The 279,874-nt window shown below is 45.3% G+C and overlaps 11 protein-coding genes and 1 long non-coding RNA gene across 22 annotated transcripts; 6 read left to right on the forward strand and 6 right to left on the reverse strand.

Moving 5' to 3' along the window:
• Positions 1 to 14,941: 14,941 nt before the first annotated feature.
• LOC108919979 (leucine-rich repeat-containing protein 58-like) lies at positions 14,942 to 20,991 on the reverse strand. 2 transcript variants are annotated; one of them, XM_018728424.2, is made up of 5 exons: positions 20,333 to 20,991; positions 16,459 to 16,587; positions 15,885 to 16,162; positions 15,605 to 15,794; positions 14,942 to 15,512 (listed from the first exon to the last, which is right to left on the reverse strand). In XM_018728424.2, the coding sequence occupies exons 1-5, from the start codon at positions 20,785 to 20,787 to the stop codon at positions 15,488 to 15,490; spliced, it is 1,077 nt and encodes a 358-aa protein (XP_018583940.2). In that variant the 5' UTR covers positions 20,788 to 20,991; the 3' UTR covers positions 14,942 to 15,487. The 2 variants fall into 2 exon arrangements, with proteins under 2 accessions (XP_018583940.2, XP_018583941.2); XM_018728425.2 differs by having other exon boundaries at positions 14,942 to 15,794.
• A 1,150-nt stretch (positions 20,992 to 22,141) lies between these two features.
• On the reverse strand, positions 22,142 to 48,943 carry LOC108920067 (follistatin-related protein 1-like). The gene is made up of 11 exons (XM_018728543.2): positions 48,799 to 48,943; positions 48,564 to 48,620; positions 31,992 to 32,096; positions 30,912 to 31,041; positions 29,875 to 29,907; positions 29,113 to 29,243; positions 26,697 to 26,815; positions 25,498 to 25,610; positions 25,022 to 25,132; positions 24,603 to 24,703; positions 22,142 to 24,348 (listed from the first exon to the last, which is right to left on the reverse strand). Exons 2-11 carry the CDS (start codon positions 48,618 to 48,620, stop codon positions 24,307 to 24,309), a joined length of 942 nt encoding a protein of 313 aa, XP_018584059.1. The 5' UTR covers positions 48,799 to 48,943; the 3' UTR covers positions 22,142 to 24,306.
• A 14,100-nt stretch (positions 48,944 to 63,043) lies between these two features.
• On the reverse strand, positions 63,044 to 64,240 carry LOC108920013 (gap junction alpha-8 protein-like). Of its 3 annotated transcripts, none has more exons than XM_029257983.1 (2): positions 63,245 to 64,240; positions 63,044 to 63,202 (listed from the first exon to the last, which is right to left on the reverse strand). In XM_029257983.1, exons 1-2 carry the CDS (start codon positions 64,238 to 64,240, stop codon positions 63,044 to 63,046), a joined length of 1,155 nt encoding a protein of 384 aa, XP_029113816.1. The 3 variants fall into 3 exon arrangements, with proteins under 3 accessions (XP_029113816.1, XP_018583972.1, XP_018583971.1); XM_018728456.1 differs by having other exon boundaries at positions 63,044 to 63,172; positions 63,239 to 64,240; XM_018728455.1 differs by having other exon boundaries at positions 63,044 to 64,240.
• A 13,917-nt stretch (positions 64,241 to 78,157) lies between these two features.
• Positions 78,158 to 86,788, forward strand: LOC108920012 (gap junction alpha-5 protein-like). The gene is made up of 2 exons (XM_018728454.2): positions 78,158 to 78,363; positions 85,113 to 86,788. The coding sequence occupies exon 2, from the start codon at positions 85,141 to 85,143 to the stop codon at positions 86,251 to 86,253; it is 1,113 nt and encodes a 370-aa protein (XP_018583970.1). The 5' UTR covers positions 78,158 to 78,363; positions 85,113 to 85,140; the 3' UTR covers positions 86,254 to 86,788.
• Positions 86,789 to 90,972: 4,184 nt separating this feature from the next.
• Positions 90,973 to 95,763, forward strand: LOC108920053 (lysophosphatidic acid phosphatase type 6-like). Of its 2 annotated transcripts, none has more exons than XM_018728510.1 (11): positions 90,973 to 91,040; positions 91,639 to 91,858; positions 92,403 to 92,531; positions 92,739 to 92,869; positions 93,086 to 93,165; positions 93,289 to 93,376; positions 93,459 to 93,591; positions 93,754 to 93,854; positions 94,051 to 94,143; positions 94,432 to 94,597; positions 94,902 to 95,763. In XM_018728510.1, exons 2-11 carry the CDS (start codon positions 91,646 to 91,648, stop codon positions 95,010 to 95,012), a joined length of 1,245 nt encoding a protein of 414 aa, XP_018584026.1. In that variant the 5' UTR covers positions 90,973 to 91,040; positions 91,639 to 91,645; the 3' UTR covers positions 95,013 to 95,763. The 2 variants fall into 2 exon arrangements, with proteins under 2 accessions (XP_018584026.1, XP_018584027.1); XM_018728511.1 differs by lacking the exon at positions 90,973 to 91,040 and adding an exon at positions 91,049 to 91,124 and having other exon boundaries at positions 94,902 to 95,154.
• A 1,670-nt stretch (positions 95,764 to 97,433) lies between these two features.
• Positions 97,434 to 192,497, reverse strand: LOC108920052 (B-cell CLL/lymphoma 9 protein-like). Of its 3 annotated transcripts, none has more exons than XM_018728508.2 (11): positions 192,305 to 192,497; positions 140,550 to 140,755; positions 128,516 to 128,596; positions 117,521 to 117,846; positions 114,027 to 114,361; positions 110,406 to 110,516; positions 109,799 to 109,985; positions 107,453 to 107,552; positions 102,332 to 104,621; positions 100,224 to 100,508; positions 97,434 to 99,986 (listed from the first exon to the last, which is right to left on the reverse strand). In XM_018728508.2, the coding sequence occupies exons 4-11, from the start codon at positions 117,790 to 117,792 to the stop codon at positions 98,893 to 98,895; spliced, it is 4,674 nt and encodes a 1,557-aa protein (XP_018584024.2). In that variant the 5' UTR covers positions 117,793 to 117,846; positions 128,516 to 128,596; positions 140,550 to 140,755; positions 192,305 to 192,497; the 3' UTR covers positions 97,434 to 98,892. The 3 variants fall into 3 exon arrangements, with proteins under 3 accessions (XP_018584024.2, XP_018584025.2, XP_018584022.2); XM_018728509.2 differs by lacking the exon at positions 192,305 to 192,497 and adding an exon at positions 143,195 to 143,231; XM_018728506.2 differs by lacking the exon at positions 192,305 to 192,497 and adding an exon at positions 142,621 to 142,969.
• On the forward strand, positions 142,998 to 149,838 carry LOC108920054 (uncharacterized). The gene is made up of 3 exons (XR_001964971.2): positions 142,998 to 143,183; positions 144,692 to 148,659; positions 149,473 to 149,838. It is a non-coding gene; the product is annotated as an uncharacterized LOC108920054 (long non-coding RNA).
• Positions 192,498 to 202,168: 9,671 nt separating the features above from the next.
• Positions 202,169 to 206,125, reverse strand: LOC108920047 (cystatin-like). Of its 2 annotated transcripts, XM_018728503.2 has the most exons (4): positions 206,043 to 206,125; positions 204,953 to 205,232; positions 203,866 to 203,979; positions 202,169 to 202,393 (listed from the first exon to the last, which is right to left on the reverse strand). In XM_018728503.2, the coding sequence occupies exons 2-4, from the start codon at positions 205,184 to 205,186 to the stop codon at positions 202,286 to 202,288; spliced, it is 456 nt and encodes a 151-aa protein (XP_018584019.1). In that variant the 5' UTR covers positions 205,187 to 205,232; positions 206,043 to 206,125; the 3' UTR covers positions 202,169 to 202,285. The 2 variants fall into 2 exon arrangements, with proteins under 2 accessions (XP_018584019.1, XP_018584018.1); XM_018728502.2 differs by lacking the exon at positions 206,043 to 206,125 and having other exon boundaries at positions 204,953 to 205,271.
• Positions 206,126 to 207,962: 1,837 nt separating this feature from the next.
• On the forward strand, positions 207,963 to 245,725 carry LOC108920073 (intersectin-1-like). Of its 4 annotated transcripts, XM_018728560.2 has the most exons (40): positions 207,963 to 208,116; positions 218,826 to 218,889; positions 220,248 to 220,349; positions 221,869 to 221,932; positions 222,499 to 222,659; positions 222,881 to 223,078; positions 223,419 to 223,497; positions 223,960 to 224,069; positions 224,419 to 224,482; positions 224,674 to 224,811; positions 224,996 to 225,108; positions 225,364 to 225,626; positions 225,802 to 225,951; positions 227,625 to 227,765; positions 229,355 to 229,442; positions 230,008 to 230,147; positions 230,293 to 230,405; positions 230,584 to 230,792; positions 230,928 to 231,049; positions 232,392 to 232,406; positions 233,204 to 233,502; positions 233,866 to 234,025; positions 234,196 to 234,401; positions 234,806 to 234,888; positions 234,975 to 235,141; positions 235,739 to 235,784; positions 235,959 to 236,080; positions 236,191 to 236,314; positions 236,567 to 236,758; positions 241,458 to 241,579; positions 242,033 to 242,139; positions 242,513 to 242,696; positions 242,792 to 242,890; positions 242,998 to 243,165; positions 243,511 to 243,723; positions 243,992 to 244,113; positions 244,223 to 244,305; positions 244,472 to 244,555; positions 244,692 to 244,865; positions 244,963 to 245,725. In XM_018728560.2, the coding sequence occupies exons 2-40, from the start codon at positions 218,862 to 218,864 to the stop codon at positions 245,109 to 245,111; spliced, it is 5,202 nt and encodes a 1,733-aa protein (XP_018584076.1). In that variant the 5' UTR covers positions 207,963 to 208,116; positions 218,826 to 218,861; the 3' UTR covers positions 245,112 to 245,725. The 4 variants fall into 4 exon arrangements, with proteins under 4 accessions (XP_018584076.1, XP_018584077.1, XP_018584074.2 ...); XM_018728561.2 differs by lacking the exon at positions 232,392 to 232,406; XM_018728558.2 differs by lacking the exons at positions 207,963 to 208,116; positions 218,826 to 218,889 and adding an exon at positions 219,931 to 219,994 and having other exon boundaries at positions 220,089 to 220,349.
• Positions 245,726 to 248,574: 2,849 nt separating this feature from the next.
• atp5po (ATP synthase peripheral stalk subunit OSCP) lies at positions 248,575 to 251,006 on the reverse strand. Its single transcript, XM_018728477.2, has 7 exons — positions 250,938 to 251,006; positions 250,553 to 250,603; positions 249,967 to 250,077; positions 249,624 to 249,753; positions 249,365 to 249,477; positions 249,132 to 249,218; positions 248,575 to 248,813 (listed from the first exon to the last, which is right to left on the reverse strand). The coding sequence occupies exons 1-7, from the start codon at positions 250,998 to 251,000 to the stop codon at positions 248,703 to 248,705; spliced, it is 666 nt and encodes a 221-aa protein (XP_018583993.1). The 5' UTR covers positions 251,001 to 251,006; the 3' UTR covers positions 248,575 to 248,702.
• Positions 251,007 to 253,886: 2,880 nt separating this feature from the next.
• LOC108920003 (sodium/myo-inositol cotransporter-like) lies at positions 253,887 to 256,010 on the forward strand. The gene has a single exon (XM_029258083.1). The coding sequence runs from the start codon at positions 253,887 to 253,889 to the stop codon at positions 256,008 to 256,010; it is 2,124 nt and encodes a 707-aa protein (XP_029113916.1).
• A 12,756-nt stretch (positions 256,011 to 268,766) lies between these two features.
• casq2 (calsequestrin 2) lies at positions 268,767 to 277,398 on the forward strand. Its single transcript, XM_018728396.2, has 12 exons — positions 268,767 to 268,876; positions 268,987 to 269,275; positions 272,065 to 272,149; positions 273,408 to 273,508; positions 274,014 to 274,125; positions 274,973 to 275,046; positions 275,239 to 275,369; positions 275,660 to 275,705; positions 275,819 to 275,873; positions 275,997 to 276,097; positions 276,290 to 276,364; positions 276,515 to 277,398. The coding sequence occupies exons 2-12, from the start codon at positions 269,036 to 269,038 to the stop codon at positions 276,737 to 276,739; spliced, it is 1,245 nt and encodes a 414-aa protein (XP_018583912.1). The 5' UTR covers positions 268,767 to 268,876; positions 268,987 to 269,035; the 3' UTR covers positions 276,740 to 277,398.
• The last annotated feature ends 2,476 nt before the right edge of the window (positions 277,399 to 279,874 follow it).

A 279,874-nucleotide genomic window follows, 5' to 3' on the forward strand; every position in this document is an offset into this window, starting at 1 on the left:
TGCTTTGGAGAAAAGCCTCAGCAAAATGAGAAAATTAAAAATGTAAATGTAAGTGCAACTGACTCATGAACAGTTTTCATCAGCGTAAAGTGGTGAAAACTGTTTCTGAGTCAGTGCACCTACATTTACGCACAGCAAGCATTATGAAATATAGAGAATGAAGCCAATATCATAGTTATGTGACCAGAAAACACCTCTTCTCCTGGTACGTGGTATGTAAAACAGTTTAGTTAGTATAAGAAAACGTAAACATGTATGTAGTAATTTTATGTCACAATTCAGTAAACTACCTTGGCTTTTTAGTTCTGACAAATGTGTAATTTCACCATTTAAGAAAAGATTACAGTATCACCCAGTAGTGATGTCTTCCATACATGACCATTTAAGTATGATTACAGGTTTTACATTCTCTTTCATTCCAGACAAAACAAATGATTAAAAATATGGATCTTAATTCTCTGAAGTAGAAACCTGAAAAGCAACAGATTGCACAAAAACAAACAGAAAATATTTTTAACAAGATTTCCCAGAGGACACAGGCAAAAAGCTTGTCTTAGACCAAATCTGGAGATCATTTCGTGTTTTCTTTGGCTTAATGATTCCATTTTAAACACAGTTTTGTGTGTACAGGATACGGCACAAGATCTACGCAGCATGTGCTGATGCGCTGTGCCAAGCTGGGTGGCATTTCTTTTCAGATGCAAAATTTATTTCCATTCTCACTGGGCTCGCAAAATTTAATTTCGCTTGCAACGCACACAAGAAATTTTAATTTTCGCAAGCCTGTGTATAATTAACACATCTTCCACAATTAGATGACAATTAAAAATGTAATTACGACCGAGGAATGCGGCTATCGCTGTGAGAATTCAATCTCGGAGAACCGACTGTTGGAAAAACAGTTTCTCTTCATTATTTTGTGCCACAGGTTCTAATCATACGTCTCACTTTAACAGCTTCCTATCTACAGGGCCAGATGAACATGTTATTTCCTCTCTGCAAATGGGCCTTTCTTTTGAGTTGTCATTTGCCTTGCGCACCGGGACACGTCGCTGATCGTCACGGAGCGCGAACACAGGCCGCCCAGGCGCCCTGAGAAAAACAAGAACCACTTCAGGCTTGTCATTTTGGGACATCTTTTAAATGAGTAATATACATTCATAAAGCCTTATTACGCACCCTGCTATTCAGTAAGCGCCACAGCAGCGGTGCGACGGGCACTTATTCACACAAACACCATAAAACGGATCTGGCGATGTATAACACACATGCGATGGTACTTTGCTCCTGCTGAAAATTTTTGCACGACTCCTGCTAAACCAGCGTCTGCTTTTCCTGAGGGAAGCTCGTATGAGGCCCACGATGAGTGTCATATCCTGCAAATTACGGCGGAAGGGTCAGTGGAAAGGTCATGCGGCAAACAGCGACAAGTTTTCAGAGAGGACCACGCAGGACTGGACTTCACAACGGGGGGACACGATGCAGGTATAGAGCACCAGGGCAACTGTCTCAAACAAAGATGTGTATGCTTGTTCTTCTCAACATTGTAATACCGAAACAAGCAACTGCTTTCAGTCCAAACTGAATGATTTTGGCAAAATATGACAGCTTATAGGATTTTTTCCTTGTGTTTTTCTTTTTTTTTTTTTTTTTTACCTGAATCTGGGCCTTAATTGTGAGAGACAATTATACATAATAATAGATAATTACAGATTACAGTTACGGACAGCTGTAGAATTGCAGCAATTCAAAAAGCAGATTTTAACAGCACATAAGTGTAGGTAAAATAAATCAACATAGCTTCGGGCTTGCTCGGATCTCAATTACGCTTAATTCCATTTCAAAGGGCAAGCGAAAGACAAACAGCAAGCACGTTCGGAGTCAAACGCGAGTGCGAAGAAAACACGACTTCTGCATTCGCGCTCTCGTCAGCGTGGAGTTGCGTTACTGCTGCGGGTGGAGTTTTACGGAATTTTGTGGCGTTTTCAGTGGTAATTATTAGGTGTGTCTGTTTTCCCTTCTTTACAATCCTCAGAGACTCATCCTACTTCCTTGCATGTCCATGGCTGCAGGCGGGAAAGAATTAACGCTATGCTCTCAAAGATAGACCTAAAACACTGAAAAAAAGTCTAAAGGAAGAAAAGATGTTGAGGCAACAGCACTTTTTTGAAATGGAGCCCCTTGTCCACTGAGGACAGCAACCCTGACTTTCGTAGTCAGCCGGCCTCAGTTCCCACAGACACACATAAACATACACGTAACTGCTACAAAAGCAGCTCCATGAGACTCGACTCCTCTCTTTTCCCTTTTTAAATTCTTCTCTCTTGCAAAACGAAGCGCGAAGGGACAAGGCGGCGGTCGGTGTCCAGAGGATCACGCTGACACATTCCTCCCCGGAGAATAATCCCTTTAACAATGTACCCTAAACCCATCTGATGCGAGAACGCAACTTATTGCTTTACCCCCTTCTGTTCATGAAGTATTAAAGTGTTACAGATGAATGCAGCCTTTCTCAGCGATAGGGTTTCACTAGCAGCACTTCAGTTACACTCGCATATCATCTATCTATAAGCTGCTTTATAGCGTTTGCAATTTTTTTTTACTTCATGATCATGTCTTAGTTTATATATAAATAATATGTGCCCTAATAGATGTTATAAGAAGTGCGTTGTGGCTGTTTAGAATCTTGAAAATAACTTTTTACACATGTATATTACATTAGACACACAATTTTGTCCTGTATACGTAATAATAAAAAGCCAGGTGCAGAGACAATAAAACAGTGTAAGAACAGAACTGCCCTTGTCAGTCATGTTAGACCTGCGTTAACTTTTAATGCTGCACTATCATATATATGTATAATTTATGATTAGGTAAGAGCTCCGACTTAATTTGTGAGGCTGTTCACAAGTATTGCTAAAACACTGCAAAATATTGTTTTTTTTTTTTTTTACTTTCTAAACGTGCTGCTTCCGCAGGCATCCCGACTGTCAGCGTCAGGCGCCCGAGCGAGTGTCAGTAAAGAAGAGAACGAAGCTGGAAGCTGAGCGGAAACTAGTAGCGTTTCCCAGGGTGAAACACGCGTGGGGAGCAGTTCGTTTTTAGTCTAAGGTCAGCGGAGGAGCGCAGTCGCCTACCTGTCCGCCCTCGCGCTCCCGCTCGCGCTTCCCGCGCTGGGACGGAGCCCTCGGTCCTCCCGCTCGCTCAGCTCGCGCCTCTCACTCCGCGGCCGCCGCATTCTGCCCCGGGGATGCAGCCGGGCTGCGCGTGCACGCGCGAGGCATCGTCAGCTGCGACTTCGAGCTGCACGTGCGCGTGCGAAACGCGGCAAGAGGCGCGAGAGCCCGACTGCGCCCCAGTGTAGAGCTGAGGGGGCCGGCTGGGGCGGGGGGTGTTGAGGTGGAGCGAGAGAACAACGGAAAACGCAGCGGGTTCACACCGCAAACACACGCTCCGCTCCGCTCCTGTAACACCTGTAACAACAAAGGTGTCCACGCAAAAGAAAACTGTGGAAAAAAAACGCGGCAGCGCCGAAAATAAGCGTTTCCGTGTCTGACGAATGATGAGCACGCAAACTAAGGGCGCCGCTCTCAGAAACACCTGATAAAACCAGAAGATATGTATTATATCATAACAAGACGGGTATCACCTGGCAACTTGCACTAACTTAGCGCGTTTGTGACACAATCCGAGTGCGGTGTGTTGAGAGTGAAGGGAGAGAGAGCTGCAGTCCAGCCAGGTGTGTGGCTCCATCCAGGTGCGACCAGAGCTGAGCTTCATCCATCCATCTCCTGTCCCACCAGGGGAGCTCCACGTAGCTGCAGGCCACCAGTCCGCCGACCACATCTCTTCATGGTTTCCCTTCGGCTCTGCTGTTCATCTTTCACCTGCTGCTCGCGTTTACATTTTGTTCACAGTGTAAATCGCCCGCCGAGTGTCGCTCTGCACAGCTACAATTTAATTGACGCCGTGGACCTGTTCAGCAGCGCACAGGGAATGTTTTCAACACACACCTTAACGTAGCTGCAAACTGAGTAACCGAACTAAGCCAAACACACACACACACACTGTCTGAACTGCTTGTCCCAGATGGGGTCACAGGGAACCGGAGCCAACCTGGCAACACAGGGCATAAGGCCGGAGGGGGAGGGGACACACCCAGGACGGGACGCCAGTCTGTCGCAAGGTACCCCAAGCGGGACTCAAACCCCAAACCCACCAGACAGCAGGACTGTGGTCCAACCCACTGCACCACTGCACCCCCCCCCCCAAAGCCGAACAAATGGGCAGAATCCTGCGGACCGGCGCGGCCTTGTGTGTTATGCAAGCAGTTGTGGCTTTGTATGTGACAGGGCGACAAACACGGCGAGGGCGTAACCTTCTGCACAATAACATGACAGCGAAACATCACCGTCAGCTGTCAGTGGAAACACAAATACATCATGTATTTTTCAAAGCTGCGCCACGGTGGACGTGACAGCGGCGGAAACAGTTTTCCGTATTTTCTGAGGGTGTTGGCTCTTCATATGCATATCTGTCGACGAGAATCTTGAAAAATATCCCAACATCTACCCAAACAGTCATGCCTTCACAGCCTACCCATCAGCTGTCAAACCTATGAGACTTTTATCATCCATCCTGGTAGTAAATTCAAGAGATTTACGGTCGTTTTAGGATACATCGTTGCTTTATTTCTTGTTTGGGCTTGTGGTCTGTCCGAGGCAGAACGAGAGATTAGCATGTCAGGAATTAAGGGAAATCAGAAATGAAATTTAACGATAACTTTTAAATGTGTTTGTGTCAAGGTATAACAACATTTTTATTTTTTGACTTTTATGTGGATCATTGCCTTATTACTGCCATTTACATTTCCTGGCAATGTCTGTATAAAAGAATGTGGTTCCAGCCCTCTTAATCTGCTGCCATGGTTGTGTGATCCAAAATTTATATTCTAGCCTTGTTAATATGGTTGAACATGTGATAGTGGAGGAAGATATATTTGAAACAATTCATGGAAAAGGAGTCAAACCTTGAAGTATCTAAATCACAAACACAGAATAATGTAAACAGAGTGTAAAAGTTCAGTACCATTCATCAATATTGTAGTATTTCAAAGGGTGCGGGGTGATGCACAGTTCTGCAGCATCCGTCCCAGGATGCTTTGCAAAAGGGTAAAAAAAGTAGTGTTTATTGTTCTATTGATTGGTTAATTTACTTTGCAGTGTCTTGCGCCTCTTTCCTTTTGTTAGTGTGAGATGTTCATTTTACTGCATTTTATGATTGTGTTACTGTGTTACCCATCCAGGTGAAGTGTTTGGGCACTGGAGACTTTGCATTTCATGTATTTATATGCAAAAACTAAGTTTTGTGCTACATATTTGAACATCAGGAACTCTCAGAACAGAATGTAACAGATACAGAAGCTCTAACGATGGTAATTTAAAAGATTAACTCCTATCTGAAGTTCAGGTGAATCACAATTTTCTTCTTTTTTCAATATGACATAGAATATGAATGGCATGCATGGAGAACTGCAGTGTAAAAGGAACTATTCCGAAGTCAAATGCTTGATAGTAGAGATTGATAGTTACTTAACAGAACAATTGCTAAAAATGCAAAACAACATTTGAGACAATTTCCACATAACTGAGTCAGCACTTCAGTGACTGAGTCACCCAAAAGGAACACGAAGCTGCTACTTCTAGCAGGGCAATCTTTTACAAGTTAAGGCTAATGAGGAAAAAATCCATAACCTGAAATTAACAGAGCACATGACCCTGAAATACTAAAAAAAGTAATATTATTCTGTTGTCTCATCAGTGCATTTTATATATATTTTTTTAAAATTGGGCAGCTTTATGTTTGGCAAAACCAGTGGATTCTTTTAATTCACCTTGTCTGTGGCCAGCGGTCAAACATAATGGCGCACCTGCAAACGTATGAACACACATCTTATGAGTGTAACTGCAGCACAAAGCCATTGGAGACAATGAGGAGCATCCCATGATTGAAACACCTTTTCCTCAGGATAAGTGGACAGCACCTCTGCACACACAGTTTAACAGATTCAGAAGGAACTACATTAACACCGCACTGCATATGTCACATTCCGTGACCTTGCCGATTACGAGATCGTATCATCATTGAGTCTCTGAAGAGAAATTTCAGCCACTTTCATCCCTAAATAACTGGAGGCGTTCCTTCTTGATGAATGGTCCAATATCTCACTACAGGCCAAGACTTGATTGATTGCTTCCTAAGAATGTCTGAAGATGTTCAGAAATCAAATGGTGGCCGTGCTCCTTATTTGTGATTTCACGCTCATGCTATGTTTCCCATAATTCCCCCACCACTTGTTTGTCTATGGACCAGTAGATGTCAGTGTTTGCTGATGGCATTAACCAGTAACTCGGACAAAGAGAAGAGGTCTTTTTGCTGGTCAGTGTTCACTGAGTCACAGACATGCAAAGTCACTGTGATGTCAGCTTAAGGAAGCACTTGTGGGACTCTTCTTCAGACTTTAATCCAATGTGAATGAATATAAAGTTTCCCTAGAATTAATGTTTTATTGCTGTAGACGCACCCAGATCTGTTAGTCCAGTGACATCTGCATATCCGTGGAACAAAATTAAATTGGTATATTCTTCCTCAGTGCAACTGACAGTTACAGCTATTGCATGGTAACTGGGATCAAGCTTACATGGAAGCAGATGTAATTCATCCAGACTCTAGTTTCAAAGGAATAAATATTTCAGAAGGGAGCAAAATATTTAAGTATTTACAATGACAGAGCAAGACATGCATTTCAGTTCACCGGCCAAAATGCTTAGGGGTTTCATTATATGCGTAACCATCGGGATAATGTCAGCGTTACAGCAGCAAAGACCATTGAAAGAAGGGTTCATCTCAAGAAATACATGACCCACAATCTTATAAGCACTTTTACCTCTGATGGAGAAGAATGTCTTAACTTAGAGGTATTTTAAATATTACCTTGGCTTTGGAAAGTACAAGGAGGAATTTTACTAGACAAAGACAAAAACTTGATGTGATGGATCCTTCTGATGTCTTCATCAAGCTACAACACTGGATGGCAAACCATTCTCTAAGGTCTGTTGCTGCAATGAAAATGTACAGTCGTGGCCATAAACATTGACACCCTTGTACATTTTGCAAATATAAGGTGATATTGACCAATGTATTCGGCCCTCTAATTCTTTATTTCCTTGTTAATACTACAGAACCTTAGTTTTTTTACTCAGAACTTAAGAATGACAGAGACAGCAGTGACGAAATGACTGACACCCCTCCTTCAGTATTGGGGTCATATTTGAAAGGCGTCTTCCTTCGCCCAGCTGCTGTTGCGAGACCTCTCTGCAGGACTTCAGTGGGATTTAAATCTGGACTCATTCCTTGTCACTTCAGAACCATCTGAAACATCACTGAATTTTCATGTCATTACATCGTAAGGAACATGTTCGCTTCTCTGAAGGCTTCATTTTATTTTCTGTAAACACAGAGATGATGTGCTTTACCAAAAAGCTCTAATTTATCCTCGTCTGTCCACAGGACTGCTTCCCAGAAGGATTTTGCTATTGTTCTGACAATTGCAGGCACCTGCAACTCACCGTAGATGACTTCAGTTCCAATGTAAAGGAGTATCAACTGCTGGAAATAAAATCATTTATAACTATAGTACTTGTACAAGGTGTCAGTATCATTGTCTGGGCCATTTTAGGATTTCCTGTGGAACAAGCCAAGATTTCATAAGTTATTCATTTCCTTTTTTGTTGTGTTCCACTGAAAACCAAAAAACTACACATGTAGATAAGATTTTTTAATTTCAACAGTTCTCTCAAAGAAATTCTGCACTATTTGAAAAAGGTCAAAAGGTGCCAATATTTCTGGTTAGGCTCCGGTTCCCCGTGACCCCGTACGGGACAAGCGGTTCTGAAAATGTGTGTGTGTGTGTGTATTTCTGGTTATTAAAGCTACCTGACTTTAAGTCATAGTTCGCAACCCCTACTATTACAATGACTCCGCTCTATGACAACGTTTTCAAGTTCATCGCTCAATCAGTCATTCGTACCAGTACGAAAGACATTTGGGTAGATTAGTGTGGATTGTGTTATTCTTGAGTGACCTTTCCACATTTCTGGTGCAAATTATTGCTGAAATAAAACAGTGCAGTGAACTGTTGAATCCAGATAAAGTGACTCAGCTTTATCACTGAGTCCGCTGAGCATCACTCAGAGGGACATTGCATGACTGCACTTCCATCACCATGAAGAAACTGCACACTCACCAAAGACAGCAGGACTTGGACCCGTCGAGGTGTTGGACACAATGTCCACAAACCTGATCACCTTTCCTGTTATCTAATCCAAAGAGACTCATTGATGACTAAAATTAAGATATAACCTGTCAACTATTACGTGCCATTAAAGTTTACAGTCATTGTTACTTGCAGGCAGATAGCAATACATGCTGAAAATATGTGCAGAAATTTCTTGACTAATGTAGGCCAAAATTAAAAACCACTCCTATTCTAGGTTTCACCATGTGCTATTTTAAATATTGTAAAATAATATATTCTGAGCAGCTATGTATGTTTGTCCTGATCTGGAGTCCTCTCCAGAGTGTTTCCAGTCTTGCAGCACATGCTTCACGGAACTGGCTCCAGACGCCCACAACCCCGTACCGGAAAAGCAGTCTCTGAAAAGTGATGGATGAATTACAATATGGGGGCGCAAGGGCACAGTGGGTTGGACCGGGTCCTGCTCTCCGGTGGGTCTGGGGTTCGAGTCCCGCTTGGGGTGCCTTGCGATGGACTGGCGTCCCGTCTTGGGTGTGTCCCCTCCCTCTCTAGCCTTACGCCCTGTGTTGCCAGGTTAGGCTCCGTGACCCCGTATGGGACAAGCGGTTTCAGATGATGTGTGTGTGGATTACAATATTTCCTAGGTTCATTTCAGCACATTTTTATTTTACCGCTTCTAGGGTACGTACTTGTGAAAATGAGAAATTCTAGTCAAGTTTTGGTGCGTGTTCAATATAAGGAGAACTGACCATATGCCATAAGTCTGGGGAGGGGAAACTCAATGCTGGAGTCCACCAGTGGGGCAGTGGGCAGAGTAGTGGTTGGGAAAAGGGTCCCTGGTTCAAGTTCCATTCTGACCCCTACTGGAGATTCACTAAGCAGTGCACTTCCCATGAATTGCTCCCTGGTGGTAACTTCTAATCTGCTGAGCATAAAAGTGTCAGCAAAGTAATAAATAATAAAAAAAAATCTGCAGTAGAAAGAGTGAAAGCCCTGATACCTAGCTGAGGTCTGCATTCAAAATGCCAGCACAGCGCTAAGCACCGCTGTTCAATGAATGCCATGACTCTCAAGAGAAGCTGCTGACATCACAGGCAGAAGGAAGCGTCACACCCCATGCCCAGGCTGGTGCCAGTCTGGCAAGTCCCAACAACGCTCTTGGAGACGCTGACCGGAGTTACACAGAGCAATAAGGGTGCGATAAGTGAGCCCTCGGCATACTGAGAACACGCCACCCTGGGGTGGCTTTTAGGGGTCAGAGAGGCCATCTAGGATAAAGTCTCCATTGTTTGGCTGCCCTTAACCTTCGCTCTTCCATCTTACGGCTGTGAAGACGATCTGGTTGCCTTTCTTCGCTTATCTTTTCACGCATGCATTCTAGTTGGCATAGATTATAATTTACTGCTTTGTACTACGTTCCGCGTGATGTGACATGATGTAGAAGTTACGGTTATGAATTTATACTCTTTATCAACTGAGAGAGAGCGTACTGTAATAGAGATAAACTATTTCCCGGTTTTGACTTCAGACTTCGGACATAATTGTTTGTAGTGACTTGAATAACAAAAATGAATAATCATTTAAAAGAAAAAAAATGTAGAATTAATACTATCACTTATATAGAAAAAAAGTGATAGATTTCTAATTTTTTCGCTCCAGCAGAAGATGTAACTTGTATTAAATATCCAGTAGCCGATTAATCTCAACAGTGGGTAAAGTGGTCAAAACAGTACTCTGTAAAAGTACTGTTACTTTAAAAATTTACACAAGTAAAAATCCAAAAACAGGACACCTGGTAGTGTAGTAGTTACAGGTTCTGCCATTGGACCCAAAGGTTGTAGGTTTAAATCCCCCCTCCAGCTATATGCCTGCAACACGTTCCAAAAAAGTTTGGGACAGGGGTGGTTTAAGACTAATGATGATATGACCAGTTGAAATGACAAGGTGATGTTAAACAGATGAGGCAGTCGTGTTGCAGTATAAAAGGAGCCTCCAAAAAAGGTCTAGTCCTTCAAGAGCAAGGATGGGTCCAGACTCGCTAATTTGCCAACAGATGTGTTTGTGAATAATCCGGCACTTTGAGAACAACGTTCCCCAAAGAAAAATCGGTAGGATTTTGGGCATTTCACCCTCTACAGTGCACGATATATTGAAAAGATTCAAGGAAGCTGGTTGAATCTCAGTGCGTAAAAGACAAGGCCAAAAACCACTTCTGAATGTGCGTGATCTCCAATCCCTCAGACGTCGCCGTCTTAAAAACCGTCATGTGTCTGTAATGGATGTCAGGACATGGGTTTGGGAATACTGCGGTAAACCTTGGTCAGTCAACCATTCGCTGATGCACGTTAAGGCTTCACTATGCAAAAGAGAAGCCAAACATCAACACTTGTCAGAACCGCTGCTGACTTCTCTGGGCTTGATCTCATCTGAGATGGACGGTAGCTCAGCGGAGTCGTGTTTTGTGGTCCGACGAGTCAACATTTCAATAGCTCTTGGAAAAAACAGCCGTCACGTTCTCTGAGCCAAAGAGGAGAAGGTCCAGCCAAGCTGTTATCAGGGTCAGGTCCAAAAGCCAGCGTCAGTCGTAGTATGGGGGTGCGTCAGCGCCCATGGCATGGGTACCTGGCACATCTGTGAGGGCACCATTAATGTAGAAAGATATGTACAAATTTTGGAGCAACATATGCTGCCATCCAGACGCTGTCTTTTCCAGGGACGTCCCTGCATTTTCCAGCAGGACGACGCCAAACCCCATTGTGCCCGGATTACAAGCGCATGGCTGCCTAAGCGGAGAGTGTGGGTACTACGCTGGCCTGCCTGCACTCCTCACCTGTCTCCCATTGAGAACGTTTGGCGCATTTGAAGCGCAAAATACGGCAACGAATGGCAATTGCGCAGCTGAAGCCATTCATAAAGGATAAAAGGGGGAAAATTCCACTTGCGAAACTTAACCAACTAGTGTCTTCAGAGCCTAAATGCTTAATAAGTGTCATTAAAAGACATGGTGATGTCGCATAGTAGTAAAAACTCGACCGTCACAACTCTTGTGGAACGTGTTGCCGACATTGGTTTCAGAATAAACGTATGACTTCAAAAACACAATGCAGTTGATTAGGTAAAACATAAAATACCTTGTCCTTGTACTGTTTTACCTAATCAACTGCATTGTGTATCTTCCATACTGTCCCAACCTTTTGAAATTGTGGTTGGACGCTGGGACTGAAATCCTTCGGCATATGAAGGTGGCAAAAAACACACCTTCAGTTATGGTGGATGTGTGTCCAGTGCAATGGTTAGGGGGGGGAGAATCAGACTGCTGGTTCCACTGGGAGGTGGTACTGTGGTGTACAGAACAAGAGCTTTACTATAAAACTAGGAAAATGTGTTCACAGTACCTAACATTACATTTAACGCCAAATTATAATAAATGCCAAATAAGTCAAGAAAAAAAAAATACTACTCAGAGGAAACATTACAGGAGACCATTTTTTTCGAGCACGGCCCTATTTGCAGTCTTTTTAACGGAAATAGTCACCAGAGTGAAATAAAATTAACATCCAAAAAAACAACTTGTGTGTACTGTAGTTGCTCGGCAATACCGCCTAATTTACATTACAGTTAGCATATTACTAACTGTATATTAAATTCACACATTAGTAAATACTACCTAACATGCCTTTGTAAACTTTATTAAGGTCAGTTGTAAAATTTCATGTGTAATCACAGCTCTCCAGTAGCAGTTACAAGCAGACTAAAATACGTCAAAGTTTGTGCTTTGTGCTTTCAGAGTGGATGCTCTTCATTCCACCAGCTCGCTCCTAAAATTTCATTATTTTTCATTCACTCTTACCTCCCTTCCAAGAGCCGCGCTGCTTCCCTGACTTCCCGAACACTCAAAGGGTACAACAGGAGCAACAAACACCTCTACACTCTGACAGCAGCTCCAGTCCTCCCTGGTCACTTCTTTTTCAGTCTTTGCGTAATAATGACAGAACGCTTGAATCTCCCTGTGACTCTGAGAATGAAAGATATTTATTCCCTCTTCAACAATTTAAAGCTCCTATTCCAGTACAAAACATTAAATACTCAACATGCTGTGTACATTATTTTTTGAGCCTTGGTTTATTTTATTTAGTTTATATTCCAGGAATATCCCCAGTACCTGCTGTACTGGGTGCTCCAGACACAACTCATCATTTGTTCCATTTACGTTTATGATTTCATAACTCATGAAGTTCCTCTCCTTCCTCACCGTCATAGACTGTATGTTCTGTTCATATACCTGGGAGCAGGACAACTCTGAGAACTGCAGCATCGACAGCCACGCTCGCTGACCCAGATTTCTACCCCTGAACTCGAATTAAAGTCTCTTCTTGACTCTAACAGATTTTGTCACTGTCTATAAGAGACCTGTGTACCAAATGTCACCTTGCTGTCCATCAACGACCTCTTCCCCGCAGCCGAGCTTCTCAGCCGCTTTGTGCTCGTCAGATTGCTAAACCTTGCAGAAAAGGAGAATTCAGTGGGCACACAGTATAGTACATTCAGCAGACCTGGAGAAAGTTCCACTCCATGACAGTGGGAAGTGCGATTGAGGCCCAGAAAGCTCAGCAGAGGCGAAAAGCACGAAACAAAGGTCAATCAAGCCATGAGCAAACAAAAAAAGTCTGTCCTCAAACCCTATCAAGGAGCTCGGCACCCTGCTCAGGCGGCTGAAAAGGAGAGCGAGGAGGAGGAGAAACGGATTTTGCCAGCGTGGTCTGGAGAAACTGCGCGCTAAATAGAGGACTCTCAATATCGTTAAACAAAACGAGCGACTCAAAAGACAAGTACAGAGGAATACACGGGCCCTTTTGTTTCGAGATGGAAAAAGAGGTGCTTTGTATTCAGCTTGCATGATGTCATCACATTCAAATGCAAATGTGAGGGTTTTTGCAAAGGGGCTACAGACTCGCTGTCCCACTCCGAGAAAATTAACACTGCAATCTTACATTACAGTTCTGTCCAAGTTATTTTTTCATTTAGCGGACACACTTCTCCAAAGCAAATTACAATGATAATGTTGCAAACTACACTTTTTTTTTTTTTTTTTTAAACACTTACTACCTTTACTCATATAGCTTCTGCTTTTCTCTAAAGTGACTTACAATTATTTACCCATTTATACAGCTGGGTAATTTTACTGTTGCAATTTAGGGTAAGTACCTTGCACAGGGGTACTATAGCCAGAAGTGAGATTTGAACCTGTAACTTTTGAGTCCAAAGGCAGCAGTTCTAACCACTACACCACCAGCATTAATTCAGTGTAGGTACCTTGATCTGGAATGCTACAGACGGAGCAGTGGAAAACAGGATACTATTTATTTCTATAATATTTCAAAGCGTGAAAGCTTTGTCTGAGCCCCTAGACATTGTTCAGACAGGGACTCGTGAACCCAATAGATACAAACAGCTGGCTGCAGGTTAGTGGAAGAATGAGATACGGATTCTGGGCTATTCTTCACTATTGACAAGTTGATGTACACGTACCAGTAAGTGCTCCACAGCCCCAAGTGTACAATTACAGCAATAAAATATTTGGTTGACTCTGTACGTACACAGAGCTTCAGCTACTTACACAGCCTGGGAGTCATTAACTTCACTGTAATTATCAGTATTATTAATTTACCACCCCACTTGACACAGTTAAGCAGTCAGTTAAACAGAGACGTGGCAAATATAGAAGTAATACAAGATAAGCCAGATAACAGCAGGGATTGTGAACGTGAAAAGTTAATTTGCTCTGCGACTTTCTGAATCAAAGGTCCTTGTTAATCACAAATATACAGAAACAACAAACCGAGCCTGAGGGGGTGAACTCTGCTGCCCGCAATCTTTTATTGTGATTCAATAGTCTTTGTTAAACAATTACAACACAGCAGTTGTATCCCAGCTGGAAACATTCACCTTATGAGGTTCCACACACCCTGTGAAAATCACATCATAGAAATAAAAGTGCCGAACTCAGTCAACCACTTTTCAGGATATGCTCTGAAGAAAATGTCCTTCAAATATAAATGCCCTAATGCATATCCATCAACTCGCATCATCAGCCTCTAAAGCAATTTGAAGTATATTGTCAGGAAAAACTGATATAGCGGATCTCAAAAAGGGGGGCTACACTAAACGGAATATCCTGAACATCGGAAAAATGAAAATATTATGTAGAAAATACTGAACACTTGCCTAGTGTTCAAGTATTTCATAAAGGCACTTTAACAGGATAGTATTGTGCAATAACACCTAACAGCAGGCACTGTAACAGAACCAAGAAACAGTTCATTAGTCCAAAAATATCTGTGGTTGTCTACATTTTTCTGCAGTTGTTGCAAAGTACCAGTTAAAAAAAAAAAAAAAAAACCCACCTGAAAACATCTGATTCTAACTTGCTTACAGACACGCAACAACTGACTGGTGATGCAGATGTCGAGAAAAGCAAAAAACTGGACACAGGACATCAGCCTGGATTCATGACCTTTGTACTGTAGGCTTTAGACAAACAGGCCAGTTAAACAGTTACCTGCTTCACTCAGTGGGACAATCATTGTGGGCTGAGGAAAACAATTAAAATTTAAATTAAAAAAAAATTTATTCAAGCATGTAATGCAATAAAAAGGACTTCCACTCCTAAGAAATGCTCAAGGAATTCTTATACTAGCTTGCACTTAATGTATGAGAATATTTCAAATACTATTAATATACCTATTACAGTCATTTTGTTTTCTGGTGCAATATTTTCACATTATGAAGGTGAATTTTTAATCTAACATATTACAAAACCATCAATGCAGCATAACAACTCATATACAGTTCACTCTGGGCTTTACAAAGACTGTGATTATATTGATATGTATGTAAATCTGCTTAACTGTTTTAAAATGAGTTAAACAATGGCGACAAACACAAAATAAAGGCAATAATTACAGTGTGACTAACAGTGCACCCAAAATGGCAAGTGCTTCAAAGACTCTGTATCTTCGGTGTGCTTTTCGGTGTACTGGGGGTCCACAAAATCCCTCCCTGACATTGCTGCAAACATGACACTGGCTTTTCAGGCTGGTTTTCTATAGCTCCTTCAAAGACTGAAGAAAACAAACTTCTTTATGAAGACAGACACCCTCCCATTTCCCATCATTCAGGTGCTTCAGTAAGGGGGCTGTAAATTAGCACAGTACATCACTATTAGTAAACAGCTGGGCTAATAAACTAGAAGTTCATTCTTGCAGCAGTGAATCCTCTTCCTCCTACCCCAGCAACACTCTCTGCAACCTGTCTGCAGGCACGCTGCTCTCGTCCTCCGAGTCCACGTCACTCTGTGGAGCGGAGCTGCAGGGGGATGAGCACTCGGGAGAGCACAGGTAATGCATGAGAGGCAGCCGGTACTTTCCACAGAAGTCCACAAACTTGATGTGTCGCACACATGAGTCAAAATACACCCCTGTAAAGAAAGCACAGGAGACAAACACTAAAGCACACGAGGAAAGGAAGAAAACAGGAACACACACATAAACATACATTTCCTCTTCACCTGCACACTTGGGGTTTGGGCACTTGCTTGCCATATCCAGGTAGTTCACGAGATGTGAAGGGACATCCTGGGGTGAGTAGGGCAGGTTTCGCGATTTGATGGAACGCCCAGCAAGTTCCAGTAGGGAAGGTGGGTCGTATGTCATGTCCCTGACGAAGCGCACAACCAGCGGGTTGCCACGGAGACTGAGCTCCTGAAGGTGCACTAGGCTGAGGATCTCGCGAGGAAGGTAAGTGAGAAGGTTGTTGTGCAGACTCAGAGAGCGCAGAGAGTGAAGCCTGGAAAGGAAGACAGACAGGAGGAGACCCCAAATGAGGCAAAACTTTTAGCTTGGAAATGAAAATCTAGCAGAAGAGCATGTCACTACTATAAAGAGACACAAAACTTGACCTGAAAAGCAGAATTACAGTTGAAATACAATAGCAACATGTGGATGTTCTATAACAGGTGAAATAATTTAAAAAAGATAAAAATATATTAAAAAAAAAAAAAAAACAAAAATGTGTAACAAAAACACTAACAAAGAAAACTTAAGACTTTACTGTACAGGTGCACTGAGGAACAGGGAAATCACCTGGTGAGCTGTGGTGGGACACTTTGAATGCGGTTGTCACACAAACCCAGGTAGCTGAGATGAGGCAAGTTGGCCAACTCAGGAGGGATGAAGGAGATGAGGTTCCCCCCGAGATAGAGTAACTCCAGACTGCAAGGGACAAGAAAAAAGAAAACACACCACTGATTAGCATCACCAGAAAACAGGAGCAATCACATGTGATAAACCTTAAGAGGATGGAATGGAAACTCAGGTCCAGAGTCATTAGGTGAAATATTAGGGTTGTAGCAGTAACGCACTTCCCTCTGAGAATAACTCATAAAAATGGTCAGAACTGCATATTAACAGAGAGAGGCAGCCTACAGGTATTTTGTTCCAAGGGGTAAGTACCAAGGACCACACAAACATCCATCCATCCATCCATCGAACCTCAACAGCTGCCTCTCCTAAGCAGGACTGCAGTGAGCCTACTGCATTAACTACCTGGATATGGATGTTGATCACTGAACAAAGGCTGGGGGGGTACACCTGGGATGGCACACTATTCCACTGTAGTGTAGCCACGTGCAGTGTCACACACTGATTCACACAGTACAGGCAAGTAAGCATCACCAATTCACCTGAACTGCATGTCTTTGGGAGGAAACCAGAGCACCTGGTGAAAACTCCACACAGGCTAGCTAGACCACTGTGTCGACTGCGTAAACAGCCAACATGAAAATTAAAACGATGAAATTCTGCAGTCCAGACAACAATCCAGAAAGAGCTAATGAGACACGTTGAATTGCTCTACTAAGAACAAGTCAGATGTACGAACAGGCAAATACATCTAAGTAGCTTAGTGTATAAACCTCACATTGTAAGTGACTCAGAAAAAAAGGATCCGCTAAATTAAGAAATAAAAGGGACTATTTTGTTCTGGCTTGAAAAACTGTACTCTCACGCAATTTCTACAGTGTGTTTTACAGGAAACAACCTTGCTGTTCCCTGCCCACATTGCTCTCATCCTCTAAGCGACCAAGAATCTTTTTAAGGAAAACAGAAGACTGACTATCAGAGATCTGACATACACAGTAACCTGTCACAAAAGAGCCCAGCCCTGTATGCTGCCCTCAAAGTGCTTGTTGAACCATGATTTATTGTAGTGTTTCAAGCCTGCAAACTCACAGAAAACCAGAAAAAAGATAAAGAGTGCCAATAACAGTGGGGGGAAAAAAATGGCGTGAGAGGAACTGGACCCCCCCCAGAGCCCGCATGGTTCTCAATGAGACAGACACCATTTTGTGTCCCTACTTCTAGGATTTCCAGCACGCTCCTTTATGCCTGTTCAGTGGCTCTTTCTCGCTGCAAACTGCTCCCGTTTGGAGCAGACAACTGCAGGCTGGGTAAGCGGCACGGCCAATGCGGGCAGTGGGCCGACAGTAATGCGATCGCACTTTGTGATACTTCTGTAGGGAGACACTCGCACGTTATGGTGATTCCACAAAGACATGAGAAGCTCCAGCACAAGAACCCCCAGTTACATTCGTGCCACAGCGGCACACACTCGTCTCTGCAACATTTCTTAGTCCCGAGCGACAAAGCATGCAGAGATCCGCTTATCTTCCCTTATCTTCCCACATAATCAATGAGCTTCTGTGCATTTGCTCATTAGTCCTCTGGCGATGCAACTCTCACAATGCAATTTACACACAGTATGATTCGTGTGCTCTGGCGGCTGGGTAAATGTGTGTATTGGACTGATTCAGACCTTCCCGGATGACAGATAAATTGGTTGTAAACGTGACACTAATATGGGGCGGCAGTATTGTAGTGGTTAGAGCTGCAGCGCCACAGTGGAAGGATCCAGATTCAAATCGACACCCATGCTGCAGTACCCTTGATCAAGGTACTTACTCTGAAGTGATACTGTAAAAACCGACCCTGCTACATAATTGTAAGTAGCTTAACACTGTGCTTTGGACAAAAGTGCCAGCTAAAAGAATGAATGAATAAATAAATATTCCTCACTTTACACATAACGCAACACGGGAGTGAGATTGAAACACAGAAAGCACAAAGGGCTGTAATTAACAAAGAGGGCTCCAGTCCCTCGGTGGGCCTGGGACCGGCTGCCAGGGTGAAACACTCCCCCATTCAACAGCATGCCTATAGAGAGAGGGGCGAGGGGGATCCCTGGCAAAGAAGAAAGACCGCACAAAAGGACTGTTTGGTGCAGCCAGGCACCAGGGTGAGAATGCTCAAATAAAAGGCCTCAGAAGCCATCAGCAGAAAGGGAGCGCTTTCACAAAGAACATGGCGATTTTAAACCTTGAGATCCAGTTCAGTTTTGTTCCTGCGCCTGCTGAGCGCAACACTGAAGTGGATCCTCCTTTCTCGGCACCGAGTGAATCGACGCCTTTACTTACAGCAATGGCAAGCTTTGTTGAAATGGGCGTAAACATAATGACAGAAAGAATGCATTTGGGGGGGGATGTGCAGAGTGAGAGAGGCAGAAAACAGCCCTTGTGACATTAACAGAAACCCAGGTCACTCAGATACATGGAGCTGACCAAGGCCTCGTTGCTGATAGAAAACAGCAACTGCACAAGTTGAAAGTTCTGCACGTCGTGTGTTGGACTTATCTCTCCTTAACAGTATGGGTGGGAGAGAAACACACCTGCAAGGTCAAAGAAACTTGGAACAATGAGGCGACGAGCTGTAGTTTTTACAGCCTTCCAGAGAGATGTATCCTGCTGCAAGTTAGTGGGTCACTGTGACACATTTGGGCTCAGCAAGATAAGCTCTCTGGTCACGATGACCTCCTGTCTACAGCTGGGAACAGCAGTCCGGAGTCACCTTAACCAGGGATGTCTGCGGTGACACTCAGAGACATGGTCTAACCCACAGGCTCTGGTTTACAGACAATAACATAAGGGCAGTGCCATCTCTCAGAGCAAACTGCTAAAGAGCTGACTGGGAAACCTGGTTCACAGTTTATCGAGCTCACAGCGGGCTGTCGGGTTGGCCGCGCTGCACACCGTTCTCCGAGCTGGCTGACGGACAGACGGCAAACTTCTCAACTTCAGCCGGGCATCTAAATGGAAAACTAGGCTAAATGGGAATGGTTTAGAGAACAACACAGAACACATGTTTTATCATTTAAAAAAAATGACAACAAAAATGATAGAGCAGGCCTACAATAGCCTATCCCTCCCAAAGCTTGTAATGCCAAATACTCGATTTCCAGCTGCACCCCCAAGCCCAGTAACTCGCAATCTTAAGCTACTTAGCTATTTACCCATTTATACAGCTAGGTAATTTTACTGGAGCAACTTAAGTCCCTTAAGGTAAGTACCTTGTTCAAGGGTACTACAGCTGGAAGTGGGATTAGAACCTGTTACCTTTGGTCCCAAAAGGCAGCAGCCCTACCGGTACACGTGTGACCATCATCATGCACGTTCTAGAATGACAGCCTAGTAGTGACTTTGTGCCAACAGTTAGTATTACTCTGTCTAGTATAGTAAAGTAAAGTAAAGGGGTCTGTCCACGTCAGCCAGGTACAGAGATCCCAGGCAGGTCCGTCCCTCCCTCCTTTGCTGCCCACGCGGGAGTCACCTTTACCCCCCTCAGAAACGTCGCAGGGCCCCTGGGCCGCAGAGAGACGCGAAAATATCTGAAGAGGGGGACACATTTCACATCAAAAGTCACACGAAACAAAATGCGCACACACGCGACACGCATATTATTATTTTCACCATCATAACTTCGGGATTTTGCCTCATATTAGTGTCACTGACTGGGCTTCCCCGAAGGCGGCAACCGTTTTACAGCGGCGCACGTGAGCGTCGCGCGGCGGGAAGCGGCGGGCAGGGACGTCGCCGCCGGTCGCGGGCTGAGGCGCGCGCTGCTCTACCTGGTCAAGTTCTCTATTTCTGCGGGAATGGCCCTGAGCCTGTTGCCGCCCACAGACAGCGAGCGCAGCCTCCGCAGCTTCAGGCACTGAGGGGGCAGCTCCTCGAAGCGGTTCCCGCTGAGATTCAGCACCTCCAGCTGCAGGCAGCCGAAGTCCTTGGGCAGCGACTGCGCGTCCAGCCGGTTGTTCTTCGCAATGAGCGTCTTCAGCTTCGTCAAGCGCGTGACGTCTTCGCAGATGAGCTCGAGCCCATTGCTGCTGACGTCGAGGACCTGCAGGTTGGCGAAGAGGCAGAGCGCGTCGGGCAGCACCGCGAGGCGGTTCGAAGCGAGGTACAGGCGCGTGGTCTCCCGCCTGCGCTCCTCGCTCACACCGTCCATGTCGACGCTGTCGAGGTCGAGGCGCGACAGGTCTAGAACGCTGTCGCCTTGCTCGAGGCTCTGGAAGACGTCCATTTTTTCAGCGCACACAACAGCCCTACAATTTTACAGCAGCGAAACGCGCTGAAATCGTTTACAATTTATTGCAGTTTTACCAACACGTATCACTGCAGCATCGAGTCGAGAGTATACGACAACTTACAATTTAGTGTCAGGAAGTAATCCGCTGCTTTGCTTAAAAAAAAAAAAAAAAAAAAAATTTAAACATACATTGTGTGTTATGCTTTTATATATATTTTCTTTTATTATTTTTTTAAAAATCCTAACTTTTGATTCCTGCAGTTTCGTAAATAAAACTACCGGAACCTGTGTAAGAACCACGAACGTCCGCCTTCTCGGCACATATTTATTTATAATTCACGTTCCGGGGCGAGACCGCGGCGACGCCCCGCCCCAAATGCGCGTTAACCCAGTCCTTTCCGGTAGTCCGAACAGAGTTGCATTGTACTAAAATGATAGACAGAGTTCGTCCTGTACAGCGCTGGAAGAGGGTCCAAAGTCCGCAGACGATGAATATAAGTCGCGTGACATTATGCATGGGGTATAGCTGTTTCACGCGTGTTGAAACAGCAGCGGCACCCTTTGCCTACATCGGCCTTCGTTGTAAGCACATTATGCAACCCTGATCCCGAGTTGCATACAGAGAACAAAGGCTTGGCGGTTGTGCGCGAGCACATCGCTACAAACGCTGCCAGACTCGAGCGGAAGACTTTCGTACACAACAGTGACAAATGTGAGCACCAATTAAATTATCACCATTTAATTGCAGCAGTATTGTTGCACGTGCTGTGATTTGTAGGAATCAAATCTACTCATTCAGCTGATGCCTTTCCCCAAAGCAACTTACATGTTAAAGCTATTTAAAATTTTTTACCCATTTCTACAGTTGAGTTGGGTAATTTTATTGGAGCAATTTTAAGGTAAGTACCTTGCTTAAGGGTACTACACCCAGAGATGAGATGTGAACCTGCAACCTTTGGGTAAAAAGGCAGCAGCAGCTCTAACCACTACGCTACCAGGTGAATTACAGTGAAGTATTGAAGCCTTGAGCTTCACTGTAACCATTTTTTTCTTCTGCAACATTTTGGATTAACATCTGCACCACAGTATACCTTAATATGAGAACAGGCTACATATCATATGCAGTTGCACACTGTGCAAACACTGATGCCAGCAAACAGGCAGACACAGCATGTGTCATGCTTGTACACGCGGTGCCACAGTTGTAGCCTCGCGTGATATAAAACAGGCACGCAAGAGCAGCTCTCCCTACGGATCCACCCGAATACCAAAACATGCACAAACATCTTATGCTTTATGATCAATTAAAAAGAAATGTGCGGTGATGTCATGGACTCTGAAAGGTTAATCCAGTAGTTGTAATTTTATTTATTGGCATATATACCTCAAGTAGTTGTAATAAAAAATAGCGAAGGAACAATAGTAAAGTCTTACAGGAATACAAAATCCTTTCGTATCTTCCACACATTACAATGAAAGACAATCGTACACACATATATACACAACCACACGCACGTTCGTGACAAAGTAACGTACTGAAAAAGGACAAATTTGCAAGATGTACTTGTGCTGTTTCTAACTGTTGTCAATCTTCACTGCTTGGTGAGGACACCATCACTGCTATCGACTGGACGGTTAGGATTTTAAGGCACTAATAACCACACAATACACAAGTTGTAAGCAAGATTACGGTAAAAAACTAAAAGCATATAATCATGCATCTAAGCTGCAGTACATACTTTACAGCGGTTCTATTCTTTAAGAGTGATGTTTTGAGAACAAAGGTATAAAGTAGTTGCTGGGTCCAGAGTATTGCTTTCCCTGGAGAAATTGTACATTATCACAGATCGTACAGCAAACTTTGGTTTCAACACTACTGCCTCACATGTGGTTATGTGCCACTCGTTCATAACATGAACACATGCTTTTCCGTTTCAGTTTTGCCCTCCTTTTATGAATAACGATAATAAAAAATGTTAGTTAAAACTGTGTCCTTAAAATACAAGAATTTGACACTTAAAATGCACTTCAAGTCCTGTGCCAGTGATATTCATTAAGCTACGTGTTTAGGGTTAAAACAAGCACCAAAACTTGACTGAATATATTACAAATAAAGCAAGTAGAAATCGCTGCCTTACTTTAGCAACTTTTTAAAGGTAAGCATTGTGGCATTTCTCACATTAAAACTGAATAGTGTGTTTGAACTATATGCATATACTGTAGGTGCACAAGACATTGGAAGAAAATGTCAAGTAGTGTTAGTAAAATTGCTAAATATATTCTTAGTTTCAACAATGAGTCCCTATATGTGTAAGTGAAGCAGCTGATTTAAATGTTACTCCTTTTAAAGTAAAATGTAACAATTTGCTATTAGAGAATAATCCTACTAAAGCATTAAACATAGCACCCTTACCAAATGTCATGTCTTTTTTTCTTTTTTTTTTCTTTTTCTACTAAAGAGATGTCTGTGGTTCTGCTTCCATTCTACTTTGGTCGTCTCTTTGCATTAAAACAATATTTCATATGAAATAAACCATAATGTGACTTTAAGAGTTACAGTATATAATACAGTTTAATAATATGATCTTTCTTCAGAATTTATTCTGTAGCAACAATAGAACTAATTGTAAAACTCTCCCTGGCCTCAACCTAGACATACCATAATTAGCCTTATTTACAGTAGATCTTATCAGACCGATATGCACGCATACTCATCTATGCATTAACATGATCCATGCATTATCAGACAACAAAAGTCAAAGAGTTTTATACTGACGCATATCAGCCCTTAAAGCCAATGGCAGAGGTGGATCTAAATTTTCAGTCATGGCTTGCAGTGTCATGCCTGGACACAGACTCGTTACTAATTACTAATCTCTCAATCAGAGATTAGTATTTATCTACCCCCCAGCCTTTACCTGATGTTATACAATCGCCAGGTGTTCAGTACTGCTATAAAAGAGGAAAAAACTATGTCAGTAATGTAAAAAATTGCCTCCCCAGCAGCTATGACCTAGATAAGCTGCTGTTATCTGGAGCATTTGCTGTGAATGGCAGCTACAAAATAAAATTTCATTTACCTACACTGCACAGAGATTAATTTATTTTAAAAGAAAAATTAGAGAGGAATACTGCAGAAAAGTCTTTCTACATTGCTAGTGCTTTTTTTCCTATTCAAACATTTTTTCAAGCTAATCTAATGGAAAATCCTCAGACTGCAATGTGATGACGAGTTCTCCCAAGGTATGCAATGACAATGCCAAAGAGGTTACAGCACTTCACACAGGAACATAAAATAAAAGTAACTACACATCTAACAAACTGCAACAGGAACATAATAGTATATATATTTCTGAGGAACTGTAGTATTTAACAATTATAAAAAAAATAAAGAAACAACAACAATGATGCATTTTTTTTGCAACAGTACAAGTATTCAAGCTTCAGCCTGATAGTTTGGTGAAGTGACTGGAGCGTTCTCGCTCTTTCTTCTCACGCTTTCATTTGTCTTCATTAAACCTCCTTTGTGCTTCCCTTCATCTTCTCAGCTGTCTCCTGCAACACGCCATGTGTCAAACATAAACTTGGGTGTCACTGACTTCTGCTCACTACATTACAGTCAAGGAAAAAAGAAAAACCTTTGTCTAAATGATACATTACACGAACCTGTATCGATATATCAAGACATGCTATATTCAGTTTGAAATGAATCAATTCTAACTTGTTGATATAATACATTGTTTTAAGAGTCCGGAGTTAATACTCTCTGGCTGGTCCCTTTACCACCACAGAGCCCCAGCAACCCTGACCTGGTGCTTATTGAGCTCAGCCACCCGCCGGCCCCACTCTTCCTCTGTCATCTCTTGGTCAAGTCCGTCATCTTCCTCCACACCTGCCTTTTTGTCTTTACCTGATGGCAGGCAAATGAAGGGAACATGATCATCCAGAGCATGATTTTATACCAACAGTCCCTTGGTGAGGCTCCTTACAAGCAGTAATTGGGCTAAACTGAGTCTTATTTAATGATCCTTCAAAGTCTTTCAGATAAATCTTGAGAACAGCGTCCATAAGAAAAGAGCAGCTGCAAAAGTTTTTCTTTTTTTTTTTTTCAAACAGAAAAAAAAAAAAAACAGTAAATAGACAACAGATGTTGATTGCATTGTGTCCAGACCCAGAATAGGTGTACCAAGAGATGGGAAAGGATGGGGTTTGACCCAGGAAGCCTCACCATTGCAGGTCATGGCGGTGCACACCCAGTTCCCGCAGGCACACACACAGCGGTTGCACTCCACCTGCGTCTCCGCGCCATCCTCGTAGGTCTCGTCCTCAAGGGCACACTCTGCGAGTAGTGGAGGGGAGCATTGAGGTTCTGTGGGTGCTGCCTACGATTTGAACTACAACCATCACTTTCTTTCTCAATCTGACATGTACTACAGTAAGTGCTCTTGCCTGGAATCCTGCTTAGCTGAGCACAGAGTTACCGTATGTCAAGGCAGCAAGAAGCAGAGCCATTTCTGTGCTACCCTCCTCGCTCTTCATTTTTGGGCTAGGTGTTTGTAAAGCTTGGAGCAAGGTCATTACCCAATTTCTTCAGATTCAATGAGCGAAACATTTACATGTGACTTGTTACATCCAGCTAAAGTGTACACTGTAGTCATGTAATCTGACTGTGTGTACACATGTGTGTCTCTTCTGAAAGCTCACTTTTCTCTGGGGGGCTGAAGCCTGGCTTGAGGCAGTTGAGGAACTCATCAAAGCTCAGCTTCCAGTCAGCATTCTCATCTGAGAGTTCAATCAAGGCATCCACGCACATGCTCCTGTAAGAACACAAAGGATAAACATATTGCAAGCTGTCTTGCTGTTCAAGGATGCAATGAAAGTCCAACAGACTTGAGTTTCTTAGTTAATGGATTTCACACACTCAATTCTGAATACTAAGTCCAGACTTGGGATGGTTCAGATTGTTGCAGGAACAAACAAGAATGCACTGGTAGACACAGAATTCACCAAATGACACTGACCTTTTATGACAAACTGATGAGAAGCATAAGAAATGTACACACAAGCAAATGCTGATCTCAGCCCTATCAGTGCCCACACTGACAGTCCATCTAGAGAGACAGCTTTTTGCTGATCCTTCCTCTATCATTGCCCACCTTCGCAATCCTTTCAGGGGATTGACAGTTTAATGCTGATCTATCCATAATCCAAAAGCACGCTCCTTGCCAGCTGAGCTGGTGCAGGGCAGAAATGCTACTGCAGCACTTCTTGTTACGACATCACCATGTTCTTTGGGCATGGGGTCAGTGGAGTCAGCAATCATCATTAAATAATAAAAACAAGCATATTTGGAAGAAAACATTGCTCTCGGTGTCGAGGCAGGTCTGTCTGCCTCTAACCCAGAGAAAGACACCTTCATTGCTCACAATATATGAACCATTATCTTCACAACACATCACTGCAGTGTCAGCAATTCCTGCACATTCATCCAGGTTAAAGGGAGCAAAGGATCATCTACAAAACAATTGTGCTGCAGCCTTAAGAAGATTACCTAACTTTTGAAATAAACTAAACTGGAAAAAAGTACAATTCCATGCTATGGGTGTAAGGTACAATAAGATGACCGGTCAGGTGTTCTGGAGGTGTTGTCTCACATAATGACTTCGGGAACCTTGTAAATGTCTCTTAATATTGTAAGTCGCTTTGGAGAAAAGCGTCAGCTAAATGAATAAATGTAAATGTAAATTACATAACGTATATCTTCATGGATTTATTATTATGCCGTCTCTATGGTAGTAAAAAGCATGTATAAAACTGGTAAAAAATACAAGTATTACTTTAAATTAACATGCCAAGAAAGGCTCTGCCACATGGACCACGCTGCTGGTTCTGAGCTGACCCACCTGAGAAGGCGGTTGTTCTCCTCATCAGCATAGGATGTAACATTGATGGCCGTTTCATTGTGCAGAATGAACTTCAGGAACTCGGAGGAGTCTAGCTTTGAGTCTCCATTGTCGAAGTTCTGTAAAAGGACCACAATCATACCAGTGAAACATACAATCATTTTCCATTGAAAATGATAAAATAGGTTCCTAATAGAGCCCCTACGCTAACATTTACATTAAATTTACATTTATTCATTTAGCAGACGCTTTTCTCCAAACCGATGTACATCTCCAAGAAAATACAATTTGTGCATTACATTAGGAGAAAGAGAGACATAGTAGCAAACGTGATTCTTAAGTAAACCTAGTTTGTTTCTTTCCACTTTATGCACCGATGTTCATCGCTCGAGTTGGTGCGCAAAACTCAGGATAGACTAATTCTGATCACCTTCCTAATTTTTTATCTTTTAAATTTATGTTAAGGCTCTATAGCAATACAGATGAAAGACTCGCAACAAATTCCTGGCATAAGAGATCTACCCTATGAAAATCAGCAACTTTCTGGATTGAACACGTTGTGCCTACATTGATATATTGGCCACGTTGTGCCATTAAGATATAAAAGGTCAAGTTGTTTAACTGACTGTTGATTTGGTATGGCCATTTCAAACTGTTTCCTACAGCTACAAAACTATGAATAGAAAAAATTGGGTTCTACTGAGTAGTCTATCATCGATTTTCTAGGATTATACGGCAGCATAATTGAATGCAGGATGACGACAAGCGCTGCTTTTCATTCCTGCCTACACAAGGCCTGGGGGTTGGCCAAGGCACTGAGCTTCTCCACGAAGAAGGACGAGTATCATTGTAAACTGTCCTAATGTTCAGTCGTAAAGGTTTAGCAAAAATCATTTGGTTCCAAGATATTTTCCCAAGGTTAGATAATGTGTTATTTATTAATAGACACAGGCCCCGAAGACCATCTTTCAGTATGCTGCAGAGAGGATCCTGAGGTCAGAAAAGCAATCAATAAAGAGCAACGTTTCAAACTGTCATTATGCGGCATAGGTGACACGCCTTCTGTGATATTTATGGATTATGTGTGTTCTAAACGATAGATGGCTGGAAGCCAGAAATAAGATCAAGTACTCTTAGTCAGATCTGATTGTAACCTTTACTTCTCATAAAATAGGATGCGTGGCTAGGATTCACGGAGGAATTCCCAGGCTGCTGCACTGGTCATCACTCTAGAGAGCCCTCCGCAGCCATTGCACCATTGAAATCAGAGCTGTTACATGGGGAGTCTGCAGCCAGAGAGCATGCTGGGAACCTATGGGGTAGTAATGCAGTACTGTACGCCACAAGCAGTGGAGCTGCGAGACCTTTTAGACCTCAGCCTTTGCTTGTGAATGAAGAAATCTCCCATTCCACGACTTTCTGTCATGTTCCAGGGCTCCTCTGTCAGGGAACACAATCAAAGTGCTCCGCGTGCCCAAATATTCCAGCCAAACATCCCATCCAGGCTCTTCCGCACAACCACTGCTTTTCTTTTAAGCAAGGAAATGCATTTATGACTTTCATATGGTAGCTCTTCTGGCTGACTGCTGACCTGAATATTTGATGTAGTTCCTCTTCAGCACACAAAGTGGGGGGGCTCTTCAGAGATGACTTCAAGCCATTAAGAGCAATTGTTGCTCCCTGAGACATGTCTGAGTCGGCCACTGCATTAATGTTTCAGCCCAGACATTCAGGTTAAAGGCTTTAGAGGAATACGGCACAAGCCACCATGACTGGCGACATTTAGTATAGGGAATGTCTGTAGCTATAGATTTGTAATTACACCTTCTGGCACATGGTCCCAGACCTGGTAAACTCATGTTGCCCCTGCAAAGACTCATATGATCTGAATACCCATCTGTGTTTTTTTTTTTTCAATTTATTGATTTAGCTCACACTCTTGTACAAAACGACTCACACTGTTAAGCTACTTACAATTATTTTCTCATTTACACGGCTGGGTAATTTCTGCTGCAGCAGTTCAGGGTAAGTATGTTGCACAAGGATACTACAGCATGACTGGAACCACGCTTCTCTCCAGACAGCTCCACTCCAAATGTTATTCTCATGCTTGACCACCACATTATACTCCCACCATGCCCCACGCACACCCTTTGAATCTCGTAGTGGTGCTCCAGTGTCCTTTTACCCAAAAGAATGAAGAAAAATACCACCTGATGCTATAAAGCTGCATGAGCATTTTGTTGGATCTCATGACCTCAGTGAATAAGTCTATTTGCTATTATTTGCTATAAGGTACCAAAATAACACCCACATAAAACACGCTCATCGCAATATAAACACTACTTTATAAGATGACCCTTGCTTTAAGCTGCCTCTTCTTTGCTCCAGTGGCACACATGTGCCTCACACCTACCTTGAAGTACTTGAGTAGGATTTCTGAGAAGTTGGAGCCCTTGGAGAACCAGCCGTCGGGGACCACCTCCGCCTGCAACCACTCAATGATGCGGCTGCGCAGCTCATTGCGGTCGGCCAGGTAGCACGCAACTGCATGGGAACACGCAGACGAAGGAAGCATCACACCAATATGACTACGTGCAGGAAAGCCTTTAAGGGGCAGGCCCTGTCAGTCAGGCACCTGATGCCTAATCGCTGACAGCATGCTGAGTCACGGTCCAGTCCGGTGTCTGCCGTTGCAGATCTGATGACACACCGATCCTCCTGCTTGAGCTGTGCACACTGCATCTCCTTCACTCAGACAGAAGAAGTGGTAAGAAGCACTAGAGATCCATAAGGTCCCTATAAGCCAGTCACAATATGCTTCACTACACATCACTGAATTCCGTTTCGTCCGTATCTTCTCGTATCGCACAGAACTTTATGTGAATGGTTCCGCTCTAATGCTAAGGATCCTGTTACAATTCAGATAATACCTGCTATACACAACAATATGTACTTGACAGGAAGTTGCTATTGTAACTGTCCAACAGGGAAAATGATGACAAACTCAGTTTTTTTCAGGTTGTGTTTGCAGGAAGGGGTCCTTCAGTAATGAAGTCCTGTGATTGAGTAGGTTCCTTATACTAAATTTCTGTACAACAAAATGTTCACGTGTATGAATTGGGTGAAATGTGTGTGTTGCTTTGGATGCGCAGTGCTTTCAACAGTGATAACTTACTTGGTGTGGCAACCGCTGGGTCAGCTTTTTTCTCTGGAACAGAGACAAGAAAAAAGGAAATGGTTTCACTTGTTTGCAAAGCAGCAGGTCAACGACAATGAATGAGCATTTCTCCGAGTGCGCCCTCTCTTTCACCAGACCGCAAAAATCCTAGAAACTCCTGTACCCCACTGAGGAAAAACAGAGGAACTTTGTGCTGATTCTTGGACTCTGGACACTGTTGAGCTGAAAGGCTGGCAATGCCACACGATGTTTATGGCTTCATCCTTCGAGGTCACTCACGGCTCCGATAGAGTGATGTAATATGAAGTGATGTAATATGAAGTGGGTATCTAGTGATAATGTGTATAAAAATGGCCTGATAAATGTCCTTCTCTGTTCCTGGCACAATATCGACATAAGTAAAACAGATTAAAACTCACATGTCTACAAAAAATTTAATTTAAAATGCAAAGGACTTAAAGCAAGTTACATGTTAGGAAATACGACAGCAAAGAACATGTTATTTCGTGTATAAGGACCACAAAAAAATGGACTGATCTGTAAAGATAATGCACTTTCAAATGCCCCTCGGACTGTTCACTTTAAATTCACAGAAAGCAATATGTAATCATAGTGTCATATGCATTCATGGGGAGTAGCATTAGTAGGAGCATAAGGAGAACAATAAAGCGAGCAACGGTCACGGTGTCAGTCAACAGTAGCGTAACAACGTTTGCGTTTGTTTATTGTTGTATTGAAATAACTGTTGAATAGCCGGACTTCACTGCAGAGCGGTGCAGGTTTGAGGTGGAACTTTTCCAGAAGCAAGAACAACCACTTACAAAATAGGCAGATAAGGTTTTGTACAATCAAAATTTGGCTTTCGCTGCTCTGATTGTGTCGGTCTTTGACTACCTCCTTCCTGCATCCACACGCTCCGATCATGAATACTGCACTCTGTACTTCTGCACCCTGCATTTCCTTCCCCTTGGTCCTGCCTCCCGCTCCCCCAGCTAGCGCGTACATGTATACGGCAGCCCAGGTGAGCCACCTACCTTTGCAGTGTCCGTCGTGGGCCACCTGCACCTTCAGGCCCGTGAGGCAGGCGTCACGGTGAAGCTCGCAGTGGTTGCGGTACGTTTTGCCGTTGCTGCCACACACGGAGCGTTTGTGGGGTTTGCATTGCTGGAGACACAGGGCATAGTAGCCACAGCGTCAAGTTCACATGCAATGACTGTCCTGCAGGAGGCAACAGGGCAGGCCTACCCACAGCTGGCACGTTGGACGTTCGTTTATTTCTTTCTTTTTCTCTTAGTGAGCCCATTAATTCCTGACGCTAATCTGCTTGAAATGATGCAGGGATTTACAAGCCGTTTTGATGGTTTGGATGCAGCTGGAGGGATATGGCACACCCCCCGGGGTAATCAGCTGTCCTCCTGCACCACATCACCCTCCTCCCTGACACCGCCTGAAAATGCCTCCACTGCTTCTGCATGCGCTCACACGTCTCTGAGTTGTGAGACACGAAAAATTATGTTTGTGTGTCTCTGTGGCGAGGTCTGTGGTTGGGTGTATATATCTAAGCGTGTGTTTTACGCGATATGTGTGTATGTAAGCGTGTATATATGTAAGAAAGCAATATTCTCCAAGACGGCGCCGCGAATGGCTGCCTCGGTGTGGTGCCCTCCAGTACTTTTGTTGTTTTCGTTTATTTGTCCTGTTTTTAGTCACTTTTTTCCGACTACGGACCACTCCGTCCACCAGAAAGACCAGCTATAATAACAGTTTTTTCCCTCAGGCCATCACTCTCATGAAAAGTTAACACTCCCCTACGATCTCCTGTCAGTGCAATAATATCCAACCACTTTTTCTAATTTACTTCTTATTTATTCCCAGTTTTTAGTATTTATACTACTATTTATACTCTCGTGTTTGTATACTCCGCAAATACGTTATTTATTTATTCTGCGTCAGCTGTTTGTTGTCTGTACATACTGGAAGCATCTAGAGCCACAGCAAATTCCTTGTGTGCATCAGCACACTTGGCCAATAAAAGTAATTCTGATCATTCTTCTAAATGTAAGGATGCGTGAGCTGCCGTGTAAATCTGTGTGTGCATTTGCACCGAGGCTCACCTCAATGCACAGACACGTGGGTTCCCCTTTCTCCGTCATGGCACACTCTCTGCCTGCTCCACAGAAGACATTGGCACACACCTGGGATTTGGTCTTCACCTCCTCCTGAGATGGAGAGGAGCGCTCGGACATCAGGAATATAACGAAATCTACAGTTGTTCGTAATGTCACTGATGCCTGTATCTCATGATTCTGACATCTTCAGAAATGAAGAATAACAACTGAACTATTAAATATAGACACTGTGGAAATGTTTTAGGAGAGATATTCCTTCTGTAAATTTATCCCTGGCATCAGATTTGGGGGAATTAAAGACTGGCTCATGCTGATCGAGACAAGGCTGTAATTAGTTTGTCCTTTGGCTCCATCTAGTGGTGAACTCAAAAAGAACTCAACTATCTTCCATCTTCCAAACACACACTATTTGCAGAGAAATACTGGCAGACATCAGGACTGCTCACATAACACCTCCCTATTAATGAGCAGTGTAATTAGACACAAGGCAAACATTCAATATTGTACAATACAAAAGACATATGTTAATACAGAAAGTGAACACAAGGTGGCGCTCTCATACTGTTTCCTTCACCGTTGACGCAACACAACATACTTTTACATACAACAAAAGCATGATACACACCAGTCAAAAAAATGGACTTCAGGAAATTTTTAACTAATATTGCTCTTGTTTCGGTTAATATGTGGACTCGCAAAGTTCTTCATGAAGTTTTTAGCTTGGTGCAGAAATGTGTCCTACGTGTGCCAATGGCCTGAGGCACAACTGCACACAGTACATAGGCTCTAACTCACACACACACACACACACACACACACACACACACACACACACACACACACACACACACACTTGGTCCCGATGTGCCACGCTCGGGCGTGAGGAGCATGCTGCTCTATTACTTCCAAATGTCATCACGAGACCCAAACCCCTGAGCGACCACAGGGGGCCACACGTGAGGCCTGTGACCCCTCTTGAGGTTTACGCCTTTGTCCAAGTGTGAGCATTCATGGGCGCCGCTGTTGTCTAACAAAGTGCTGACACACACTCGCACAAGCTGAGCCACACGCTTCCACAAAACGCACGGCAGACTTTAGAGACCGCATAGCCAGGGCTTTCTCTTTTACATCTCGCTACAGACTCACTAAGAGATGCTGTGAAAGGAGTTACACGGGGCCCCGACTAGTTGCGCTTTACCGCGGTGGCCCTCTTCAAAGCATGAGGCCAGAGGTCGGAACGTGGCCTTTTCACAACGGCGAACAACCATTCAAGTGCTGAGAAATTTTAGGATGTTAACACGCGCGATGAATTGCCGAACCGACCTCTCCACTGACATCACATTAAGAGGTGTTCTCCGTGAAAATTACTCTGAGTAAAAAGCACCAAGCTTCTTGTTTTCAGTGATTTCCAGGGAAGGACACACGGCGTTGCTCGAAATGGCAAAACACGCATCTCCGTGCGCTCTGTTAGGAATGCTGTAGAACAAGGTGACGTGACATGTCACCATGGAGACGATGTGTGTGGATTTTGGGAAGCAAAGACTCATACCTCAGTGAACGGGGGCTGCAGTCTCCCCCAGAATGGGACCTGCCCTTGGAATCACTCAACTCCCAACTCCAGTCATGCAGTAAGGAAACAGGAGCCTTCTGTAGCGTTTAAAATTTAACCAGTTCAAACCCAAAATAGGGGTCAACGTACGATGAGAGTGGAAATCCACTGATTTTGTGAAGGAGTGCATAACACAAACAAACATGGTCCTTTTCCCTGGGAGATGCAGGTAGGACAGATGTACAGAGACCTGGAGTCGACCCAAAAGGACTCGTGCTTTTTCCCTGTGTCCATCTGCAGGACGGCAAGCCCAGAGCAAATACGGCGGCAAAGGAGCACGGCTGCCAACATCCTAAATACGAGAACCTCAGGGAAATAAAGACATGTTGTCAGGATATTCAACAGATCTTTAGTGCGAAAAACCAAAGTACGGACAAAGTGTCAGGCCCCTCAGCGTCCCCGTAACATCACGTCGTGTGATAATGTGAACCCAGCGGTACAGCCATGTTTCATTCGCCTGACCGGCCCACTTCCTCTTCTGCGAGCCGCCCCCACCGCTGGCTCTGCGATGAAGTCAACGCTCCCGCAAACTGGGCTAATAGGAAACAGATGGGGGACGCATTCCAGTGAAATGAGCGAGGAGCGCAGAGAGGGGCCTGAGCACAAAGAGCAGGGTGGAGCAGCTTCACGAGGACCTCGCCGGGCTTGCTGCAAACACACCATGTCTGTCCTGCCCCTGATCCCGCTGGACCCTGCGTTCCACCGATCGTGCTCATGTGTTCAGGGTCACCGCTGCCTGCAGGTAGCAAGAGTCGGATCCAGCTCTCACAATCCCTGGGGAGTCTCCGCGAGCCGGCAGAATGGGGCTATTGTGTAAAGCAGGGCTGAAAAAGAACCGAGCCCTGTATTTAGAAGAAAGCAACGCCGGTTGTGTCGCTACATAGTAATCTTAACCAGGCACTAAAAGTACTATTTGAGAGAACAGTTTCCGGGATAAGCTCTGGACTACCGTGACCTTGAACTAGACAAGCGGTTGTTGATAATGGATGAATGATGAATGAATGAATACATTCATGTTTATGTTTTATATTCCGAACCTAAAATATTGATTCCTCAGTGAGAAAATCGGCTTTAGAGTTGTACCCCATAATTCTCCCAAGGACAAGCTATTTTGACATTTTGAGTCAGAGGCGATTTCTATCTTTACGACTGCCAAAGTACAGTAAAGATCTTCAAACTAGAGCCAAAAACTGGGCACTTGCAAGCTTAAAAATCTCTTTTCTGGCCAAAATGTTTCAGCAAATGAAGGTGAGGTGGTGTAGCGATGGGCTGGAGGACGAGAGCGCGTTCTTGCACCGATCGAGGAGGGAAGATGGGTGGAGAAGAGCGACCTCAATTTCTCGGGAGCTGCAGCTTCACTGGCCTACAAACAAGAAGTGGAAATGCCAACCAAATGATACACAGCTATGGTCACTTTTGCTATTTCTTCTTTCCTCTTGGCACATTTTACTTTACTGATTACAGTCCTAAGGATATGTTTACCCCCTGATGTTTGCTCCCTAGTTAACCTCCCCAATTCTGCAACCCTCTTTAGTGGAAAACACAGTTCAGAGAGATGTGTGCATGACCCAGAATGGCCCCCGAACCCGGAGCTCACATCGTGAGGGAGGACAGCAAAATTCAGCAGTAAAGGAACTCATCCTAACACATTTGACTGTGGTTTGTGGTGCTTTTTACCCCTGAAGACCGTCTGCACTCATCATTGTGGCCGTGAGAAGGTGTAACCTGCATGACCTCTGCACTGATCTTCCGAGAGCAGCGACAATGGCCTGCTGGGATACGGCCTGTTCTTCCGGCTGCTCTCCGAGCGGGAAATCGCACTGAATATTGGACCTTTGTTGAGCTGCAACCTGAAGTGCATTCCCAAACCCCAAGCCTTGACTAAATGTTCACTTCTGTGTCTTCAATTGCCCTTGAAAAGTATGAATAAAACTGTAAATGAGCTCAAGTTTTTCAGTCTGCCGAGCAATTAATTTTGGGTGGCTGCTCTGAGATGACTCAGCGCAGAGCACATTTCACTTCTGCTGTATCCTTCTCCATTTTCCAAAGCACATTCTCAGCCCATCAGCAAACAGACTCCACTGAACAGGACAGGAAGGATGGGACTGGGGAGACCTGTGTACACTTCATGAACAAAGACATTCCCGGGGTCGGACCCATCCAAGGTACTTACCAAGTACCAGTTTTATGATCTCAGTGGTGCTCAGCAAAGACACTCTGCTCTTTCTTACCTGAAAAAATGCAACAAAGACCTAACCATCTACTTAGGTCAGGCCAGCGTGATACAAGAGGAGGTGCTACTCGGGTAATGGAGTCAGCTGAACCCTTCTCTAACCTTCACAAACCTTCTCTTCTACAGGGTCTTTGCAGCAGGCAACAACTTGATATGTATCTGTTTGAGGGCCATTGGATTAGGAAGGCCAAACACTAAAGGTAAACAGGGCCTTGTGTAGATGTACGAAAAACAGTTATGAACTGAAGGAACATGACAAACGGGACCTTTTCCTGACGTGTGCAGGGCACTGCGGACAGCTGGGATGAAGATACCATGGTGAATTTCGATCCTATCTACTGTGCATAGGGCCTATATTTTCCAAAACAGAAAAAGAAAAAAAAACAAACATCTCAGCTGAGCTAACACAAAGAGCTCCTCGGAGAGCACATTCTGCACAATGTGCAGGCGCTCCTTCCTAATGTGTTGCATTACTGTTAATAGCATCCATTATCAGTGACTGCAAGCAGCCTGTAGCGGTTCTCCCAGCGTTACTCTCTTATTAAGGCAATATTGTTTTTTTATTTCTTGGTCTTAAGTCATGGTCTACAGAACACAACATCTTGCACTAAGTGTAAAACTCATCCTTTTCTATTAACGCACTGCATTCAGGCAACAGCAATCGCTGCAAAAATCCTCAAAGTGCGGTTTTACTCCAACCGATACACCCCGAGCGGTCGACTCCAGCGAGCTCACAGCATGCCTTGCAGCTCTGTCAGACCTGGGGCGTTTTATAAGACAACCTGACTCCTCAGGCACGGTCCCATGGGCCCTGTTTACACGACGGGAGATGTTTCCTTCCTGTTTCACAGAGGACAGGGAACCAGCAGGTTTGAGACGCAATTAGAGTGAAAGGCGGGAGAGCGGTTTCGATGCGTGATGCCAGCTTCTGATTGGTTCCGCAGACTGCCAGACCGGGCTGTGTGACAACAAACAGAAAACAAGGCCTCCGTCACTCACAGCGGTACAGCAAACACGCGTGTAGGGAAGGGGGCTGTTCTCTCTTGACGCAGCCAAGGCCGACATGTACGGCAGTCTGCTGGGTGGAGCACCGTGGGAATGTGTGTCCAGTTCCCGGTTGTGCCCCAGTCCACTTCTGGACAGATCTCACCCACATTGTACATTCAGCTCTCATCCTGTGCAAGTCCATGTCTGATATAGTAACCTGGTTCTTCCAAAGCAGGATGAAGTCAATCAAAGGGTCCCAAAAAGGCATTTAGTCCTCTATTGCTCTAACACGGTGTGTGCTGCTTGACACCCAGAGAAAGAGGCCTGACACTTTTTTTTAAATGCGAAAAGCTCTGCCTATTTTTCTCTCTGGCATTCTTAACAAGCCATCTATGATATGTGCTTAGGGGGAATTAGAGAAAGGCTCCCGTTTGAGCGTGTATGTTTGTGTACGTGTGTCTGTAGGGCTCTTGTGTTTAGGTGTGTCCATAAAAAATACGAAGTCATTCGGCAAAATGAGCAACTGAGGAGGCACTTTGTAACTGTCCTCGATTATTGCCGAGGGGAGTCCAAAAACACATTAACATGACAAACACTGGCTGTGAGCGAATGAGCGAAACTTATAATGTACCTGGCTTTGGCCAACAGAAATGTATCATCAGAATTAGAGAGGGAAGAAAATGGACCCAGTGCTAATTAGCTCTCGGGCTCAACATGCACACTGGCTTCATTCTAGCCTACAGTGTAAAAAGTCGGTAATTAATCTAAGCACCATGTACACACTTTACAAAAAGCTCCCGGTAACCCATCTATTTGTTTTCAGGCTAGTTTTACATTTGTTTCATTTATGTAAGTGTTTGTAAACTCTTCTAAATACTCAAGTTGCAACCTTTACCACTGAATTTGTGGATCTTTCTGTTTTCACACAGACCTTCCTGACATTTCCAAGGTGATGCTGAGCACAGATACGCTCAAACGATCAACACTACTTCACATATTAGTGCTTTCTTGACCACTGCAATCACACAAACTAATGTCAAATTACTAACTAGGAAAGAAAGGAACATAGTTTTCCTCCTGTTTCAGTACTTGTATATGTCCCATTTTTTGATGGAATCAAGTCTTGGGTTGTGTAAAGCCCAACACTACCCTGACCTACTCTATTGGGACTGCAGCCCATTCTGAGGACAGTGTGGTTGTGGGAATGTGGGTAAGGGAGGATGGGGGGTGGGGGATTTGTATTTATCAAACGCTGGGCCAAGGAGAAAGCATGGGGTCTGTTTGCGCCCTCGGAGAAGAATGCGGTGCCTGTCTAGACGGCCTCCTGCCCCTCGGTGTGCGAGTCTTTAGACACGTGAGCATTCTGGAACCTGGGGCCCGGGCCAGGGAGGCAAACACTGAGGCTCACAGTCTGGGTACAACAAGCAGACTCTGGAGCACCTCAGCACTGCACACATACAGCTCATCCATACAGCCTTCACCTTCCACAATAGGAAGAGCACGTATTTAACACACTCTCTCACACACACACACACACACGACTATCCACAAAACAGCAGTCACAAGAATAACACATTAGGCTGGACACAAGTATGACCACAGTATACCATGTCACACCATAAAGACTGTCCGCAAAGTGTTTCATTAAAAAACATGGACAAAAAGACACTGCTTTTTTGCACATTCTTCCCATCTGTGCTAATACTCAAACAGGGCCCACATTCCTGGGATTCCACTGCGGGACAGCCGACCGCTCAGGGATAATCGGCTCGGGGGCCGTGCTGTGTGGAGTGACGCCACTGGACACACACTGTAACCAAAATTCTAAGCACAGAACTTGCTCACTTGTCTCTGTCACACACATATGCCTTTAAACAAAACTCATGCATGCTAACATGCGCTTGCATGTCCTCACACGCAACTCGGCGAACTCAGACAGACTCGCATGCTGTCACACACTCAGACAGGCAAAGAGAAACAGACACACTGAAACAACACTGAACCAAAGCAGACAGAGACTGATGCCAGTCAACATGCCAGTGGTTCCCTGTGAACCCTTTGGTCAGGCATCAAGTGCCATCGAGCTACATGCTCCACTCCAGAGAACTCTGAGAACATCCCAAAAAAGCCGTCCGCGTTCACTGTGCGCATGACTCCACTCGCTTCTGAGGATAGAGGCTGCGAAAAAGAGTGAAGAGGAGGAATACGTGGATCCCAGTCTTGTTCAAAATATCACACTGCACAACCTTCCTGCTGCAGCACGATGACACACCAGGTGAAAGTCAGCGTTTCTCATCATTGCATGTTTTGTGCAAAAACCCTGCAATAACTGAAACACTGAGTTTAACTCCAGTGTTTTACATGCGAAATAAATGCAACCCCATAGTACTACATACCCAACAATGATTCGGTACATCATAATGATTGCAGAGCACAGATAAAAGCCCTGTTTGAAAGTAAAGAAGTACACAATGTGTAACTCCACAAGGCCCACAAATTACACACGGCCTCTCACACAAGATGCGAACAAAGCCATTCTTGTGCCCACAATGACCCACACAAGTCATTTCTGTGGCCGTATGTAAGGGCCTGTTACTGAAGAAGGCACCTCTACTCTTGTGTGCTGGAGATTAAAATCAATATGCCTGCGAAGCTCAAGATGCTGAAGCGGCAGAGTGAGGTGGTCGATACCGCCGTTGTCTGACGGATATTCGGGATGTGTGCCGTGAACTGTGAAACACGTCATTGACACCGACATGTCGCCAACGAAATTCAGAATGCAACTTTCAGTCCTAGAACCGCTCAGTGGCTGGCAGCCGGCGCTGCTGGCATCCCTGTGGAGGAAGACCAACACAGCGCACAGAGACGTAGCCTGCGGCCCAGGAGCTCCGTGGGACGTCCTCTGCTCTGTCTCTACTGCCTGTTCCCGTGACCCACGAGAGATCGCCCGCTGCCTGACGCACGTGTTATTGCGGAGGCCCACAAAGGCAAATGGACGCACTCAAGGTCAGCGCGAAGCTCTCAAAGGCAGCGGCACTAATGGAACTCTTACATCATTTCCACCGCGTTCTGTGGACTAAAAAAAAACCAGAGACACTACAGGCCTGAAACACGGATGTGAGCTAAATGGCTGTGATCGATCTCTCTCGGGTTTCTTCAGCATGATGTCATGACCATTAGTGCACTTGCGACCAACTCACACGCTGTAGGGTGGAACACTGGAAATTTTGGGCTCATTTATGCTTTTCCTACACAGGTGGGCTACTTTACACATTCCTGCTTTTAAAGAAGAAAAAACAGAATAATAAGACTTCTTCACTCTCCTCAAGGATGTTTCGCTCTACTGTTTTCATCTTATGTTCTTGAGATGGGGGATCTCCTCATGTCGCTTCCATATGAAAAAATGTACAGCAGAATGAAAATGAGCTCAGGTGCCCCCACTGCACATAACATTTCCTAATTAACAGTCAACCCTGTAACCAAAACTGCAAGAGGCAATAAGAACAATGTATTCTGTACGAGAGCACAAATGGAAATATGGGTATCGTTCGGCTGCAGAAGCTCTGAAAAACAGCTATTCAGAGTAGAAGTATGTTTACGTGTGTCAGGACGAAGGAGGGTTCAAAGAACGGCTTTTTAAAGCATCCTTTTTAAGCCCCTCCCACTCTAGAGGTCTTTTTGAGTCATTCACACACACACCAATCCCTCTGCAATTAATGATTCAGCAACAACCTGGCAGTTACTTCAAACGGCGTGCGAAATAGAGATACGCTTGAATGAATATCCGGCCTCGTGTTTTTCTCTCATTCTGTGTGTCATCTGCGAAGTGTTCGCAGCGTGCTTTCCATACTGCGCCACTCAATTGCTCCTAAAGTAATTCTTCAGAAGCCTTTCAAAGTGCTCAGCTTCCAGAGCGCTCTCTGAATGGGGCGACAAAGAGGCAGTGGAGCTCAAAGGGCCCAATTAACTGTATTTCAGGCTCTTGCTGGGAAGGGACACCAGGAATGTCTTCAAAGCGTGGTGGCCCTCACTCTACAGATGGGCTTCAGAGACATCACGGATGGCCCTCCTACACGTCAGACCCTGAGGCCTGAGGGGAGGAGAATGATCACACCCTGCCTCTCAAAAAGACAGGGGCACCAACTCTGCAGGTGGCTACTGGCAGACATCCCCTGCGCCCCTACCCCCCTTCCCCTGCACAGATTTCTAAACACACAGTGCGTTTAGAGAGAGAGAAGAGGCGAGTCCTGAAGAGAAAGGCACCATTAACAAAGGTCTGAACACATCTGCAAGCAGTTAAATGGCTACACAGATAAACACAGTGCTCCCACCCCTCTGGGCCCATATGCACAATGACACAATGATACACCCCACCCCCTTCCCCGAATACCTCGACTGCCCCACAATGACACACTCTTCCCAAGCAGTTCTTCCCTTGTGCACAGTATGGCCACCAGCTGCTGCTGCCCCTTGTGTACAGGGTGGCAGCTCTAAGTGGTGGAGTAAGAGATGCCCCCTTTGTGTGTAAACCATCTCTTCTTGTCTTGTTCACTCAACTGATTTCTTGTTTCTCTCTTCAGATATAGATGGTAAGAGACTGGAAAACCAGAACTGCAGCTAGGAGGGCTGTTGCTGTTGTACTGCAAACATGGTACTTAACCCAATGAACTTTGGTGCCCCAACATATATGTGGATAAAATGTGCAGCAGTGACCTGTAAGCCATTTGGGTAAGACTGTCTGCTAAACAACTAAATAATTCACTATGATGTGAACCTCTCTGCAAAGCAGAGGGAGGGGAGAGAACCAGCCATTTTATGTCAATGCCTGCCATGATCTCCATAGTCAGAGCTCTTGGGTAATGGCTGACCAGCACCGCAGAGGAATGCACGCTTACTCACAGGGCTGCAATCTCTGGCACAATTCTCTCGTTACAGTCTTGTGATGGGAAGAAACACACATACAAAAACAGCCCAAACACCCTTTCCTGTTGCTCCAGCTACTGATACTTCACTTGCAGAAGACAGAAGTTCTTCACTTCCCACCTCCCAACCGCTCCAGCAGATCCAGGATGAAATCTGCTCAACAGTCTGAAGTATGTAGGACTTCCACCGTCATCTGCTTACTGGTGTTACTTAATGTCAGTGATGACCAGTTTGTGACCAATGACACTTGACTGTCCCTTCTCTTCACAGTGTGCTCATCTATCATGCCCATAAGCTAGAGGAACTGGCCACCAATGTCCACCAGAAACAAAAAGCTATTGTCCATTTTCCACTGAAGACTATCTCACCTACAAACAACCTGCAAATGTCACCCTGCTTTAATACCTGCAAGACTTACTCTAAGGAGCATAAATATTGTTTACTACCTTCTACGTGTAGCACTTTTCTTTACCCTACAGTGGCACTGCCACAACCCTGCACAGTTTTTCTACTTCACCTCTTTATTGCACTGCATTTCACCTCCGGTCATTTTCACTTATTGTCCCTGGCTTTGACTATTAAGTGACAAAATGTAAAAGAAATTCAATATTAAGTTAAGATATTCCAGTTAAGAATAATCCTCCCTCCCACTGGGTCCCGGTTTCCTGAGTTAGCAAATTCACATTATATAACCGTTCTGATAATTAATTTCAGTCTTAAAATGCAAATTGCTTCCCTCATTCTACAGACAGCTCGCTTTGGCTGCATATACAGCTTAAAAACTCCTCTAGCTGTCTTCAGCTCTGCTCTAACAAAGGGAGAAGATTCATTACTCAGGGCATTCAATGTGATTAATCGCCTTCTGCCCTAAACTGGTCTGGCGCCTGGCACTGGGAACGAGCGCTATCGCCGTTTCTCACCAAGGCAGAATTAGACTAACCCCTCCACAGCTGAAGAAGGCTTCTGCCACATGAGCATGTGGTAGATGCAGTGTGACAGTGAGGTAGGCATGGAAAACGGCGACAAGCACAACTCATTCTTTAAATTAACTGGGACAGCTGGTAGCATAGTGGTTAGAGTGAGACAGCTGGTAGTGTAGTGGTTAAAGCTGCTGCCTCTGGACCCAAAGGTTGTATGTTTGAGCCCCACTTCTGGTTGTAGTAACTTTCAAGAAAGTACTTACCCTAAACTGCTCCAGTAAAATTACCCAGCTGTATGAATGGGCAAATAATTGTAAGCTTGTGATAATTGTATCCTTAACACTGTAAGATGCTTTGGGGAAAAAGTATCAGCTAAATGAATAAATGTGAATTAGGCCTCTGAGAAGTTAGTGCTGCTGTGTGGTGTGTTGTCCTGCTGTCACCAGAAGCTAGCTCTTGAGAACAATCACAGAGCATGAGGTCATAAAACACAGCAACAAAAAGCATGGTAAGTCTCTCAACATACCCACATAGACCCCCTCTGTGGAGTCAATGACCAGGGGTGGGTGTGACCAGCTGTGAACCCAACTATCTCAGGTGTTCAGCTCAGCTGCCTGTACTCAAAGTTGTCCAGCTGGCCTCTGTTAAAGCCCCTCATTGGCCCTCTGTTCCATCAGACTGAGCAGACACAGACAGCTGGCCTCCTGCCCTTTGTCATCTGACAGATTGGTTCCCTTTCATCCCAGGAAGTGGGGTCTGAACCTCTATGTGAAAGGCACATACACAAAACACAACTCTCACAAACTGCAGTGAGAATTAAAAAAGAAGTCATCCTAAGTAAACAGGCACAGAACAGCTGGTAGTGCAGTGCTTACAGCTGTTGCCTTTAGACCCACAGGTTCAATCCCACCTGCAAATGTAATATCCTTGAGCAAGGTACTGACCCTGAGTTGCTCCAGTAAAATTACCCAGCTATACAGAAGGATAAATGATTATAAACAGTTCAACATTGTCAGTTGCTTCACAAAAAACAACAGCTAAATGTAAGAACACATGAACTGAAGTGAATTTATTCAATAACTTTTCATTGCAATATGTTTGCTCCTCTGTTTTTGTCATAAAAGCATAAAAACTCATCTAAACTTCCCAGATGTAAGACTTTGGGCTGTGTGAGTCAACATCTCCCAACCATTAGCTGTGACAGCTGAAGGAGGCTGTGGCCTTTGAAGCCATCGTGATGGGAACAGCTGGCCCTTGTGTGTGCAGACATTTACCTTGTAATTTCACACTGAAGTGCTCCGTTAAAAAGGATCCCATCATCATCAAAACTCTGCACACCCAAACAGTTTGTGTGTCTCTCTTGTGACTCCAAAATGGAGGACGGGCGGCAGAGAGGCCCCTCTCCAACAGAGCTCGGCTATTTTTAGCACAGCTTCAGGAGCACAACACGCTACCTTTCAGTGAAGCGTGCTGCACAGAGCCAGAAGAGTTACAAGAATCATGTTAATGTAAGCATTAGATCATAGTTCGGAGCCCTGGGGGAAGGTGGGGGTACTGGCACTGGCTGCCCAGACTATGTGTGGGAACAGCACTGAAAAAACAACCACTTTGGCTCCTGTGACGCCACGTTGAGGCTGACCACATTAGGTTGACTGCATTTTGCGTTTAACAGCAGTGTTGTCTTCTTGTGACTGCTCCTGGCTGCAGGAGCGAAAAACAGCACCGCGTTTTTAATAGCACGAGATGCCGACTGGGTGGAGAAATTCCTTTGTACGTGAGGCAGCCGAGACAAAGGTCTGCCTCATGGAGAAAAAGAACAGGCAGAGCGCTTCCTGTTGCCTACTGCCTCACGTGGCCTCCATCTTTTCAACACAGGAGGTGCATGAACAAGGAGGGAGGAAACAAGTGCTGCAGGCTGTGATCTCTTCGGCCCCGGGGGTATTGACCCTCCGAGGAGCAGGCTGGTGACTCAAAAAGCACAGTTATTCTGAGAGCTGCTCCCACTGTGCCACTCAAAGAGAGATCCTTCTACAGCGAACATCTCAGATGGCACAGCTCTGTGACAAGTGCTTGAGTCTCTTGATGCATCTTCTCTCTCCACCTTTTTCTCAACATGCCTTTTCTTTTCTATAATATTCCCTTTATTTCTCATCTGTTTTTGGCTCCCTTTTTCTTCACCTTTCTTCCACTCTGCATCCATCTGCTTACTCTGTGGATTCTTTTTATGTCTTAATTGGTGTCACTTCGGTCAGTTCACTGACTTCTTTGTCTCCCCCTTTCTTCCCAGCATTCCAGAACATTCTGGGGCTCCGAGCTTCAAAGCTAATGAAAGCATAAATATTTTGTTGCATAAACTGAGACAGAGTGTACAAATACTGCATGATATTAGCATGTCTTGGATGTTCTGAGGGTTACTTGGCACTTCCCCAACAAGAGTCCCTAATTACAACAAGCATAAAAAAGAAAAACATATTACATGGCACAAAAACAAGATACTGAACGATCTTCAATGCCAAATGTTTTTCAGAGACTAACATAAGCACAAGTTCCACTAGACAGACATTTAATGAAAACGACAAGTCATAGGTAGGAGGTGGCTCCCCATGAACACGTCCTTCTATGGTCTAGCAACCATCTTATTAACTACTTGCAAATCTTCCCAGAATGGTATCAACTTCTCAAGGCTGTCAAACTCAAGTATGTTATCTGGTGATGTGGCACAGTTATCTTTGAATTGCAAGAGTTCTTTCTCTTTCAATATGGTGCACAGTGGTAGCAGTGTGGAGTTTTTAATAATTTATAATCTCCTGACAGCTACAGATTAAAAAGGCATCAGAATATGTCAATATAATCGCTCTAGACAAGGCTAGAGCAACACAAGTGCCTGTCATATGACAGGTCCAATTTACTCTCTGCCTTTCCACTTAAAGGTCTTCGTATGCTAAATTTGACCTTTTTTGGTTAATGGCAGTTTCTCCACAAACAGACTATGAATTATTTTACCATTTGCAACAGGTAATGGAAAATGTTGGTATTTGACATCCTAATTAATGTGCCTAATTGAGGTTATGGAATATATAACTGTTGCAATATGCTACGACTATTGTTTGAAGCTCATGGAGAACGAATCAGTCTTGTCCTAAAACCATGTGTGAAAATTTTGGACAAGAAATAATCAGAACAAAACCATGTAAAAACAAAATATGACTCAATGTTGATTAGTGCCGTGAACAACCACACGACTTTCATGCGTTCCTGCAGCCAGTCTGGTTTCATTTAGACCAAGTCACCCAGACAGAGCATCTCTTCTGCTGTGCATGTTCTTCAGCTACAGAAGGAAAAACTTTCAGTCATGAAGAAATCAGGGCAAATTTTAATGCTGAAAGCAAGTATTTGTTTTAGTGCTGAGAGAATGGTTTCTAGCACCCCAAAAGGAAGATGGGACTGAGTAACCAGTAAGTAACCAGTGGTAGGGCACCAGTGTAGGCAACTCCAAACCATCTCAGATGCATCCTACACATTACTTGCATTTACTAGAACACAAAGGCCTCTCAAGCATGAAACCTGCCATTGTGTGGTAGGCATGGACCTGCCAGAATTCCCCATTTCTAACAACACCCTGAACTGTTCAGCAGAAACTGGGTGTCTGTTTGCAACAAGCTGACCTTCAGATAGAGGTCCCAAGAGGAACGAGAAGTCAAGCAAATCTTCAGGAGTAACTGGCTCAGTCCAGACCCTGAAAAGATTCTGCTTATCCCTTGGGCATCTGTGACCCTCAACCCTTGCTTTTTTAATACATTCCTTGCTTTTGCATTAGTACATGTCTATAGAGCCTTGAGTCTCTTAGAGAGCTGCATCAAAGGAGCAACGGTTTTCTGCTCTGACCATGACACTGCTGAGCAGTGAAGTCAGAAATTACATTATTGCTGAGGAATATCACCTCTAGCCACACAGTTTTACAATGGCTTTTCAACTTTGAGAGGTACAGCCCTTACTTAGCTTGTGACTGCATTATCTGGTTTTACAATGAGCACATTGCATTGTCATTCTACACCTAATTCAAACAATGTAAGACAAGATGTTTAGTACTTTGCTGTGTTATAACACAATTTCACAACATGATTCTTCTAAAATCCATCAGTAACACGCTTTTTTCATTAGCTCACTGTGCTTTGATCTGGTGAACAGAAAAACCAAAGAAATGGATGTACTGCATGTGCCATAAAGTAATTCAACACCAATTTATGGCACTACATAGCCAAAATGACATCCACACAGAATGTCTCACTCCAGCAAATCAGAATACATTTTCTTTGTGCTAGGACATGCTGGAGTAGGACACCTGATACTATCAGCCACTGCTGTTGCTGGTCAGACAGCACATGGCTAAATGGGACTTACATTGTCATTCATTTCAGCTTTCCTGTGTTTTTTCTTAAGTTAATTCATAGGTATTTGACCTCAGCTCTTACAACCTGAATAATGCAAGGAACAAAGTAAGCCTGATTACCTTGGTTTAGGATATGAGACCACACAGCACAGCTACTCCCCAAAGCCATACCTTTAGCCCTACTGGTTTAATTGACTGGTCGAAATCTCTGACAGTGCATGGAAGAACATTATTCTTCATCTGAAACCAAACCCTCAGTATGCAAACAGGTGTTCAACAGCTGTTTGATTTAGTGAGAGAGCGACACGCACCCAGTGTAAGTTATTCAGTCATTGCAGAGCCCTGACAGCGTCTGACTGAATGAACATGTTTGTGGAATGGCCACCGTAATGTTACACCACTGCACGGTGACACAAACACACACACAGCAGCTGCATTTGCGCAGAGGTGTTGGGGACCTCCCGCGCACCCACCATGCCCCTCGATCTAACAAATGCCACTGCTGCAGGCAAATGTTTTTCCATCCCCCCTGGCTTTCACACCTAGAGTCACTGGGGTGGCCTCTGATCACCACACAACGAGTCCATTACCAGAATAAACAGTGTAAAGCAGCTGAGACTTTGAGCCTGTGATCAGTCTGCACTGGAGATGGTCCTGCCGTGTGTGTTTGTCTCTTTCTGTTTCCTCAAAGGAGCAGCCAGAGAACCACAGATGTTGAAGTGTGACTTGGCAGAGGGCTCAGAAATACCCTTACCAAGGTAGTGTGTACTCTTACCATGGTACTCTTAGCAAACAGGCACACTATTGAAACATGTTTTGCAACAGATTGTGAAATTCAGAAATGTTCCACTGAAAACCGTGAAATACATGCTACCGCGGTTCCGAAAATTCTTAAATGCGAAATGAACCGGGCGCATCTGTTGTGAACGCAACATTTTAAACCCAAACTGCTTCTTAAACCGCGCTTTAACATCTTTTGAAGCCGCCACGCTGTGCTACCCTGTGACTTCCAAGTTCGATCATAGACGCATTCATGAAAACTCATCCTTCAGTTATGTTACACCAGAGGTGACCTTCACTAGCCGTGCTGCTTTCCATTAAAACCTGAAACAAAGAAATGAAGCAGATTAGACGTGTACCCGTGTCCCTGTGGGGAGAAACACACGGGTATCTGAGCCTGAGGTGTGCACTTCCAGGGAAACATCTGTCCCTCTGCAGACTGCAGTCAGGCTCAGACACCAAGGGCTCAAAAGTTCTTTTTTAACCATACGTTCGTTTTGATTGGTGGATCCTCACGCTCCGTTCGCCTTTAAGACACCGCACGTACCAAGGGATGAGTGAAAAAAATCCAACACAAGTTAGCTAGGCTTTAAAATCATGACGACGTCCAGTTGGTACCGCGCTCATAAACCGGCGGTTGCGCACATTACGTTGGAAAATATCGTAACGCCACACACCGCAAACTTTGAGGTATAATAAAGTCATAAAAACGTACCTCTGCGTGACAGCAGGCGACCGCCAGGAGAAGAAACACGCAGATACTTCGCAACATCTACGAAGAAGAAGAAGAAGAAGAAGAAGAAGAAGAAGAATAAGAGACACACACGACTGAGGCTGAGCATCTGACACAACAGCAAATCCTCGTGCCGCGCTTCTTATAAGGTTACACTGCTTTGTTTTTGTGCTTTTTTGTAGCTGGGAAACACATTTCCCTTCGCTCGGGTTCTTACCGTGATCGAAGGCTCACTTGGGAGGAAGGAGAGGAGTGGAGAAGAGAGGAGAGGAGGAGCAGCAGATGTGTGAAAATGCGAGGCGCTCCGAGGAACCCGACTCTCCGTCTCCGTCTCTCCTCCTCGGCTGACGCGCTGACCAATGAGAAGCGGCCGAGCCGAGAGCTCGAGCGCGCCGAGGAGAACTTCTCGCACGAGCCGCCGCGTCTCGTCGAGCGTCTCTGCCGCGCTTCTCTGAACGAATGAATCCTCGTGCAGAGATAAGACGTCTCCTTGTTTATATGTAATTTTTTCTCTCCCGAAGAAGGAGAACAAAGAGATGCGAGAATGTTCAAGACAAGAGCGCACAGGAGCTATAGAAAGTGTGAGAGCTTCCTGACCTACAAAAATGTGTTGTACTGCTGTCTACTCTCAATCCAGGTCACAGCAAGAAGAGAAAAAAAAAAATCCCTGCTGCTTCTCTCCTGCGCTGCTGGAGAAGCCGGCCTTGATGGAAGCTGCTCCGCATGAAATCCTGGGCTGGGCGTTGTGTGAAAATATTTTGTGTACTAGTATGAAATGTTTAGTGTGTTTAGTTTGAAAGCCTGCTTTGCAAGTATTGATAGCACCCAAGTGGTGGTCCACCATGGCACGGAACAGCGCGGTGAGCTGGGCTCATTTCCTCACCGGACGTGACCCATGCAAAAATCTTTTAGTTTTCACCTGGGGGCACTAGCTGGTCTAGTGTGTTAAGGCCTTTGTCTTGTACTCTCAAGGTTATCTGTTGCAATCCCACTCCTGCTGTAGTACCCTTGACCAAGGTAATTACCCTGAATTGATACAGTACAAATACCTGGTGGTATAAATGGATTAAATCGTTATAAAATTGATTGACTATTGTAAGCCACCTTGGACAACGGTGTGAAATAGATAAAAATTAAAATGAAATCATATTGCGTAGCACTGAACAACCAGAATTTCATGTCACATAAATGAATTATGAATTCTTTTGGATTTCATATCATCTCATCATCAGGCTGCCATTTACTGTGTCAGTTTTTTTGTGAGATTTGTCTGAAACAGCTGGGCAGTTAAACACGTCATGGTAAGTACATTCGTAGTATAACAACCTTCAGAAACCTGTAGGAAGATCCTAGCTGTTCATACCGCTCAAAAATCCTGTCATTGTACCTGTCAATAGAGTATGTCTCCCACATGTCAGTGGAGACTCTCATCCATCATATGTCCTACCTCACTGTTTCTCAACCATAGGTTGTGTTCCAAAAGTGGGCTACATCTGATTTATATTTCGATCTCCAGACTTTGCTTGTGTTACTAAAATTTTGCTATTGTACAAATGGTTATATTTCTTTAAGGGGGCTGATGCCAAAGGACGAAGTATTTATTTGGGTCATGCATGGAAAATGGCTGAGCAACAGTGTCCTACCGTTTTTTATCATTATACCTTCCTGTGCAGAATTAACTGTTGCATATATCCTCATTGTCTACACGCAAAACAATGCCACATATCGATGAATTAAAAATGATAATGCAAAACAATACTGCTGTAAATAATGCAGTCTAGTGTTGATTAAACCATATTTACCCTGATTTGTAGTAATTAGTTTACAAGGGCTTTAATTACTTTGATTATGAAGTGATAGTTTTCTCAGTAGCAAATATGGCTTGTAATGTGGAGTTATGACAAAAGGCTCAGAAACTCAACTAGAGGATTGTGCCTCACAAGCAGCTGACCATCTCAGCCAGTTTCCACCAGTAGAAGGAATCAGTGGGATCTATAAACTTAATATTAAAGACAGATGAACTTCTCACACCCAAGGGTTATTAAAGAACATGAAGGTCTTTGATATCTCTTCAGACCTAATTTATCTATTTGATGTCTAAGGCATGTGTGTTCTGGTAAATCTCGACTTATGAATGTTTTTTTTTATCAGAGCATATAGCAGGGAGACGTGTTTCATTTTCCATCTTGCAAACTGAAAAGGTTGACCTTTTCATGCAGAGAGAATTTAAAAAATTTTTTTAACACAAGTGATCAGGTTTCTTTGTGCCTGGGTGTAAAATCAATAGTGAGCCCGAGGAGGTGACATCAGGCACTGAAGTACCTAGAACTCCCTTGGTGGGTAACAAAGACACCTTGTGTAGGTCACTTTATTATTTGGAGCATCTACTGATGTGATGACCTTCTGGGTACATTTTCTACTCTCAGTGCCCCATACTTGGGAAACTGTGCCTGAGATTCACAGGCCTAGTGACAAGGTTACATGTTACAGTACAAAAAGACACTCTGTAGTGTTTATAGCACTGAAATGGTAGGATTATATTTTGGAAGTGAGGAAACCTTTTTGTAGGTTTTCTTCTACCTCAAGGCCCATTCATGTCTCCATTTCAACTTTCACAGGATGTTGGAAAGCTCCAGGATTTTCTCTTTCTAATTTATGGCATCTATGTCCCATCCTTCAGATTAAAGGCAGGATTATCTTTGCATAAATATACTTGACTGATGTCAATTTGCTATCAAGATACCAGAAGAGTTGAGCTGAGGACTGATTTCCTATTCATGTAGCTTGCAGTTGTCTATCTTATTCTGTTTAAGTTGCAGTGAACATTTACTGTGTCAGTATGGCTGGTGTGAACATGCTGTCAGCATTTAAAGGCATGAAGTATTCATCAACTGATAATCCTTGCAGAGCTGCAATAAGGAACTGATTTTAAAATGATCTGCATGGAGAACAGTTAGCTATTAATAACAGTTGAGTGGAGTATCATTCACCTGCATTTTATCACCCAAAAAAATTTTTTTCTTCTAGTAAAAATTTTGATGTTTGGATCAAAATCTTCAAAGCTTTTCAAGTAAGCACTTAAAACCTTCAAACCTGCTTTTTGTTGACAGTCATTTGAGACAGTCAGAGAAATGGCAAATGGGCCAGTGAGGGTTGGTAATTTGATCTGTCTCTTCCACAGTGAAAGTAATCAGATTAAAGATATACACAAATTGCTTAAAATATGTCCTCACAAGAGCCCAGAGAGGGAATAATCTGTCCATATTGGAATGCATGCATGGCGAATTCTGCAAAAACCCTCAGAGACTGAAGATCCACAAGAATAAGATGAAATTCTTGCAGGTACAGCATGTATCACAAAGCTCACATATCAGTACTTTGGGCTAACTGGGAAGAATGACATTGACAAGAAGCTTCAGATTATGACAACCATTGCTGTCAAGCTTGGATACACCATAAACAACTCAGCATAGAGAAATAAAGGTTTATGGCAGGAATGGAGGGCATTACAGCAGCAGTTTATGGCAAAAAGTGAGGAGGAAGGAGTACCACTGGAAAGAAGAAACATCTCTGTGAAGAGCAGAGTGGCACAGAAGAAGGAGGAACGAGAGCTCCATAAAGTAGGCAACTTTTCTAGCAGATTCCTTGGGTCCACAAGATGGCTGCAGGAGGAGAAACGCAGTGGGCAGCTCTTCGACTCCAATAAGTAAATTGACAACTGCCTCCAAACTGCAGTGAAGCAGTGGACTGAGCAACAAAGCCCATTGGTTACTTTGGACAAGGAGGAACCTACTTGGAATGATGTATGAGGCATGGCTATGAATTTAAGGACTAGCTCAGTCTCAGGCCCAGATGGAGTCCCGAAAAGGTCTAGAATCATTGTCCAAAAATTCTGAATAGGCTCTGAACGATCCTGAAGGTGATCTGGAGGAAAGGCATAGTTGTTTGGCAGTGGGGGAATGTTGAAGGGTTGTGGATCCCTAAAGAAGAGAATTCAAACAGAATCAATCAATTCTCTCTGCTCAGTGTAGAGGGTAAGTTATTCTTTGGAATTTGCACTCAGTTTCCAACCTCATTCTTCCTCGAGAATGCATATATTGACATGTCATTAGAGAAAGACTGAATCCCAAGGGTACTAGGGTGCTTAGAGATACAGCTGTGGTGCTGCAGCTGATTAAACAGGGATGTGAGAACAACAAAAAATGTGACAGTTTTGAGAGTAGAGCTCACAAATATCCCTGACTCAGTGTCGAACGAGCTAGTAGAGATAGCATTATAATAGTACCATGGCCAGAGCAGATCATATGACTCGTTCTGGAGTACTACAGCGATTTCAGTATGAAGGTCATGTTGGGAGAAACAGCATCCAAGTGGAATAGGCTGGAGAAGGGGATATTTACAAACAGCCCTGTCTCTGTTGTACTGTTAGCTCCGGCCCTGAATGTACATGTGAAATTGAAAGAGCAAGAGTGTAGAGGTCCATGCACAGAATACAATACGCAAGTCAGGTATTAGGTAATGACTCGCCAGAGTCTTAATGGATGACTTGACAGTGACAACATCTGTCATCCCAGATGTAGATATATTTTTCAGGGCCTCAAATACCTCATCATTCCCATTATTTCCAAAGAGAGGGACTCTGGTGCACATTCTGAGCAATTTCACAAGAGCACTACATGAGGGCCGTTACTGCTGACACGAAGACCAAGTATTCAAGGCTATGGCAGGGTTTATCAGTGTGGGAGCAGCACACCATTGCACCCTCAGCCCAAAAAAGCATTTGTCAGGAAAGATGAAAGAGTAGAATTTGCACCAAGCTCCACTTTAGGGCTTCTAGGACAGCAAGAGCCTGCAGTTGATTACTGGCTTAGGAAGGTTACTTAAGTTTCCAGCCACCATCACATAGACAAGGTCAAAAATCATCCTGCTGGTTAAAATCTTTAAGCAAGTAATCTTGGGATGAACGTATCGAAGATAGTAATAAGAACGAAGTGGGAAGTATGAGACAAGGTATGAGCAACTGGTGGAACAATGCAAAGATCTGCAAGATGTGTGTTCATCAGAATAGGCTGGCTGTGGCTAGATGGCTGTAGATGAGAAATGTGAGTTGTGGGTTCAAGGCAGCGCTACTTGGACTTGGGCTGGAGCTTGGTTGACTGGGTGAGGGTGTCTGATGCTGTAAGGGTCAAAACATCCAGTGACCTCAGGCTACGTTGCTGATGATGCATCCGTGACCTCAGGCTACATTGCTGATGATGCATCTAGGTGCCTTGTAAGATTTGTGGTATAAAAAAGAGAAAATGCCAGTATAAAGATTAGAAAATACCTGTTACTCAAAGTGAAACAGACAATTTCTTTCTCTTTTCTACCATTCTTTTGCTGAAAAATTTGTTGTGCATGAGATTGTTTCTTCAAGCAAAAAATAAAGCGTTTTTATATTGTTGGTAAAACTTATGCTGTTCCTCAAACGCAAAGAAGGAGTAATTTTAGGAAGCATGATAATATCTTTGCTCATGCAGGATTATTTCAGCAGATTTTTGTTGCTGTCAGCATTTTTCTCCAAAGCATAATTGGATGCTCTGAATTATATTCAAATATGTGTTAATATCTGATTATATTTTCAGTTTTCACCATTTTTGCCATGTCAACATTTTTTAAATTAATGAGAAAAATAGTCAGGCAGCACGGTGGTGCAGCTAGTTGTGTTGCTGCCTTACAGCACCACAGCAGTGTGGGAGAATATAGTTTGAGCCCCACTCAGTCTATGTGGAATTTGCATATTCTTCCTGTATCTGGGTCGGTTGCTTTCCACAGCCCAAAGAAAGGCAGTTTAGGTGAACACACACACACACAGAGTCTGAAACTGCTTGCCCCAAGCAGGTTGCGGCAAACCGGAGCCTAACCTGGCAACACAGGGCACAAGGCTTGAGGGGGGGAGGGGACACACCCAGGATGGAACACCAGTCCATCGCAAGGCACCCCAAACAGGACTTGAACCCCAGACCCACCAAAGAGCAGGACCCGGTCAAACCCGCTGCACCACTGTGCCCCCCTTCAGGCGAATAGGTAACACTAAATTGAACGTAGTGTGTGAATGGGTGAGTGTGCGAACGTGAGACTACCCTAGGACGGACTAGCATATTCCATCCAGGGTGTATACCCCTCAGTCTTGGGCCCAGTGATTTTGGGATAGGTTTCCTTTCCCTGTAACCCTGCTCAGGAAGAGTCATTAATGAAAGTGGGTGGATTGGAAAATCAGTCTTAATTTCCATAATATGCTGCTCCAATGAAATAATATAATATGAAATAATATAATTAAGATTTATAAAATGTATTGCTCTTTTGCTTCCTTTATTTAGTGCCATAAACCTGAATGCAACTTCTTAATAAGAACACACACACACACACACACACACACACATTTTCAGAACCGCTTGTCCCATACGGGGTCACGGGGAACCGGAGCCTACCCGGCAACACAGGGCGTAAGGCCGGAGGGGGAAGGGGACACACCCAGGACGGGACGCCAGTCCGCCACAAGGCACCCCAAGCGGGACTTGAACCCCAGACCCACCGGACAGCAGGACTGTGGTCCAACCCACTGCGCCACCGCACCCCCTTAATAAGAACATTCCATTGTTATTTTCGTAATTGTACAGCACATACTGAGTTGATGTGTATAGATCTGAATATATACAGTGGAGTATATTGTGAGCTTGACTGTGAAATGTGTGGGTTAGAAATCTGAGTTTGCATTCTTTCTTGTGCGCTCTAGCCAAAAGCGCGGGAAGTGTTTTGGTCACGGTGTGAAGGATTAGCGCTCAAATCAGACTGACAGGTTATCACTTTCAATGATACATTTTCTATCAATACGACTCACTTTCCCTTGACTTTTTAATTAAACCGATTGTCCGTCCGACTGGCTGTCTGTCTCTTCGAATGACTTATTGTCCGACTAATTGATTGACAGTCTGTCTGGTGCAGTTTTCCTTGATGAGGACATTAATCCGTTCCACGCCGGCTGAAGTCCTCGCTCTTCTGTCCTCCCCGAAACGAGGAGGGCTGAAAAAGTAATTACATATCCCAGTGCCTCTGTGTCGCAGCGCAGCGCGAGAAAGAAAGGTTCTGCATGGAGTACGAGGGCCAACGCAGCAGGAAGACTTTGATGAGAGATGTTATTTTCCCGCTGCCTTGCGTCTTATTTTCTTCTGGTTACAAGGAGAGCCCCCGTACAAATAGCTTTAGTTAAATTTGCATAAGGCTGCCAGCCACCGCATGAGAAAAAGGCTGAGCAATCAAGCAGGAGGACGGCGCAGCCCTTTGGATTTACGCCCACCTTCATCGCAACGCCAGCTATTGCTTTTCAGGTGGATGATTACTTGCATGTAGGTGTCTTATGGCCCGGCGGTTATTGGGAAGTGCCAGCTGGGGTTCTAAAGAGGAAGAAGTGGACTGGTGCTGTGGACGTTCGCTGTGTTCTAACCTGCGGAGAAGCTCCCGTGACCGCGCCCTCCGTGTACGCGGGTGAAACCGGAGAGCTGGGGGAAGGGCACGGCGGAGAAATCTAAGGTGCGGAGGCAAAAATGCGGCAAAACTCCTCATTTTCCTCCCGAAAGATGGACAGCTGCACCGAGCGCTATCGCATTTTCGTACAAGGTTGCGTCGTACGTGGGCGCTGCCGTGCGTGTGGACGATATCCGAAAGGCGGCCTTCACTTGCGGTCGCTTGACCGCATTGTTTTATTTCCAGTTTGCACCGCGGTGTGTTTAATCGCTCGGTGCAGAAGTGACGCCTCAAGAGCCCCACGTGCGATTTGGACACATGAAAGCGATGTGCGCCTTCCTTTGATCTCTCAGCGATATATGCAGACTCTCGCTTCAGATGCTTTTCGAAGCCAGGGGTGCGCTCTGCCGCATCATTTCTCGTTCAGGCCTCTTTAATTATGCGTTCGTGCCGCCTGCTTTCCGATGAAGGCTGCCGCTGGAGGGGAGCAGCACGGAGCGCGACACACTGCCGGAGTGTGTAATGATCATGAGCTGCCAGCCAGGGCCACCTTGTCAAAGCTCACTCCGGTATGCGGTGGAGTGGTGTGGGTGAGCGATGGCATTTAGTCAACAGTTTGCCCGAGGCCAGAAACCATCCTGAGGGAACACGAGGGCCGCAGCCCTCGGCTCTGAACCGTTGGGTTGTTCCAACCCGTCTTCTCCTACCGTGTGCTAGCAGCAGAGCACTGAACCCCTGACCAGGAGAGTTTCATTGACGGAACAGAACCCCAGGAGCAACACCTCCGTCGGTGTGGCGGCGCAGCAAGTTGCGCTGCTGTCTCATAGAGGATGTGGGTTCGATTCCCCGCTCAGCGTGCGTGTGTAGAACTTGCACATTCTCACTGTGTCTGAGTAGGTTTCCTGCAGGTGCTCTGGTTTCCTCCCACAGTTCAAAGACATGCTGTTCAGGTGGATTGGTGACTCGATATCACCTGTAGTGTGCCAGTGACAGACGGAAACAGTGGTATGCAGATAAGTTACTCATTGCAAGTAGTGTATCTAGCAGTGTAAGTCACCTTGGTGAATAAGCTGTGGTGCATAGTGTTTATTGGCAGGCACCTTGGAGAAAAGCATCTGCTAAACGAATAAACATAAACAAAGGACAATACAGATTGTTATAAACTGTTAAATCATTTGTCTTACACCTATTCTTCATTTTACAGTTATACTCCTCAGATTTGTCTCCAACTTTCCACCATACCTGCTCCATGTTACCTGTATAGTGTGAGACTGCAGGGCCTGGGAGAACCCTGCCCTGCCATCTGTGTCGGTGCTCCTTGAAAAAACCTTGAAGACCACCTTGACTCACAGTACATTTGGTTTAATGAGTCCTTCCATGGAGAATACCGCAGTGAGATTGTTTCTTTTGCTGTAGTTTTACACATTACACCTATTTGTCAATTTACGGTAGCAGTCAAAAGTTTGATCACAACTGAGTTCCTTTTTTTCCCCCAAAAACCATTTCATTAACAAGTTTGAGCAGGAAATCTGCCAACATTTCTTCCCAGCTCTACTGCAGCAGTTGTGAAAGATGTAGGGCACTCTGAGGCGTCTTTCTGACACACACACACCATCTGAACCGCCTGTCTCATATGGGGTTGCAGGGAGCTGGATCCTAACCCAGCAGCACAGGGCATGAGGCTACAGGGGGAGGGGACACACCCAGGACAGGACACCAGTCCATTGCAAGGCACCCCAGGCGGGACTTGAACCCTAGACCCACCAGAGAGCAGGACCTGGTCCAACCCACTGTGCCACCGTGCCACTGCCCCCCTTTCTGACACCTGTGTCCACAAATATAGATATGTATGACATCTTTTGTATGCAAAGTGTTCGCACGCTGAGCTTTAAAAGCTAACGTGTGACAACATGGCTTCACTGTATGCATAGGGGTCTTTTGTTTTTCGTACACACAAGTGCGCCTTTGTAACATTTTCATGTATAAATACACACACACACACACACACACACACACATTTTCTGAACCGCTTGTCCCATACGGGGTCGCAGGGAACCAGAGCCTACCCGGCAACTCAGGGCGTAAGGCTGGAGGGGTAGGGGACACACCCAGGACGGGACGCCAGTCCGTCGCAAGGGACCCCAAACGGGACTCGAACCCCAGACCCACTGGAGAGCAGGAGCCGGTCCAACCCACTGCGCCACCGCGTCCCCCTTGTATAAATATAATGGGAAGATATAGGAAGATAATAATAAGATAAAAATAACACTCCTTTATGCTCTGATTGGTTTACACCTTAAAAGTCTGTTTGCTTATGGGCAAATGTAGCTGTTGGTTTTTCCACGGCGCTCAGAAAGAACATAGAATAGTACACATTACACAGGTCCACGGCATGAACTTATCAGCAGTCGGCAGCGAGCAGGGCGTTGCGGAGACAGCGTGATTTTAATTTTTAGCTGCAAATGTTCAGTCAGAGCTTGGTGTGTGAAGGAACTTAATATATGCTGTCTCCAAGTCATCTTCTGTTCCTCAAGGAATACAGCTGGACCGTATTGGCTGGTTCCCTGTTGTGTTAGAAATATGAAGAGCAGGTAAGACAGCCTGGACACTACATATAACTGCTCTTGTCTTTGTTTCCACGAGGCCCGCAGTACACAGAGAAAGACGGGGCACCGTTCATTGCTGCTTGTGAGAACTGAAGAGGTGGGACTTGTGCCGGAGCTTAATGGCTATGCCATGATTTAATTGTTATTTATGAATCATTTAAAAAGAAATAGCAGAGTAATAAATACATATTACGGCAAACCCAGAATACGGCGCCTAGCAAATGAAGAAAAACGTAAGCAGAACAATAAAGAGTCAGTAACATCCAAGGACCGTGGCGTGAAACCTACAGCAGCCGAGAACCTGCAGTGATAGCGTGACTCTGGGACGTATCGCCCTTTAGAGAGGATGTTGTACCGTGAGCTCGGGAGGTCACTCCCGTCTCTTGATTCCTAACCCCTAACTTTCCTCATCGCTGGTCATCGACGGGGGAGAAGCGCATGGAGGAGCAGAAGGACCGGAGCCCACAGCACAACCCGAGTAGTCCTCATGTAAGGAACACGTTTAACATGGATACGGCTTAAAAGCACGTGCCTCTGCAGTTTGTAGGCAGTGACCCCATCGAGCAGCTCTCCATCGTTTACCGAAAGCCTGCGTTTAGCTACTTTCGCCGTTGAAGTCAAAGACACGACAACAGCGCCCCCTGCTGGTGGGTGGTGATTAGTCACCGACAGGTTTCACTTCATCTGTGAAGGAAAATAGCGCACTGCTGAAATCTGTGTGAACACTGGGGTGCAAAGAATTCGCCAGCTGAGGGCAGCAGGTGGATACGGTCTACGTATCCAACGAGGCAGTGCGCTGTGCGTCTCAGAGGCCAAGCACAGGCCTCTAGCCATTGCGTTCTACTTTTACATTTACATGTATTCATTTAGCAGACTCTTTTCTCCAAAGCGCCGTAAATCTCATAGAAAATACAATGCGTGCATTACATTAGCAGGAAGAGAGACTGAGATGCAGACGCGTGATTCATAAGCACAGTTTAGTTTGTTTCTTTCCACCATGTGAATCAATGTTCGTCACACGAGAAGCTGCATAAAACTTTCTGAGCATATCAACAATTCATAATCACATTCCTAATAATCTGTATATTTTATATATATTTTTTAAACATTTCCATTACATTGCACAAGTAACTGTGTGAAGGTTTATCCGTTGTTCAATAGTTATGATGTCAAAGTTATAGAGCATGAACATTTTACACATTACATGAACTTAAGAGATCATGGGAGAAGCGAGTCTGGAAGAGGTGAGTTTTAAGACCCTTTTTGAATGCAGAGAGGGATTCAGCAGTTCTGAGTGAGAGGGGGAGGTCATCGCACCGCATTGGAACCAGAACTGAGAACCTTTGTGCTTATGCATCTATCTATCTATCTATCTATCTATCTATCTATCTATCTATCTATCTATCTATCTATCTGTATTGTTGCTCTCAAGCAAGGTGAGTGTGATGCAAAAAGAAGAGAGAGGTGTCAGACATTGACCACACTTGACCTTTTATTGGTAGCATGTACAGTTTCCAAAATCTGATACTTGCACACAACTATGAGCAATTAGGACTACAAGTTAGTAAAAATGTTTTGTTTTGTTCTAAGATTAAGAAAAAAATTTTTGCTCTGAGACAAAAACTTGAGGGAAAATAAGAAAAAAGAGTCTAGTGAGCTCTAACATAATGGAACTATTATGTATGACTGACAAAGCCTGAAATCACAAGTGGATTTTTTTTCATCTATATTGTGATTAAAAGTGTAACTTCTTAGTGTCCCACTCACTGATGCTTTGAAAGAGTACGAGGTTGTGAGGTGGCAGAGAGAAGGGAAGGCTCAAAGAGGCTCTTTTCAGGAACGGTCCACACCATTACTGTCAGGCCAGCAAGCCACTACAAATTAAATTGTGATGATCACAATAACCTTAAGGTTAACTATGGAAACTATTATTTGTTAATTTCATAAACTCTATATCGAGCATAAATATTTGCGTGTGTTTGAAAATACAAGTCGTTTTAAAACTTCATATATGCCATTGTATGCATATGCTGTGATTCAAAATAGGAAATATGTTATCTGCTGTGTACATATATTACACAAATGAGCTGCAGCAGTTCTTTTTTTAAAATTTTTCAAAAATATAAGCTATGTATTTGCATTTGGTTTTCAAATGTATTACTTAATCTGCTGTTAAGTGATACTTAAATTCATGCACACATTTAGCTATGAGACTTATTGTGCTTAGCACTGAGAAAATGTCGCACAGCCCTCGGATGCCCTTAGGTGGGGAGCAACAGCTCAGTGCTTAAAGTGGCGTTAAAAAAGTATGCATAAATATGCAGCTGGGCACACAATGGACTGTGAAAAATTCTCTTAAGCATCTGTAACAAAACAATCCATTCATGCGAATGTGCACAGTTCTTGTGTGATGGAGTTTGCAGTTTGCTTTATCAGAATAACTGTGATCACAAATATTTTTTCTCTAAAAATGATGGCTCTTAGGACATAGTTGGAGGTTTAAATACTGCCACTTTGTAAGCAGCTATAAGATTAAGAAGGCTATATATATATATATATATATATATATATATATATATATATATACTGAATATATATATTATATATATAATATATAATAATAATATATATTATATCTGGAACAAGTTTGCTTCCCTCACTGCCCTGGAAAAGATGCTTTGATGGAAAGGGGAGTGTGATGACGATGTGCACACCGTTGCCATTATTCACTAACAGGTGGAATTAAACACACATATAGACCATTTTAGAATGACGCTCACTCATGCGCCGCGCACACTTGCCATGATAACAGTGTTTGGAAATAGCATTTAAGGCTCCTCACATGTGCTGCTCTGAACAGCAAAGCATTTAACGGTGGTAATTAACATTAATTCTGACAGGGTAAAAAAATTGAACATGTCATATGATTGATATTTGCTTCATTGCAAATGTGTATGGAGCTCTTAATTTCTCACAAAGCACAGTGTAAGAGTTATTTGAAAAATGGAAGAACTGGTTCGGGCTGTGTTAAACATTTACATGCACTGTTTGTGGGTTTTATGCGTTTGTACCCTTATTGAGCCGAGGACATCTGGAAAACTGAAGAAAACTTAATTTATTCTGACTGAAAAGTGTAGATAATTTAATTTCATGTAATAGTTGTAATAGCATATTGGTGATGCATGGGAAGTACTTGCCTCTGATTCATTACAAGTTTGGTGTTGGACAAAAGCAGGCGGTCATGATAAAAAAAGCATTAATATTAAAACTGAATATTTTTCTTTGTTTATCTGCTTATATTTGATATACAATATTGTATATTGTTAACCAGTGTCAATATTTCTAATTATGATTTAAATCTATATGAACTTAAGAAGAGATCATAAAATCATTTTTTAGTTAAAAAAAGAACCCTTTCTCCTACATTTTTAAGGAAGCCCATTGCCTATAATTTAGGCATTTATTTCTTTTTAATTGTTATCACGTTGACAATACTTTATGCTGACTGGGTGCGATCTTCATTAACATGGTGGCTGTTTGTACAGGCCGAAAGAAAGGACTGACCTTACTGACGATCCTTTCCCGGATTACAAATTAAATTAGCCATGTAAAAAAAATAATAAAATAAATTTAAGATTACAGTATATATAAACAGAGTAACTATCAGTCTGACATAAGAAACAGTAACAGGGATGTTAAACAGTGGTCCTTTCGTGGCTTTTTTATTTAACTATGAGGAATGAATCCAGCATGAGCTCCTTCGTTTCACTGTACATACAGACGAATGAGAAACGTAGCGTTACTAATGCTGTTTACACACAGGGTTCATTTAAATCAAGAGTTAGTTGTCGTTTTATGACTAACTGTGGTGAAGTGAGTATGACATATATGCACACATTACTGTTACCCTGACCGTTAGCATTATCCCTTGCATATAAAACACCAGCGCCTTGCACACGTGACACTTTGCATGACGATTATGTTTAAAAATGTAAACATCAGTTGCCTCTGATAGCTTTTACTTAAACCACTTCTGATAGAAAAGATGTCATTGTAAAAAGAGCACAATACTTTTGCACTAAGCATTAACTGACCTCCTTTCGTTTTGACTCAAATGGCCACTAACCGTACTTGGGTTATGCGTTTCCTGTTTTTTTTTTTTTTTTTTTTGCCATTTAACTTGCTCAGTAAGTACATTATCAAAAATGTTTCTTCACAAAATAAAAGTTCTTCTTTGATTTCAAAGAATACAGTTTTTCCACACCGATTTCTTTCACGTAACCCTATGGTACCGGTATCGATTTTCGTGTTAATTAAGCTCTTCTATATTGCTAGTGTTTCCTTTTTTTGGACTCATACTGTCAAATCGTCTGACCTTGCCCTGCTGCTGGCTTTGCTCAGGCTGCTCAAGGGTCTAGTGTCCTCTATCGTCTCGGTCGCGTCTACCTCCGCTTCGGCCGAGGGCTCCTCGTCGTCATCTTCCTCATCTTCGTCTTCGTCTTCGTCTTCCTGCTCATCTTGCTCATCTTCTTCTTCCTCCTGCAGGACCTCAACCTCAGGCTCAGTGGTCTTAACGTAGGAGGGCAAGGTTTCATCGTACACTTTGGACTCCGTCTTTTCGACTTTCTCCTCAAAAGCTGGCAGTGGCGTGGGGAGCCTGCCCTCCTCCATGCCTACCTCTGTCAGGGGGAAAAAGTGAGACACAGGCTTGTCCTCCTCCAGCAGTTTGTAGCCCTTGGCTTTCTGGATGGCGGGGGCCATAATGGAAGGCAGGTTCTTCTCACAGACCAGCCCCTGTGCTTGCTGCTGGGGCCGCTTATGGAAGGCAAAGCGGATCTTCTTCAGGCCCAGGTAGCTGATCTCCACAAAGTTGAGGAAGAGGGAGACAAAGGCCACCGCCACCATGAAGATGATGAACACTGTTTTCTCAGTGGGACGTGAGACAAAGCAGTCCACAACGTTGGGGCATGGCCAGCGACCGCACCTGTACAGTGGCAAGATGCTGAAGCCGTAGAGGTAGTACTGACCAACCAAGAAGCCCACCTCAAAGAGGGTCTTAAAAATGATGTGGCAGATGTAGGTCCTCAGCAAGGTGCCCTCCAGACGAAATTTCTTGCTGCCCTTGGTGCTGGTCTCCTTGGTGGTCCGGACACTGCCTTGGTCGGGTGCGAGAGGCAACCGCTCCTCGTTCATCTCCTGCTGGCGGTTCGCCTCCGCCTCTTCTCGCTCCCTGCGCTTCTCCTCCATGTGAACATGGTGCACAGCATGGCCCACATACACCAGTGAGGGTGTGGAGACGAAGATGATCTGGAGCACCCAGAGTCTGATGTGAGAGATGGGGAACGCCTCATCGTAGCAGACATTCTCGCAACCCGGCTGCAGGGTGTTGCACACAAAATCCGACTGCTCGTCCCCCCATACGAACTCGGCTGCCGTCCCCAGGATTAAAATCCGAAAGATGAAGAGCACCGTCAGCCACACTCTCCCGATTACCGTTGAGTGTTCGTTGACTTCTTCTAAAATGTTTCCCAAGAAGCTCCAGTCACCCATGGTTGGCAGTTAGTTCTACAAGACAGTTGATGGGAACAGAAAACAGGGCGTTAGAAAGCAGTGAACCAAGCGCTGCAAGAGTTCCTGTCAGTCGCTGTCTTTATTGTTTTCATCTTTCTACATCGTTTGCCATGTAACAGCTACGCTGGAACACAGGACATCAAACTAGCAGGCGTATGAGTATTTTCCACAAAGTCCAGATAGGCTTTAGAGGTACAGCAGTACTGGTGGTAGCTACTCACTGAAAACCGGACTCAGAAGCGCGACACAACTCTGTCTGCTTTCCTCTTCGTTTTAAGTGAAAGCAACAGGATCACAGTGAAATGTGTTGCAAAACTCCCAACAGAAGACTGAACCGCGGTTTTAGAAAAAGCCGACAAACTCAGTGCCGAGCTCTGGTTAGAGCCCAATCTCAAACGATGCGATACAGATTACTGATATCGAATGGGCAACTTGCCACTGTGGAAGAGCTGCTGGAGTCGCGTCCCCCTCTCCTGGCACCCTGCAGTGCAAAGTGAACCTTTTCCCCTCCCTTTCCCACCTAAAGCCCCGTTCTTGTCGCACCACTGAGCACATGTGAATGGATCTAGTTTGATGGTTGGTTTTTGGTTTGCTGCGATATTTAAGCTGGGAGCCAGACAGTCTTTATTCACAGGGCATCGTATGGTGACGCAGGAGACAATGGGATCAACAAACACAAACAGGGTGCCCTGGGACCCGGCAGAGGAGGGACACCAGCAGGTACACTCTGAACGCTCAGGGCTCTTTGCTCTAGCGCCCTTCTAAGCTAAAAGGGATCGTGGCCTGTTTTTAACATTCAGAGTTATTATGCTTGCTGTTAATATGTCAGAGTTGTAATACAGTACATCTAGGGCCCTTCTTCTGTCTACCAACAAACCTAGGAGATGTTTAGTTTGGAGACAAATATTAGGAAACAATTTTCAAGTGGACTCAAACAAACATTTATCATATTTATTTCATGTTTCTAAAGTTCCCTTTGCCTAGATTGAAGCTATGGACTGGTGTAGGAATGTCATATGAAAATGTGAATGTAACACAAGTGCCACCTCTAAAAATATGTTTCGCACGCAACTTTTGCTTATTCAAAAGTGAAATCGAAACAAAGTTGGTAATTAGATTAATATTCAAAATGTCTTTAGAGTATCAGATGAACTTCTACTAATAGCACCATTTTTAATTCCAGACAAGAATTTCTAATGATCCCTGTCACACATTTTGATAGAAATTCTTAGTATAGGAAAAATGTATTTGGAATATTTGCTTATTTTTTTCAGTAATTCTGCAAATACTGTCAGAGAAAACAGGCTGTTCTGAAAACTTGAATGGCTAAAATAAATCAGTGGTGGACATCAGCCAAGATAAGCTCTGTTGTCTTGGGTCTTGTGACGAAGATGTCTTGTGAGATTTCCACAAGGAAAAAAAAGATAATCACAACATTAAATTACATAGAGGGAAACAAAAAAGAGGAAAATATTTTACAGGGAAAGTACTGTGCTAAATGTTGTCAGTATGAATTCAAAATCAATGTTGTGATAGTGGGGGTGTGGTGGCGCAGTGGGTTGGACCAGGTCCTACTCTCCAGTGGGTCTGGGGTTCGAGTCCCGCTTGGGGTGCCTTGCGGCGGACTGGCGTCCCGTCCTGGGTGTGTCCCCTTCCCCCTCCGGCCTTACGCCCTGTGTTGCCGGGTAGGCTCCGGGACCCCGTATGGGACAAGCGGTTCAGAAAATGTGTGTGTGTGTGTGTGTGTGTGTGTTGTGATAGTGAACTGAAATGCATGTTCCCAGACTACATTTACTCATTTAATTGACACTTTTAACCCAAAGTAACTTACAGTGTTAAGGTTACAGTTAAACACTTACAATTATTTACCTATTTATACAGCTGGGTAATTTTACTGGAGCAATGTAGGGTTAGTGCCTTGTTCATCGGTACTACAGCGGAAGGTGGGGATCAAACCTGCAACCTTTGGACCCAAAGGGAGCAGCTCCAACCACTACACTACTAACTGTCCCATGTCCCATGTCCCCTGTATGTCCACCATAATGACCAAAGGTGCTGCAATGGACTAGCATCCCTTTGAGGGTGTACCCCCTCCTAGTCCAAGGCTAGTGGTCCCACGTATAGGCTCTGGACCACTGCAACCCAGCCAAGGAGAAGCAGTTGACAAAATGAGTGAATGAGTGAGCGAGTGGCCGACCAAAGGAGAGCAGATAAATGGGTCCACATCAGCCTTGCACCCATTTCCCAGTGTCCTCCTTCTTCAAGATCTGATTGGCTGAGTGGCTTCTCAGCTCATTGGGTGACAGGCTGATCGGCCAATTGACTGATTAGCTCATGACTAAGTGCAAATGGAGAGCAGGTTGGCTTTCCTGTTACTTAAGAAAAAAATATCTGTATGTCAACTTATTGCTACTTAAATCACTTCAGTACATTCAGCCTATCATTGTTTGAGGTACTTTGATCTAGAATAATGTTATGACTGTAATCAGATGAAAAACTACAACTGGATAAAAGAACTGCTTCTCATTCAGCATTCCCTTCTCTTTTTATCCAAATCCGTGATATGTCTGTACATAATTTCTCTCTTGAAAGAAGAGGCAGAAATATTGTTCCTTGTTTGTAACTGGTTCTGGTGAAATGTTTGTGAGTATGTTTAATGTTTAACATTTTGTGTAGGAGATGATGTACACAAGGCACCGCTCTAAATCTGTGAGTCCTGCTATGGTACAGAATTTATACATATTAGGTACCCGAATAAAGCCTTTTTGATTCTGTGCTTCTTAATTCTGTCATGAACGACAAAAGCTATGCTCCTACTGAAAAAAACGAACGAGATCACTTCACCGGGACTCTAAGCGTTCTACTCAGAGGTTAATGTGTTGTGATCCGCAGGAGCAGTTTTTCATTGTGGTCCTGGCACCCGCTGCATATTCTGGTTATTACAGCTGACCCGTGAATTAAGTTGTTTTGATTAAGGTGTTCATTAACTAAATCGTACGATTCGTTTCGCGTTCTGTCTCGTGTTTGGGGATATCTGTTATTACGAAGGTACAAAAACACAGGGGCAAATACACCGGTGCTTGTATGATTGAGTTACGCACATTTGGTAAACGCGGTAATGTGGGACAGGTTTATTTGAACAAAGAAACTGTTTAGGTGCTCTCTAAACTGTTGATATACTGTTGAGGCACAACCGTTTTCACACGTGTGTGAAAAAAGCAGCTACATCAGAGCCTGCGGGCAATGCTTCATGCTCTGTGGACAGAATGTTTATTGAAAGCAACACAGAACAGTCGCTCTGCACAGCATCTTTCCCATGACCGTGTACGGTTCTGGATAAATGGAAGGGTCAACATGTCATGTTCTGCACTTGTAATATTTTTCATTCTGAATGAATTCTGAAGCATTGTTAGCTTGAACATTGAATAAACATTTCAAGACAAATCAAGACAAATCTTTGCAGGCACAAAAACTCAGTTATTGCCGTGAAATGCGGAAGAAATCTGAAACAATATGTTATTATTCATAGTTTCCTTTGAAATGCTGTGGTTTAATCCACTCTACTAAAACATAGCTGGATTAACCTCTTTTTTTGCAAACAAACAAATCATGTTAAAATTACATTAGAATGGTTATTACTTTTCTAAGATGTAACTATGATGTGTTAAAGGGAAGAATGTAATGAATATGAATCAGATCAGTTGAGACTCTAAATACAGTAATATACTATGTTCTGTTTGACCAGAGCAGGACAGACAATGTCACTTGCGGTGATCTGAAGATCTGGTACTTGTGTTCACTTGTCCCTCTGTGCCACCCATGGCTTACAGAGTTACCAAGCTTCAGAGTGACAGCTGGTCCCATTGTGAAGGCATTTCCACAGGAAATTTGGAAGCCTCTCAAGAGGCCTTCCTTGGGCAGCCATGAGAACAAATGATATTGTGAACTGGTGGGTGGTGCAGCCAAAGCACTGGGTGGGACTGAACTTAATGGACAAGCCCTCCAGCCCAGCCCCACACCAATTCAGGGTGATGAAGTCCTGCTGTCAAAGACTGACGGCACAATTGTGCACCCATGTTCTCGGCAGCTGGGTTGAGAACTGAGAGAGATAAGAAGTGAAAAGAGTTGATGAGGGGCAGTGCAGTGTCTTATTGGAACAGAGTTTTGGTTTAAGATTACGGCCATTTCTGGAGCTGATTTTATGCTCTGCTGAGTTTGATCTGAAAGGGGCCTTATCCCTAGTGTTAATTATGCTTTTTCAATTAAAGCTTTGTTTTTGTTTCTCCTTCTTTTCTCCTACTTCATCCTGCAGATGTGGCTTCCTCAGTCCCACAACTGGCCAAAGTATCCTTCACTCCAGTGACAGCAGTGGCTCAAGTTCATCACTTGTTGTGAGCAAATGAGATTTGGCAGAATGCTCACATTGAATAGTGATACTTACTTCACTGATAATCTTCATCAGAATCGGTAAAGTATATTTGCATATCTCCACTGGGAAACTGCAAGATTTCAGCTATAAGGGTAAAGTCCTGCTCCATTTCATAGTGTATTTTGTACATCATAATCTTTAATCCTCTTTTAATTGGTTACAAGGAAGTGTTACATTTGCAAAGCAAACATCGAGGTGTCAAGCCTTAAAGGGCCTGCCCGCATATATAGCGATTTTTATTGAAGGCGACACAGTTTTCTTTAAGAAGCCTGTAGAATATTGAGAGCGCCTTCATGATGCACGTTAATAGAGGGATTTTGTGTTAAAAACTTGTGAGTTTCGAACCTGCTGTTAAACCCATTTTTTCATTCAAAATTCTTTCTACTCTGAAGCAATGGAAACAGCTTGCGCGGTTCTGAGACGAGAATGCGGCGGTAAGAGTGAAAAATTGTACTGGGAAAGTCAGTGAAATGATTGTAGCAGCTAACATCACAGTACAGCTCAATCCGTTATTTCTAAATAGTATGGACAGCGTTCCGAAAATCCTCCCTCTTTCGGACAACGCGACACTGAAAAGTGGAAAAGGAGAACGGAGCTCGTGGACAGCCAATGATATCGGTGCAGAGCGCAGGACAATGGACTCCCTGCTGCAGGGGACTCTGGCGCCGCCCTTTCGTGGCGCTGCCTGTTGATGTAGCAGGCGGTACGGAGCTAAGCCGCATGCGGGCCCGTGAATGGCGCCGGGATTTCGTATAAAGACATGATGTCATAACGGAGAGCGCAAGGCCTATTGAGCCGGGGCGCTGAGGCGTGAGGCCAGATTGTACTGATGAAGCAGCCCTTGACCCACCACTAATCAGTGAGCCATCCCTCCAACAAAGTTATCTTGCACCAATCTGCCAGCATGCGTACAATGCCACACGCTTCCTGTTCTTGGGCAGATTTCGCTGACGTACAAAAAAGAAAGAAAGGGAAATACAAAATCCTAGTGAAAGTGGAGGGCTGCAAAGAGGGAAGAGCAGGCCGTGGCAGCAGGGGGAGATCCTCGCTCAGGTTGGGACAAGTGAGCCCTCTGGCGCTGCTTCGCCAAGGGAGCAGTGGGGACGCGGCTCATTCGGAGAGAGCAAACTGCAGCGTTGAACAGCTCTCCTCCAGTTTTTGCGCTAACGAACAGACACCATCGCGTTGCTGTGAAGCTTCGTGTGAACGAACCGCACTCCTAATGTTAAAGACGATCCAGACGCCATCTGATGCAAGAACAGAAAACGTGTCCGGTCACATTATGATCACTTGACGGGTCAGACATGGAAAATGTGAAGAAAAAATTCTGTTTCAATGCTGACATTCATACTAAGCTGTGACTTAATAAAAATGTTCTATGAGACACTGCTGTAAAATTTTAATTTTAGATGTTCCAGCTTTTTAATTTTCCTCCGGATTCAGAAAGAAATGGCCATTGTGCTATTGTAAACGAAGGAAGGTTGGGTCTAAAATCACTTTTTTTTAAGTTTTGTAACTACGCAAGAAAGTAAAGAGTGTGCTCTGGCAATACTGTCAATTAAATCATTTTTTAAGAACCTCCTTTACAAGAGTCTTTGAAAAAAATCCACACTTTCACCGTTATTCTTGCAGACCATCTTGCCCAGTTGAGCTGCGAAGAGTCACAGTCTGGTATGGTACAAAGTGATATTATACCGCGAGCTCACCATCATGAGCAGCTGGCTGGAAAAGGCAGAATAAAACATCCCTAACCAACCCTTCAGTAGCCCAGAAGCTCAAGGCACCACATGACTTTTCAGATTCTGGTCAAAGGCCAGGAGGATGAGCTCTTCACATCTTTATCAATGATGTGCCCTAAGAAATTATGGTCCCATGACCGCACAGCTCAGTAAAAGTGCCTGACCACAGCAACAAATTACTCCTTCTTCTTGGCAATAATTTGCTTGAGGATATGTGGCACATAGAAATTTTAAAAGGGAATGAAATATATGCCAGCAAAAATAAGATAAGAGAACATTGTCCGATGAGCTTGTTCAAAGTTCGTGCAGATAGTCATACATTTCAATTTGATGATGGTGTTACTGTTTTGTATGTATTACCAAGATTTGTTTCTTTTTTTACCAGGAAAATTCTGCAGGGAATAACAGAATTGTGTTTAGGATTTACACTTAAATTTTAATTTACTCATTTAGCAGACACTTTTCTCCAAACAGACTTCCAATGAACTCTATGTAGTGTTATGAGCCCACACACCTTATTCACCAAGGTGACTTACACTGCTAGATACCCTACTTACACTGGATCACTCGTCCATACACCCGTGGAACACACACACAATCTATGTCAGATTTATTGACTTTGGATGATGGTGGTGGGGGCTACCCTAGTGTTCCTTCCTCTTTCATATGGCCCAAGTAAATGACCTCACAAACATCACGGAAAGAGCACAGCATACCCATAACGTCCCCAAAATAACCCGTTCTATGGATAAGATTTTACTAGCTGACCAGCAATCCCAGATAAGATAAGATCACACCGCTGCAGGATGGCAAATCACAGTACGACCATTCAGCTTCCATAATTCCCTGTTTTCAGGAACAAATATTTGGGTTAATAGCATTGTTTTTTTTTTTTTGTCCACTACCTGTGTTTGTGTCTTAAGTTTCCCTTCCCTTGCTAAGCAACAATGCCCAGCCTAAGCTTGTGTATTTGTAAACTATTTGTTCCTGTCTTAAAATTTTTTAATTCCTGTTCCTCTTGCTTTCTGATGTCAGAAATCTTGTGTGAAACACCATGAATGAAAAATAATAAAACATGTTTCGTAATGTCTTGTTCTAATAAAACTGGTAGAACTACTGTGATCCCAACAATTTTGAGATTTTTATCTCATAAAATAAATGGTGGCAGGAATTATTTTTGTTTCTTTAGACCTCAATAAAAATTCATATGAAGTCTCATGTTCCTTTTGGTCATCTTTGGATTTCTAAAAACAGTTATGAAGCAGTTCTACTGCTGGCATGAGGAGCTTCTACTGACATTAAGCTCACAATAAAGTTTGTCTGAGATGTGTAATACAAATAAAATCAATGTATAACCCTTCAATAAACAGCTGTCAGTCACTATATAGCAATGTGAACTAATACATTCACATAATAATAACCCAGGGAGGTTGGGGTGAGAACGCAGCAGACAGAACTGATGTGAAATGTTTTTGCATTGTGAGCCAATTCACATGGATTCCATGGATATTTTCCCACTTTTGTTGTCTAGGTGACTTTCTAGATGGGGGGGGGGGGGCTGACCTGATCAGCGATTCGTGCCTTTGGCGACTCTTGGCAGACGTGTGGGACCTGCACAACCCAGTAGGTCCCAGCATGCCTGGAGTCAACCCCCTTCCAGGAAGTAGGCTGCGAGTAACTCTCCTTGGTTCCAGATCAGCGGTAAATCACAAACAGTGAAGTGAAGTGTAAGGTTCAGAGACATTGTTTCCTCCAATTGACTGAGAAACAGCACTTTCGTCTTCCATGTGCCGGTGCTAAGAAGACTTTGTGGCCAGAATGGAGAGTGGGGAGAGTATTTGACTTGAAGAGAAGAATAAAACTGGGCACAAGAAAGTGGGTGAGTCACGAAAGACCCATAAGCCCCGACCCTTCAAAAGTCCGCTTGCAAATATTTGCCCTCACGCAGGTTCTTTCCGTCCGGCAGCAACACAATGTTATCAGGGAATGGCGATGCGACGCCTGTTCCTGCAGTGTGTGCAGACGCCTGCCACCCGTGAGAGCGCCCTCTGAACTCTCATTTGTCCGGAGCCCGGGGCCTGACAGGCCAAAGATAGAGAAGTGCACAAGGGACACTTTGCCAGTCTTTCCCTTGCTCTGTGAGGTGTTGCTGTCACACGCTGATGTCATACTGCAAGACCTTGCCGTTAAAAATAAGACGTGCGAATATTGATTACGATTTTGCATTCGTGACAATCACCTGACGCACAGACACATCATTTCAACAGAGAAAGAACCCAACTTCTCATGCATATGCATGCATGCACGCGCACACACACACACACACACACACACACACACACACACACACACACACACGTGCGCTTGCACAGATGCACATATTATATAAGCAGGGTACTGACTGACTGAACTGAGACTGAACCGGAACTTGCATGAGTTATTGAAGACTGTGACTCAACCCATGATCTTAGATTTCACACAGCAAGCATACAGTATAATACTTTCTTTGAGAACAAAATCTTTGTTTGATCACATGAAAGATTTTGCTTCTGTGAAAATTAAGAAGTAGGCTCCTAAGTAAACAAAAGAAATTTGTTTCCAGAAGTTAATATATGTCTTTCTGTGTATGTATAGTCCATTACGCATAGTGTGGAAAAACAATGCACATAGAGCAGCAACACTCTCACCATTCTAACATTTCTACATTTATACACACACACACACACACACACACACTTTCAGAACCGCTTGTCCCATACGGGGTCGCGGGGAACCGGAGCCTACCCGGCAACACAGGGCGTAAGGCCAGAGGGGGAGGGGACACACCCAGGACGGGACACCAGTACATCGCAAGGTACCCCAAGCGGGACTCGAACCCCAGACCCACCGGAGAGCAGGACCCGGTCCAACCCACTGCGCCACCGCAGCTCCCCCTGGTTACATTTATACAGTAGTTAGTAAAGTATTATAATAATATACAGTAACACAAACTTGTTTAACAAGTAGGACTTAAATGTCAGAAAGTGGTAAAAACAACTTCAAACATTTCAGCAGAATAAACATCAGATTTTTTTCCAAGTTCCTCTGAAAGATGAGAATCTTCTGACCATAACATTCATAGGCCAAAGCAAACAGCAGATAACTATAGTATTATTTATGTAAACGATTTTTTTTAAAAACAGTGTAGTGGAGATGGATGTGGCCTGGTAACTTGAAGGTTGCTGGATTAGATCCCTGCTACTACTGGTGCATCCTGTGCAAGGAACTTACCACTGAATTACTCAGGTTCAAATAGCCAGCTGTGAAAACAGGTCAAATACACACACACACACATTTTCAGAACCGCTTGTCTCATACACGGTCACAGGGAACTGGAGCCTACCCAGTAACACAGGGCATAAGGCCGGAGGGGGAAGGGACACACCCAGGACAGGACGCCAGTCCACCACAAGGCACCCCAAGCAGGATTCAAACCCCAGACCACTGAAAAGCAGGACTGTGGTCCAACCCACTGCGTCACCGCACCCCCACGGGTCAAATACTCAGAGTAATATAAGGATATATAAGTATTTATAAAGATTTATAAATAATAAAATAATAATAAAATTTCAGTAGAGGAATGTATCATACACGTTTTTCTTTTGTATGTGTGTAATATATATGTATGTATGTAATTTATATATGTATGTATATATATATATATATATATATATATATATATATACTAGAATCATGGGTTTCGCACAAATTATACAACACGTTTACGTTTATTTATCTGCTACACACTTTTCTTCAAAACAGTGTACCGGAGCATCCCACAGCAGACAGAGGACTTAAATACATATACATCATTCCTGAAACATACAGTAGGTTATTTGTTCAATACTGGCATTGTCAAAGCACACAACCCCAGTGCTGTAGCTACCTACAGAAGTGACATATGAACAGCAAAACAGGAAGGTAAAAAGAGCAGGTGTTGAAGGATCAGCTGGCAAAGCTTTCAGGAGCTCAGAAGCGAAATGATTCCAAAGAGAGATCAGTTTTTGGAACCCTTCTTAATGGCCGGAAAAGGAAATAAATTGAGAATATATGATATATTCCCGTTTTTACCCTAAAAATAGAAAATAAACAGTATTTTTTGAGTGGTGAGTGACATTAGCATATTTCTCTGTAAAATAATTGGAATAATTTATTGGCTGTGGATTTACTAGTGATGCACTCCAGCTGATTTTTTTAAAACGTCAGTCATAATGGACACCTGAAATGATCTAGGAAAAAGACTGAGGGGGTTTCTGAATGACTACTATATACTGTAAGTAGAGAGTAAAACAATTACTCAGAAGGAGAAAATTACATTAGAGCTAACCCACAAGCCAGGATTTCAAGCTATAAATGTTTCAAAAATAGGCCACTGTAATCTGTATATGCAATCCACATGACTGAGTCTTTACTCATAAGGCGACTGAGGGGCCTTTAAAAAAGCAGATACTGTACAATTTAATGGAGTGAGCAGATCCGTGCTGTGAGAAAGGGTCAATTTGTCTGAAACTTCAGCATTGTTTTTGTTGTTGGATGGAAGATAAATAAAGACTTTTGCTGAGCTGAACTTTGGGTGCTGAAAGCTGACTTGCTTTATTCCATTGTTCGGGATAAAAACGTGTGACATGGTTACAAACTCCTTAACAAAACCGCTGGGAAGACATGAACAAAGAGAGAAGATGACTGTTTTTGTATCGCCCTCTCTAAAGGTCAAAGTGCTAATCGGACTGCTCTGTAAGTTGAAACAGCTGAAGAACATGTTTTTTCAGCATTATGGGGCAATCAGTAATAAAAACTAATTGCTAAAATTTATGGCCAGTATAGAGGGCCAAAAAATTGCTGCTTTGAGGAATAAGTGTCCTGTTAAGATCCAACGCATTAGTCTCAAGTCATACTATTAAATGCTCAAGATGATATAAATTAATATTTCTGAACATCTGCATTCTGTAAAAATCATTGCTTTCACATATTACAAGGCCACCGATTTTAATTACTGAGAGATACAGCTGGCTGCCTGGAACTTCTCCTGATCTCCCCTGTTCCCTGTGCTGGCTTCACTGGGAAGAACGCGGCTATAAAGGGAAGTTATTTAATCAAGATTCTCGTGACCGGGCTCGGAAAGAAGAGATAGGGAAGGCGTGAGGAGCTGGAAGCGGCCTGACGACAAGCAGGAGAGCCGTAGTCACGCGTCTCCTGGTTAGTTATGGAGCCCCCCTCACATTAAGTGCACTCAGCGAGCAACCAAGTGACGACTAGGACCTTACAACTCAAAGGTGTTGCACTGACAGATTTCATTGCGACAAATTCTGACATGTGAAGAACAAGGGTGCTTAGGCCACCATGACGAAAGGCTCTCGCTGTGTAGAGCGAGAAAGTGGAATGAGTTCATCACCTGAAATCGTCTGACGTCGAGGTGTGACAGTAACTAGCTCATCCTAATAGGAGCAAATCTAGCACTAAGCCCTGAGCTGGGTCATGTGGACAACATCTCAGCTGACACCGCTGCTTTGTTACGTGGGCTGTAGCTATGTTTCCTACTCTGCAAATGGTAGCCTTAAGATTTATCATGAGGTTTCCTTTTCGAGTCCCTTGTGGGGAGAGAGAGGACAGACTGGGAACAGCGAGAATGGCTTGTTGCAGACATACTCTCTCTCCCTCATTTTCCTTTCATCTGGTACTTCCAGGTAATCGTGTTCCAGTCATTTCTGGTTCGTGTCTGTCCAGACTTGCCTCTGACTTCTTTGTGCTTTTAACCCTGGCTACACTTTGAAACAAGCAATGAAGCACGTGAAAAACGTGCAGTTAGAATCATGAAAACTTGGCATTGGGGAGTTGATATATGCAAGTCAAGACACCATAATGGAACTAAAGACTACTTTTTACTCACTCACAACACCAGAGGACAATAAACACAGGCAAGTAGACTGTATTCCAGACACCAGTAAAGGATTACATGTGTGAGGAAAAGTTTTTTTTTGGGGTCATTGTCATGCTGCATGACCCAACTTGGAATTCATGCTCCCTCAATGATTACAAGCCATCTGGGTGCCAAGGCAGCAAAGCACCCCCATACTGTGAGGTTCCCACCACCATGTTTTCCAGTTCAGGGTATGGTGTGCAGTTTTTTGTTTCCTGCAAACAGAACTAATTTTTACCAAAAAGTTAAATTCTTGTCCCACTGTGAATACCCAGGTGATCTACCGCATATCTCAGATGGGCAACCATGTTTTCTGGGGAGAGATCATGAGTTTCCTGCATAGCAACTTTGCACAAAGACCACATCTGTTCAGCGTTTAGTATTTTACTTATTGCAGACTCATGGCCACACCATTACCAAGTGCAGTAGATTCCTATTGATCTTTAGATGTCTCGTCATGGTTCATTGTACAGCACACTCTGGCAGTGATCATTTTAGGATGTCCGTTCTTAGAATATTTAACTTCTTCCTTCTGTGCACTATCTCCCTAACTGTGGACTATGGAAAACCCAGGTCTTTGGAATTGCTTTTGTAGCACTTTCAGCTTTGTGAGTTCCTGGAGCTCTTCCACTGAAGTTCTCTGAAAGCCCTTTCAATCAGGACACGTTACTCTTTCACAGAAATGTGCTCTGAAGAGCACGGTCCTTATCTTGTATTGTCTTGCAGGTTAGGACACCTCAAACCCATGCCTGAATGTCATTTCATGCATTGGAAACACTGAGCTATCTACCATCTTTTCCAATAATTGTCTTTCTTAGAGATTCCCATATTTTTTCCTTTCTTGACTTTGAATGTTCAATAAAGACATGACAAGGTGCAGTTGTGCGTGTAATTCATTTAGTAAGACTGTCATGGGATATTATTATTATTAGATGATCATATCACATTTTAGAAGCCATTCATGCAGAAATTCAGATGCAAAGTTTTTCTTGCTAACAGAACTTTTGGGCTACTGGACCCGGTTAGCACCCATTACTTCATGCCTTCCAAAATATCAGCATGTCTGGAGACACAGTGAGAGAGACAGGCTACAGAGTTCATACCACTGCAGATCGTTTCTTCTCATACGTTAGTAGGCATTTCTTTACATTGGTCGGCCGTACACGTTCAAAATTATTTCATTTTCCAACAGGTACGTTGATACCAATCTGACAAATTCATAAATCGTTTCAGAAAATTGGTTAATACACTGGCTTCAGATTGAATACCAAAAAAAATAATTTGAAGGTCATCCTATATTTGCATAAATTCTCATTTTAAAGGTGTTTGCAACCAGAAAATACCGTTAATATTGAGAATGACCACAAATTCTTTACAGAATGGTACATCAGAGGTACTGTGGCAACCGTTTAAAATAGTTGTGTGCTGTGGGAATGTTGTCTGATTGGTGTCTAGATCATAGAACAAGGGTGGAGGGAGACAATTAAACCTGCAGTTAAAGGACAATTTCCATTGTTTTCTAATACAGTCTCACTTCCCTTTCTGTGAAGGATTTCTTCTCATCGAACCAGAGAGGGGTGCCAAACAAGGGGTGATGGGGGCTGGTTGAAATATGAGGGGATGCTGGTAAAAAGGGAAGGAGTGGAGGAGGAGGAGAACTACGAGAATGACAAGAGGGGCGGTGGGGGTTGTCAGAGGGCGTGGGATGGGGGGGAGGGAGAGAGGAAATGCTGTAGCAATGCCCGACATTTCTTACAATGCCCCCAGCATAAGATTGCATTTATATCCCTGCTAAGCTGACTGCTGCTCTAAATAACAGTAGGACTGTAGACAGCTGCCTCTGTTCGTCAGCTGCTGGTAACTTCCCCGCAACCACTCCTCCACCAGTGTGCCTTTCTGTACCACGGAGCTTTGCCTGGGCAATTTCTGAGGTGCCACATCCAGCAGCATCAGCGTTGTGTGAGCCGCTGCCCTCCAGGTAAATATGACAGTTCCTGTGGCGGAGAGTTGTCAGAGGGATTCAGCCTTGCCACTGGCACCAGTTTACCTTGCATAGCACTCCTTGTAAGGAGCTACAGATCAGTGAATTCTACCCGTATTGCTATAGAGCTGGAGGAGGGAGGTTCTCTCTCGCTCTACCTGTAGTGTGTGACAAAGGGGGTTCCTCCATCATTTACCTCTAGTGCATCAGTAGGGTGGAGAAGGGGTGGCTTCTCTAGGTTTTTCCAGGTTCATCTGCCACCAATGTGATGGTTACAGGAGGTTCCTCGGTCCTGGTGTTCTCAATAGAAGGTCTGAATCATCCTTTGTCGTGGGGTCGCAATCCATTAGAACCTTGCATGAAGGACTTTGGTATAAAACAAAAGTGGTTTTGTCATTTGAGCAAACGGTTAAAGCATGTTTTTAGTTGCTTTTGAAAGAGTGAGTGTTTAAGTGCATGAACAAGCAATAGGATCAAATGTTTTGGAGCAATACTATGGTCCTTTTGAATGAGTGCTTTAATCGATTCTCCAGAGTGGCTGTTGTGTGTGAATTTTTAGTGCCAAGTGAAGCATTTTAAGAGAATGTTTTGGCTCAGTGTTTTGCCAGTTTTCCGTACCTGAAATAAACTCTGGTGAAACCTTTCATTCAGATTTACTTGGGTGTCCCTGTGATTTAATACCTCAAGTCAGACAGATCCTCTGTTATTGAGTGCTACTCCCAGCTGGACAGCTCTGAACTGAATATGCTTCATAATGCAGTAGAATCAAGAAGTAAGAAATTCAATATTTCTCTTGATAAATAAAGGACTTTCAGTGATTTACTTTATCCATGACTGTTGACCATTAATGCAACAAGGGGGAAAAAATTCTTGTTTATATGCAAGTTTGGGCCCGTTGTTCTTTATAAGATTCCTTGGGGCTTAAAATGTGACCTGCAAAGGTCTTTGCTGTCAAATCATCAGTTCTTTTCAGGACTAAAACAATCCATTTTATATTGCCCACACCTCTTGTGCATCTTACAAAGACAGACTGCCAAAGTTAATCTTTAAAATTTGTCATCAGATATGCAGAAACATTTCAACCATGTTGCCACCGGATACTGTCTGGTTTGTGTGCTTAAATGGGGCTCGGCACTGAAAAGGACATAATACGATCACGTTGTGTCTGTTGTGTTAGGTCAACGCTCACACTGTGTCCCATGGGACTCAGGGAAATCCAAACTTCTGGGCATTTAACGCCAGTCAGCAGCATGTTAGTTACTGACCACACGGTTCACCTTGCTTCTGGGACACAAGACCCAGGTACCCATGGCAACTAAAGAGGGTGCCTGCTTTATTGCATTGGCCAAGTCAACGCATCTCTCCTGCGAACACTCATCCAAGTGTCCGCACTGTCTCAGCGCTTGGAACAAATGAGTGGGCTTTGTAAATATTTATGAAGTGAGCAACCCTTTGTGAGCATGCCACAGCGGGCAGAGCCACTTATGGTGCGGGCAGAACAATGCCCAGATTCAGGATCCTCGGAAGGAAGCCAGCCGTGGTACGTGGCGCAACGGGGACTGGGGCAGCAGGGCATAAAACAGTAGCAAACATTGCAATCTTGGATTGTCTTCAACATCCTACAAATGTTAAGTTGTTAGAGCTTCAAAGCTTCAGCCCGGAAAGTCACTCTTCCTGGGAGCAGGCCTATAGATTAGAGGGGAATTCAGCTTCACAGCTGAGATATCGCCCGGTACACACTGACTACTGACGGCGGGAAATGTCCAAAAATTTACTCCTCTGGGGGTAAGTTTACAGTTAGAAACACAAGTCAATCCTGCCCCCTGCTGTTGCGTCCTACTGCCCCAAAGCGGAGTAATTCCAGTGCGAAAGCCTCAGGTCCCACCTTCGCTGCAGGAAAACAGGAAAAACTCCTAGTAGTGAATTACTGATTTGTGCATTTCATTGTTCGCTTCCTGCCTCTGTTCTTGTGGGCTCGGCCAAACAGATTTTGGGACTGCCTGGTTTGCGCGCCGAAGTGCAGGCACGCTGCTTCGCTCGCCGTTACCGTGTGTTTCCTGGCGTCTTTCAGTGGACGCTGTTTGAGATCGGCGTGGTACACCCACAGCATTGTGTTCCTAATTGTCCCCTCATTCCAGCACAAACAGAAGGAGTGGGTATTCAGTGAGGCCCGTTTCCTCCGAGAGCACCAGGGGCCGCATTGCTATCGGGGGGAATTGTGTCAGGCACAATGGGGTTTCAGCCGCTACTAAGCTGTGCTTTTTCAGCACCCCCTTCACCTGGATCACGACCTCTTTGCTCGAACCTCACCCTGCAAGACCTCTTATGAGGGGTGTTCCCAATTAAGTGCTTTGTCACCAGGAAATGATATTGTTTCAGATGACTTCCTCGAGACAGAAAGGGGAAAAAAACAACAGCGTCCGAAACCCGGCGACCTTAAAATAGAACTATATTTCTATGCTTCCGTTCCTTCCGCATCTCAGCGAATTCGAGATACCGTTCCCACAAGTGGCAGCAGGCTCCACTGGAGGAGAAGTTTCCAGTGTCAAATCTGTATCAGATTCCACCAAGGCTGCTCAGACCGCCTAACAAGGCCTGGATGTGCTTAGACGTGAAAGATCTATACACTGACGGCCTTCGCCAAGACGCATGTTTAAAAGTTTCAATAGTTTAGTGCACAGAAATAAGGGCTCCCAAACTACAGGCTCAGCACAAGTTTTTCAAGGAAGAAGCAGCTGTACTGAAAACGTCTAAAACGAGGTTCGGTTACGATACATTCAAGATCTATTCATCTAAGAGGCAAATTAGTCTCCTAATATTTTTCTTATATCACATGAATTTTTTAGTAAATATAACAGATCTTGAAATTTGGTTATGACTTTGTGTAGGAAGGATGGTGTTTAATATGAAATGACTAACTCATAAGTAACCCTCGACACAAATTTATAACACGTTTCCTTCCACATATTCACAATAATAAAATTATCACATAAAACAGCTTGCTTACTTAAGCAAAGTACAGGACCGGGCACAGTGCAATATCAGGACGTTTCCCGTCCTTGTTTTTGCTGTGGCCATTTTTTTTCCCAGTCCTCAGCCGTTCTCCCCCCCCCTCCCCAAATCACCCTCATCCCATCTTCTCTGCCTGGAGCTCAAGAGCTTTCATCCCTTTCGTCCTGGCGACCGAGGGGGACTCAGACAGCAAGACCCTCAAGGTCAGATTCTTACCCAAGTCCGGAGGAAGAGCTTCAGAGCGTTGGTAGTTCATGGATTACAGCCTAAGTTCCATGCTGCTCCACAGTAAGGGGCGGTAAGTCAGATTCTCCTCATTATTTCACCTTTTCCACTTGATTCGGGGGTATAATACTCCATAACTTGTGTTGTTTTCAGTGTCGTACTGTGTCACAGTGAGAAAAGTTACCCGTGTTTTAAATCCGGATACAGCTTTGTATGTCTAAGTAACACAGAAATAAACGTTTTAGAAATTGCCAAGCCTTAGAGAAGGAGGAAATGTAATTATTTTTTCGCACCTACAAGAACAGTACGAACGCAAATCAGTTCATCTTGGTGCAAACGTACAGAAAACAGGCAACATTTACCTTTTCATTAATGTATTGATCTTTGAGTAACTACAATGAATCAAAGAATGAGTTTCCTGTAGCAAAACTTGCCTTGCTGTGAAAATGTGTTTTAACACCCCGTATAAATGGCGAACAACATGTGCCGTTTTCATCTACATAAGGGGAGCGAATGAACAAAACGGCACGGCTCCCAGTCCGGGTCTTGCTTCAATACAGGGCAACAAAGCGGCTTTGGTCAGGCTGGACAGCAAAGGCTTAATTTAGGGCTTAAATCGATTGGACTTCTGTCCCAGAGCGTGTAACTAAAGTAATCCACCTGGTAAAGGCCACAGTGCTACCGTGACGGGTGCAGCTGGGTTCAAGTGTTTCGCAGCCCTCCACTTCCAGGAACACTGAACGGCCCGAAACGCGCCGAGTCGAATTTACCGTGAAACCCATCGTCGTGGCTTTCCTGGGAGCGTGCCACTGCAGTGCCGGGGTGACGCGGGTGCAGATAAAGTACGACGAACAGCGGTGGTTTGCCAAGCAAAATATTCCCCAGCTGAACTCGGAAAAGGCGATGACAGAGAAACCGATACGAGTAAGAAGAGGCAAACCTTTGGGAGTCTTGAGCTAAGAGTATACCTCCGGTTCGCAGTTAAATGTGCATAAACTTTCAGTGATGAAGTGCTACGTGTGTTTGTCAGCATCATAAAAGTCAAAGCCAAACTGGCTGGAAAATAAGATAAACTTTATAAAGATAGAAAAAAGTATATAAAAGTGAACAATTTCAGCTAGGGCATGATCTAAACGCAGCCGCGGTCACCGTGCCTCAGGAATTGACTGCACATCTCGCGGATACTCGTCCATATTGGGAAAAAGTTTTATGCAGCTACTCGTGTGATGAACGTTGGTTCGTATGGTGGAAGCAACAAACTAACTGCACTTAAGTATCAGGCGTCTGCATCTAAGTCCCTCTTTCCGCTAATGTAAAGCGCACATTGTATTTTCTATGAGATGTACGTCGCTCTGGTGAAAAGTGTCTGCTAAATGAATACAAGTCAATATGAATCTCAAGACACACTTCACACAACTGAAGTCAGCCCAGTCTTGCTCCTCAGCAATGCAAAGATGACAAGCAACATGTATTTATTCCTTCGTATATAAACTTCCTCGGACCGACATCCGTTTTTCCCAGAGGTTTCGGAATATGTGCTGTGGGAAGAGTTTTCATTTCGGCCTGGACCTGGACGAGCGAGTTTGGACAGCCTCCGCTGGGAGAAGGCTCTATTTATACAGATACTTCACATGCCAGACGCTGGTCTCTGTGAGACGAACGAGACGATGTCACTCCATAAGGAACAGCTGAGCAGACCTGTGGGCTCACGTTTTTCCACAAAGGACAGCGGTTTTCAGGTCAAAGAATAAATATGTACATTAGTTTACAAATATGCAGTAGGATCCCAAGGAGGTAATTATTGTTTGCCTAATTATCGTATGACAGTTTTGTAGCATTCTCACTCTCTGTCATTGATAGCTTGTCCTTGTCAGGGTTGCGGCACCATGGAGGCCAGAATCACTGGGTGCTGGTCTAGAAGGGTACACCCTGGACAGGACAATGGTCCATCACAGGGTAGACACACACACACACACACACACTTTAGAGTTTCAGTAATTCACCAGAACTGCATATCTTTGGACTGTGGGAGGAAACCTGAGCACTTAGAAAAAACCCACACAGACAAGAGCGGAACATGCAAGCTGTGCACAGACGGAGCCAAATTCGAACCCAAGCCTGAACAGCCGAGGGGCGACGAGGCAGCGCTACCTGCTGCGCCAGCATGCTGCCCTACTGGGGAATTATTGTACCTGTGAAATAAAGAGCAGAAATGAAAATGCCTTTTGCTTGCCCCTCACTGTTGGGATATAACTGGAACATGGTGTGAGTAATAATGGTGATAGGTCCTTTACTGCTGAGCTGGTGTGAATTTTAAATAGAAAATGCTGCCAGTACGTGGTAAAGGGGGAGCACACGAGTCAAGAAGGATCTGAGACTGAGTAGATGTATAGGATGAACTTCAGGAAAAAATTAATAGTGGAAATCAAAGTGTACAGCTGTTAAAGTTTGCAGTTAAAAACCTCCACTGTAATATGCTGCTTGGATTATTTATTTGTTAATCTGACACCTTTGTCCAAAGAAGCCTTGTACAACATAAGGTGCTTACAAGGATATTGTCACGAACACAAAGCCAGGAGATAGACGGTAAGACCGAAGCGCGGGAACCGAAGCGCAAAAATGGGAATCGTGGTCGGGGACTGGCGTACGTCAAGCAACCGAGGAGCAAACGTTGTCCTCGGGGCAAATCCGAGTCCATCGCCGTAGGTCAGAGCTGTGGTTGAAACTGAGGGTGTCTGGAACTGAGGCAGGAAAGCAGGGCTGGGAAAAAGAGGGTGGAACGTAGGGCGAGTAGTTGAAGGAATCAAGGTTACGGGTTGCAAACGCCAAGTGGACGGTTGTTTCATAGAGAATCCGCAACTTGGTAGCAATGGTGTGGCTTCCTTTATACTCGCCCCTTGCTGATTCCTGCCAGGTGCGTTCGGCTGGGGCGTGGTCCCGGGCGTGACGGTTATGGCTACGAATGCTTGATGTGATGTACTCATGATAATGAGTACGTTATAATATCATCAGTACAAGACAATGTACTGATGTATTGTTCTCTGAGATTTGGAGAAAAGTGTCTGCTAAATGAATAAACGTAACTATAAATGTAAATCTTTGCATAAATCTGAAATTTTGTGATGCAACTGATACAAGATCCCTGAGGACTGGACTAAACAATCATTTAGCATAAGATAATTAAGGCAATTAAAAAAAACCCATTGGCAGTAAGGCTTTTCTACACAAGCTGGCGCCAAGAACACAGCGAGATATTATGGGATAAATCATGAGTAACTGGAAAGATGTTTAGACAGTTGTAAGATAGTAAGGGAAGAGAGGAGACAGGGAGAATGAGACATCCTGTCCCTTGTGCCTGTGCAGAGGAGGTAGAGAGAGGAGGCAGTGACAGGTCTGGGCCAGCAAACACATGTCAATTATAGGTAAATGAGTCATCCAGCATCACACTGAGCTTCTTCACGGAGTCATCAGTCTTTTCCTCTTCTCTCTTTTCTGCTAACTCTGCCCAGGAACCAAAAAAGGTTGCCGTAAGCTGTAATGGGTGACTGGAGTCTTCTGGGGAACTTCCTTGAAGAAGTACAGGAACACTCCACGTCTGTTGGCAAGGTCTGGTTGACTGTCCTCTTCATCTTCCGTATCCTGGTGCTGGGCACGGCAGCCGAATCCTCCTGGGGCGATGAGCAGTCCGACTTCATGTGCGACACGGAGCAGCCGGGTTGCACCAACGTGTGCTACGACTCGGCCTTCCCCATTGCCCACATCCGCTACTGGGTCCTGCAAATTGTGTTTGTTTCAACCCCCTCCCTCATCTACATGGGACACGCCATGCACACGGTGCGAATGGAGGAGAAACGGCAGCAAAGGGAGGAGGAGGAGGACCAGGGTGGGGGTCGGGGGGAGAAAGACTACCTGGAGCAAAAGGAGCCCGGCAAGGGTGAGGCTGCGGGGAAGGTTCGTCTCAGGGGGGCTCTGCTCAAGACATACGTGCTCAGCATTCTGATCCGCACAGTCATGGAGGTGACCTTCATCGTGGGACAGTACATGATCTATGGCATCTTCCTCAGAGCCCTATACCTGTGTGACACCAAACCCTGCCCCAACCCGGTCAACTGCTACATGTCCCGCCCCACCGAGAAGAACGTCTTCATTGGCTTCATGCTGGCAGTGGCAGGAATCTCACTCTTCCTCAGTATCCTGGAGCTGTACCACCTGGCCTGGAAGCAATCCAAGCGTTGCCTCAAAGCCTACGTTGAATCGCGTGCCCGGAAGAAGGCGCCCGCAGCCGTGGCAATCGCCGCAGAGCCCGACACCCCAAGCCACCCGTCACTTGCCTGCACCCCTCCTCCAGACTTCAACCAGTGCTTAGCCATGGCATCCCCCCACTCACACGGCCACCCCAGCTGCCCACCGTTCAACAACAGGATGGCCAATCAGCAGAACTCGGCCAACCTGGCCACCGAGCGCCATTGCAGCCGCGATAACCTGGAGGTGGAAGACTTCCTGCAGACTAGCTATTCACAGGCAGGCGAAGTCCCCAATGTCAGCACCCCTCCCCAGCTGCTCTCCGGGGCCTTCATGAAGGACAAACGCCGCCTCAGCAAGACCAGCAGCTCCAGCGGCCGGGTACGGCCTGACGATCTGGCAATATAGATCAGGGAGCCTAAGAGTGAGGCCTGGTGCTGGTTCTGGCTGTAAGAAAGAGTTGAAAAGACCTCTCTTCTGGGAGTGCAGGCCACATTTCACTAGAAGCAACGGGACTGTGAAAGGGTGTCGGATCCACGAGACAGCCGGACTACGTGGGCCCATCATCTAAGACTAATAAACATGACGGCTCCTCATAGAGGAAATGACTGGTCAGGTTTAACATTAGAAGAAATGATGAAATTAATGTTGTAGTTTTTTCATTACAGTGCAATACCCTGAAATCATATAATTCATGCCCAACACATTTCCTATCTGTTACAAAACCACCAAAATGGACCTTTAATCACTGATTCGGGAGACTTCAGTGGTGCTTTTTCAAGGCTTGAATTTTAAATCTCATTCAACAAAAACACATATATTAACAACTTGTGAGTATACACCCACCCCTCTTATAACAGGGTCCAGCACAAGAGAAACCAATACAACACCATATGAAAATACATTTACATTTATTTATTTAGCAGACACTTTTCTCCAAAGTTACTTCCAATGAACTCTATGTAGTGATATCAGCCCACACACCTTATTCACCAAGGTGACTTAAACTGCTAGGTACACTACTTACAATGGGTCACTCATCCACACATCAGTGGAACACACTCTCTCTGTCACTCACACACTAAAATATACAAACATTTATTATTTTGTACAGCATTTTTGTTATGTAGTCATTTTCCTTCAACAGCTATTTTATTCTGTATAACAGCATATATCAGGCACATGTATCAGACACTTTAGGACACAGATACACTTTATATTTCAAATCCAAAAGGTCTTTGTCTGTCAGCGGTTGAGTCTGGATATTTTCTGGCTAAATCTAGCGGATTAACATCTATTTTACGCTTGAAACAACGTCCACTAGTGTACAAGTTGCATTTCAGTGGTGCTGGTTGGACTCTTTTAACACAGGCACTAAATAGCGACAGATATCCTTCTCTATTCAACAAGTTTATTAACACAGTCATACTTCTTCCACAATAACACCAGTTCTATTCTTTGTGCTTCTAACACATTGTGAACCTCCACCAATCAAAAACATTGATTAAGGTAAATTTAAATCACTACTGCTTTAATTTTAATTTAATGAATTTAGTCGAAGCTTTTCTCCAAAGTGACTTTCATTGTTAAATTACTTACAGTTATTTACCCATTTATACAACAAGGTAATTTTCTGGGAGCAATTCAGGGTAAGTACACTTTGCTGTAGGGTATTACAGTGAGAATCAGATTCAAACCCAGGTCCTTTCAGCGCAAGGCTCTAACTACAGCACTACCTACTGCTGTGTAATACTAGCTTGTAGAGGTAAACTATAAACACGTAACTATTAACTCAATTATTAAATAACTGAAACAGCTTTAATAACACGACAACCCTCACAATGGGAATTCACCGAATGGCGTGATTTCTCAGATCAAATCAATCCCATTATGTGAATAATGGGTTAGTTTTTAACTCCAGCACTAACAAGTACAGTAACTGCGCTAGGCAGAGGCATCACCTTCTGAGATTCTGTTTTCCACACATTGACTTTGTCAACATAAAGGTTATGGACCAAAAAACAAAGGGTAGAATAAATTGCCTATAAACTAGGCTTACTGTTCATTGTTTAAGCACTTCCCACATTGGGTATACGCAGACTTCACTATGTATCCAATCATTTATTACTTCTTATTTTTACATTTATTTTGCGATTTTTGAAGGATAAGTATGTATTATAATTGTGTTGCATTTAAAGGAAGATTTTGTAATTTGATTACATTTTTTTGAATTCATTGATAATGCAAGAAATGTGGTTTACCTTTATATGCATGTGTACATGGAAAATATGGAGTTAGAGGATATTCATTTACTTATGAAGCTCAAGAAAAAGGATTTAAGCCTGACAAAATCAGTTTAAAAAAAAAAAAACAAAATATAATTACTTTTTATCTTGACACTGTTCCCTGTAGAAAATGTGCTGAGGACATGCCTCCAAAAAAAAAAAACTGTATTTTTGTTTTACAACTGAAGGGTTTCTAAATTTAAAAACATAAACATTATTTTACTGTTTTGTCTACTTGCATGAAATACAGTTAGTGAGGTTGTAATTTACACATGAATGTTATTTTCTCACACCGGTACCTTCATTGTTGTGCGCTCATATTGAAACAGAAATTGAACAAAGTATTATTAAAGTAAGACATTACACAATATTGATTTGTGGGGCAGGAGGTGGTGTAGTAGTTAAAGCTACGGCCTCTGGACTTCATAGGTTTGAATCCCACCTCCGGGTGAAGTGTCCTTCATCTGCATTGCTCCAGGACATTTCCCAACTGCATAAATGGGTAGATCATTGCAAGCTGCTTTGAGCAAAACCATCACCTAAATGAATACATGCACGGTAGATCCCATTGAGCTAAATTTTTCTGTTACAAAACATCAGAGAGCGATTAATGAAATGCGAACATGTGGAGCCTAGTAAATGAAAAATTTACTTGGATAATCTAATGACATGCTATAAACTATTTGTGTAAATTTTTTATTGCTTTTTTAATTATATTGCTTTAATTGTCTTATAAAATTGTTATTTTGTAACATTACATTCTTTATTGCATAGTCCAGTTTTACAAATACTTTTCTTTTTCACTACCTGGACTGTCTTTGTGTACCAATGCAGACAGTGATCCATAATGAAGGATTATTTCATTCGGACTACATACTACGGATCACAAGTGACCTTGTAAGAACTTCAGCACACTTTACACTGCTGCCTTTTTTCTAACACAGCCACATTCATCTTCCCTCTGAATACATTAAGAATTTTTGACATGTTACTGTGATATAAAAAAGTAATAAATTTGTACACTCATTTAACTGAGCAGATTCTTTGCTGTTTCCAAATGTTTCATGGATACTGCAACATCTACTCATCAAGTCACAGTGGACTTCATATAGACACAGTAAATCTGAGAAGAAATACTCATATTCACAACCAGACGATGGTAATAATGAGTTAGAATTATGGGAAACCTGCACCTTTCAGAGCAGTTTTTGACAGTAACTCCTTTTACCCCGGTACTGTATCCACCTTGCCCTGTACACCCTATACCTACCCATGACGTGTGTGCACTCATCTGTCTGCCAAGAGTCATCACTCACAGTGTACGTGAAGTTTGCTCATTACAGGGCAGCTGCTGCCTTTAGACCTAAAGGTTGCAGGTTCAAATCCCAACTACAGTACCCTTAAGCAAAGTGCTCCACTAAAATTACCCAGCAGTCTAAATGGGTAAATAATTGTAAGTTACTTTAGACATAAACATGAGTAAATGTATTCACACATTAGGAAAGAAACTTGCTTGCAAAGCAAACTGCAGTATCACCAGTAATGACACCTTGCTAACATTTATTCATTTAACAGACGCTTTTCTCCAAAGCAACTTCCAACAAACTCTATGTAGCGTTATCAGCCCACACACTGTATTCACTAAGGTGATTTACACTGCTAGATACACTACTTAGATTGGGTCACTCACCCATACATCAGTGGGCACAGCAAGTAGTGTTGCTGTCTCACGGCGCCTGGGTGGTGCGAGAGGACGTGGGTTTGATCCCCGCTCAGTCTGTGTGGAGTTTGCATGTTCTCCCCGTATCTGCGTGGGGTTCTTCTGGGTGCTCTGGTTTCCTTCCACAGTCCAAAGACATGCTGCTTAGGTTCACCCACAGTGTGTGAGTGACAGAGAGAAAGTGTGTTCCACTGATGTATGGATGAGTGACCATTGTAAGTAGCGTATCTAGCAGTGTAAGTCACCTTGGTGAATAAGGTGTGTGGGCTTGTAACACTACATAGAGTTCGTTGGAAGTTGCTTTGGAGAAAAGCGTCTGCTAAGTAAATAAATGTAAAGCAGACTGAGCAGGGATCAAACTCATGCCCTCTTGCACCACCCAGGTGCTATACTATGAGACAGCAGCGTGCTACTCACTGTGCCATCTATGGTAGTCCATTAGTAGGTACATTAAACATTTATTTAGCAGCCATAAACTAGTGATGTCAGCTGTTTTGGTGCGAATGCTGACTACTACTTCATGTTGATGTCCTCCATGTCCCAAAGGAAGCACTACCTAACTTGACACCTGTCCAGTGAGTTACACTGGCAGAGCAAAGCAGCTTCTTAGAATGATAGTAAAGTGGGCTTTCAGAGGAATCAAACATTAAGGCTGTCATCTTGATGTGAGAAGAAAGTATGAGAGTGGGCAGGATATCATCTAGTCATTAGACTCTAATTTAGAGCCCTTAGTAAAATGAGAAAAAAGGGCCCTTTAAAAATTGTTTACCATTTCAGTTACAGAGAACCTCAGTTCTATACAATCACAATGGGGTTCCTGTAACTCTACCAGATGAAAGGTAAAAAGCTGTGACCTCACTTACTAATTTAAATCAATAATTTAACTTTACTTTAAATGGAACTTTTAACAGTAATATTTCCGAGTACTTACAAGTTACAGCACTACCGTATTACGATAAGAATAAAAACCGGCTTGCGTAGAAAAAGCGGAAATGGAACTGAGCACTCCCAGCTTTCAAATATGCTTCTGGGAAATGTAGTTTTTAATGGAAATACGTTTGCGCTCATTGAACAAGCTGTAATTAGGGCATGCTTTCCGGTTCCTCGTAGGTTATACACTAAAGGACTACAAGTACCAGGAGCCGGTTTGCCTACGTCTCGTGCGGTGTCGCTGAATTCGGAGTTTCCGAGTAAGAAATATCTGCGAACGGTTCTGTAAGAACTAAATGACTAAAAATTAAAAGAGTCATTTTACCACGAATACTTAGAAATAAGTGAGTTCAGCTGCACGTGCCATAAGTTGTATCGAAGACTTAGCACTAGTAGTAGTCGGTTCGGCGCCAGAATAACAACAACAGTATTTATATCTGTAATATTAATATACGAGGTCCGTACGCCGGGACCTTCGCTTCGTAGCGGCGAAATACACTCAGCGTGACATAGCCTTTTTATTAAGTTATATTCGCTCAAGAGTCAGTCGTGGAAATAAGTTTAATTTAACGGACGGGACGGTCGACAGCGCAGAGTAGACTATGCAGATAATATAAAAAAAAATATGTTGACCGTGATAATGAATCAGCCGCATATATGTATCTGTATCTACTGAAGCAGTCACACTCCTTTAGTAATCTCTATTGTACCAGTTATACGTATTTTAATGATCCCCTTGCAGTAGCTGCTCTTCTTTAATTTCCTGTAAGTGTAATAGAGCCTCTCCTTGTGGACCAGCCAGGTGCCCCTTTGCACCCAAGTCTTTGTTGCCCTCACTGCGCTTCTGTGTCCCTCCAGGTGTCAGATGAGGCCCCTCTGGATCGGAGCCGGTGTCCTGGGCTCCATGGCGCTCAGCTCAGTGCTTTGGGCACAGAGGAGTAATAAAGCGGCGCAGACGCATCCCGATGGTCTCCGCGAAAGCCGAGGTCAGGACGTTCACTATGAACTCAAGCTGGTTCAAGTCCTCTTCCGGCACGGCGCCCGCACGCCGCTGAAGTCCATACCTGACGTGCTGGAGGTAGGCCGTAAGGTGTAAGATGATCCCTGCTAATTACAGCATACAGCATTTATAATATCTGAATGGATGCTGTTACGGTCAACGCTGCGGTCACCCAGAAAAATCATGTGCAGTATGGACAGCAGTGGAAAGAGTGGAGGAACAGTACGTTGGTAGTGAAGAACAGTGTACATTACAGAAGCAAACCCGTTCTGGATGAGTTGGAGAAGACGGATGCAGGAAGCATCACCCGAAGGGAGTTACAGCAGTTGGAGAGGAAAAAAAAAAACTTCTTTAATGGGGAATTGGCATAGGTCATGAGGAAGGGACGGGTCTTTCAGGTGATGTTGAGCAAGAAACGTTAGGTTAGGGTCAATGAAGAGATGAGAATTATGAAAGGCTCGTCCAAGGTTCTTCACAGTGGTTGAAGGTGAATGAGTGATGTTTCCAAGAGCAGTATTAATGGAAGTTCTGCAGAGGAAGAAGAATGTCAGATTTTGAATTTTTAAAATTTTGATGTGTTTAAAAATCTGCGATTGCTTCTGTTTTACTCCACCTCCAACAGGCACAGTGGGCCCCTAACCTTCTGAAAGCTCCAGTCCACACTCAAGTTGATTATGTCGTAACAGACTTGAGTGGAGGCCCTCAGCCACCAGCCCCGTTAGAGGACAAATACAGGGCCAAGATACTCAGTGTGAGTCTTGAGAATAAAAATATCTCACATAGCTGTGTAATATATGTTCATGAGAGGAAATGGAAATATGCTGCTGAAATAGGTCTGAGCTCGAAGACTTTGGTTTGCCGAGGTATATATGGTGATAGTAGTACTAAAAGTTGTTTTTCTGTGATTTATTTTTTTTTAAACTTCCATTCTTGACCTTTGATCTTCACTCTGTGCCAGGGAGGGACATTTTCTGGTCAGCTGACAACATTGGGCATGCAACAACTGTATGATCTGGGTGAGAGACTGAGGAAGACATACATTGAGGATTTCCCCTTTCTCACACCCTATTTCAGCCCTGCTGAGGTCCTGTGAGTACACTGCATGAAGTCATTCTAATGAGCGCACACAGAGTTTCTGTAGTCTTTCAATGAGTATTAAGGACATTCTCCAGGGCCTGGTCATCATTTACAATGTTTCATGCAAAAATCTGTGGTTTTTATAGAGGTTTGCTAAATTTGCTGTATCTGTGGAAGATGGGTTTTAGTGAAAAAATGCAGTATATGGTTCTTCTGCTTGTTATGCAGCGTCCGTTCCACCAACATTGTGAGGACAATAGAGTCTGCCAGATGTCTGGTGGCTGGACTGTTCCAGCAGAAACAGAAAGGTAAAACCCGCCTGTGCGCAGTAAAGGTTGTGATGTTAAGGGTTTGCGCCTGATGAAAAATGTGGCAACGCGCATGTTAATGTTAGTATTGACTCGTGCATCTTCCACCTCCCTTACTCTTAGACCCTGTGACCATCTTGACCACAGAGGCTGAAAATGAGATCCTGTACCCCAACTACGACAGCTGTCAACTGCTCAAATTGCTAGGCGGGTGAGTAACAGGTAAAGCTGTATCTGCTTGTCTGTAGTGCTCAGCTGCACTTGGTTCACTTTCCCTCTGTGTCTTTTCTCAGTCCTCGCTGGGCTGAGTCCTCGAAGCTCCCGGACATTGCTGCTGACCTCAGGAACATCCAGAGTGACCTGGGCATCACAGCGCACCAAAAGGTTGACTTTGTCGTCATACGGGATGACATGATCGCCAGAGAGGTGCCTTTTCCACGTTCAAAAATTCATGCAGTGTTTGTTGTTTTGTCTTGATTTGATGTGCATATTTGTGTTCATCTCTTCTCCTAACTCTCACTCTCTCAACTCTTTCAGTTTTCAGAGTTCATCTTTGTAACCACGCATCTTTCTCTGTGCTCCTTGCAGGTCCATGGCCTACCGAGTCCACCGGTGTTGGACAGGTGGAGAAGCACAGTGGAGCAGAGAGCTGTGGAGATGATGTATCACATCTATGAGCCAAGCAAGGCGTGAGTTGAAAGAGAGGGAGGGAAACCATGGCAATGTTGCATAGGGGCAGGAAGGGGCAAGGATAGGATGGAGAAGTAACCAGGCTTGAACTTACAGAGTGATGGAGGTCAAGAGCTGAGGAAAGGGTCTGCCAAAAAAAATTAAATGAAACTTCTTATTGAAAATATGTACGGTATTACCTTTTGTCAATTTCAGAAAAAGCCTTCAGCTCAGTGTTGGACCTCTTCTTCATGCACTGATTAGCAACATTGAGGATAAAATTCAGGGGATGCCATCGGCACGATCAAGGTGAGAATTAAGTTCATACACAGCAAAGTATGAGTCTGACTGCGAGTGGATCGATGCAGTTCCGAGCTACAGTCGAGGAAACGAGCGTTTAAAAAGGAGCTTGTCCACTAGGTGGCCATGTTGCACTCTTTTTGTTAAAATACAGAGACAATAACTCATGCTATTCACCAAATTTGTGAATTATGTCCCCAGGCTTGTCCTGTATCCTATCAGGTGGACATCTAGACCTTTATTTTATCCCTCCGCACTCGTAAGAGTAATGACCCGAAAGTGGGCCTGTTCTTTCAGGAAGCTGTTCCTCTACTCTGTCCACGACACAACTCTGATGCCTTGTCTGATGGCGCTGGGAATCTTTGACATGAAATGGCCACCCTTTGCTGCGGACATTACCCTGGAGCTCCATCAGCACCGCAAAACCAAGGAGGCCTTTGTCAAAGTTTCGTATGTTGGCAAGGTATGCCCTGGGATTCGATATGAGCTAGAAGCACATAAGACTGAAGGACTAATTTTTCAGAATTTCTAACCAGCTGATCTTTTTCTAATTATTATTCTTGTAATTATTACTGACAAAGTGATACTTTATCAGTTTTTTCCAATGTAATTAGTAGAACATTGAGACTTAATACCTTCTTTAAAAGTATTGTAACAGGTTCATTCTTGAACTTTAACTTTGTTAAAAATGTATCCTTACTCAGTATGCACCTGTAATACTGATACCGATTTTAATGTTACGAGTCTCCTTTGTCCTGTGTTTTAAGGACCAGCTGCTCCCAGGCTGCAGTGGTATCTACTGTCCTCTGGAGGAGTTCAAAAAGGTGATGTCTGCCTATGCAGTGAGCTTTGACCACTATAGGTCTCTCTGCAAATGAACAGCGGGTCTCAACCAGCCCTGACAACGGGGGAACACGTCCCCCTCGTGCTGTTTACACCGTCAGTAAATTTACAATATCTTTGTTGCGTATAATGTTTTACTTGGTTACTGTGATCCTAACCATGAAGGCTTTCTTGACAAGGACACTTTTCACCACATTGCGTGATAGCATTCACTGTAAATAGGGTGTTGTGCTTCCTGAACACAGCGGCATCAGTCTTCAGTGCAGCGCTGCGCGTTGCTGCACAACAGAGTCTGGCTCAATATTTACCCCACAGTCCCGGTGTGGAAATACCCAGTGATTGCATTGAAATGCTGTGTTTTTCTTGTAATTTTTAATTACTGGATTCCTGTGCAGCCCCGTATGATTGCCCTTTGGCAACATCTACAGTACTAGTCAAAGGTGTGAGCTGGACACTTTTTTCTTCCCCACATTGAAAAGCACAAGCAGGAAATGAGGCAACACGTCTTCTCGGCTTTTCTGCAGCAGTTTCCAGAGATGTGGGGCACTTGTGTGGTACTTCGCTTTCATTATTCTGTGCAGGTTGCCCAGATGTACACAGACTTTTGACTGGTACTGTGTAGGGGCTAGGTGAAAAGAAGTGGTTTCAAGAAGTACTGTCTATAAAGCAGCTTTAAGTGGGAGGTTAAACAAATGTCACCACTTGAAGCATCAGTTGTGAGCTACACTGTTTTTGTTAGTGTTGCATGTGTGCACCTGTAAACATAATATAAAGGTTTTGTTGGTTGACTGTGTTCAAAGAGAATTGTCCTACCTGCCTAAAATAGTTCATGCAGAGAGAAAAGTAAAGCTGAAGGTGCTCTGGCCAAGTTCTTCTGTACATACCCACCAGGTGTTCTATCCTCAGCCTTTTGGCTAGTGGTTCCAGGATAGGCTCCAGGTCACCATGACCCTGCTTAGGACAAGCAGTTATTGAAATTGGATGGATAGCCAGATCACATTTATCTAGACCACAAAGTAGCTACACAATTAAGGTCCAAATATGAAATGGACACCACAGTGTGATGGGAGGACACAGAAGTCACAATAACTGTACACTATAGGAATGTTGTTGAAAATGAACTTCCCTTCTCCTCTTATACAAAGTAGTACAGTTTTGCAGCAGTCATATAAGCAAGACTTCAAATGCTGGCAAACTACTTCTGGGGTCTTAAGTGCCTTTCATAGGGAAGGTTTACATTTAAAGAAAATATTTAAATAGTACGTTACTGTGAGTCACAGGAAGTCATCATACAGTGGAATCCTGAATTAACACAGTCAAAAATGTGACCAAAAGTTCATAAATAATCATCTGAAATAATTGCGTGACAGCCTGCCCATGTTAATATTTGGACGTACACTTTCTCGGTCAGGTCTGAAATAATGAACTTTAAAATACAAGCTTTCCTTTCATAGTAAATGCTCATATTACCTAAATTTAATTGAACCCTCAAATTCACATTATCAACTCACATGCGAAAAGTTGTACAAAAATTACAAGAATTGAAATTTCAATTGAAAATGGTGACATCCAAGAACCACACAAGCAGACCCCTTCCCCTGAGGGCTTGACTTGCAAGCATCCCTCAGAAAGCTTGTGACATTTATCAAAGTGTAAGTCTCTGCTCTATCATATTAATGAGCCCTGAAACAAAAGTGTAAAGTGCTATAAAAAAAAATGAGAAGACAAAGGAGGGCTTTTCCATCCATTATAACGAACCTCTTGTCCAGTGCAGGGTTCTGGTGGTCCAAGGCTTTTCCAGAGAGCACATGCCAATGCAGGATATACCCTGGGCAGGATGTTGCAGGGCAGTCACACACACACAGTAAGCGCAATTTACAGTCACCAATTCATGTCTTGATAGTGTGTTAGGAGCACCAAGAGAAAACCCCCACAAAAACAGGGAGAATGTGCAAACAAACTCACGTCAAAACCCTCAGGAGCTATGGGGCAATAGCACTACCTATTGTGTCACCATGGCACCCAAGGAAAGCCTTATAGTTCAGTTTAAAACTTGAAGTGACAAGACATAGCATTTTCTTGAAAGGTAGCATCTATTAATTCATTGCAAATAGCACTTCAGCAGAGAAGGGTTACGACTCTTGAGCGACCGCACTAGTAAAATGGCCACGTTTTGTTGCACTCTGATGCTGGAGTTGATTTTGAATTACATTGTGTTTAAAAGAAGGCAGGATATTTTTTGGTGGAAAAAGTGGGTGAACCGTTTGTAGTTCAGGAACATATGTGCTTTCCATTTAAATTACTGGTAATTGAAATTTCACTTGAACAAATTTTGCCTTAAAACAAATTTCCAAGAAGTTCCAAGCAAGAAATAATACATTGGAAGCCTGTAATCTGTTGCACCTGAAAAGTTCCACACTTAAACTGTAAACAAAGATTTAAAAAAAAAAAAAAAAAAAAAAAACACTGGGCTTGTTCAACCATGTTGAATTCCAAGGTAAAGAGCACTGAAATGATATATCTGCTAAGGAACACATAAGGCTGCAGTACACATTATAACAAACAATATATTTTATTTGTCTTCACCACCACAGCCCTCGGAAGTGGTTCTGTACCAAATTCAACGGAGTTACACATGACATGTTTACACTGCTGGGGGGGTCATTAAGAAATAACCTGTGTTCTGTTTTTTATTCCTTTTTATTTTTATTTATTACAAAAAAATCTGGATTAACCCCTCAGAAATCCAGAGCATATCTAGGATAGTCTTAAGTAACAATACACAGCAAAATAAAATAAAATAAAAATAAAAAAAGGAGTAGTAAAATTTGCTGTCACAACCAGGTATACTAAATGTTTGACCCAGGTGCCAGAGTCGACCACTAGTTTAGGACATGAGGCGTGTTTGATATCCCCTGACTCCCATCCTATCAAGAAAAGAAAGGTAGCTCAAGAATAGGAGAACACACTGCATATATCAGAAGATTACTGTTTCTACTTAGTCAATAGTGTTTTTCTCTACAATAAAAAAGAAAAGAACACTTTATAGTTAATCCATGTTTGTGCTTCTTTTATAATACTATTATCTGTATGAGGTCATAGTTTGGTTTGTTATACACTGGAGTTACAAAGGAAAATAAAAATTAAAAAATTAAAATTTCTCAGTCCCCCCATGGTAAACAGTACTGTTTTGGCAGGGGTTGCAGCGCATTTCTCCACTGTCACCCTTCCCCCCTAACGTAAAATGAAGACGGGGAAAAACCCTATACAAGTCACTGCTAAAATCCCTTTTACAATACAAGTACAGTACACAAATACAAAGAGCATTTTATTTCTGGAGGGAACAGATCTGATGAGACGTAAACATACAGCAAAAAACGGTGCAACTTGTGACAAAATGGCGAACCTTGGATTTTTTTGTCTTTTTACATTTTTTGTTTTTTTTGTTTTTCCACATTTTCTTGACAAGTCATTTTATTATCAGAAGAACAACTACAGACCTCTACTCCTGGAGTACTGTTTTCTTCAAGGTTTTTTCTTTTGAAAGTTTTTCACTTTATGTTTTCAATCCTAGAACAGTTTTGCACTAATTATAGAGACCAATCCCATACATTCTGGACTTCCCAAAACAAATGAAACCGAAAAGAAGAACCGCAAGTCGCTTTGCGTTCGCCCTCTCGGCACGTAAACTCCACGCCTCTGCCACGATGTGTCGCATGGCGAGCACTTCTTCACCACTGCACAGCGATGTTCCCTGTTCACCTGCAGGTCTGAGTGTGAAAGTGCTGCATGTTCCTCGTGGTCCCACTCCATGCGTGTGCTTGAAAGAGCCACTCCATTTGTGTGTCCTCTTCTTAGTATTCTTGTATTTAGTTTTTTGCATGTCTTTTATTGGTGTCCACTGTGTGTAGCAGCTTAGAACATCAGATTGCCTGGGTTTCCTGGCCCGGGGTTGAAGCCCATGCCCATGTCTGCTGCCATTCCACGAGGCCTCATTTGGGGTGGCATCATCATAGTCTGCTGGGGTCCGCCCATCCCATGTAGTGACATCATCATGTTAGGTGAGCCCACAGGCCCAGGGTGGTTGTACATAGGGCCTCTCTCCTTTCCCTGCGCCATCCCTGGGCCACCCATCATGCCCGGCTGTCCTGGCGATAGCATCCGGTGCTGGGGTCCAATCATGCCCTGGGGCATGAAGCCGGGCGGTCGCATGGGGTTGTGGCTCGGGTTTCCCATGGGCATGTCCTGAGGACCCATGTGTCCTGGTCCTGAAGGGCCCCCCATCCCACCCATAGGCAGGCCCATTCTGGGATTCCCCTCACCCATCATCCCTTGCATTTGTGGGAAGCCAGAGGGCCCTGAGGGATGCGGAGGCTTGGCCCCAGGGGCCTCGCCACGAGGGAAGTAGGACAAAGTCTGGCTAGGTTTCTCTGATGGGATGATCCGGGACAAATCGAATTCGGGGATCCCGGAGGCACCGGGCCGAATCACCTCATGTAGATCTGCATCGTTGAAGACGCCCGGCATGTTGCCAAAAGACTCCTGGCCTCCAGGGGCTGTGGGTTTACACATAGGGGGCTCCCCGCCAGGCCCATGAGGCAGGTTGCTGATCCGACCCAACGGCCCACCATCCCCCGGGAAGCCCATGCCCTGCGGGAAGCCTCCCTGGTGGCCAGGCCCATTGTGCGGGAAGGGGACCTGCTGAGGAGGGGACTGGCCAGGAGGGAAGCCCTGCTGCCGGTGGGGAAAGCCCATTCGCCCCTGAGGTATCATCTGGGAATTACCCATTCCGGGCTCCTGGGACCCTGGAGGCATCATAATGCCATGAGGCATCATCCCTGGCCCCATAGGCCCAGAGTGAGGAGGCATGTTGGGTGAGGGCATCTGACTGGGCATGCTGTGGGAGTGAGGCTGCGAGCCCATTGTGTTCATGCCCATGGGGCTAAGGGATGGCATGTGGCCTGAGGAGCTGGGTGCCATCATTCGAGGGTGGTGGTTCACTCCCATACCTGCACAGAGAAAAGTAGAAACAAGACGGTCCTCTACTGATCGGCCAGACAATCACAAGTGATGCTACCCTATCAGGATCGCCATCATATAGCCATGTGTCATTATTATATGCTTGTTAACAATGCTCTTGAGGGTAAATGGACTTAATTATAAAGGACGCATACAAAATGTGAAATTCATACATTGAAGGATGATGCGTTGTAAGTAGATGTGTGCCTGGTTTCTGTGATACATACTGGTCATACTGTTACTCATTGGGGGCAGGTTGGGTGAGCGTGCTGGTGGGGAGTCGTCATCTGAACTGGCCACCGTCTTGATGGCATCATGGTAGAGTGGCGTGGAGCTGGGCATGGCGAACTTGGACATACGCGACATCATGATAGACAGAGGGTTCTGTGACAAGGTGGGCTCAGGGGGGATCGAGTAGGGGCTGCCTGACGGAAGACTGCCCGGAAGACCCATGGAGCCAGGTGGGCCGGATGAGTTGCTGGAGGGAGGGGCTGAGGGGGGGCCGTTCCCACCTAGGAGGAAGACGACAGGCAATGAGCAAAAACACTCCCTTCCCTTTCCAACTGGACCACATGCTCTATCTGTGCACATTACACTCAGTTTATTGGTTATGTACTCATCTTACTGTATTGAGGAAAAAAGTTTTAAGATGAAAAAACCATTTTTGGTTTTATTACTCCTCATGTGACTGTAGTAACAGTCCTAAATGTATGAAAAGGCACATATAGTGGTTAATTTAGTGTATAATGGGTGATTGTGGTGAGCTCTATAGAGTGGATTTAGTTTTGCAAGTTGCATTGGATCAAGGTGTGAGAAAAAATGAGAACCACACGATACTCTCAGGAAAGACATCTGGAACAAATTAATGTAAATGTATACATTTAGTATGCGCTAGCTTCGCGTTACTGCTCAAATTTAAGGATGCAAACATTTTCCAGACAGTTTATTCTTAATTGCACTTTCTGTATTGTTACTTTCTAAAATTTTGCATTTCCACTGACAGCTACTTAATTTTTTATATTATGGTTTCATCCAGATTTTTTACAGAACACTACCTGTAAATTAATGGATATCTATATTATAAATCATTTCATTGTGTAAAGAAAGCTGAAAGTGGCCAGAAGCTGGCAAACACAGCAGAGCCTTATAGGATGAATCTCTGAACAATTGGGATTGGTTAGGAGGTTTGGGAAATGACAAATCTTTTTTGTATAATGTACTGAAACTCATTTAAAAAAAACATTTTTTGGAAGATTTAAATTTTTATAGAACTTAACCAACAGACATCTGTACTACTAAATTTCAAGTGATTTATTTTATTGTGAACATATTAAGTTAGACTTCTAGTCCAAATTATGTTCAGGAATTGCCGTACTTATTAATTTCTGAAGTGTGTGTGTGGTAAAGCAGGTGGCACAACGGTGCAGCAGACAGCACAGCCGTCTCTAGACTCCAGCTCAGTCTGTATGGTGATTCTATGGGTTTCTTCCAGGTGCTCTAGTTTCCTCCTAGAGTCCAAAGATGTGTGTTTCAGGAGAACTGGTGACTAAATTGCCTGCAGCATGTGTGTATGTGTGAGTGAATGAGTGTGTCTGATTGTCCTGGGATAGACTGGTGTCCTATGGAGTGTGTACCCTGAACTCCTCTCTGCTTCCAAGATAGACTCTGGACCACTGCAGCCCTACACTGGACAAGTGGTTATTGACAGTAGGGTGTACAAAGGTTAAGTACCCATCTGTGGAAGTGTTGACTGCATAACCACTGGGTGGAGCCACTTCCCCAGCAAGAGGAAAAATGAACACTAAATGAAAGTAGCATGTCTTGTTACATTAATTTATAATAGATGGTAGTGTCTCTCTCTGGGGAATAAAAAGAACATGAGCACAGAATGAATAAGTAATTGAGAACAAAAAAGAAAAGAAAATTCAAAGAGCTGACAGTCATTTAGACTGCAGGAATGTCACGATGTGCATGTGGGGCGGAAATGTCAGGAACATAATCTGTGACGTCATGTTCAACCAATTGCAACGCTGCTTCAGCAAAGCTGAATGGAGGCACCACTGGTGCTCGAAGCCTGAAGCATTTGACTGCTGCTGTTGTACATTTTATAACACCTTTTTCCTCACAGTTACTTCATGGTTATATATTCAGAATGAACGGCACTTTTTAATGCATTACCTACAATGTTTGAGATACGATTGAACGGCATAACAGCAACACAATTACCCTGAAAATAATTATGGTGAAGAGAGCAAAGAATTTATGTAGAATGGCAGCTGTTAATAAAATTAATAATGTGTGCACTCCTACTTCACATAGTGTGACATGGTGTTACCTGTCTCCACACTTCCCATCATGCTCGGCGAGGTCATGCTGAGGGAGGGCTTGTTATTCTGGGGAATGCCGGGACTCTGCATGGGGGGCTTCGGGGAGGATGTCCAGCCAGGAGAGGGAGCCGGGAGCGATGGGGATTTCAGGTGGACGGGTGAAGCGCCTGCCGAGCCCATCATGGGTGGGGACTTGATGGAAGCTGCAGCGGCAGCGGCTGCTGCCACCGACGGTCCCGAGAGCATGCCCGCCAACTGTGAAGGGGTCTGTGGGGACTTGAGGTTGCCTGAGGGAGAGCCCAGCATGGGCGACTGCACCTGTCGCAGCGTTGGCGACTTGAGGGGATTCACATTGGGCGAGTTCACAGGGCCCGCCTGGACACTCAGGTCTGAGGGTTTGCGTCCAATGTTCCTCTGGTTGGGGGATGGGCCTGAGCCCAGGGCAGCAGAGTTGGGGGGCTGGCTCGGGGGCATGTGGCTGAGCCGGGAGTTGGCACCAGCATTACCTCTTTGCTCGGGCCCAAAGGGCTGCTCACCACGGGGGCCTCTCATGTTCCCGGGCCCCTGAGGAGGCATGCCTGGGAAATGCCTCGCAGGCCCCATGTTGAAGTCCCCAGGCTGGGACTGGTCAGGGAAAGGGGGTCCCTGAAGTATTTTCTGCTGGGGCCCCATGCTGTCAGGTGGGGGACCCCCTCCACCTTGCCTCATTTTCATCATCTCCTCAGGACTCATATTCATCGGTGGTTCTCGCACCTTTGAGGGCATCATCTGCGGGTTGGGGCCCACACTGACATTGAGGTGCATATCTTTCATGTTCATGTTTCCAGGTCCCATAGCAAACTCCCCCATGTCCCGCCCAAGGCCTTTCACAAACTCCATCCTGGAGGAAGGGCTCATGGGTCCTTCTCCCGGCATTCTGGGGAACATAGCACCACCGCCATTGTTGTTGCCAGGATCCATGGGTCTTTGGTTTCCCATCATCCTATTCATGTCCATCACCATTCCTGGTGGCAAACCCATTTGCTGCTTGTCACCCATGCCCTGCTGGAACATGGCTTCTTGTACTGCTTGGGGGTTGGGGAACCTCTCTCCTCGCCCTCCCGGACCCCCAAAAACACCTTGACCAGGCAAGAATCCCCTACCGTCTCCCATCTTGGGCATGTCATCTGGCCAGTTCATGCCAGGCCGGGGAATGGGGTTGGGACCTCCATCCATGTCAGGGTTCATCATTCCTGGGAAGCCTGGCATCCTCTGCATATGGTGAGGGGGACCCATACCCCTAGGGCCCATGTTCATCTGGTCAGGGAAGGGCTCAGGTCCACCAGGTCCCCATACCTCCCCAGGGTTCATCTGGTAGGGAGGAGGAGGCCCGCGCATCATGCCCCGGGGCCCATGCTGGTGTAGCATCATGTCAGGCATGGGCCGATGCTGCATTTGCTCCTGTTTCCGCTTTTTCTCCTCATAGAACTCCTGTTGCAGCTTCAGCCAGGCCATCTGCTCTGGTGTCATGTGGTCCCCGTGTTCTGGCCCTGGGTGAGAATTCATGGGTGGACCGGGCGGAGGAGGGCCTAGCTCGTCTGGGGAGAAGGGCATGTCCCTGTGACCAGAGGGACCAAAGTTTGGACCCTCTGGCCGGGAACCAGAGCCTGGTTTCCCCAAGTTCTGAGACTGGGCCATCATAGCCTGCAGGGGGCCCTGGTCAGGTTTCTTGGCCATGCCCTCCATCATGCCCGAGTTGGGTGGGGGTGCAGTGGGGTTTGCTTGGCCCATGGAGGTCATGTCCTTGTCATCAGGGAAGAGCATACGCTGGATGTCGCGCAGTGTCTGGAGCGAGCGCTCTCGGTGCTCCAGCTGCTCTTGGGACAGGCCTTCAGGGTTGTCGCTCATGCTGGACATTATCTCGTTGGCCATCTGCTGGTGGTGCTGGGCCGTCAGCTTGGCATCAGTACCCTTGGACTGCTCCATGGAGGGAAAGCCAGGCTGGGGGCCTGGGGTGCAAGATGCCTGGCTACTTGGAGTGCCATCTTGGGGCGTGGCATTGTGGGGACTGCTGCTGGGAAGGCTCTTGGAGTCCATTCCCCCTGACATAGCGCCATCCTGAGGAAGGCTTCCCGGTTTAGCCCCCTGTGGTGGTTGCTGAGACGAAGGAGGCTGAGCTGGCTGCTGCTGGCTTTGGGGTGGGACTTTGGTGGCCAACTGATGGTTCTGCTCAGAGGGGTGAGATGACTGCTGCTGGGGGTTTCCTGTTGCCTGTTGCAGGGGCTTCTGCTCATTTCGGAGAGGTCCCATCTGATTGTTCTGCACACAGGAAGACAAATTTCAAGAAACAACAATACAATACCAGTAGGTCTTTCTCTGCAGTTAACTCCTAGTTACAGCACTCATATGGAAACTGCTCAGCAATAACCTAACATTTACCACCAAATGCATTTTCCTACCATGTGACAACACAATCATCTTACTGCTCTTTATTCTGCTTTGGACCGCCACAAATTCCCAGCCAAAGCACAATAACCCTCCATGCCTCTCTGATAAACGATAAGATGAAGGTTTGCGTTGCCTTATACTTCTCAGAAGCAACCTGTGTGCACTGTGAAACCAGTGAATAGTACTGATAGTGACACTTCAAGAAGCTACATACCCCAGCACCTGGAGAATCTGACATCAAGTATATTAATCGTCCTTGTTAATCTGCAGCTCCATTAAGAGAAACTGCATCATGGGATCACTTAGCATCAAACTCCTGGTGTATGTACTTAGTGCCTCGCGATAAAGAGCCATTACTGGGAAAAGCCAAAGTGCCGTGCGCTTTGCAACTCCTTCCACTTGCTCTGCATAAGAATGCTCATGTCATGGTAGGTCAGGGACGACAGGATGATGTGTGTCTGTCTATAAATGCATGTATGGATGGCAATTTAACCAGAACATCTCTGCAAAATAGCAATACACCTTACAGGGATGTCCTCTACTTGGTATAAATTTCTGTGGCCATTTATTATATATTTATGCATTAAAATGACAGACCAAGGTCACCCAAGGTCACAATAAAGGAGTCAGAATATCATGAGGATACCAATACATTATATCCACAATTAGAAAGTAAACAGAAGAGCAGAGAGCTTGCTAGAAAAAAAAAAAAAGTTTCATAACAGACGCCTTTCGGCAAAATGCCTTCACTGGCGTGGGTGTATATTGCGTCAGCTGTGAATATACGTAGTACACAAATCATGTGACATAAGGACATCATGTTACATGGGAGTAACAAAGATGGCGAACGACATGTCAGAACAATCAGTGCACAAATGTCAAAACATGTAAACAGTCTACAAAGAGTAAGCAGAAATATTAATATGTTCTCATACATATCTCTACAGGTACAGATGTAAGTAACTCCACATAGTCAAATCAAAAATCAGAATTACACCAAATACAATAATAAAAGCCGGGTCAGAAAAAAGAAACGTGGTGTGATAGGCTGGAATCACATCTGCAGCTATGTCTCTTTCTCCTAATGTAATGCTCAAATTGTATTTTCTATGAGATGTATGTTGCTTTGGAGAAAAGCGTGTGCTAGATGAATAAATGTAAATGCAAATATAAACAAAAATGCACAGATGTTAGAGGTTATTTAAAAATACTAAAATAAACAATATTGAAATATTGAAATAAACCAAACAATACAGGGAAAATAGTGACTGAATTAAAGACAGTAATTAAATTATCTAATTAAAGTAACAGGAAGCCATGTGAAGATGCATCTTCATTTAGTCTGTTTGGGGATGTTGTCCTTAAGGAGGAAGTATTTTGTAAATCTGCCTGTTAACTTATTTTAATAAATGTGTTACTTCCATCATTCAATGTTATCGTTAGTCCCATTAAAATTAAAAACCAGGTTTTGGTAAACTCTGTGTACTCTCACATTTTCTTCATAATTATGTGTATATTAGGAGGATTTAAGCACTCAGGCTTTTAATTTGATCTTTATATTAAGTTGAGTGCATCTCCAGATTATTTCAATATAAAATGTGTACTCTGCACTCATTCATTCCAGAAAATTGATAAAATTATTAATTCTACTATTTTTTTGGGGGGAAATTCCAAATTGTTCCAACTTCATCCCAAGTTTAACCCAAAATCACCACAACTGATGCCTAATTTAATTAGAGAAAACAGGGTAACATTAAAATGTCTTGCCGTTCCTGGAAAAAAATAAAAAAAATACCCTTCTTTTTAATCCATCGCCGCTGAAAAGCTTTTCTAAATTGTGCAAGTGTCCTCCAAAGTTTTTCACGCAGTTGTAGCAGTAAACTTAAGCCAGTATCTGAAAAGCTTCCCTGCTGTTCTGCTTGAGGTTTGTCTACATTTGTAACAGAGGTTAGGACAAAGAATTTTTGTTATTTTGTTCATTTTATGTTCAACTTTTTCCCCCATTTAGTTTATAAAAAATTCTAAATTTATTTCTTTTGACCCTCGCTGCTGCTGAATATGATTGTTAGGACCGCCCATACAGCACACATTCTTTTTTTTTTTTAAAAATCAAAATTTCATAAAGTCAACAAAGAATGAGAATGTTTGTAGACTGGCCTGCAGAAGATGAAGACATATCACATTTAAATGAAAGAAAAATAGAAAATTAAAGCAAAATTTTCAAATGTGGTTTCATTTTACTACGTCTGGCTGCAAGTCATAGCCTGGACTGGATGCAGCAAACTGTCGGAATGACAACCCGCACCAAGTAATTAACTAAGTGCTACCAAGGACCGGATACGCAAAGGATGGGATGTCGGGAGACTGAACAACAGACGATCGGTGTACATACTGATACAGCACGTGTGTGCAAGGCTACAATATTTAGCAGGGTGGTCATGCAGCCCTATTTTTGAAGAACCAAAACAGTGACCAGATATTCCAGAAATCATTCATAATACCATGCAGGACTTTTCTAGTGAAAGAAAGTTATGACACTTGAGTGAACCACATACAGTATTTGTAGAAGGTACAAATGTTGACCATAAAAAAAAACATTTCCTTGCCGAATATGTAGGAATAATCCATATATGTGCATATCTTTATCACAAACCATGTTTTCAAGTATGTGAAAGTATGAGAGATTGCTGGCCAGTTCTTACCACAGGAAGGTGGGACTTGTCACCCTTACTGCTGGAGATGTTCTTCATGTGGTAAGCAATGATGGTGTCGGCATGACCTGTGATGACTGCATCTGCAGCCCTGTGGAGAGGGGGGCCAGACAGAAGCGTGTGAGGAAGGGGGGCAGGGGCCAGACCGAGGGCCCCGGAGGAACCAGGGCAAGGCAAACAACACAGTAAATAAATCAAAAGCAGCAGGGGTGCCAGGGCTGCATAAAAAAGGCTTGATACAATCAATAGCAGCATAGATTGCCAGTCTGTTACTGGGGGGAAAAATTAAACATAAATTAAGGCCGTTACTCCTGGAGTAATTTTAACTCTAAATACACACATCACTAGGAGGACAATGAAAACAGGGCTTGAACCAACAAACAGTGCAGGATCACAGAACAGCACGAAAACAACACAGTAGCTTGAATTACGTTGAATAATTATACCTACCATACAACTTTAAAGTTATATTACTGTATAATAACTTTTAGAACCAGTCAAAGTTGTGAATGCAATTTGGCAATACTTGTATGGGATGAAGAGGACAGAACAGCGAAAGCAACGCAAAGCATGTGAGACCGGATGAATAGGTCTTCATTGTGTGGACCTTCATGGACCTTCAACCACATCATAAAGATAATCGAGAGAGTAATTAATGAGAGTGTCATAAATACCATTTGGCTTTGGGCTCAAAGCCAATAATTACTTTCACAGCAGAAAACAGTGACTAGGAAAGAGTGACTATGTCCTCCAAGAGAAAAGAACAGTGACGCACACATTATGTGAAGGCAGCAGCTGACAAACATCTCTGGATGCAACCCGTTTGTTCAGCACACAACAACCAAAGTCCCCTCAGTGGACTACAATGATCTTGTGTGTCACAAGAAAATTCATGCAAACTGTGGGACATATCCAGCAACTCAAATCCTCCATGCCCATACAGCGCCACCTCAGTCTGAAGCCCGATATAAACCATTTCACACATACAGAACAATGACATACACAGAGAACTTCATGTTTACCAGCTAAACGGTGACAAAATATTGATATTGCTCATCCCACAGGCTTTCAGTCTCTTCTTCCTGGGGGGTTGGGCTGCTGTTACATCAGACGGCTGAGATTGGTGCGTTTCTGCTTGTGTCTGTTTGTCAGTCACACTATTGTTTATGAGGTAAATGGCCCGCATTAATGAGCATACTTAATGTGTTATCGAAGCAAAGCCAGAAGAGAGAGAGAGCGGGAAACCATTACAATGACGACGAAGTAATCGCCAACCTGCCAGGAAAACCATCTGTCAAACAGATTAATATCCCTGTGCACATTTGGAATCCTGTGGGTATTTATTTTGACAGTTCACAAACAGCCTCTGAAATTGTGCGGAGAAACGGATGTAAAACAGTTGAATTGAGTGAGCACATTTCTTGCAAATGCTGGTGTACAAAACCATCTCTTCTCCTGCTACTCAAGACTAACCACAACCAAAGGTTTCCTACTGGAGACAATAGACCCAAACCAGGGCTGCTGGTGGTTCTCAAGGGCTCCTAGGGAAACCCTTTCTGATGGAGGGGGAACCTTAGGTCAGGGTCAGTTAACCCTTGTCCAGCGTAGTTGATGTATGCAGCGACATGATCCCATCATTGATATCTTGCCAAGTGACCATTAGATGTGATGTAAAAGGTTACAGTTTTGCTGCATCACACATTCGGAGAGCGCACCAGGCCCACAGAGAAATCACTGGGTGATCTTGGGGGAGAAGGCCTTCATTCTGGATAAAATCTGAAAATATCTTTATAACATGCACAATACAGTATGATACCACACTGGATAGCACAAGTGAGTTAGTTTTCACAAATGCTGGCTGCTATTCAGTGTGTCCTCATTTTTTCCTCATTTGGTCACAGACTTGGTAAAACCACTGATCTATTTTTCCCTTTTAGAAATGTGTAAAAGGGGATTACCCAAATCGTCGTCAGATCATGACAACCCAGGCAGCCTATTGGTCTCACATCTCATGTCAGCTTGGAGATGTGATAACATCTTACCACTTGCCCATCTGGCTACCTCCCACCGAACAGACAGAGACAAGTGAGCTTGATTGAAATAGTTTTAGCATCGTGGTCTTTTTTCCCCCCAAAAATACTAAACAAGGCTTTAAATAAGCTAGCCGAGTTTTCTACAGGTACAATTTTTCACCAGAACTGTACACCCCAGCAATAAAAATGGAGACCAGAATGGCAATACATGGCAGACAGTGTGAAAAAATCCCTTGCTGGAAAACCTGTGGTTTGTCTCATGTCCAGAATGAAGTTGCACACAACTCGCCCACAAGCTCCTTACTTGTTTGCCATTTCTGTAGTGAAGACATAAACAACTTTAGAAGAAGCCTTCTGGCCACCAGCTGGTTCAGAGGAGGTGCTCTGTGCCCCAGTGGCATTATGGGATGGTGTGGAAGAACGGCTGATCCCAGCGTTGGATGAGGGGAGTGAACTGGGGTCCTGGGGCTTGATGTCAGAGGAGTTGCAATCTGAGAGGACGAGACATTGTGCCACATTACATGCTGCAGTGCCAAGCACTTTTTCCATTCGTCAAGCCTACCTGACTACTTAATCAATAAAGGAGAAAAACACTTCATTATACACCAAAAATGTATTAAAACCCAAATAAGGTTTTGTCACACAGCTAAGCAGAGCAACAAAGAGTGTTCAATGCAGAGGGAAATTCTGTAGGCATCTACACCCCGTTCTCATCTCGACCAATTGGAATATTCTACTTGGTGCTAAAAGACACAACTACATCTGGGATGTAGGTCGCTTTGGACACAAGCCTCTGCTAAATGAATAAATGTAACTGTTACCAATCTTCCAAGTAAAATTTATGCACTAAACCTGGTAATAATGAAAAATTAAGCCATCTCCATTCAGTTCAAGTGGCTGGAAGGACTTACTAAAGAAGCCAGGATCGTCCTCATCGCTCTCTGCCCCAGAGCACCAGTCTGTTCCGCTGTAGGGCTGCCGCCGCTCAGCAACACACATCCGCTTCGCCCTGAGGCCAGAGTCTGGAAGAGAGGAAGGACATGTGGTAACTCTATATGTGGGAGGCAACGGCAAACCTAAGGATTATGTTTAGCAGCTTCACTTCAAACCAATGGGTAAGTGAAAAACACACTGTATATGAAAGTCTTTTGCTGGTAATTTTTGAATTTGGTCTAATCCCTGAGACAGGGCAGTGCTTCTCAGCAGAACGCATGTGATGCCATTTCACAGATTACACACAAAGGACAGGCCTGAAACCACCTGACACACACAGACACCTCATGCTCATACCTTTAGTCACATTACATGTCATTTGGGGTCACCATGTGCATAAAGGAAATTTTACAGTCAGCATCACATCCAGGTGTGAGACGGAAGTACAGTCGAGAGCCAACGTTGCCCACTAAAAAGAGGACCAGGGATCTGCAGCCCATGAATAAGACAAAGGCCTCATCGACTGAACCCGTAAGAGGGAGGATTTCCACAAGAGCCACATGGATCAACAGCAGCTTAATCACAGTAGGTGCAAACAGGCTTCACAGCCAAACCACACGGCAGCATCAGCCACACACGGTTGTTCATAGCATCTCTGTACACGTCAGAGTAGAGAACGAACACATGTAATGCTCCTGTAAGTAAACAACAAAGGACCGGTCCTCAGAGAAGTGCCCCCGCTCTCCAGCTTGTTGCGTCCCTCCGCCATCTCTGTGCACATATCAGCCCTCGTTCCCCATAGGTCAGTGTGCAATACTTACATAAAAAATTAAGAAATACCAATACAGGAATGTTCCGCATGGCACCCTCTGTGCCAAAAGTAACTGGGTACAGTCACTGAACTGGATTATTTTTTCGGTGTTCTGAGAGCAGTAGTGTCAAGATGTGTTGTGTTGACACGAACAGATGATTTTCACAGTGAAGCACTTTGCTGTGACACTCACTGCCAGCACAAGGAAAAGCATCAGACCCTGCAAGTGCAGCGCTAACAGCAACAGGCAGCAGTTGCCGTCCTGCAAAGACCCGGGAAGGTTTCCTGGGGGTGTATCGCTGAGCCAGCCCCCCCCAGCGTGAGTAAGACAGGAGGGGTCTTCCCCAGTGCTCTGCATGGTTAACCACATGGCACGCAGCAATTAAAGATTCTTTTAGTAATTAAAGAACCCTTGTGACCCCACCCCCCATCTCTGCTGCCTCCCCTTATCTCAAGAGTCAAGTGGGCTTTCCTTCCCCACCGACACAGCAAACAATCCCATCCGACAAGCCGCACATAGAAACCCTTGAAGCACCTCATCGCACGAGACCCCCTCCAGACACACAGCTGCGAGGGGGATCACAAGAACACAGGGCTCCATTGAGGAAATGCTGCCTCAACTGGCGAGGCTCCCTGGGGCGGGGGTGCCACTTGTCCCCATTCCTCTATCCAAGCCATATTACCATACAGCAGCCCATTGAAATGGGTTGTCGGCTTGGCATGTAAACAAACAAAACGACAAGCAAACTGACAGCAATGCGCACACAGACACGCGACCCCAGAGTGGCCCAAGCACACAGAGCCATCCTCCACACTCCTCACCTCCGTTAACACACCTACAGGCAATACACTGTGAGGATGGAAAGGAGGAAAAAGAAGAGAAGCACTTTGCTCAAAGACCAATGCAAAGACTCAGAGCAACCATTTGGAAGACACTTCTCAAAAAACAAACTGCAGCAAAGCAGTAAAATGCTACAATAAGTTACTTAAGCCTTCCAGAAAAAGGCAAAGACGCAGAACAGTGCACACCCTCTTGATGGGTACATCTACACAGTGACGTTTTATACATGTTTGCCGTCCAAAAGTTCCTGTAGGAGCACTGGGCCCTCTGCAAGAAACGGCAAGAAGTTGCTCAAAACCTTTTTGGGGGTTCCATGTAGTTTCTCGGATAATTCAAGTGTTGTGAATGATGATCACTAGTCCTGCATGAGGAAGAGGATCGCAGAGGAGGGCTACACCAAAACTCTTGGCCGAGGCACAGGTTATTCGCACAAGATGAGGTGTGCGTCATGCAGAATAGCACCTCAAATCTTGTGTGTGGGCAAAGTGTCACTAAGTTTGACACAGCAGGAATTTAACGCGTGTGTGAAATATACACCACAGAGAAGCCACAACGCTGTGGTGCAATGAGCCACAGCCTCGTGCTGCATTACTCCGGTTCCTTTAACGGGCCCATTTTAAGTTAACTTTAGTCTCACTGTCATCTTTATGTCTGGCCTATTGAGAAATAAAGAAAGTGTAACAGAGACCAAAGTGACTGTTAAAATCCACGTGTTAGACAATTCTGTTCGTGTGAGATCCAATCCTCTGGGGACGAAAGTCTTTCCTCTTCAATAAGCGCTCCGCTGAAGGGAATTGGGTCGACTGTGATTGAAGTTCACAGGCAGGCGACGCTCCGTGTCGGTGAAGGAGGGGCAAAGGAGTGCGTGTTTCCTTGCCGGGGAGAAGCATCAAGGCCTGGTGCTGGGCTTTGGGTGCAAACAGGGGACATCGGGCGGGCTCCAACACACGATACACACCGTTTTACTGTGTGTCACTGGCTCAAACACAGTGTTACACATTCAAACTACTCTGCACTCCAGCTCCTCCACCAAACAAGCATTAAGGAAATATTCTGTAATGTGCATGTAAATAAGGGGCAGCTGGGAGCATAAGTCGTTCGAGCTTATGCCTTTGAACTCAAAGGTCTCGGGTTCGAGCCTCACCTCCAGCTGTAGTACCCTTGAGCACGGTACTTACCTTAAAACTTGTTCCAGTAAAATTACCCAGCCGTATAAATGGATAAATAAATGTAAGTACCTTAACATTGTACATCGTTTTGGAGAAAAGCATCTTAACTGAATAAATGTAATTTTAGCTAGGTGAGATTAAAAGAGAACAATACACAAAGAGTTAAACCCTCTCAATACTCCTCTGTGAGCTAAATAAAGACTGAGCATGCCATCTTCCATGTAAAAAACATATGTGCTTCCAGCCGAAACACAGCAATTATACAATCGATATCTTCGGTGGAGTAAAAGAACAGAAACAGAAGCGCTTTGTCTGAACTGATGCTGAAACCCCTGCTGCCCCCTCACATCAGAATGCCCCCACCCACAGCACCTGTCTCCAGCAATCGAGAAACCACAAAAAGATGGCCTACCGTGACAGCGCGGCTCATTGCTGCAAAATCTCTCTCCCACAGAACCGAGGCATACAAGCGGACTCATGAAGAAGGCTAAATTTAAAAACTACCAGGTACAGTCTACTCCAGATGACCAATGACTGACAATACATTTTCACATTGCCATACTAAATATCTAATGACTGAGGCAAACCACTGTAGGACAACCACAGAGCTGACATGATCTAGAGATTAGTAATTTTAATAAAAACATCCATTATTTTTCATTGCTGGTCTATAAATGAATGTAGGCTGTACATTGTCAGCAATTAAAGATCTACTAACTGCATCATAAGTGATGTAATGCATTAACTGAAGGTAGTTTGAGAGATGGAAAGTCCTTACCTTTCTGCTCCATCTCATTGTTTGGCGTCCCTGTGTCCCGCTGCTCAAAGGATTCGACTGAGGTGCTCCGTTCCCTCTTGACCTTCCCCTTTGGCCCATTGCCCGAGGTCAGGCTCTGTCCATTTTTCAGGCCCAGGTTGCCCATGGCACCCTGTGGCCCCTTGGGGGGATGGCTGCCGCTTATTGTCTTTGGGTCACAGGGCGAGGGCTGTGACTGGCCACCAGTGCCTCCTTGCTTTCCCTGATTGGGCAGTTTGGAGTCCATTTGGGCTGCACTGGACGGAGACATTACAGGGGGAGACCGCACCATGGCCTCCTGCTTGGATTTTGGACTGCTGTTGGGAGAAGAATAGGGATGGATGTAAATCCTGAGACACCAGACATCAAGGTCTAAAGTCACACTGTGCTTCACGATACATAACATTAATGGTGTAGTGCTCAGAGCTGTCACCCTACAAATAGACCTGGTTTTGAATCCTACTCCTGTTGTAGTAGCATACCTTTGATCAATGTATTTACCCTGAATTCATACAACAAAAAGACCCTGCTATGTAAATGGGCAAATCACAATTAAGTTAACATTATAAGTGACTTTTGACAAAATTCTCAGCAAAATAAATGAATGCCAACCCAGTACAATAAAATTATAAAACATGCTTTGACTAATAAGTGCAGCTACTAATTCCTGGTTTTTCAAATATTTTAAGTTATTAATTTAAACCTTACTGGCAACTCGTAAACCTCATGGTCAATGTCCATGGTGGCATCAACTCATCTGAAAACTGGCTCAGCAGATGAACCTGCTATATGCAAGGTCTGAGTAACTCACAAAATCTCAGCCACCATTTTTAAACACATCTTGTTTAATATGTTGAAATGGGGGAGGGGGGTGTAACTCACTGATACATCCATAGAAGCTACTCATAGCAACTGTGCGACATGTGCAAACAAGAAGAAACACATGCAAGTGTGCATACTTTTGGTATTTATGAGGTCAACCAGCTCTACAGATATTTGAAGCACATGTAAAATATGACAAAGTATTATCCATTTGAGTTTCGTCTTGCAAGAGAATTCCTCATTGAGAAACCCATCACCCTTATTATACATGTACACACAAAAACATACATCTCACCCTAATGGCAGCTCTCTGCCCTTCCCTTCAGAGGGCATGCAGCAGCCCTCTCCAGTTCTTGTGGAGTCCACAGAAAAAGAGAGCTCCTTCAGAGAGAGGAGAAGAGGGACAAACCATGCACCAGCCAGACCTCTAGCACATAGTTCTGGAAAAAGCCACCACTGCTAGCAGCGCTGCTAACACCTTTCTCAATCAGCTGATGTTCCACTCCTTATGTTAACGGCTCAAATGCAACATATAGAGAGAGATGAATGAGTTACAGAGGTGTAGGGGGTGGGGAGAAAAACAAGATGGAGGAAAAAAAAGAATCGAAATTGCACTTGAGGGATGGTTACACGTAATGGTTTGGAAGGCTGCACTGCTCCAGGAGGGAAATACAGTTCAGCTTTGTGACCAACAGCCCCATATCTCAGAGCATCTCAAAGCATGGCAGCTGGGACAGAGGTATGGGGAGCTGAAACCTGTGAAACAAAACAACCAGGGTGCCAACATAAAGGCACTCTATCACTACTTCACTGCATGGTTGACACTTATCTAAAATGGGGTATTTAACCCCCTTAAATAGCTGGCATAGCCTGAGATGCACCCATGGACCTTATAATGAGTTTCATTTCATACCCATTCTTTGTCAGAAGGCATCTCTTAGCATTTACAAGACCTGAGCTTGGATTTCACTTGCTTCCTGGCAGCTAAGTGCCACAAGACCTTTTCGTTTATTCATTTAACAGACACGCACAATGAGGTAGGCGTGTCAATCTGAATGGACATAGTCAAACTCCATCCTGCCCTGTCACAATGTTTTTCCCTGTCTTTCAGAAAGGAGAAACAGCAGCTCCTGAAGGAAACCCTGCATCCCTGCATCTCCATCAGAAGGATACGACACTGTCTAAACAGCAGCTAATTCCCAAGGTTGGAAAAGCATAAACTGTTGCTTCATTATGTGAGAACTAAGTATTTGTTCAACAAACTGATCGATCGACCTGCAGACAGGAAGCATACCTGTGTATGATACGCAGCTTCCCGTTTCTATGACGACCACGTACACCAACAGAGATTAAGATCAAGCATGATTTCTTTGGCCAGTTGGGCAGAGAACACCATCTGGTGGCAGAAATACATTGGGCTGGGCTCTACAACTGAGGGGCAGATCTCAAAACCAATAAAAAGACTGTCAGACAGTCTGCATGTTGCTAAACTGTGGGGATGTTTCACACTCATTGCTTGGCTCTAGGCCAGATCTTAAAATGAAACTGATCCCCTGGCCAAATCATGCCACTTGTTCCACGATGTGGGCAGTTGTGCAGCTGTGCAGCCCTCTGCAGTTTTACAGTACGAACGGCACTGTCGAGCCTTAGGAAAAGTGCCGGCTGCGCACGTGAGTCACTCCAGCTGGATGCAGGGAGCAGGCCTGGTCCTATGCATACAAGCACGCAACACGTGCAGGCAGACGGGCTGAGGAAATGGGAGGGGCTGGAAGCTAGCACAGCCATGGACCCCCAACTGTGAGACTGGGTGTGCCTCTCTGCTGAGCCCAAACCCATGAGTCAGCAGGCGCACTGCTGGCAGAGCAGCTCCGGGACGGACCCCCTCGCTCCGCACCCAGGTCCCCTTCAAATGTCCTCGCTGAACTCACTGTGGAGAAACCAGGTCACCTTAACATGACCCAGATCACAAGTGCGGGGTGGTGTTCTAGGTTCAAGCTCAGTGAGCTCAGACACTTGCCGCTGCAACTATTTGGTTTTTGATTCTTTACATTCAACGAGGACCAACTTGTACAAGTCTCAACATTGAGACACACAAACAAACTATTTCTGCTGTCAGCAAGGACTTTCTGGCCTTGTCCCTACTGGCACGCTTGCTGCCAAATAAGGGCCCAAGGGAGATGCAGAAGATCAGCTCCAGTGACAGAGTGAGCTGCACAGTACCAGGCAGAATGCCCTGGTGGTCAGAACCACATCCAGGTTTGATACAAAAGCCTCATGTAACCCATTATCTAAGAGGGACCTGGGCTGATTTGAAGTTCTGAATTGTATGGCTCAACCTACACACTGACTGGTTTTGTGTCAAAATGTTTTTCTTTTTTTTTTTGTTTAACGTTTACTTACTTACGATTACTTCAAATTCCTTGCTGTTTGGGACAGAGAGTGAGCTGTTTACAGGCATACTGGACCCCCTCCCCGAGCCCTGAGTCATACAACCAACAGCCAGCATTCAGCTTCTTCCTTACTTGTGAAAACGTGAGAGGATGTCTGTTCTTATTCAAGAGGACCTACAGTCCATTGTCCTACCATCTGTTGCCAGTGGGTGGTGTGGTGGGAGTCTGGCTCTGGGGACAAGAGAGGAGGGAGGAGCTGCTCACCTCTGAGTGTTCGCTGAAGGGGAGTTCCTCACTTTGGGATTGCTGGAATGCATTGACGGAGATCCCAGGGAAGCAGAGGGCGGATTCAAGTGCTGGTGCGGGCTGGGCGTGGCCTTGGTGTGGGCAGGGGTAACACGGGGGTTCCTGGGGCCTGCGCTGCTACTGCTGCGGCTCTCCTTGGCCTCCTCTCGCTCCTTCTTGGCTCGCTCTTTCTTGGTAAAATGTGCTGCTGCTGCTGCTGCTGCTGCTCTCTCCTCTTGCAGTTCCAGCATTCTTTACTCGTGTGCCTGGTGTCTCCCCAGGAGCCCTCAATGCCCTCGGGCACACTGTAATGGGGGACAAAAACAGAGTTGGCCAAATGTAGCACCAACTTGTCAGTAGGTCACTGCTGGAACTAACTCTAACCCTAAGCTTTAAGCACCACTCTGTACAAACAAGACATCTTTGACAGGAACCCAGCACCACAAAAAGGAGAACGATAGCACTTCACTAGTCCTGTTGAGGGGTATGTAATCTTATCTTAAGGTTTATTTACACTCCTATAACATGCTGAAATAACATCAGCCTAAAGTCAAGTAAAATAGGGTTAAAGAAATTGTAAAGTTAAGGAACATAAGTCAAGCAGGTAAACTGTCTGGTTTCCCAAACTCTACATGGGAATGTGTTTGTCTACCCCCTGGTAATGATCCAAGGAACCGCTCAAAAAAGCTGCGCTGTCAGATTGCACTGTCAACCAAAAACTATTTCGGACAGATTCCAAAACACTCAAATGATGTAACAACTTCTGAGATTTCCCTCCAGCCAAAAAGGCTGAAAAGATGAGCAAGACAAATCAGAGTAAAACAAGTGTAAATCATTAGGTTCTCTTATACTTAAGATATTAGAAACTAATTTGCGAGACAATAATTCACTCATTAGAATGCAGGAGGACAAAAAAATACAGCCACATACCTATTTCACATCCATTTGAGGAATGTGTCACAAAATACATACAGATTATATATTTTACGCTTTTTAATTTTTTTTAACACGTCTCTTGCCACCCATACAAGCTATTTTTGTAAGTAGATTCAATCCCTTAATAGCTACAGTTATCACAAAACAAATGGTGACATCTGTAAGCATGTGCCCTAAGAGGGAGCAGTGTGCATCTACATGTAGAGATTTGGAGTAACGTCAGTGAAATAAGACCAGCTTCTTGAACACCCTCACAAAATGCTGCTCAGGGACCGACCCAGGTCAAGCTGTGGAGAGGAGGTCCCAGATGTTAGGACCTGATCTCTCCTGTCCCACCTCTCTCTGCGGACACACCAGGCAACACTTTTCTTCCTAACCGGACTACTCTGATCTGAGGAAGCCTATCATTCTCCCACTGGCAGCAACCTCTCCAGCACCACGGCACAAAGCAGGTTATGGACCGTTCATACAAAAACCATTCGTTTGGGAGGACCTGCTGAAATCTGCCAGCCACTAAGTATCATCAGTGAAATGTAGAGGCACTATAGAACAGCATGGCTCATCCATTCACATTTTCAGGGCTCTGTGCTCATTGGCTGCTCCTAGGCCTCATTATATTACCAGGCAGATGCACTTTGTGTGTGTACACATCAAGGGAAGGGCTCTGTGACATCACTGCACAGCAGTACCTCTACCTCATTGTAGATTTTGAGTAACTCCGTTTCACACAGTGTATTGTCTGCCTTGTTACTGAACCACACCCTCCGCTGCCTGTGTCTCATCCTGTTAAGCTGTATTTCACATACATTCTCTCATTCAACGTTACACTGAGCTCTTGTGGCTGTAGCAGCTCTCAGAGTTTTTAATGGACTCGTGGTCAAAATGAAAAATCATTTTAGAACTGATTCAATGTTGCTAAATTTATTTTTTGTACACCAAGCACAAAAATGCTTACAGTAAGGACTAATGACACAAGGCACCTTAAGCAAGTGTACGCACAAATGCACACGTACTGCATATCTGCTCCCAGTGACACCGGCTGGTGTCCTGCTCCATGATGCTGCTGTCAATCTTTCTCAACAGCCATGCTATTCCTGCTGTGACCCACCTCACCTGTGCACACATTGCTTGGGTGGCAAACACAGTATCTGAAAAACCATCGGGCAGACCTGAAATGGGCTGTTTTTTGGTGTACAGAAACAAAATTCATTGAGACAGTGGGTCTGGTTAACAAGCACCGCGAGCTCAGTGTCCTGGGACCATTTGTCCACAAAGAAACCAATTGGCAGGAGCTCACATCCTCACAAGGAACCCCAGAAATGACACAAGTACCACCAAATTTACACCCTGCCTGCATTTTCTTCTTTACTAATGATCACATGTGGATGCCACAGAGAAAGAAAAAAAAAAAAAAAACTGAAGAACACACCAATTGCCAACACCAATGTAGTAAAACAAGGGAACACTGATTAAATACTAAGAAAAGGTTTTTTGATGTCATTTATGTCTGAAATTCAGTCCCCTAATTGTGGAAGTGGATGTACAAGCAACAGAACCAATATGTAAAAATGTACACTTTGCCAAACAAATACTACAAATCACATTAAAATAGAGGGAAATGTCCTTGGATTTATGAAACATGACATTGAGAGAGCTTCTTCCCCCTTATCACCCATAATGCATCCCAGCCAAGTTCTCAGATTATGAGTATGAGGAGGGAAGGGTGCCATTATTTTCCAGTCACCGCCCGATACATAATACAGCATCTGAGTTGACTCTCCTCACCCAGGAGAAAGGCAGTCTTACCTCACCACTGGCAATACAAGGGCTGTTGCCATGGTAACAGCAGAGATGTCTGAATACCAGCAACTCAGAGCACAGCAGTCTGGTAGGCGCACGCACACATGCACACACACTTTCAGCTTTTTGTGTATAAATCTTAAACCATTTTAACAGTATGAGGTAAGGTGTGACTTTAAAAGATTTACAAACATAGCTAATGCATTTCCAAATTATCAAATGTTTTACAGTATTTATTTAGTAAAACACTATTCTACTGCTACTTTCAACAGAAATGTTTCATTGAGTATGTACCCAAGTCATCCAAGAAGAAGCAGTTGGAATTTATTTCAGTAAGTGGAAATATGTGCATTTTTTTGAAGATTGCAGAAGCATTTCTCTGCCAGAGGTGTGTACAAAAGTATTTATGTACAGGACTTCAAGAACATGGCAGGAATGTTTGTAACTTGTGGGTGCCATGATAATTATTCATCCTCTGTGGAAGATGTGCTCCACTGGAGAAGGTAATGGTCCTCACTGAGCAGACTCCCCCACCAGCTGAGGGTGCCTGTCAGCCACACCATGTGTGAGAGAGTGTGTGTGAGAGAGAGAGAGAGAGAGAGAGAGAGAGAGAGAGAGAGAGAGAGAGAGAGAGAGATTGTGCTCCGATGGAGGTAGAGACTGGGGCTATGTGGAAAACACACCAAGCACACCTTCCTAACACTGACTAACAATTTGCACTCTTATCACCATACCGTTACCGTTTTTACGCCTTCAGTTCCACCTACAGCCATGTACAAACACAAAAGGAAACAGCAGCTGGGCTTCTTAAGCAGAGAATCAAAAGACAATGCCTCCATCAGTGACTCCCCCTGACTGATGGATGGACATCACAACCACGACAATTCCATTAGAACTGATTCTTGGACTGGATGGGGCACAGCAGTTGAACATTTACACTGAAAACTGGAAAAGTTATTCCTGCACATGTCAAGCCCTTTTATGCATGTACTTCACAGAGTTAACAAATGTTTATTTCACCAGGTATAAAAATGTTGAATTCCATACTTTTCCCTCTCCTTTTCAGAATATTCTTACCTGTCACCCAGGACTATTCAAAACCCAGCTTGTTTTAACAACTGTCAGTTGTTAATGTAATTTACCTAAAGATGAACGTTACTGCATTAATTACTTTACTGAATAAGTGGTTCTACTGTATTCTCAACTTAAATGGAATAAAAGTGTGTAATGTTAAAATTAGATCAATCAACAGCACAAAGAAGACAGGGTGTAAGTTAGTTCATTGTTAGGACAATTTAATACTATATTGTACTCAAAAGTACCGTAACACTTAATACAGTGTTGTTTAAGACACAAGATAAATTAAGACAGTTCTTCATGCTGCAATACATAGTGAATATGAATCATAGCAGTTTGGTTACCCGAGACGTTTACATTTATTCATTTAACTGATGCTTTTACATTTACGTTCATTCATTGAGCAGATGCTTTTGTCCAAAGCAACTTCCAATGAACATTCACTTTAAATCACATGAAACTCATTTATTTTAATCCAAAGCAATTTACAAAGCTGCTTAGTTATTTACCCATTTAAAATCAAATTCAAATTTTATTTGTCACATACACAACCATACACAGTACGACACAGTGAAATACTTTATACAGCTGTCTGACGTAATCTAGAAAGACAAATAACAGGTACTAAAATCTAAAGAAAAAAACATATGCAATCTATTTATGCATATGTAAGACCAAAATATATAAATATCTAATTATAAAAATTTGTGCGGCATAAGATGATGTGCAAAATGGTGTGCAACAGTGCAATGTAATGTGCAAGATCGCGCAGGTAGTTCAGTTTGAGTTTGTATACGAAATGGAATAGCAGAGGTGGAGTGGTTCCTGGAGGTGACTGGTATTTAGTCCTAGGCGTTATACTGGTTGAGGGCCTGAACAGCCTGAGGGAAGAAGCTCCTCTTCATCCTCTCTGTATTGGCCTTTAGGGAGCGGAAACGCTTCCCTGACCACAACAGAGAGAAGAGTCTGTTGCTCTGAGGCTGAGGTCTTTTACTATTTTCCTATTTTATACATTTATACAGCTGGGTAATTTTACCGAAGCAATTTTTTACATTTACATTTATTCACTTAGCAGACACTTTTCTCCAAAGCAACTTCCAATGGATACAATGTAGTGTTATCAGCCCACATACCTTATTCACACCAAGGTGACTTACACTGCTAGATACACTACTTACAATGGCTCACTCATCTATATGTCAGTGAAACACACTTTTTTGGGCAAGTACTTTGCTCAAGGGTACTACACCTAGCGGTGTGATAACCTGCAACCCTTTGGTTCCTAAAGAACTAACCACTACACTACCAACTGCCCCCTTCCAAACCACCTTTGTCAATGGTGTTAAATGTATTGCCCAACTGGAGGTAGAAATGTTTCTGTATTGTAAATGAACAAAACCACTACATAGAAACAGCCCCCAGAAAACATTTGTCACTGAAATTGACTGTATTTCTGTGCCTTGGAATTCAATGACACTTTGAATGAAAGTTACAAAATTGTTGCAGTAAAACCTATACCATGCACACTTTTACATACCAGCACTAGTCCAAAGAAAGTATTTTATTTTGAGCTCCCCTAGTCCATATTCAAGTCTGTTCAGCTCCAAATTAACTGGAAACAGATTTTAATATCACAACACAATTAAAGAAGCACCAAGAGGTATGAATTGTAGGTCAAATGTTTTGACAATCCCACAAGCCTGGTTTCAGTAAAGTAGGATCCTTATTGCTGCTAAAGCAGAGAGATTATATACTAGAAATGTAATTAATGTGGTAATTATTCCACTCCCTTCCCCCATCCTTACCAACCAGTATGTGGCAAACACAATGAAGTGTGCTGTCCATCAGAGCACTTTTTACTGGTAAAGCCCAAGAGAAGCAGTAACACACAGGCAGGAAAGTGGATTCTGATTAATCACTGTAGACACTGCATAAACAAAGCCATAAATTCAAGTCATTCAGCGCCAATTAACAGGTTAGCAGGAGATAGGGTCAACAGCAGCACTGTTCTCCTACTCGTTAACTGACAGAGGCAGAGATAAACAGCCAAACACACACCACCCCCCCGATTTCATATAGGCGCGCGCGCGCACACACACACACACACACACACACACACACACACACACACACACACACAGTTTCCACTGCCTTATCCACCCCCCTCTGCCAGACCTCCAGTCTGTGGCCGCTAGCTAAAAAAAGGCCTGTCAATCAAGCAGGCTATTATGCAAATCCCATTTTGAAGCAAAGCAACAACTGATCAGTGAGAAACTCTTCCTCCATTTCTCCTCATTTCTCTCCCTCCCTCTCTGTCTGTCTGTCCCCCAACCCCATCCACCCCCACCCCGCTCAGTTGCCTGCAAGGACAAAGCCTCTCATGCACCACACACATGCAAAACTGCAGAGGATCACCGGATTAGGCAAGCTATCTAGGCGCTGCAGACTGACCAGCCACAGAGAGGACCTGTGAGCCACCTGCATGTAGACATATGCAGCTGGGATGGGCAAACAGGTGAGCAGCGCAAACTCCTGTCTGATAAAAGGTGGGTTTCACAGCAGCATGCAACCTCAGGAACAAAATCTGAAATGGGAGGCGGCAAAGAAAAGAGCAGAAAAAGCTCTGTAGCGTCAGTGTGTCTGTGTCACGGTAATACCTTTCGCCAGTTCCGGCAGGAATGGGCCTCTTCCACCAAGGGCTCTGACAGGCTAAGGCTTCTTCAATTTCAACATGAAGAGTTATGAAGCTGCAGCGCTGCAATGTGTGCAATCCGTGCAATCCTTGCATTCTGGATATTCTAGACTTTACGTTATGCTGTTCCAAGCTGAAAAAGTTACTCACACACTAACAACCGGTTAGAGAAAACCCTACTGTACCAGTTCCAGGTAAGCAATCACTGGGAAAAAGGTTGAGCTGCTCATGTTTAAAAAGGTGGTGATATAGCTGAGCTCTCTCACTTGCATGGCACCCCACTCCAAAAGATGCCCACCACAGCAAGACCCCTCACAAGGGTATCAGCAGATACCTGTCTGGCATCAAATACAGAAAGGCTTGAACATTTTTGTTAACCTATCAGAATTTTCTCCAAGTCATATTTTTACACGTTAAAACATATTTTTGCATATAAAGGGAAAAAATGACTTAAAATCTGATTCATGCATATCCTAGAACTAGATAACCAATTAAACAAGAGAACCCAATTAAACAAATGAGACAAAAAATTTTACTGAGGAAAAAAGATCCAATACTACATTTCTGTGTGTGGCAAAAGTATGTGAACCTTTGCTTTCAATAACTGGTATGACCGCCTCGTGCGGCAATAACTACAAGTAAATCTTTCCGGTAACTGTTCGTCAGTACCACATGTCGTCCTGGAGGAATTTCAGCCCCTTCCTCCTTACAAAACAACTTCAACTCAGGGATGTTGGTGGGCTTCCTCACATGAACAGCAACACAAAATTTCTATAGATTAAGATTAGGACTTTGACTCAGCCATTCCAAAACATTGACTCTCTTCTGCTTAAACCATTCTTTGGTAGATTGTCAGTTGGACCGTGTGTGTGTTTGGTAGACTTGGGTCCTTAGAGTTGTCTTTCTGCATGACCCGCTTTCTCTTGAGTTTCAGTTCATGGATGGATACCCTGACATTTTACTGTAGAATTTGCTTATGCAGTTCACACTTCATGGTTACATTTGCATTACATTTATCATTTAGCTTTGTCCAAAGTGACTCTCAATGAACTCTATGTAGTGTTATCAGCCCACACCTTATTCACCAAGGTGACTTACACTGCTAGATATACTACTTACAATGGGTCACTCATCCATACGTCACTCATACACTATGGGTCAACCTGAACAACATGTCTTTAGACTGCGGGAAAAAACTGGAACACCCGGAGGAAATCCACTCAGACACGGAGAGAACGGGCAAACTCCACACACACACACACACACACACACACACACACACACACACACACACACACACACACAAGCAGGGATTGAACCCACGTTCCAGGTGCTGTGAGACAGCAGTGCTACTCACTAGTTTCATCAATGATGGCAAGTCACCCTGGTCCACAGGCACCAAAGTAGGCCCAAACCATGATGCTGCCACCACCATGCTTTACAGATGGGATAAAAGTTATTATGCTGGAATGCAGCATTTGCCTTTCGCCAAACAACGCTTCTCATTCAAGTCAAAAATTTCTATTTTGGCCTCATCCATCCTCATCATCCACAGAACATTCTTCCAATGGCCTTCTGGCTTAACCATGTGGTCTTTGGCAAAGTGTAGGTGGGCAACAATTTTTTGAATAGTAATGGCTTTTTCCTTGCAACTCTGCCATGCACACCATTGTTGTTCCATGTTCTCCTGATGGTGAACCCATGACCACTGACATTAGCAAATACAAGAAAGGCCTTTAGATCCTTAGATGGTTACCCTGGGTTTCTTTGTGACCTTTTAGACCATTACACGCCTTGCTCTTGGTGAGATCTTTGTTGGTCAACCACTCCTGGGGAGGGTAACAATGGTGTTGAATTTCCTCCATTTGTACACAAACTGCCTGACAGTGGACTGGTACAGTCCAAATTCTTTAGAAATGGTTTTGTAACCGTTTCCAGCCTAGTGAACATTAACAACTCTGCAGTCCTGAGAAATCTTCTTTGTTCGAGTCATGACATTTCAAAGAACCCGTGTTATGATCAGACTTTAACAGTGAATTTTTTTTTTTTTTTTTTTTTTTTTAAGGCAGGGCCTCCCCTACTCACACCTGATTGTCATCCCATTTATTGAAACACCCGAGTAATGCCCCTTTCAAATGAACTGATAATCCTAGAGATTCACATACTTTTGCCACACACAAATAGGAAAAAATTGTATCATTTTCCAATTTTTTTTGTCCCATTTGTTTAATTAGGTTCTCTCTAGTTTTAGGACTTGCATGAAAATCTGATCATGTTTTCAGTCATATTTATGCAGTAATAAAGAAAATTCTAAAGGGTTCACAAACTTTCAAGCACCACTAATTGGGCTGAGTGCAGACTGCCATTTCATTCACAGGCCCTGCCCTGGTTTAAATCCACCAGTCAGTGAACTCAAACATCCACCGGCATTTTCAATTCCCATTCTGGATTCAATCAACATGAAACTACCTGCTGACAATGATCGGGTGGAGGGTCGGCAGAAGACATTCACTTCATTCAGTTCAGTACCCATGACAACACGACTACATGGACCACAGAGCCGAGATGATATGGATAACTTTATTTAGAACATTTAAAATGTGAAAATTAGAAAAGAATTCACATAACCTCATTTTGCCAAAACACATCAATTTAAACACAAACATACCACAAATCCACCCTTTTGTCTGTATTAAATGCTAACCCAGTCAATGGAAACATTAGTTCTAACAATTGTCTTGAAAAATTCTCCATATATGAACAATGAATGCGACTGCTTATCAGATCTGAAGACGACACTGTGATACATGTATGGCATAGAGGCACAGCAGGTAGTGCTTGTGTCTCATAGCTTCTGGTCTGTAGTTTCTGACATGGGTTTCAGCTGACTTGGGGAATCCAAACTCCCTTGAAGCATGTACATGTGACTGAATGAGTATGTGACTGCCCTACATTGGGCTAATGTCCCTTCCAGGGTATACGCTGCCTTACACCCTCAGATTCTGGAAAAGGCTCTGGACCATCGCATCCCTGAACTAGAACAGTAGTTTGCAAAAATGGGGAGAACACCATGTCTGTACACTGAGATTCAGGTTTTAGTTGGAACGCAGTTATAGAAGTGTTGGAAAGTAGGAACGGCTAATAGTGTAGTGGATAGAGTTGGTTCGCTGGGGTCTGAAGGTCCCCGGTTTAAATTCCACCTATTGGACCAAGATACTTTACCTATATTGCTCCAGTAAAAATTACCCAGCTGTATAAGCAAGTAAAGCAAAAAGTACATTCACATTCATTTGTTCAGCTGACACTTTTCTCCAAAGCAACTAACAACATTAAGGTACTTAGAATTATTTTACCCATTTATAAAGCTGGGTAATGTTACTGGAGCAATTTAGGGTAAGTACCTTGCTCAAGGGTACTACAGCCAAAGATGGGGATCAAACATGCAACCTTTGGGTCTAAAGGAAAGAGCTCTAGCCACCACGCTACCAGCTGTCCCCTAGTGTCAAAAGTGTTAGCTAATTGTGTAAACAAGTTGTTACGAACAAAATAAATGAAAGCAAAACTCCAGGTTTTAAGTCTAATGTCAGTATTGACAAAATGTTCAGTAAACCATGCAGCTGCAATGGAACATGTAAAATAATCAAGCCTCCCTCAAGAGCCTTGGCCCTTCTTTCTCTTCACTCTATACTTGTGTGCATGAACAAGTCTAGCCCTTTTGAAGCTCATCACCTCCATGACAATACCTGCACAGTGAGCTCATTGCCATCTCTTCCGAGATCCCCACCGATTAGAAGTTAAATATAGAGCCTTGACTCCATTGGATCGCATAGTTACAAACGTTTACACTTCTAAGGCAAACACACTCTTGAGAGAGATCCTTTTCCTCTTGAATTCCAGCCATTTCAAATATTTACTGTGAACTTTTCAACCATTCTGCATTCTCAAAAACATCCCTACTGTTTACATCTCTCTCCAGTAGAAAGTTGGGTTTCCGTTGCTCACTGCCAGTTTTCTCTGGAGTGGAGGAGACTGGTATTCATGGATGTTCGGAAATACCCGTTTCTTCAAGGTGTCCCTCAAACCCATTTTTACAGCGAACAGAAAACATATTCACTCTGCTCTCCAAACTCAAGCTACCTGCTCTGTTAATAGAATAAGCCCCAGAAAGTGCTACAGCAATTCTCACCTGACACTTTTGGTAAAACCAAAACACAAATACACTCATTCATGTGAATATAGAATTTTATAAAAATTAAAAAAATAAATTTGAAAATCACATTAAAAAACCACTGATCTGCATTTTTAAGTGATACAAATAGAGTACATTAAAACATTATCTCAGCCCGCAAGTTAACCAAAATCTAAAGTTAAAGCTAGACGATGATATATTCTATGTAGCAAAGAACACTGGTAGACCACCCTTGTCACCTCTTTGTCCCCAAAGCCCACTGCTCCTTGGCATCACTCACCATCTCCCTCTGCGTCACGATATAGCCGTTGCCATCTCTGCTTCTGCACTGCAACAGGATGCGTGAGTGAAGTCCTTGAACCTGCATGAGACAAGGAGACATCTCAGTCACACACCGGGTAGTGCTGGGTGGACACAACCTGTAAAACATGGCTGACCTCCATGTCCCACACCTTGGCTTTTCGGCCATTCGGGAATGGGGAAATTGTGATGAATGCAGTGAGTTAGAAAAGCTCTACTTATCACACAAACTTGTTTTACTCGGCAAAAAGGGCCAAAGATTGTTAAAGGACAAAGGAATGGTTCTTCTGCATAATAATGGTGAGGGACGCAACCTCACAGTCAAGCCCTTAAGCGGCATTAAATATCCTTAATGGTGTAAACATGCTGAATATGTGAAACCTACCAAAATGTTACAACAAATGACAAGAGCAGCTTCTTAGACCATAATGCAAAAAACACCACAAAAAGTTGAAGTTGAGATACAATGGAAAAAAGTGAAAACACCACATCCCAGTGTTGAAAATGGTGAAATTTAAATATTAAGTTTATACAATATGGAGGAAAAGTAGTTTTTCAACCAAATCAAACCACTATATGTCCACATCACATGAAGATTCCCTACTATAGTAATGTCACAAATAACCTCTCACATGATACTTGCATAACTAGCTGCAGGTGTAAGAGAAAGATTGGAAAAGATCTCCTCCACCCTGCACATTGGACTTCTAAATTTCATAAAATGTAGACACGTTCAAAGGCATTCATATATCATATCACACTATACATGGGTCTCTGCTGCAGACAATTTTGGGCTCATATTAAAAACCAAAATAAAACACGTCTACTCATGTTTATGCATATTGGTTAAAATGAAAGTGTTTTGCAAAACATGTGTATACTTAACTACAGCTCTGATTAATAGAACAAAAAGTAGTAACACACTCCTGTGCCCGAACCAAACCAAAAACCCTCCTCACAAAGAGAGTGATGCTCACACCTCTGTGGGATGAGCCTTTGGGAGAGAAACTACAGCATTATGGAGACTTCAGTGGCAAAGGTGACAATGTCAATCCAAGGACAAAGGCAAGGTAACCAATCTCAGTCAACAATGAGAACTTGACAACCTCATCAGGCAACTCATTTAATAAAGCATCTTCTTGTTACAGCCACATTATCCATTAAGATTATAAACAGGAGTGCAGCCTTTCATGTCCCGTGCCTGTGTGTTTTTTTTTTTTTTTTTTTAAAGAAAACTGCAAGGGTGAAGTATGTTTAAACTGTGACCTGATGCAACTAGACAGGAGAGGGATCCCCTGCATGAAGGAGGACTTCACTGGAAACTAAGCGAAAGGCAAGGCCAAGAATCCAACTCTCAGGCAAAGGCTTGCAATGGGCTGTAATATGGGAAGAAAGTGAAGAAAGTGTTTCCAACATGCTGTGCCTCAGATTGAAGCCATTTTAGGCATACTCCTTTGTCATTTTACTACCATGAAGAGTAGTCGCTGAACACAGTGGATGCCATGACATGGCTGCACATACCATTACCTATCACCTACAATATTTAACAGTTAGCAATGGACAATGCAGGATGAAAAACTCATTGGCTCTATTAATATGAACCCATCCAAATGAAGAAAAAAGGAGAAAGGAAACAGACTTCATGACATTTTCCACTGTCCAGGCGCTTCGCTCACTATAGGTCATGTGTCTTTCTACTTGTCTTGAACACATGTGTGGTTTCTAAATGGCAGCCTCACCATAAATACCAGCTTTGCGCAGCTCACAACATACAGTTTTGATGTGTCAAAGAGGTGCTCCTCCCCTAACCCTAAGCCAAAGAGCCAGTCAGTGAACACAGACTTGCAGACACTTCACGGTTTGTCATCATTTTTGATGTTGTTCCCTGGTCCAAATCATTCTGCAGCTCTGAAACATTAAAGCACCAACTATTAGGCCTCCTTGGTGTGCAGTGAGTTGTGGGCAGTTTTTTTTTTTTTTTTTTTAAACTGATATTAAAATGCTCTTTGTCAGACCTTATTTATAGGTGACACATATTAGTAATTTTTTTTTTTCAATTTACTATGACTCTTTTGAAGTTGCCTCTATGATTTACTTTAATTTCTCATTTTTTGTCCACCCCCTGTATTCGTGTATGTTATATTCCCTCTATAATACAATAGTGAACAGTCACTTCATAGCATATGCATTTTTTTAAGATGTGAAATCATTAACTTGATTCTGGAACAAGTAACCGCATTCTTCCACTGATTCAGTGTGAGCCTTTGCCTGTAGCTCAAGGAAATGTAAATTCCCACTGGCCATTCGTGGCACAGATTCACAAACCTTGATGGTCGGTTTTTCACCAGAAAAATAAAAGGTCCCAGAGCTCAAAAAAGAAACCTAAGCAGTACTTTGAGAGCTGTGAAACTCCACTTGTCCAGTTGTAGTCCTGGAGCTCCAAAGTGGAAAGTGAACAATTCACTATGCCTAGGTGAATAAGGGGGATGCAGCCCCTCTCAGCAGAATCTGAAACTTTAATTTCCCCTGTCACTTGGCTGCACATCTGCCTCTAGGAAAGCAATGCTATGGGATAGGAAGGAGCTAGTCACCTCTGAGGAATATATGAATCGCTGAAACGATCACACATTGCAAATCAACATAGCAGTTGCAGGTTCAGTAAACTGGACTGAAGCCAGACATCGAAAGGCCTGCTGTGACCCTGATTTATTCTTAAAGGGATATTATATATATGTATAAACCATATAAACCTGTCATTTCATAAGCAGGTAGTAGACTGCATTTGTTAACACAACCATTCTGAGGCTGTTCAGTTGTCTTTCAGTTTAATTTCAGTTGAAAAGCACATCACAGGACAGGAAGATCCTAAAGAGCACAAGAGGTGAAGTGGGAGTTGATACCACACCTGAACAACCATAAACCTCAATTTCACTCAAAACCACAGGCCTGACGCTTCCTGACTGGACCCTTGCTAACTGAGATCATCTCAAACTACGATTCTATGCAGTTCATATTTATCCAGCTGGAGCCTTTCGGGTGGAGCTCTCCACTGCCTGAGGGGACCTGCACTTCCAGTATGGTCACTGCCTGACCGGCAACACGAAATGCAATAATTCTCCATGTGATTAACTCTGAATTATTGAGATCGGCAATTTGTACCTCAAACCCTATTAAACACTTTCTTGGCCTGTCCTATACTGCAGTATTGCCCGTTTCCCCTCAGAGCAGTCAACTTCACAGGAACCGATCAGAAGAAGCACTGGCTAGCGTGGGAAAGTCGATAAAAGCATTCCTCGAGCAAAGGTGACAAAGCCAAACCATAGTTTGGCAGCAAAAGCAAGAAAAATTTTACACAAGCAACCCAAAGTTTAAGGCAGTCGATTTGGACCTCTATCTCTAGATAAAACATGGTACTGAAATGTTGTTATAAAAACACCACCATAACTCCGTAAGTCCATAAAAACAATAGAGCCAGTCTTTTATCCATATGCTTCAAAACAGGGGCAAAAAAAAAAAAAAAAAAATTAAAATGACATCTGTTGATTTGGTTCTTTAGACCAAAGGAACTTTTAAGGTTGATCCTTAAAATTAAGGAAGTTGGTGAATCTGTGCCATGAATGGCCAGTGGGAATCATGTTTTGCCAGAACCGATGACCATGGCAGCAGTCTAGCACTTCAGCTGAAGGGTAACTGTCAAAAAACTTCAACCGCCAAATCCAAGCCACAGACAAAACTCACGTACAGTGTCGCCATTCACTTCTTCAGCACTTTTGCAGTTAAAACAAACTCTGTGGGTTTCAGATGCTCCTTGCTGTGTCTCCTGTTGTTTCTGCTATCATCCTCAGAGGGCTCTCGCCAAGAATCCCAGCGCAACACAAACAGCTCCACACGCCACTATGCCCAAAGTGCTGATGATGGTGAGGGAATCCCAGTTGCACGATGCATTACAGGCAATACTCATAGAAGGTAGGGCAGTCAGCATGTTATGAAACTTGTAGGCTCCTATTCTTAGTTACTATGATAATGCTTAAGAACAAGCAGAGATAAAAAAAATATCCATTTTGACAAGGAACATACTGTGTATGGTCCTATTACTAGTCACGAGGTTTGAGTCACTTAGTAAATACTTCAGCAGAAGGCGGGTGCCATTTCCTTTCCCACATCTAAGATAGTGAGCAAGGGATCGTTGAATAACCAAGCATGAGCCTGGGGTTCCATTTCACTTGTTCACACTAGACATGTTCGCAACATTTCACACCTGCAAATGATTAGAAGTGTTTCACGGGAAGTCTCAAACATTTAATATTTTGGCAAGCAGAGTTCTTCCTCCATTAGTCCCTGTAAATAACAAGCTAAACAAACTGCTCATTCAAGAGGGAATTAACTACATCAACAGTAGCAACAGGGGTGCCTCGTAGTCCCTATATCCAGTGTGGCTCCATTAGTCTCATCATTGGCAGATTGGTCTAAAATTTGCAAAGCCCCCCCTACAGCTACATGAAGGGCCCAGTGGAAATCTGGGAACTCTGGTTGGGGAAAAGGTCCCGACGAACACCATAGCTTCATTTGTTGTTTGTCTCTCATCGAGCCGAACACAGTGCGAGGGTGCAAAGTGCGGGATGAGAGACTGGGCCTTCCATCAGGGAAGAAACCAGGAGCCATGGTGTCCACCTGCCCACTGCATGAAAGACTGCAGGCAGTTCTGTTTTACAACTGCATTCCTCAGTGTGTAGCAGCCTCCTATTTGTCCACATGGCTTTATGCAGTTTTTAATTTAATTTTTTTTTAACCAGACTACATGCGATCTCAGTGCAGCCATTGCTCACCCTGAACAGCGGAAGCAGAGGCGGTGCCAGATGCTTGTATTTGGAGAGGTGACGTCATGTCATACATACCGCTGTGAATCACCCTCGCATGGCCACACCTGGAGCCTAACAGAGAGCAGCCATCCTACAGTCTAACAAAAACTAGCTAATTTGGAATCACAAAGGATTTTTTTTTTTTCCCTTTTCAAATCTTCTTGATAATTCCCTCCTCACCTTTCACGATACATATCAGCAAATGGCGTCTGAGCCCTGCCGCTAGACCCGATTCTCCCTCCCGCTCACAGAAGAGCCATGAACGGCAGCCTTCCACTGCCAGGGTGCTGAAAGCTCCAGACAGACACACCATTTAAAAGTAAACCATTTAGTACTCTGGCAGGGCAGGTGGGCCACTCGCTTGTTCAAACACACAGGCAGGCTGGCCCTGGCGCCTCGCACCATCCTGGCACACATGTAGCACTTCAGAACATGCCAGCACAAGCTTAGTAGCACATGGAAAAGTGAGATCAGGCCATTGAAGGGAGGAAAATGAAAGTGGAATAAAGTGTCCATTCTGCAAAAAAAAGCCTTAACTGTATGAAATAAGAAAGCTGAGTGACTTTTAATCTCCACTGTAAAGGACAGGAATAACCACCTAGTGGACCACTACAAAAGACAGCAACACTTATCTGTAGCCTTATTAGCAGTGTTTTCTCTCTCCTCCTGCCTTCTGACTCTCCCTCCACACTTGTTTTTAACTTTGTCATTGTTAACATTAATAATAATGTTGTGTGTTGCATGTCTGTGCTTTCTGCTCATTCATCTTATGCCAAGTGCTCTGAAGTAACTTTACTGGGGAAAATGCTTTATAACACAAAATAAACTGAATTGAACGGAACTAGCCAGATCAACGACCAACAATCACCTATGAAATTCTCTCACTGGTATTGCTATTTTAATAAGTGCTGCAAGAAATCATTGCATCATGTAACAGCTACTTCCTACAGAAGTTTGGACAGATACCTCACAAGTGATGTTAGATTAAATATGTGCCGTTTGGACAGGTGCAGTCTTGCAAATGTGGAAGTAACGGCTTTACAGAAAAATTCCAGCATTCTTTAGTACGCTCCCAAGAAAAGGGATTATCTTGCGTTTCCTTTAAAATTAAACTTCCCTCAGCGCATGCTCGTGCTGAAACTCCAAATGAAAATGTTGCCTAATAACACCAGCTTACTATAAAAAGTAAATGGGACATGAGGTACAATTCCTGGTTATTTTAAAATTTTCACACATGGTTTTTTGGAACTATGGTGTAGCCTTACAGCGAGCATAAGAGCTACATTTCCAGTGATGGCCAGTGGGGAACTATCATGTGCACAGGCCTTTTTGCTGAAATGCTGCAAAGTGACATCTTGATTGTCAGTACATTTTACACACCTGCAAAGTACACAAAGTTTACTAATTGTGGTATGGGGGGGGGGGTGGGGAGTGTCAAACTGCATAGAAAAACTCACTGATCTCATACAGACTGGGGAGGCCATACTTTTTCTTTTATCCTTTATAAGGTGATGCTTCACCAGTGACAGCTGACAGGTCTAACTGAAAAGGAGTACAGAAAAATGAAAGCAAGATTTGGGCAAAAAGGCATCCCCATCCTGTTGCTGATACTGAGCAGCACAAGGCCAAGTCACAGCTAAGTGCTCTACCAGGGTCAAGATCACTGCTCATGCTTGCTACAGGAAGGTCTCTCGTCTTTGCTCTGGGGTTCATGAGTTAGTTCCTGTTCAATTGCACTGAGCCTGTTCCATCAACTCTACACACCAGTCCTGCATTTTCCATTCCTGTTTAAATTATTCCACGACTATCGTTTTGAGAATATATAAACCTCTGACACAAGAACATGATCCCAGAACAATTAAATTCCTTATACACTGTACAGTTTGTGCCATCTTAATATAAAGAGTACATACAGCACTTTCTCATATCAAGGTTAATTCATTTCATAAGATGACTGTGACAGGTCAATTGCCATTGAGCAGGGGTTGAATTTCCATTATTTCTCAGGGGGAGAAAAAAATAAAAAATACACCATCCCCCATGGGCCAACAAAAATTAAATACCACAAAAGTATTTTTATGAATGACAGAGGTAACACCAGCATATCTGATACTATTTGTCACAAAAATTATTTTTACCTTGTCCTTTAACGGTCAGTAATTGCTTGTTCAATGCTATATTGCAGAGTTCTTTACTCTATCCCACAGGCATATGGCTCAAGGCACAGTACAGCCTGGATGATGACATTTTGATGATTTGGCTCACAAATGTTTATATTATAAAATAATAAACATCAGAAGACCAATGCCTTCCACTCTGCAAAATATATGGACACTACACTATTAGAGGCATTCTGTAAAGTCACTAACATCTGTCTAACATTAGATCTTCATTTGATCACAAGAGGCTTTTTACAGCTTTTTATATTTAAGCTCATGTAAGGATATTGTTAAAACTGTAGGATTTAAATAACTAAGTTAAAAATTGTATGCTTTTAGTTTATCAATAGAAGTATCAAGGCGTAGCAAGCAGCATAGAAGCTGGAGCCTTGCAGTGGGAAAATAAAAAAAAACTGAATCCAACTCCAGATGTAACATCCTTGATCAAGGTACTTACCCAGGACTGATACTGTAAAAATTACATCGCTGTATGAATAAGTTATTCCAAATCACTAAGTTGCTTTAGAGAAAGTCATCAACTAAATGAATTAATAATAGTATTGAATCTTAAATTTCACTATGTAATGTAATTTTAGTTGTGAGAGGATGTAGGAAAAACACACGGTAGTTGGTTTTGTTACATAAATGTGACCGCATTAATGAAGACATTTATGTAGCTCAAAAATAGGAGTCAAACCACAACCATTCAAAAATACTACTTAACGGTAGCTGTAAATTATTTCAAGGTAACAGAGATTAACACACAACACTTAGCCAAAAAACAGCCAGACTGACACCATAGCCAGAAAAAACCTTTGGGTAAAAGGCATCAAGCTTGTATCTCTATCCTACAATACACGAAACAACCTGTTGTACAGAATAACCAACACGGAAACAAAATGACCACGTAACATGAAAAAATGCAACGACACTGAATAATACACGCATTGTATGAAAACATGGTATATATTACCATAAGCCTTCATAGTGGTTTTTCCACTGCACAGGACCCCATTGTATAAGGGCTGAGTATACCTCCTTGATTTGGTAGTTAGTCCTTGTGATTAATTTCCAGTCTGGTTAAGACAGACCTCATCCTTGCCTGTCTGGATCAGCCCAGATAAGGATTGTATAAAAGTACCTTAGTGCCAGTTACTGGGCTGAAGCATTCAACATACTGAAGCAGCACAGCTCTGATCCCAAAAAAGACCAATACAGTGCTGACCAAGAAGTAAAACAAAATTGTGTGGTACAGTCATGAAGTTCCAAGACTGGCCACTGTGAGACTGCTGTGGTTACCATCCATTAGCATACGTACGGTACGTATAATGGTATAACAACTCAGTCGTAACTACAGCTGCATATTAATTGTAACATGCATACGTAAACTTGATAATGAGGACTAATAACTTTGAATAATAAATGACAAAAACAATGGGTTGGTGTACTTTTAGAAGGCCATGCTCCCTATATACTAAGTAGAAAGTAGTGTAAGTTTTAAAAATATGGACTTGAAACTTGAGTGTTGTAGCTCAAGCAATGCTCCTGCTTAGTTGACTTGTGCGTTTTTACTATAGCAATACAACTACATAAAAATGTCTACATCGCTTAGCATAAAAGCATCAAACTAACAACATTCATAGTCTCTGAGGATAACGACAAAGGTCACCTGCTTTGTTGTTCTGTTCGAACTTCACGCCAATTCAATTAAAATGACCTTCCTGACCCAGGAATGACCAAGTGTAGTCTCAAAAGAAACTATGAGACAGAAGGCCTGTTTGACGATGATATTTACAGGACTTCCAGAAATCCAGCAGAGAAATTAGGTTTGAGCAAAACCAGGTCTGGGGTCACATGGAAAAGAGAAAGGGCAGCCTTTCAATTAAGGTTGAACTCATTTCAGATCATCTTACCCAACAACACTTTCCAAACAACCACTGAAAGAAAAGGAAAAAAAAACCTAACCCTAATTTGTTAATACAGAGAGAATCTGTAACTGATCACATTATAGTGCACACAATGGGCAATTATTTTATCTACCATTGCTCATTGAGGTGATCATAAACTATATTAGTGGCATAACAGGTCTTAAGTTACAATTAGGGGTATCCAATTTTATCCTCTCAACATTTTCCATGATTTCCATTCACCCAGCGTTGAGTCGACTTTCCGATCATAATGTTAAAAATTGTCGTCAATCACCCAATGACTTTGGTTCCAGCATTTTTATTAGTGTGCAACAATTTCTACTTGCATTGTCTAATTTGTAATTCTGGCATCTGTGTGTCGATTAATAACCATTGGCCATTGTCCAAAATCATGACAGCCAAGAGTCCCCTTTTAGAACAAGAAACATGGTAAAGCAAAGACTTCAAAGACCCACTTCCTTTTTTGTTGAAAAACCAGTACCATTCTATCTGTCTAGGGCAGCCTGTGGGGTTGAACTGAGCCACGTAAACACAAGATATCCCCATTCAGTGCAAGTTTGCCTCTGGCTGCTGAATGCTGCCCATCAGGGACTATTTCGGAGGAGGGGGAGACAAACTGTCAGTCAGGAGCAATGACTAAAAGTTAGAACACTAGGAACACCAGGAACACCCAGCAAGCATTTCCTGGGTATCTGCCCCCCCTCCAGGCTCTGTGGTTCTGCCCAACCACTTGCTGGTAATGAACGGTGAGGACATTGCTTGACAGATTCAGAGCAGTGCGAGGGCTGTCTGTCTGGCCAAACCCATGATGGTGATAGGGGTCAGCCCAGGGGACACTGTGCTGAACATCAAGAAATCCATTGAGAAGCTGCGGCCAGAGAAAAATTCTTCACACAAATGGATGTACTGGTAAAATCAAGTGGAAACATCACCTTAAAAAAAGACCATGACCCAACAGCCAAACTTCTTCTAGATACAAAAACACCTCTAATTTCATGCTCACGGCATTCCTAAAACCATCTGAGCCGTCAACAGCTGTGGTAAAGGCAAATCAGAAGAGGACAGCCGGATACCTTCAGAACACCTGTGGGTCCTATTGAAGTTCATAAGTTGTCCACCACGGAAGTGGACAGATTAATATTTGAGTAAAGGTTTTTTGTTTCTTATTTTAAGCAGTAACAACTGACAAACAATCATCTGTCATGTCATTTATTAGTCTGCTGTGCAATGTGACATTTCACTTCATTGTGCATTTAAAAAAAAAAAACGGGTGGTAAAATTTACAGGTCTAAATAACAGAAAACCACCAAAATGCAGGAAATTTGACATTAGTTCATTCTGTTTGGAACAAACTGTTTATAAAGCAGTCTCCAGAGGGCAACTTTTGCTAAATTAACAATGCTTAATTATTTCATTAAAAAAAACATACAGGGCATACTGCCAAGCAAACGAATCCACCATCACAACAGACTGCCTAACTCTCACACTAAAACATTAGTGGTTAGAGCAGCTGTCATGTAATCTAAAGGTGCTGGATGTAAATAACACTTTTGCTTGTTCAAGGCCCTCACCATGAATTGATAAAGTTAAGAACATCTGGGTAAAATCATTGTAAATTTGAGAATCTAGCAGTTTAAGCATCCTTGAGCAAAGATGTCAGCCCCATAACAGTTAATTGTACCTATTATTCCAGGGAATTCAGTGTCTACACATTAAAATAACTCTGTCATGGACGGTCCTAAGTCCAGCTGAGAAAGGAGGAGGGTTGAGCATGGGGCTAGCTACCCACACCATAAAAATCTTGCCAGCTACAGAAACACCAACAAGGAAACTCAATGACATCTCAGCTCTTAGGAACGCCTTGAGAACCCTTGTTGGCGGCCTATGCCCCAGGAGGAGTGAAAGGCATAAGAAGAACAAGACGACTCATTAAAATGGACAAAACAGCCTTCTGAGGTTTCATCAATAGGCAGTTTTTAACCAAATAAATGGTTAAAACTCTGTTGTGAGCTCACAAGAGCAAATAATCAATTTAAAGAGAGCAATGCACTAGTATGCCATCTTTCACAAACTTAACCTTTCCTTCTGGATCTCAGCATGAAGACATTTCACATTTTCTGATTTAAATTTTGGACTTGTTGATCTTAATATTGACCAGACTACACAAAAAGTGGCAGGTGGATACATCACCTAGCAGAAAAATGGATTTGAGGATAAAATGCTTTGAAACCTTTTAGATAACAGCTAACATAGTATTATAATTCGATTTCAGATGAGTGGTAGAGCTATTCCATGCGACACATTGGCAACATTTCAACTTTTGCACCAACAGCCGGAGTTCCAGTAGGAAGGCAACTTATGGAGGATACATTTGTGACCTAACAAAAGAAAACCATAAGCATTCAAACTACAGCTAGTAACACCAAACACAGCTTCTCACTGCATCCTGCACGCTGAGACTTGTTTGAACCATAACACTACCGCTTTTGAATGGACTCAACAAGAAAGCTTTAGATGTGAACACAGGCCACAGACTTTTTCTGTCACCCACTTGCACAAATATTGCTCAACATGTGTTTGAACAAATGAGAATTTCCACCAGTCTCACTTGCTGTCTGAGCAACACAAACACCACCTCTAATGTAACTGGAGGTTTAGATATCTCAAATCACATGGCAGACTCGTTGGCAAACCCTGACTCAGAAGTTAAACAGTACCACTAAACAAATTACTAGTTTTTGTACCAAAAAAAAATCTATAATTTAAATAAATCTACAACCAAGCTCATCCAGTCATTTTCATTAATTTTTATACGTGAATATCTACTTAATTTAACAACATTAATTACCCTGCCTACTGCTGCTTTTCTTCCTAGGATGAAAACCCAGTTTTTCCTGTCCTCAACCACGCAGCCACTCGATACAAAACCATGCCTACGATGATCAAGGGGACACCTCCAAGCCACCATCTTGAAAGTTACAAACAGCAACAGCTGCAGGATTTTAGCAGTTCTTATTTTCACTTAAGAGCTCCTGGTAACACAAAGGGAGTGAAGCATTAGCCGTTACCTTGAATGGCCAACAGGTCTCAGAGACCTGCGCCGCTCCTTGTGGGCCGAGCCTGCCCGCGATCCCCAGAGTGCAACCTCTGACCCTCTCCCCTGCAGACAAAGCAACTTTCTGTGAGTCGGCACCGATCTGTGCACTCCAGCAGCCAGCAATGCTGCAAAATCCCAGATTTCCTCAGGAGAGAGTCACTCTGCCCATTCGCTGACCTACAGCAACGGAAACAGAGAAGATGAGAAAAAGAAACAGGATTAGGAGGGGAAACTCACTGGAAAACTGTACAAATCATTATCACATCCAATATAATCACAATGAATATCAGTTGAGTCCAAGGTCTAGACGAGTTTTCAATTAATCCAACAGGACAAATGGACCCCATTAAAAAGGCAAAGGATTGTGGCTCTAGCAATTTATTTTGAAGCAACCGCCAACGTACGGAAAAAAGTGTTCCCAGGACACAGCTTGGTGTTTCAGGTCACGTTAGAAAGGTATACAAAACGGTAAGTTCCACACCTTGGAAGCAAAGTAATGTGAGAGCTTGGAACAGTACAACTAGGCAACACATTACTCAACAGAGCACATCCTCATTGAGTTTACATCACCGATTCAGACATTCTCAATGGTTCCGATGCACAGCCGTCACAAAAAACCTAGAAATAAAAAAGTCAAGCACAGGCCTCACTTTGCGCCACATCCCTGACACACTCATGCAGCAAACTCTGGGTTCTTTACTCTCTTCAGGGAAAATAATCTTATACATCAAGTACGTGCATTTTTCAGCACTTAACCTGGAATGCTGGACCTGTGTACAGCAACATCTTGCAACTGCAAGAAACCCACCCTGCTTTACACCATAATTACACTATAAATATTAACTGCACGTGTCCCTTCAGCACTGATGAAGGACAGCACAGAATGATTGCACAAAAGACTACACAACAAGAGAAATTAATCACAAAACTACATGGGGGGGACTGCCTTGTGTTGATGTGTATGAAGTTTTTCTAAGGATCCCTGAGAAGCGAAAACATATCTGCAGACACAAAGCCAAGGCACAGCTCCTCGCAGCTCGAATGGCCTCCATCTTCAATCAGTGGACTTCATCAAATGGGACTTTTGTGACGTTTCAGTGGCGTATTTAAGTTTTCAAAAGCCAGCCAAAACGTCTCATTTCATCACACACCATTGATTTCCACGCAAAAAAAATGGCTTTCACGCACCGGCTCCTGAGTTACAAGTAGGGTGTGTGTCCGCAAGCAACACACTCGATCGCTCCAAGTCAGCACCGTAGCTCGTTTAAAATTAAGCACAGAGTCAATTATGATCCTAAATGCGAGTTCAATAACATAATTTGTTATTCTCTTGGAAAGAGACCCGAGACCACAGTGTTATACACGCTGCGATCCTAACACTGTGCTGGATCACACTGAGACAGCGACGAGTGACAAATCAGTGCCTTCGCCACTCCATGCGTCCGTCCACGCCGGTGTCCCAGGAACCACAGAAGCAACACGAAGAGGAAAACTAAGTTGGTGAAACCAGAACCCCCCGTACACACACAGAGAGAGAGAGAGAGAGAGAGAGAGAGAGAGAGAGAGAGCTCCCGAAAACAAGCGGGTTTCGGTTTCGCGTGCGATCATCAGTGCGCTGCATTGATTTTACCCACGTGTGCAAACATTGCTCGAAGACGGCCAGGGGTCCGAGGAAGAAACAAACAAGAGAGACGCCAGCTGAGAGAGACATGGTCACACTGAGCGATCCGCTAATCCCCACGCTCTCCCCACACACACACACACCACGCAGAAGCGACAGAAAATCGCACGAGAAAAACTCGATTTTAAGCAACTGCGCTCTTCGCCAAACCGCAACCCGACTAAATGTCCCAGAGAACGATGATCGAAAACTTTTCATTCTTTTTCGATTCAAACAAATACGCGTTGCTATCCTGGTGTGTGTGTGTGTGTGGTAATGGCTCCCTTCCCAGGCCGTGCTCGCTCACTGCCGGGCGCCAGGCGTGGGACGGTGGGTGGCCTGGCTGGCTGGCAGTGAGCGAGGTTCGGGGTCTCGAACTCACCGGTCGGAGCGCGAGAGACGAAGCTGGGATCCGCAGGAGGAGCTCCTCCATTCCACGCCGAGCTCTTCTCACACACACACCGCCGGCCTCATCCTCTCTCTCTCTCTCTCTCTGTCTCTCTCTCTCTCTTTCGACACGACTTATTCCCACACACAAAACAACCCCACGGCACGGGCTTCGACGAGAGCGGATCCTTTTATTTCCCCCCCATAAGTTCACTTATTAGTCGCGAGCACATGTCGCTTTTATAATATCCATTCACTGGGAAGAAGAAAAGGGGAAACGCTCAAAGAAAATCTCGGCGCCCGCACAAAAATAAGCCAAGGTCTCCAAGACGTCTCAGACCACGGTAACTTTTTTCTTTCCCCTCTCTCTCTCTCTCTCTCTCTCTCTCTCAAAGAAGTTGTTCCTGTTTGGCCGAAGCCGGGGGGGAGGGGAGATGAGCAGCCGAGCTCCTCAGGCGCAGACAAAGGTTCCTCCGCGAGGAAGGGGAAGGGGCTCCACGGCGGAGGGAGCCGAACCGAGCCGATCCGAGTCGAGCTGCGCCCACCCCCCACCTTCAGGTAGTACTAACCGCGCGTCTCGAACCCGCAGCGCTGGCATCAAGTGCGCTCCCCTCGCGCGAGTCTGAAGAAACTTCACAGTTGGCAATTGTCGCGCGCTCGCCACCGAAAAAGTGCCCCCCAGCCGCGCGCGCCCTTCGCTCGACGTCGTTTGCACTCAGTTTACGGTTCTCCGCCCGCGTCTGATCGAGTGCTTAGCTGCACCGCACGTCGGTAACTATGTTTTAAGTAACATAGCCCGGTGTGGCGTGTCTTTATGTCCACGGAAATCGGGCTGTCTTCTCGCTAATGCCATCTCCACGGCTTTTTGTAGCGGCGCGCGCACATCGTGAGGTAGCTAGCTGTATTCCACAGGAGTCTTCGGTTTTTTTTTTCTCCCCCCCTTCTTCAGGGTGGAGAAAAGCGCCTCTAAACGCGTTTCATGCTTTCGGTGCGCACGTTCGCTAGAGCTGCAGCTACTTGGCTGTCGGGAGAAAGGAGGGGGCGGCTGAAAAGGAAGGAGAGGGAGTCGAGCACCGACCGCGAGAGGTGAGCAGCGACATTTTGCCTCCGCGCAGCCCACGCGCGAGACGCCGCCGCCGCTGCTGCTGCACGCGCGGCGCGCGCTCGCGCCGGACGGGTCGCCGACTCGCGCGGAACTCGCTCGGCTTTTCCGGCTCCGAAAGCGGCTCGAGCGGCTCGGTGCGGTTGTGCTGGAAACGATCGGCCGCACGGCCGTCTTGGCTTTCTCCCCCGCCCGGTCCCGGGAGTTGGTTCAGCCCTGAATTCTAAGTAGCGATTCTAGGTCAGGTCTGTGTGCCATTGAATACATTAAAGGCAGGAATCAATGCGAGGGAGCCCGTACTGTTGCTAAGTCTCGCGAGCCGACAGACAATAATTCTTCTCCCTCCCTCCCTGCGCCAGTCTTTTTTTTTTTTTCTGTTTACTTAAATGTTTTACAGAAATTGTTTGGCTACGTTTTGTTGTCCCGAACGTGTGGCTGTGCCGTTCTTCATTTCGTGACAGATTGTCAACAAACATGAACTAATACGTTAAAATACATTTAGAATCTTCAACATTTTATGCACCCACAGTGTAAATAATATCCCAAAAACAAAGCATAGAAGGCAGTGAGTGACCCGAGCGGCGTATTTTGTTCACAATTTTTAAACTTCCTTTTTTTTTTTAACAGAACCTATGTAAGTAGGTAGAAAACAGTGCCATCATGAGATTATCGTAACCCTTTACTTATCTAACTCCTTTGTTTGTCCAAGGTGGTTTAATCAATTTAAACTTATTAAACCATTTATACAGTAGGACATTCCTACAGGGTAAGTACCTTGATCAACAGTATTAAGTTATTACAGGCAAGCTTGTAATAATTGTAACCTGAACATTCATTGTAAGTCACTTTGGAGAAAGCATCAGCTAAATGAATAAATCATGTATTACCAAGACTGGGATTTGAACCCAGGACCTTCAGATTACTGGTGAACACCTGTAATAACTACAGCATCTGCTGCCCATAGGTTTGAAGAGCGCAATGGTGCATTCACGAAATCGCATTTGTGCACTGCGCAGTGGAAACGAGCGGGGAGATGAATGGCGCCAAGAAGAGCGCAGGGCTGTGTGTAGAAAGGGGTGACCAGCTGGAGGTGCTGCAGGGACCGCAGACTTGCAGGTGTGCCAACTCCCGCAGCTAAGAAGACATGTTAAAATGTTCCACTTAGGCTTTTAATTAATGAAGCCACTAAGTGAGTTGCCCACCAGAGTGGAAACACCCCTCCCCGTCCTTCCCGTGTGAGGACTGGGCAGCCCCGGTGTAGATGGAACCTCAAGAATTGCCCCAGGTCTTGGCCAAAGACAGGGCAGTTTCTCCAGGTCCTGAGCGTTACCTAAAGAGCAAAGCACTGCCTGATTTTTTTTTTTGGACTAACCTGCTGAGATTAATGCCCTCACCTGAAGTTCAGATCAGATGTTGCATACATAATTATTCTATGCAATGCTAGATCATTTAAGCACTTTTTGTGTGTCTGTGTTTTTGTTGTGGAAGTGAGTGCACAATACAGAAATGTCAGCAAGTAATTTTCTGCAATGGGAGAAAGTTTTGTGTGAACTTCACCTGTTAATTTACTCGTGTTACACATATGTTTCTGAATTAGACATGTACTGTACACTTAATGTCTTGGATGATTTCATTGGCTTTCAGGATTATGCACTTTCCTTTGAAGTGCTGTGGTAAATGGTGCACCCTCCTTGGTACCTCAGTGCGGTGAGTGCTACCATGAAGTCAGACCATGTCTCTCACATGCCCTCCAGCTTCTGATTCCTTCTCATGAAGCATTCTGTGTATGATCTCTATTAGCTGATCACTCTGTCCCCACCTCCACTGGTTACAAGGGTGCATACGTGAGTGTTATACAGAATGAGGGCTTTGCTGGAAAGGTAGGATGATGGGCTTATAATGTTGACACTTGATTTCTGCACAGATTCTCTGGTTGTGAGACCAGTTCACCCTCATGCGTTTCCTGTTGACCGTAGTTGAATCCATCTCAGTGGATTCGCCTTCATTTAGTACAGCAGAACACTGTATATTTTTTGCTCACATTTCAACCAGTAGTAGTGTTTGGGCATATAACACTTATAAAATATTAAAAAGGACCACTCAGTGAATTTTTGCTGTTGGTACTTAATATTGTATTTTCATGAGTTTGGAAGCTCCAAGTGTTCCCTTTCCATGGAGGTCTGCATGGAGGCCAGTGTCCATCATGCAGGGTACAGTCTGGATGCATCTACCCACAAGCAAGATGCACACTCACTCAGTCAATATGTTTCACAAATAAGAACTATACAAGGTCACGTTACCCTTGAAATTCAAGACACGTTAAGTGCAGAGGATCTGAGGAGATTCTGCTACATTTTTAGCTGAGGATTCCTGGCTTGTAAAACCCACAGTCTGTTTATTTGGTGTTTGTTTGAATAGTCCGGACATGGGAATTAATGGTTCATGTAATGAGGGGGAGGTTCCTATATCCTTGCATGAACTGCAAATTATTTCAAGCCATTGCAACAACATTCCACAGGGGAGGCAGGAAATGGAATAATCAAACAGGCACACAAACAAACCATGGCAAAAGTCACATCACACTGCAGGTAATTTCCGAAAGACCTGACGCTTTTTAAACCAGGCCTGATGGAGGACAGGAAACATACCTGAATAGGAGTGGCATTCCTTGTGATGACATTGTATGGATAATGTAGAATCTTTTTTTTTTTTTTTAGCTGAACTGTACTGCTTTCCTGTCATTGAGGAGACAGAAAATTGACTTACAGGTAGAACTCCACTTTAGAGAAGTATCGATGTAGAAAAGAATAAGGTGCCATGAAGGACAAGAAGCAAAACATTAGGGAATTTTTAATATACGCATCATATAACACACGGTAGGTGGAATATTAAATTATTAAAATGACCAGGTATTGCTATTTGTGAATAGACTAAAAATGAAAGGCAATGTGAGAATGTCTTTCGTCTTTGAGTAGACAGAATGTATGATGGGGGGCTGGGGGCAGTGTGTATTTCTGTCTGCCGTTTGCTTGGCTGCATACTAAACGTACGGGAGAAAGCTCAGGGGATTAATGCGTTTGTTTGCTATCTAATCCTTTCCCTGAACCCACACAACCACAATATACCCAAAAAGAGTTTGATAGAAGTGAAAAAATGAGAGAAGGATGGAAGAGAAAAACAACATTGACAATAAGTAAATGTTCCTTTCTACAGGAAACATCTTTTTTAACTGTTTTATTCACATTCATGCTGTGTTCTGATAGAAAAAGGGGGAGAAGAGACAACTTTTCTCTGGTAAGAAAGCACATTTCTGTACTGATGACAGCGATGTCACTTTTGCTCTGACATCCATGAGAGCATGATTTTAGATGTGCATCATTTAATTTCATACTTCATTTGCGGTATACGGCAACCATAGTAACCATGTCTTTGTGTATTTGAGTTTGTGTGCAAACAAAGACATTTGAAGTTGTATTTTGAGCCGTTTTATATTTCATTAAATACACAATACACTTAGTGCATTATGAAGCATTCTTTTTCCAGGACAGTTGTTTCCTGGTATTATAAACCTTGATATATAGTGACACCTGGTAGCAGAGAAATTTTAAAAAAAAAAAAAAAAAAAAAAACCCCAAACACTTCACAATTATGACAAGAATAATTTGTCTAACCTATAGCACTTTAAGACTTAGGCTAAAACTTGATTTGAGAAGTTTCTTGGAGAGCCTTGGATGAGGGAACAAAAGCATCGTAAGTAGATCCCAAAGGAAGTACACCTTAGTTCGGATGGGTAGAATGGACAGCTGCATAAGAATATTCCAAGAGAACATTCATACTCGAGATCTTTGCGAATGAATTGTGATGAAGGTCAGTCTTGGTCAGAAATCCACCCTCGTTTAAGACAGAATTTTAAGAACGATGCTGTATTTAACAAGCACTACGAACCATCTGTTACACTTGAGAGCAAAACTGGTACATATTAGCCCACATTCTGAAAGCGTGATACAGGTTTTGCCTCTAAGAAGATAAAAGGGCATCTCAGTAGTCATAGCACCCCTAGTATGGCTCTAAATAGGAGGTAAAGGAAACCAACACATGACCTCTTCTAATGTCTGTCACTCTAGGTTATATAACAGTCCAGTGTGGCTGCCATGTTAAGACCCTTAGGATTTACATGCTACTAGGCAGGAAGGGGGATCTTCTAAAGATGCAAGGAAAAGGGAGTGGCCAAAACCAGTGGGACTCACAGAAACCAGCAGACAATCTCTGGAATTTAAGGAATATTCAAAAGAGAACCCGCCACTGCAAAAGCAACAGCTTCCATCATCTGATTATTATCTAAACTATTCCTTGGTCAGCAGATGGCCTTATACACGGCAGCATACCCTACAGAGTGTATGATGTTTCACCTTAAACCTCTGGAATTCATCCATGCAGCTGTGTCCTCGCGGGTGAAGTGAAGATGAAGTACCCGGCATACCACAAGCCTTCCAACCAAAGATATCAGCCTGAGAGCACCCTGCTCAAATCTCAGCGCCGCATTCCGAAGATAATCGCGAATCGTTTTTATCCACGCAGAAGCGGGTTTACTGCATTTGCAGGGTGCCGCATCCGAGAGCCCCGGCACCATGGATGTTTCCTGATAATGCGCCAAATGCAGAAAAACTTATGCGATATCAACTTGTCCTGTAGTGTAAATCTTATTAATATGCGTGCCTGTGTTGGTTACCCCTGAAACCATTGCCACAGATGCATCTGGTTCACTGTGTCACAGGAGAACCCATTCCTGCCTCCTCTCTGACATCAGCTTTCTTCAGGAAACCACCAGCTCTTGGCCTTCTACAATATGTCTTGCCTTAACTGGCCAAACCTGGCAATGGGTCCCGAAGGATCTTTCCCTCACCCCCTTTCTCCTCTCTCAGCCCTGATCCAGTGAGTTTATGGTGTTGTAACAGTGTTGTCTTTAAAGCTCTGTTTTTTGGTTTTCCTTTCATGTTGTCGTTTATCATTTTTCTGCTCTGTTATGGAAATGTTAAGAAGGTCGTGTGTATCTCTGAACTGGACTCTGGACTCTTGCTACGGTGTTCCTGTAAGCGTGGCCTTAAACAGAAGGCCTTATGCAAAAAGGATATTAAATGTTTTGATACACATTGCAGTCAATTTTTCATTTCACATCATGCCTCATAATGCAGTTCTGTATAGAATTCAAACTCATTAGATCTCAACACTGGAGCAATACTGTGTATTTCATCTGGGGGAGAAAAACACATCTTGCTTCTTTAATTTGAACTCATTTACTTTACAGCTATATGCAGGAGGTGATGTCAGACACCAAGATTCAAAGCCAAGATGTGATACTGTACAAACACACAGAAGGATACTGCAATTTCTCTCTGAATTAATAAATATATGTATCTACATATTGACACTTTGCAGCACACTACTAATTTGATTTCATGAGCCATTCCACTCTTTTTAGTTTTTAAAACTCTTACAACCACAAAGTCTCTCAGTAGGTCTGTACAGATTTTTTTTTTTTTTTTTTTTTTTTTGGAAAAATGACAATCCTGCAGCAGAACTGAGTTCTGCCTCTGTTCAGATCATGTGATGGAACTTTGGATGCTTAGGAAGTGGCAATTCTTGGTGAATATGTGCTAAATAATAATAATAATGACAATGAAGAGTGTGAACTGTATTCACTTGACCAACCCCCTTCTTCACACTTTGTGCCGGCTTGTTTTACAGGAGAAGTGATGGTCTCTCCTGCTCTGTGCTGGAGCTGGAGCCCTCTCCAAGGCATCCCCCAATGACCACCTCCTACGGCTATTTGATTAACAAGTTCCCTCACCCACTGCTGACATTTTAACACCTCTGCACATGCTCTGTCAATGCTTTTGAGACCTGAGAGCCTTACAGGCAAGGCAGCTTGGGCCCAGGGGTGCAGCTGCTTGTGTCCTGCTTCAGATTGGAAACACAGCCCTATTTGGATTCCCATGCGATTCATTCAGTGCATTTTAGCGTGCAGCATTTTGTTCCTCTGCATGGACCGTTTGTTTGTGTTTTTTTGCTAAACATTGCCATCCTACATTTATTTATTTAGCTGACTCGTTTCCCCAAAGCAATTTACAATGTTAAGCTACCTACAATAATTTACCCATTTATACAGCAGGGTAATTTTACTGGAGCAGTTTAGGTTGGTACCTTTCTCAAAGGTACAATAGCTGGAGGTGGAATTTAAACCCGCATCCTTTGGGCCCAAAGGCAGTAGCAGCTTGAACCACTACACTACCCTAATACAATCTAAATCACACAAACAAAGGGAGGCTGAGAAACCAGACAATGTTACATACAGGAGAGAGTATGGAGATCTGGCATCTCGCATTGATGAGACACAGCGGTTGTCACCTTTGAGGTTTTTTTTTTCCTCTTATGAATATGTTCATGAATACACTCATACGTTCATACAAAATGGTCAATTCACACATGCACTTAAACCTAAGAGATGCTTTTGGAAGTCTACCCAGTAAATGCATTAACTTATGGATAATAGAATGCATGCATTCTAAGTTTTTAACTAGTCTCTGTGGTTACATGTGTGAGTCTACACACAAAATACACTTAAGCTTACTAAGCAAAGAGGGGCTGTTCATATGAGGAATACAGCTACATCTCCAGCTTTGGATATTAAATGCATCATAATAAAAGAATGTTCCATGAGTTCACGTTCCGCATCTTTGTTGCGTTTTTTGATACATTCTAATGTCATCAGAGTGGTCCTAAATGATGCTTCATCAATATTTTCATTTGAATTTTCCATGGAATCCAGGGCTGGGCTTGTAAAGCTTTGGCCCCTTCTTAAAGAAAGCCAAATGAAGGAAGGTCTGCGCATGCTCTTAGACCTCCTACCGGGAACCTTATACGACTGAGGCCAATATAGGACTGGTCATACACTCAAGCATTAGGTAGATAAAGCCGGAGTGCCAATTTAACAAATGATGTTATAGTAAGTATTGCACAAATGCTTTTATTACATGAAATGGAGTCTAATGATAAACTGGAATGTAAATCATTCTAATCTGAGAAAATCTGCACACAAAGACAAACACACAGACATGTACACATTTTGCACGTTGGCATGGAAACAGAGGATTAAATGCCAAAGCTGGGGGAAGGCGTAGACTGTAGCGCAGGAATTCTACCCTAGATGGGGGGGGGAGGAAATCCAGCACTTTCCTGTCACTTCCTGGAGATGACAAGAAAGGAGGAAGATGCAAGGAGCATGTAGCCCCTTGAGCTGACACCCACAAACATGCAAATCTGTGGCCTGTTCACCTGGATCCACCCATTCCAGCCAGCAGTATCATACTGCTGGAGCAGAGGATGGCGTGGCTTTCAGTGCTCCTTCCTTGAGTTCTTTGCAAAGCTTTGGAAGCATTTTGCTACTCTTGGCAGCAATTTCACAGTAAGGAATAATCTATTTCAAACAAGAGAGTAATTAAATTTCACTATGCTCATGATTCAGGAGTTGACACCAGAGACATTTTCCCTGTGTGGGAAGCGACCGCCCTGAAGAACCTCTCTCGGATTTTAAATGGGGTGGGAGCGATGGTCAGAGTGAGTACAACAGAAGCGAGAAAATGTGGAAACTTATTCCGTCTTGGATTCCAGAAGGGACGAGGAACACTAGATCAAATGTCAGCCCATTGCATGCTTATTATTCATTTACGTGATGCTTTTCTCTAACTTAAGTTAGGTATGGCACTTGATTCAAACCCAGGCGTATTAATGGCAAGGTATGAGCTGTAACTACTGTGTTACTTGCAAAGCATGGGCAAACAAACTTACTCATCCATATTTACTCAAAGGCCTTAGAAAAATAAGAGAATGCAGGCAGGGAAAAAACATGCAAACTCAGTATAAGTGATTGAGATGGGGAAATGAAATCCAAAACTCTCGAGATAGAGGGTAATGAGACTTTCACTTGAGAAACCATTTCAACTTCGTAGAGTTATGTATTTTCCAGCACCCTTGAAGGGCAGTCAGTCTTTGCTGGAGAGTAGCACAGCTTGTTTGCCCAATTACAAGGACCACACTTGCTCACCAGTGTTGATAACTGATGTCTTCATAGGTATGAAACCTACTTCTTCTGCCTTGCTTTGATTTGATTTGATTTGATTTGCTCTGTTCTGCTCTTCTCTTCTCACCTGCTGACGCATTACCAATCTGCACAAATTGCTCCAGGTGAGAGAAAATGCACCGCTAAACTCAAATAACATCAATTAACTTGTGATTAACAAGTGTTTTAATTCCAGCCAATTTAATCAAGCACCCACCTGTTCTTGTAATAATGTCAATTTACTCATTAATGGCTAATCACAGCACTGGAGAACAATCACAGAGAGAAGTGTTTGATTATTGTGTGCACAAAGTTGTTTTCTGTTGAGAAAACATGAGCATAACCATCTGACAAGTGGAAACATTGGTATATTGATATCTTACTAAAGCAAAATATTTTTAACATGCAATGAGGGTTATGTTTTGTGTTTCGTTGTCTGACAGGAGAAGCCACCGCAAACGATTTTTTTTCATTCTTTCAGGAAAATGTTCAATGTTTGGATGAGAGCTTTCAGCTGGGAGTAGATCCGGCCAGAGAGGAGAGACCACACTTGAATACAGCACGTAAACTTCACAAAAAAACTTCTCCTGTAAGGCCACCTTCTTGCCTTCGTTAATTTCGCCCCATTTGGTGCAGAACGCTGCCGAGCTCCGCGTAGCTGCAGTTTAAAGAAATGTAACTCCTTGCTGCAGATATCACTTTGCGGTCTTTCTTTGCGTTTTATTTTCCAGTTTTGGTTCGTTCTGAAACACAACGCTAAGCCATATTCTTTTCAGCCCCCTGCAAAAAAGGAGGCGGAGAAACTGGTTGAGATCGGCGCAAGTTATTCTGTCTATCGTATCACAGGAATATTGACTGTACAGCAACTATAAAGAGGTCTCGGTAAAGTACCACACGCACGTCTGACCTTTTTCCTTCAAAGTAAACCGGGGGGGAGGACATAGACAGAAGGGGTCAAGCTATCCCTTAGCATTATCAAAAAAAAAAATCTCAGCACATAGCAAGTTGGGAGAATACTGCAGGAGGGAGAAGCAAACAGGAGAAAAAGTGAGGGACCCTGTTACTGGCATGCAGATGCATTGAAGGGTGTACCTGGCTGCAGTAAGAACCAGGTAAACCTTTCGCTTGGATCCCTGGGAACCTGCCGCTGCTGTGACGTGGCTCCGCTGCCCTGCTGCCATAGCAGGAGGTGTCCCGCTGTGCAGACGAGGGGATCTACTGTGTCCTGCACCTCAGGAGGGGTTGAGGGGTTGGGGTTGGGGTTGGGGGGGTAACAGTGCAGATTCCCACAAAGGCTGGACTTCAGGAGAAAGAGTGTTGGGGAAAGTCAGCTTTAATAATAAGCGCAATGTAAGCCCTCAGTTCAACAATGCTGTTATCTAAAGAAACATACCACTCAATATTCCTACTGCTGAATTTTTTTACAAATATTTTTAAATCCACACACATCAGTTTACTTTTGGACCTGACGGTCCCAGGACAGCCATCCAGAGCAGTGTGAGCCCAGCTTTATCTTCACTGAATGACCTTTTCCTGGAGTGAGCTCAAACCTCCATGTGGCCTCTGCTACTCTCACCCTACTGGGAAAGAACACTGTACTATACCCTACAGGTTGGTATGAACTCAAGAAGACTGCCTTTCCCGTTCTGTCTTTCGCTCCTGCACACATGCACGCTCTGAAAAACACAAAAAATGCACACGTACACACTTCATGTAGTACCTCTAGGTCTGCAGAAGCAATGTGTGCAGCAAACACTAGGAAATATCTATCCGAAGAACTGTTTAGAAAAATATTCAGACTAACAGGACACATCTAGTGTGAAACCCACGCAGACACAGGCAGAACATGCGGACTCCGGGAGTTTGCATGTTCTCCCCGTGTCTGCGTGGGCTTCCTCTGGGTGCTCTGGTTTCCTCCCACAGTCCAAAGACATGCTGTTCAGGTTCCCCCATAGTGTGTAAGTGACAGAGAGAGTGTGTTCTACTGACGCAGGGATGAGTGACCCAGTGTAAGTAGTGTATCTAGCAGCGTAAGTCACCTTGGTGAATAAGGTGTGTGGGCTACTAACACTCCATAGTACCATTGTAAGTCGATTTGGAGAAAAGCGTCCGCTAAGTGAATAAATGTAAATGTAAAATGTAATTATGCATGAGCTCCAGAAGCGCTTCACACTCCTCTGCTTTGTCTCCTTATTTATTCGTATTCCCCTTTAATTGGCTAGTTGCTTGAGTGACACATGATACAACAGAAATGCACACATTTATATATTTATAAACCTGCCCCCTCCACGCCTGCCAAGTGGGAGCACCAACTGTCCACCTTTAGTGACATGTGTGGCCATCTGCAGCTGAGAGAACCCCAGTGGTTTAGCAAAGCGGGATGGGGGGGTGATGGACAGCTGCCTCTCGCAACTCTCGTCCCAGCTGTTGAAACCCATCCCCCGTCGCACACACGCACGCGCACACACACAAAACTGTCGAGGCAGGGCCTATTTCACACGCACATTTCACATGTTGAAACGTTTGTGTCCTGTGTAACGCCGTGTCTGCATGCACGGTCTGGAATGCTGCCATCGTTCATGAACGTAAACCGTACAAGTGCTATATCATGTCAAGCATGTGTTCACCAAAAATGAAGAAAAAAAAAATAAAATGACCAGATTAGGTGATTCTCAAGGACTTTTTTTTTTTTTTTAAGACATTTTTAAGACAAGCGCTGATATATTTTTCAGCAGAATCGGTTGGACTGTAGCAAATACGAGTTTTCAGAAGTCGAGGAGTTTTCCACACAGATGCTGGGAGAAGTATCATTTTCCGCTGAAACCGCACAACGCAGCCTTTCTTTAGCGGGTCACCTCCTGCTCTGACCTTCCCTCCCGCTGATCCGCACCTTCCCGGCCGCTATTGCCTCCCGCTTTCCGGGTAGCCCGCCTCCCTCTGGGCGACGGGCCGGTGCATCAGCCAACGTGACAGCATAAGCCCAGCGCCACCGTAAGGACGGCTCGGCCGGTCCCTTCGGTCCTTTCCTTGATGCGCAGAGACAAGTGAGACATGATGTCTAAAGCGCATCACATCTTCAGCGGTATTTATACAGTAAGAATCTCCTACGGTCCTGAGGAGCAGTGTGTGCGTGTGTGTGTGTGTGTGTGTGTGTGTGGCTTAGAGAAGGACGGAGGGAAAGCGTCTCTGAGACACGTTGCGCGCGGGGCGCGCTACGGTGGCTCGTGGTTGTCTTTGGCACCGACGACATGCTTGCGCTCCACGGGTGGGCGGATGGCTGTCTCGAAGCCTTTCGCTAAGTAGTATATGGTGTGGCGAGCTCCTTTAAGGAGCAGTCACGGCTAATCAGAGCGACTACAGGGCCGCCTCTCTGGAAACGGACCCGCGCAGGACGAGAGTGCGGCCGTGGCGGGGCGAGAGAGAGAGAGAGAGAAAGGGAGGGAAAAACAGGGGAAAAAGGAAAACCTATTTTTGTCACAGCAAGAAAATGGCAGCCACATAACAACAGAGAGCCATGGCGTGCGTCAGGCATACCCTGCCTGGTGTCTGGTTGACAGCGTAACCCCGGCTACACGAGCGTTCTCCTTTCTATCCGTGCTGCGTTCCGCCACCATGAGCAATAATATATTTCTGCGCTATGGCCAACAAGAATACTTTCTAGGATTTCGGTGCCATTTTCAAGCTGCGGCCGACCGCGAGGACGGGAGGGAAGGTGCCCGGTGCCGCTGCGGCTAAGGCGCCGACTCCCACGTGTAGCCGGGCCGCAGCTTTTCGACGAACAAAAGCGTAGCGAGAAAACCCGGAGGCACGGTAGCCTACGGGCCCGGCGAGTCGCTCCCCGTTGGACACGAGTGCAGCAGATTCCTTCCCTCCTGCGCTCACGTTTTAGGGAAATATTTTCCCACTGAGTTGTTTATACACTTTCGCTCCCTTTAGTGGAATCACATGAAAGTGCGATAAATATTAAAGAGCCTAAGCTCCCCCAAATCACACAATTTATATATTTTGTATTTTGAAGCATTGGGTATAGATTCCCTGAATACATACCACATAATTAATTTAATATTTATATCGCTCTAGATGGGTTATATATTTTTAATGTGCGACAAAATGTTGATACTACTTAATATCTTGTTTTATCAGAGCTGAATGTGTGGATTTACGAGGGAGCCGCCGCTCGCTATCCCAAACTGGAAGGATTGGGCAAGCGCCATTTTCGGCGCTCCTGGGCTTAGCGAAGCCGAGCGTAGGGAGAGGTGGGGCTCGAGACTCGACGACCGAAGAACTTTCGACGTCACAACTTTTGTACGTGTGTGCGTGTGTGTGTGTGTGTGTGGGGGGTGTCAGTGACGTGTAAAAGGAGGAAGCGCAGCATGTCAAAGCTGCAATACAGCGGCTGCTTAGGACATTTCCACGCTTTCTGCGTTTCACCTGATCCATGGTATGTCAAATGAAGGGAACCCTTAGTTTACGTCCCCTCCATTTTGTCTCATGGCAGCCAAGCAGCGTACACTCCAAAGGCAGGGGTAATCTTGATAAGCAGAGCTATTCAAAAGAGCGCCATTCAAGCCTGAGTCGCTAAGAGCAGCTTATCCCCCTGCTGGGAAGCACACGGTGGGGACCCCACCGGCTCCAGCTGCCGAGGGCTTCGCACGGCGGCTCCGGCGCTCTGCACGGGCCACCGTTTGGACCGGAAAGCTGAATGCAAATCGGAGCGATGCGAATCCAGTCCAGCTGTTGTGTCACAGAGCTCTCCAGCTCACGTCCCCAATGAAGAACACGCAGAAAAATCACTCGATATTTATATTGAAAAATGTACCGGAGCATCGCAAGCGCTTCTCTTCTGACATTCAAATGTGTCTTGCTACCATATTTCTTTTTTCCCTCCCTTTTCATGCATTTCAGCTCTTTCATTTTCCCACTGTAGTCAAAGCTAGATCTTATTTCCCCACTTTAAAGTATGGCACTCACACCAACACGGCTGCGTGCCATGCATGTGACCTCATTGTGCCCTATTGACCTTGCAATACAGCTGCAGGCAATACTGACTCAGAGTCCCAGCATGCTCTGCTTCCGCTTAGCCTAGGTTCGCATTTCTAGACAAAGGCACTCAGAGGGTCAAAGGTGAGCTTTAAAGAAAATGTCATTTTGGTAACTGAGATACCCTTAGTGAACTTTATGGAATTTGTGTCAACTGTTTTTTTTTTTTCTATTGTGTAAAAGAGAGTGTAGTGAGTTGGAAAACCTATCTTCCTCCTTAAGCAGTTGTATAACTTGCTTCGGAATTCAAATCAAATAAGCCGCACAACATAAAGTCTCCTTGCAAACAGGCCATCGCTGCAGACAATCAAATGAAGGAAATGCGAACGCCCAACAGGTTGACTAAGAGCAGCCTTGATTTTCACCTCATTGACGGAAACCTATGGACGCGCTCAGCCACCTCAGACACGTAGGGAATACACGCATGTGAAAGGAATGAAACGGCCCTCTGAGTCAATGCCTTTGGAAGCCCTGTAAAAAGTTTAATTGCTGGCAAATATTAAAGGGGGACTGGAGCCTCCAGCAGCAACGCATCAGCGGCCAGGATCCAGTCCCCCACCAGCCCGAGGTTGAACGCAACCCACAGTACCACCCCAACCCCCCTTCGCCCTCCTCACACCAGCGCACTCTCCGTGGCCCCCGGCCAGGCCCGGCTGGACCCTGTCCAATCACACCAGGAGGATCGGGACTGAGAAAGACAAGGACTCGCTCTCTGAATCCCTGCCAGCTCCTTCTCCTCCAAAAGACTTTTGAATATCAATGAGGTTTGTTTCCCCTCTTCTGGTGGAAAGGGTGGTGCAGATGTTAGTTTCTGCGTTTTTTTTGGGGGGGGGAGCGGGGGGTTAGGAACATAATTAGTAAATCTATATCTTCCTCCAGGACCTCTTCTGCCAGGCAAAGGGCTCTTGGCAGAATACTGCACACCTCTCCTCAGCCAAAGCTGCCTGAAATACACACAGACACACAAAACACAAATATATGCACACCAACAACACAGCCCTCTGGAAATCTGGAATGGCCTTTCAGTTTCTGTTAAGGCTTTTCTGACAAATGCGCTGTGAGAGGCTACCCTAGACATCCTGACTGTGAGAGGAACCAGCAGCTGTGTGTCACATACTCACTTGCTGGTGCATCTCGCACACTTGCGCGCGCGCACGCACCCGCACCCGGCCTCAGATGTGGGTTCAGGTGCAAGTCTCTTCCCCTAATTATAAAATAAAAACAAATTAATGGCAATAAAACTCATGTGGTACCTTTAATAGCCATTTTAGTTAAGGTGTGAGATAAGTGAGAGTAGCTGGTTACAGCTCCCATACAGGGCTGGTTTTGTTTCGTGTTTCGCCTGTGCGCTCTCGACAGTGTTGCGGTGAAGATCAGAGATGTTCACTTGTCTAGATATGCCGTGCTCCTTTTCAGGACAACTTGAATATGACTTTAACAGCAAACACTGGACATAGAGTAAAACTCCAGGGCAAATGAGAACCACGCGCACACACACACCATCTGAAACCGCTTGTCCCATACGGGGTCGCGGGGAGCCGGAGCCTACCCGGCAACACAGGGCGAAAGGCTGGAGGGGGAGGGGACGCACCCAGGACGGGACGCTAGTCCATCACAAGGCACCCCAAGCGGGACTCAAAGCCCAGACCCACCAGATAGCAGGACCCAGTCCAACCCACTGCACCTTCACACCCCAAATGAGAACCATTCCAAATGAAAAATCCAGTAGTGCGCCACAGACAAGCTGCATCACAAGCTGAGTCGGTAAAGCCTAGAGAAAATGCCCTTCTTATATAAGCGAGCTCTGAGTTTAATTATGATTGATCAAGGTTTCCATGTAGGGCAATGGCATTACAATGATTTGGACGGTATGTCCAGCTGAAGTATTAGGACTACACTAATCTGGCAGAGCTCAATGTGCCTGTATGACGATGCTATCGTGATGATGCCATCCTTGTACTCAAGGCAAAACTCAGATTAACTGCCTCAGCTGGGAACTAGGACCTTTAGCTCAGCGAACTAACGGTGTTTCCTATAGGAGCTGCGGATGTGCATTTCATCTTTGCTTTGGAGAAGGGTATAGGCAGATAGAGGATTCAAAATGATATAACTTTGTTCTGGGGAAAAAAAAAAAAAAACAGGGATAAATGCATTGAGACTCGAGTGTCAGGTCACGGACACTTGAGGACTTAAGTGAAGTATCATGAAATTTATGAAGGTTTCTGACAAATCTCCCAGGATTGCTTGGGTCCTCAGTCATCCAGAACCGCTTACGTGAGGCAAGAAATTGAAACTAAACAAACATCATCTTTAACAGATTTTCTAAGCATTTTTAACGGTTGCTGGAAAGTAGTTAGGTGGCCGTTTCTGTTGACAAACATCCTCCCTCTGTTCAAAGTGGCTTGGGAAGGAGGAGCGACGCAGACCGAAACACCACACCCCGCGCGAAGAGCGACGGTAGCCGTCAGGCTTTCCCCTACAGCACGACCCACGTTCTCACACACACGGAGGCGCGCGCACACAAAATGTACCTTCCGGCGCAGAACAAAATACCTTTCCCTGCCTCACGCACACATGGCAAGAGACACAGACAAGCGAAGATGTAGGAAGACAAGCGTGTGGACACGCACACACACAGAATCAAATATACAGAGAGACACACACACACACACACACACAGACTCACAGGCCACAGCAGTGTTTACTTCCAGATTGTGGCCCCCTCCCCCTGGGAGCCATTGCACATTCCTCCACCAGCCTCCCTGCATTCTTTCCCCGACTGCTCTCTCGCTCGCTGCTCTCGGCTCCCGACGGCAGAGTCAGCAACCAAAATGGAGCTATTGATTTGTAGCTAAAGAAAGACGGAGCAGGGCGAATCCGGGGTCTATATTTACGACGGCGCTCTGGTCCTTTCGCGCCGAGCTGCCCTTTGGCCCACTAGGAGCTGGGAGAAGGCCTTTATCCTGGCACAGACGGTTTCGCGTTCACCTTTCACCAGCACGTCTCCTCCGCGCTCTCCTCCTCTTTACCCTCCCTTCTCTGGCCTCTCTCCTGTCCTCCCTCCCAGTACGCAGAAAGGAAAACAGACAGTGAGCAAGAGCCAGCCGTTAGCTGCTCTGCTATCTTAATCCACAGGAGCCCAAATTAATATATGCCCGGCGGCAAGACAGAAAAAGAGAAAGAGAAAAATGAGGAAAAAAACAACTGGCAGGGAAACTCTTATTTGGAAAAGCAGCTGGAGCCCTCAAATGTGTTCTGTATGTGATTTCCTTCCATACAGTGGTAACAGCCAGGCATTTCATTACAAATTATTGCAGAATGAAATGGTAAACACGCAAACGCACAACTGAAAAGCACGTCTTCTTTCAAACCCATTGTTCAAAACACCCGAATTCCTCGGCTCGGTATCCGTTAGCGTAAGTATATTTTGAAAATGTTTGATTTTGCATTAATTTGTTGAGCTGATGCTTTTCTCCAAAGCCAGTCACAATTTCACAATTTTCTGCCCATTTACACAGCTGGGTAATATTACCGTAGTAATTTTCTTTAGGTTAAGCACCTTGGGCAAGAGCACTACAACTAGAGGTGGGGATCAAACCTGCGATCCTTGGGTCCAAAGGCTGCAGCTCCAAACACTACACCGCTCGCTGTCCCATCCACAGCAGCAATCGGTTTATCAATGACAATAAATCCAACATTTAATATTGCTGCTTAGCCACACTGGATTGTGTATCTTGCACGGAGCTGATATTCAATCAGTCTCCATGCGTCAAACAGAATATGGGCTGGCCGTACACCCCAACCTTTTAAAAAAAGTCTAAATTTCAATCTGACAGCATTAATTCCGGTCATGAAACTACTTCTTCTCCGTCCGTAAGCCAGCGTAGCAAGCCGTCCTCCTACCCAGAGCTCATGATACCTGAACAAATGTGAGGAGTTGACTTTTTCCAGCAGAGCATCTCAGAGTGATAAAGCAGCGGTAGTATGTACTAGAGACAAATCAAACAGACAATGTCTAACAGATTCCCTAGCTGTATAGTGCTCCTCTTATTATCACTGCATGTATCTGTGCGTCTCCTGTTACCTTTGCCTAACAAAGAATGAGCTTTTCACTGAAGTAAACACCCCAGCACAATGCAGCTAAGAACTACGCTGCGAAGCATGATGGAAAACACAAAGTACTGCTTTGTGAGAGTATATTTTCGAATTGTACATACCAACAATTTGTTTATAAGCAGTCCCAAATTCTTCTACGTTTCCCCCAACTTCCCGAACAGTAATAATTACGGCTGTTATCCTCCTAGAGCTCTGCCCACGCCATATTTTCATAATTGTTCTTCGGAAATAAATAAATTGCGGATCCGACATTGTTTCCAGCAGCGAGAGGGAGGAAGATGAGCCTTGGTATTAGTGCGCAGCAAACAACATCCACAGAACGCTGGTTCTGCTCTTGGAACATCGAATGTTGGACGTAGAGGGCATTCTTTGAACACTGGCCTCTTCTATGAATGGAAGGCTGCTTGTGTGGGATTGACTGTCGCCAAGCACAGCGAGCCATACGCTCTGTAGCAAAAGCACGAGGGCAACGTTGCCCGGTCCTGGAGTGAGATTCTGTGCTTGAACGTTGCTGAAACAGTGTGATTATGTAGAAAGCCTCTGCTACGGTTTACCAGTCACAGTCATCTCATTCATTGATTCTGCTATGTTAATATTGACTTACCTCAGCTATACAGGGAACCCTAGCCTTTACAGGGCAGATTCAGCCCTTCTTAGTTCATTATTTCACACTAATAACCGAGTGAGTACTTATCCTTCAGTCACTGAGTGGTCATTGCCTATCATGAGGCTTTACATTGTAATTATTGGTATTTCTGGGTTTCTTGGTTCATAACGTCAACATGATAGCAACACTTCAATACCTGAACAAGTACCATTGGAATGCATATATTAAGTTTGTTTCTTTATGATACATTGCCTTGGTGAAAACTAATTTTGGCATGTTAGATCTTACATAAAAAAGAGGTCATTGTGTAAAAATACATTTTAAAGTTCTGTTTTTATGTGCATACTCATTTACTAGCAAAAGCGCTGCAGGACAGAAAAGTGCCCATGAAGGGACCCCTGAGGGACCCCTGAGGGAAGAGGCTGAAAAACCAGCTTGGCAGCAGTTCAAATACCCGTAAAAAACATCACAATGGGTGGACCCACACAATCACAGGAAACCCTCATAGGAGAAAGAGACTGTACTCACAGACAGAGCATCGTGGTGGATCACTGTAATAAAAAGTAATATGATGTTATTCTACTAGCGCTTTTGTTGTCATGGCTCTTCCTGTTGTCAATGAATGTTTTCTTTCTTTGGGTGACTTATTGTCCACACCTTTCTGAGCTTAAGAAACAGAGCATCCTTCCCTAAGTGAGGGCTGAAGCAGGACAGCTGTCCACAAGTACATGCTTGTCTTTTAAAGCCAAAGATATGGTGTTGAGATCATGTGAAACAATGTTTTTTTCCCTAAAATTCCAGCACTTGTGGGTATTAAGAGTCCAACTTTTAAAGTTCTGTAATGCACATTTATTTATCTCATGCTTTTCCCCAAACCAACTTACAATGTTAAGCTACTTTACAATTATTCACCCTTTTGTACAGCTACAGTAGGTAATTTTACTGGGGCAATTTAAGGTAAGTATGTTGCCCAAGTGTACTACAGCTGGAGGTGGGATTCAAACCTGTGAATCTTCGGGTCTAATGGCAGCAGCTCTAACCACTACACCACCAGCTGCGCCTGCATTTTTACGTATTTACGCAATGTACCGAAAAATACGTTCTCTTCGCTTCGCGAAGTAATTACCGCAACACTAATATGAATTTGATAATAAAGGAAAGAAAGCAGGAGAAGGAAATAGAGTGAGGGACAGGAGATAGAATTAACAGAGAAAGCAATGCAAGAAGAAAATGCACTGTAAGCACTTTTGAGGCTTCCTTAATTACCGGCGACTGCCTCACCTCCTGAACCGCACATGACCAGAACAGGGCCAAGCTCCTTTTCCCTATCTCCTTCACTTTACTGTCTTTTCCTGGATTCTTCCCCACTTTTCTTGCAAGTACCGTAAATGAAATGTGGCTGAATCAAGGAGCACGCGGTCCTCAGTGGGCAACGCAACGAAAGTGGGTCTGGAGTCAGGGTCTTTTTTATGCTCCCTTCCCCAGGCCTCTGCTATGAACGGTGAACCCAGCGGTGTGACCGCATCCACTTCGATGAATCACAACGGTAAACATAAATTCTACGAAACTGCATTTGTGCTCTATTTGTGTGGTGATTATCCATTGCAAACAGCTCGAGTCTGTGCTTCGATGCAGTGGTGCAAGGGCAAAAATGTGTGCACCAGTTTAAGAATTTACCGGTAAGCATGGTACAACTACATCTATTTTTCAGAGTACGAGTTGCATATATCTAGAAAAAAAACTGAAATTTAAATCAAATTTCAACAGGATGTCCTGTATCCAAAGGGGGGTGCAGTGGCACAGTGGCACAGTGGGTTGGACTGGGTCCTGCTCTCTGGTGGGCCTGGGGTTCGAGTCCCACTTAGGCTTACAGCCTAACGCCCTGCGTTGCCGGGTTAGGCTCTGGCTCCCCGCCACCCCGTATGGGACAAGGGTGTGTCCGTCCGTGTCCTGTATCCAGCATATAAGTTTTGCTGCCAAATGCAACACAAAAAAGAATCCAAGTTATTACACTTATCTTTTTAAAATATTTGTAAATATCTACCAGTAATGAATAACGCCAACCCTAACCCTCAAAAAACGTGTTTTATTTTAGCGAAAACGGCATCCGTAACGTTAAAGAACAAAACCAATATGAGCAAGTTCAAACGACAGAAAATAAACTTGAATCTCCTATTTTGCAAATTCATTAAGCCTGTCAACTATATTATATCTATATCATACATAATTTACAAGACAGCATGCAAAAAAAGCGTAGGTTAGGACGAGGTCTTGAGCAGGCCAATCACACTAATGAGCACTAATCATTAGTGAATGAAAGTACAGTTAAACATTTCGCTAAAGTGGATATTAGCATATCACACAAAAGGGAGGTGAAAAGAATTCCAGCAATTAAATGGCTAATTATACATATAGTGTTTTCAATTATAACTTGAAAATGTGACGTAACGTAACGCAGCAGACTCAGAGCACCATTCTCTGTACGGCAAAGTTTTGTAGCTCTTCGCGCCGCTTTGGAAACTTTCGAACATCGACCGGAAAAAAAAAAAAAAGCAGCGCCTTACTACGAACAAAAAAGTACTTCTCATCTCCGAGCCAAGCTACGAAGTAGATGGCAATCGCTAATGAATCTCTTCCTTCCACAAACACCGGGCGTTTGTTTGTTTTAGCGCGCAATCCCCCGCAGACACCCCTCTTCACACAGTCCCACTCGGAGAAACTTAGTTAGTTTCACCAAAACCATAACATGTGCCTGCAAATATGTTAAAAATCACTTCGCTGCATTACTGTGCATGCATTCGCTCCCTCTCCTATCAACAGTCACGTATGGATCCATGTGATACCCACCCCCACCCCCATCCCCCTCCCCCATAAGCGAACCCAAGCAGTCTCGCTCACTGCAGTCAATTACACATCTCTCTCCTAGGATCACTTTCAGACAGCTGTCCACGGTTCCACAGGCTGGACGCAAGTTTCCCATCAGGCACTGCTCCCGTATAGTGTTACGCTCATCTACTTTGGTGCAGGCTCCTAAAACAAGCAGACGGTAGCGCTTATCCCTTTGTCTGTGACCGAAGAGAGGTGTACGTCTGACTGCGTGTTTAACTTTTCAAAAGTGAGAACTTGGAGACCGCAGACTGTCCCTGAAGATGGACCTGGAGCAAAATGACCAGTGTCCGTGAACCAGACATTAATGTGCTGCGCCGCTCTTCTGACTTATAATATTTCATGCATTGAGATTTTTCATACACGGACGGAAAGGCATCGTGGTCAACGAGAGCCAGACCTTGGCGGAGAAACACCATGTAAATTAGCTGAACGCGGCATCTACATAAGACATCCTAAAGATTCAGATAAGATTCTCCGGATTCCTCGGTGCCTGGACTTGATTTATCTGGTTTATGAAATTACTGCCACATCTGGCAGCAGACCCACACATTGCTCAAACTGTCTTGCCCTTTCCATGTAGGATTACATGTGCTAACAATGAGCCTTCTGTTCCTGAGACCAGCTCCACTGGTCAGAAGGAGCGGTTTGTGATCTTTTCAAGCTAAGTGCAAGTACAGAAAATGATAGAAAATGAGGGTGGCTTTTGCGTAACGGAGCACAACGTGGGTTTCTTTCTGTGCCACTTGTTAATGTCAGTTGTGATTCAGAGGGTAGGGAAGCGGCACGCTCGTTTGCGCAGTTGCGAGTTCCAGTTTCGGGGGGCGGGGGGGGGGGGAAAGAAAATCTCCACCTTTCAGCATTTCTGGAGTTCCTCTCACCCAGGCACACGACACCTCCCCGCCTACTTATTTCATCTCGGTTCCAGGATGCCAACACGCGGCTCACGGAAACCGCGTGGCAAGGCCCCTGTTGTGTCTAAGTGGAGGTTCTGATGGCAGGGGGGCCGCGCTCCGCTCTGCGGTTCACGCGGCAACGACGCGGCTTTTGCCAAGGGCGCTCTACAGGTCTGCTAAACTCCGCTGCTCCCACCACGTCGCGCTCGGTCCCGGGCCGGAAGAGGGACCTTCGGCTCACCCGCGCCGCGCTTTTCCGAACGCTTAGGTCCACCGAAGCCGAAGATGAACGCAAATGTGCTAGCTGCGCCGACTCGTTTCTGTGACATAGTGCGAAGTCAGATTTGCGGTCAAACTCTTTACCCGCGATTTTCGTGCCCACGTACTGGCAGAACTCCTAAAACGTTATCTCTGTCTCACCCCAGTCACTCCAACCTAAAACACCGGACACCGGGGTTTGGAATGCTCAGCAGTCATGAGTTAGAACGTGCCGCCACACACAGGAATCGGGATGTGCAGGAAGCGGAGTGTGTTTTTCCAGCCACGCGCAGGAAGTCGGATGCGCTTTTGTTAAATGTAGACAGAGGGACCGGCTACCAGGTTTGATATTCATACAAATGCCTATGCAGTGGTTTTCCTGGAAGCAGCTCTCTGATTTGCCAAAAAAATTGGTCTTAAGATGTGGCCACATGCCATCTGTGTTCCGCATACACGTTAGATGACAGATTCAAATCCTTTTTCTCATGCCTGCACCAAAAGCCCGCTGACACGCCGCACACCTGGCAACCGAGTCCTACAAGATGCGGGGCCAATCCAATAGCATAAAATATTTTACCAGGTGCGGGAGGGTGTGGTGGTGTGATGGGTTTGGCAGGGGCCCACCGCCTGGCGGATCTGGGGTTCGAGTCTTGCCTGGGGTGCCCTGCGACGGACCAGCATCCCGTCTGGGGAACGTCCCCTCCCCCCTCGGCCCCCTGCCCCGCGCTGCCAGGCTAGGCTCCGGCTGACCGAGACCCCCCCCTCGGGGCAAGCGGCTGCAGACATTGTGTGTGTGATTTTACCAGTTATATTCTTCCAACATTTACCTTTGCATAATGACTTTTACTGTCTCTGTGTATCAGTACATGTTGAGCCAAGAAGAGTTGGGGTGATACAGGGTCCCTCTCAGGGAAGCATGGTGTATGAAGGGTGGTACACCCCAAGATGCTAGATGTGCCTGTCACTGGACACTCAGTCATACGCACTTGCACACCTTAAGCACAGCCGTTTCAGCAAACCAGAGGGGAAAAAAGCTGGATCCAGAATCTAACCTTGTTAAAAGCCTGGGAGTAACAATCCGCTCAAGTCTCTGCTTCTCTCAACACATTAATGCCATAACCGAGTCCTGCAGATATGTCTTGTATAACATCTGCTGGATTCGACTTTACGTCACAACTTACTCTTGGCAGCTTCTGCTCCAGGCCGTGGTGATTTCCCACCTGGACTTCCGCAACTCCCTCCTGTCCAGACTTCCCGCCTCTGCAATTAAACCTCTCTAGATGATCCAGAATGCTGCAGCACAAGTTGTGTTTGATCTGCCAAAGCGTTCCTACTGATTTCCTCTCCTTGTCTCTTTCTGTTGGCTTCCCGTATCTGCAAGTTCCAGTCAAGTTCAAAGCTTTGGATTCAGCATACAAGACCCTCAATGGATCTGCCCTCAAAACCTGCAGGATCTGATCATTCGCTACACCCTGAACCAGACAACTATAATCCTCCGCTTCTGGCCACCGGGTGGGTCCACACAGAAGAGGTCCAAAATAAAAAGAGCTAAGGTTCTCTGTTTTGGGTCCAGTGCGGTGGAACGAGCTCCCTCTCTCACTCAGAACTGCTGAATGCCTCTCACCTTTCAAAAAAGTCTCAAAAACACACCTCTTTCGGACCCACTTCTCTCCTGCTCCATAAACTTTCAGTACATTAGCTGTTAAAGAAATGACTCCCCATCAGTTCTATACACAGCTGTTTCTATAATGTATGCTGCTTAAATGTGATATTGAACCGAGTGATTGTACTTTGTGAATCACATTCCTGCATCTCCATCTCTCTTTGTCTGTTGTGAAATGCACTTTGAGTTGTACGTCGCTTTGGAGAAATGCATCTGCTAGGTGAATAATGTAAATGTAACGTAAATCTAACCAACCAGCAGTAGTGGAACTTCATAGCAATAACAAATCTGCTGTGCCGCCTTGCTTCGCCATTTCTAATTTTGTGGATGCAGAATGAAAGAGACCAGCTCAGTAGGAGAAAACAATGGTTTGCCCTAGAGGGACAATGCTATTGAACCACTAAGAAATGTATTTAACCTGAGTAATTTCAATAAATACCCAGTTATTTAAATGGTGGAGAGTGGAATCCTATGCAAATTACACTGGATAAGGACTTGGTTCAAGCAGTATAGTCATCCGGTTATTTCATGTAATAACACCAGTTGTTTTACTGACTCTTCACTTGAACAAGTGACAGCACATCCTGCAAAGTGGGCTGCACGTATTTGCCTACAGCTCATTCTGCAAACTACGGTAAGTCCCGAATAAAAAGTATGCAGAGGAAAGGATGATACGTAACGAGAGTATCCGCTATGGAAGCTGCATCTGCACACAAACACCGGATCCACGCTCCTGAGCACTGTTAAATGGAAATTTTTTGCTGTGCACCACACAACCCGCTCTCAGGGGGCACAGAATATCAATGCACTCAGGCGAAATTACCATCATTGGGGCATCTATCACAAAGGCAGCAAATAATATGTAACTTTTTTGAATTCCTTTGGCGCTCCTCATTCCAGTTAGAGGGCGTACATGAAGTCATATGTTCCAGTTTACAACGCAAGTGCCCTACGTGCGGCAGTCACACAACCGGAATAAGTGATAATACAGCAATGACTGTAAATCTCTTAGCGCGTTGGAATTATAACTACTGCCTTTTGCAGTGGATTTCCAATATCACCTCCTGTCGATAGAGAATCACTCGCTCGAAGAGTGCGCGGCTCTTTCGGACACGGGGAGACGCAAAGATTCCCGTGCGGTGGCTGTGCTCCTTGCTTTAATTTTGCTTTTGTTTGTTCATCACGAGGACTCGGAAATAGGTCACACGGCTTGTGACAGTTCTCCCACATGACTCCCAGCTCGGATCCAGCCTGGCTCTCCCTCTCTCTCTCGCTCGCTCGCTCGCTCGCCCTCGCTCTCCACCCGATGGATACCCGTAGGATGAGACGGGCGCATCCGTATTCCAGAGACTCTCTACACATCCGTCTGCCTGCCCGCCAGCCACAGTCGCCCTGTTGCCATGGGAACCATAGGAGACAGGCTGCGGTCGTCTTCCTTCAGGTTTCTTTTTTGGCTCCAGTGCGAATTCACACACGCCGGGACACACGCATGTGTACACGCACATACACCCACACGCACACGTAGACAACACAGAGCAAGGGCAGAGGGGTTGGGTGGGAGTGGGAGTGGATGCCACTGCTACAGGTCTCCGGGCCAACGACGAACAAGCAAAAAAGGCAGACACAGATCCGGAAAATATAATTGGCGGTAAGTGGTTTTCTTCTGCTACCATCAAATCTGAGAAATACAGAGTTCCAGGTCATAGCCTCGCAACAACTGGCAGTCCCTGTTTCAGGGTATCCGTTAAAAAATGCATGATGTTACGCAAAAGCAAAGTCCGCCAGAAACGGACACGTATATTCAAGCAATGCCCTCTTTCACTGCCCCCTTCCCCTACGAGCATAGACACGGAGCATGCGTCTCCCCTACAGCTGACTTCTCGTGTTGGGGTCCTGCACCCTCATCCTCCTTAGATTCCTCTGGATGAGACAAAGTAATACTGCGAGGAAGCCTCGAACCTACTGTCTGCTAAAAATCCAGCAATGCCGCCAAAGCAGTTTGCGAGAAAGTAGCCCTCATTAGCAACGGAATGGGATACAGATAACATCCTAACTGTTACCATGTTCTACTTGCCAATCGAGCCTTTGGAAAAAAATCCCTCGGAGCTTTTCCCTTTTTGAGTCTGCATCCGCTACACTTTCGCAGCCCTTGAGCGGTAGGCATCAAACACGCATTGTTTGCTTTGCCACCACTGCCTTTCAAGAAACCCACATGTCATCTTCCACTTAGTCAGCAAACGTCTCCCTTGCGACTCCCTCTTTTCTCCCCACATCCCTCTTCCTCCTTCCTCAGCCCCACAGTTCCCTGCCTGTCCTCTCGCATCAACATTCAGTGGTTAAGGAAAGATGGAACTTGATATTTTTGGCAGGCGGTGGCTAATTGAGCAATTTAAGGAGAAGTTGCGCCGTCCTCGGGGCGGTCGGTACCTGTCTCGCGCTCAGCCTCAACACCCCCCTCAGAACGCAGCTTTGAAAGCCGCATCCCAATCCCACGCATGAGATAATTAGCCTCAATCTCCTTGCTCCTTCCCTCCATCTCTTTGCTCGTCCCTTAAAAACGGATGACAATGGAGGCTGGCACTCTAAATATAGGCAGCCCGTGCTTCATGCTTCCTTATTAGCATCATGATGTGATAATTTTCTCGAATTAAACTCTGGGCAAATTTGAGGAGAACACCTCCAATGTTTTGCCTAATCTTTGACTGTGTGTGAGGGGGCCCATCTAAGACATGTCTCACACCATACTCCCTTTCTCCTTTCTTCTTCTTTTTCTTCTTCTTCTTCTGCTTTTTCAAATCCATTTAGCAGGATAAGCATCACGAAACAGATGGGAGATTTTTTTTTTGCTCGTTTTCAATGGGGACCAGAGAGTGGATATAAAGACCTTGCTCTGCAGATGCCGGCGATGGAATACTAACTGCACACGCGAAGATTTTACCATGCGGTGTGGCGCTGGGCTGGAAATTAAGGGTGTTGGGGTGGGGTGGGGTTGGGGGGGGGGACTGCAGAGCCTGCCAGCAGCCGGAGTCCTGTTCACCTGATCTGGACCTTTAAGCTGTGCAAAAAAATCATCTCTTTTGTCAGAGTGGCCAGAGTGAGCTAACTGGAGGATTTTTTTCTGGAGGGAGAGAGGGGGTTTGTGTGTATGTGTGTGAGCGCAAGTGACACTGTGTGTGTGTGTGTGTGTGTGTGTGTGTGTGTGTGTGTGTGAAAATCACTGCTGGAAAGACTTGGCTGCTCAAATAGTTAGAGTGTTGTGTAATAGAAAGGGAGGGAACTAAATAAAAGAAAGCAGCTTAGTATAGCCAGACTGTGATTTGTGATAAACAACTGACAGCTACCAAAAATGGCTGAACGATGTTTTGTCTCCGTGCTTCTTCTACGTGTGTGTCTGCGCTTTCGGTAAAGCAATCAACGCAGACCCCCCCTGTCTCCTGCAGTGTCTCATTTTAGGCGCATGCATGAGATTATGAGGAAATACAAATCTCAGGACTTGGTTCTTAATAGAATTAAAATTCACATTCTAACATGGGAGCAGTAGAAACGCCATCACTGCGACTGCCCCCAACATCGCACCGTCGTTTGCCCGTTTTCTGCCATTAGAGGTCACAGAAGTCACCGAGAGCTGTATGATTTCAAGAATCCGGTTAGTTATTTTGAGTGTAACCACACTGGAACCCTAGCACATATGTACACCCTCTCTCTCTCTCTCTCTCTCTCTCTCTCTCTCTCTCTCTCTCTCTTTCTCTCTCTCACACACACACACACTCTGTCTCTCTCTCTCTCTCTAGGCACAGTGTTACATCTTTATCTCAGACAAAAATGTCCATCCCTTGAAGCTCCCAGTATGCATGCCTCCTTCCACTGCTGCAGTAACTTCCAGTAAGACTCGAGGACAGCAGCTGCAAAGCAGAGCTCGGAACCACGGCCACCAGAGTTGAGAGGCTCCAGCGCGGCCAGTCAGGGGTTAGGTGCCGTGGCCCCGCCCTCCTCCTGAGCAATAATTAACAGTCCATGTAAAACACACGATGCCTTGTTGTTTCACAAGGACAACCGCTGAGATGAAAAATGACGGTTCATTATCAGTTCAAAGGGACGCTCTCTGTAATGCTGCGAAAAATGGCGCTCGCATTCAAAGGACCGTTTCGGCTCTCGAGAGCCCCCATCCTTCCAGGCAGTAAAGGACGGAGAAAGGGCCATTCTTCACTGATGGCTTTGATAACATATCCTTTGAACATCCTTATAAACTGAACTTAAATTAAGTCAAAGTCCAGTAAAACGCTGCCCCTAAATAGTAACGGCTTCGGTCAAGAAATATTTGCGGGAGATGATCCATCTTGGTGGACTTCCACACGGAACCGCGTGTCTCCTGACCCAGCTTGGAGAGATAATTTCTCATAGTGTCTGATGACAGGTGGAGGCAGGGAGCTTTTTGCTCTGCTCACAGACAGAGAAATGTCTCCGCTGGAGCAAAGAGAGCCGCTCATTGTCTGGAGACGGCCTCTTCGCTCTCCCGCCTCCTTCAGCCGGCCTCCTGCCCGTTGCTTCAGAGAGCCGGGATGTGCCAAACCCGCCACCCCCACCCCCATCTCCCACACGCAGCCCTCCCTTAGACACTGACACGGGGCTGGGGTGGGCTGCTGGAACAAGGGCGCTGCGGGGGAAGGGGGTCAGAGTGTGGAGCTCAGCTGTATCAAACTAGCAATGCCCAGGTTTTTAAAAAATCTGCCCAGTTGTTTTCCGCTGTTGGGGTTAGCACACCGTAATCCTTTTGTCCCCTTTCCCATCTGTCTCATTCGCCACGGCGTCTCTCTCTTGCGTTCTCGGGAGACGCACCGCAGCGCGAACTATTTTGTCTGGGTCATTTCATACAAACAACACGAATTACGACTACTGGTGCGACTGCGATTTGAATAAAAAACACCATCGGCGTGAGATCCATCATAAGTTGCCGCGACGCTGAGTTACGTCACGCTGGCACTGCGGGAATGACGCAGACCAGCGCTTACCGGACCCTGCTGCATGATGAGTTCAAGGCATCGCCAGGCACAGCCAAAACACGAACCCTTTCTCCTTAGGCCAGTAGAAGTGTGTCTCCACCCCGACTCCAGCAAAGTGCTGCCCGTATGAAGAAATGCGCTGGCTAGTTGACCCCAGCACTTAAGGACTATGTTTCCAAATCATTGCTGTACTCTTGAGCTGAATCCTTTATCTGTACAGCCCTAGTAAAAATCCATATGAGTAAATGGTAACAGAATGGTTGCTGCTTCTATCAGTGTTCTAAATCATGAACATTATCAACTCCCAGGTCTTAATAGTTTTTTGCAATGGCTCGTGGAGGGCGTTATCTGCAAACCCTATAACCTCCTCCACCGAACTTTCCCCACACCCACCCGGCACGTCAAGGCGCTTCCCCTTCCCAGATTTCAATCTGCTGTGCCTGCGTGCCCCACCTCCAAAGAGGGTGGTGGGGGGGGGGTGGGTTAGAAGACAGAAGCACCCTTCATTCGAAAAAAGGCAACTGGGGCCAGTAGCAGAAACTTTAGCATCTGCATGTTCGAGTGTGTGAGTACGAGGGAGCCAAGGAGGAGGCAAATGGAAACAGCATTGGTGTGTGTGTGCGTGTGTCTCTGTATGTTTGTCTTGGAATTATTCTCTTGAGGGAAGGGACAAGGAGAGGCAGGGCAAGGGGAAAAGAGAGACAGAGAATATGAGGAGGGGTGCAGAGAAAAAGAAGATAAAGAGGAGAAGAGGACAAAGATAACATGGAAAGGTGGAGAAAGGGGAGGTAGAGGACAGAGAAAATGGAAAGAAAGAGGAGAGGGAGAAGAAGGGCAGAAGGCAGAGGGAAAGAGGAGGAGAGAAACAGAAAGGGAAGAGGGCGTGTGGCCGTACTTCTACAATGATGCACATTAACAGTCCTGTAGCACAGCTCACGAGGACCGTTACCACAATCGGAGGTACTGGGTGGGTTCGCTGGGTCCTCGTCTGGGCCTGAAGTTTTAAATATTTCTTCTTCTGTTATTAGGTATTGATGCGTATTCCTCATTGGTAACTAGGATAAGAAGCTTGTTAATGATGACAACAAATAGGAACCTTACCGAACCAAGGTTCTGAAACCAAGCTGTGAACTGAGTTTTGGAACACAGGTTCTAAAGACAGATTCTTTGGGATTGAAAGTAGGAGTCTTTGGACTCCCCCATATCCAAAGGCCCATGCGAAACACCAAAACCCACAGAGTGCAGTTCAAGTCAATGGTTTCAGTGAAAATGGATGAAACTCTCATCCCATCTGTACACAGCGATCAAGGGATATGTGATATCGGTATGAGCTGCAGAGTCGAAAGTCCCACAGGTGGCGTAGTGGTGAGAGCTGCTGCCTGGAACTCGAAGGGCCCGGGTTTGAATTCCACCCTTTCATAATATTGTAAATCACTTCATAGAAAAGCATACGCTAAATAAAAGTAAGAAAGGTGTGTAAAACTAATGACAATTGTAACATTACAGAGTAATATAGCATCAAATTTCAATTCAAGTACGCTGTGTGTTGTAGGATTAGCTGTCTTATTTACTAAATAACGTCAAGTCAATATTTGGTTCAAGTCCCACGCTGCCGTACAAAATCAGTGGACGTACGAACTTAGCTATCGCTTATTGAACCACGGGAAACTCGGACTGCATAGAGCATAAGGGAAATTTGCTGCCGAAAGTGTGGTCTGGATCAGACCGACGCTGCGAGTCGACCCTTAAAAGACACCTGCTCCTCCTTTGATACTTCAATGTCACACTCGCAGAACTGCTGGGCTTGTAAAGAGGCTGGCGCCCACGCGTTGCCATGCAAGAGTCTCAACGAAGGGCTCCGGAACACATGTTCAACCCCCACAATGCCTTTCTTCCACTCTGACATGCATTCATTTGATCAAAACAAACTGACATGCAAAAAAAAAAAAAAAAACCAGTCACACCTCCGCTCCGTCCGTTCCTTTTCACATCCATACCATAGTCTAACCTCGTTCACGCAGTTCCCTCCATTTGAGCCGAAAAGCAAGGTTAGACTTCTCTCCGTGAAGGACGGAAGAGGGGAGAAGACTTTTTTTTGTTGAAATGTTTTTGATAACCTTTTTTTTTGTTAACAAAAAGCCTATAAAACACATGTCCATTTTTGCTGTGGGAAATGTCAGGCCTCAACCTTTCCGACAGCATCATAATCTTACGTTTAATGGCAGGCAGGGGCCTAGGTGTGGGTAATGTAGGGTCGCACCAGGGATGGAAGGTGTTTTGTGGGATGTCTGAATCCTCCAAGCTGTGCCTGGCGAGTCGAGAATTATTTCTCTTTATGGTTTACGCATTTTGCTTCACAGGTGGACCATAATGACACTGAAGCATGTACGCTGCGGGGATATTGCTAGGCTTTTATGATCGGTAAAGAGAGCAGAACTATATCAATATTGTTTTTCCGCTGTTTTCTGCAGTACGTCCTTACCAAAATGCGATCAGCCCGGTTTTATTCTCCGGGTAACTAATCAGTGAGTGTCTTCTTCAGAATAAACAATTCTGAAGATCCTCCACAGGGATTATAGACCGCATGGCCATGAATCACAAGTGAAATATTTCACTCAAAGTTAAGACATCAGCCAGACCATCTGGGGCAAGCTAACCTGATAAACATATCGGCGAAAAGAGCCGTTTTCTCTGAAAGCGCTCTCTCGTAGGGAGGGTTTGCCCTGAGAACCGTAAGCGCACGTGCTCACGTGGAACAGGAAGCGTCCTCTGTGCCACGAAGAACATCGAGCGAGGGCTCTACGGCACGGCCGTGATCGTGTGCATCATGCGGTAGACGTCTGCCACGCAGCAATGTGACAGGAAGTAGGCAGCGAGTGGCCCGGCGATGTCTGGCCATACCTCTGCGCAGTTCCGATTGGAGGCGACTCGTTCAATCGAGCCGCGCGAGGTCTGAAGCCAGGACTGCTTATGTAACGTGCGTAAGCATTTTTAGCTCTGCTGGACCTGCCCGGCGTGCGTACGGGGCAGCGTAAGTTCTAAAGAGTCGCCGGTCCCTTCCTTCACAAAATCACGTCCATCGCGTACCATCGCGCACCTTTTCATTATGATTTCTGGAAAGCCGGGAGCAGCAGGAGGCGGCGGCCATCCATTTACACCGCATATTGACATGCAGATGGACTTCTCCCGAGGGCGGACGCGGTCTCGGACCGCAGGCGCACGCCCCGCGGCTCCGTAGGCCCGTACAGGCACGAGAGCGGAGAGCGTGCCTTCCTTGCAGATGCCAATGCGTGTCACGTCTGCATTCGGCGGAGGGGAGGGAGAGAGTGGCTCAGTGGCACCTGTGTTCCCAGTGCTCCCTGGAGGGGGCGTGAGGGGGGAACCGACACTGGAACAGTTGCACAGATGCTGGTCGGATCCACTAGGACGAGCAGCAACATCGCCAGGCTGCTGATTTCTCTCTCTCTCTCTCTCTCTCTCTCTCTCTCTCTTACGAACACACACACGGTGAGACGCGGACACGTATACCAACACGGTGACGGTAACGCACACCCTGTCACACAAAAGCCAATGCAGTCCATCCTACACCCAAGAACCATAGAACCAGTTTCATTCTGGTCTGGAAGTTGTGGCCACCTGCATATGACATGGGTTATGATCCTAATTAGGAACCAGAGGCAGTGGTTTATTATTATAGGGTACATATTTCATGTTTAATAGATGTCAGGATTGTCTAGAACCATCTACATACATTTACCTAGACTCACGTGTTGAGACTGCGGTTCTCAGTTTCATAGCCAAGGACCCCGCTTATGTTTGCGAACATAACTCTTGAGAACGGTTAGAGTGTGAGCACCTTACTTTTCTGCTTTCGGCAGAGCTTCATGACCAAAGTCAGTTGGTTCGGGGTTTGATCTCAACGGTCCTGGTCTCAGCTGGATATGGCCGCTGGGGCACCGGGCACCGTCCGCACACCCCCTTCATTGATCCGGCCCCGCCGTCTGCATACCCACTGTGATGCGTCCTCTCTGCAGGCGGTTTTTAGACACTGGGATTCAGAACATGCCACCGGGCATCACTGAATCTCGACCACAAAGACCCTAACTGGCTTTTATCTACATGCGATACCATTTGAAGGATCGCGACCGGCCGTAAGTTGTAGGTTTCATCGTACCTCGCTGGGTTTGTCAAGGTGTTTGTAAAACTAGCAGGAACTGCCGAGGCTGGATATGCAAAAAAACTAAAGTATAGCACCATGTGTTCGTGGCATTACGCAATAGTGTTTGTTATACAAAACCGTGGTTTAATTTCCTCAGAGTGGTATTTGAACAGCATCATCTAACTGTGCACAGCAGAGAGAGAACTATAAGGGCATATATCTTTTACATGACTGGGCAAATATTACCTTTAAAAGTCAGCTTGTCTCTATCTGACATCTCCCTCCCTCCTCCCTCCATACATGCAACAGACGCACGCAGACACACCCACACACAGACCCGGAACAGAGAATCTTTCAGGAATGACTCACATACATTCCTCATTAGGACAGAGATAACCGAGTGCACCAGTCAACCCCAAGTGTGCGTTCGAGAAGCATCCTTCTGCTGTTATCTCCCACCGGATAAATATGTGCATGCATAAGAGAAATTCTGGGGCAAAACGCATTCTGCTTAGCTGCTGCAAACACGTTTCGGAAATTAGGTTTGTGGTGGATTCATCAGATTTGCTACCTTAACGCTATGGAAGCGCAGTGAAAATATTTGCATACAAACTAAATTCAAACTCGCCCCTTTAAAGCTATGAGGTGCTCACGGAAATTGAATTAGTAGGAAATCTAATGTAACGGCACCGGAGGAGGCGCTCTGGAGCTCCCAGACTGCTCAGGGTTCGAGAACAATGCACGGTTTGTGGAACCTTCTCCTCCCTCGCTAATCCTTTTGCTTCTGGATCCCTCCGGACGATGGCCAAGCTGTTGCCTGCTGTCTCGGTCTCATCGCCATGCGCAGGATCAGGAGGAAACACAACTGTGGGCTTTCTCTTCACAGGTGGGATATTCAAGAGCTTTCCATCCGGCTTAGAGTAGGACTGAAGACCCGTCTCGAGACCGAATCGCCGACCTTCGGCACAAACGGTCTTTTTCAGCACCGCTGTTCTTCCCGGAAACTGGCTACAGGTTCCAAACATGAAAGAGGCCGGTTGGTGGTACAGGTGGCAGAAGAGGTGTTGAGAAATTAAGACTGTCGCTCAAGGGTCATGAGGCCCCGTGTCACTTGTAGCCATCACAGTCCTGCACAGCAATGTCCTTCACCCAATATTACGGAACAGTCTATGGACCGAATGATAGCAAAAACAAACATATTTGTCATAAAAAGTAATGGCAGAAAGTTCTTTCAAACGCCGTCTTTCCGTTTCGGTGTCTATGTTTGCATGGAGTTCAACAGAACGAAGGGATTCCGCGGTTAAAATATTTAACAATAGATCATCACATGTACATTTTACTCTTGCTTATTCATTTCGTGATCCAGTTTTTCCCACTTACTCCTTCTTTGCAGGTAGCTGGACATCCGTTGCACGTTCCAACGCATCGTACATAATCTCGCAATCGCGGAGTGTGTCGAGTGAACATTTTTAAATACGTACAGCAGGATGTCCTCACCTCGCTCCCGCTTTTGACTGCCCTCGAACACTGTGTGTGTGTTTCGGTGCAATGTGCCTTCTTTGACTGGACCGCCCGGGCAGACCCACCTGCAGACGGGCACTCCAGCGCACGAACGCCATGCTGGCGGTCGGCGCCGGCTGTGGGGGACCAGCTGTTTGCTGTCTGTTGTACTAACCGGGCCTGCAGAGGTAACACTGCCTCCGGTACCCGGTAGACCTCCCTGACCTTCAGCACCAGCCTTCCTACGGGCTCCAGATCGCAACTCTTCCTAAGAGATGCACTGCACTGTCCACCGTGCGGCCCATGTGTGCCGTTTTCTGGAGGTGGCATCATTCACAGCACCACACTTTCCCGCCCGGCACAGACCGGTAAGGCTCCACACACTGACGAAAAACCCCTGGTTAACCCTTCTCCTCCCAGAGCAAGTCAGGCTCAACCTATGCCAACTCCACTGGTGGAAGATGCTATTTCATATTGCACTGAAGGTAACTGTATTAGTACCAACATGACCAAACAGCTGGAGTTGCCTTTTTCTTTAAATGCTATTAACTTCTCTTAAAAAATACATTCGGTGTGTGATGAATGCCTGTAAATTGTCAGCAATGAGATGATTTGTCAAAATGGATAAGCGATCGCATCTCATAGGCGCAACTATCACTGCCTTGAAACAACTGAGTAAAGCAGATCTCACCATCAACAAGATGCTTCTGTACATCACTACTTTGCACATGTACAGTAAATGTGGAGCTTTGCAAAGAATATTGGGCATAGTTTGAAACAAACATACCGAATTGAGACAAATTTTAAGGAGACAAGGTATTTTGACTGGATGCCATTATAGTACATCTCAGGGTACAATACCACCTGGAAAATGAGAGTACAGAGAGACAGCAGGACGTCCGGTGTGAGATGCGAGTTCAGCAGGTGATACAGGAGTCCTTAGTCCGATCACACTGCGAGCCTAACTCATCCCAGATGCTGGGTTCAGTGCTAAGTGTTGATAGTCACGAAATCACATCACGTCATGCATAACAGCTCTCATCAGTTTTGCTGTATTTCTCTTTTCGTATCAGAACATGTCTTGCTTTTCGAGAAAATTCAATTAATTCTAAAAAAAAGAAAGAAAAAAAATGTGAATGACAAACCTTAAACAACAACCACGGCGCAACAGACATTTTCCTGGCATCTGGTTCAAGAACATCTCGACTGGTGTGAAACAATGTCATTTCAGTTCTCAGCGCATCCAAATTCAGTGTCGTTCAGATGAATAAAACACCTATTTCTGCGAAGAATGGTGCCTTTCATGGCGACAGTAAAGTACACGCAGTAGCCTTTCTGGTATGAGAGTACCCATGACTCTTAAATCGCAAACAAAGCACTGGTCTCGGTCAAAAATCTCAGCGTGTCCCTCAACGAATTCCTGACATTTCTAACATCGCTCGTCTTTGGCTCCTCGGCCGTCGCCGCGTACCAAGGCTCCTCGCTCACTGGAAATAAAACTCTGGTGCCGTACGCGCGCTGCCGAGCCAGGAGGCTTCAGTACAAAGAGTTTAATTTACAGCGCCGTGAATTATCGGCCTTCCCCCGCGTAATGAACGGGAGCGCAGCACCCCCGCACGCTGGCCTGTCCAAGAGGGATCAAGCTGACTATGAACCCGGCCTGCGTATCGCTCCTAGACTTCACATTCCATAGCTAACAGTATCACACACCAGGGTAAGTTTATTATGTAGTACGGCATACTGATTAAACTGGAGCAGCTCCAGGAGAGGGTGGGACCATGAGAATGAATGCGAGCGTTCTGCATTGCACGGACAGTGCGATCGCCCTGCCTCCCTTACGCACGAGCAAAGTCATTACGATGCCTCCCGAGGCATCCGTGGACCAATAAACAGCGGTGAAGCCAAACAGTCGGGGATTCATCACCGGGCCGGCCCCTCCCCTACCATCGCCCACCCCCTCTCCGTCGTCTTTCTCCTCCTGAGCAACGGGCACCGCCGATGACTCACCCCCTCTCTGTCATCGATACTCCGGCCGCAAAGCACAATCGACCCCCCGTCTTGCCAAAGAGGTGCGACGCCATGCTCGTTTGTCACCCGTGCACGTTGGGACCGTGTTGACAAGGCACACGATGTTCAGCCCAGTCCCCCCCGCGTGAAAGAAATGGCAGTAATAAGAATTAGGAATTATTACGTAAACGCCTCCTATGTTTCACCATTTCCGGGTCTTCGTGGCTACGGCCAGTAGCCTGCAGAATCGCGCAGTATTCACGATCGCCGATTCTCTCAGCCCCTCTCTCGCTCCTCGGCTCATCTTTTTGAAATCGTAACCGTACTAAATTTGCAGGGTAGCTCTACAATGAAGAAAAGAAAACAAACATGTAAGGAAGCCATAAAATATGGCAGAAAAATGGAAAACAGACTCCGGAGGAAGTTAAGTACTTACCCAGCATGCATATAAATCAGCCTGCTTTTTACCATGATGCTGTGACCGACCGAAAGGCTTCGGAAACGGAATACAAGCGTCGCGGTGCTATTTCGACTTTTTGTGAGCGCCTCTCTAAAATGTTTCTTCTGCAGGCGATTAAATGATCTTTTATTCAGCATATGTTTCTTGGAATTTTATAGTTTAAAAACGCACGTACACGATACCTTTCAGAATAACGCCGCGCGTATATTTATGAAAGGCAATAGACAAGAGACGTACGATTTTACGCGTGATTAAAAGAGCATTAGGTCCTCCGCAAGCTGTGTATAAAAGTGCTTACACATTCGTGACCTGCACACCGTGTGAAAGTGCTTACAACGTTGCTGAGGAAGCTGATTCCTCGCCCATGCTGAGTCCCTCTCGGTGAGGCGAAAGCGTAAATCTCCGCTGATACGAGCGGCGTGCCAGCGGCCGGGCCCAATGCGCTCGGCACGGCACGGAATCTGCGGCACGGGACGAAACCTACCGAACCGGAACCCTTCAAATGCTCAGGCTCATTCGAAGCAACGGTGGGCGATTTGAGTTGTCACAGGTAAGATGTAAAATGGCACTACTGGGTTGGCGGTACCTTTTTCCGTGGACACGCTCTATGTTTCCATGGTACCACTTTTGACAGGAAAGCTGGAAGCAAATCAAGCCGAGCTTTTCGCCGATCTCTTGCTTCCGGATCTGTGCGGAAGCCACCGCGCTGATACACACGCCATCTGAAACCACCTGTCCCGTGCGGGATTGCGGCAAACGGGAGCCTAACCCGGCAACAGAGGGCATAAGGCCGGAGGGGGAGGGGACGCACCCAGGACGGGACGCCGGTCCATCGCAAGGCACCCCAAGCGGGACTCGAACCCCAGACCCACCGGAGAGCGGGACCCGGCCAAACCCGCTGCACCACCACATCCCCCCACGCTCATAGAGAAGGGGAAAAATGTCAAAGCACCTTGCCTTTAGTTTCATAAACAAACCGCCACTTGCGCTTTGCAGGACGTTACCTGGCACAGCTATCGCGAGCAATGCAAAGGATCGTTACAACTGAATTTCTTATGAAGCCAGTGGGTTAAAAATTCCCCGTTTTTTTCAAGCGAACGCGACGCTGCGGCATATACGCACACATGAACCGCGTTAATAAAAGCATAACGCGGCCTCGGCGATCTTACCGCATACTCACGGAGCCTTGAGTAGAACAGGGACGTGACCGTGCCTCTGTCAGTCTGGCACAAAGTCGCTCTTTCTGTCACGACCTTAACGTTTCAGTGCCTTCTAAGAGCGTCGGCCAGAATGGATCCATTTACGGGAGAATCTCCAGACCGATTTCAGTTCCAGAATTTACGTCGTCCTTTATCGCTGCGGCGTTCCGGTGCCTGAAGACGTGCGGCCCGAGCAGAGAAGGAAAAAGTTCTACCGCCGCATTCACCGGTCCGACGAGCCGACTCGGAACGCGAAGCCAAAGCGCCCTTCCGGATCACGGCGATTCCCTCAGACGGAGCCCGCCCTCGGCGTTCACACGTTACCCAAAAACGAAAAAGAAAGACGACTCTTTTCTCGCCGCAAACACGCCGGCAAAGCTCACTCCGCGGCTCTTGGGCTCGCTGCCGCCGGGGAGGCAAGCGTCGACGGGGAGCGTGCTCGCTGCCTTGTGACGGTCTCGTCGGAAGGGTTCTGCCTCTCCGTCTCCCCGACGGGGCCGTTTCCTACGGACGGGAGCCGGACTTGGCGGAGCGCTCCGCGTGACGCTCGGGGTCTCCGCCTGGGATGGAGGACGGAGCCCACGCAGACTGGCTCTGCGCTTTGCTTTCCCGGAAAACCCCCTGCAAGAGGACCTGAAGTGGGCTTTCTACGATCTGTCACAAGGGCTACACGCTGACAGAGACGCACGTGTGCGACCGAGAACGACGGCGCATGGGTGACGCTGCTTCTCGCCATCCAAAGAAAACAGCAGAACGTCTCATTTAAAGGCCGCAATCCGAGTTAAAGGTTAACTTCAAAGCTCGGGCAGTCGACCCTTCGCGGAGCTCCCGGGGCGCACCGCTCCCAGGGCCATCTCCATCGCCGACCGGCAGGCCATAATGGACGGTGGGAGGACGCGACGGCCCAACCTACTGCAGCGGAGCAGCTTCCCGGCTCTCCCGGTCCGGTCGCGCTCTGCTGTACTGGGATCGCGGAGGCGCGAGGCGGCCGAGAACCCGGCTGGCGCGGCTCCCTCGCCGCGCGCCCATGGGCGGCGTGCGTCTGCGCTACGTGTTCCTGCGCGGAGGCGGCCGGGCGCGCAGCTGCAGACGCTCTCTCCTGCGTGCGGCCCCCCTCGGAGCGGGCGCAGCTGCAAGGGCTCTCTCCACCAGGCAGCGCCTCTGCGCGCAGGAGCTGGAGAAACCCGCAGTTCACCCGTCGTGGCCCGGGGCCCACGCTGCAGCCCCCCTTCACACACAGAAACACACACAAAAAGCATTCGTCTGATTGAAAGCAGCTCTGCACGTCGGACGAGCTGATCCTCAGAGAGAAAGACTTCCAGGCCCTGTGCATGTATACATGTATGTAGAGGTACGCACGTAGGTCTTGTATGTGTTTGCACACCGTGTGTGTGGAAGTGTACGTATATCGCTTTTTCAACCGGGTAGCTCATCATCTTTTCCCATTATAATTTTTATTCCTTTTTTTTATTATTTCATTCAGATCTCGTCGGTATTTTACCGTAATACTACAGCGTCTCCGTCGTACGAGGAAAGTAATTCAGCGGATATTTTTCACGAGGAAACCGTTTTGCTTCGCGTCGCGCAGAGAAACGGCGAAAGGGTCGCTTTCGCATCGAGGCGCTGCTAGTTTGGTGCTGTTGGAAAGCCTCGCGTCTCGGTTTCGGCTCGAAAACCAGATTCCGGAGACTTTGCACGAGGCCAGGGCTGCAGGCTGCTGATCTGGCCCCGATTCAGGGCGACGGCGCGGAGTTGCGATGGCCTGCGGCAGCAGTCGGCTGGCCGCTCTCCAGATACGACGAGCCCCAGGCCGGGGGCGCCGCTCCGCTCTGCCGGGGAGGCGTCTCGCCGAAGGAGGCGAGGGTAGACGCGTCCGTCCCGCAATAACGCGGCGGCTCCAACCCGAACATCAACATCCCGGCGTCGGTTAACTGCACTTGAACCCTTGGCCATCTGCTCTGGCACCAGGTTGGGGATGTCGGCGCCCGCTGACCGTAACGCGGCAGCCGTCTCGCATCCTGGAACGAGACGCAGAGTCCCCCGCGTCCATTTTCGTTTCATGTGGCATCTTTAGAAAGGCGATGCAGCCTGTAGCTCCATGGCAACGATCGCCCTCTCGCCGGCTCAGCCTGTTTATCCACTTAGCAGATAAGTGATCTCTCCCACAAACACTGCCTCTCCAAGTTAGAGCGGAATTACACACGCGGGCTTCTGCAGACACCCGCTGCAGCGGCAGAGCCGGCAACGGCAGCTCGATTATCTAGCGCTCTTCGCACGAGGGGAGGACGAGGACGACGGCCCGCACGCCCCCCGTCGAGCACCGACGGACGCGCCGTTGGCACCGCTACTCTCGCCGCTCAGCGGTAGTAACCGCGAGTTTAACCGCGCCCGACAGGACCGAGCGGCATCGTCGGGCCGAGGCGGAGGCGCGTTCTTCGAGCGGGACGTCCCGCCGCCGGGCCGGCCGGGGAACGACTCGCCTCTGGCGCCTTCCCTCTGACCACGCGACGGTCATCGCCAATTTAATTTTATCATCCGATTCGCGGCCATTTGTCACTCGGGTGGCTGTATGCGAACAGTTTTTGAAGAAAACTAAATTAAATTGAACGTCGGCACAGAACGGCTTACTGAGCACATCCTTCCTCCCCAGCAGTCTTCCGCATTGTCCCTCTCTTCCTCCTTTCCTTCTTCCCTTTCTTTCAGAGATCGAAGCGCTAATGACTTGCACAGATAAACGGAGAACATTCCGAAGCAGTTTGCGGCCATTCTTCTCGTCTCAGGCGAACGGCCGCGCAGAGGATCCGGGGATTTAGGACGGCCTCTTTTGCGCCTTTAGCAATAGTTATATCATAACATATATAATACTCTGTATGTGCGTTCGACCAGGATCGCTGTAGAGACCGTAACTAAAAATCCTCATTATACCTGAGCCTTTGGAGAAATTAAAAACGTGCTCATTAGCTATTACTTCCTCATTACATCGGAGCCTCGAAAGAAATAATTATGAGCGATTCAAGTCAACGCGCTGGATGTCGTATTCAAAAAAGAAAACTTCTCTTAACCGCCGCGCAGAGCTCACCCCCCCCCCCCCCCACCGCCGTTTCTCTCTCCATCTCCGACGCGACAAAAGAAAGGATCGGGGCCAAACTCCCGAAACGACTCCTATTCAGAACAACTGCACAAATTCCTCTCTCGTGAGTTCATGAATTTTCGCAGTTATTAGGTCATCTGTATTAACTGCCTTCCTGGCACCGCAATCTCTGAGAACGCATGCATGCGCACGCACGCACGCACACGCACACACACACACACACACACACACACACACACAGAGACATACGTACGCATATTTGCACGCACATTCGCTGTCCGGCAAGCAGCTAGTAAAAGCCTCTAGTAAATCCAGGGCTGTGTCAGAATTGACCAGGCTCACCGGGTTCTCTCAGGAATACTTCTGCGCTTTTCATACGACATTCAAAAATACACACTGGCACAAATATTCGTGCGAAATCATTTAGGCTTTTAGACACACTGCTTACGCGTATTTAAGTTATAATACAGCACATTTAAGACAACGGATATCAGTTACCTAAAGGTTTTATTTATTTTTCAATTAAAAACTCCGCTGTAGCTGCTCAGAGTGCATTTATAAGTTTTTTTCATAAGGATAGTATAGAAAAAAGTAGCAAAAAAAAACTGATCGATGAATGAATATTTACTTGTGTGGATGTTTCTGACCGAAGCTCTCCTTTAATTCGGACACCCTTGCCTGCTCTGTTCTTCAAATAAGAGAAATAAATTAATAGCAGATTTTACATGCCAATTATTTGAATATTTCTTTAGACCTCGCCCTCCGAAATGCTCGGAGGGACACGCAGGAGACGTTCAGACAGAGACCGAAGCGGAGGATGGAAGCGTCCTTCTTCGGTGCCCGTCATCCACCCGTTCGCGCTCGCCGCTGCGCAAACGCGATGTTCTGCAAAGAGGGCAAAATGCGGGATTCTCCGTTTGCAGCGTCTCTTGCACGTGCTCAGCCTATCCCCCGACGAAAGTCCAGCCGGGGGGAGGCGATGCCCGGCTCGCCCCGTATCTAGGCCACGGGAGTCTGCGGAAAAGGGCCGGCGTCGGTGTCACGGAGCATCTGCCGCATCCTCCTTCTGGGATGATCCTAAGAATAGGCCTGCTCCCCTCCTCCCTTCCCAAGTTCACGAGCTGTGCCCAAATCTTCTTCGGCAAGGGAGCTCCGAGGCCAGAGAACAGGCTGCCTCCTTAGCTAGCTGGCAACGGTCCATGCCACAACCTGGCGGCACGGCAGCCAAGCCCGCCTCTCGGCGCCGAATATTCGCGTCTCGCGGCGCTGGTGCGGAAAACACTTCTTAACGTTTGCATTTTTCACCATAATAAATGCATTCGAAACTTTTCAACTCATCGGCAGCCAAAAGTAAACCCAGAAGACACGTCCCCTCGATCTGCCGCGAGGGCCCGAAAGTGTCGAACGAGCTGAAACGGGGCCGCGCCGGGCGGTCCTGCCGTAGAAGCATCTGACCGTCGGCACCGAGTCCGCCTCCTGCCTACCGCAGCGGAGGAGCTGCCCGCACGGAGAAGGGATCGAGATGTCTCTTCCCGCCCGGATGCCGGCGCGGAGACCGAGAGCTGACGCGGTCTCGCGTCACCGCCGCTAAACGCCTGTCCCGCTCGAAGGTTCGGTTCTGGCTCGTGCGCGCACGCTTACGTCGGATCCTGAACCGCACCTTCGCGCTCGGCTCACGCAATGGGACATCTGGGCAACACGCTTGCGCTCCGTAAGGGCTGCGGGCGGTTCATAAAAAACCTTCGGCGTAAATTGCTCCGAACCAAAAAAACGGATCTGTAAATATTCGCCCTCGTTATGGAAAACGCGAGATGAAAAATGACCCGGGAGTAATTAAAATAAAGCCGTGGATTAGCAATTCTGTGAGAAGTGAGTATAATACTATAGTAACAGTAAGTACACATATGCGTATTTGTCACTAAATACTGGAAGCACCTTGAACCACAGCAAATTCCTTGTGTGCATCAGCGCACTTGGCCAAGAAAACTCACTCTGATTCTCAGGTACGCCAGTTGAACGTGCCATGTAAGGATGGTGGGTAAGTGGAATTCATGTATAGGGAGCTTCTTCTCAACTCTGGTGGAGAACATGGGAAACCAAAGGGTCCCCGAGCCTCTTCCCCAGTCACGCTAAAAGAGCTGAGTCAAGCTACACCAGCATCTCACCTGCACGTGTGATCGCACACGTTCAGACGCATCCAGACACGCTCACACCTAGATGTCGTAATGAGAGGCCCGCATCCTGGAGTGACAAAATCCACATTTTGAAGTCACACGTCGCCTGCCTGCTCTCGCAAATTCGCATCCTAGTGCCACCCTTCCACATTCTGCAGTCACCGAACAAGGATGCGCAGGCACGTGGCCGTGGGTACACATACACACACATGCGCGTACGCGCAGTTACACACGCATACGAAAAACAAAACGCTGCTTATAAAACATTTGGCATGATATGCAACGCGTCAATGTGCTTTCGATGCTGGAAACTTATGAGTTACTCAGAATATATAAGATCTTGCTCTTCCTTCGTTTGTCGACACTGGCTCGACATCACCGCGGTCCTGGCTGGATAACGGAAATGGACGGATGCGTCTTAGCTGCTAAATACGTTTGTTTTAAAACTTAGAAATTATTCCTCCCGAACAAATCAACTCTAAGACTGTTTTTTTCACTTAATGTCGACTTTATTATTTCAAGAGTAATATTTTATATTAGGGGGTGCGGTGGCGCAGTGGGTTGGACCGTGTCCTGCTCTCCGGTGGGTCTGGGGATCGAGTCCCGCTTGGGGTGCCTTGCAGTGGACTGGCGTCCCGTCCTGGGTGCGTCCCCTCCCCCTCCGGCCTTACGCCCTGAGTTGCCGGGTTAGGCTCCGGTTCCCCGCGACCCCGTCTGGGACAAGCGGTTCAGATGGTGCGTGCGTATTTTATTTTACAGAGCTAGGCGCGTACTGTTCTTTCTAAAGTGCTTATTAATTGCGAAAAAAAATGTATATTGTAACTTTTCCCTAAGGACAAATGTGCGGAAATGTGTTCTGGAATGTATATTGGAACGGTCTGGATAACACTGACAACAGGTATGTTTCAGAATTCTAAAAGTTTCCACATGGGTCATACATCCCTATCCTTTAGCACCGCTTAGACTACAATTACATATTTACCCAGAACTCTGTATCCATGCAACTTGTGATGACAAGTAACTCAAAGACCCACTGTGTGCGCGTGTGTGTGTGAGAGCTTTTCAGCTGCGAACAACGTAAATGGAAGTACGCAGACTTTCTGTCAAATCCAGCAAACATCCACATTTTCATAAAGGCTGCATAATTACTGCAGTGTTTTTTTTATAGGCTTGCTCGCCGCTGTGGAGCAACACTTCCCCCACATCACCTGTTCCAGGAAAGGACGCGGAATCTCAAGGTTACCCGTGTACCTCTTCAACGTATATACAGGAAAACGACACCTTCGCTGTGCGATCGACCCCTTTTTTCCCCCCGGGCGTCCGCTCCAGATGTTTCTGTTGTTTCTTGCCGTTTGCCGTCCTTTCCGTCCCCAACCCTTTTCATCGCACTCGTTCCGGAACCGAGAGAGGTCCTTCTAACCGGAGTCGCGCGAAACTATTCGTTTCTCCAGCTGCGTGCAGCAGGATATCAAAAGGAATCTCGATTATATTTTATAGATTTCCATTTCACCCGCGGGACCGTCTCAAGGCAGTCGTTTCAGGAGAGTAACTACATTAACGAACGTAAAGAATAAGCAGTTACCGGCGATAAATACACAAGCCAATGGGCCAGGAGAAGCGGTTTGCTTTACACACGCCTGGCAGTGTAGCCGAGAGCCGTGCGGTAGCGTCACGCACTGGAGCTTGTCAACCGCACCGCGTTCCTCTGCCGCCTGGGTTGCCGGTGTCTGCTGTCTTCTGCTACCGCTGGTCTTGAATACAAATGTGCTTTTTAACATGGGAGCCGGCACCCTCCTCCCCCCCCGCCCCCCCCGGCTCCCTTACCATTTCACAATGGTGAGCCCAATATGCTCCCTAAAATGAATTTCCAATTATTGCACAGCAGACGGCGGCTAGGCAAACACACCTCAGACACCTAACAGGGCTGAATAAGTTACTCGGCGAAGGGGTACAAAGAAAACGATTAGAATCCGGAGGAGAATTTAAGGTGGGAACCGGTGTTTTTGAGCAAGACACTGCGTGACCTTTAGCTCACTTTGCATATTAGGCAACGCCGTTGGCTGCAACGAGACGACGCGAGCGGGCGTTTTTATATCAGCGCGTTAACTCAGCTGTTGTTAAATGAAATGCGTCGTCAAGTGCTTTTCACATTTGCGAAGAAAGCCCTACTGTTACCGTAACGCTTGCATAATTTATGCGTTTGATATCTGATAACCGCAGAGGAGAAATCGGTTCGTAATTTCCGACGCTCTCCCGCGAATCCCTGTCCCGCTGCTCCAATCTCAGTTTTTCAAAACCGCGCTTCTCTCCATATTACACGCCGTTTGTTGTTTTCCCGCAATTACACCGCCGTCTTACATCTCGGAAATATTCGTAACAGGGCCTGTCCCCCCAGCACGACGACGTGCCTTTGTTCACTTCCGTTCGCACGACACCGTTCCTTTGCCTTTAAACGCCAAGGTGAGAAATCAGTTTGGAAGCTGCACTTAAATTGTGGGAGGAAGTCTATTTCTGTGCAGTATAAATAAAGAACACATTAACCGGTTTTTAAAAAGACACACGGGAGAATTCCCAGTGGCCTTTTCCCTTGGCAGTGTCAGTAAATTAATCAAATGGTACCGGGGAGGTTGCCGCTGGTATCTGGAGACACCCGGCGGAGCCGGCGATGGGCCTCCTCTCACTCCTCCTCCCGCAGCTCCCCTGCTCAAATATGTCTGCCACAGCCCCTTTCATCTCAAATTACAGAAGGGGAAAGCTAGGAATGTCAGCGCTCCGGCCTAGTGCAATCTAGCTTTTATGTTTAATGTTCCTCCTGCTTTATTGATAGACATCGGGCTCCCAAAGCTGGATCTGGGCAAAATGAACGCACGGCAACAACAAAAGTAAATAAAAAGAGAAGCTAATGACAGTTCTGCACTCTTTCGTGGTAGTTGCAAGCGAACGGAGCGATTCAGCGGTACAATTTAGGCTGCCGTTAATCAAGGCGCCACTTTAAACGCCGCGCTTTTCCGCGTTCGCCGCTCGATAAATGACGCGTTACGGGAGGTTACCCGTTTCGAAAACTCCGGTTTCATGCACAAGTGTCATGAAGAGAGCACGGCGGTGGGGGGAAAAAGGAAAAAAAAAAAAAATACTACGGTCACGGATAAAAAGAAATACCCACAATGTGTTTGTTAATGATCTTAATGTGAGCTTAATGGATGTGGTCTTCATCTTGGTTTTCAGAGCACCGCAGTCGACCGGCACCCTTGTTCTCTACGGTCCAAAACGTGCGTGTGGGAGACCGTTCTCTGACAAGGAGCAAATGGGAACCCACACGCGAGACAAGCGAGCGCCTCAACTCTCAAAGACACGCGAGCTGGACACGCTGGGAGGGACGTGCAACTGCGGATAACTTTTATTAGAGAGCCGCTGCCGCCCAGCCAAACTTTTACCACGAAATCAGCGCGATGCCGTGATTTCAGCTCACGGCCCCATGAAAGAGTTTAGCGCGCAGAGAAGCGACTCTGTGATGCCAGAGTGCAGCAGCTGGCCTTCTAAGCTCCGGGAAGGTCAAAGCAAAAGGACGGCGGCGTTCGTGTCTACGAAGTGTCCACGGAAGATTTTACCACAGTTTTGAAAATCATTAAGGACCAACGGGGAGGGCGGTGAACGTGACCGCCGTACCTGGCTTTGGCGTTTTGTGACATCACTGATCGAAGGTACGGTACAGCACATTATTACATTATAAGGGCACTGCTAGCGTGCATCTATGGCAACCTATAGAGCTCAACGAAAGGTAGGGAACACAGCCTCGCACCCTGGGTGTGATCACAGACCTTTCTCCCACAGCAGTCCCGTGCCCTGCCGCCCCAGCGGACCGCAGTGGACACACAGACATAAAGTTCCAAGAAAGAGAGAATTACACTTTTACGCCGTCATTAAACCATCAGTACTCTTCATAATTACGGAGCGGAGTGTTATGCATTCATCGGAAAATACTTTGATTTGATGACCACATGTGGCAATGCAGGGTGCAATAAATGCTTTGCGGCCCTCTAGGATCACACTTACAGGCTGAGCATGAACTGGGCAACCTTTAGATGACAAAAACATCATGTGGCCACACCACTGTTGATGTTCAGCCCCTGAAATCTGGGTTAAAAGGTTTCGATGGATATAAATAAATACCCATAAGTACCACATACCATACACACTCTAAATACTACACTTAGAACAAAACAGATTTAAAAACACTCAAGACACTTGAAACAGACATGTAACTTCTGACAGACGTAATTTCGGATATCTGATATCTTTTGCACACAGCAAGGTATGAAAATTGCCTTAGATGAAAATTTCAATGTCAAGTTTTATCGTTAGGGATGGGAATGTACCCACATGCAGCTAGGACCAGAGAAAGAAAGAACATCGCACATTTCACTTTACGACCAAAAATACAGGAGTACCTCGGAACAAACCATCATAGTTTTGCATTTATCTAGTCGTAAGAAATTCAAAATGTGATTTTTTTTTTTTTAAATCAGTCTTCATCACTTTCATCTTCCTCATAAGCATAGGAAGGCCAGAACAACTCCAAACACTGACTCTACATGAAACATCTTGAAACATATGAGTAAACACGATGAATGAAAAATATTGTATATTCACCGCAGTTCTTTAACTGTCTATGGAGTTATTTAGTTAACTTTCTGGCCATATTTTCAGTTATGAAATAACTACTAGTGGAAATACCTGTATACAACAAACAGCCCACGTTCAACCTCCGAAACAAGTCGGATCCAGCGGCGGCAAAATCTTCCGTACGAAATTTAGAAAGTCCCTTCATTTAGAGCCTGAATACAAGACCGCGGATGGGGAGAAGGCTCAGCAACACGGTGGAGATGCACTCAGTTCATGTATCTCTGGTTGCTCTCAGGAAAATGAGCTTGTTTTCCAATGACATGCACACAAGCCAAGACGTGGACAGACCCCCACCCCCTCGAGCAAAATGAATCCTTTCCTTGTCCAAATCATGAATACGCACAGTTTCGATCAGAAAAAGCAGAAATACAACAAGCACCCCCCACCTCCCCAACTCCCCCGCCCATCAGAAGCCCCGCTACTCCCCGCCGTGGCCATCCACCGGCCTACGGTTTGTAGAGAACGGGGGAGCTCTTCTAGCGTGGGGTGACAAGTCTTTCCAAATGCAGCCCCAACGTTTAGAGCGGTGCCCCTCGCATCACCGCCATACGAAGAGACACATGCACCTACAAGGAGAAGCCCGCTGCCAGCAGACAGGGAAGGATGTGGGGAAGGACCCACGAGAACGCCTCCCTTGGCCCCAGCAATGAAGCTGCCCAATTCCATCCTTCGGACCCCCAACAATGCAGCCAGCAATGACGAATCAGACCCTGGATTCTTACCTCGTGAGCCTCAGCCACGGCTGCTGCTGCCTCTGCCTTCCCTCCTGCTCTCCCTCTGCCTTTCACATGCACAGACAAAAAACATCTATGAGCTCATTTTTTTCATTTGTTTCTTTTTTTGTGTTTTTTCGCCTCCTTTTCCCTTTTCTTTTGTTCTGCTGGGGGGGTAAAAATGCACACATCCACACAAAGACCTTTTCCCTGCAATCCCTGGCCCCCTTTAGCATCAAGACACCAGGACAACATCAAAGCAACTTGGGGGGAACACTTCAGGGCCCTATTGTCTGCTCCGGTCTGATCTGTTTTTCTTGTGGCTCCCCCCTCCCAGGTCGCCTGCACTTGGTACGGCCCGGCATTCATGCCAAGTAGCTTTCACACATGGAAGGGAAGCATGTCTCAAGCAATTGCTGACAAGCCACAAACAAGACACCCCCCCTTCCCCGTTTTCTCTCTCCCTCCCCACTCCTCCTCTCACCACCCCACCCCACCCCAGCCCAGCCCAGCCCCCGACTCGCATCCCCACCTCTCCCCTCTCCTTCCGAATGCGAGACTCCCCAACTCTGACATGCAGCACAAATAGCTGGAGCTCGCGGGGGGTGCCGAGGGGCTGCCGTGGCCCCTGCTCAGGGGAAAACAACCAGCCCCCTCCCTGCTAGTGGGAAACACGGAGAGCGGCTCCACAGCTCCGGCGAGAAACAGAAAGGGACAGGCGGAGCGGCGGAAGCGAGCGAGCCGGCGAGAGAGCGAGACGCTGAGATTTGGGGTTGGGGGGCTCCGTCTCTCCTCCGCCCTTGCTTCTTGTAGGGTGTACACAGGGTGTACGTGGCTAGTAGGGGGAGGGAGTGGGGCTGCAAATGGGGTGGCGGGGGTGGTGGCTGGGGAACAATAAAACCAAACACTGCAAAGATGTTGAGGGTCCTGTGCGTAACGGGCTTCGAACCTTTGCAGCCGCTCGCTGCCGCTGTTGGTGCTCACGCAGCGTGTGCGAGTGTGTGCGTATGGAGGTTGGCTGCGCTCTGCAGTGGATCATCATCATTCATGGATAACAGGGCAATGGAGGTGTCAGGCATTCTACCCTGTGGGGGGCATACCGTGAGGCGCTTACGTTTCCTGGTTTTGGGTCCGAATCAGAAGACCTCGCGTGGGACTCGGACACGGCGGCGAGTCTGTCTTTTCTCGGGCGATCTCTTACGTCTTTCGGATGAAGCGTTTCCCCATTTCGGCCCCATTCGTGCCGCTCTGGTCGCACGGTTCCCTTCACGTGATAAAGTTCAACAAAAGGAAACATTGCGAACAACTCCACAAAGGCCAAATCTGAAAAGTGAAACATTAAATAGGTAAATAAAACTGACACATCGCCAGTTAGCACAAATTTTTGATAATGTGAAATAGTAATAATCCAGATTTAAATGAAGAGATGGGAGCTTTCTGTTGGGAGCTGTGCGAGTCTGGGCCTGGAGGAGAGAGGCGAGGGGTTCGAAGACTCTGCCGCTGAGGCTCCGCCAGTCAACGGCCCCAGTAGGGGACACATGTTTATTGGAGCGATTTTCCTTATTTCCAACCATGACGGCGCCAGGTGTCAAACAATAGCTCACCGCAACTCACTGTTCGCCAGCACCTTTCGAAGAAAATTATAGGAGAAAGGGTTTTTTTCTCTGTTTTTTTGCATGACAATCAGATGCAATATCAAGAAGCTACTTCTGCAGAAATGAATCACGAGAAAAGGGTCAGTCTTGCAATTCCATCTTGAATTACATGCCTGGAGAACACATGATGAAAGTAATCTGATTGTTCCACTTAAGGAAAAATGATAACATGGCAAAACGCTCAACCAACTTCTTGATCAGATATGGAAATCTGGAGAAGTGGAGAAGACGAATCCTAGTCAGTGATGCCGCCTGCCTGGTCCTACAGCACCTACTAGGTCCTACAATGTTCAGTCCCTCCCCCATGCCATGTAAACATTTCTTTGTGCTCCATCTCCTGACCTTAACACGACTTCATCCGTGTTTTAGGAAAACATTACAACGCGCTTGCGTTGTGTCGCGATATCCCTTCCGTCCAAGAGAACGTGCACGTGACCCTGAGTCAATGTGAAACACGGTAAAAGCGGCTCGTGACGCACGGCACACCGCCCGCTCTCCGTCACAAAGCCGTTTCTCGGGACAACGTGCGCTGGAACGGAGCGCAAGGGTTAAACTTTCAGACAGCGAGCTGATTAAAGACAGAGGTGGGCGAGGCGGGGGCGGGGCCGGGGGCGTGGCGGGGGGCGGGGCCTAATATGAGGCGGAGTTGTGGGCGGGGCCGCGAGTGGGGGCGGGATAATAGAAGGACGATCCATTGAGAATTGGACGCGGTTGCGCTGGCCGAGATTGAGCGGAACTACCGAGGGCCGTGGACGGGGGGGGAGGTGGGGGTCCTCCACTACGGCGTGGTCGATTCAGCCTCATCATACGCCGTACATAATGGCCTTAACGGTTACCTTAGCAGCAAAAGATCTATTTATAGTTCGCAAGGACACCCGGCCGAAGTACTACAAGTAGTTCCACTCACTCACTGCAGCCGGCAATCCTGCCTATTAGAATGACACGTCCAATTTAATTGTATTAATTAATACAGTTGTTGTTAAAGGTACCGCACGCCCGATAAACTTAACACCAGGCTGCAGAAATCCCCAAGCGTTTGAGTTTTAAACGCAGCGGCAGTCAATAATCATACTTCCTATATTAGTATGTAGCTCTTCTGAAAAGCCTGTGTGTGCGCGTGCGCCTACATCTGGAACGAGGACTTCATAAGATTAGTGGGTAAGGTTATGCGCAACATTTTAAAGTAATCTGTGTCGTAGGCTTTCTGAAAAAAAAATCAAAATATTTTACATGTGGTCCTAGGCGATGTTTGAATTTGATCCTCTTCTCTGAGATTTTTTTCAGCTGCCCCATAATAAACAATTTCAGCGTTAATATTCATTATCAGTATTCCTGATGTGTATGACTTCAGGTAATGTTCAACCCCACAGAGTACATGTGTGTAAAATGTGCACGCGCTTATTTTGCATTGTCCGGAACAAATTCTGAACACCACGTATTTGAATCAATTTACATGAAAAAAATTGAGGTCTTTTTTTTTTCCAATTAAGAAATCAATAAATAAATCAGCTTCCAGAGAGGATGCTCTTGTTGTACAGAGAGAAGGCACAAAAACTATGAGGTAGCACTCACACAGTGGGAGTAGTGCCTGTCCATCCGCCAAGCCTCCTTTGGGGACACTGTGTGGGGGTGGGGGTGGTGGGACCGGGGGGAGGAGAAGGGGGAGCAGAAGGCCGAGCAGCCGGACAGCTGAGACAGGCAGCGAGCCCCACTCTTCCCGGGATGAGAAGAATAGGGCCTGCTGCTGCCCAGACACCTATTCACAGTGTCCATTATGCAGCGCCTCCATTAACTGCAGCGCTGAAATACAATCTCCATCAAAAAGAAAGTCATTATTACTAGTCATCATCGACACAGGGAAGACAAAAAAGCAAGGTGACCGGGCATTATTTTCCAGGTACTCTGAGTCTGTGTCAGCAGGGTAAGTGATCATTTTTACTCCCACACCTAAGTACCTACCACTCCGCGTGAACTTTTCCATACGCACTCCAAAAACTTAACCTCTGCTAACCTGTTAAGAAATCTGAGCAAGTGCTGTTTATACACATTTAATGTAAGAAAAAAAATATTGAAATGACTGAATATTGAATGATAAGCTGAGTCTGATCAATTTTGCAAGTGCAATGTTTGTTACATTGTACCAGCCTCATGTAGCAAGTACATCTTAAGATGTTTCACGTCACGTATGATAGTAAAAATGTGCACATGTACAGTATTCTCATTTTCTTCCAAAGGCCACGTGTACTGTAAGATCTCTTTCTCGTCTGACAGAACAGAAAGTCGGGTCTCTCTCAACTCCCGGTGTCCTTTTTCGGAGAACATTATCATAGAACATTTCTTTCCAAATTCTTTCTCTCCAAAAAACCTGGTTTGAATTAAAGTCGCAACATGCATCCCATTTAGGTTTAGAAATTCAGCTCTGATTCAATTTCTAGCTAAATTCTCCATTTGTCTTTGACAGTGCTGAGGGTAATGGTCTGGAAGAAGGAACAGGCTGTTTGTGATCACGACAAGAAGTTTAAATCTGAATTTATTGTAAAGTGGGCTGAAAGCAAAAAAAAAATTAAGTTCTGTGTTAGTAAACCTCATTGAGCATCATTAGCACATAAGGAACATAACAAAGAACACCCTGGATTAATGTGTGACATGCAAAGAATTTAACTCTGCCATGGATGGTCTTAAGCCCGGCTGAGAAAGGAGGAGGGTTGGGCGTTGGGCTAGCTACCCCACACCATAAAAACCTTGCCAGCTACAGAAACGCCAACAAGGAAACTTCATGACATCTCAGCTCTTAGGAACACCTGGAGAATCCTTGTTGCCCCAGGAGGGGTGGAAGGCATAAGAAGAAGATGCAAAGAATTTTTTTAGAATTAGCTTTCCTAAAAGTTATGAATGACCTGAAACTGCCGTATCCTTGAGTTAACATTCTTAACCATGATATCCAATATTGTTGGCTCTCTTCTCCTCTTAGAATCATTTTACATACATAGAATGTACAATGAAATGAACTCACTCAAGACAACATTATTTATTTAAGACATTGACTATAATGGCAAACTTTTTTTCCTTTGATAGTGGATTTGGGAGAATAACAGCATGTTGTGTTTTACCTGATTTAGAGCCAGTTTTACATTTGGTTCAGAGGACATGTACCCACTGAGTTATCAACAGCATTGTCTTTGCAAGTACCGTAATGTGAGATTAACACACACACACACACACACACACACACACACACACACACACACACACACAATCCGCTTGTCCCAAGCCTAACCCGGCAACACAGGGTGTAAGGTTGGAGGGGGAGGGGACACACCCAGGACGGGACACCAGTCCATCACAAGGCACCCCAAGCAGGACTCGAACCCCAGACCCACCAGAGAGTGGGACCCGGCCAAGTCCGCTGCACCACCACGCCTCCTTCTGAGATTAACAGTCTTTATCAAAAAGTAAAAGTAGTGTGTATTGTCCCAAGGTGTTCAGGTACATTCCTGCCCATTAGCCAGCCCCCTACATGACTGCATGCACACATTCACGCTCGCACAGGAAATGTTTTGCATGGTTCGGCATGGGACTGTGACCGATCGTCGACATGGTTTGCATAGCCTTGCTGGTGGGAGCTGTGTTCCGTGCGCTCTGCTGTTGACATCAGCGTAAACATTTTGAAAGTTAATCTGGCCGTGGAATTATGTGCCATTCCTCGCCGGCTTTGTGACATTTACAGCTCAGACAGAAATAGAGTGAATTGGCAGGGAGGGGAAAAATGTGGCCCATTGTACTCTCATTATGGATTTCGAGAGCTGGGACAATCGCTTGCGAGACATTTTCTCCTGTCCTAATGCTTTGACGGGGCGGCCTCTGCATCGCGTGGCAATGGCAATGCTGACAAAGGAATGAGGAGCACCACTTCCCTCGCATTACATTTCTTACTCAAATAGATAACCAGTAGCGCCTCCATCGTGTAACACTCTGAATTATCTCCTCACAGCCATCGGGGGACTGTGATAAAATGGCCCACCTGAGAACTGTGCTACTAGGGGTGATAATAGCTGCCGAAAAGCCGGGCACCAATTGAGTCCATTCACAAGCCTGCTTTATCTTACCTTTGACAAACACATTTAAGGGAGTTCGTTTCATTATAAATGATTTTTTTTGCCCAGTAATCCATTACGCTGCAAACATACACATGCATTCAAATTCAACGTCCATGACAATGTCAAGAAAAGAAAGATACTTTTCATATGAATTATGATCTTTCCTGAACGCGTCCCATTAGTCAGTCAGAAGTCTGGAGAAGTTCACTCAGTCGCCTCATGCACATCCACCCCCGCACACAGAAAAATAAAGAGGCGGTGCAGCATCCAGTAGGAAATATCTCCTTTCGTGGCAGAGAGCAGAAGACGTCCACCGCATGCATGTTGATGCAGACCATTCCCCTGCGGCACATTAATCGCTCTGCCAGAAGGACCGAGAAAACGCTGTGCTGAACATCCCACGGAGAGAATCACCTCGCAGGAGCAGGTGTCTCACCGAAGGACACGTGTCACAGGGAGGACCACCTGGACAGGTGAAGTCAACCGGGGATCAAGTGACACGTTTCATTTGGGAAAAGCCAACCCATTTTTAGAACATGTTCATGGAGAATGGCTGCCTCTTCTACAGTGCAGAGAGGGTATGCAGTTTTACAGTATAATGTGCATTATAAAAATCAAATCGACCTGGAAATTTCAAAGTGACTTTTTTCAGTGTTCAGTCCTTTTTGTGATTTGAGTGCCACCTTGTGGCTATTTAAAGGAATTAATCGTAGTGTGTGTGTGTGTGTGTGTGTGTGTGTGTGTGTGTGTGTGTGTAAAAAAAGTAATTATTGGACAGTTGTTCAATGGAAATAACGATATGTATGATAAATGATAAAATTTATACATACAGATCAAGCACCATCACTGCAAGATAATAAAAGGGACAAAAAGTGCGCACAGCTGAACAGTGAAGAGGGGAAGTACCACATTCCTGGGTAAAATACCACAACAGTCCCCCACGGTTTCGAAGGAGCACTTTCGGGATTCGATAATAACGCTCAGTGATTGTGTTGTGTCTCGCGACGTGTGCGCGAGCCTGCTCCCCGCAGCAGGTGCGACTTGCGAGGAGCCTCGGCTTGCGATGTGGGACAGGTATGGAAATGAAAGCCTGAGATTCACTAATGTCGCGCTTATATATAATATGGAAAAAAAATCGCTCCTTAAAAGGAAAAAGATACATATTTTATAATATTTTAATTCTTTCAATATCGGGACGCACTTTTTTCTAGCGCACTGGTTGTTTGGGTCGGGTGATTCATATATTTCAATCATATTCTATTTTACAGGTGAGGCCGCTGAAGAAGGAGGTCCGCACAGCGGAGCAAAGTTTTGGTCTCTTTTATTATGTTTTATCTTTGTCTTATTTTATAAATAAAACTGATATTCTGAATAATAAATCCAGATTGTATGAATAAGGGGGTATATTTTTTATAAGCCGGCGTTGTAGCGCGTTTACGGTTTAGTTGCACCAGCCTGGGACCCCGTTATACAGGGTCTGTGTGAGTGTTACCTTTTCTTATGCATTTACATTTATTCGTTTAGCTGACGCTTTTCTCCAGAGCGATTTACGCTGTTCATCTAACTACAATTATTTTACCCATTTATAGCTGGGTAGTTACTGGAGCAGTAGTGTAAGTACCCGTGCCTGGGGATCAAACCTGCGACCTTCGGATCCGTCCAACTGTAACCATATTAGCTGCCCTCGCAAGTCTACAATTTTTACCTTATTTTACGAACGACGGACTTGCGAATTTTCGAAGATACGAGCATCGTCAAGTTAATAATATATTTCATGTTTATTGCCCTTTTTCACTCTTAAATACATTGCCTGCAGTTCCACTTCCCGGCGTTAGGGGGCAGAAGGACGAGATGTTCCCATAGAATAGAAGTTGTTGGCGGGAGCGCGGCGCGTCGTTTCTATGACGAGTTTGTTTGCGTGTTTTCTTAAATGTATTATTGTTGTATCCAGAATCCATACACACACGCACACACATTTTCAGGAACCGCTTGTCCCATACAGGGTCACGGGGAACCGGAGCCTACCCGGTAACACAGGGCGTCAGGCCGGAGGGGGAGGGGACACACCCAGGATGGGACGCCAGTCCATCGCAAGGCACGATGTGAACAAAAGGAGGCGCATTTCTCTTCTTACGTTATTTTGGCTGCAAACGTCAATAAAGCAGACGCTGGCAAACCCGTTTACGTGGTCAAACCGTCACTTTGTGCTGCTCACTTTGAGTTCGACGGTTTGCCGCGAGACGCGGTCGGTTTTACACAGAAAGTTTTTGATACGTCCTGCTCACGCGCTCCTCTATTTCTCTCCCCTCTCTACCCCCAGTGGGAGAACAAGGCACCGGTGTGTAACGCAGAACACGCTCTCAATAATGAATAAGAACTTCTGTGAAGTTGTGGAGATGAGTTATTTCCTCGCCGGGCATTTAAAATGAGACTTAGTGTCTCTCCATGTTAATAAAACTTAAGGCACTGAAATAAATGGGTGTCCTGTCCGGTGTTTTCGGTACTGTGTAGAAAACATGCGCTCGTGGTGATAATACCGTGGCGCGCAGCACCTTGGGTTTGGATGGCCTGAAGAAGGATGCAGAATCAGGTTCATCTCGAACGTTTATTCGTACACCGGCACACGGGGAAATAACGCTCTCGGTCCGAGGACCCCGTTTCCTCCAGGACCTGCGCTTCTAGCCAGCCTTCCCAGCCTGCTTAGCGCCCCCAGGCTCTCTTCTCTCTCTTCCTCGGTGTTCAGTTGCTCCCGAATCCAGCCTCTCATGGTCCTGCCCCATCCCACTACTGACACCAATGTGGCGCGTAGCGCCGTGGGTTTTGATGGAGCGAAGAAGGATGCGCAGGCAGCGTTCATCTTGAACGTTTAATTAGAACGCTCTCGGTCCGAGGACCCCGTTTCCTCCAGGACCTGCGCCTCAAACCAGCCTTCCCAGCCTGCTTGGCGCCCGCAGACTCTCTTCTCTTTCTCCCTCTGGCAGACGCAATCACCCCCTTATATTTCCCGTAAGCCACCAAAAGCCAACCAATTACAATAAACACATTTCCGGCTCAAACACAGTAACGCAGGTCGTTACAATACATTCTTATAGAGAATCTTCAATTCGTTACCTTCAGCTGATATTTTTCATAAAACCTAGTCTAGGCATAAATCAAGCAGTACTAAACTTTCATCGATTATGACATAGTGGGCAGACTTAGAAACAGTTCTGGATTGTAAACCGACCGCGTGGTCCCGGTCGTGTTCGTAAATTGAGGTACGAGTGTGGTAGCAGCTGGAACGGCACAGCGGAGTCTCTGCTTTGAGTTCCACACACAGTTCCGTCGGGAATGTGGCCCTGAACCTGCTGGCCTCCCATTGACGCAAAGAAACAGAAGCAACCACTCACACCGCTACCATTTCACTTAAGACCCGATTATACTGGATTATTTAACGCAAATAAGCTCTACCTTTAAGAATTCAGCAGAGTCTTTACGGAGGCCTTCTGCAGCTCTGTGGTCCAGAGCGAAAAGACCACGGGCTCTAAATGAGCGGTAATGGGGGAGACCGGCTGCCGTGCAGAAACCTGTCTTAAATATACAGGAAAGTATGAGCTCAAAGCACTGCAGGTGGCACCTTACAGGTCCGGGGTGATGGTTTGACACTTGACCTCATCGCTTTCGTTATGGATTCCCCATTTTCTCCCCCATTCAGATACATGTATTCATTTAGCTGACACTTTCCTCCAAAGCAACTTACAACATTACGATAGTCACAATTACTTACCTCTTTACACAGCTGGGTAATTGTTACTGGAATAATTGGTTAGGGTAAGTATTTTGCTGAGGGGTTCTACAGTTAGAGAGGAGGTTCAACCCTGCACCATTTGGATCCAAAGGCAGCAGCATTAACCACTACACTACCAGCTGTCTTTGGATATATGTATCTCAGGCAAACAGGAGACTTTAAGTTGCTCTTAGTGTGTGTGTCTGTGAGGGACTGTCGATACGTGCGAGTTCCCTGGTATGGACACACAGTCATAAGTGAAAATGGTAATGTATGAATTATTTAAAGATATTTCTATGGAGCAGTGGGCACTCTTTCGGTATTCACAAATCATTCTCCTCTTAATTTTTTCCCCACTTTTATTATAAAGCACCATGCTTTGCGCCGATACATTTTGGAGTAACAAAGGACTGAAATATTTCTCTTATTCCTCCAAATCCTCTTAGTAGCCCGTAAGGACAACCGTTATGCGTCACTGTGAATCACGTCCACTTTTGGCTGCAGGGGTGCAGGAGTTGCGGATCAAAGCTCGCTCATTCCTCCACGGAGCGCTGAGAACCGCAAACTGGCACCGAAACACCTGGCAGACAAAGAGGGCACAGACTTTCAGGGGAGACTCCAACTGAAGAGCACGAAGCTCAGTGTTCTAATATCTAGCTGATGCATTTGTGCAAAAAACTAACACCGTTAAGCTACTTACAACTATTTATACAGCTGGGTCATTTTACTGGAGCAGTTTAGAGTTAGTACCTTGCTCCAAAGTATTACAGCAGTAGATAAGATTTGAAACCTCTGGATCCAAAGGTAACAGCTCTAAACATCACACTATCAGCCACCCAGCCAAAAAATGCATGTCAGAAAAATGTGGATCATGAACCTAGATATTAGCGTGATCTCGCTAAAATAACATTACAGATAGAGCCAGAAGAGGCACTGAACACATTGTACAGTCACTAGACACTTAGAAGCTGAACAAAGTTCGCCAAGCAATCATATTTGTCTTTTAGAATGGACTTTATCAAAGGCTACAGTTTCCCAACACCCCTTCTGTTAATATAAAAAAACACCCAAAAAAAGAACTGGGCCATATTCTACAATAGATTAGAATAAAACATGTATATGGTTAAAATGTACTAATGTGGATGACCCTTTCGTGTCCCAAAAAGATTTCTAAAATATTAACTAATTGAGAGAGAATACACACAATTTATACCAAAACAGATATGAAATAATCCAACTGTTAGAGTGCAGTGTGTGTCACTGCCATGAATGGTCACAAAATGTAAAATCACAGTGATATGATCAATGCCATGTAATAACAACTATATCCATTCATTTAGCTGACACTTTTCTCCAAAGCAACTTACAATGTTAAGGTACATAAGTATTTACTCATTTATACAGCTGGGTAATTTTCACTGGATTTCAATTTCAGAGTACATTACTCAGCAGTACTAGAGCTGGAGATGAGGCTTAAACCCAAAACCTATAGGTACAGAGACAGCAACTCTAACCACTACGCTACCAGCCAATTATCTTAGGATGGGTGATGTGACTTGATGGTTTATGACTTTATACATTTGGTTGCTCTTTCCCCCTCCCAAATACTTACTCAGCTCCAAGTCTTTGTTCTTCTTGACAATTCATCGCTCATCTCAGATATGCTCATGTTTACTGCAGCTGCAACAGTGTGGCAAAAGGGACAGCTGGTAGCGTGAGTAGTGGTTAAAGCTGCTGCCTTTGGGCACAAAGGGTACAGGTTCAATCCTCTCCTGTAGCGGTAGTACCCTGGAGGGAAGTACTTACCCTAAATTGCTCCAGTGAAATTACCCAGTTGTATAAATGAGTAAATATTTATAAATATCTTGATGTTGTAAGTCACTTTGGAGAAAAGTTTGAATCAACAATGTGGATGAGACAAAACTTAAATACCGTACCCTCTCTTACACTCTTTAACCTCAGACAATGGTAAAACATATAAGTGATTGCTGCATGTCTTTAGTAGATGATATTGGACACAACGGAAGGTGCAGATGAGCAATAAAGTGTTACCTCATCATCAGGGGGCAAGAGCACCTGGCAAGAGTCCTTAGCCACCTGGTCCTGCTTCATGCACTGGGTTTTCCTCAGCTCCACACACATGTCATACCGGCCTCCACCGACGTTCTTGAGTTTGTGGATCAACAGTGACATACGTCTATTTAGTTATACTACATACAATATGCAGATACCTTTCTGACTGTTGGGCTGCTCAAAAAAATATTCCTGTTATTGAGTAGTATTTATCTGACACCTTTGTCCAAGGCACCTTGCAATGCTAGATACGCTGCACTGCACGAAACACCCTACAATCAATCCCCCATCTATGCTGTAAAGCAGTGTAACACACACTCTGTGATTCGGGTTTCAATGGAACGCAGGTCGATGTGTGTATACATGCATGTGTATTCGGAGTGAAAGAAGTTTTGTTTATTTGCCTCCCGAAAGAAAAGGAAAAAAAAAAAAAAAAACGTGCTGATGGCTTTCAAGGAACTCATAAACATAAGTGCAAAGTACAGTTTGAGTTCATTCTCTGCAACTTTAAACATTTCTGAAGCACTCTGTGATTATTTGCATTCAGGATGCACTTTAGCACAGCTTCACCTCCGTCAGCAACATCGAAACACACGCGAGCAAATTCTTCACAAGCAAGGACACTGAAAAGAAACCCATTACTCCCTGTTTACGCTTGTCATATCTTGTCACTCCTCAGATAAAAAAGCCAGACATCAAAATTAATTTGGAAAATGTATAGTAAATTCTTTGTGCTTTAAAGTACCACTTTTCTTCATTCAGCCTATTGCATTATGTTACATTTTACGGTACATCTGAACCCCTGGATTATGTTTATTTTATATATATATATACACACGTATACATGTATATACATATATATATATTTTTTTTAAGTAATGAGCAGGATTGGTCTTTAAGTGTATTTAGTTTATCAGAGAGAGCATCATTTTAAACAACTGCTTTTAATCCAGCATAAATCCCAAATGAGAAAAGCCATCACGTTTCTTATTCTGAAGTAACGCTCAAGACCGTGGTCCCCCAAAGCACTGTAACTGATGGTATATTTGATTAATGCAGGACTTACAGCCTTTCTGGCAGACGTGATCTTGGTGATGACATAGAGGTGTGGGTCCTTGTTGAAGTGGTTGAAGGTCCGGAGGGCGAAGGCGGCGCAGGCCTCCAGCTCGGGATCATCGCGGTTGGCGTCCTCCACGGCCCCCGGGGAAAGGGGAGCCGACGCCGACAGGGCGGCCAAGGAGACGAGGGCCCACAGGACCCGAAATGTGCTGCTCATATCTGCTGAGCGAGGAGATCCCATGCTGCCGTGTTGCTGAAGGGGACCTTTGAATGGTGGTGAGCGTCACCTGGTTATGTAAAACACACACGCTCATACACACGTAAACACGCAAGGCTTGGCACGCCAATGACCTCCCTCAGGTCTGTGTACTCAGCGCAAACTCCTAGGCCTGTGGCCCTTCTGATGGAAAAATGACCTCGTATTTGTTCCAAAAAAAAAAAAACCCTCCCATCCTCTGATAGCACAGGATATTTTTGTTTACCAATACACTGACGACTAACACACAGCCGCTTAGTCGCAGTCAGTTTAAGAGCAACACGCATACCAAATATGACACATGCTGTATTGCATAACTTTCCTTCAGAAGAACTCACTGGAATAATCTGAATTGTTGGACCCCCTGGTGGCTGTCAGGGAAAACATTCCACCCATATGTCTCTGGGTTTGCTTTCTGAACATTTTTTCTGATTTAAGTGACACATTGCTGCACACTGGTGAGCTAAAGTGACATGGTACATTTTGGTGTAATGCACCGTTGTATTATTTTCTGAGATGTACGTCACTATGGAGAAAAGTGTCTGCTAAATGAACACACACACACTTTGTCCCAAGCAGAGTCAGGGCTAGACAGAGCCTAACCCAGCAACACATGGCACAAGAGTAGAGGGGAGAGGACACACCCAGGACAGGATACCAGTCCATCTCCAGGAACCCCACATGGGACTTGAACCCCCCACCCACCAGACAGCAGGCCCCAGCCAAAACCCCCTGCACCACAGCTCCCCCGAATGAATAAATGTCAATGTGAATGTCCACAACTGAGCCAATTTGTCAATTGCTCTGAACAACAACATGCATACGGAAGCCAGATCCTTACTGCAGCCTTTGGGAGCTGGTCTGTTTTTCGCCTCTTCCGCGGTTGACGAGCTCTGTCAGCCTGTCAATATGAGCCAAGAACATTGTGTGCCCATGAAAGAACCGCTTTTCGCAGAAGGAAAAGGCAGATTCTTCACGTTCCCGTGTACACTGGTATTTCTGACTTCATCCTGATGGTGGTGCTCTCAGTTCAGAGCCCAGGCGCCAACGTTCGGCTGCAGACTGCACCTTCCCGCCGTGACACACGCGCTTCACATCTTGCATATAAGGTGATCCGAACCACCGCTTCGGCTGTGGCTCTACGCACCACCCTGTCCGTGTGCTGTTTTTCACCTGACCTTATACCCAAACCACTGATCCCTGAAGTGAGACGATGCTTTTAATTTCTATACAGCAATCTTGAAGCTTCTAGAGATTTTGAAGAAGTTGCTGTACTTCTGTAAAACAAGCAAACAAATGCACAGAGGAACATTATGGTACAGCAAGTAGTTCTATTGTTTTACAAGGCCTGGGCTATGTTATTGGGCATGGGATTGAATCCTGATTCAGTCTGTGTGGAGTTTGCATGTTCTCCCCGTGGTTTTCCCTGGTACTCTGGTTTACTTCCGCAGTCCAGTGACATGTGTTTTAAGTGAGGTGGTCACTCTAAACTGCTCTCAGTGTGTGACTGTGTACGACTGCCTTGTGATGAACTGGTGTCCTGTCCTGGGTGTACCATTTACCATGTACCATGTACCATTTACCATGTGCCGTGCCTCTTCTCCTGTGCTTCCAGCTTATGCTTTGGTCCACTGCACCCCGGCATTAGGACAAGCGTGGATGGATGAAGAAATAAAATATTTTAGTAGCGGACCAGTGTAGTCTATTTTTATAACAGCTAATATAGCAACCTTGAGAATATCGTAAGGACCTGATCAACAATAACTGGGTTCAAAAACCGACATACGCTACGGCTCAACAAAAGATGCAAATTTATAGCAAGTCAAAACGTTCAGCGGCAGTGTAATCCTTATCAGCGATGATGTGCTCTCAAAACTGTATGAAGTCATAATCATAATGACGCTTGAATTCCATATATTAGGTGATACACATAGACACTTGACTTGTGCATATATAATCGTATAATGTAAATACAATATATAAGGTATTAATTTTTTTTATAACTGTAGGAGTGTTTTCATGCTGAGAAAAAGATTTTTATGTACAGAAGACAGCAACTGTCATCCACATCATGTTTATTTAGCGTTTATTCATTGAGACTGTGTGGCCTCTAGTATTTGCAGCACTGACCAAACGATGTGTGAGAATAAATCATGTATAAATTGTCCAGACCACACGCAAAGTTTTTATGTTTTAATTCACACTTTTTTGAAAAATAAATTCTGAACTTCCATATTTTCTTCTTCCAATGATACCAGCGGCATCTGGCAAAACACAGCATTCAAAAAAAGCAGTCATATTTAGCGTCGTTTCGTAAAGGTCATAAAGTGTGAAATATTATAGGAGAGAACATTCCGCTTCGGCGTTATGCTACTAAACTGCTTTTACGATTACCGTTACCCCATTTATAACAAACACATTGCTCATGTCTTAAAATAGCCAGCTCTTTTAATATTCGGTTTTCATTTGCACATCGCCACGTCAATCTTCTTGTTTTGAACGGCAATTCGCTAATCACTATGACGTCGAACATAATTCGCAGCTGCGAATTCCTATTGGTTCCTGCGGTTGTCTTTCTGGCAGCACTGCGAAGGCGATTCGTGGGTCCATTAAAAACTGATCCCTACTCAGTTTTAATATTTACTGTACCCTGTGCAGGGCAGCGATTGGCGGGCGACAGCTGTTTCTAGACCGGTCTTAAGAACCCAGCAGAGGCTGTTAATAAGGAAGGTGTGTCTAAGTAACGCGTTGGAGATGCGCACATTGCGTAGCACTACGGCAGCTCGGCGAGCGGAGCGGAGTGAGAGAAAGAGGGTTAACGGGCATCACCTGGATGGATTTTCTCGTGGGGTGACCGGTCTTTTTCACTGCGCGCGGCCGAAACTGTCGGGCGATGAGCCACTAATCATTATGAGGTAAGATGGACGACACGTTGCGATCTGTGTGCGTGCGCGCGTGTGCGCGTGTGTGTGTAAGCGCGCTGCCTGGAGCCGGACTGCGCTGCGGTAATAATAACGCCGACGGTCAGGACTGTGTGTGTGTGGTCAGAGTGACCGGCTCGTCCGCAGCCCCCCCGCCCCACACACACGGAATATCATTCAGCACACCCCAGTAGTGTCCTGTTAGACTGTACTCTGCAGTCTGGTGGTTGCTGGTTTGAATCCCGGTCCTGCTTAGCACCCTTTTAATTATACTGTAAATGTGTGAATTGTAAAGCTGATCATAATAAGAGTGTAAATGATAAATCAGCTTGGAATAACCATAACTGCAAGTAACTATGAATTGTTATTCTCGATTATTATTATTATTATTATTCTTATTATTATTATTATTCTTATTATTTTTATTAATAACATTAACAATAAAAATAATACTTAAGAATATGACTTCTCTTTCCTTTTCTAATTCACATAGGGCCAGGGGACAAAGTGTCAGTATCAGAGGAGCATTAAAAGCCATTAAAATAATTTACAGTAAAGAGAATAACATGAGTACTGGCCATTAACAGTATTTTGTCATGCGGTGATATCTGTGTACACAATGGTATTTTGAGTGTGAAACTAAATAATGTGTGTGGATCGTACTCCCCCATCCCAGAATCCCCGTGGGTCTGCTGTCCTTGCTCACCGTGGGCTTTCCCTGCCCACATCCCCGTGACACACGCTGCGAAATTCTCTTTTGGAATTTTAAATCCTATAAATTCCTGTCCCGTGGCCTAAAATACTTCCTGAATCTTATTTGTTTAAACACAGGATAAATGTGACTGGACCATGTACAGGTCATACCCAGAATTCCCTTGCAGACATGAATGCGTGCAGGTGCATTGTGGGTAGTGTAAGGGATGCAGAGACGTAACCCCAGTAGATGTGTGGGTTGCAGATGGTGTGGTGGTGTGTTTGAGTCAGCATGGACCTATGGTGGTGCTGCACCTTTGCTATGGATCTTCCTTTCTTCTTCTTCTTCTTATTATTATTATTATTATTATTATTATTATTATTTTTTTTTTTTTTCTGATTTCTTTGTCAAAGGTGACTTACAATTTTCGAGAATTTTACAGTGATTTTCACAGTTTCACAGCCATTCATACAGCAGGGAGTTCTTGCGCTGCCATTCCGGAAGGGGTCCCTTCATCAAGGGTCCTACTGCGGGAGGGGGTTCCAGGTGAAGGTGGCGTTGTAATGTAGTGTCGTTCCCTTTCCCAGGCAGGTGATGGGCAGGTGCGCGCCGCTCCTCGTCCCTCGTCGGGCTGTCTGCGGGCGCGCCGCGTGAGCTCCCCGGCCCCGTCGTGCGGACTTGAGAAGAACCTCGCTGAGATCTCGGTACAAATAAGGGGCTCTTCAGCCCTGCGGTCAGTGCTCACTTTCCTACTGGACTGTGAGCGAGGTCTGCGAGAGATCCCTCCGCCGGTGACCGGTCCTTTGGGCCGCACCGTGCATTCCTGCAGGCGTCCGAGGAAGATGGTGAGGAAATGCGACCATGTCCGGACAGCGGGGGGCGTAGTGGCCGGAGCAGCCTTTCAGCCGAAGGGCCCTGGATAAATTCCCCCTCCTATTTTAGTGCCCCAAAGGGGGGTCACTCACTGGAATTCCTGCAGTAAGAATACCCTGCTGCATATATGGGTAAATCACTGTAAAGTATCGAAGATTGTAAATCACCTTGGATTGAGGTGTCAGCAGAATCGCTAGATATAAGGCGCTCTTTTGAGAAGCCCCCGGTTTTATGGCGGCGGATTTTTTTGCGCTCTGCGCTGCCGTGAAAGCGGGAGCAAATGCATTATGCATCACGTCAAACTGTTTGTACAAGGTCGACGCCATCGGAGCGGTGACGAGCGTGCGACGCGCACGCCCGGTCGCGGTGTCCCGCTCGGAAGGCTCCTCCTCCTCTTGTAGACGCGCTGATCCAGCAGGGAAGGAGCTCGCTGCTCACGGATGGCCGTCCCCTCAGTCCGCTGTTCTCCGCAGCGCCGTGATGCGAAATGCCGCCGAGCCTGTCGCATCCCGTAGGCTCCTGCCCCACGCGCCCCCCCGGCTACGCCCGGAGCAGGACCACCCAGTGACGGGGAAGAGCGGGGGCTGCAGGTCCTTTGTCCGGTCCCACAGTCCTGCGTGACACACCATCCCCCCGGTCACACAAGAGCATGATGGCGTCACCCTTTTGTGTCGAGGTGAAAGTAGGTGGGTGCCCCCGCTCCTGCGCGTGGGTTCGCGGCCCACACATCAGCACCCGCCATTGTTCACGGCGCTCCTTCTCGCCCCCCACGCGCACGACGAGACGCAGCGCTGCGCTTCGCCCCGGCTCACGCGCCCGAGGCACAGCCGACACGCGGCGGGTGAGCCCGTCGGGCAGGAGCGGCGTTCGTGCTTTCGTGACGCGCCGTTGCTCAGGAGGCTCGAACTGCACCGTGCTGGTGCGCGAACCCGCGTGTCTGCGTGCGCGTGCATAGGCGTATTTGTGCGCCTCTCAGGAGCGGGTCCAGTTGCGGCCGCCGGCCGTGCGCCGGGAGGCAACGCCGTGGGTCTGACATGAGGGGCCGCCTCTCGTCGGGTGTCTTAAAGCACCCATTGTTTGCCCTGTCGAGGCCCCTGTAATTACCCCCTCCCTTATTCCACCTCGGCTCTGAGTCAGGGTGGGTTTAATTGCTGTATAATTATGCTTTGAACACACACACCCAGTGTTGAGGCGTCATTGTCCCCAACGTGTGTGAGTGTGTATGCCTCTCATGGACATCCTCGGTTAACTACAGTGTCTTCTTTTTCACGTAGACTTTACACCAGAAACGTGGGAATGTCATCGATGACGTCTCTGCTGTGTAATCATTGGTTTGTAGGCTGGTTCTGAACCCTCCGCTGGTGTCGGCGCTGATCCACGTTTCCCCCTTGAGCAAGGGTACTACAGCTGGAGGTGGGACTCAAACCTCCACCATCTGGGTCCAAAGGTAGCAGCTGTCACCGTTATACCACCAGCTTCCCGCAAGTCCGTTCGCCTACTCGTACCTGAACCCGAACACCCTTCACGTTGGGCTGCGGTGGCGTTCCGTCGCCAGGTGCGTGAAGCTCTCCGACACGCCGATGGGTATGTGGGCTCTGCCTACGCTTGGCACGAGCAGTGACCTCGTGTTGCTCTCGGAGGTGTTCGGGTCCCTCGCGAGCAGTCCGGGTTACGTACGGTCAAATGAGAGGAGAACGGATCAGAGATCGTCCCGCACGTGACATTAAGATGACATTTCGCGAAGCCCTTCATTTCGTTTCCGTCGCCCTCTTCAGCTGCCGCCCAGGGGCCCTTCGTCGCGCTTCCTTTGCATTGGTTGCGGTCAGACGTGTGGGATGTGAAATCACACGAGTGTGTGTGAACTGCGTGCAGTGGACCGGTGTCCCGTCCATGGCGTACCCTGCCTTGCACCCTGTACTTGCAGCATAGGCTCTGGACCACCAGGACCCAGGACCCTGCACTGAACAAGCGGTTATTGAAGATGGATGGATGGATGGATGGATGTGGAAGCTGAAGACTGGGCCTTTTTTCCGCTCTTGAGACTCCACCCCATGTGTCGCATGCCGACCTCCAGCTCCACAGCTTTATTCACACTGCTGCGTCTGCGAGCACCGCTAATCCGTCGAAGGGATTTGAGCGCATGGGATGAACTGTCAGGCTGCGGGGCTCCTGTGACACGGCCTCCCAGCATGCTCGGCGCGCTGCTTTGAAGAGCATGCGATGCCTGCCGGGCTCCGCGGGGGAGGGGCTGCACGTATGAAGACGCGGCTCGGGGACAAAGGGGTCGCCGCCTCTCGCGGACCGACGAGATGCCGAGCCGAGGGGCGACGCGACACCCTTACGGTCTCTGTTAATGAAATCACACAGAGTTCGATGGTTTGCGAGGCAGGCGCCCCCTCCCCCCCCGACACAGTACGCGAGGCCCTCTCGTGACACACTTCCACCGAGGAGGTGTACACTAACCACAGTTACGACGAAAGAGGTCACACACACAACCGCCCCCCGCCTGTATAAAAGGGTGCAGTACATGTCACATTGAGGGGTTCTAATGGAAGGGTGGCACAGTGGCATAGAGGGGGCTCCTTTTCCGCCCACATAGTGGAGTCACACAGCATCTGCAGCACCGCCCTGCAGTCCATGACATCCTGGCTGAGGAGGACGAGGACGTCTCCGTGGTGCGATACTGGCCGGAGTCCTTCGCTTCCAGAATGTCCCATGACCCCCCCCCCATGTGTTCACTTAGCACTGTTTTCGTCTTTAGCAGAATACGCCTCCCTTTTCTACTGGAGAGTTGTGCGTGTTTGTGTGTGTGTGCACGAGCGCTCTCTCCCGCTTGCCGGTTTCATGCTAAAGGCACTCAGTGCGCGCCTGTAGGGTGTCCGTTCAGAGCCCAAAGCGGGTACTAAGACGCCCTCGGAGTCTCCCCCTGTGCGGTACCTGCAGGGGGCGCTGTCGTTCCCACTACATCCACCAAGTGTTGCGCTGTCCTCTTTCTAGAGCTCCGGTCCTGCAGTTGCGTTTCGCATCTTGCGTTGTGGAGAAAAGCAAAAGCCGGTTCTCACGGCTGCGCTGCGGATTCTTCCGGAAACGCCGGGTGCTCCAGTGCGCCACAGCGGCGCGTGGCAGGCTCCCTCTTCTCCCCTGTCTAATGCCTCCCAAGAGCTGCGATGTGACCGCTGGGCTCGTTTTTGAGCAGCGGGGGCTCTGCCGAGAGGGCATCCGCCGAGAGGCATTCAGGAGCCTCGCCTCTGGATGTTTCAGTCTGCAGTCGCTCCCCAGGCTCACTGGGAGTCGAACCTGCCCCGCACACCTCTGTAACAAGATCTTTCCCACCAGAACCGTGGATATTGTGGGCTCTGCGACTAACAACACCTGAGTCAAGTCAGAGTTGCTTTGTAGGCAACGAAAGACAAGCAGGGTACAGATATGGTGTATTTCAGTGTAAATCACCAGTTTGTGCCAAAGAGTGTTCTTCAGTTCAGCAGCAGGCGACGTGCCGTTTAAGGCTATCACCTTGTAATGTGAAGGTTCTCGGGTCAAATCCCCCTTCTGCTCTAGTACCCTCGCTGAAGGTACTCACCCTGCTGTGTAAGTGGGTGAATCACGGTAAATGACCGTCTCGCACAGTAAGTGGCTGTGTACAAAGGTGCCGGCTGGACAAAGGTTATTCCTAGCAGTGTTTCTCGACCGACCCCAGGTGCCCCGAGGACAGCACTTTTCTGTAGTTTATGGCCAATCTCTGCCGGGGAGGGAAGTGTTACTGTACGCCACTTATTTCCTCGTGGAGCAGAAGCTAATAACGCGGTTTTACCGGCGCTGTGCGGCACTGAGACGGACCCGGGCTGCTCGGGGTTTCCGCTCTCGCCCGGATGGTCTCCCTCGTACCCACAAATGCACGCGTGCTTGGCTGGAGAGCGAGGAGACGGGCGCGCAGCTGGTCGGGCGGCCGAACCCGTCCCGCTCACGGCGCCTCCGAGCCGTTTCGCCGACAAAGCGGGAACTGGTGCGTGAAATACGAGGGCAGAGCCATCTGCTGTTTTATTTTGCGAGCGGGACGTCGGGGAGCGCGAGGAGGGCGGAATGAGACGGATGTGATTTCAGCACTGGCCGGAGAGCAGAGGAGTAGAGGAGCTCCGAGCTCGGGTGGCACAGGACCCTCACGAGGGCCTTTTCCACTTGGGTTCCGCTTGGACTTATTTTTTTTTTTTTCTTTTTTTAATCTGACTCCCCGTCCGAGCCGCTCGCTTCGCAAGGAGAGCTGGAGAAACCTTCCGGCCTCGGCGCTCCAGGACCGTGTCGTGCGTGGAACCCACCCCGCGCCGACGTGCGGGTCGCCCCGGCTGGAGAAGTTTCGCGCCTGCGTCCTTCCAGGCGCGTGGTCCTCTCCGAGTTTCACGTACCTCCCGACCTCTGAGATGATTCTCCGTTCCAGCTGCCTTCCAGTTCTTCTCTTTCCTGAATGTAAAAGAGCCGCACGGCGCTCTCAGACCCGACGCCTCTCCTGCCCAGCCTGCTGCTCTACATATTAATGTGACTTTGCCCCCTCCTTCGCCCAGTTCGTCCCTTCACGTCTTTTTGACCTCGGCGCGTTTCTCCTCACCTTCTCAGCTAACAGTGTCTTCAGCAAAAAGTTAAGGTGAGCCTGTGGGCAGCTGGTAGCGTAGCGGTTAGTGCTGCTGCTTGTGGAGCTAGAGGTTTTGGGTTCAAGTCTTACTTCCGGCTGTGGTGTTCTCGAGCATTTACCCTCAATTACTCCATTAGAGTTACCTGGTTGTCTAAATGGGGGGTGCGGTGGGTTGGTCCAGGTCCTGCTCTTCGGTGGGTCTGGGGTTCGAGTCCTGCTTGGGGTGCCTTGCGATGGACTTGTGTCCCCTCCCCCTCCAGCCTTATGCCCTGAGTTGCTGGGTTAGGCTCCGGTTCCCCACGACCCTGTATGGGACAAGCGGTTCAGAAAAGTGTGTGTGGTTGTCTAAATGGGTCAGTAATTGTAAGTGATGTAAATGTTCATGTATCTCGAAAAAAGAGTTCTAGGAATCGTCGATTTTCGGACAAAGTTTCGTGCAGCTACTTGTGCCGCGAACATCGGTTCGCACGGTGAAGGAAGCTGCCTGTACTTAAGAATCATGCGTCCGCATTTATGTCTCTTCCCGCTAACGCGAAGCACACGTTGTATTTTCTATGAGATGTACGGCGCTTTGGAGAAAAGCTTCGGTTGCGTAAATAAACGTCGCGTAAGTGCGAGTTGCGCTCGTCCGACAGCCCGCTCTTAACCAAAGTGCCCGTTACGCATTTTAAAGTTAGGAAATAGAAATTCCATTTTTATATGTTGTGCTCAGTCCTCTGGAAAAACTGAAATAGAGTTTTTAATTTGTTTCGGCGCCCGTTTTTATCCGGCGGTCTTTATCGCCCTATCTAATGATGTCACACGATTTCTAGCTTCTAGCTAAGGTTCGCGCACGCCGACGAAGGCCCGCGGCCGGGATGCGTCCGGGCGTCGTACCGGTGTATAAGTTCCTCGGCGAAATCAACAGACGCACCTGTGGCTGCGAGTGCTGTCCTACGTACCGTATAGTCCGGTTCTTTTACACGTTTTAACAACGGCGGCCGTTCGGACACCAGTGCGGCAGGTGTGTTCGCGGAACAGTTCGTGTTCGATGCTCCACAAAAGCCTGTCTCTCAGCAGTTAGGGGCGGTGGAAGGCATAGCGGTTAAGGTCAGGGAGAATGCGAGCCTTCGGATCACAAGTCCCTGACCTTAACCGCCATGCCTTCCACCGACCCTAACCCTAACCCGTTAAAAGGGATGGGCATCGTTATTCCCCTGACCTTTGCTTGGTGCTTTTCCCCAAGGTGACTTACAGCGTTAGGTTTGATTGTTACCCCACTTTAAAGGATTCACCCGCTTATACAGCTGGGTAGTTTTTACCGCTGTGAATTGAGGTAAGTGATGCTGTCAGGGGTACGACAGCGGGAGCAGGGATTCAAAAGCGGGGCCTTAGATTGGGAGGCAGCAGCTGCGAGCGCACGGCGGCCCGGCGACGGCGTCCGCCTTCGAGCAGCGGCGCTCCCGCTCCAAGCCGCGCGTCGCTTCGGCGGTGCGGCGGTGCGGCGGTGCAGCGCTAAGAAGCCGGGTGCGTGTCGCCTGACGCGCGACCCATCGCAGAGGCGTGTTCGGCTGTTATTCGTATGTATTCCACAAAGGAGGCGGGGCCGAGGAGGGATTTCATCGGAGCCTCGGCGCCAACGGGCTGCTGACTGTCACCGCGATGGAGATGTTTGTGCGCACAGGGAAGGATGGCCCCCCCCCCCCCCCTCCCCCCAAGCCACGCGAATCAGCAGAGGAGATCCACGTCACCGTGACGTCCGTGGTCAGGATGGAGCCATGGTTAGAGGTCCTTAGAGTCATTTTTCTCTCCTCTGGAGCCTGTGTGCTTCGTTTGTCCGGGGGGGGGGTGGTCACACTGGGGGAGGGTGACATTTATAGCATTACAGGAGTCTGGGCCGCGTGTGAGCACACGGCGTTGAGCGTCACACCGGAAGATGTGTTTACGGAGAGGCGTGGGCATTGAGGCGTCCTGTCTCGATGGATGTTGGTCATCCCACTCCAGTATCAAATTGATTTTCCAGCATCTTTCTCCCACTTGAAATGCCGGGTTTAAAAAATACGAGTACGTGTCAATAACCCCCGGGCCGTGTTTTTACCGCTCTGCGCCACACCTGTGTTTGGGGGAGGGCTCATACAGCAACTGACCTCGTTCACGGGATTTGAACCCGGGACCTTCAGACTTCGAAGCGACTTAACGTGCTGGACCAGGAGACACTTATTCTGTTGCTAGGTTCATAGAGATCACGGTCTCCTGCGTCTGATAGTTTGTCGGATGGATTCTAATGGTTGAGTGGAGTTCACGGTTTCACAGTGCGTGTAAGTGTTTGAGGACACGTCTCGAGTGTCCCTTTCTGCGGTTGGCGGAGACAAATGCTCATTTGAATCCCGTAACATCTGCGGGGCATTCACTGGTGGACGTAGCGCAGGCTCAGTGAGGCGTAAAAGATATTGATATTAAGATATACAAAAGTGCACAAATCCTAGTCTCGGTTTGAAATATAACTTTAGCAGGCCTTCGATCTCGGCTCAGAACTAAGTTATGTGCAGACAGCACTTTGAGCTGGTTTTTTGTTTTACTGGTCAAATGGTTTGGTGCTCAGCATATCGTTTTACAATACTGTACACAGATTTTTTTGAGCTGTCATGTGTTTTATGGGGGAAACATGCAAGTACTCAAGATGTTATTTAGTAAGATAGTTTCTGAATATTATAATGTTAAAGGCTGCAGGATTTTGAGCACAGAAATCTGGATCTTTATTTCTACTCTGAAGTGTAGGTGAAGAGGTGCTTTAATGTTACGGGGCAGCCTTTCTAGTATCTGCGTATCTGCAATGAACTGTAAACTGAGAGTTGCTGTCATTTCATGGTGTAGCCCTTCTAGTTCCCATAGATCTTGGTTAAGTTGTTGTTGAACAGTTGCTGTGATGTCAGAGGACGGTCTTTCTAGTTCCTGCATATCTAGGCTGAGTTGTTGAAGAGTGCTTTCAGGGGGTGGTCTTTCTAGTTGCCGCTGATCTAGACTGAGTTGTTCTTCAAGGGTTGCTGCGATATTAGGGAGTAGCATTTCTAGTTCCCACGTATCTAGATTGTTCTTTAAGACGAGTTGCTGTGATTTCAGAAGTCAGCCTCCTTGGCTAGCTCTGCCTGGTCAGGTGCTGTCTCCACGAACACGTTCACCTTCCAAGGACATCCCCTGCAGCTTCCCGCCCTCTTGTTCACCACAACACCCTCAGTGTGTGTGATCTCGTGTAATTTTGGGTCTCGCCCAGGGATTCGTTTTTGTTCTCGCGCGGTTTTATCAGCATACGGTGAAGAGAGAGACCGCGCGAAATTCCCGCAGCATCTTATCTTTTAATTGTTTTTTTTTTTGCTTCCTCCGTCAGCCAATTTCCCCGCTTCTCTATCTCTCTCTCCATCATTCACACGCGCTGTGCCAAGCAGAACGGTGCCCTGTGTTCGGGCCCCAAAGTAAACCCTTTGTCCTGCGTTGGCTGCACAGTGTGGGGGTGGCATCATCTTCATCATCCTCAAATCCTTGTTATTTCAGAAATGATGACACATTATTATTATTATTATTATTATTATATTAACAACAACAATAATCTCTCTATTATCATTCATTTTTCCCAATACAGGGTCGTGGTAGGCTGCAGCATACCGAAGAAATACAGGGAATAATGCAGCGTATACCATGGGAATTGTTGTTGTTGTTGTTGTTGTTATTATTATTGCCATACACATTTTTTTTAAGAACCAAACCAGGCACGTACAGTATGTAGCCTTTGCTACTATGACCAGAGTTTTGTTTACGTGTGTATTTTTATCAGTCATAATGACTGCAATTTCAGTTTTATTAATCCTTTTTCATCTGTTAATTTTGCCATTTCATTTTTTAAATAAACCTGGTTACCGGTTCTCTTTCGTGTTGTTCGGATACTGGGGTTGAGTGCAAAATAAATGGGGGAGAATGAAGCTGTTTTTCCACACAGATGGCGTTTAAAAAAAGATTGAATAGGAATTGAAGTGTAAACCAAATCTCAAGTGAAAATGAGTTCTGAAGTCAAACTGTAGAGACAGGGGCAGAAAACAACTTCCATGTCCTAATTTCCATTCAGTTGTCGCTCTGATAACGATTTGAAAGGTCTTATTTGAAGCATATGGGAAAAAAAAATAATGTGTAAAGTTTAAATACGTCCATTTCAACGTGGATTAGAGCAGCTGCGGTATCGCACGTCCTCGCCGAAACGGACACATCGAGTAATACGAAGTCCGTCCGTCCTTTTCACGTTTGCAAAAAATGCTTTTATCTATGTTGCTTGAGTCTGACGTGCTGCGTCCGCCGAACGCGGCTCTCGTAATCGATGGGTTGGGGGCCGCCGGAAGGTCCTCATAATACGTTTAAAGGCAAATTGTGTTTTCTTTTTCTTCTTTGCGAAGGGTCATAATGTAAATGCAGACGAGCTTGACGGAGGCGCGCGTTCGAGAGGGAACGCGTCCGTTTCACCGTGTCCGTCTCTCCTTGTGCTTTCAGGAGCGTGGCGCCCGACTCCAGCTGACTGACCGCACCATGGCTCAGTTCCCCACGCCGTTCGGAGGTGAGCGCGCTCCGCCACTGCCTCTCCCTCTCCCTCTCCCATCCTGGTCCGCCTTCTTCCCCGCGGATGGACGGGTCTCTCGCGCGAAGCGGGATGCCAGCGGCGTGTCTCCGGCGAGAGGCGGCAGCGGGTTCACCTTTCGGATCGGCGGGGCTTCGGCGGGGCTACGACGAGGCTTCGACGTCACGCTTCGCATCCGTTTCCTCTCTCCCGCGTGTGAATATTAGTTCTCTTTGGATTATTTATAAATGGCGCGGTGTGAGGTTATCATCATGTTTCTCATCAGGCGTGTCAGGAGCATCCGTTCATTACTTTATAATTATTCAGTTAATTTAGGAGCGCGGGCTTGGCGTCGACATCTCTCGGAGCTCCGCTTCGTAGCCTTGTTCGCGTACATCATGTCTGCTGACGGCGTGGTAAGACGGTAAGAGTGTCGTAATAAACGTGCGCCGAACACGACGGGCCGCCGTGTTTCGTCCTAACGGTGTTTCCGCTCGTTCTCTTTATTCTGCCTGTTGAGAACGCCGGCGTTCTGCTTGCGTCCTTTGAAACGGTATGATCGTAATTTGAGCATCTTTCCGGGTCGAATCGCCGCCGTTCCGTTGCCCTCCCTGCTCAGACGGCCTCGTCGTTGCCCTTGACGTCGAGCTGCGTGCGGAGCCTTGCGCTCCGTCCGTGTCGCTTTTAGTGAAGGAGCCCGCCGATCTCCCGCGCGGTGTCCGGTCGTGCTCCTCGGTTACGCCGAAACCCGAGCCCCTCCGCTCTAACAAAGGGGGGGCCGACGCGGCTGCGCTCGCTCGCTCGCCCGCCCGCCTGCGGAAACAAACACCGCGCCGTCTCCGTGCTTTTCACGCTGAGCCCCCAGGAAGAGAAATGCTGACCGTCTGCTTGGACGTTTCCGTTAAACAAAAACAGGGAGCGACCTAACGTTCTCGGGCTGCGATGCGTTGGCCTTGAACGCGCCGGGCCTTCGGCTCCGTCGTCACGCGCGCGGTAAATGGCCGGGATTGTCGTCCGCATGGCGCACGATCGCGTGCTGTAAAGACGTGCGCGGAGGCGCGAGGCTGTCGTGCGCGGCGACGGACGAGCGGTGCGACCCGCGCAGGTAAGTGCGTGGAGCTCTCGGCCCTCTAGTTTGTGGGTGTTGCGTGGGCAAGAATGAAAATCTCATGAGAACTCTTTCGTTTGTTTTTATTCAGCCGATGTGAACGCCGTTCGAGCCGAAGAGCGACGCCAACGGATATGATGCGAGCATCTGTTTTAATACGGTCCTTGGAAGATGAGCGATTATTTATACGCTTTTCCTTGTTTTCCTTACACGTTCATTCCTTTTGCCCGTCTCTCACTCTCTGTGTCAGTGTCGGGGGGCCTGGACGCCTGGGTCATATCTGTGGACGAGCGAGCCAAACACGAGCAGCAGTTCCACAGCCTGACGCCCACTCTGGCCGGCTTCATCACAGGTCAGTGCGCGCCGGGGTCTCCGCGGCGAAGGGCGAAGCTCCGTCCCGCGTCGCGCTGCGGCGCTCTCGTTGGCTTCTTCGGAGAGAACGTTCCGCTCATCCGTCCCGGTCCGTCAAGCGCGTCCGTCGGCCTCCTCCCGCAGAGCCCCGAGAAGGACCGCGGTCCTCGTAGAGTCGGAGCCGTCGTACGGAACCTGTCAAAAGTTTAGCGCACCTGGGCGGTAGCTGCCGGGATCGCCGTCTGGAGGGTGAACGATCACGTGCTGCGATGCGAAGACGTAAGCGGAGCCACGAGGCTGCTGCGTGTGGGAATGAGCGGTGCGACGCGCGCGGGTACGCGTGCGGAGCTCTTGGGTCACGGCGACCGAGGTCGTCTTGTTAGCCGTTAGCGTGGCGGCACGCCGGTCCCCTTCGAAGGTTTGCTTCCGTTTTCGGCGTCGTCCGTCATCGCGGGAAGGCGAGGAATTGGTTTTCGCTTCCGATGCGTTTTCAATTCGCATCCCGGTTAACGGATGGTCAGCAAGTGGGTTTCGCCTTACGTCGATTGCGCGTCGTATTTACCGGCTGTCCTCTGCATCGTTTTACTACTTAAGCTGCAGGTCGATTCATTTCGCCAGAGGCACGTTGAACCCAGAAACGTTGCGTCCTCCTTGTTTGCAAGCGGATCGGAGCCGAAATGGCTCGTTTCTTAAACTTTAACATCCGCTCGATGCGCGGCTCTGACCCCGGGGCGAGTCGTGTTCCAGTTCGCACAGAGGCACCCTTTGTGCGCTAATGAAGTGGCCTCGGTGAAGACGGAGCGAAGAGACAGAAACCGAAGGAGTGCCCGCGGAGCAGAAAGGCCCTTTTGTGCTCACCGCGGGCCGCTCGCCGTCTCCTTGCGATGCGGACGGCCTGAAACGGCTGAGGACCGGCTGTAGCGTTTATGGGACCCGGGGCTGCGCGTCAGCTCGTGTCCCGGTGCCCGAGTGGGGGACCGCACGTCCCGTCTGAGGGTTTCGCGGGGCCGTTCGTACGGTTACGGAACGCTGCTGATTTGTTTTACATTCCATGCTGTGGCTGACATTCGTTTCCAGAGAGAGTTGCAGCATTCGATCCCTTTAGTATTCAAGAAAAATACAACATACCGCAGCGGTAGCGGGGAGTGGGACTTCAGGTTGCAAGAACATGACTTTGAGTGCTGCACCTAATCCATATATTGTTCTCAGTGAGCACAGCGGACGTGCGGTGGAGTTCGTTCGCAGCAGCAGGCTTTAGGAGGCCCTCTAAGCATGCGTCGGACTGTGGCGTCACAAACGCCCTCGAAACAAGCCCAGATGCCTTTTTACTGCGGCGCATTAATTTTTTAAAAAAAAACATTTGCGGGGAATTATGGCTTACAGCGGAGATCAGAACGTGGGCGAAGCAAGGGAGCACTCCTGCGACCCTTTCTTTCCAAGATGGTCCTGAGCAGCGTTCCTGGTGCATTCAGATGTTCTGTGTGTCCACCTCCAAATGACCTCGTTGACTCTGTCGCCAGGTGACCAGGCCAAGAACTTCTTCCTCCAGTCGGGTCTGCCCGCCCCCATCCTTGCACAGATATGGTAAGTGGTCCGTGGAAGACCCCCTTGAAGGGGGCTGCGTGCACGCGTGTCGGGTGATGCTAAGCGGGCGGGAAAGCCGGCCACGGTGCCGCGCCTTTCAGGTGTTCGGAGGATGAACTCGCACAGCAAGTGGGCTACGTCCTGGACAGAGAGTGTAGGGAGTTGTGGACGGTCAAGTTTTTGATGGCCTAAACTCCAATATCTCTTACTTATTGCTGTTCATTTAAAATTTGACTTTAAAATTTGCTAAAATACCCAATCTCCTTTAAAATTATACTCGATCTTAATGATCCAGACAACGTTTAGTGTAAAGCAAAATCATTTTATCGACAAATGTTATTTGACAAGATTACCTGGCAAGTGTATGTCTTTTGATTTTTAGGTGAAATAGAGGATGTTGCCATGAGTTTGAACCTGTGTTCGGCAGCGCTGCAGCCAGCTACTTATTTCAGCCTGGTTTTCATACCGTTTGAGATCTTCCTTCTCCCCTTTCCCTTTCTTCTCTTTCCTTGTGGTCGACTCCCCCTCCCCACGCCTCTTCCTTTCCCACCGCTGTGCCGGTGCAGGGCTTTGGCAGACCTGAACAATGACGGGAAGATGGACATCCACGAGTTTTCCATCGCCATGAAGCTGATTAAGCTGAAGCTGCAGGGTCACCCGCTTCCCCCCTCGCTACCCCCGGCCATGAAGCAGCCGCCCCTCCCCGTGCCTCCGGCTCCACCCTTCGGTGAGGCAGCTCGCCACCAAGACAGATGGCATGACTGGCAGGAAAGCCACGAGGGCCCTGAGCCAAAGGCTAAAAACTGGAATAATGAAATGGTATCACACTTATTTAGTACACAGTAGGCATTACCGTGCTTCCCGTGGACAGCACTGCTGCACCGTTCGTCTCAGACTTGCTGTAGCACCTGTGTCTTCAACAGCGCCTCCTTCTGGTCCTCTGTGCAGGCATGGTGGGTGTGGCTGGGATGCCGCCGCTCCCGGGCGCCCCCCCCGTTCCCTTGCCAGCCCTGCCGCCTCTGACAGGTATGGGCATATCGCCCCCTCTCGTTTCGTCCGTAGCCCCGTCGGCGCCCCCTCCGGTGCCCCCCCTGGCCAACGGAACGCCAGCCGTCATTCAGCCCCTGGCAGGCTTCTCGCACCCAGGTGCGACCCCTCTCGCATCCCGTTGCACACTGTGGGCTCACTCGCATTGTGTACCTTTCGCCGCTTAGCAACTCGTCTTCCTCGAGCAGTTTCAGATACCGGGTGTCCAACGAGGTGGATACTTTTAGTATTCCCAGTAAAATACTTATTGATTAAAGGTTACTAAATTACTAAAGTCTTTGCTTTTTCTCTGTGTTTACTGTAGTGTAACATGCAGAATTACAGTAAAGTAGAGCTGTAGTAGTACTATAATTAAGTGTCGCCGCCCTCCCCCTTCCCCTCGGCTTTGTGAATCGTGGCAGCGCTAAGTACAGTGCTCCTTTTGTTCTCCGTTTCTCAGCTACGGCGCTAAACAAAAGCTCCTCTTTCAACCGCTCCGGTGCCAAGCTGCAGAAGGGACAGTCCTTTGACGCGTCCAAGTGAGTGTGTGTCCCTTCTCCGCATCACAGAGGGAACCCGTTCGCTCACCGCGAAACGTAACCGCGGGCGGACGGGGCGCGCACTTGTTGCGTGTTATGGAGCGTATCCCGTGCCCTTCTCGATGGCTCCACAGGTTTCTTGTGTGTTACGTGGTGCTTTCTCCCTGAGCTCCTTCTAGTCCGTAGCGAAAGTGATGCCATTTCGGCTGCGGACTGTAGCAACTACGTTTGCGTACTGAGCAAGTGTAATTTCTGAGAATCTGCTCATAAAGTCAGTTCTCATATCATCTGCAAATCCCTTTTATGGATTCGAACCCGGGTCCTTTAGCTGCAGAGTGCAGAAGGATGTTGTTGTCTTTTGTGTAAATGGAAACCGAACACGATTCCTGTAGGTGCTACAGTTGCAGAAAGTGTGAATGCAGCTTGTATGTGTGTGTGTCCCCCCCCCCACTCCCACCGCAGCGCCCTGCCAGGCCCCTCTCCAGCAGACTGGGCTGTCCCCCAGTCCTCACGGCTCAAGTACCGGCAGCTCTTCAACAGTCACGACAAAATGATGAGCGGCTACCTCACAGGTACAGCCAGGGACAGAGCGAGCTCCGGAACATTCGGCTCCGCTCGCCATTTACCCTGTTCCGTGATGTTCGGTACCTTCCGTTCTGCAACAGTAAGGCCACCGCAGAGGGGTTCCTTGTATTGTCTTATTTACCAGTGGGCCTGCAGACGGTGTGTAAAACGAAAATGTTTGTTTGCATGAATCGTGTAAATGCTAAGTTTTAAGCACACGCTTGATAAACCGTAATAAATATATTGAAACTTCTCTTTGTGCTTAACGCAGTTATAATTACGGGACCGAGTGTTGTCAAAAAATTACTTGGTAGGCACCGCTGTCGGCATTACTGCGCATTTATTCCTGATCTTCAGGACCTCAAGCAAGAACCATTCTGATGCAGTCGAGTTTGCCGCAAGCCCAGCTCGCTTCAATTTGGTGAGATGTGGATCCTGCTGGATTACGGCACCTGCCATTTTTTGCGCGTGGCCCTTCCCTGATCTCTCCGATCACCCCGAACGCTGCAGCCGCGACCGCTCCTTCGCATTCTTAAACGTTGCTCCGCTATCCTGCTTTATGGACGGCAACACAAACAATAAACGCGTCGCGTTTCACACTCCTTCTCACAGGAACCTATCGGACATCGACCAGGACGGCAAGCTGACGGCGGAGGAGTTCATCCTGGCCATGCACCTGATCGACGTGGCCATGTCCGGTCTGCCGCTGCCCCCGGTCCTCCCGCCTGACTTCATCCCCCCAACCTTCAGGTGGGTTCAGGCGACCAGTGTCAAAATGTGTGGATTGTTGTGTGTTTCGGTTGTGCAGCTTTAATTATGTGCTGCGACAGTTGCATCCATCTATTAGTCCATCTGTCCATTTTTTTTTTCCCCCATTTACCTTGGTCAATTGCTCTTACTAGTTGGAGTTGGTTAGATTATGCGCTCTCTACAGGAGGCTGCGCTCAGGAAGCGGCATCTCGCTGCCTGGCCAACACGCAGTTGACCAGCGGCTGTCCGAGGAGCTGGAGGAGGAGGAGCAGCAGAGCGCAGAGAAGAAGCTGCCAGGTCAGGTTCATTATAGGGTCCATATGGCTTCAGCATTGATATGTGTTTGTTACACGAACTGTCTGCTTTCCCTCAGCTAATCTTAATGACTAAGTTCCAACATCCTGTCAAGCAAACCCCCTAATTCCCCCAAATAATTTTAGTACAGGGCAGTTCTGTTGTGTTTTTGCTAACCTGGAGAAGGTTGTCTGGATGCACGTATATAATACATATCTCATACAACACAAACTCACACTGTGCTTTCTGAACCCTCAGTGACCTTTGAGGACAAGAAACGGGAGAACTTTGAACGGGGGAACTTGGAGCTGGAGAAGCGGCGGCAAGCCCTGCAGGAGCAGCAGCGCAAGGAGCAGGAACGGCTGGCGGCTCTGGAGCGCCAGGAGCAGGAGAGGAAGGAGAGGGAGCGCCAGGAGCAGGAGCGGCGCAGGCAGCAGGAGCTGGAGAAGCAGCTGGAGAAGCAGCGCGAACTGGAGAGGCAGCGGGAGGAGGAGAGGCGCAAGGAGATCGAGAGAAGGGAGGTAAGAATGCGGGAGACGTGTCTGGGAGCAAGTAGGGGTGTGCTGGAGAGAAGGTCAAAGGGTGAGAACCGGATAGACCGAGCAGGCTTGGAGAGGCTTGAGGATGCGTACGAACAGGCTTTGGAGAAGCGTGACTGACGGACCCCCACCCCCCCATCCTGTCTCCTTGCCCCAGGCAGCCAAGCGCGAGCTGGAACGCCAGCGGCAGCTCGAGTGGGAAAGGAACCGCAGGCAGGAGCTGCTCACCCAGAGGAATCGTGAGCAGGAGCACATGGTGCTACTCAAGGCCAGGAAGAAGACCCTGGAGTTTGAGCTCGAGGCCCTGGTAAAAAAGATCAGCATGTTGTGTGGCCCTGACACACTTCTGTGTTTTAGACACTGTGCTGAGGTCTAGTTCATTTATATCAAGGAACTCATCATGTCAAAGGCTGAGTACTGATTGTGAGTAAGGTTACACTATGATGGCTGTGTATGTAGTAGCATGTACTAGTGCAGCTGGATTCTTGTAGAAAGTTCTGTGTTTGTGTAGGCGGTTGCAGGGGCAGTTCACATAAACAAATTTGTGTGGGTGGCAGTATGCATCTGCGTGTCCCTGAGTGTGTACAGGCCCACAGTTATTTAAGAAACGGATGCCACAAGATATTTGTGTTCATATTCATCTAATGTTTATGTTTATTCCTCTCAGGAGTCATAATAAACTAACTTTTTGCTCAAGTTGATAAAAGAAACTTTAGTTTCCAAAACAGTCTGCAAACATTACCCTGAAGTACAAGTTAAGGATTTTGCATCTGCTTATCGTTGTTGGTCTTTCCTCGCCTAACAAAAGCTCTTATTAATACTGGCATATATGAACGCGTGTTTTTTTTGTATCCTAACATTTGCATAATCGTGTATTAACTCATACTTACGAGGAATGCTTTAAGAAAACTGGAATTTCATTCCGAGATGCAACCCTTGGTGATACCCTACAAGGCAAGCTGTTCCCCCCACGTATTGCATGACTTCTCTCATGCATCTCACTTGTCTTATAGCTGTGTGCATACTTCACTCTTAAATCCTAAGATTTTAATCATTGTAATAAAAAGAGCTCTAAAGCAAAAAAAGTTCTGAAGTACAAGCTAAAGAAGGCAAACAGGCAAAGGAAAGCCTTACCGGTCAGTTAAAAACAGCAATAGCATTACGAAAGATTTTTTTGTGTATTATTTACCTTGTGTATCTTAGCGGAGAGATAGTATTGAGTGTTTTGAGCAATTACAGTAATTGCATAATGACAAATTAGATGTTGTTTTGCCAATAGTAATAATCATCTTTATACAGTGCATTTAAAAGCAGCTTCTGAGAGAGTTTTACAGTAAAGACACGTATTACCACTGAAAAGCAACTTGGAATAAATATCAGCATTTTAAAAATGACGAAAAAAGAAAAGCCTGCAAACTAAAAAGTAACTAAAAGTAAAAATTGCAGTAAAAGGAAGGATAATCCATCAGTTATCAATACCCTCTTGTCCAATGCAAGGTTGCACTGGTCTGGAGGCTGTTCTGGAAGTATAGCATGTAAGGCAGGGTGCACTCTGAATATGGTGGCAGTCCATCCATCACCGGGCCGTCATACACACTCGTTCATTCGCGCATACACACTCTTAAGGGCAATTTAGAGTGACCATTTTGCCTGAAACGCATACTTCTGCATTCTGGGAGGAAACTGGAGACACCTGAAGGAACATGTGGGCTTTAAGCCTGCATCTGAAGTTGTCCAAAATAGTTATTCGATCTCAATTCGTATGAGAATTCAACTTGTAAGCAGATTTCCAGAAGCTCATTGTACCCGTTATCGAGCGGAAGCCTATCATTGCTGGCAAACGTGATGTTTAGCTCCCTGCTGGACGCATTATGTCACATCACATTCTACAAACAACGGTTTTCCTTTCATTGAAAGAAAGCGAGCGGGAGGGGACGTGTGTTCGACATTTGCCCGTGATGTAATGTTCCTTCCTCTCAGAATGATAAGAAGAACCAGCTGGAAGGGAAGCTTCAGGATGTTCGGTTCCGTCTGTCAGCTCAGCGGCGCGAGATCGAGAGCACCAACAAAGCCCGAGAGCTGCGCATCGCTGAGATTACCCACCTCCAGCACCAGCTTCAGGTATTGTGTACACCAGTGCTCCCAGTATCCTCCCAAGGTCCCAAACGGTGTCCAGCGCTCTCTTCTCTGTTCAGAGTGATCACACGTACACGACAGCTGCAGGTTGTTGTGGTGCGGATGGCCCGATCACACGGAGGCAGAGATGTTTCTCCTTGTCACGCGCTCATAACTCCTTGTGATGGTGCTGTGCAGGACAGGCCGTGACGCGTGTGCTTCGGTACGCTGCGTACTGTGGAAGGCTTCATTTCTGAGATGGGCTGGAATTCCACTACTCCTCATTCTGTAGTGGTCCTCTCATCCTGACGTGTTCACACCCAGGGTTTGACGTTTACTTTTTGGCTCACCGGCCACTGCGGCCAGTGACTTTCAAAAGTCACTAGCCACTCAGCATTTTCACTAGCCAAAATGCCCCCCCCCCCCACCCCACACACAACATAAAAGCGGTAACTGGAGACTGTAACTGCATTTTTTGATCATTTATTTGAACAAAAATGAGTTTAGCTGGACACAACGTTTCAGTGTATCTTTTGTGTGTGTGTGTGTGTGTGTGTGTGTGTGTGTGTGGTGGGGGTCAGTGGGAAGAAACGAGGGAGAGAGAAACATGTCAAATGTCCTCCAGGCTCTCATTTAATGCTAATTTACGCTGCTCAGACCTCTCTTTTCATCTGCCTACATTCTGAGATTAGCTTATGATAGTATTACATATAAAATAAGTTGCCTTGCTTATCTTAAAATGTGTAAAATTAATGTAGTTACTAGCAGTCAGGCACAGGAATGTTAGTTTTCATTAATATTTCCTCGCACATCCGCAAGCAACGAGCGAAGGGTCTGCCGCGCTTCCCGATCGCGCGGACGTTTCGGAGAAGCAGCGTCATCTTTTGAAACTGTGGTGACTCCACTTCATCGTGACAAGCGCTTTCGCAGCAACACTGTCTTCTGACAACAAACCAGGCGTCGCCCTCCTACGAGTTTGGCTATACATGTGGCCGTTGGATTTTTCGCGATCCTTTATTGTCTCCAGTTTGAAATCGGTAGGTCCTGCAACAGAAGACATTTTCTGTAGTTGTCGGTACCGTGAGCGTGACAGTCCACGCAATAATATTACGTAATATTTTTGTTGGGATCATACTGTAGCCCATCTCCACTTTTCATTGAAAACCCTACTTTTCTTCGCCTCATTTCCATCTTGATCTACTGTCTTCTGTTTCTTTTTTTTTTTTTGCAACGCTGTCCGTTTGTTCACCTGATCTTTGCAGGCCCTTAATATGCCGCCACGTTTCAACTTTTCTTCCCTCCTTCTCTTGCTGGAGTCTGGTACCGAAGCATTCAGTAGTATGCGCGCGCACACTGTGCAGCAAGTGCCCATGGGAGTTGTATTATTTAGGATTACGTTGACTTGATTTGATCATCTAAGGAGAGTTTTGTGAACTACATTTTCACGCCACCAAAACATCCACCTGCCAAAGTGCGTAGTAGGGGTGATGGAGTTACCTGCCATCGCCGTTTTTCTACCCGCATTTGGCGGGTGGGCGGGTGTTAACGTCAAGCCCTGTTCACACCAGTGTGCCAACGTTGTTTTTATTCCGCAGGAGTCGCAGCAGTGGCTCGGGCGCCTCATCCCGGAAAAGCAGTGTCTTAGCGACCAGCTTAAACACATCCAGCAGAACAGCATTCATAGTGAGTGAGCCTGCTCACAGTCAGTATTGTCAATATGTCCAACACCGTAGAGCCTTGCGCTGAACTGTGCAGAGACGCTTTCACTTTGGTCATAATTATGGTCATGTTTGGCAAGATGCAGTCAGTGACTTGAACAGAGAAATGTTGACTTGTCATGCATTTTGACTTAAACTCACAAATGTGCTGAAGATATCATCTTATTGGGAATTTTTTAGCAGCATGTTGAGGCCCTGCATCAAGCAAAACATTAGACTTAAATTAAAGCCCCAGCTTACTGTTGTGAACTTGAAGTGGTCTTCTAGGACAGACCATAATGAAGAAAATATATTGGTTTTGTGTTTCGTGCTTTTTGAAATGTCCTTTGCTTGTACAGTGCTCTTTAGAGTTACAGGCCAGTGATGAACTGTTAAGCATATTAGAGTGTAATATTAGAAGCCTTCGGTGAACTATTAAACATATTATAGCGTGGTGTTGCTAGCCAGTACTGGCCAGCCCAACATTTTGTACTGTATTATTGAGGGATTGGTTGGGGTCTAACTCTTCTTCCTGGTTCTGTCCTTCCCAGGAGACTCTCTGATGTCTCTGCGGAAAGCACTGGAAGTGAAGGAACTGACCCGGAAGCAGTTGCGGGAGCAGATGGAAGCTTTAGAGAAGGAAACCCGGTCCAAATTGTTAGAGATTGATGCCTTCAACACCCAGCTGAAGGTAGATCTTGCCGGAAAAGACAGAGAGACTCTTTTGGAGGGAAAGCGGACCTGGAGCAGGCTGCCTGATGTAGAGTTATGACTTAACGTGCCGCAGGTATGCTCACAAGCTCAGCAAGTCTCCTGTGTCCCACAATGCCCTGCAGGAGCTGAGGGAGATGCACATCATGCAGCAGAGACAGAAACAGAAGGATGCAGGAACAGACATCCACAAGAAGACAGATCAGGAGGGGAAGGCGGTGGACCTTCAGCACAAAAGGTGAGATGATGTACCGGAATGGATCGAGATCGATGGCGGAACAAACTGCAGCTTTTTGCTAAGGTCTGTTAAAGTTCACGCAACAGAAACTCAACCTGTGTCCTTGACAGCCTTGTTGCTGTGCAGGTGATGTTTGTGCTAGAGTAAAAGCTGTGGTTTGTTCTCTTTTCCTGGCTAGGCTGAGCTCCATGGAAGACAGTGTAGGAGGCACATGGCGTGGTGATGGTAAGGAGGACCCTCCTACTGTGGCCCTGCAGCCGTGGATGACGCACGTCACTGAAGAGTATGGCCAGAGCAGGAAGGACATGCAGGACAAACTCAGCAAGCTGTTCATGCAGCAGCCTGAACCGGGGAAGCTGTCAACCCAGGGGCCCTGGACCGCAGGTGGTGAGTGTGGGTGTGGCTGAGGAGGCAGTGCTGTATCAGGTGGTTACCCAAGGATATCTCCTTTACGAGCTGTTAGTGTAATTTTTTTTTTTTTTCTCTCAGTATGATGTGGTGTCTTTGTGTTGTGTCCTGCAGAGAAGGTCCCGGTGACAGGGTTTAGTCAGGACAAGATGAAGGTGGTCTTCTACAGAGCGTTGTATCCCTTCGAAGCTCGCAGCCATGATGAGATCACCATCAAGCCTGGTGACATAGTCATGGTAAGGGCTAAGGTTCTAGGGTATGGCCCAAAATGGAATAACATCCCCCAGATGTTCAGAGTTCCTGACAGACAGCCTTCGTAATCGTTTCATTGGTGAAAGTCAAGAGTGTTGCAGGTGCTGAGCTGTTTACATTTATTCATTTGCATTTATTCATTTAGCAGATGCTTTTCTCCAAGGCGACATACATCTCATAGAAAATACGATGTGTCCGTTACATTAGGAGAAAGAGACATAGTTGCAGATGCGTGACTCTTAAGTAGTTAGTTTTCCTTCATCAAAATGCGCCGGTGTTCATCACACGAGTAGCTGCGTAAAACTTTAACAGAATATCCACGATTCCTGATGAGATTTTTTGTTTTTTTTTTTTTTTTTGGGAGATACATGTAAACATTTACATTATATTACAGGAGTAGCTATGTAAAGGCTTAGATAAGTTTTTAGATAAGTATTAATGATTATTTATGTGTAACGTTTCTCCAAAGCGATTCTCTAGGTGAGGTTTGTATATTATGCTCTTTACAATGATTTACCCATTTATACAGCTGGGTAATGTATATAGATGTAATTCGGGCTTAGTGTCTTGCTCAGGAGTACTAGAGCAGGAGCAGGTCGGATCGTGGTCAGGGCGGTTACCTTACAATCGAAGGGCTCGGGTTTGAGCCCCAGCCCCTGCCTTAGTGTAGAATACTGCAAAATGAATTTATAATGAATAAACAAAACGCAGCACAAGATGACTGTGCAGTTTAAATCAATAAGTAGCAGTGTGCAAAAGAGCCTGTTTCTGTGTGAGATACGCAGTGCTGTACGTCTCCTTGTGACAGCTCTGCTCTCACCGCGGTACATTAATGGGTTTGCAGGGAACAGGATGTTACTGGAGAGTAAACAGACAGAGACACTGTGCAGACCTTTGCCCCTCCTCCCGGAGTCTGTCTGCCTTTTGTCGCATCCAACTTTTCTCACCTAAATGAATTAGTTTGCAGCGAGCCTGGAAGGAGCACCGTTGCTCTGGTTGGAGCGGAACAACAAAAGCTAAATTTCCATGTGTTTGGACACTTGAAAAGGCTGAAGGCTGAGGCAGGCACTGAAGTGTGTCAGACAAACGCTTTTAAAGTGGAGGGTACAAGTGACAGCTGTTCTTATACATGGTCTTCTACTGTAGTTTTGCCAATGTGGGTAATTGGTTGATGAAAAGCAAGACGATGGTTCCTCGCCCGCGGTGGGGCAGGGTTCACGTGCTCAGTTCTTCCTCTTGCCTTAGAGCTGTTGACCGACACCAGCAGTGTCTGTGCTCAGAGTCTAACCTCTGCCTGTCTCCCGTCTCTCCTTTCCCTGCCTGGAGGTCAAAGGGGAGTGGGTAAGTGTGGGTCAGCATGCCTCTATCCCACAATCCCCTGGTCCTGTTCCATACACCTGCTTTTGGGGGATGATCACTGCATTTCAACCATCATTACCCCGTTCATTTATTTGTTACAATAAATGAATCTGGCGCCAAGTGAGCACCTGAGCCGAAAAATATCATTACCCCGCAGCGGTTTCCCCAAGCTGCGGACCTTTAATGGTCGTTTGCGACTTTGGGCTCTGTAAAGCATGTCGGAAGAAGGTCCCCTTCGGGGAAGCCGAAGCCGGCGTGCTCTGAGAGAGCCATTGTCTGATTCACCTCATCACAATGCTTGGCTTTTCTTGGGCCTGTGAATGTGCGCTGGGAGCCAGCGTGCCCTTCTGGGGACATTTTCCACACTTGGCTGTGATGGGGAAGACGCAGCTGCTTTGTGAAAGGGAGCCTTTGTAAGACGCAGACATCGCTGTCACCAAGCACACCCTGGGGAATGTGTCCCAGCACCCAGAAGTTAGAGCACAGCCTGCGATTTGTGACATGTACCATCTTAAGGGAAAGAGGGGGCAGAGAGGCACAGCAAGGATGGGCTGCAGATGAATTTCCAATGCATGTTTTTTATTTTTTATTTTTATTTAAATGTTAAAAGTCCATCTGTGTCCTTTGAACTAACAGTTAATTCAGGGGCAGTCACATCCCCGCTCTTCTCTCACCATAATTGTCTTCATAATTATTCATTGCTGTTCATCTTCTGGGTCAGTATTGGTTTTGTGTGACGTGGCATATGGGCTTGACCTTTGCTCTCCGGTGTCACCCAGGTGGACGAATCCCAGACGGGCGAGCCGGGCTGGCTCGGGGGTGAGCTGAAGGGGAAGACAGGCTGGTTCCCTGCGAACTATGCCGAGAAGATTCCTGAGACCGAGGTCCCCGCAAGCCTCCGTTCAGGGGCTGGCCTTGGTGCTCTCGCCAGCCTGAGCATCACACCTACCTCCCCCCCGACAGCCGCACAGCCCCTGCCAGCAGAGGTCACAGCCAGCCAGCTGCCAGCCACCACGGTCGCCATGCCTGGAGCCGCGACCATGTCCAACTTGGGCAAATGGGCTGACTTCAGCACCACGTAGGTGCCTCCTGGTGCACATCCCGACGCATCCCATTTTTAAACGCAGTTTGAGTTTGAAGCTTCATTTAATGACATTTTTTCCTTACTCGTTAATAACCAGCGATTTGATTTTGAAAGTTTTGATTAAATAATGGTGAGAATGAAAAAAGTATAACTGCATCCCAGGCCACAACAGAGAACTCACAAGAGAGTTAAGAACTCTTCAGAATGCAAATTAATGGTGATGCGCACTTATGCTCGTAAAGATTATGCACAACATTATAAAGCATTAGTACAGTATACAGGTTGCAATATGGGGCAGCAAGTAGCATGGTGGTTAGAGCCTACGCCTTGCAACTGGGTCTGCTGTTCTTTGCTCAGGTGGCCCTCTGACACGGTGGAGAAACCTGAGACGGATGGCTGGGACCCCTGGCCGACACAGCCGGCTCTGTCAGTCCCCAGCGCGGGTCAGCTGCGCCAGCGCTCTGCCTTTACCCCTGCCACCCTCACAGGGTCCTCACCATCGCCAGTCCTCGGACAGGTGCGTAGGTAGGGAAGAGAGGGAGGCAGGGATGTCGGTACGCCACACCTGAGCAGGGTATCGGAGATACTGCGTGATCCATTTACTGTGCTTCTGTGGTCCATTTACTGTTTCTGTCTCTTTCATTCGTCTTTGTTCCACTTTTGCCCTCACTGCCCTCTCTCTGGCAGGGGGAGAAGGTGGAGGGTCTCCAGGCGCAGGCTCTGTACCCGTGGCGGGCTAAGAAGGATAACCACCTGAACTTTAACAAGAACGAGGTGATCACAGTGCTGGAGCAGCAGGACATGTGGTGGTTTGGGGAGGTGCAGGGCCAGCGAGGCTGGTTCCCCAAGTCCTACGTGAAGCTCATCTCAGGGCCCACGCGCTCGTCCCTCAGGTCAGGACCACTCTGAGAATGAGGCATCTGACTGAACTGAGAACGCAGCTTCGTAGAAATAAAAATTTAAATGTGTGAAATTCAGAACGAAGGTGGTCCTCCACTCCTATTCTCTTCCTGTTCTGTCTGAGAATGTTTTACTGCCAACTAATGGCTGGATAGAGAAGTGCGGGTGGCAGATTTTTCGCGAATAAAACAGGGAAGAAAATTTAAAATAAAAATCAATAAATGAACTGAAAAATGTATCTTCAAAATTTGTAGATTGCTTGTAATGCAAGAAGCCAGTGTACTCAGATTCTTTACATGGTTATATATTTTACTGCGTAGAAATGGGCAGAACACAGTCTGAACAATCTATTTATATGTATTCTGTCAAATTTAAGCTGGAACACGTTTTCTCGCAGCATTGAATCAGGTTCATCTGAGAGTCCCCCCACTGTGAAGAGACCCACACCCTCTCCCAGCAAACCTCTGGAGACTGGAGAAGGTAAGAGAGGTCGAGGCGGAATCGGAGCCCCCATCTTGTCATGCAGAGCAGCCCTTTGACGGAGTATGTGTGCTTCCATATCGCAGAGTACATAGCGATGTACACGTACGAGAGCAGTGAGCAGGGGGACCTGACCTTCCAGCAGGGGGATGTCATAGTGGTGTTGAAGAAGGAGGGAGACTGGTGGACTGGGGCGGTAGGGGACAGGACCGGGGTCTTCCCATCCAACTACGTCAAGCCCAAGGATTCCGAGGTGAGCCTTTCGAAGTTGAACCGAGCCGCTGGAGCTTTGGAAAGGCATCCAGATTAATATTTTGTGATATTTTTGGCCACATTACACTAGGAGTATAACAACTTGTCGGGCGTTGGAGAGAATAAAACCTTTGGCAAAGTTAAGAGCAGAAGTACACAAATACTGGAGGGGGACACATTAAGGCTTGTTTCAGTAATGGGGGGGTCATGTCTCGCCCAACCCCCTTTGTTCTGCCTGCACATTACACAGAGCTTCATAAGTGTGATTTTAGGCTCACATGTTGTTTATAAAGCAATGCTTCATTTTGTTGATTTTTGATCCATTTTATACATTATACACTGATTTGTTAATGTTCTGTTGGAAAACTTTCAAGTGTTAGACAATAAACAAGCACATTTGGCATCAGACAGTCATCGCGTTTGCCTCTCCCTTTCTCGCTCTGTTAATAATTAGATAAACGTCCCGATTCCATCTCCTCTTTCTTCCGTGTACAGCTCTGTACTGCTGAGGACAGGTGTACGCACAGCTACAAACATCACTTTTCTCTTTCTCTTTCCCTTGCTCTCGTGTCTTTCCTCCATCCCTCCCTCCAATCAGGGTCTGGGGCCGGCTGGGAAGACAGGTAGTCTGGGGAAGAAGCCAGGTGAGCATCGGAGTCAGGGCTGGAGCGGCCTGTTCCTCTCTTGTCTAAACTTCCGGGTCGTCTAGATCCGCTCGACTCCGGGACGAAAGCTGTACTTTAGGGACTCTGTGATCATTGCCTGGCTCGAACCAAACCTTAGGTTCACTCAGTGCTCCCCTTGCCCTTCTGCTTCAGAGATTGCGCAGGTGATTGCCCCTTATATGGCCACAGGGCCAGAGCAGCTGACTTTGGCACCAGGACAACTCATTCTCATCAGGAAGAAGAACCCCGGGGGATGGTGGGAGGGAGAGTTACAGGTGGGTAGTTATTACCTTTTCATGAAGTTTAAAAAAAAAAAAAAATAAAAATTATGTGAGCTCGCAGTATGCTCGTGACTGCAACATGAACGATCATCTCTCCTCGCCAGGCCAGGGGAAAGAAGCGCCAGATTGGCTGGTTCCCTGCCAATTATGTGAAGCTGTTGAGTCCGGGTACGAGTAAAGCTACACCCACGGATCCCACACCACCAAAACTGAAGGGGCCCAGTGCAGGTATGAGGTTAAGGTGCCGAGAAGCTGGTGTCTGTGAGAGAAAGTTCTTGAATTCCACACTTAGATAGCACAAGATGAGTCTTGGATCTACTTAAGAAACGCCATGCTTGGGTTCTTAGACTTTGACGTTACATTTCATGATGTTTTTTTGACATATCCAGTTATTCTTGGTTTAAAGAGCGGAAGATAGATGTACAGGGTGGAGCAGAGACCTTGTGAGCCCTGAGTCCGTGTGTTGTTGGTCTGTGTCAGTCTGCCAGGTGATCAGCATGTACGACTACACCGCCCAAAATGACGACGAGCTGCCCTTCGCAAAGGGCCAGATTATCAATGTGCTGAGTAGGGAGGACCCCGACTGGTGGAAGGGCGAGCTCAACGGTTCTGTGGGCCTCTTCCCCTCCAACTACGTCAAGATGACCACAGACACGGACCCTAGCCAGCAGTGTGAGTGTCTGCCGCCGCAGCGCTGACTTTGATTTCACATGTCGGGGGGGGGGGGCGGCAGCATCTGATAATATGGAGAAACAGCTGACTCCTTAAAGGCCAGTGAAATGGTTTAAAATATGTCAAGGACACAGTTTTTTTTCTCTGCAAATTGTCAAAGACTTGTCTCTGACACTCGTGTAAATTAATGCTGTATCTCCAAGTGCAGCGATCCTTTCTGGTGCTCCCTCTCATCATAATCATTATTACTATTATTATTATTATTATTATTATTATTATTGTTGTTGTTATTATTGTTGATTGTTATTAGTAGTAGTGATTTAGCTGATGCTTTTGTCACAGGTGTCTTACTGAGATAGGTTAATACAAGGCCCTGTATTCTGACCGATGCTACCAGGAAAGGAAATAAGTGTGAGGCAGAAGTCTGCTGGAGACCACTAAACTACAATACAGGGCCACTGAAGCTGGTATTTCAAAATGGATTGCATTTCCCTAAAATTACGGGAGTGTAGTCTGATGTTTACCCTCCCGGTCACGCTGCCGTGTTTACGCACCCAGTTACTCTGGTCCTGAACACACACTTGTTTCCCCTTATTAGCGCGAGACATCTCTGCCACGTGTTTGCGGTGTGTCGTGTCGTGAACATGTCTGCGGTTCATTTGGTTTACTAGCTTGTTTACTTTCAAAGTTTGCTTTATTTCCTTTCTTGGTTTCATGCGTTTTATCGCTTATGTACTGTGTTCTCCTCCTCTTTCCAGGAATCATATGTTGCCCATTTCCCACTCAGCCTTGAAAGTCCTCAAAGAGACCCACTATCCCCTATACACTGCCCCGAAGGATGATGGGAGATGCAGCCCTTGATCATGTGACTCCTGCATGATTGGCAACTGGCCCTCTGGCTAAAAGGACACCTCTTATTTTTAAATCATAAATGCACGCAAAAATCAGTGATCATCCTCTTTAATCTGATGTTTTTTAATTGAGAGCTATTTTAACTTATTTTAAATGATAACAAATGAGTACTAATGAATGAACTGGATAGTGGGTCCTTTTGTGGCTTTCTGCACACTTAAGATTTTTAATCTCTCTCTCATGGTGGTGGTGTTAAGAGTGTTGCTCGGGAAGCAATCACCAGTTTACTTTCTGGAACGTGGACAGCAATGTGGACATGAGATCCCCGAGGCCTTTATTCGGATGTTAATCTCCATCTGATGTCGCCGTATCAGACTACCGGCCCCCCAGCCTCACCCCCGAACCCCAGCCCCTCTGTCCGCAGCCCCACAGAAAGACCCACTATCGAGCAGTAAATGCCGCATGCGATTAAACCGTTTTGCACATGAGAAATCGCGCCTGTAAACCTGTGCTTGTTTTGCAACCGATGTGTCATATGGGCAGCTGGTGAAAGTGAAGTCTTCGGGATGTCATGGGATCGCAGTTCTGTTGCAGACGGTCCCGCCCCCTCGACCTCAACCCCCACCCCCACCCCCACCATCCCCTGCCTGCCACTGTAACTCTGGCATCCGGACTCCCAGTACTGTACTGTACTGGAAACAGTTACATGAGCCCCGCGTTATTTCACCGTTATACCAAATGGTCTTTCGTTACAAATAGAGGGTGTTTGTATTCTTGCCAGGTAGGGTAAATATACTGTTTAGTGATTAGGTACAAATGTCAAACCAAATACTGTTCCACTACGGGGTAACATAACACATGTCACGAGTGCCCATCTCATCACTGTGTTCATTTGAGAGAGTTTAGAAAAGCTTATGTGCTGACAGATTGAGACTTTTTAACATTTCGGTTTTATTATTTTCACCGCAATTGTCATAATTATTATTATTATTATTATTTTTATTTGTTCTTTTACATCACTGCAGACACTTCTTTATATTCGGTGTCACTCTGGTGACCAAGACTATTTTTTTTATATTTGAATTAAATGGTATTGGATCATGGTTATTAATATTTGTGATATATGTAATGTTTCTTTTACCCTTGTGGAGATGAAACATTTGAGGAATATTGGGTGGCAAGTGCACGTTGTTGCACGTCAACCGGTGGCGAGTGAACTTTGAAGGTTCTTTGAAGACTGAGAATGTACTAAGCATTTAAGTAACTACGCTGGCTTTAATTGTTATGTTTTCCATCGGAAAAGTACTTTCTTTAAAACGGCTAAATGTGGGCAAAGCTAACGGCTGCATCGAGTTCTGCCCGCATCGTAGGCTGCACCTCCGGACAGATCGATCTGCGTTTCCGCTCCGCGGCACACACTGGCTCCTCGTCTTACGAACGTTCCAGTTCTGATGTTTTTTCCAAGACGCAAACTCTTTAGGGTTTATTTATTTATAACTGTATTGTCGTCTGTTGTACAATTCTATGTCTGATGATGTCTGTCTGTTTTGGAATGAAAATAACCTGGATTTCTGCACCCAGCTCACAGTTGCCAGTAAATCGCACTCACTCGGAATAGGAGTGTGGGACTGGGTTAACTGGCTTCCACAGTGTCTGCAGCTCCTGCCTGGTGTGCCTGATGGTCGGTGATCAATAACAAGGCAACCGGTGTTGCACGTATTTATGAGTAAATGGGTCAGAAATTGACATTAAATACAAATTTGTGGAGACAACGTGTTTTTATCCATCCATTCATCCAGCTTCAATTACCGCTCTTCACGATCAGGGTCGCGGTGACGCGGAGCCCATCCCTGAAGCAATGGGCACATGGCTGAGGGGGGTGCATCCTGGACTCCTGTCCATCACAGTCGCAGCGTAGCCATGCACACATGCAGTCACTCATCCATTCGGAGTCTAAGGGCAAAAAATTAGCGTCACAAATGCACCTGAACCGCATGTCTTTGGACTGCGGTAGAAAAGCGGAGCTCCCGGAGAAACTCCGCACGGACTGACGTTTTCGCGCACCACCCAGGTGCTGCAGGAGGCAGCGCTACTCGCTGCGCCACAACATGTTTTTAGTTTATCAAAAAAAAATATATATATATACGTATAAATTTTTTAAAATGTAAGAAAATATTTTAAAAGAAAAAGTATTTTTTATTTGTTATAGCTGTATCAGAGATTTTTACAGAATGTAAGCCATAAATCAATAGTGGGACATCAATATATAGGTTTTATTGATTGTGACAGTGGTGTAAGTGACTTTCTGTTTACGAACAAATCAAGTTATGAGGGGACTTTGGGTCCGAATTGTGTTAGTAAGGTGAAGAGCCAGTGTATTGTCTTTTTTAATACCCGAAATAGCATTCCTGTGGAAAATATATATTGCATATTACAAATGACATATCATTCTTAATTTGTTGTCATAGTAGTATTTAGTTTGTGTTTACCTAGAAAACTGACGCAAATCCTTGTATACAGCCCATGACTGAGTTTGCCATTTTTAAGTTCCCTACACTACTAGGGGTTTTGCCACTTCACTGGTTGACTTAACTGGTCAAGTCATTGAGAATGTCAGGTGATGTCTTTTAGACGTGCTCTTTGTACAGCAGGAATTGCAATCGGCAACTGAAATATGTACGCTACTGTACATTCAGAAACTGGTGTATCTGTTCTGTTCTCATGCACACAACAAATTGAACAGGAAGGAAATAAGAGCTTGCCTCTTCCATTTCTCTTGTTCATGGAAGCAGTTAAATAAAAGTGAATGTACAATATATAGTAAGGGGTGTGTGTATATATATACATATATACACACGCGCACACACACAAACTCGGTTTTAAGAGAATTGTAGCACACACTTGATTCTTTACCCAAAATGACCTGTATAAATGATCATTAAAAGGCCCAGTTGCAATGGTAGATTGAATATGTGTGTTTTTTCTTCGACTGGTGACACCCAAGCCTTGGTATCCATAGTGCCACTTTTGTGATAGAGGTGGTTCCAACAATACAGAGGGACGGAGCTACTTTCAGTTCTCCGTCGACCTTGGTCCTCATCATCTCTTCATCAGTGTGCTCCTGCAAATCCTCGATCAGCTGGGTGGATGGCCGTTTGCACCTACTGCCACCGTGTTCACTTCTTTTCTTTATCTCCAAGAACTAGCAAACACCATTTTCTTAGAAGGATTTTTCATTATTTACTATGCAGGCCAACTCTTTTTTTCAGAGTGTGGATGACACGATATGGAATAGATCCTAGTCAACCCTAGTGCTCTTGTTTCCTCACCTGCTTGGCTGGCAGGGCTTACCCACTGTGCCAAAGCTTGCATCGAAACCATCTCTGGCCTTTTCTTCGCCATGATGCAAGAACCCAAGTACAGACAGGCTGTCTGCTGCAGGTTTATTGTCTGATGTTTTTCAAATACTCTGCACTGGGTTTGGGATTGGTCCCAAATGAAAAATCTGACAGATGTGACCTTAGAAGAACCCTTTGCTCAAACTGAGATGGAACTGCAGTATGAATCTTGCCTGGAACATTTCTTTAGATTTGACTGTAAAGAAACTGGTACATAGACTGGACAACAAGCTGAGATTTTTATTTGGAAAACCATGCCTGAAACAGGAATGCAACTTCTTATGATAATGGCGAGAACACTTAATTTCATTTGGAACAATGCATGAATTCCAAACTCTGGTGGAATTACATTTTTAGTGTGAAAAGCTCAGATTGACAGTGTTACACAGATGGTGGTGATCGTATCAAAATGACAAAGGGACTCACCCAGGTCCTCATCCCATCTCCAGGGTGTGCCGACCTGCACCTCCTAGACATGTTGACCCCTACAGAGAGGAAACGACAGGGGTACATTCATGAGCTCATTGTCACTGAGGAGAACTACGTCAATGACCTGCAGCTCGTCACTGAGGTAGGTGATCACCAACCGAAGGTGGAGTGATCAAGAGCGTCAAGACATTTTACTGCAGAGTACCATGCTGCTTCAAAAGGTTAAAGTGGTCTTATTTTTGTGGTATTTTTGCCTTTCCTTCAGTATTCCATATCAGCTTGGTTCACGTTCTTGGTCATGCGCTCTATGGTTTCCTGTGTCTTACTGGGTGTCCTTGCATCTTGGAAGTGCATCATATTGTCCCAGTTTGTACTTTATTACAGGCTGCGAATCTCTCCTTGTCAATGACCACTAGACATCGTGCAAATTTCTCCAAGATGAATGGCAGCTCAGTGGCTGTGTAAAAGCATACCTCATATTGCAATGAATTTGTCTGTCGTGTTAGAGAAACGGTGATGTGGTTCTCCAAATGGCTTGTAGTCACTGTATTTTAAGCATTGGTTGGACTCTAACAAAATGTGTTTGTTTCCTCAGGTCTTCCAGAAGCCACTCCTGGAATCAGAAGTGCTCACTGAGAAGGAAGTGGCGATGATCTTTGTCAACTGGAAAGAGCTGATCATGTGCAACATCAAGCTGCTCAAGTACGGCCCACCATGCTCCCCAGTGGCCATGAAAATCCTACCTCTGTAGACCTGCTCTTGTTTACTGTGGATAATTTTAGCTATTATAAAAGTGTTTATCAAGGGAGGAAAGCCTTTAGCTGTATGATGACAATCCAATGACCATTACTACTTGAGTCAAGAAATAGGAAGTGGGAGGTGAAATTACTTTCTCAGAAGCTGTTCATTAAATTGTCACACCCTGATTATTTAGCAAGGTTTAGGTGTATGACTCTTACAGAGCAAGCCGTACTATATTTTTTTGACAAGATGCTTGGAATGAAGAGGACTAACGGGTGTCTCTCTCTTACTCTGTCTCCCTTCTGCTGTGTCTCTCGTGTCGTCCTTCTCCAAGAGCCCTGCGGGTGCGTAAGAAGATGTCAGGGGAGCGCATGCCTGTGAAGATGATCGGCGACATCCTGACTGCCCAGCTGCCCCACATGCAGCCTTACATCCGATTCTGCAGCTGCCAACTCAACGGCGCCACCCTCATTCAGCAGAAAACCGATGAGGTGCCTGACTTCAAGGAATTTGTCAAGGTAACGAAGGCCTGCTGAGTCGCTGTCTGACGGCATTGAGAACTGTAATGGAATACAGGACTGATGTCCAAACACCTCCTTGCTCTCTTTTTCAGAGGCTGGCTATGGACCCCCGATGCAAAGGAATGCCTCTGTCAAGCTTCCTGCTGAAGCCCATGCAGAGGGTTACCCGCTATCCCCTCATCATCAAGAACGTACGTGCAGCCTGCTGGTATTCGCTGAGAAACGCATGCATTCTTTCGCTACGCATGTGAGGTGGAATGTGGTAAATCTCTTTGCCTGTGCCTGTGGTCCCCGTTAGATAATGGAGAATACCCCTGAGAACCACCCGGACCACAGCCACCTGAAGCAGGCTATGGAGAAGGCTGAGGAGCTGTGCTCGCAGGTCAACGAGGGAGTAAGAGAGAAGGAGAACTCGGATCGCCTGGAGTGGATCCAGGGCCACGTGCAGTGTGAGGGCTTGTCCGAGGTACTCTCTTTCAGTAGTGTTGTTGTCATCGTTTTTCACTTTCTCATGTCCACCTCTACTTAGCCTTCTTAAGCAAACTTAGTTGGCACAATGACACCATTTAAAGTGGATGTCAGTGGACTTCAGGATATTCTCCAACAGATCCTCAGAGCTGATCAGATGTCAGTGTTCACCACTGACTGAGCACATTGTATGGGGAAAATGCAATGTGCTGTAATACTTCTAATAAAGGAATAAAGTAGGTTTTCGTGCCAGTACCTTGTGTTTGGTATTGATTCGTCTTATACTGATAAATCCCTGTAAGACCACAGTAATAGCTAATATACGTCCCTCTCTTTCGCAAAGCAACTGGTGTTCAACTCTGTGACCAACTGCCTGGGCCCACGGAAATTCCTCCACAGCGGCAAACTCTATAAGGCCAAGAGCAACAAGGAGCTCTATGGCTTCTTGTTCAATGACTTCCTGCTGCTCACTCAGATCATCAAGCCCCTGGGCTCTTCTGGCACCGACAAAGTCTTCAGCCCAAAATCACATCTGCAGTACAGGATGTACAAGACGGTGAGTAGGCTTGCAGAGACGTGGGGGAGGAAGTGGACAGCTGGTGGCGTGGGGGGTTCTCTCTGACGTTTGTTGTTGCGTGTGGTCCGTCTTGCGCTTTCCACGAAAATAGCTGTTCGAGTGGCCACGCTCGCCCGGTGCTGGTGATCTAATCTGTTCTTTTTTAACTATCTCTTCAGTTTGTCATTGATTTGGATAGAGTTTCACAAGCCAGATGGGTGTCTTTCAGGATTCGTACTGCATGATCAATTCTGTGTTTCCTCTGCAGCCGATTTTCCTCAATGAGGTGCTGGTGAAGTTACCCACAGATCCCTCTGGAGATGAACCCATTTTCCACATCTCCCATATCGACAGGGTGTACACACTCCGAGCAGAGAGCATCAATGAGAGGTGAGTACCACCGTACACAGTGGCATCCTCCAAACCAGACCTTTGTGCGGTAATTTAACAATAACTGCACTGCAAGAGTGCATCCTGCTGACGATTGACACTTTTGCAGGACAGCTTGGGTGCAGAAGATCAAGGCTGCCTCCGAACTTTACATTGAGACAGACAAGAAGAAAAGAGAGAAAGCATATCTGGGTAGACAAGCTCCTTCGTACTTTCAAGAAAGACAGAGAAACACATTTACCCCATTAAGCGAAGAAGAAATAACCTTTTTATTCACTGGTGCAAGTGCTTCCTCGTGGCGATGTGTTATACGGTTGGGGCAGGGAGATGTCTTTGACTCATGGGTGTCTGTCTCCAGTGCGATCACAGAGGGCAACAGGGATCGGGAGGCTCATGGTCAACATAGTCGAGGGCATTGAGCTGAAACCCTGCCGATCTCACGGTAAGAGAAGTCAAAGACTCATATTCTTCACGCACTGTATTTCTGTCCAGTGTCCCTCAGACCACAAGAGACAATGTACTGCTGAAGTTACATCGTTCTTCGCTGGTAAATTGCGGCGTGTAAATGCGTGTTTCAGGGAAGAGCAATCCATACTGCGAGGTGACCATGGGCTCCCAGTGCCACATCACTAAGACCCTGCAGGACACGCTGAACCCCAAGTGGAACTCCAACTGCCAGTTCTTCATCAAGGACCTGGAGCAAGATGTCCTGTGTGTGACCGTTTTTGAGAGGGACCAGTTCTCCCCCGACGGTCAGTACCTTCCGCCAAAGCATACGCTGTACCTTTGGTGCTGGGTATGCCGAATGAGTGTCCAAATGCCAATAAACAGCGCTTAATCCTTTTGCAGACTTCCTGGGCAGAACCGAAATCCGGCTGGCAGACATTAAGAAGGACCAGGGTTCGAAGGGCCCTATCACCAAACGGCTGCTCTTGCACGAAGTTCCAACTGGTGAGATTGTGGTGCGCCTGGACCTGCAGCTTTTCGATGAGTCCTAGATTGCGTTTCTCTATCCGTGCTGTGCAGCCCTCTGTTTCGGATCGCTGGGTGCCACATCCATACCGTGTTTATGTGTTTGCGTGGGGTAGGGGTGGGGATGTGCTTTTATGCTCCTTTTGAGTGATAGTATTGTTCTTTTTAATTTCCACATTGTGTCACAGTTTACTGTAACAAAATGCTTTAGATTTTAAAAAGTTCGACCATTTTTGGACACATCAAGATTTTCGTTTTTCAAGTACATTTTGGAACACCACCCTTTTCGTTACGTTAGACCTTCCATATAGTTAGTTATAGTATATGAGTTATCAGCATTGATGTGCTCATTATTTATTCAGGACTTAAATGTTTATTTAAAACTTACTAATGGGTGATTCATTTTGATAAACTACCCACAGATGTAGTATCAAAATATTGCCATCGAAATATTAGACTTAACGCGAGAGGTAATTGGTGGAAAGCAAATTAATGTAAAGGGAATTAATTGTATGTGCTACCAGTTGTAAATAGTCTTCAGAAAATGTTTCATAAAGTTAACAGAGGTTATTCATTGTCTTGATGCATGGCTTTAGGAAAAGGAAAAAAATAGATGTTACGCAAAATTGGCTTTTTTAATCGCTAGAAAACTTTTTAAAAATAAAAGAATTTTTTTGAAAATTAAACGTTGAGATGGTTTTGTACAGTACATATTTTGTGTTACGTAGGTAAACGGGTTTAAGCCCATGTTACAATTCACATGTAGTTAAATGTCAAAATAGCTGAATATGTAGCTATACTGAAAAATATTTGTTTTCAAACATTTTTCTCACTAAAGGAGAAAAGGAGGTTTGCAACTTGTTTTGAAAATGTTGCATAATAACTCGGTGCAGGAATACCGGCTTCAGGGCTCCTCGGATCTTACCTTTCTCTGTCAGCTCTCCATAAACACAGAGAGCCCATGACGCATTAATAAATTGTAATGTACTTATTTAATCAAGCCCTTACTTACTTGAGATAAAAACTCCATCGTGTTTAGCATCATAGTTAATTAATAATTCAGTCATTGATCACAGAGGCCTGGGACTCATATGCATCTGAATGACTGAACAGTGAATAATCACAGTATTTTTAGTATATTGGCCATAACCTTGCAAATACTGTATTGGTCAGAGTCCTGGATGTGAAATACGTGACTTTATGAGTTTTTCGTTTGTGTATGTTTGTTCATATGTATTGGAAGTCATGACTGAACTGTTGGACAACAAAGCGACTAAGAATTCTGCAAATGGTTAACATGGTATTGATTTAGGGGCATTCCTAAATCAATGCCCCTATTCCTATATTTCTACCCTTATGTTATATAAATATGTGTAGATATATTTTTTGTAGTTTTAATTTGTCAAAGAGCAAATTCAGTAAAAAGGTATACATTAGTATACAATAAAATATTTATTTCTAAATGACATTACTGATGTTTACTGGAGAGTTTACATTATGCTGAAATATTTTTGTGGAAAATTTAATTTAGGTTGGTTCTTTAATATGCATACGTTTTCTTATTTAGAATGAATGCAGCGGAGCCATTTGTCATTTCTTTTAATTTACCTGAATTAAATCTAGATTTTGCTGTGCTTCATTTGCAATAGTAGCCATAAAAGCAACTGTAAATGTTCACACAAAAGATGTTGAGGGACATGAGTTTGTTATTTTTGTATTTAGCAAAATTTTATATTTAAAAGAATATAAAACATTTTTATCTGGCACATAAGGTTTTGTTGAGAGGTTAAAGCAATGATAAAAATAGTTGAAATGAAATAAAACACCAGCTACGTGCTGATACTGAAGTCAGAATCTGCTGTATGTGATGTTAACACAATCTATTTTTGATTTTTATTTTGCTGATTAATTTTACTTTGTTGTGTTTCTAATTTAATATGTATACCTGTGAAATGGTGGGGAAAAAAGGACTTTTCTCAGATGTTTCACAGTCAGGTGCACGAGTCTGACATTTTGTCGACGAAGCCAGGTGTTCCTCAAAGGGATGAAGAAGCTATAGCTCCCGCTGTTCTCATCTTCCATGAGTGGGAAACAGAAGATGGGAGCAACTGGTACAGCTGCATCAAATCCAGTCTACATGGTGCAAACAGAAAAAGTGAGAAAGACAAGGGTCTGTACACATCACTGCATATAATCACTGCAGAAACGTGGTTTCTGAGCTCTGCGCAGTGCTGGACTTTGCGGTACGTGCCCCTTCTCCCTGTGAAGTCTATACGCATGACATCATTCCTCCATTGCTATCAAGTACCCTATCTTGGCGTAACTCCCAGCTAATGTTCTTTTAACTGTGATGGTATTTTAAATGTAGCAAAGAAAAGGTAGGGTGCTTTATCCATTCACCATTTTCCCAAGTCTCCAGTGCAGGTTGGGATGTTAATATTTTATGCCACCAGCCATAGTGGCTTTTGAATACATTTATTGGTGATCCTGATTTTTGTGGACAACTGTTACTTAGTAATGGTAGTAATACTGCAGCTGGAAATGGTGAGTGTTACAAGCTCTGAACTAGTAGTAAGTTCAGAGGCTGAGGTGGAATTTTGGTAACTATCCACCTGTGTTTGACACTCCGGTTACCTGCTATTGTGATTGATGGGTGTACATCTATTTGACTGGTGGCTGCTGTTAATTTCATTCCCTGGTGTTCAGAGACCACAGTAGCTAAAGTGAGTGTTGGTCAAACCCGGTACATTTGGCAGCACCACCACTGCATTTTGCGTATCTGAGTTCCCTGTTCCGGAAGCCCTTCGCTTTTACCATCTCAGCCAGGCAATGAACCGAGAGCTGTAAACCATCTCAAGCTGTACCTCCTTGTCTGTGCTCCTCAGAAGTCTTTCAGACTTCATATTAATCAGCTCTCGCTTTTACAGAAGGTTTTTGAGCAAATCCACTGCAGTTACAGTTTGACATAAATCAACAAATGTATATAATAGTAACATTTCACACTCTGAACTGAAAATCAGAATATGGTTATAAAGACAAACCTTTTCGGCTGGTGGCTAGGGGCCAGTGACAGTTAACACAGGGCGAGTACTAAAGAGGACCTTAGTCTGTGGAAGGAGCAAATAAATCAGCCAGATCATTTTATAGCAGCTTGTATCATTTCTAAGTTTTAGTTCTTATTTCCAATGCATTCCATCATCCTCTCCTCTTTATTCCTCTACTGAGTCTATAAAATCATGTCATATCTTTTGTCAGAAGCATAGTACTAAAGCCTCCTAAAGTTTGGATTTTCAGTACTGTAACATGTAGACTTATGGAGTGTACAATCTCATTAAAACAACCAGTTTCTGGAAGATGTTACTTGTCTGACTCATGTTGCACATTAACGTTTCAGACACAGCAGAGCCGTCTTCTGAACTCATTTCCCCACGGCAAAGGAAAAAACTACTTTTTGAACAACATTTAATAAATGTAAACCACACATGCATGTTCTGCCTTACATAATATTTATTATGAACACAAGAGACAGTGTTTTTCTTCATTATGCTGGTCAGGAGCCAGGCAGTGACAAACACATATATTCCCACTCTTTCATGCTTACACTGAGTCCACAGGATCTAAGTCTCCCTCATGATTTTGCTCAGCTTCTGGATCTTGGTCTTGGTGGACATATCCACATATTTGTCCCCAATGCTGACAATCATTCCACCCAAGATGGAGGGGTCAGACTGTGGAAAGAATACACCTGTAACCCATGGACTGACCATACTTCCAAATGAAATCTACATTAATGCCGACACTATTTCCTAGCAGCCTTCCAACCATCAGAACATTATTAGAAGGTTATTATACATTTGAAGCTCTGGAGAGGGGTCATCGTATCATGCCAAAGAGAACCGTAGAGTGTCTGGTGACATGTAGTAGCTCTGTACAGTGGCACATTCTGTCCTTTAAAATGTCCACCACACTTAGAACTATTAGAATAATTCTTCAAATTCTTCTTATTAATTAAACAGAATCAGAAGAGGATTGTAGCTTCTACGCACCTTGGTCTCCAGCTTCAGTGTCTCTCCCTTTTGCAGGAACCCATTAAGGGCTGTCTTCAGCTCTGTCAAGTTGGCCTCATCCAGTGGCTGAACAGTAACAGAGTGTTAGACATGTACAAAACATTTCATTGGAAAACTGTTCAAATAGATGTCTGTGCAGAAATGCTGACCCATGCAAAGCATGAGGAGTCTGAGCTCTGACAGACACAAACGCATGCCAGCACTCTCCCTACCTGGGCAGTGGTGACAGAACAGATGACCTCCCCGCGGTGGGCGCTCATCATCTTGCCAAAAGCAGCGATGACATCAGAGGTCAGGGTCAGGCGGCCATTGTCAGCCAGAACATCTGAAAGATACCCAGGCCAGCTGACACCAACGGCTAACAGCATTAAAAACTTGACATCCACTCACTGCACAAAGGGCAGCATTCGCAGCCAACCACTCTCTAAGAGCAGCACCGCCAAGAGGGCACCATGGCCCCCGTGGACTCACTGATGAGGTTAATGGTGATGGGGGAAAGCTTCTCCTTTGCGAGAGCATCGGTGAAGGTCTTCTGCTTGATGCTGCGCTTCACATGGGGGTTCAGCACAATGCTCGACAGCTTGGGGTCCTTGATCAGATTCTGCCAGAAGACAGAGGCTCGTCAGATCCGTTTGCCACAGGCACCTTTCCCTGGTGTATTTCACACTGCGTCGGACGTGCCGAGTAAAAGAGCTGTGCGTGGGCACTATTCAGAGACAGCGGTACACCATATCATTTTCGGAGACTGTCCCAAAAAGCCCGAGGAGAGGCAGTCTGGAGCAGAGTGCTGGTCAGGGGATGAGGGCTCACTCACATTGACACGGCCCAGCTCCTGCTCCACCTGATCCAGCTTCTTCTGCTTGCTGGCGGCTGAGAAGAGTGCCGTGGCGTAGCGGCCCTCCACGCCGTATACCTGGATGGGGGGCTGAGCACAGGGCACAGAGGGCAGACACAGCCACCGGTCACCTTGTTTCTACTATGACTCTTTCCAAAACTCTTCTACATTTACATTCGTCTGAGTGACTTCCACTGAACTCTATGTAGCGTTATGAGCCCACACACCTTATTCACCGCAGTGACTTGCGCTGCTAGATCATGCACTACTTACAATGGGTCACTCATCCATATATCAGTGGAACACACACACTGTCACTCACACACTATGCGGGAAGCAGAACAGCATGTCTTTGGACTGTGTGGAAGGAAACCGGAGCACCCGGAGCAAAGCCGCACAGATACGTCGAGAGAACATGCAAACTCCACACAGATTGAGTGGGGATCGAACCCCATGTCCTCTCGCACCACCGAGGCGCTGTGAGACAGCAGCATACAGCAGCAGGAGTACAGTGAGTAGTAGTAGAGAGTACGAGCCGGGGCCAGCACACACCGCTCACACTCACCTTCACTAGCTTGGCTGCGGGCCTCACCGCCGTCGTGCTCAGCTGACGAACCTGCGAAGAATACAGTTGAACGCGCTTTTTCTAAAACACAAGATGCCCCTTCGCTCACTCCCAAATCAACTCAAGCCGGGTTCACGATCCAAACACAAAACGCTGAGTTAAAGCCGGCTTAAGCCAGACAGGCCTCACTAACTCTCTGGATGGAACGAACATCTCTGAGAATGACACATGATCCGAGGATCGTCGTTTTGCAGGAAATGGTGACATGAAAGCGATTTAAAGAGGACTTCTTGTTACTACCTATATACTTAATCCAACACAAATTGAACCTAAAGTACCAAAAACAGTAAGGAAATGCCGGGAAAGAGTTTAATTAATGTCATACCTGCTGGCTTAACCGGACCGCAGCCATGATCTCCCGAAACTGTAGGTCAAACCTTCTGCGCATGAAAGGAAAACGCGTTGGGAAGAATGCAGAATTCTGGGTAATGTAGTTTTCTTAACAAGCTGACCGGGAGCGCTGGGAAAAGTAGTTTCGCAACTATTACCGTAAACGCACAAAGGAAAGAAATGATGGCTAAAGTAATTTTCTTTTTTACTGTAAGATTATGTTGGTGAACATTGTAGAAGGAATACCTTTACTTTAAAGTTTGTTCTTTATATTTTTATATCGTTTTAAATGAAAGTTTATTCTGTACTTGATTTAGTTTTTCTTATTGATTTAGTTTTTCTTGTATTATGATGGAAGTGTGTATTTATAATTCTTTCCCTTTGTCCTTTTTAGAGCTATTGTACCTTGCCACTGTCAGAAAAAAGAAAAAAAAAAAAAGTGCTATTAATGAAAATCGTTGGTTTATGACACTTGACTTTATGGCGCAATTTTATTGCGGGGATTCTTTTTCTCTTAAGACTTACAGAATGTTTGAACCATGGCATGTAAATTATGGTAAGAAGAAAAAAGAACGTGGAAATAAAACAGCTAAATTTTAAAATAATTATTTGCCTGTACATAATTAATTCTATAACCAATTATACATAGAATATCCTTACATCCTATCATTATAAGAAATTATCGTTAATGTTAGGATAAATTCGCAGTTAGTTTACAGAACGATAAGAATGCAATTTTTGTGAGACAGAATTATTAGCATATGATACTCTAACTTACTGTACGATAGAGGCAAGTGACATACATAACTGAATCACTAAGAAATGTAAAATAGGCTTTTTCTTTTTGCTTCACAATAACTACTTGGCTATAATAAAATATGCAGTTTTTCCTATTATAAACTGTACAGAAAACATTTAGCCTCCCAAAGAGTGTCCAAATGCGAAAGCTCCATTGTTTTATTTAAAAATATTTGAACCAACTGGAATAAGGGCATAAGTAATGCAATGGGTGTTCCAGTTATAACAGTAATGTTTGTTAAGTGTACGAAGTGTGTGTGGGGTGTATCGGCGCCGCTTTGCGCTCCGGACCGGGGATAAATAAATAGCGGACTGGAGGAGGCCTGGAATAAACCCGAAGGAGCGCTCAGTGGGAGGAGAAGGCAGGGCGTTACTGCTCTACGGCCCTCCAGGAGCTGGTTGTATTTTCCTATTTGCACGGTAAGTGACATCATGTCATGGATGGAGCAGCAAAAGTGAGTGTTTCCCGTGTACGAACGGATCTGATTTAAATTAAACTGTAGTTTGGAAGGCAGCTGAGTTAACTTAATTGTGTTTTGTAGTCTTTTGATGCGAGATGTGAAAAGTGTAAGTGATACACTGCAGTCTTTAGCAGGGCATGTCATGTGAAGTGACATTTAGGTGTATCCTGGATCATGTGACATTGGAGGCTCAGAGCTTCCATACCCATATTCAGTGTAGAAACTAGAAGTAGGAGTTTCTCCATGAAATGTATATTAAAAACTGAATTTAAAAAAAAAGACTACTATGTACTCTCAACTCTATATAACAGTCAGATACAGTTAAACTGAAGAAACTAAGGGAAACGTGAAAACACGATTCCACAATTTAAGATCTTTGCTTCATACTACATTTACATTTACATTTATTCACTTAGCGGACGCTTTTCTCCAAATCAACTTACAATGGTACTATGTAGTGTTAGTAGCCCACACACCTTATTCACCAAGGTGACTTACGCTGCTAGATACACTACTTACACTGGGTCACTCATGCATACGTTGGTGGAACACACTCTTTCTGTCTCTCACACACTAAACAAATGCTAAGTGAAAAGACTGTAGGCCTAAGGCTCCTTTTTCAAATGAATATAAAGTGGTATAACTGACCATCTTCAAAATACTCCTCAGTTCAGATGCGGAATCTCCCATAAAGGTGCAGCTCTTAGTTACTTTGTAATATATTCTGAGTTAACAACAGATTTAATATTAGGACCCCTGTTGTTCTTTCCGTTACCTGGGAGGGTATCTACTGTAAGTACAGTTACTTTGTCAATGCCCTTATTGGCATCCTACACACATACAGTATAAGCGTGTGTAGTGAAGAATTACCTTACCTGTATTTTAATGTTCATTTTAACTGGAGTTTGCATTTGAGAGCAAGAGAAACAGAAAAGCCTCCATTGAGCTTTGTGGACTTTTCTGGAAATGAATGTGAAAACAGCCAGAATGGGTTCAGTCTGCTAGGCAAAGCACTGAGTATTCCTCTTTGCTTTTAAATACTTTTTTACTTTTGTTAAATTAAACTAAACTGAATTAAATTAAATTACTTTCATACAGGGAAGTTCAGTGAGGGAAACATTTGTTTTCGCTCATTATCAGTGTGGAGTTTTGAGAGCTGTGTTACACGTGTCGCTAGAAAGCAAATAGTGTGATTAGTGGGGATGTCTGAGCATGAAAAGATTTAGTCACTTTTCAGTCTCTGATAATGTATACTTGCAAATCTGAGAATGAAATTTTGCATTTCTTTCCACAACAAACATATTCATAGCATTCTGTATAGAGAAGGACAGCTGTTTTGACGTGGTCTGGTTGCTATGGACACCCTGGGTCTCACTTAATTTTTGCCTTTGCTCTCTTTCAGGAATGTAATTCTAGGTATTATTACACCTGTCATTCCAGATTCCCTCCAAAAACAAGAATACAAGAAAGCACAGAAAAAATATTTGGATGGTGGACTTATGTCCGCAAACTGGGTTTGCGCTGGTGTTGCATTCTTGGCATGTTCATGAAGGCACCTAATGAAAGGATAGTTGCGCCAGCCTTGACTCACTACTTACATTTTTGAATTCATCCTGGAGATTTTGTGTATTTTTCTAAAGATTTTTCTTGCCTGAAAGTTTCTGTATTTCCAAATTAGTTGAGAAATGGCTCCAGTGTTGGCAGCAGCAGACATTTCCGTTGTGGCGCTGTATTTTTTGCTGGTCTTGTCCATCGGGTTATTTTCCATGTGGAAAGTCAGACACGGCACGGTCAGCGGGTACTTTCTTGCTGGACGTTCTATGACTTGGGTAGCTGTCGGGGCTTCTCTGTTCGTTAGCAACATCGGCAGCGAGCATTTCATTGGCTTGGCAGGGTCCGGGGCAGCGAGTGGGTACGCTGCAGGTGCCTATGAATTCAACGCGCTAGTGCTTCTGCAACTCTTGGGCTGGGTCTTTGTTCCAGTCTACATCCATTCACGGTTGTATACCATGCCAGAATATCTTTCAGTGCGCTATGGGGGCAAGCGACTCAAAGTGTACTTTGCTGTTCTCACCCTAGCGCTCTACATTTTTACCAAACTCTCGGTGGATCTGTATTCAGGTGCTCTCTTCATTCAGGAGTCACTGGGCTGGAACATCTACCTCTCCATGATCCTACTTATAAGCATGACAGCTCTGATGACAGTCACTGGGGGGTTGACGGCTGTCATCTACACGGACACCCTCCAGGCAGTCCTCATGATCGTTGGGTCTCTCTGCCTGAGCGTCTTCAGTGTTGTCAAAGTTGGAGGCCTGGAGGGTTTGCAGCAGAAGTACATGGAGGCTATTCCGAATGTCACCGAAATCCTGAGAACTAGCAACTTCACGTACACCAACACGTGCCGCATTCATCCCAAACCACAAGCGTTTAAGCTGCTGCGTGGCCCCTTAGACGAGGACATTCCCTGGCCTGGCTTCCTCCTGGGGCAGACTCCCGCCTCCATCTGGTACTGGTGTGCAGATCAAGTTATTGTGCAAAAGGTGTTAGCTGCCAAGAACATTGCCCATGCCAAGGGCGCTACTCTCATGGCAGGGGTCCTGAAGGTGCTGCCCATGTTTGCCATTGTAATCCCAGGCATGATTTCCCGAATCCTCTTCACAGATGAAATTGTCTGCATCAGCCCGGAACATTGCATGCAGGTGTGTGGTAGCCAGGCAGGCTGCTACAACGTCGCCTACCCACGGCTGGTCATGAGCGTCATGCCGACAGGCCTACGAGGACTGATGATGGCGGTTATGATCGCTGCCTTGATGAGTGACCTGGACTCCATCTTCAACAGTGCCAGCACCATCTTTACACTTGACATCTACAAATTGGTGAGGAAGCGGGCATCGCCCAGAGAACTGGTGATGGCTGGCCGGCTTTTTGTTGTCTTAATGGTGGCCTTCAGCGTAATGTGGGTCCCTCTTATTACTGAGATGCATGGGGGCCAGATGTACCCATACATTCAAGAAGTATCTGACTACCTCACCCCCTCCGTTGCTGCCCTTTTCCTGCTGGGGGTTTTCTGCACACGTTGTAATGAGGCTGGTGCTTTCTGGGGAGGGGTTACTGGCTCCATCTTGGGGATTATCCGCTTGATTCTTGTGTTCATCTACAGGGAACCGCCCTGCGATCAGCTAGATGACAGGCCTGCCTTCATGGTAAATGTTCATTTTATGTATGTGGCAGCGGTACTGTTCTGGAGTTCAGGGTTTATGGCCGTGGCGGTCAGCATCTGCAGCCCTCCACCAAGCAGGGACCAAATCCTCACCACCACCTTTTGGGGACTCTGTCATGGGGAGCAGCGGCTCATGAGAAATGCAAAGAAAGTCCAGAAAAATCTAGCTGTCTCCCATAAAAGCAATGGCAGCTACAGCAATGAACGATCCATGGATGTTCAGGAGGAAACGCGAAAAGATGGGCCCGATGCTGAGCTGCTTCCTTCTCCTTCCATTGGCCCTGTGGCCTCAAGCAAAGCGAAAGCTGCACCTGCAGAGCAATTTGAGAATGGAAACGCAGGCCGAGTTGATGAGCCCCGTGGAGAGGAGCACAGCCGCAGCGAGGAAACTCAAGCGTGCTGGAGGATGACGGAGTGGTTCTGCAGAAACAAGAAGTCAAAGGCAAACGGTCAAGCAAAGACGGTGCAGGAGGAGATCTTCACTGAGGAGATGTTATATGAACCTCCAAAAACCAAACTAGCCCTGTACCTCGGGCTACTCTTCGTATGCGCTCTGGCACTGTTCTTCTTTCTGTATTTCTCTTTGTAGCAGTTTGCAGCAGCTGTTTCTGGACCAGTGACAGGGTTGTGCCACTGTGCACTTCTTTTTTATAATAAACGAAATTTTACGAAACGCAACATAAAAAGCGTAATCATAAATGGGTACAACTGACTTCTGTAAAGACGATTTTAAAATGGAGAGCAGGTGTAGGTGAATAAAATCCAAAATTCAAACTTCCTATTCAAGAGTGTAGTTAAATAATGAGCAAGTAAATTGAATTCTAGGATAATGTTTAGACACTACAAATTTCAGCATATTAAGATATAATTTTTTTTTTTTTTTTTACGTTTTATGAGCTTTCACAGTTTCGATTTTTGTGCACATTTTTGTCTCTTTCTTCATTATAGGCTATAATAAGCTTTAGGTGTTGTGTGTTTGTACGTTCAAATACGGACCTTTAATTTTATTTCATTAAATATGTTCCCAGTAGAAATGTTGTGGAAAACAGGGTGCACCTTGTTGCAAATAAAAATGCTTTCGTCCAAACCATAAGTTTCCAGGGTGGTAAATGGAGTGCTGTGAATAAGTCATTACAGAGCCCGCCACTGTGGTGAATGTCTCAGGTACAACCAATATGTACTTATGCAGGACAACTGAGATGTGAAATGTGCATGTTTCTTTTTTCATGTTTTTATACACTTATCCATTTACACACCATATTTAAAGGAGAAAACACGCACAGTTTGAGTACACTTTATTTTTATGTCTGGGTCTACTGCGTTCTGGCAAAGCCTGTAAGAAAAACATTAGGAAATCCAGTTTGTCTCTAAAATGTATTATTTTCAACTTTTCTTTTGTTCAGGGGGTTAGAGGTAAGGATGAATTCTTTTTTCTGTGTTTTTTTCAAAATGGGTATTTTCCATGAGGTTCCCTATAAATAATAATTAAAAAACTAATAGTATGAAACTTTTTTCCTCTGGGCAATAGGAAACACTTAACGGAACTGTAGAAGCAATATTGCTTTGCTGTATGCTTCACTTAAATTTGTGTAATTTAACTTTTGGCTAAATATCAATGGAAGATGAAGTTATTTTAGAAACTCTTATTTTTGCACTGATAATGCCGTAGCGTTTATTGTCAGGCCTTTTCTAGTTTTTTTTTAATTTACTGGTCTTTACATATATTTTTGATTGAATCCATATGTTGGTAAAATTTATCCTAAGGACAGTTTTTAAACAGCAAAGGTTACTGCAAAGCATTGTCTTTTAGTGTGCTAATTAACAGTTTAAGTTCAGCATCACTTTGTGGTATTGAGATGGATCAATAAAAGTTACTTGTTGTTAGAGTGCACAGTTTACATAAGGTTCATTTGCTTATGTTCACCAGTGTTAGAAGGCAAATGTACCAAATGCCATCGCTTGTTTACATTTATTCACTTAGCAGACACTTTTGTCCAAAACAACTTACAACAGATACCATGTAGTATTATGAGCCCACACACCTTATTCACCAAGGTGACTACATTGCAAGATACACTACTTGGAAGGGGTTACTCATCCATGCATCAGTGAAACACACTCTTTCTGTCTCTCACACACTGAACAGCATCTCTTTGGAGTGTGGGAGGAAACCAGAGCACCCCGAGGAAACCCACACAGACACGGGGGGAACATGCAAACTCCACACAGACTGAGCGGGGATCAAACCCATGTTCACTCGCACCACCCAGGCGCTGTGAGACAGCAGCGCTACTGGCTGTGCCACCGGGCTGCAACCCCCATCTTTCAGTGACTGCTTATGAATGCAGTCACTGAAACGTTTTGGTTTGTAAACTTCAAACTGGAGTTAGAGGCTCACCAGTGGAATACTTAAAATTATTTAAAGTATAATTTCATGCAGTTCAAAGATGCTTACTGTGTTTTTTTTCAATAATCAAAGACAGCACTGAAAAGTATTTCTATTTCTGCTTCAGTATAAATAAATACAAGTGACAAGTGAAATTAAGGCCTGTAAGCTACACTTGTTGACAGTGGAAAATTTCTAAGATCACGCAACAGGAAATTTTTACTCATAATTTCAGTGGAAACCTCGAAAAGAACTAAAGAAAATCAATGGAACACAAAAAAGAATACCTGTTTTCAAGGACAGCTGTCAAGAGAGATTAAGAGTAATTAAAAAACAGCTCAGGATTGTTTCTTCCATTGCACCTTTGGGCCTCTGAGCTGGGTACATAATCTAAGCAGATTCAGTAAAATATCCAGCAATATGACACGCGTTTGTGGTTTAGGAAGAAACATGTGCTAAGGAAATAACTAATTCTCAGCAGCTCTTAAGATTAAATCTGCCAAAAACAGATTAATTGGCAAATATTTGTCAATGGAAATTCAAATTTTTGAATGATTTCTACAGCCATGTGTAAGAACTCTGAAATACTGTAACTTTGAGGCATCTTGCACACTAAAAGTGCTTTTTCACAAATAAGTGTCGGAGACACGTTGCCCGAAACCACTTGTCCTAAGTGGGGTTGCAGCGAACCGGAGCCTAACCCGGCAACACAGGGCGCAAGGCTGGAGGGGAAGGGGACACACCGTGGACGGGACGCCAGTCCATCGCAAGGCAACCCAAGTAGGACTCAAACCCCAACCCGCCAGAGAGTGGGCACAGGCCAAACCTGTTGCGTCACTCTGTCCCCCAAGTGTCAGATACTTCTATGCTACACTTCTATTTTCACCCTGATTCAGTATCTAGTATCCAACATCCACCACACTGGAGCCAGAACCAAAAACCTTGTTTTTGGACCTGTTGTGTGTGGGACCACCAAGCAGACAGAGGTAGAGGAACGTAGCATACTGGTTGGGGTGTAGCGAGTGATCGGATCCGTTGATGGTTCAGTAGGCCATAACCAGAGAATTGCATGTGATCAATGCAGGTATAAGAAATCAGTGCAGAGAGACAAGGAGGGGAGATATGTGGGAACGCGTCGGCAGGTCAAACTCGACTCATGTCTCATGCATCAGTGCTCTGTATCAGCTTTCTTGGTCACATTTAAAATCTTAATCCACGGCAGGGTAACAACCCGAGACCAATATATTATATCAATTCTTTTATATAACATTACATTTCTAATTATTTAGTGCTCTCTAGAGGCTTCAAAGAAATTTCTACTGATTTATACTGTGCTGTACTATACTTAAATTTATACTGTCATTTCAAAATGTTGATTCTGCAGTGCCACACAAAACCAGCTGATGGAAGTAGAGAACCAGAGCAGAACTCAGCTGCAAAAGCAATTAATAGCCATATTTACATTAATTTATTTAGCAGACACCTTTCTCCAAAGCAACGACACACACAAAATGTACAATTTAGCGTCACCCGTTCCCCTAAAATGCCCGTCTTTGGCGCGTAGCGGAATAACTGACAGCGTCGTGCTTACATTTACATTTATTCATTTAGCAGACACTTCTCTCCAACGCGACGTACATCGCGGAGAAATACAATTTGTTCATTACATCAGGAGAAAGAAAGACATAGTTGCAGACGTGTGATTCTTAGAGCTGCTACCCTTGAACCCAATGGCTGTTGGTTTGAATCCCACCTCCAGCCATGGTACCCTTGAGTGAGGCAGTTACCCTCAATTGTTCCAATGAAATTACCTGGAATTGCTGCATAAATGGGTAAACAGTTGTAGGTAACTTTGGAAAAAAATGAGCATCTGAAGGAAAGACACAGGGAGAACATGTGAACTCCACGAAGAATGAGTGTGGATTGAATCCATGATCAGCCTCACAGCCCAGGTGCACGGGAGTAATGATGATGAAAACACATCGGGACCACCACACCCCTGCAATGGACAATAGATGGGGGGTCATTTTTACATTATCCCTGTGTCGTGCAATGGCGACGAAACGGACACCGAGTGCAGAAATTGATGATGTTTATAGCTGTACTTCACTGTCTCTCCTCATGGTGGCGCCGGTGGTTCTCCGTTGGCCCGCCGGGTCCCTTATGCCTCCTTCTGCATTGAGGTGGTGATGAGAGCCCCAGCTGTTGTGTCACTTCTTATTTAGAGTGGGCCAGAGTGGCTACGGCAGCCAGCAGCTGACAGGCTGAGGGCACAGTTGCAGGACACACACGTGTAGTGCCTCTCTCTCTCTCTCTCTCTCCCTCTCACACACACACACACACACACACACACACACACACACACACGCTAGCGCGCTACCATATGCACACAGAAGCATACACTTAACAAAGACATGTTTTTACCCACAAAATGACTCTGGTTTTAACAGACTGACAGTCAAGACCACCTTTGATTTAATAAATGTCCCAACTGAGCAGTGCTGGAGCCATGAAGAGTGACAGGAACCTCCAGATTTCCACTGCCTCTTTCAAGAATTTCATATCAACTACTGATCACTTCATCTGGTGCCCTGCTGAGAATGTATCCTGCCTCACACCCCGTGATTCTGGAATACGCCCTGGGCCACCGCAGTTCTGCGTTGGATGAGGGTTTATTGATTACGGAGGGACAGATAGATGAAAACCTCATCTAGTTTTTTTTTGTGCTGCAGATATTTTTCTCCATGCACTCACTGCACACCCCCAGCAGGGCCATCACTTCTCTAAACCTTGATTTTGAACTTCTCGCAACTCCTCACTGTCTATAGATGGTGAGCTCCGGCTCTTTTACCTGCACGCGGACGTATGCTTGAGCGCGGCTGTCCGCACCCACAGTAACGAAGCGGCGCTTTGTCTGCGACACCAGGGCTACGGCCACACTGCGCAGAACTTGCACTGTTCGCTCATAACGGTTGCCAATCCAGCTCCCAGAAGCCCTGCACCTCTGCTCTCCTCCCCGAACTCCGCAATGCCCCCGAATCAAAGGCTCGGGTCAGAGAGCCCCGAGGTAAAAACAGGGTGTGTTTTTGTGCACGTCACGGTCCAGGTCTCTGGGCAATGAGGCAATGAGCACAAATGAGGTAATTTGCCAGGACTGGGAGGGATGAGTGTGTTCACTCTCCATCAGGGTATTCCCATAGTAACTAATAGCTGTGAACGGGGAAAGGAGGAGACACAACCAGAACCGTGGGCTACATGAAGCAAGACGACACCTGGAGTCTCAACACCCAACGTATCTTAACCGTGCAGCCTTTGCCACGGAGCACTGTCTGGGTCTTACTGTGCCAGGACAAGACTCCACTGGCGAAGCTGGCGGGGGGGGGGGGGGGGGGGGGGGGGGGGGGGGGCTAGAGTAAAGGAATAATGAGAGCAGTAAAAATAGCGGTGCAGCTGCTGCCCTGACTCTCCCCTCTTCTGGCCCTGAAACACTGCCTGCTGCAGCACACATGGGTCCCGCCGTGTGTCACTGGGTGGGGGGCAGGGTTGTGAAGAAGGACCTCGACGCACATCTTGGATGCTTGGCAAACGACCTGGTTTGACATGCAGGCTGGGTGGGGCCAGGCCGCAGCTGGGTGCCAGAGGGGTGCGCAGAGGGGGGGCAGCTGGACACCAGGACGCTCGCAGCGCCGAGGAGGCAAATAAACCAAGCAGAGAAAAGAGGCTGAGAGAAAGCGGAGAGGCCTGGAGATACTCAGAGACACTGGATGGTTACGGTCATTCGGGGCACTGGACCAACATCTCCACTCTCCGTATCACACCAGATATAAGAGGTTTAAACCTCCTTTACTTAAAGTCTATTCTCTTGGGGTATCTGCATTACTCTGATATATGTAGTGATGAGGACAGCCAGAAAAGCTGAAGGTTCCTGAAAGCGCTGATTTTTCAGGTCTGAGAACATCGCCGAAAGATAAGCAGTCACGGTACTACGGTAGCTCATTGAAGCAAAAGGTAAAATGAAAGAGCAATACACTGTAATGACTTGTGTTACTGAGGAGTGTCAAGTTTGACGAGAAAATGGGTTTATTGCAAATAGTTGAGAATTGTGGGAAAATGTGAAATGGTTGTTCAACCGCTGTGGGGAATCGCAGGGAGCGTAAGGGGTTCAGTGTCTGTCGGCCAGTTGATGGTGGAGAAAAGCCTGCCAGGTGCTATGTAGGTTGGCTGGAGGTTGAAGTCCTTGAGGAAAAGAGGTCTTTGGCTAGAGAGCATTAATTTTTTTTTGCGTTTATGCCGACACCTCTTGCTGTGTTCCAATAAACATTTGTAACGAATGGTGTTTATCCGTTCTTCTTGGCCCTTTCTGAACGCAACGTGCAGTTGGCTACAAAACTTAAAGCCATGAGCTGAAAATGGAAGGGTGGTGCAGCAGGTAGTGCTGCTCACTCGCAGCATCTGGGCTCTCAGGGTGTGGCTTCAAATTCAGCTCAGTGTGTGTGGCTTCTCCCCACTACAAAGATGTGTGTTTCAGGTGAACTGGTGACTCGAAATTACTTTTAGTGTGTGTATGTGTGTGTGTAATTGCCCTGCCATGGAGTGGTGTCCCAACCAGGATTGACCATGCTTCTGGGAAAGGCTCTAAAAAAGATTTTAATTTTAAACGTCCACTTTAAGGTAATTTTTATACTTAGTTATGTGATTTTTCTCAGTTGATTCCAGGCTCTGCACTACTGTCATGCTGCATTGGACAAGTTTTTATAGGTAATACAGTACTGTGCAAAAGTTTTAGGCACTTGGTTGGAGAAAAAAGCTGTTAAGTGAGAATGCTTCCAGAAACAATGGTTTATTTTTAAGGTTCATTCTTCTTTTTTCTCGGGTTTGGTTGGGAGTGTTTTGTTTTCTTCATCACTATTGCCAGCTATCTGACTATATTGTTAATTCTTTGTGGTATAACTGTATTGTGTAATTATTTTCAGACCTGGTTCAGCACCCTGTGTCACTTCTGGCCAGAAGAGAGCTCTATAAAAGTAAATTAATTTGAATGGAATATGGAAAACATACTGATGATAAGGTAAACTTTTCCCAAATATGGACATTTATTAACCCAGCTCCAGGCTGTCTGTATGGAAACCATATGTCAGGCTCCTACTGAGAAGAAGAAATCCAGAATTTTCTCTCACTAAAGTGTACCCAGGCCTGAGATGAGGATGGAACAGGGGTGGTGCTGTCAGCTGACTGGACCTGCGGGAGTGACCCCCAGTGTCCTGCTGCACCGTCAGCCGGAGGGAGTCATCTGTTCTCTGACATCAGGGTCAGGAACGATGTCTCATGCCTCATCTGGCTGCAAGACCCCCCCCCAACACACCCTACTCCATCACACTGGCTCAGGTGTGAGGATGTGGCTTTAAGAACAGTTCTGCTTTCACACGCCTTCAGGATATGACAATCACAAGCCACACGCACCTGCTCCCGCTGTCCAGCCTGGAGCGGCACAAAGGACATTTGACAAAAAAAAAAATCGAACCCAAGCAGTGCGTAGTATTTGCCTACTTAATGGAAAAGTTGCAAACAGTGGTCCAGTTTACAGAGAACTTTCAAAATAACCAAGCATCATTTACAACGTTGGCTGAATTTGTCCTTAACTGAAGTTCTTTTCCCAGTAATGATCTTTCATATAGCCGACACCTTCCCAAAGTCACCCGCAATATTATGTTTATACGTGAAGATACTTAAAATGGTTTAGCCATTTTTTATACGTACCTTAGGGAAGGGTACTACAGCAGAAAGGTGGATTCGAACCCGGGTCCAGCGATATCAAGGGGACCACTCTAACCACTACCTTCTGTCCCTAATAATGAATTATAGAATATAGTTATAATTAAGTGGAACCAAAACTGACACGTAACACATTCTTACAGCATTAGGAAAAAGCATGTAAAATGTAAAGCACAATTTTAATGATGATCTCATATTGAACATTTAGTACACAGTCAGGGCCATTTACAATACCTAAAAAATGCCTTTTAAATCTATCTGAAGTTCTTGCATAAACTTCACGTCGGCTTTAATCCTGACAAAACGTGCCGGTATCCTCAATATAAACATCCCATAGCATTTAGTTGGTAAAGCTTTAACTATTATTTTTAGTCGCACTTTGAGCCCGTTGAAAGACTTTAAAAGCACTTTTTTGAGGCTTCTATGCGGGAGTAGAAAGGGAGTTCGTGTTCACCAGTACTGCAACATTCAGCAGCACTTAAAACTGTGTATTTTGTGCATTTCAGTTAAGGCTGTTTATTTAATAACGCTCCTCAAACAAACGCAGAATACACTGTGGGACACAGGACCGGCACTAAAACCCGCAGCTTACAAATAATCCGATGAGCCTGTCTCGCATACTCCATATTATCACCTTATGAAATATGGCTAAACCGCCTAGAGTGAAAAATATGGTGGTTAATAAAATTCCCGTTGAAAGTAACTACATAATACAGCTCTAAATTTCATATAACTGACGCTGACTCCTGTTCTAGAAAGAGACACCAACACAACTTAGTAGCAATACACAGTTATAGACTAAATGAGGTGGTGCTCTTTGTGTGCCTTTATTTTAACCCATGTCACGTCAAGTCTGTGACGGACTTTCATTCCCATCCTATCTATCTGCTGTGGCATGTGCTAAACTTATACGAGAGCACGAAAGAAATGCTCCACCAGCGGCGTATCTGAAAACAACGCTAAACAAAGTGTAATTTGTAAAGTAGTTCCTCAATACCCCAGCTGTCATTCTGGATATTACACTATTGAAAGTGTCCTGCTGTCCACAGTATGTTGTAGGAAAATTCGGGCAGTAAGTTAAACAACAACCAAACCATGTATGGCAGCATGACGTGCCGGTATGATAGAAGATGTATTTGTGGTTTTAAAAGACGAGAACAAGACAGCGGCACACTTGAAAGCATGGTTCCGTTTACGCTGTCGCATGTTACTTCAGACAATATGTAAGAACCAAAAATTAAAACGGCTGCCAGACTGTGTCTACCAGTGTGTTGTAGTATGTCACACTGGAATAAGTATGAATACATGAATTGACAAGAACAAGACAGGTGTAGTGAGACTTGAAATCATTCATGCATTTGACGCTGGATGAAATTCAACAGGAGAAAGACAACATTCAGCTGCTGTATCGGAGCATCTATCTCAAAACACCAGCCAAGCATATAGTGTTACTAAATATGGCATTTTAAACCTTCCCTTTAAACAGCGGGTTCTGTTTGGATGGAAAATCCTGTCCTTCTTTATAACATTTTTGGCAGCAAAGCTTGTTTAAATTAGGCTCAGTGCAATACAAGTCAAACAGTGAAGAGGGAGGTGTGTGTTCACAGTGTCACCCAGCAGAGGGAGTCAAAGCAGACCGCTAGTGAGCTCACCTGAACACACACTCTTCCTCTGCAGAACTGCCCATGCTTAGAACTGTGTGGGATTCAGTAGAGGGTAGCATGGTGGCTCAGCAGGTAGCACTGGTGCCTCACAGGTACTGGGTTGCGCATCTGAACCTGGCTTGTGTGTTCCCTCTGTGTTTGCATGGATTTCCTCCTGGTGCTCTCGTTTCCTCCCACACACCGAACACACGTGTTTCAGGTGAACTGTTAGCTCTAAGTTGGGCATGTATGTACCTTGTAAATCACCTTGGATAAGGGTGTCAGCTAAATACCATTCAACAATCTTTGTACGCGGCTTTGGAGAAAAGCATCCGCTAGCTGAGTAGGTATAACAGTATGGACAGGTTGAGTAAGAACAGCCTGGAGACATACTGTACAGGCCGCAACCGAAAAGAAATGCAGATCTTTAAACTATATGGGACAGTTAACTAAATTTTGCAGCTTGGGTTTTTACCAGCACACTTTAAAAATGTAATTTTCCGACATCAAAATTGCTGTGGTAATTAGTGTCTCCTTCAAGAAGCTGTAGAAGAGTTATACAAAGATTTGCAATCAGTTCACACTAACTGACAAAACAAGTGACAAAACGTGTTTTCTGGCTGGTGCTCTGCAGCAGCAGGACTGGCGTGGTATAGAACCTGGAGAGACGATATAACAGGTGCCTTCAGCCACACAGTGTTCCCCATCCGTCAGCTTGACTAAGAGACGCAACACAACAGGTGCCAATTGTTATGAGTACAGTGGAGGACTTAGTTTCTGCCGAGTGCAAATCTCGTGTGTGCATTGACATGGAAACCCTGATAGAAAAGCCACCTCACCTGGGCTGTCATTCTCCTAGAATGAAAGATGCCTTCCTTCAGCCACAGTGGTGAACATACCGAGAAGACCCGAAGGACCTTTCTCCATCCAGACAGAGAGCTTGTGATGCTATGGCACCATATCGAGTTATAAGTCTGCGCGACGCAACACAATCCTTGCAGCATGAAATCTCGGGACGTAATCCATGTCATATTAAAAGAATGGGGGGTGGGGGGTCAAGCCTCATCCATTACCTGAGATGAGAGCTGGTACTGTGTGTCCAAAGAAGGTCAGTGGCTCTGGGCACCCTCACAGCTTTGTCATACACCGTGTACGTTGCTGAGGGCTGATAAGACACAAGCCTCAACGCCAACTGCCCATTTGCTTCAGTATACTACAGTTTTACCAAAATAAAACATGATATTCTCCAGCTTTTGCCACAACCAATAATATGCTTAATTAGAGCATTTAGAATGTGAACCACTGTTTAAGAATATTTGCATTTTTAAGATAAAATACAGTTTGCCAAATGTTATATAATGCAAATATTCTAGAAGCTTCTGGAAGTATTTCTAGAGGACAAAAAAAGCTGTTGATTCCAGAGCATGCTAACAAACTAAAGACAAGAAAAATGAACACATTTCTTTCCTGAATGGGTTGCTGAACTGGAGGAGGTGTTTTTAGAGGACAGATTAGTGCTCAGAGGAGCCCCGTGCGATTTCAGATGTATACCCTTGGGTATGGCCGAGGCTCCCTCTCTGTGCTGACATTGTTACAGAGAGCACCACGGGCTCTGGTTACCGGTCTCGGCCATACCAAATTCAACACCTCAAATACAAAGAGATAAAAATAAGCAGCGGCACTTCCAGCATTTCCTTATTTGTAGTTCTTACTGAATGAAATGCATCCTGGGTCAGCACTCGTTAGAGGTAGGGCTGCAGTGATTTCTTATGCGACACAGAATGTATACAGTTTTATGTTAAAAATACACACCTGGCTATTACAGGAATGGGTGCTGAAGGGAGGGGGATGAGTTGCTCACATTGTGACACCAGAGTAATATAGGACACCTACAGTGAAATTCAGTATGGTAAAAACACTACAAGTCGTAATAGCAATTGTCCAGTGGAAAGCATGCAAAAATACAGTCAGGTTCAATTTCATGGTGTTCTGTGCTTCACAAAGCAAATTTCTCACGGTATACAAGAATAAAAACAAAATATATTTTTAAAGCTCGTCGAATTGTTCCCTAGCAACCCGTCAGCACAGACTGCAGCTGTCGGATTGCTCATCTGCGCTGTAAGAAGAGGTGCTCCATGGGTCAGAGGTCGGAGGTCGGACTGTCGGGTCAGTACGTGTGGAATATAACAGGTCTGCGACTGCTCTACTTTCACATACCAATTAAGGGACTAATTACACTCCCTCCCATTGGAAAATCTATTTGCAGTATCTGCTCTCAGCTCTTTAGATTTTTTATTTTAGTAAAAAAAAATGTCATTCACACTGACAGTTGTGCAAAGTTATATCAGTTGTGTGTGGAATCACACACACACTGTAAATTTTGTATTTTTCACCATATGGGCAGATGATGCCAGATTTAATTTTTTAACTGTCAGTTGGCTGATGTATGTCTAAATCGGTTAGCTGTGAACTATTGACTGTGCGGACTGGGTGTGGGTCTGTTGGCTGAGTGGTAGGGCTTAGGGTTAGGTAATATTGTGCATGTGTTTACTGTAGGATGTGGAAATCTTTATTATGCATGAAGCACAGTGTGTAGACCTGCCCCTGTGTGATACACAGAGGTCTGGGCGAGCTGGCCATATGCCTGAGTTATGCTGAAATGTCCAGGGGTTCTGGTTACACAATGAGGTCAATTTTCCATCCCACAATGAATCATGACGTCGTCCACATTAATATGTAGAGCCCCAGTGATCCAGTCTTCAATTATCTGTCTTTCCACGTTACCTGACCGTAGGTGTATTTTGTCTCGTCGAATCTGCTCGGCTCAGAACTAGGTGAAGCATCAAGCAGTGATGTTGACCCCATCTACAAACATTGTACTCCAGATGGGGGCTTGTTTCATGGGTTTTTGTATTAACACTGGATTTATTTTGTTTTGCTTTGGGTTTTACATTGACAACTCTGATATAATGGTTACTGCTAAGTGTTGAAAATTAATGATATTTTTTAGAGCTTTTTATTTCATTACTGACCCTACCTAACAATCTATTTTCAAATGTAGCTCATATTACATATGGCTCGGTATTATCTGGCCCACAGCTGTTGATGTTTAAGACAGATAATAGAGACTCTACTGCACTATGAGAAGCTTCTACAACGTGGAGAACTTTGACAAGCTTCAACTTTGAAGCTTGATTCTGCCTTGGTATCTCCAGTCAATAGCTTGGACTAAAAATGTTGATACCGACACAAGAAGGGGTTTTTTCAGTACTTTTGCATTCTGCCTAGGAACATGTAAAACGGTTCCGGTCAATTTAAACCATTCCCGACTCTCAGGCTGCGGCACTTAGAAAGCAGGTTCATCACGTCCACGCACCAACAGAGTCTGATTGTGTTCCTATCTGGCCTCTTTTTCTCTCGCTCCTGGTTTATTTATAGAGCAGAAACAACTGGCCTCCTAAAAATGGTTTTGAAATGGCAGGGGATCTGGGCACTGCTATGTAAGGTATCCAGCACTGAAGCGCCCTCATCCCAATCCCAGCTCCTGCCCGTTCTGTCTTTCCCTTTGTCTTGTGCAGAGACGAGGAGAGCGTGCGGGAGTGGGAGAGGCTACCTGGGTTTCTGGGCCAGGCAGGGGAGTTGGGATAAAGAGCGGTGAGGAACTCCAGCTCAGAGGGTTGCAGCTTATCCTACCTTTGTCTGTCTTCATTTTGGTCGTGTCCCTTTTCTCCTGTCTGGCCACATCCACTGTCCATCTGTTCCAGCGTTTCATTTCCTTCCACCTCTTCTTGGGTGCTGACCTCCAAAGGAGCCATGAAGGCCTTGCATCTCCTTCTTCTCCTGCCCTGTGCCTACCTGGCCTCCCTTTGCAGCGCTGAGGGGGGCCTGGAGTTCCCCAGCTTTGACGGCAAGGACCGGGTGATCGACATCAGTGAGAAGAACTACAAGAAGGCGCTGAAAAAATACGACATGCTGTGCCTGCTCTACCACGAGCCTCTCGGCACAGACAAGGAGCTCCAGAAACAGCACCAAATGAACGAGCTTGTTCTGGAGGTAAGGGAGGCTGTGCAGTAGGAACAACAGGTGCGTGGCACCTTAGGAAATGCCATTAGCGTAGTACCCGAAAGCATGGTACTTACCCTGAATTACTCCTGTAAAGTACCATGCTGAATAAATGGGTGAAGCTTGTTCACTGCTTCAGATAAAAAGGGTCAGCTTTTATTATTGATAGTTGGAAATAACTGCAGTTTTGTGAAGTCCTGCTGTTACCGCTGCTCTGTTATTTTATTGTGTAATACCTGCGATAACTTTGCTGATATTTGCCGAAGGAAATCGATTACAAAGTATTCAGCTGCTTAATTGGTTTGTATTTCTAATATCTTTTTTAGCGCTTTGAAAATATTCTTTCTGAAGGAGACTTTAAATATAAGGTTTTACCACAGCAATGTGACAGTGCTTTTTTTACGGAATAGTTTAAAATACTGATATCCATAAAAAGAGCTTTTAAGATTCTCATGTCTGGCAGGAGGTTTTATTGAGCGTGAAGTTCCCCTTTCCTGTGTTTTGGATTCCATGTCATGAGTTAAGTGCTCATCATTGTCAGCAGTAGAGCTTAAAAGGTTTCCAACACACAAATTTCCAAAGGCATGGTCATTTTAAAAAAATCAGGATCTAGTGTAAATGCACAAAGCACGTATAATGAATGAATTATTCAGATGCTTTTTGTCTGGCCTGCCCTTTGTATTTATACCACTTATCCTACCGGAGGCTTTTAAGTTAGACGTTCTGTGTGATGTATTTCATGTACAGCACTGTGAGGTGTGTAACTGTATTGCATGTAGACAGAGATGTACAGCACGGAAAAGCAATTTTTAAATTAAAACACATACCATATCAACTGTTTGTCACTTACAGAATGCAAAGACTGGCTTACAAGCGGACAATTGTAGCTACAGACCTTCTTTGCTATCAATTTGAGAATGCATTTTACAATTTATTAATAGAGTTATAGCCTTGGGGGCATGATGGTGCGGTGGGTTGGACCGGGTCCTGATCTCCGCTAGGTCTGGGGTTCAAGTCCTTCTTGGGGTGCCTTGCGACGGACTGGCATCCCATCCTGGGTGCGTCCCCCCCTGAGTTGCCGGGTTAGGCTCCGGCTCCCCGCGACCCCGTATGGGACAAGCGGTTTCAGAAGCTGTGTTATATAGCCTCTACATAAATAAAACATTTTCATGTATTAATTTATTTAATTAGACATTGTTTTTTGGCAAAGCTACTCACACGTCACAGTAAAACCGAAGAAGTAAAGTTTTATTTACACTATGGCCTGGTGCTCTCTGCTGTGATACCACCAGAAGTACAGCAGCCTCCACACTGACATGGAGGCAAGTGGTTTTCCTATGGTGTGCTTACCACAGTAAACATTTTTTGGTATTCGCTACACAGTGTAGACTTTTTTTTTGTAGCTGTCAACTGCAAATCCTTTGTCTGGTTTGGGTTTCACTTCTATTTAAAGACTGAAAGGTTTGTATGCTGGGTATCTGTGCAAACGTGGGAGATGCGTTGAACACGGAAATGTAATAAATTTTCTCAGATAATTTTTCAAATCCGTGAAGGCGCTGTGCCACGTAAAACACTTTGAAATCCCACTCATGATGCCAAGACACTGTAGTGCAACAGTCATATGCAAAACAACAGGCAGGTTGAGTTTACAATATCAGTGCATATTTTTTTATGATTATTTTCATTAACTAAATAATACCTCTTTAATTCGTCGCAGTATATTATTACCATACAACAGACTATTAATTTGTTAACCTGACACATTATGAATTTGTAGTGTTGTTTAAATATTTGATCATTTAAAACAGAAGTCGGTCTTGGGATCCGTATAAAATTTCCAACACTTTCTTTTACTTTTACTTTTAAGTATCTCTGGAGAACAATCAGGCCAAGTTGTCCTTCTCATTATGGGAGTGCTGAGCTATTGGATTAGTTATCCAGTCTGATCGTCTTACATGCGGCTTTCCACACCAGACCACGTGCACTGCCATTTACTGACAGACCGATGACTTTTTTGTCTGAGATGTGGAGATGCAAGCAATGCTTTTAAGTTTCCCAAGAAGTGTAAGTAGAGTATTTTGAGTCTTGACGAGATCCTCTCCTTTGCTGCACCTTTGTTGTTCAGCCCGATGATGACCTGTCATTTAGAGAAAGGTTACACACGTTCGATATAGAAACCAACTCTTTCTCCTTGCCTTTTCTCCAGTTTCATCACATATGACTGACAGATGATCTCTTTATTCTTAGCCATATTACTTGCAATAATCTGTCATGGCCTGGTGGCCCGGCCAGCTTCTTCTAGTGTGATATCACTTGGGAATTCCACTTGGGCTCCATTTACAGTGCAGATCACTTTTAGACAGTTATACAACAGGCCCCATTTACTTCACAGCTAACTAATTCCTGAAATTGTCTCCTAATTAACCCATAACCCATTATGTTCCACTATTAGCACTCTCTATTTCTCCATTCCCTATGAAACCATAAAGACTTTTCGCAAGCAAAAGTCCAATCATATCATAAAAACTGATGAACAGTCCATTTCACACATACAAATAAATCAATGAAGCAAACTACAAGACCACTAATGTTTTAAAATGCTAGCGCAGAGCTTGTTCTGTACATAGCGAGAGGTTACATCAGATCTCACTGCATTAGTCCTTTTTAATTCTAAATTGGACTGAAAGCATGCTGATGAAAAAAGTTATGTAATGCAACATTGCTTCCACGTTACTTTCGTTTATTCCGCACATTTATTCTGCTCTTTTCCTCATCCTCAGCTGACTGCACAGGTGCTGGAGGATCGGGACATTGGGTTTGGAATGGTCGACTCCCACAAGGATGCCAAAGTGGCCAAAAAGTTGGGTGAGTCATAGAAAACAACAGTCTCAGAATGCTCATACAGAACTAAAAATGTTAACAACAAAACTTAACAAAAGCCTTTTTTGACTCATAAAACAGGTGGTACCCGATTTACGATGGTTCGATTTTACGATGATGAGCTGGCGATAGACATTCAGTAGAAACCGTACTTCGAATTTTGAATTTAGATTTTTCCCTGGGCAAGCAACATGCAGTGCGATACTCTCTCATGATACAGCTGGGCAGCGGCAACGCTCCGCATCTCCCGTTCTGTCACGCGGTCGCTAGTGTATATAACCCTAACTCTGCACTGTTCAGTGTTGCCAGCGTTTTTTTTTGATAACCCCCGTATCTACGTTGTGTTTTGTGCATTCATCGTGTCTATGAAATGCCCATCTGTGTCTCCTGCTACTGGTGAGAAGAAGAAGAGGAGGCCAATTACTCTTGAGGAGAAACCCTAATTACACACATACACACGCGCTGAAGCCACTTGTCTCGAGCGGGGTCGCAGGGAGCTGGATGCCTAACCCTGCAACACAAGGCATAAGGCTGAAGGGGGAGAGGACACACCCAAGACGGGACTCCAGTCCGTCGCAAGGCACCCCAAGCGGAATTTGAACCCCAAACCCACCAGAAAGCAGGACCCGGCCAAACCCGCCGCACCACCGCACCCTCCAAACTCTAATTAATATGGTTATATCTTTACTATTTATTATTATATTCTAATATGTTCTGTTTTTTACTGTGTTTACAGTTTCTTGTTCAATTATTACTGTACTGTCTTGTGCTGTTTTGCACACGTCTCCCACACGTGCACTTTATGCAGTCCTTTGTAGGTAACTTTGTGTTGTTTTATGTAACACCATGGTCCTGGAGGTACATTGTTTCGTTTCACTGTATACTGTACCAACTGTATATGGTTGAAATGACAATAAAGCCACTTTGACTTTGATGAAGGCAACAAGCCCGTAATGGCCATCTCACGTGAACTGGGACTTTCGCAATCAACGATCTCGACCATCTTAAAGGATAAGAAGTGATGATGTTCGGTAGGTTTGGTGTATTAAATGCATTTTCGACTTACGCTATTTTTGACTTACGATGGGTTTCGCGGAACTTAACTCCGTTGTAAGTCGGGGACCACCTGTACCTGTTTCATAACATGTCTGAAGCCGAGTGTCAGACTTGATTGATACAACACCTATCAGTGTTCATGCCTCAACTGTTAAGTCTTACAACAAGGTCTTCTCTGAGTCCTTAGGTCTGGAGGAGGAGGGCAGCATATATGTCTTCAAGGATGAGCGGGTTATCGAGTTTGATGGCGAGTTTGCTGCAGACACCCTGGTGGAGTTCCTGTTGGATGTGAGTATTGCCAAATGTTGCCAGTAGATGTTTGGTAATATTTTGTATCTTTAGCGGTGTTTTTGGTGTATTCTTAGGGTCAGTTTGTCATTAGTTTGTCAAAAACACAACTGTTGAAGATGCTCCTCTCTTTCAAGAAAAGGAGGGCTCACATGTGTAATGTCCTACCCACTATGGCATGTAATGGAACTCAAGGAGAATTCAAGTGTTAACAGTCTGGATGCTTATCTAGGCATGATCTTCATGCAAGGACGTTATTTCAGGTTAAAATACACAACACGAGAGTCTAAACATTAGGATTTTAAGAACGGAAAAACTTTGGTCCTGCCCTCCCTTCTTCAGAAGGAGTTCTGCTGGAACAGTGCAGATGAAATCCTTTTCCAAATGGTACCATAAGTTCTTTTACATTAAAGGTTAGCCCATCCCTAAGGTGAAACTTGTCCAGAAATACCAGAGAGAACTGTACAACTTCAACAGCTTTTAATACAGTTTTTTCCACTTGTAGCTGCTTGAAGATCCTGTGGAACACATCAGTAACTCCATTGAGCTGCGAGCCTTCGACAACATGGAGGAGGACATCAGACTCATCGGCTACTTCAAGAATATGGAATCGGAACGTGAGTCACTGGTCATCTTGTTACACAAGTTCCTCATAACATGGCATTTTTGAGCGTGTGTGTTGAAAATGTTCTATTTTTGGCAATGCTCCTAAAAACTACTCTCCTGAAAATATATCAGAAGGGATTGTGATTACAAAGGATTATTGAAAAATCATTGCCATATGCCCCCCCCACACACACAAAGGGGAGGTTGATTCTATCAGTCATGGATTTTTCATTGTCATCTTCATCTTTCGGTACATGGTGGCCCCTTATGGTCATCTTTGGAAATATTTATAGGTTAAAGTTCAGGGTTTGCAGTCGATATATTTCTTCTCCCCGTTGACCTTCATGCAAAACCAGTAGTCGGGACAATCATTTTCCTTCACAAGAGACTTACAGAGACAAATAAGGAAAGTACAGACTTTTAATAGACCCGAAGACTTGCCAGGCATTCCCCCATGTGACTCCTCAGCTCTGAAATAGACTTATTCTTTAGTAGAGTAAATCAGGAAGGATTATAATAATGATCCTGAAAAAGATAATTGTCGCAGAGGGTATCTTTTCATGTCTGGGAAAGACTTTGGCTATCTTACAAAAATCCTTTTTCAAAGTAAACTTGTGCAGCCATAAGACCATTTAGAGATTCATCAAGAATCCATCAAAATCCCCATGAAACTACAATAAGTTCAGTTCAAGATCATTTCCTACTCTAAACAGTCAACTGGATGCTGTTCACTCCTATACGGTGATTGCGTACTTTCTCTCAGGCTTTGCTGTAGTTCATTTCTACGATGACAGTGCAACAAAAATGATCACATTGACAGGAGTGCGTATGAAACATGGCTGCTCTCTTCTTCCCAAGACTTCATCGCCTTCCAGGAAGCGGCTGAACATTTCCAGCCCTACATCAAGTTTTTTGCCACCTTTGAGAAAGCAGTGAGTAACTTGCTTTCCTTCTTCAAAAGGAACTAAAAATTATGAAAATGAAAATGGGTTTTACGTATTTATTTACTTATGAAAAACAATCATTGTGTTATGGTGCAAACTCTTATTTCCTGCTGTATTACATGTAGTCATGCAAATAGTATTTCTGTGCAAATGCGATGGAGTTTCGTGGGTTCATCGCAGGTGGCCAAGCAGCTGACCCTGAAGATGAATGAAGTTGACTTCTATGAACCCTTCATGGAAGAGCCTGTGACCATTCCTGGCAAACCGCTCTCAGAGGAGGCAATTGTGGACTATGTTAATAAACATAGAAGGTAATAGTGTTGACATCTATCAATATCTCTATAAGTATCAAGCCTTGAGTCAGTGATTAGTATTCAATAGCACAAATAAAACACGACTTTAGCCTTGATCAATGTCTGTTTTTCACTCAGCCTCTGCTCCTTGTATTTCACACCAACCTTCAGCCATGTGCATGGATCGTCGCTGTCAGCTTTAGTTCTCTCACAACTTTGTGGGCTGTTACGTCTAAGACCTTTAAGATTATTTCATCTGTCCACGTGCACAGATTCTGCTGATTGTGTGTGTACTGCTTCTTTTCCAGGCCAACACTGAGAAAGCTGCGTGCTGAAGACATGTTTGAGACCTGGGTTTGTTAACATAGCACAACTAGTTTCAGTGAGAATTCCAAGGTGTTTTGAAGGCTGCACAGTGGTTTCAAAGTGTCCCTGAATTCCTTGTTCGACTGTGTGTTTCTTACCAGGAAGACGATATGGACGGGATTCACATCGTGGCCTTTGCAGAAGAGGAGGACCCAGGTAAGTCTCCCACAGTGACATAAGCTTATTCTTAAGGATGCCTTTACTTTGTTGAACACCATTTACGCATTTTTTTGTCCAAATCTTGTTTAAAATGTATAAGATTCTGTATGATCATTGCAGATGGTTATGAGTTCTTTGAAATCCTGAAGGAAGTGGCCAGAGACAACACCAACAACCCTGACTTGAGCATCGTTTGGATCGACCCAGATGATTTCCCCCTGGTCAGGAGTCTCACTTGGTCTTACATCTGGAGTTACAGTGGTTGTGCATTAAAATATTTCCATATAACCTTTTTGCTGAATAAAAATCAGTTATAAAAACAATGCATCAACAATGAAAAATTTAAGTTGAAATAACTAGTGCTGATTACGGAAGGTACCTGGTGTCTTTAACTTTTGTTGCCTAACTTTCAGCTGATTACCTACTGGGAGAAAACCTTCAAGGTGGATCTCTTCAAACCTCAGATTGGGGTGGTCAATGTCACAGACGTAAGTTAGAAACAACACTTCCTCCAGTGATGTACCCTCAGTCCTTAGCCGCTGCCATTTCGAAAGTATGAAATCTCATTAAATCCACTCAAAAAGTCAGTCTCACTAGCTGAGTGATTTAATTAGATTCCAAACCTTCCCCTCTGACAGGCTGACAGCATATGGCTGGAAATGCCCGATGATGAAGATCTGCCAACTGCTGAGGAGCTGGAGGACTGGATTGAGGATGTGCTCTCTGGAAAGGTCAACACTGAAGATGATGATGACGACGAGGACGAAGACGATGACGATGACGAAGATGATGACAACGATGACGACGATGACGATGAAGATAACGACGACGACGATGACGAAGACGATGATGACGAGGATTAGATTATACACATCCTGGAATTAAAGGGATTATTTAAGAATTTCATCTCATGCTGGATTTTGCAGTTGAGAAACAAGATGTTCAGGAAAAATATACATACATACCTTGGATGCTTTTCTAGAGAATTTTGTACATTTTGTATGTATCGAAAAACTTGATCAGTATCAATACCAAAATTTGAAGGTATTTTCATGAGGTTCCATTAGTTATTATCATTTGCTACTCACCCTTAGCCACATACTGCCATACACTCATAGTACATTCTAACACACTGTATAGCCTTCTCTAACAGTAATAAATGTTCTCATAGGTAGGTTTGACTGGCTATTACTTAAGATCAATTGGTGAGATAGCCTCCACTAAGCCGCTGTAAGTATTTTTGTAAACTCTTCCATTTGGTAACACTGGATAGGTCTGCACAGCCGAGATACTTTATTTTTTAAACGATGTCAAACACGGCTCGAGAATGAAGTGCCTTACTGCAGTCAGGCGGTGGTATTTGAGCAAATGGCTGCATGCTGGGGAAATCAAGGCAGCTACTGTTTTTATGAAGGCAGAGTCTGCGATGAACATTACTGCTTTCTGTTGCACGGAACTGTATCCAGAGCAGAACAGAGATACATGCTATATACCTGTATGAGTGAATGACAAAAAGTGCAAGATAGACCTGGTTTAGAATTTAGGAAAACTTCAACTCACAAGACTATATAGCTTATATATCAATGGAGAGAATTAAAGCCTGTGGTATCCTAAAAAAAAGACATTCGCAGTACATGTTATGGTTACTGCTTGATTTGGTACAAGAAAATGTCACTTTTATCCAATGTTACACACTAGCAAAAGTTCCCTGTGTTCAATTTCAACAATCCAGCTTCCGAAATACAAAAAAACAAGAAGACTTAAGACTCAGTGTCTCTCTTTGTAACTTAAAGATCATGAAAAGTGGGGCTAGGAAATTTCCATTTCAAGTGTGTGAACCACTGCTATAAGATGCATAAACGTTGATGATGTATTTTTTAAGAATGCTGAAGGAGTACATTTAGACTACAGAGACTTCCGTTTGCCAGAACCCGGACATGATTGCATGAAATGGTACGAGACAAAGCCAAAAAGCATCCGCAATACTTTAGAATGTTTGTATTTTTCTCCGATATGCATGTCGTTTTGGAGAAAAGCGACTGCTAAATGGTGCAAATATAAATACTACGGATTCTTCTTGACTTACTCTCGTATTATCTTTAGCACCTCGTTTAACGGAGATGATACGGTAGATGCAAAGAGATTTTGTGCATACAAATAAGGAGGCCATCAAGGGCCTTGGCTCTTCATGTTCCATCATGTGTACTGTACTGTGCTGTACTGGTTTTCTCACTAGCGCCCCCTCCTGAATCAAAGTGAGAGAACACTACACTGCCCCGCGCGTCACTACTGGGAGCATGTGGAACAGGCACTTTTGGGCAGCTGAGCCCGACAGCACAAAATGACCAGGCAATGAGACACCCAGCTGAGTTCATGACCCTCTCTGTGGGTGTTTCCGGAAGACTGTCCTTCGCGGGGCCGCGGTGTCACTGCACAATCACCAGCTATGGAAAGATGCAAAACCTCAGCCTTCGCCGGTTTCAGCTGGCAAAGAGGGAAATGAATAATTCCATGAATACGCAACACTTTTTTAATATACGTTCCACATGCTGCGGTCTAAAAACGTACCGGGGTACTGCGGATTACAAAAAATTACTAGGAATAGTCCTCAAAGGAGGAATACAAAAATCCTGGAGTCGACATATAAAGATAACATGACCTTTATTTATTTATTCCTTTAGCGGATGCTTCCCCCCTAAAGTGACACGTCTCAGACTAAACAAAAGTGCATTTCACCAAAAGGCAAAGAGATAGAGATGCGGACACGATTCACGAAGTAGAGTCACTTCACCCAATACCAGTCTTCACCAGCATACATTATGAATAGCTCTGGATGGAGCTGATGCAATTTTTTTTTTTATAGATATGTAGTGAAAGTTTATGGGCCAGACGGATCGAGAGAAGTGGGTCCAAGAGAGGCGTTTTTTGAGGCCCTCCGTGAATGCTGAGATGGATTCAGCAGTTCTGAGTGAGAAAAGGAGCTCATTCCACCACAGTGGAGCCAGAACTGAGAACTTCTGGGCTTTTGATTTTGAACCTCTTATTCATGGGACCCCCACGTAGGCAAAGGTGGCGGGGCGTAGCAGTCTGGTTGAGGTGTAGCAAGTGATCAGGTTCCTACAGGCATCAAGGGTGGATCCATTGATGGTCTTGTAGGTTGGACTTGGTTCGGGCAGCTAAGGCTTGACTGAACACTGCTCATTATTATGCTCCTTAGTGAACATAATCACAATTTATTTACACTCGGAGCAGGGATTTTGTATGAGTTCACACACCCCCACGAAGACACCCCTTGTGACACTTTCTTTTAAAGCGGAATCTGAACCCGTCAGTGAGGGTGGGATCATGGAGGTTCATATCATAGGACCATTTGCTGCAGAGCACCTGCCAAGGCATGTCATCAACACGACAATTTACCGCTCATCCGCCTCCATTTACCATGAAATTCCTGATCTTTCCAGGAAGACACAAGAGCAGAAACGGTTTCATTCGAGGCCACTGATTTTAAACACCATAATTTCCATTACAAAAATTCCCCAAAACTTATATTAATTTACACTACAATGATGCATGTAGTGCTAGATTAACATCTGGATTTTTATTTTCAATTCTTTACAAATATAAGGGCACTTAAGAAAGACCAAGTGCAATTTCTACTCCTAGTCCAAAGTGAAATCTTGACTTAACTGGAAGCAGCACGGTGGTAAAAGAAATGGTCTTGTCACCAAAATGAAGTTTCAGCTCCTTGTACTGGACACCGAAACACACGTGCGGCTGAGTTTAAGGCCAGGGAAGCTGCTAAATTCTATATTCGATATGCTTTGCTGGAGGAGGAAATCCGAAGACAAATGACAAAACGTGTGGAAGTGGAGAAGCGACGCAGGTGAACCGTGACTCTGCTCCGGAACGTGGACCAGCGGAGCGGCCCCGTCTCATCGTGTGTAGGTAGCAAACAATCACAACCGAAAAGTCACATCTTTCAGTGTCAAATACAGCAG

Source organism: Scleropages formosus, chromosome 14 (genome assembly GCF_900964775.1).
Source record: "Scleropages formosus chromosome 14, fSclFor1.1, whole genome shotgun sequence".
Taxonomy (NCBI): domain Eukaryota; kingdom Metazoa; phylum Chordata; class Actinopteri; order Osteoglossiformes; family Osteoglossidae; genus Scleropages; species Scleropages formosus.

What these genes read in the sequence shown, in the direction of transcription:
- atp5po (XM_018728477.2), bottom strand. Translation starts at nt 251,000, where the DNA reads ATGCGCAGAAGGTTTGACCTACAGTTTCGGGAGATCATGGCTGCGGTC. An exon ending in CCGCAGCCAAGCTAGTGAAG is followed by an intron (nt 250,078 to 250,552) that starts GTGAGTGTGAGC and finishes CCCTGTGCTCAG; the next exon opens with CCCCCCATCCAGGTATACGG. An exon ending in AGGAGCTGGGCCGTGTCAAT is followed by an intron (nt 249,754 to 249,966) that starts GTGAGTGAGCCC and finishes GTCTTCTGGCAG; the next exon opens with AATCTGATCAAGGACCCCAA.
- LOC108920052 (XM_018728508.2), bottom strand. Translation starts at nt 117,792, where the DNA reads ATGCTGGAACTGCAAGAGGAGAGAGCAGCAGCAGCAGCAGCAGCAGCA. An exon ending in CAATGAGATGGAGCAGAAAG is followed by an intron (nt 110,517 to 114,026) that starts GTAAGGACTTTC and finishes CCTCTCTTCCAG; the next exon opens with ACTCTGGCCTCAGGGCGAAG. An exon ending in ACTACAGAAATGGCAAACAA is followed by an intron (nt 107,553 to 109,798) that starts GTAAGGAGCTTG and finishes CCCTCTCCACAG; the next exon opens with GGCTGCAGATGCAGTCATCA.
- LOC108920073 (XM_018728558.2), top strand. Translation starts at nt 220,169, where the DNA reads ATGAGCGATTATTTATACGCTTTTCCTTGTTTTCCTTACACGTTCATT. An exon ending in ACCTCCAGCACCAGCTTCAG is followed by an intron (nt 227,766 to 229,354) that starts GTATTGTGTACA and finishes TTTATTCCGCAG; the next exon opens with GAGTCGCAGCAGTGGCTCGG. An exon ending in TGCAACATCAAGCTGCTCAA is followed by an intron (nt 242,140 to 242,512) that starts GTACGGCCCACC and finishes TCCTTCTCCAAG; the next exon opens with AGCCCTGCGGGTGCGTAAGA.
- LOC108920047 (XM_018728503.2), bottom strand. Translation starts at nt 205,186, where the DNA reads ATGGGATCTCCTCGCTCAGCAGATATGAGCAGCACATTTCGGGTCCTG. An exon ending in TCACGTCTGCCAGAAAGGCT is followed by an intron (nt 203,980 to 204,952) that starts GTAAGTCCTGCA and finishes CACAAACTCAAG; the next exon opens with AACGTCGGTGGAGGCCGGTA. An exon ending in TCTTGCCCCCTGATGATGAG is followed by an intron (nt 202,394 to 203,865) that starts GTAACACTTTAT and finishes TTTGTCTGCCAG; the next exon opens with GTGTTTCGGTGCCAGTTTGC.
- LOC108919979 (XM_018728424.2), bottom strand. Translation starts at nt 20,787, where the DNA reads ATGGACGTCTTCCAGAGCCTCGAGCAAGGCGACAGCGTTCTAGACCTG. An exon ending in CCCAAACCCCAAGTGTGCAG is followed by an intron (nt 15,795 to 15,884) that starts GTGAAGAGGAAA and finishes CTTTCTTTACAG; the next exon opens with GGGTGTATTTTGACTCATGT. An exon ending in TTGCAGAGAGTGTTGCTGGG is followed by an intron (nt 15,513 to 15,604) that starts GTAGGAGGAAGA and finishes GCTAATTTACAG; the next exon opens with CCCCCTTACTGAAGCACCTG.
- LOC108920013 (XM_018728455.1), bottom strand. Translation starts at nt 64,240, where the DNA reads ATGGGTGACTGGAGCTTCTTGGGAAACATTTTAGAAGAAGTCAACGAA.
- LOC108920012 (XM_018728454.2), top strand. Translation starts at nt 85,141, where the DNA reads ATGGGTGACTGGAGTCTTCTGGGGAACTTCCTTGAAGAAGTACAGGAA.
- LOC108920053 (XM_018728510.1), top strand. Translation starts at nt 91,646, where the DNA reads ATGAGGCCCCTCTGGATCGGAGCCGGTGTCCTGGGCTCCATGGCGCTC. An exon ending in ACAGGGCCAAGATACTCAGT is followed by an intron (nt 92,532 to 92,738) that starts GTGAGTCTTGAG and finishes ACTCTGTGCCAG; the next exon opens with GGAGGGACATTTTCTGGTCA. An exon ending in TTCAGCCCTGCTGAGGTCCT is followed by an intron (nt 92,870 to 93,085) that starts GTGAGTACACTG and finishes CTTGTTATGCAG; the next exon opens with CGTCCGTTCCACCAACATTG.
- LOC108920067 (XM_018728543.2), bottom strand. Translation starts at nt 48,620, where the DNA reads ATGTTGCGAAGTATCTGCGTGTTTCTTCTCCTGGCGGTCGCCTGCTGT. An exon ending in TCGCCTGCTGTCACGCAGAG is followed by an intron (nt 32,097 to 48,563) that starts GTACGTTTTTAT and finishes TCTCCATCTCAG; the next exon opens with GAGGAGGTGAAGACCAAATC. An exon ending in CCCAGCGGTTGCCACACCAA is followed by an intron (nt 29,244 to 29,874) that starts GTAAGTTATCAC and finishes GTTCCCATGCAG; the next exon opens with TTGCGTGCTACCTGGCCGAC.
- casq2 (XM_018728396.2), top strand. Translation starts at nt 269,036, where the DNA reads ATGAAGGCCTTGCATCTCCTTCTTCTCCTGCCCTGTGCCTACCTGGCC. An exon ending in CAAGAATATGGAATCGGAAC is followed by an intron (nt 274,126 to 274,972) that starts GTGAGTCACTGG and finishes CTTCTTCCCAAG; the next exon opens with ACTTCATCGCCTTCCAGGAA. An exon ending in TATGTTAATAAACATAGAAG is followed by an intron (nt 275,370 to 275,659) that starts GTAATAGTGTTG and finishes CTTCTTTTCCAG; the next exon opens with GCCAACACTGAGAAAGCTGC.
- LOC108920003 (XM_029258083.1), top strand. Translation starts at nt 253,887, where the DNA reads ATGGCTCCAGTGTTGGCAGCAGCAGACATTTCCGTTGTGGCGCTGTAT.